At 39.9% G+C, this 253,341-nt stretch overlaps 9 protein-coding genes, 1 long non-coding RNA gene and 8 other non-coding genes across 22 annotated transcripts; 4 read left to right on the top strand and 14 right to left on the bottom strand.

Annotated features, from left to right (window-relative positions):
• Positions 1–14,373: 14,373 nt before the first annotated feature.
• On the bottom strand, positions 14,374–36,111 carry TADA1 (transcriptional adaptor 1). The gene is made up of 8 exons (XM_060774379.2): positions 35,707–36,111; positions 32,703–32,794; positions 30,805–30,870; positions 22,561–22,658; positions 20,700–20,909; positions 17,416–17,567; positions 16,344–16,506; positions 14,374–14,990 (listed from the first exon to the last, which is right to left on the bottom strand). Exons 1-8 carry the CDS (start codon positions 35,778–35,780, stop codon positions 14,838–14,840), a joined length of 1,008 nt encoding a protein of 335 aa, XP_060630362.1. The 5' UTR covers positions 35,781–36,111; the 3' UTR covers positions 14,374–14,837.
• A 64-nt stretch (positions 36,112–36,175) lies between these two features.
• Positions 36,176–51,291, top strand: PRDX6 (peroxiredoxin 6). Its single transcript, XM_060774388.2, has 5 exons — positions 36,176–36,360; positions 41,588–41,744; positions 46,497–46,643; positions 48,731–48,877; positions 50,531–51,291. The coding sequence occupies exons 1-5, from the start codon at positions 36,269–36,271 to the stop codon at positions 50,660–50,662; spliced, it is 675 nt and encodes a 224-aa protein (XP_060630371.1). The 5' UTR covers positions 36,176–36,268; the 3' UTR covers positions 50,663–51,291.
• On the bottom strand, positions 45,088–62,380 carry ANKRD45 (ankyrin repeat domain 45). Of its 3 annotated transcripts, none has more exons than XM_060774385.2 (6): positions 62,241–62,380; positions 59,112–59,430; positions 58,673–58,840; positions 56,866–56,960; positions 54,929–55,067; positions 45,088–46,966 (listed from the first exon to the last, which is right to left on the bottom strand). In XM_060774385.2, exons 2-6 carry the CDS (start codon positions 59,413–59,415, stop codon positions 46,923–46,925), a joined length of 750 nt encoding a protein of 249 aa, XP_060630368.2. In that variant the 5' UTR covers positions 59,416–59,430; positions 62,241–62,380; the 3' UTR covers positions 45,088–46,922. The 3 variants fall into 3 exon arrangements, with proteins under 3 accessions (XP_060630368.2, XP_060630369.2, XP_060630370.2); XM_060774386.2 differs by having other exon boundaries at positions 62,300–62,380; XM_060774387.2 differs by having other exon boundaries at positions 62,203–62,379.
• Positions 62,372–86,923, top strand: KLHL20 (kelch like family member 20). Of its 2 annotated transcripts, none has more exons than XM_060774381.2 (13): positions 62,372–62,535; positions 64,581–64,709; positions 66,053–66,118; positions 68,759–69,332; positions 74,242–74,400; positions 76,274–76,368; positions 77,962–78,077; positions 78,625–78,808; positions 79,253–79,396; positions 79,488–79,621; positions 81,079–81,287; positions 82,001–82,107; positions 85,062–86,923. In XM_060774381.2, the coding sequence occupies exons 3-13, from the start codon at positions 66,096–66,098 to the stop codon at positions 85,144–85,146; spliced, it is 1,830 nt and encodes a 609-aa protein (XP_060630364.1). In that variant the 5' UTR covers positions 62,372–62,535; positions 64,581–64,709; positions 66,053–66,095; the 3' UTR covers positions 85,147–86,923. The 2 variants fall into 2 exon arrangements, with proteins under 2 accessions (XP_060630364.1, XP_060630365.1); XM_060774382.2 differs by having other exon boundaries at positions 62,372–62,585.
• Positions 86,924–88,946: 2,023 nt separating this feature from the next.
• Positions 88,947–99,261, bottom strand: CENPL (centromere protein L). The gene is made up of 5 exons (XM_060774383.2): positions 98,806–99,261; positions 95,665–95,841; positions 95,279–95,527; positions 93,443–93,985; positions 88,947–89,138 (listed from the first exon to the last, which is right to left on the bottom strand). Exons 1-5 carry the CDS (start codon positions 98,824–98,826, stop codon positions 89,067–89,069), a joined length of 1,062 nt encoding a protein of 353 aa, XP_060630366.2. The 5' UTR covers positions 98,827–99,261; the 3' UTR covers positions 88,947–89,066.
• Positions 99,262–99,398: 137 nt separating this feature from the next.
• On the top strand, positions 99,399–124,907 carry DARS2 (aspartyl-tRNA synthetase 2, mitochondrial). Its single transcript, XM_060774390.2, has 17 exons — positions 99,399–99,624; positions 102,625–102,724; positions 104,509–104,575; positions 107,201–107,302; positions 107,767–107,862; positions 108,973–109,096; positions 109,180–109,226; positions 110,417–110,523; positions 112,661–112,730; positions 114,682–114,861; positions 116,030–116,137; positions 118,513–118,575; positions 119,888–120,040; positions 121,389–121,607; positions 123,042–123,152; positions 123,321–123,396; positions 124,249–124,907. The coding sequence occupies exons 1-17, from the start codon at positions 99,519–99,521 to the stop codon at positions 124,425–124,427; spliced, it is 1,908 nt and encodes a 635-aa protein (XP_060630373.2). The 5' UTR covers positions 99,399–99,518; the 3' UTR covers positions 124,428–124,907.
• Positions 124,908–126,324: 1,417 nt separating this feature from the next.
• Positions 126,325–138,633, bottom strand: LOC132774353 (uncharacterized). The gene is made up of 12 exons (XR_010909836.1): positions 138,547–138,633; positions 134,305–134,337; positions 133,794–133,826; positions 133,153–133,228; positions 132,491–132,557; positions 130,729–130,774; positions 130,033–130,057; positions 129,499–129,534; positions 128,687–128,734; positions 128,121–128,168; positions 127,603–127,639; positions 126,325–127,410 (listed from the first exon to the last, which is right to left on the bottom strand). It is a non-coding gene; the product is annotated as an uncharacterized lncRNA (long non-coding RNA).
• On the bottom strand, positions 127,482–127,559 carry LOC132775281 (small nucleolar RNA SNORD81). The gene has a single exon (XR_009631487.1). It is a non-coding gene; the product is annotated as a small nucleolar RNA SNORD81 (small nucleolar RNA).
• On the bottom strand, positions 127,882–127,957 carry LOC132775294 (small nucleolar RNA snR60/Z15/Z230/Z193/J17). The gene has a single exon (XR_009631500.1). It is a non-coding gene; the product is annotated as a small nucleolar RNA snR60/Z15/Z230/Z193/J17 (small nucleolar RNA).
• LOC132775283 (small nucleolar RNA SNORD79) lies at positions 128,240–128,318 on the bottom strand. Its single transcript, XR_009631489.1, has one exon. It is a non-coding gene; the product is annotated as a small nucleolar RNA SNORD79 (small nucleolar RNA).
• Positions 129,144–129,205, bottom strand: LOC132775303 (small nucleolar RNA SNORD75). Its single transcript, XR_009631508.1, has one exon. It is a non-coding gene; the product is annotated as a small nucleolar RNA SNORD75 (small nucleolar RNA).
• On the bottom strand, positions 129,894–129,968 carry LOC132775291 (small nucleolar RNA SNORD47). The gene has a single exon (XR_009631497.1). It is a non-coding gene; the product is annotated as a small nucleolar RNA SNORD47 (small nucleolar RNA).
• Positions 130,149–130,207, bottom strand: LOC132775302 (small nucleolar RNA SNORD78). Its single transcript, XR_009631507.2, has one exon. It is a non-coding gene; the product is annotated as a small nucleolar RNA SNORD78 (small nucleolar RNA).
• LOC132775293 (small nucleolar RNA snR60/Z15/Z230/Z193/J17) lies at positions 133,506–133,586 on the bottom strand. The gene has a single exon (XR_009631499.1). It is a non-coding gene; the product is annotated as a small nucleolar RNA snR60/Z15/Z230/Z193/J17 (small nucleolar RNA).
• On the bottom strand, positions 135,154–135,232 carry LOC132775292 (small nucleolar RNA SNORD74). Its single transcript, XR_009631498.2, has one exon. It is a non-coding gene; the product is annotated as a small nucleolar RNA SNORD74 (small nucleolar RNA).
• A 166-nt stretch (positions 138,634–138,799) lies between the features above and the next one.
• ZBTB37 (zinc finger and BTB domain containing 37) lies at positions 138,800–151,082 on the top strand. The gene is made up of 4 exons (XM_060774391.2): positions 138,800–138,875; positions 144,092–145,042; positions 148,354–148,453; positions 149,462–151,082. Exons 2-4 carry the CDS (start codon positions 144,120–144,122, stop codon positions 149,948–149,950), a joined length of 1,512 nt encoding a protein of 503 aa, XP_060630374.1. The 5' UTR covers positions 138,800–138,875; positions 144,092–144,119; the 3' UTR covers positions 149,951–151,082.
• Positions 151,083–170,244: 19,162 nt separating this feature from the next.
• On the bottom strand, positions 170,245–186,379 carry SERPINC1 (serpin family C member 1). Its single transcript, XM_060774393.2, has 7 exons — positions 186,246–186,379; positions 181,665–182,054; positions 178,145–178,360; positions 176,379–176,516; positions 173,554–173,947; positions 172,397–172,461; positions 170,245–170,990 (listed from the first exon to the last, which is right to left on the bottom strand). Exons 1-7 carry the CDS (start codon positions 186,249–186,251, stop codon positions 170,796–170,798), a joined length of 1,404 nt encoding a protein of 467 aa, XP_060630376.2. The 5' UTR covers positions 186,252–186,379; the 3' UTR covers positions 170,245–170,795.
• Positions 186,380–188,855: 2,476 nt separating this feature from the next.
• On the bottom strand, positions 188,856–250,048 carry RC3H1 (ring finger and CCCH-type domains 1). 2 transcript variants are annotated; one of them, XM_060774394.2, is made up of 20 exons: positions 249,743–250,048; positions 229,755–230,109; positions 226,204–226,324; positions 224,804–225,043; positions 223,812–223,987; positions 222,805–223,005; positions 221,214–221,346; positions 220,129–220,247; positions 217,071–217,183; positions 215,989–216,270; positions 213,329–213,546; positions 209,842–210,227; positions 208,961–209,119; positions 206,991–207,143; positions 205,223–205,436; positions 203,776–203,866; positions 203,546–203,675; positions 200,874–201,038; positions 199,107–199,213; positions 188,856–196,710 (listed from the first exon to the last, which is right to left on the bottom strand). In XM_060774394.2, exons 2-20 carry the CDS (start codon positions 229,983–229,985, stop codon positions 196,557–196,559), a joined length of 3,393 nt encoding a protein of 1,130 aa, XP_060630377.2. In that variant the 5' UTR covers positions 229,986–230,109; positions 249,743–250,048; the 3' UTR covers positions 188,856–196,556. The 2 variants fall into 2 exon arrangements, with proteins under 2 accessions (XP_060630377.2, XP_060630378.2); XM_060774395.2 differs by having other exon boundaries at positions 188,856–196,707.
• Between the last annotated feature and the right edge of the window lie 3,293 nt (positions 250,049–253,341).

The following is a 253,341-nucleotide window of genomic DNA, read 5'->3' as shown; positions in this document are numbered from 1 at the left end:
GACTGCTCTGTTTTGGTTCCTGGCTTGGATTTCTAACTCTGTAGTTGTTGGGCTGCTGGTTCTGTTGGCTTTGGATGAGAATTCTGGGTTGTTTGTTCCTGAATGAACTCTGAAACTCCTTCAGTGTGGCCATGGCAACTTGAACCAAGAACTTTGGTTTTATTTCACTCTCAGTGACTTGTGTGCATACAGACCTTAATACGGCTAACCTACAAGGACTCTAGCATTTGGGTTTTTGTTGTTGTCGTTAATATTCCCAGACTTTGTTTTACTTTTCTGTTGCTTGGGAAACCATTGTTTGTATAATCAGGTGTAACAAAATGTCTAATTATAATGTGGGTTTTGGATATATTTGTTAATATTGGGATATAAGTGCTGGCTAGCTGATGGGTGACCAGAAAAATTGCTCCCCGTCGATAAGAAATCAAAAGAGGATAGCAATACTACAAGGATTTAAGAAAGGACATTGGAAACTACAGTGTACAAGTTTGGAAGTCAAATTTATCTTTCTTTCTACTTCCCTTCCCCCAGACCCATCCCCTAAAGAGTACTTTTTTTTATGTAACTACTAGCTTGAGGACCCGTCACTGCCCAGGTTATTTGAGAAAGGAATTGTGTATCAAGGTTGGTCTTTATCAGTTATTTATATGGCTCGCAGTGGTCTCAGGAAGTTAGTGAAGGTACTGTGAGTCCCATCGTCTGTGGTCCATCCTCCTCCAAAATGCTCCAGGATGGAGAGTGGGTCATGGGGGCTCTGTGTACCATGTTTGGTCTTGATTGATCATTAGATGAGTGCTGCAGAAGTCTTGGGAAGTGAGTGGAGGTACTTGAAATCCCATCATCCATTTTTCTCCCCCAAACCTCACCAGAATATTAAGTTGGCCATGGGGGCTCTCTGTGCCAAGTTTGGTCTTTATTAGTATTTGGATGAGTGTCACTGTGGTTTCAGGAAGTGAGTGAAGGTACTGCAAGTCCCATCATCCATCGTCCGTCCTCCTTCAAATAGCACCGGGATGTAGGTTGGGTCAAGGGGGCTCTGTGTGCCAAGTTTGATCTTGATTGGTCATTAGATGAGGGTTGCAGCAGTCTTGGGAAGGGGGTGGAGATACTTGAAGTCCCATCATCCATGGTCTGTCCTCCTCGAAAGTGCACCAGGATGTAGAGTGGGTCATGGGGGCTCTGTGTGCCAAGTTTGGTCTTAATCAGTCATTGGCGAGGGTCTCAGTGGTCTCAGGAAGTGAGTGAAATGACTGCAAGTCCCATCATCCATTGTCAAATTTTTCCAAACCGCACCAGGATGTAGAGTGGGTCATGTGGACTCTCTGTGCAAATTGTGATCCTGATCCATCATTGTTGGCAGTTGTAATGGTCTCAGGAAGGGAGTGCAGGTATTGCAAGTCCCATCGTCCATGGTGCATCCTCCTCCAAACCACACCAGGGTGTAGAGAGCGTCATGGAGACTCAGTGTGCCAAATTTGGTCTTTTTCGGTAATTGGATGAGGGTTGCAGTGTTCTCAAGAATTGAGCAAAGGTACTGCAAGTCCCATAATCCATGGTCCATCCCCATCCAAACCACACCAGGGCATAAAGTGGGTCATGAAAGGTCTATGTGCCAATTTTGGTCTTGATCAGTCATTGGATGAGGTTCACAGCAGTCTCAGAAAGTGAGTGATAGGACTGCAAGTCCCATCATCCATGGTCCATCCTCCTCCAAACTGCAGTAGGATGCAGAGTGGGTCATGGGGGCTCTGTGTGCCAATTTTGGTCTGTATTGGTTATTTTCTGATCCAGCCCCTGGCCTTTTCCTTTCCTCTCTTTGTCAACTCGGAATCTTGGGATTGTGGCTGGCCAATCAGAGACAATATGCAAATTTCCTTCTCTCATGTCTCCATTTCTGTCATGAAGTCTTTTCTCCACCAGGGGCTCCTGTTGCAGCTGGCCAATCAGAGACCATATGCAAATAGCACCACAGTGGCAGCCTATCAGAAAGCTGGCACATACCTGGTCACACCGCCGCATACAAACTTTGATTTTTATTAGATAGATAGATAGATAGATAGATAGATAGATAGATAGATGCCCTAGGACCTTCTTGTTTGAAGGCATGAGCTTCTTGAACACATGGCAGTCACCAAGTAAAAATAATCTGCAGGATGGATTTGCTATGACCAGGTAAGAGATTTGAAATAATGAACTTCTTGAACTAACAGCGGCTACCGCATACAAGATTTGCAGGAAGGATTTTCAATGACCAGGTAAGAGATTTCAAATAATGAGCTCTCTAAACCAACAGCGGTCACCAAGTACAAGATTTGCAATGACTGGTAAGATTTGCAAGGATTTGCAATGACTGGAAATGAAGCAGAAGCAGGGGGAACGGCAGGCCGCTCCTCACACTGCTTTTGGCCGGGATCTTGCTGAGACACTTTGAAGACCATTCGAAGCCCAAATGAGTTTAAAAGCAAGCACCTTTATTGTACTGCAGTATAATAGGCGGACAGAATGACACTAAGGCTCAGTGTCAATACAAAGCTGTCGCGCCTCGAGCCCTCTGGCTGCGAGGCTAATATACCCTTATCTAGGAGTTTCCCTTTTTCTCTATCAGGTTACACAGATGGGCTAACACCTCTTTCGAGGTAAGCATCTGTGGGGTGTAGCTCACCACCAACGGTCCAAGACACCTCCCCTGGAGTAAACAACTCCCATAGGCATCTATATTAACGTGACATACTGCATATATCTTCATCATATCTGGCTGACCACATTAGCTGACCACAAACTGTTTCTTGGAACAAGCTGTCGTAACACTTGCCTCCCTAATGAAAGAAAGACAGGCTGTTTCTTGATTAGAAGTGGAGAATATGCCCTTTTCTAAAGAATAGACAGAAAAAATGGAGTGACTTTGGTTCACTGTTTCTCTCATTCCCCCATTTTTTTTTGGAACTAAGAGAGAGACTCTTAGTTATCATTCCTCAGATTACGGGGGAGTTTCTCCTTTTTTCATTTTTCCCAGTTTCATGTTCATGACGTTTTTCCTCTGTCTAATCCTGATGTTAGAAGCATCTACCACCTTTTCAACCATATTTCTTAAGCAAGACAACAAGCATGGCAGTAACATTATTGCAAGAACTATGAGTAGCAAAATAATAAAAACAACAACAACAATATCTTTTAACCACTGGAAATTTGGTAGCCAGGATGTTAACCAATCGAACCAACCCGCTCCTTTTGGGGAGTATCCTGCCCTAATGGTGGAGACTATGTTATTGATCTTTTCCACATCGGATTCAATCTCTCCTGATTCATTGACATAATGGCAACACGTCACATTAAGCCAGACACATAATCCATCCTCAGCGGATAGAAGATAGTCTAAAGCCAGCTTGTGCTGCATTAGAACTCCTGCCAATGAATCGATCTCTGTTTGGAGAGCTTTGATCCCTTTAACGGTATTATTTGCCAATCTTTCCATTTGTGCTGATAGCCTCCGAATCTGTCTCACATTAAGGGCCACCCCCACCTGGGGAAACAAGATGGCTCCCAACCTGGCTCCTTCACTAAGGTATGTTTCATCTGGATCATATCCATATTTCTCATCATAGGCTCTCTTTGCCCGGTATCCTCCACGTTTGGTCCCCCAAGTCAAATGAGGCTGCTGTTTAAGATAGATTTCTATGTTGGTCGGGGCTAAAATACCGATGGTACATGTACCTTTCCAGAGTGGGGGTAAAACCTTTCCACCCCACTGCCCACATATCCAATAGAAACCTGAAGGCAGGCCTCCTAGGGCATGATTGTCAACAAGGATACCGGGTTTTGATCCTCCGGGGATCCGTTGTTCTAATGGGAGGTTTTCCTGAGGTTGATCAGAATCTGGGTGACGGGGAAGGGCTGTCGCTCCATCCGCCCCTGACGGGGCCTTCCTCGTCCCTGCCTTTCGTGCTGTAGATCCCTTTGGGAGACTCCCAATTCTTCCCTGGCGTCCAGGACGAGGAGGGGGGAGTTTTTCATCTCCCCCTGATGATCCTGGGGTCTCCCTCCTCAACCTCTGGGGTTTGTCCTCCTGTTTTGGCTCCTCTATTTTCATTTGGAGATTACCATAGTACACAGTATAAGTGACATTACAGTGGGGGTAATTTCCAAGGTCTATTGGTATAGCCTGGGGAAAGTTCTCGTGAATTCCTTTCTGGATTTCTGCCTTACCTCGAGTGATACACACAGGGGCCTCTGGCGGAGGTACCCTGTGAGCTAACATAAACTGGGCTGAATCCTTTAACCCTTTTTCCATGTTATAGGTCCATGGTGTGAAAATTTTCCAACCCTTCAGGTCTAATACTGTTCCCACTACCATGGACCATCCCTCATATTGTGAACGAGGACCATGGGCACAAACCCAGCAGTTAGTTATTTTGGATTCATTCACTATTTCTCTTATTAGTTGATGGAATATGTTCTGTTCCCATCCTCCTTGGATCTCCCTCAAGGGGGCCATACTCAGTAGTATCAGATAGCATAGATACTTCATGTTCAGGTATGCATATGTAAGTGTTAGAAACAGTGTTCAATCAATATTCAATTCACAGACAATACACAATCCCACTCCCAACCCCCAGTGTCCCTTCGGTCTTTGGGGTAGCTCTCGGAAGCTACCCTCCTTCCTTTCAGGGCGGCGCTTGGTCGCCTGACCCCCGGGGGAGGAGCTCTATGAAGCTGGATCCCCCTCCTCTTCAGGGTAGCCCATAGCCTGTCCCTTAACTTTGTTGAGAGTGAACTTTAGTGGATTGTCCGGATTCAGGTTTACTTGCCAAAAGTCTGGGTCCTTAGCAGTATAATCCTTCTTGATGCAGGTATAGTGCACCCACGGTTTCACATCCTCCAATTTCACAGCAGTGGGAGTTGTCAACAGCACTTGCAGCAGGCCCTTCCACTTCGGTCCCAGGGGATCACACCTCCAATCTTTTAGCCACACCTGGTCTCCTGGTGAGAAAGAGTGTAGTGCAGTAACAGGGAAGGGATACCGCAACATGCCAGTATAATTGTACAATTTATTTAATACTATTCCCAAGGCCTGAACCTCCTTTATCAGTTCTTGTTTTCCCAACTCCCTTATGTCTCCCTGTAATGGCTTCATCTTTAAAGGGGGGCTTCCATACATCATATTAAATTCATATTTGTCAAACCTGCACATTGAATTTCTTGTGACATATTCCCCCTCTTGCATATTGATTTAATTTTTAAATCAATATGCAACATATAGTAATTCAGCTTCAAATTACAGTTGTACCAAATCTCAATTTCTTAAAGCAGAAATACATTTTCACAATTACAGTTACAAGTCTCATTATTGTAACCCCTATAAACTTTCATTGTTTTATTTCCTTTATAAATCTATGTATCTGAACCCAAATTAAAGTATCCAAAATGTTTCATTTACTAAACCACCACTGTATCACTTTTCCCTTACATTATCATGAGTTATTAACTTAAACCATAAACAAACCACATTTTCCCATTTGTATGTTTCCCCAGCATCAATGTAAATCTTTCAAATCTAAAACCTCTATTTAACAGTAGAACTCATTTCGACTTTAGATTAACCACGTGTGTGTGTGTGTGTGTGTGTGATTTGAACCCATTTCCAACTTGTCCATGTTGAAAAGCAATGTTTGAATTCCTTTTCCCCATAACACCAATTCTCTTGAAATGAGCAAATTCTGTGACCCAATATCCCCAAATTCCCAAACTGCTTTGTTGTTCCAGAAGTCTGAGACTTGTAGCTCTGGCCTCTGAAATAACTTGCAGCACTGCTTAATCCCATCAACACCTTTAAGGAACCTTTAACTGAATGTTTCTTTTCTGTTCTTCTTTAAACTCTTTAAACTTATAAATCACAACAATATATATGCACTGTTCATAATGAAAATTGTCAAACTTATGGCAATTTCTTCTTCAGGTCTTCTTTTAGTAGCTACATTTATCTCCTGTAACAACAAATTGTTTAAATTAATCACTTGTGCCAGCCTTCACAGGCTTAGACTTGATTCCATCTCTCCATCTCTCCTGTAATCAGTAACTTAGGTAAACAGAATTAACAAAAGTTAACACTTCCAGATAAAGCTCCCAAATTGCTTGTATCAAATTCCTTTTAAAAATCTCTCTGTATCTATTTCATTTTTCTCTTTTGCAATAACAAAACTTCAACCAATTTACTATATTTTGTAGGAAATACAAAAGAACTTGGATTTCCAAACAAAACTTACCCAAAATAACACAAAACCCCATTTACTAGGCTGATCAATAGGCTGATCAGACTACTGTTAAACCAAAATGCAACTCATCTGCCTTTACCAATTTGCAAATTTTTAACCTCTATTACATTTTTATTCAACCATAAAATACCCCCTCTAGATAACGTATTAATACCATTTTGTAATATGCACCCCATTGCCCTTAGATAGGCTTCCACAAAAATCCTCAGAAAATAAAACTCAGACTCTCCTCTGATCTTCCTCCTGCACATTTTCCTTTAAAATCACCAAGACTCCTCCTGTACCAAAACTTAAAATTCATTTAGATCTCTTTTTCTACATTTCAAGGGTCAAAACTGCATCTTGCTCTAAATTGCAACTCTGACCTTTGACACAGAAGCCCCCTCTTCTGTCAATTTACTGTAAAAACAACTCCAAATTCAAATGATATATTATCTTCCTTTATTGGAAATACTTTTCTCTAAATCCCCTTTAAAAACTTAAACAACTTTAGCCCTTCCATGGCTTAAAACAACAACAGCAACAACAAGCAACTCAGCAAGCTCCCACACCAGTGATCTTCCTCCCCCTCTCCATATGGGGATTATGGGGATTCCAATCCATTGAACTACTCCAGTACATTTACCTTTCAGAGAGTTAAGACTCTCCCTTGTTCCCTCATTTCTGCAATTCTTCAAGATGTATCTAAACACTTTATTTCTCTAAAGCAAGAAAAATCTTTTACACTACTCCAAATTTCTTTTTTTCTTTTTTTTTTCACTAAAAAAAAATCATATCCTACTCCAGAAACAAAAACTGTTATTCTGCTCTCTCATACTGGAAACTAATAATCCTGTTCATGACACTAAATAATATTATGAATAACTTTCCCACATTGGAAAAGAAAATCCCACTTCTGACACCAATTATGTCATGAATGACTTTTCAATGATTTTTAAGCATAGGTTCTTTTTATTGCAATTTCCAGTGTGAGAAGGTATAACAGTTTACAGAAAAACATTTAGACAAAGAATGACATTGGACATACAAACATACAGATTTAATGCAACTACATTTGATTCATAATTACACTGATTAACAAACAAACAAAGGGGAATTACATTTTCACTCAACATTCACACCACATGTACACGCATTCATCCACATGCATCCAAACATTACCATATCCTTTTCTCCCTCCTTGGAGAAGCACCTGTTAGGCCAGACCCTGCTTTCCTGCAGCCTGCCAATGCATAGTTCCATAACTTCCATAACGCCAAAACTTCAAAGCACTGAGATACCAAAACTTCTTTCCCTAAGAACAGTGCCAAGGACCAGATCTCTGTTTTCCATACAGAAGAACTGATTCCCTGCACAAAATCCAAGACTCCAAAAGTGCACTTCTTCCTCTTCCCTTGAGAAAGAAGCCCCAAAGTGACCAGACTGCTCCCTTGCAGATCTGCCACCCTTCCTCCTGAATATACACTTTAAATTCCTTAAAGTGATCCAACATGCATTGGAGGGGGGGGTCTTTGGCCCCTTTGATCCTCCCCCTCCCATGACTTGATTTCAAACACTTCTATTGCCTAATACCTAGAGCTCTTTTCCTACCCCTGGGGATTTATGACTTTTCCTTGTCCACCCCAAAGGTCCCCGTGAACCCTGGACTCTCAACACTGTTTCAAGACATGCACTTTTGGACTCCCCGGTACTTCTCTCACAAGTCCCGCAAAGCCCTACTAATGCACACCAAAAAATTCTACTTGCCTGATAAGGTCCCGTCCAGGTTCCTGCGGCGGCCGCCTCCCAGGTGGTGATTGTCTCAAAAACTCCTGCTTTGGAAGAGGGACTACTCACCCTGCCTCGGGTGCCGCAAGAGGAACCGCCGGTCTTAGTAAGCGCGGCCGCGTCTCAGCGTGAACCAATTGCCGCACCCCAGAAGGGGAAAGTCCGCTCTCAGCTCCCAAGAACAGCTCCGAGATGGTCCTACAGCGAATACTCAGCCTTCGATTTCCCGGTCAGGGAACCAGAAATGAAGCAGAAGCAGGGGGAACGGCAGGCCGCTCCTCACACTGCTTTTGGCCGGGATCTTGCTGAGACACTTTGAAGACCATTCGAAGCCCAAATGAGTTTAAAAGCAAGCACCTTTATTGTACTGCAGTATAATAGGCGGACAGAATGACACTAAGGCTCAGTGTCAATACAAAGCTGTCGCGCCTCGAGCCCTCTGGCTGCGAGGCTAATATACCCTTATCTAGGAGTTTCCCTTTTTCTCTATCAGGTTACACAGATGGGCTAACACCTCTTTCGAGGTAAGCATCTGTGGGGTGTAGCTCACCACCAACGGTCCAAGACACCTCCCCTGGAGTAAACAACTCCCATAGGCATCTATATTAACGTGACATACTGCATATATCTTCATCATATCTGGCTGACCACATTAGCTGACCACAAACTGTTTCTTGGAACAAGCTGTCGTAACACTTGCCTCCCTAATGAAAGAAAGACAGGCTGTTTCTTGATTAGAAGTGGAGAATATGCCCTTTTCTAAAGAATAGACAGAAAAAATGGAGTGACTTTGGTTCACTGTTTCTCTCAGTAAGAGGTTTGAAGGCATTAGCTTCTTGAACCTACAGAAGTCACCAAACAGAAAATCTGCAAGAAGTATTTGTAACAACCAGGTAAGAAATTTGAAATAATGTATTTGGAATTAATACTCACTGGACACAGTGGGGTATATTCTGAGTAATTATACACACCGACGGCTGCAAGATGCAGATTCTACTACTTTTGGTGGGCCCTGGCTGGAGAACATTACCCTAACAATGATGTTGTTAATTCGTTCAGTCTCTTCCGACTTCGTGATCTCATGAACCAGCCCATGTCAGAGCTCCCTTGGTCGGCCCCTCTTCCTTTTTCCTTCAATTTTCCCCAGCAACAATGATATCTCTCCCAAAAAGCTGCAACTGTCCCTTTGAAAAGAGCAGCCATTTTGAAAACTGGAACTCTGAGGCAATGCCTATAAAATGGAGAAGAACATTGTGGTAGCAATTATATCTCTCCCAATAAGCTTCAACAGTTATTTGAAAACAGCAGCCATTTTGAAAACCAGAACTCTGAGGCCTCTAAAATAGAGAATATTGTAGTAGCAATGATATATCTCCCGAAAGCTGCAACTATCATTTTAAAAACAGCAGCCATTTTGAAAACTGGAGCTCTGAGGCAATGAGCATTGTGGTAGCAATGATATCTCTCCCAAAAGCTGCAACTGCCATTTTAAAAACAGCAGCCATTTTGAAAACACGAGCTCTGAGGTAATGCCTCCAAAGTGGAGAAGGGCATCGTGGTAGCAATGATCTCTCTCCTGAAAGGTTTAAAAACAGCAGCCATTTTGAAAACTGGAGCTCTGAGGCAATGCCTCCAAAGTGAAGAGCATTGTGGTAGCAATGATATCTCTCCCGAAATCTGCAACGCCATTTTAAAAACAGCAGCCATTTTGAAAACTGGAGCTCTGAGGCAATGCCTCCAAAGTGAAGAGCATTGTGGTAGCAATGATATCTCTCCCGAAATCTGCAACGCCATTTTAAAATCAGCAGCCATTTTGAAAACTGGAGCTCTGAGGCAATGCCTCCAAGATGGAGAAGAGCATTGTGGTAGCAACGATATCTCTCCCGAAATCTGCAACGCCATTTTAAAAACAGCAGCCATTTTGAAAACAAGAACTCTGAGGCAATGCCTATAAAATGGAGAACAACATTGTGGTAGCAGTTATAGTTCTCCCAATAAGCTGCAACTGTCATTTGAAAAAAGCAGCCATTTTGAAAACTGGAGCTCTGAGGTGATGCCTGTAAAATGGAGGACATTGTGGTAGCAATGATATCTCTCCCAAAAGCTGCAACTATCATTTTAAAAACAGCAGCCATTTTGAAAACTGGAGCTCTGAGGCGATGCTTCCAAGGTGGAGAAGAGCATTGTGGTAGCAATGGTACCTTATAGAAAGCTGCAACTGCCATTTAAAAAACAGCAGCCATTTTGAAAACAGGAGTTTGAAGGCAGTGGCTCCAGAGGGGAAAATAATATGTCAATAGCAATCATATCTCCCCTGGTTTCTCTGCAACTGCCATTTTGAAAACCACAACTCTAAAGCCATGGTCTGTTTGGGAGCAGTTTGCCTCTGTCTGAGCGTACTCATTGATCCCCAAATTATTGTTGGTAGATGCTAGCATTAGAAATAAAGAAGGAACAAATCAGAAATATTAGCAGCTCAAGGGATGCAGTAGCTTTCAGGTCTTTGGGGAAAGGGGGATTTAAGGAAATATTCTTGTCCTCTCGTGAGAGCGATTTCAAAAATTTGAACGGAAACAAATAATAAGAAGGAACCTTTCCCCTGATTGCATATGAGCATATCAGGGACACAATAAAATAACCAAAAGTGCTTTTCAAATGGCTGCTAGGCCTTGGGCGTCATCACACTCGCACATTTATCCACTTTAAATGCTGTGGCTGCCTCATGCAAAATTCTGGGGTTTGTAGTTTAGGGCTTCTCTGGATGAGCACTTTAAAATTCAAGGTGCAGGTTCTTATCTACAAAGCCCTGAACGGTTTGGGACCCACCTACCTGCGTGAACGCATCTCTGTATACGAACCCACACGATCTCTCCGTTCATCTGGAGAGGCCCTGCTCGCGATCCCACCTGCATCGCAGGTGCGATTGGTGGGGACGAGAGAGAGGGCCTTTTCGGTGGTGGCCCCCTGACTCTGGAACTCACTTCCTAAGGACTTTCAGGCAGGCCCCAACTCTGGCAGTCTTTAGAAGGAGCTTGAAGACGTGGCTGTTCCAGTGTGCCTTCCCAGAATAATTATCCCATAGCACTTTGTCCTCCAAAGCACTTTACATTTTTAGGTCTGCTTGTATGTTTTCCACAAATGCCCCATCACTTTTTCGCCCATGTTCCAGCATTACTTTCAATTTTAATTTTACATTTGGCCTTCCCATAGTTTTTAATTGTGTGGTCTTATTGTTAATGTTGCATTATTGTATTGTCCATGTTTTATTTTTAATTGCTTGTATTGTTATTACTGTTTGTATTGTTGTATTTGGGCTCGGCCTCATGTAAGCCGCACCGAGTCCCTTGGGGAGATGGTAGCAGGGTACAAATAAAGTGTTATTTTATTATTATTAAAAGCCCCTCCCTAAACTACAAACTCCACAAATCTGCAGGAGGTAATAACATTTAAAGTGGATTAAAGTGGTTGAAGTGTGATGAGACCCCTTGCCTCTGAGAAAGAGGACTTGTGTAAATTATTCCTTTAGAGCTGGCATGGGAAAACCCCAGGCCCATAGGCTGGACACAGCCCTTGAGGCTCTTGCCTGTGGTCTCAGCCTAGTTTCTAATCATATGGCATAGCCCTGGCCCGAGCCCTCCTGCAAAGAAGCAGGGGAGCCTAGGGATGATTATTGTTGTTACCAATTTGAAAGGAACCAAATTTACCATCAAGTTAGAAGGGAGGCTGTTCAATCGCACCTCTTCCTTTATTAAGATAGTAATAAATTAGTAGTAATTATACTGTATGTATTGTAGCGTGACTGGAGATAAGAATGTATATCTATTTGGTCACTTTCCCCTGCGTTTCTGCCATCACGTGAGGTAAGTTATAATATTGTGTGAAATGGCACACTGGACGCAGAATTGATGGAGGTGAGGCAGTCTTCAAACAAAAGTTAACAAGTTTATTGAGCACAAAGCGTGTGGTTGCAAGTTGTAACTTTTCTTATAGAACTTAGAACAATGCTTGTAAGTTTAACAGTTCATTCTTTAAAGTAACACAGTATCTTCCTGACGTAGAGCGCTTGCTTCAGACAAAGTATCAATACAGGGATATTTCCCTTATTTGATCCTTCCTAGATCAAATTCTAAATAAGCTATTCTTTAGCCTCTCCTTGGACTAAAGAATTCTGGCTATGTTTCCCCCTTTCGGCTACCCTAGCCAGAGAAACTTTCAATAGCCAGACCCGGCTTTCCAAAGCCTCGAAACTTTGCTTCACAAGTCACACAGCCACCTTTTCCTCTCCTTCTCTCTCAACTCCTCACTCTAACTCCTCACTGCTAAACCCTAACTGAACATAAACTGTCGTTTTTCAAACTCTCCCCTCTAAGCTCCTCCCACTTCTCTCTCTAGCCTACATCGTCTCCATGGCAACGCAGTCCTCTCAGTTAGGCCGCTCCAGCATTAGTGCAGCCAATCTAAACACAAATACAGCTAAAATCACACAATCCATAATCAACTTCTGTATACGAGCCCTCCTAATCACACTATGTGTCACCATCCCCTCCCATGAAGAGGAGCACCCTACATGCACATGTAGTTGTGTGGGGCTCTCCCAACAGACTCACACAGCCACATGTCAAAGCTCCTCTTTGCAGGAGGACATAGGCTGCCGTCTCCTTCCGCGGAGAGGAGTACCCTGTATGCATCATCCTTGCACAGCTACATGCAAACCCCTCTCCCACCCCCCACCCCGGTGCCAACCGCCCCCGGCCTCATTCCTGCACCAACTGCCTCGCCCACCCACAAACACTCTGCGTCAACCCTCACCTCCGCCCTCCCAGCCCAGCCTGGCATGTGGCCCCCTTTCTGAAGTTTGCCCATGCCTGCTCTAGTGAGTGTGATTTGCAGGAGTTAAAAGTGTAGCATATGAATAAATATAGAAGTATTATTAGTGAGAGAAAGTGGAACTCTAAACTGAAGAACAATTAAAACACACACACAAACAATCAAAGTAATTCAAATCCTGGTATTTCTGAAATGAATTTAAGACCAGGGAACAAACCATTCTATTTACAAAATATGATTACATAAGCTGTAGGAAATTAAATAAAATCCAAATAATAATACTGATAATAATTCCAAAATGCTAAAAAATAAATAAAGATTTTTTGATCATCTAAGAAAAGAAAGATCAATGCAGAAGTGTTACAAGCTGTATTAATGATGGTGGTGGGACATGAGAGAAGCCTCCCACAAGGATGATAAAAACATCAAATCATCCAGGCGTCCCCTAGGCAACGTCCTTGCAGACGGACAATTCTCCCACACCAGAAGCAACTTTCTCAGGTCGCTCCTGACATGACAAAAAAAAAATGGTGGTGGTGATGATATAAGGAGTTTAATTCTCATAAATGGCAGAAAGCATGTGTAAGATTTAGGAAAGTGTAGGCGTTGCACTCCATGACAGGAAAAGCCCTCTGACTTTAAGCACCACACCACTGGATGGAAAACAATCCTTTTATTGAAGATAATTAAAAAGCAGTAAGGAAAAAAAAACACTTTAAAGAAAAAGGTAAATTTAATTAGGTAGGAAGATAAGCAGGACTGCTAGGTTAGCAGAAACTGGGGCTAACAGTGGGAGCTCATGTCGCTCCCCGGAATCAAACCTGCGACCTTTCGGTCTGCAAGTTCAGCAGCTCAGCGATTTAACTCACTGCGCCAATGGGGTATAAAGTAATTTTTTTAATTTAAAAAATATATATCAAAAATTGGGGTAGTTTTCAGGGAGCCCAAACAGATTAATCGCATTTTAATGAGAAAATTTGGTTTGAGAGAATAATGTTTTGATTCAAGAACACTGTCACAGAATGAATTAAATTGTTAAGTCAAGGTAGCACTGTAGCTTATATTTATTATCTTTCATAATTTCTATTATCCTACATAAGGAAGAGAGGTTGGAGTGGAAGAGTCTAAATTTGCTGTTTGAACCGGTGTCTCATGCTTCTTTCAAAGATGGTTGGAGTGTATTGGAATGGATTCCTATGATGGTGCAATTCCAGAGTTATGCATTGACTTATGGAGCCATGGAGTACAGGGCTCTTTTTTCCCATTCACTTTGCCCTGGACATCTGGTAGCCTCACTAACATGCAATCCAATGGGAGTATACCATTGAGAAGTGAATCCACTGCTGTTGTGGTTTTGAACTTTTTTAAAAAAGAAAATTCCCACCAGTGAATAGCAGAAAGTTTCTAACAACCAAGATGGCGATCACCCCTTCCTAGACTAAACGTTTTATAATTTGCACAAAAGATGAGCCTGAGATTTTGGGTGAGTGAAAGACCATTAAAAGAAAACTGTCTTGCAAGAATGTTTATTTGCACAGATTAGGATTTCTCCCATTTGTTATAAATTCACATTATACAAAACAAATGCAAACAATAATGAGCACAGCTCTTTAGTTATGTGCAGCCTAGGGCTGCGACTCATACTGCAATTCTAATACATGGCACCTTGTAAGAACCTGTGTCTGTAGTTATGAAAGTAGTTTATTCCTTTTCAAATAGCACAAGATATTTTCAGAATGAATGGTGTTGCCTTTGGGTCAACAAAACAGTAAGATTCTTACCAAAGTCAAGGCAATGTCCACATTACATGGTTTAGTAGTATTAAACAGGATGCATTCCGGTTTCTTTAGTCAAGTTTCCATAGGAAAGATGTCCACTTTTTCAACTGGAAATATTGGCACACTAACGTGATGCCAAAGTCCAAATGCCCAAGTGGCAAGTCCAAAAAATAGTAGCCAAGAACTGCCTACTGTCTCAAAACGTGAACAGACCATCCTTCGCAGCCAAATACTGCCTATGGATTTTGTCTTGCTGCTGCTCCTCGTGGTTTGGGTGCCAGAGCTTCAAAATTACTCTTTCAATGTTGAGGGCATAGACTGTGTGAGCAGGGACCACTTCTCGATGAATCTACAGGGAACACATGAAAACATAGGAAGATCAAGAAATGCTAGTTTAAAGCTGAAAGCACCCATATTCCTCAACTGGAGCTAATTATCTCCATATATTCATGTGATCATTATACTTCACCAATCAAAATGCCAACCAAAATGAAGCAAGAAACAATGTGTGGTGGTCCTGGGGGTCATGGATACTTCCAAATCTGATACAGGATAATATTATGTTTCCCACATATAAACAGGATAAGGGAATGCTGCATTTTAACCATTCTAAGCTACAAAAAAACTGTTGTTTAATTGTCAAGATCTGTTTCTTTCATGGCATATATTATGTATACCAGTAACTACCATATTTTCTGGCATATAAGACTACTTTTTAACCCAAGAAAATTTTCCCAAAAGTCACGAGCTGTCTTATACGCGGGATTCGTCTTATATGATGGGTGTCGTCTTTACGCCGGGATTCGTCTTATAGAGCGGGTGCTGAAACTTCCAATCCGGATTGGAGAATCTGTGGTTGCTGCATATGGTGGGGTGAGCTCAAAAATGGCAGTGGCCACATCCCTGCCATATGCAGCGACTGTATGAAAGCATTAAGGGCGACTCTGTATAAGTACGGTAGAAGAAAATCAATTCATCAGGATTTGTGGACTTAATGTGGTCCCGATGGTGAGGTGAAAGGGCGCCTCACAGAGGTGTAAGTGAAGGGCAGAGCAAGCTGCAGGCGTGGTATGGAAAAAAGAGATAGAGTGGCTATGGGCCCAGAAAAACACACCTCTTTTACCTGTCCGGCCCACCCTTGTATCCTATCAGCGTACTTCCTCCTCTGCCTCTCAGATCTCGCTCCTGAAGACTGCAGTGAAGCAGTGCAGGTGCAAGATCTGAGAGGCAGAGAAGGAGGTACAGTCATAGGAAAATTACCATATTACAATCAAATCTGATGCTTTTTAAATTTTTATTTGTTGTGCGGTGTAGTCTTATATGGCGAGTATATCCCAAACTCTTTATTTTAGCTGGAAAAAGTTGGGGGTCGTCTTATACGCCTATTCGTCTTATATGCCGGAAAATATGGTATATTTTGAGGGTACCCTTGTCACTCTGACAGCCGAAAAAAAGCTCAAGATTCACAGACAGATATCTGGGTACAGTATAAGTCTTTGTAAAATGAGAGATACTTCTATGGATCACGAAAAGGACCTGTTTGCCTGGACCAGCTACTACTGTAAGAAATGCATTTCTTCTCCCAGGACAATCCAAGGTAAGCTCTCAAAGTGCACCCTTAGAAGCAGTTTTGCATAGGAAAAGCACTCCCTCCTGATGTCCTGGTTCCAAGTCACACTAAGGAGTAGAATAGAAATATTACCTGAAGTGTTTCAAAGAGATCATACATATTCACAGGTGGCAGAGTTGCTGGCAAAATGTCTCCAGAACATGCAAGAAGGAGGGCTGCTTGCTGCTCAGCATCATCAGATGGTGGATGGGAAGCAGCATTATGACCAGGCGGGGGAACTAAGTAAGTGGGCGGACTGCAAAAAGAGAAAGATAAAGTGGGGTGAGAGAAGGAATGAACAATACATTTTTAAAACACAAGGATGCTGCCACCATCATGAGTTGCTGCCACCATCAAGCTACCTATAAGAAAATACAACTGTACTATAAGTTTGCACCATACTGTTTGTTGTCGCTGTGAGGTTAACAGTGCAGCATATTTATATACTGTTGTTGAATTATATCATTGTTTATGTTATACTAGTGGTATTTTTGTTATATACCATCATGAGTTTGTCTGAATACTAGAAGTGAACATTTTAATTCAACACTTCTTTTTAAAAATCATATTGTTCAAACTATTTTCCAAAGTTAGGAATGACCCAGGCACCAGGCTTCTTAAGAGAACTAGTGTTATTTAGCATTTAGACTAAGACTAGGAGACTGAAATTTAAAGCCACGACACTAAAAGGGTGTTCTTGCAGAAGTCACTATTTCTCAGTCTTATCTATTGGATTGTCGTGGAAATATAAAGTGAAAACAAAGCATACCACTCTGAGCAACTTAAAGAAAAAACAGGATGTGTATTTAGGAAACAGATATTTGTATTCCTTAGTTGACTATATCTAGCGATTTAGGGAAAATTATGTCAGGTTTCCTGGGAGATGTAAAGTTTCCACCAAGTTGGCACCCATAGCTGAAATGCTCACTTAGTGTTATTAACGATCAACTGAGAAGTAAATAAGATACAAGAATCTTAGATAACTACTATTTTAACAGGAAAAGCCAGAAGCAAACAAACAAAATGAAAGAATTTTAGTAGTGTCACATAACTACTAGAGATTTTCTTGTCTTACTACAGCAAAATAATTCCGCTGAAAAATACTGGTATGTCTTATATTCTGAAAATATTTGCTGAGCTACATTAATACTGGGTGTTTCCTTACCACTCTGTTAAATTATTGTAGGCGACAACACTGTTCTTCAGATAAGGTTGTGGATTGACATTGCTTCCAAAGGCATATTTAAAGTGACCATCTCTCAGGCGGTAGGCTTTTCTTCTCGATATTATACACGAAAGGATGTCTTTAACATGTTTCTGCAGGGATAAAAGTTATATTTACTGCTTGAAAAGAGCATTCCTTAAAAATCAAACGTTACCAAGCATGATGTTGCATTGTCATTTCTGTTAAAATGCCAGAGATCTCAAAAAACTATGTCTGGTGGACATCTTCCAGTGCCTTAACAGCTGCATCACTGTCCAATGGCGGTGACCAGAATGGGACAAAGCATTCCAAGTCAGATATGATCAAGGATGAATGACACTATTACTTTCCTTGATCTAAACACTATGCATCATTGTGTATTTGTTTTGGTATTACACTGCTGACTCGCGTTCAACCTGAGCTCTACTACAACCAGAGGTGTCACCCATTCTACATTTGTGCATTTCATTTTTCGTCACCACCCCAGCTCCTTCAAGGTTAATCCAGTCACTTCAAGGATACCATCCATCTATCTTGCCCTTGGTCGGCCCCTCTTCCTTTTACCTTCCATTTTCCCCAACATAATTGTCTTCTCTAAGCTTTCCTTTTTTCTCATGATGTGGCCAAAGTACTTCATCTTGGCCTCTACTATTCTTCCCTCCAATGAGCAGTCAGGCTTCATGTCTTGAAGTATGGACTGGTTGGATCTTCTCGCTGTCCAAGGCACTCTCAGCACTTTCCTCCAATGATGGTATAGTACAATACAGTAATATTGTATACTGATATTGTACTATGCTAATAATATAATACATTGTATGTATATATATCTTGTAAGCCGCTCTGAGTCCCCTTCGGGGTGAGAAGAGCGGCATATAAATGTCGTAAATAAATACATAAATAAATAATCTGCAAATTTGAAAATATGCTCTCTAGTCCATCATCCAAGTTGCTTATAATCACATTGAACAACATTGGGCCCAAGACAAAGACCTGAAGCATCCCATTGGTTACTTCATTCCTGGATCAAAAAAATTCAGTAATTATTGGTGAGCCCTCTTTAGGTTCAAGTTTGTCAGCCTGTTACAAATCCACCATTGTAAATAGCAGTATCCAGCCCTCCTCATACTAGCTCACCAGCAAGAATATTATTGGACTCCTTCTAAAAGGCTCTATAGAAATCAAATTTTGTAAGATTCTTTTCAAGATAGTAAGATTCTGCTCAATATCCTCACTCATTAGTAACTGCTGCACATCAAACACAGACCTTCTAGTGCTCCTCTTTCTCCTGGAGAGAAGTCACTGGGGATGCTGCAGGTTATGCAACAAGAAGAAATGTACAGTACTATGCTTAAACAGAAAAAAATGAAATGCACAGATAATTGGCTTGAAAACAGTAAATGTAAAAGGGAAGTAGGAGTCTTGTAGAGTCAACAGTGCAATGTGGCAGCTAAAAAAGTCAATGTGATTTTGGCTGCATCAATAGGAGCACGATATCTAGATCAAAGGAATCCACTGTTTTCTGCTTTGGTCAGACCTCACCTGGAATTCAGTGTCCAGTTCTGGGCACCACAGTTCAAGAAGGGTATTGACAATCTGGAACGTGTCCAGAGAAGGGAGACCAAATTATCCAAGGTTTGGAAGCCAAGGCCTACAAAGAATGGCTTACGGGATTGGGTATATTTAGCTTGGAGAAGAAAAGGTTGAGAGAAGACATGATAGCCATGTTTAAATATTTGAAAGGAAGGGGGGAAGCTTGTTTTTTGATTCTCGAGACTAGGACACAGAGCAATGGATTTAAACTAAAGGAAAATTAATTCTACCTAAACATTAGGAGGAACTTCCTGACAGTAAAAACTGTTTGCCAGTGGAATATGCAGTCTCACAAGGTGATGAAGTCTTCTCTCTGGAGGTTTTTAAGCAGAGACTGGATGGTTATCTGTCGGGGTGCTTTAATGGTGTGTTCCTGCATGGAGAGCGTGGGGATGGACTGAATGGTCTTTGTGTTCTCTTCCAACTCTATAGTATAGACATAATGGTGGCAACAATCTTCCTTTATTAAGATATGCCCCATTCACATATAAAAGTATCAGAAGAAAAAAGAAGCTCTTTCTAGCCTCACGACCCTGAAGTCTATCCTTTTAATTCCCATAGTCCCAACAAGCCACGGGCAACAAAAATAGACAGCTACCCTCACCCACAATCTGATGAAATAATTAGGCCCACTCTCCCATTCATTCTGCTTTGCTATGAAAAGGGCAGGCCCACAACAACAACAAAATGTGACCATCCCTATTACACAAGGTGAACCTGAAATTTTCAAGCAACTGCTGCCTGAGATGGACATGAAAGTCCACACAAAAGGGTCACCTTTTCCCATCATTTTCTAAGAATGAGGAAAAAAAAAACAATCCTGGAAAACAAAGCAGAAGATGAAGTAGCCCTGTGCATATGGTGAGTGTGGGTGCAGCAGAACCCTGGTGACCTTACATCATGCACAACAGATGCATTTCCCCCAAATTTATCTGTACAATCAAGAAAACCAAGAGTTTCTTTTAAATCAAAAACAGTGTTTTTCATGAACGCCAATCAGGCAAATCAGATATTGCATTAGAACCATATTTGGTTTGTTTTCTTATGCTTTGCCTCTTAGGCAATAAATAAGCTAAGAAATATTAAGTGCCAGCTCTTGTGCAAGAGTTGCAGAAAGAAAAGAGAAAATGCATGACTAAATTCATATAATACACACTAATAGAGAATGTTTTGTTTCTATTGTTACATGGATGTCTGTTTTGCTCCTGTCAGTCAATCCAAGTGTATCATAAACAAAACCCTTGGATTCTTTGTCTAGACCAGGGGTACTCAAACTAAGTGTCCAGGAGGGCTAGGGCCCTCCAAGGTCATATACCTGGCCCTAGCTCAGAGTCAACCTAAGTCTGAAATGACTTTGAAAGCACACAACAACAACAACAATCCTACCTCATCAGCCAAAAGCAGGCCCACACTTCCCATTGAAATACTAATACGTTTTTATTCATTTTAATTATTGTATTATTTTAAAGTGTTTTTTGCACTACAAATAAGATATGTGCAGTGTGTATAGGAATTCATTCATGTTTTTTTCAAATTATAATCCAGCCCTCCAACGGTTTGAGGGACGGTGACCTGGCCCTCTGTTTAAAATGTTTGAGGACCCCTGGTCTAGACAATGAAATCAGGACCACAGTTGGCATTCTGTGCTCTCTCACCTCCACAGCATGGACCACAAGTGTCACTGCTTCTTCGGTAACATTATCCAGACCATGTTCATAAGCAGAGACAATCATCCTTCCCTCCAGTTGGCCCCAAGTGGGAAGCATCATGGTGTGTGAACAGAGCTTCAGGTCATCATCTTCTTGGGGATCCTTGGCCACAAACTGTTGAGCCCCAGACAAAGGATTCTGTGGCTGGAAGCGGTGCTATAAAATATAACAGGAAGGTTTAATTGCTAGTCTACGACAATGTAAAGCTTGTTTGCTGGTCTACAACAATGTAGGACTAAGAGCGCTCCAACACTGACATTATAAATCACCTTGGAGTCAAATTGAGAAGAACTGGTGCAGGTGATCAGATTGCAATGCCTGGAACTGGTTTGAGGTCAGGAAAGTTATTACATTAACCACGAAACCTGGCGTCAAACTACTTTGCAAGGTCCCCCACCCCCACCTCAATATCCTGGTGAGATGTACATCAGCACAATGGAGACAGAGGAGATGGGAGGGAAAGAGGGAAAGTAAAAGGTAGGGGCGGAAATAATCAATGTTCCCCCCAGGAGGTTGATTAGACCCTTGTTGCCCAGCTATGCCTTTGGCACATTTTTCGACAGCCCTGCACTTCTGCACCTTCCCCACCTTCTATCCCAGCCCAGTGCAAGCTGGCAGGTCTTTGGGTGTTTGCTGACCCACAAGTTGCATTTTAAACGGCTCTGTACACAGTGATAGATCTCCTACAGACACTTGTAATTCCCAAAGCACATAGGTGAGACCTCTTTTTGCAATTATATAAACATATCACTATTTTGCTGCAAATCTGCGTTAGACTTCCATGTTATTTTAGCTCCAGTTCCACTGCATCACTGGAAATAGGTTTTTCTCATAACATTTTAGAGATATGTCATCCCTTTCAGTCTCAAACAGACAAGCCCATTCTTTTAAGTTTAAGATTTCGGTTAGAATCTGTGTCTTCTGTTTTGTGATGTCTTCAGGGTCTTTGTCAAACTGTCTATTTCTTCCTCCAAGCCTTTAACTAAAATGCTTTTTCAGTTCCAAATAAGGTTTTCAGACTTCTGTCTCAGTACTGGGGAATGTTTCATAACATGACCAATTGATTAATCTTTATTTGTGCTGCTTGAGTTCAGACACTGTCCTGTGAGAGTCAAACTCTAGCTCCACCAGCCACATGCAATCTCTGATGTCACCGCTTCACTACAGTTAAAAAACAACGTGGTGACACCACCCAAGGCATATTTAAGTAAAGGTTTCCCCTTGACATCAAGTCTAGTCAGGTCCAACTCTGGGGGGTGGTGCTCATCTCCATTTGTAAGCCAGAGATGGCATTGACAGCAGACACCTCCAAGGTCATGTGGCTGGCATGACTACATGGAGCACCGTTAATTTCCTGCTGAAGTGAAAACATGCAAATGTAATCTACTCACATTTGCATTTTTCGAACTGCTAGGTTGGCAGTAGCTGGGGCTAACAGTGGGAGCTCACCCTGCTCCCTGGATCTGAATCACTAACATTTCGGTCAGCAAGTTCAGCAGCTGAGCGATTTAACCCGCTGTGCCACCAGGCTCCATATTTATGTGAACACTAATCAAAATGACAGCCTCCTTTTAAGTGTATTATTCCTGCTCTCCAATGTTATCACACTATCACTAGTAAAAAGGATGGAAATACATAGTTTAGTGATGAAGAAATACTTAGTCAACTGTACAGTGTGTGAAGAAAAGGGGAAGGGAACATGAAATGGGGCAAACAATTCTGCTGGTATCTCTTCATGTCTTGTATGATGACTTCCGGCCTCTAGGCTCAATTTGCCAATTTCCACAAATAAGAAAGTATAACTTACATCAAACTTCTGTCGAACAGAAGAAAACTTTTTCTTTCCTTTGGGCTTCCCAGGTTTTGTTGCAGATCCTCCTGTCCATGGCAGAGATCCAGCACCCTCTGGAACAGGAAAGAATTAAACAGCAAGTTACTGATTTGCCATGCCCCTCTGTTAGGCTGAGGCTGGTGAGTTCACCAGCTTTGTACGGTTCCCAACTGCCCTCACTCATGGGGGGGGGGGGGGGTTGAAGGCCTCATGAATTAGGGCAGTTGGGTATCAGGTGGGACTGACTTTGAGGAGGAGGCAGGCAAGAGACCCCAAGGACTGTCCGGAAGGTAGGATGCGCAGCCAAGCCCTGGCCCAGAGGGATGTGTTGAGGTCATTGCTTACTACTCCTTTGGCCAGAGAGGCCTGAAAGCCCCACAGCCCCTCTGCAACTAAGCATCAGGAACAACTGGGTTGCTAGCCAGGTGCTCTTCCTTCTCCAGAAGCCACAAAGCCCTGAGGCCATTGTCAGGAACAGTCTCTAAGCCCCCTGCCTCCACATCCAGCCTCTCGAGCTCTGCATCCCTTTAGGCCTTTTCACACAGGTGGGTTTATGTGCGTGATTCTAATGTGCCACCACAACTAATGCACACCTCGACTTTGGCAATGTAATTTAGCCAAAAGAGGTGAGCATTAGACTTGAGGAAATATGTTAAATTTCCCTGCCCAGTTTTAAGTACTTTTTAGCTGCTTCCATTTTAGTAGGAAATTTCAGCATCACCCACCAAGTGTCTACAGCAAGAGCCAACTATTTATTTTCACCTTGCAAAGATGTGAGCTAGTACGCAGAGGCAGGAGCTAATTCATCTTCCCAGAACCACCTCCCAGAACCACCTCTGTGCTATTCCCCCAGCACAGAATAGACAGGGTTGCAGAATCATCTCCTAGTGCAAAATGATGACCATCTCTATGCAGATGACACGCAACTCTACTACTCTTTTCCACCTAATTCCAAGAAAGCCCCGCAGGTGTTGGACGAGTGCCTGGCCGCTGTGGCTGTCTGGATGAGGAGGAAAAAGCTGAGGATCTATCCCGACAAGACAGAGGCCCTCCTGGTCAATCGTAAGCCGGATCGTGGTATAGGGTGGCAACCTGTGCTGGACGGGGTTGCACTTCCCCTGAAGTCACAGGTCCACAGTCCAGGTGTCCTCCTGGACTCATCGCTTACGCTTGAAGCTCAGGTATCGGCGGTGGCCGGGAGGGCCTTTGCACAATTAAGACTCGTGCGCCAGCTGCGACCGTACCTCATGAAGCCGGATCTGGCCAGGGTGGTCACCTCCAGATCGGATTACTGTAATGCACTCTACATGGGGCTGCCCTTGAAAACGGCCCAGAAATTTCAATTGGTACAATGAGCGGCAGCCAGGTTACTAACTGGTGCGACTTACAGAGAGCGGTCAACTCTCCTGTTTAAGGAGCTCCATTTGCTGCCATTCATTTTCTGGTCCCAATTCAAGGTGCAGGTTCTTACCTACAAAGCCCTGAACAGTTTGGGACCCGCCTACCTGCATGACCGCATTTCTGTGTACGAACCCACACGATCTCTTCGATCATCTGGAGAGGCCCTGCTCGCGCTCCCACCTCCTTCACAGGCGCGATTGGTGGGAACGAGGGAGAGGGCCTTCTCGGTGGTGGCCCCCCGACTCTGGAACTCACTTCCCAAGGACATCAGACATGCCCCAACTCTGGCAGACTTTAGGAGGAGCCTGAAAACTCGGTTGTTCCACTGTGCCTTCCCAGAATAAGGAAAACTCTCAGCTGTATGCCCTCAAAATACACTTTACTACTAATTTCACTGTGTTCCCTCATTTCTCTTTGAAAACCCTACACCAGTTATATCCTACCTCGTTCATGCCCAGCGTTATTTTTTAAATTTTAAACTATTACATTTGGCCCGGCCATAGGTTTTTAAATGCTTGTGTGTTACTGTTTATTGTTTATGTGATTTATATTAATTGTATTGTATTGATTGTTTTTGTTATTGCTTTTGTTATTGATGTACTGTGGGCTTGGCATCATGTAAGCTGCACCGAGTCCCTTGGGGAGATGGTAGCGGGGTATAAATAATAATAATAATAATAATTATTATTATTATTATTATTATTATTATCGTGCTGAGATCCACTAGAACTCGCAAGGCATCTCAGACCTGTTATAATCATTTTACACCAGGCTATGGAGATGTAACCAGATGCTTCTGCCTACCCTGCCAACTTTTCACAAATCAAGAAATGAATGTGTTGGAGGATGGTGAGCTTTAAGATTTTATATGGCCCAGCATGCTATGGTACACTGAGTCATACAGGACTGCACCCAATAAATGTCAGGCATTTCACTATGAATATAAAATATAAATAAAGGTAGGCCAGAAGTATCCCATTAAAAAGGCTGGTACATTCTCATAAAAATAGCAGAGCCACTTCCAAAGCTCTTCGTGGCACTAGCAATACATAACTTTACAAAAACACAGATGGTCAATTGATGGCACTGATAGCACAAATGAGCATAGGCATGTAGAATTTGTGGCATATCTTGATGAAAATAAGAGTTGTGCTGTGGTGTTCCCTCCTTCCTTTCCTGTGCTATGTTGCTGCACGTTCTTCTGCTCAGAAGACCAAGAAAACCTGCAAGGCATAGGGGCATGTGCATTCACATAGGAGAGTGCAAATATGATATACAATCAATAGTGTATTTGCATATTTTGGACCTGTTTTATTTATGGGAGCTTGCTCCAAAAATTAGTCACCATTCTAAAGCTGAAAATGACATTCTAAAGCTGAAAATGAGGCCTAACAACATATGGTAGAGTAGGATGGCCTTGAAGAAGTGTATCAGATTGAAAACTGGGTTGAGGAGAAGCAGGAGATAACTTTGGAGAGGTGCAACCATTTGTGGTTTCTACTACAATGCCAACAGTAACCATGGCAAAAATCCTATGAGTAGAAAAATGATGCTGAAAGTGGTCTCTGTGATTTTTACTTGATAAATAAGAGGTAGAGTATATATATGTATAGAATATGTATGCCATAAGGTATGATATAGTTGTAAGAGAAGTGAAATTCCCAAACGGTTGCACTGGGCACAGTAGTATTCTGGAACCTTTTGGCTTATATCTGTTTCTGTATTTCTTGTAACAAAGTCATAGAACTGTGGTTCTCAACCTGTGGGTTCCCAGATGTTTTGGCCTTCAACTCCCAGAAATCCTTACAGCTGGTAAACTGGCTGGGATTTTTGGGAGTTGTAGGCCAAAATACTTGGGGACCCACAGGTTGAGAACCACTGTCATAGAATGAAAAACACAGCTTTTGGCAACTTGATATGACCAAGTATCACACTACCATGGTTCTGTATACTATATTTTATCATATATATAACATTTTCACAAACCAGCCAGCTTACCTGTGCTATTGATTACTGTGTCTTCTAATTGCTTCTGCTTGCAACAGGAGTGGCTAAATGAGACATTTGGTCAATATTGTAAATGTTTGGTTCATTTAGCTGCTCCTGATGGAAGGCAGAGTGATCAGTAGCAGAAGGTAACATGCTGGTTTACAAAAAAATACCTGTCAATGTGGAAAACCAGCTCACTTCCTCATTTTGATCAAAGGAACAAAATGATATTCTTTTCTTCTCTTGCAGGTTTCAAGAAAAAAATAATGATCTGATTGCTTACTTCATTCCTAATTCACTGTTTGAAGATCTTCTGGATATGTAACATGTGTGCCAGCAAACAAATCTATTATACTAGATTGAGTAAGGACCCAGTTTTGGTTCCCTGAACATTCAAAGACTTGTAGCTTTACTTTTGAAGTAGGGTTTAATTTTAATGTAGCCCCAATGGGTCTCACCTGCAAGTAAAAGTTCTGAAAACTATATAACCCTGACTTCTAATTCTGACTACTTCTCTTGTTTTACTATGTGCCCAATCTAAGATTTCCATATACTTGAGACAGGAAAAAATATGTTTGAGACAAGCTTGTGGCTTGAGTCAAAACACTCCACCAGGCTTGTTAGCCTAGAGTCAATGTGCAATGAACAACCAAGTCTATGGCCCCATCTACACTGACCACTTGATGTAGTTTGAAGCTAGTTTCAAACTGTGGAGGAGAGACAATAAACTCCCACTAAAAGGTATGCATAAAAAGCCCTTAATGTGCATCAGGGCTTTGTGTAATTACTATCTAAGCCTCAAACTGGTTTCAGAATTTCCTATGTAATCATCTGCACAATGAAACCACTTCCTTCAATACCAGTTTGAAACTGCATTAAATTATCAGTGTAGAAGGGGGCTTTCATGCAAGCCAGTTGAGATAATGAGTTCATTGCTCACAAGGAATTCAAGTGCAGGAAAGGATCCTAGTTTTGTAAGGAGCCAACAGTATTTTCAAATCAGATTGGGAAAACTCTTTCACTTTTAAATTGATCAATTGACCCATAAGTAAAAAAAAAGTATTAGCCACTGCTATGAAAGCAAGTTAAAGTGAAGATAAGGATGCTATTGAGCAGTAGGCCATTCAATCCCCATACCACCTTTTGACTTAGTTAAAAGGAAAGAACTGTGGGATTTGTGCTAAAAACCCAAATCACAAAGAGAAAAAAAAACTTGTGTTGCCAATCTGAGCTTTGTTTAGTTAAAATGAAAGAATGGTATCCTGGTAATAGAAAAAAATGAATATAAATCTCTAGGATTCATAACTGAAGCTACAGACCAAAGATCAAGACAAACAATACTGGAGAAAACTTGCAGCCTGATCCTATATTTAGCTGGAAATAAACAGCACTCCATTTAAGGGAGATTACTACCAAATAAACATATTGAGCGTTAGCAGCTTTCACAATTTACCATAACTCACACAACTTCTGAACTATATAGATTTTTTATTATGTATTTGCATTGTGCTACAAATTACCGTCTGTTTCCGTCTATCTTTTTGCCTGTTTATGGTCAGCTCTACCTACTTGGCTGTTTACGACTTTATTACTCCTTGTTTGCTTACCTAGATTCTGGACTTTTGAATTCTAATTGGCTCTTATCTAGTTCCTTAATGTTTTGGGGGTTGTTTTTTTGCACTTAGTTTACCTATTTCTCCCATTAGTTCTTTCTTGCTTTCCTGTGACTTGACAAACAGCAGCAGGGTATTTTAACTCAATATCAAAATCTGGGTAACAAGGTAGAACAACACAAAGTAACACGCTTCTCATTGTAAGACTGAGCAAAAGGGAGTAAGAGCTTGATAAGATTTCAATTTTCGTAGTTCTCTATATCTACTATTTGAGAGATGTGGCAAAAAAGTCAAATGACCATGAACAAGCTTTAGCATGACACTTTGTTATCATAGAGAATTGGCAAAAAGAGCTCTCTATGCTCAGGCAAGCTATCAAAAAGGACTGACAAGAGTCTGCAGGCTACTTTGCAAGATTCCAGAAGAGTTTATATTCTCTAAGCTCCTTGACTCCATGGCTGAAAAGATAAACTTTATAGAAACATAACACTACTGAAATAAATTGCAAGAGATACATATAAACTATGTCTTCAACTCTTACACTGTAGCTTGGTTGTTGGGTTTTGTTTTGTTTGTTCTAGAACTATCACTGTACATGTTACTTTATGGAACAGCATGACCAAATCACATATTCTTGTCCTAAGTCACTTACACTGTATACTTCAATTCTAGGGGAGAGGTGAAACAACAGAGAAAAGGACAAAAGTGGAACAAACAAGAAAATGGAGGTATAGAAGATTCCTGTTAAAAACATAATAGCCCTGATCTGCCTGGGAGCCCCTCTGATACTGATATCATTTTGGCTGGTGTAATAGCAACTAGGAAAAGAAATGTTGGATGAGAGCCTTGATGACCTTGTGGAGGTCCCTAGTAGGAAACCTGTAGTTAAAGGGAGACTTAAGGCATTTAGCATCCCTGAGGAACTGATGGACATGAACATGTGAGGGAAGTAGAACCCTCCCTGTGTCACTGAAAAACCAAAGGAATTGTGAAAGCCCTAACTATGGCCTAAAATTATGTCCTTGCACTTTACTACTACACTATTCAAAGCCATAATGACCCTATTATAACTGCTCTTATCCTTACACTGCTATATGATCTATGCATCTTATTGACTAGCTTATTGACTTTTCTAATTTTGTACACCAGCCCACCCTCCCACAACGAGACTTGAAGTCTATTTTTATTTGTTGCTTATGATGCCTTTTTTATTATTGTTGTCTTACACTGTTGTTACATTTTTACATGCTATGTTTTTAACTGTGTGATTGGGCTTGGCCCCATGTAAGCCATCCCGAGACCTTTTGGGGAGATGGAGGAGGGTTTAAAAATAAAGTTGTTATTATTATTATTATTATTATTATTATTATTATTATTATTCAGAAGGTTCTTGGATTGAAGGCCTTTTAAAGACCCACCTATAGGAAAGTTAGAAGGAGATATTATATGAGATGGAAACCCCTTCTTGTTACACCAGTGAAGAAGAAGAAGAAGAAGAAGAACTTTATTTTTCTACCCTGCCTCCATCTCCCTGAAGGGACTCGGGGAGGCTTGCATGGGTCCCAAGCCCAGGCAGAATACAATTAAAATAAAGCAATAACAATTAAAACAGCGTAAAGCAACGTAACAAAAATAGCTACCAGTGGTAAAAAGCTCTCCAAGAGGACTCATAAACCTTATTTGTGGAGATTTTCCAAGAAGCCCAAATGGTAAGATTAGATTTCCTACAGCTGGGATAGTCCCACCCATCATGCGTTCCTATCCCTTTTAGTATCCCTGACCATGGGATCATACTCAGTTTTTCCTTAAGTTTGCTAAAGTCAGCTTCCTTTAATTCTAGCGCATGGCTGACTATGCTTGACTTTGGCTTTCCGCTTACTACAAACTCTAGTAGAACATGATCACTCCCACCTAAGGAACGCACTACATCCACCTCATTTAACAGGTCACTATTGCTGGTTAGGATCAGATCTAAAAAAATCTGATCCCCTTGTTGCCTCTTTCACCTTCTGAACCATGAAATTGTCAGCTCTATCAACCCGAAGGCGACGGGGTGGAGAAGGCACTGAATAACTCTTATAACACGTCCCACCAAGCATGCCTGTGATGTCAGTTAACAATGGAAATCTTGTAGTCACAAAGCTCCATATCAAGAGGGAAAATGAGTGTTGGATAAAGTGGCATACAGGGTCGTCTTCTCCTATACAACCCAACCCTTAGGACACCAAGGTTCTTGGACGTGGGGGAGGGGGTATTCTAGCCTGCCAGTATACAACTGGTGACTGTCACCCATAGGCCCTTTTCATTGGCTGCCCCAAGGCTGTGGAATGACTTGCCAAAAGAGCTCCAACAGCTAAATGAGCTGTCGGACTTTAAAATACAACTAAGGACTTATCTCTTCCAGCATGCCTGCCCAATCAACTTTGAACCATGAGTTTTGAATTTGCATTCTAGTGCTGTTATATTATGAACTTTGTACAATGTGTTTTGTTGTATGTGTTTTATACTGATGTGTTCTTGTCTTTGTTGTACCACGCTTCAAGCCGTTAGGAGAGGCAGGTGACAAATAAAATGTTCTGTTGTTGCAAGACAGCTGTGCATTTTCAGGCAGCACTGTGACCAGCAACACCAGTGCAATGTGAAATAGACAGTCAAATAGATGTCATAACTAATAACACTACCATGAAGTCAATCAGACACATCAGTAGAAGGAGCCAAAGCCTCCAGGGCCAGATTTAGCTGAAAAGTTCAACAATCTGATTGTTACGAAGCAAGGCCTCCTCTCACTCTTAAGGAACAGGATGAAAACCCTAGTAAGTGTGGGTGCAAGTGGACAAACTGCCCTCCTGCAAGCAAGTGTTCCTCAGACAAACATGGTCCTGCCTGGTACATGTGAGCCACAAGTAAAGCCAATTAGTGGAGTTAATGTTTCCCTCCCATAGCTCCTGCCCCTTTCGATAATACGTGGCTGGTGAAAATGTAACTAGCATAACAATATCAATCATAGAGATGCCATGATGGAGAAAGCAGTACAATGCTTTTCAGAATTCATTCTATCATTGGCTCTGACTCTATTTCCAAGGTGCAATTCAAGATGCTTCTAACAAGACAAAAACTTAAAACAGCATGTAATTCGCTTTTGCATTAACCCCAGTGTAAACACACCATATCTATTTCACCTATACTCCAAATGCGTTTGTTTTTATAGCTGACTTACCAGGTGCAGAAACCAGGATTTGGCATCGTGTAAGAATGGCCAATAGGAAGTCATTGTGAGAGTGGACTGCCAAAATAAAACATATATAGTTCACATAAAGACGAGTACAAGCGGTTTTACAAGGCACCTGCCTTAGCATTATAAATCTGAATACCCTTTGATCAGACTAGAAATACTGTGCATGTCTGTGCTAGTACAGAGCTAGCTATTAGGTACATCTTAAGTTTATCAGCTTCTCTCTTCTAAAAAAGCCCATATAGCCTTTGAACAATGCTGGATGGACTCTCCAAAACCAAATGATTGGATAAATGAGATCACACTTAATCACAGTGAGGTTTTATTATCCTATAGTTTCTTACCCATCTCTGGCGTACTTACCGGCCATTGCTGAATAAACATGACTGAGGCCCCTTCCACACAGCTGAATAAAATCCCACATTTTCTGCTTTGAACTGAAATATATGGCAAAGCAGATATCATGGGATTTTCTGCCTTGATTTTCTGGGTTATATGGCTGTGTGAAAGGGCCCTGAGCTGATGTTTACCCTATGTAACAAAATTTGACAAATTAAACACTTTCACACCAGGAACACAAAAAGAAATACTGTTGTTTCAAGACTTTTATATTCAAGATATGGATATGCATGGCAATTTCATATATTGTAGGTTAGCTACATCTGTGTCAAGTGGTGGGAAATGCCTTAAGCAGCATGGTATTTACTTGGAAAGTAGTTGTTATACACCACAAACTGTGCTGAATTGGTTAAGACTCTGAGATATTCATTGGAAAACTATAGCAAAATGTGCTGCAGGGTGTCCCGCAAAAACAACGCTTTTGCAGTTCAATAAACTTTTCCCGTGTTTTTATTACAGAACCAATTAGGAAATGACAAAAATCGTGTTACATGGTGTTATTGCACAGCAATGCAGCTACCCCAATTTCATATACCGGTACCTCATTCAAATGTGAATACAAAAGCAGGCAGATTAACTAACCACCTTATCATATTGAAAAATTTCCCCGTCATAGGACACTTCAGCCTTATTTCAAGCGTGGAGAAGTACTGAGCTCATCACATGAGTTAAACTACTTCTGGATGTCATGCATGACTCTCTGTGGTTGAAAAGAGGCAGACGTGTCCTGAAAGGAGAGAACTCCAGCAATCGACCTCATAACATTGAGAAATTAATTCCCCCCTCGTAGCACATTTCAGCCTCTTTTCTAGCATGGAGAGGCATGGAGCTCATCACATGTTCCAAGGTTGAAAAGATGCAGAAATGTCCTGAAAGGAGGGAACTCTGAACACGGGCCAGCAATCTTGTTCAGAGCTCTGACCGCTTATCGTATTTTACTCCCATGTTTACAACTGAAAAACAGGTGGGATGGGAACCATCAAAAGTTTCCCGCCCTGTTTCATTGCCAAATCGTCAGCAGTCTCTTGTATCGTATGGGGTTTAATGCAGATCAATAGGATCCCATGGAAAACAATGGTTTTAACCTGGATCACTGTTTCTTGTATTCTGTGAGGTTTGATGCAGAACCATAGGATCCCATGGAAAGCTTGTATCCTATGGATTTTGGGGGCAGAACAATTTTATCCCATGGAAAGAAGTGGTTTTAGCCTGGTGTCAGTCTCCTGGGCAGGGCAAGGGAGCTCTTGGTTTTTGGATATTGTTGTTTCCCCTGATTAAAAACAAAAAAGTAATACTGAGCTTGTGATTAATGTAAGGTGACTGTATTGCCAGCTCTTAAGTTTCCATGTGTGAGTGCAATGGAGATACAGAACTCCAAATCAGGACTACTAATGACATAAAAGGCGATTCTCTACTCTTAAAGGGACCATCACCCATGCTTTCCCCTCTCAATGCGATGAAATCGTACGAGACAGCTTCCTTACCATTGTCTTGTGTGAGGAGTCTCCGAGCTTCCAAGTCAAATTCCTCTTTGCTGATCTTCTGTTTAAACCACAGCTTCAAATTAGCCCAATATCTGTGCAAGATATGAAAAAAGTACTATCAATGAACTGACTGTCTTTCAAAGGCCACCTTTTTATCCTAGACCACATGTGTCAAACTCAAGGCTGCTGTTTTATGTAGCCCTCCAGATGTTGGACTACAACGCTTGTATTCCTCATCATTGGACATCATGACTAGAGCTGATGGGAGTTGTGATGGAGGAACATCTGGAAGCCTGTAGTTTTTTCTGTGTAGTCAGGAGAGTGGGTTTTGGATTGAGATACAAGGCTTGCCAATATGATGCTTGACTTTAAAATGTCATTTAACCTTTCCTCAACTTCAGAGCCACAAGTGCTGTTGGGTTGCAATTCTCATCATCCCCAGCCCGCATGGCGGATCATCAAAAGTGATGGGATTTGTCATGCAATAACATTTGGGGACCCACATTGTCTGTGTCTACAGTCATATAATTTAGGAAACAATGGGGATGTCTTGTGACAAAGACATAGTGGCACAGAAAGCAAGGTTGTTCCTATCTCTGCCTCTTTTCATCAGCAGGCAAATCACATCTGCTCCATGCCAAGATCTACTTTGTTTAATGGAATGAAATATGCCACTTGGCGGTGGAGCATGGGGTTCATTTGTGCCACATAATTATGTGCATATTTTAAGATTGTATGTGTTGCTTTAATATGGTCCCTCCATTAACTCGATTGACTAAAATGTGCACGACACTGTTCTGGCCACATTGAAATGTGCACAAGATGTTCAAAAAGTGAAGTGAGGAAGTATGTAGAAATTGACAGGTGTATGTGTGTGTGTCCCCATTTCTACATACGTCCTCACTTCCTTTTTCCATATCTTGTCCAATCCATGCCAAGATCTGCTTTTTTAATGCAATGAAATATGTGACTTTTAAAATTCATTTCATCCACAAAAGTGTTTATGTTTATATGCATATGTTTAGACTGCTTATATTGCGTTCAGTCAGTATATTCTCTCCATTGACTAAAGTGAGCATGAACTACATTTGAAATATGAACATTTTCCTACATTTCCCTGCTGCTCTAGGCCAGAGTGAAGAGAGAGGGGCAGAAGACAGTTCCAACTTGTCTCCTGTGCTATGCTAATAATATAATATAATATATTATATATAATATAATATATTGTATATACATTTGTATTTATTATTTATATATTTCCTATATTTATACCCTGCCCTTCTCCCCCCTCCCCTCCAAGGGGGACTCAGGGCGGCCTAACAAAAGCATCATACAATGTTAGTATCATAAAAAACAGCCACAGTACAATCAAAATATTAAACATTAAAACAACAATTAAAACAATTAATTAAGACACATCCATTAAAATCGAAATCCAAAACACAGTCCAGGTCAATTCATTGCCATAAGTTGTGTGATCTTCTTCCACTTGCTGCTCACTGATCAAACTCTTGGTCCCATAACCAGGTCTTGATTTTCCTTCTAAAAGACAAGAGGGAGATGGCCAATCTGATATCTCTAGGGAGGGCATTCCATAGGCGGGGGGCCACTGCTGAGAAGGCCCTGTCTCTCATCCCCATTAACAGTGTTTGCGATAGTGGTGGGATCAAGAGCAGGGCCTCTCCTGAAGATCTTAAACTTCGTGATGGTTTGTGGCAGGAGATACGTTCGGACAGGTAGTCTGGGCCAGAACCGTTTAGGGCTTTATTTTACTATAATACTACTACTACTACTACTACTACTAATAATAATAATATATTGCAATTATATATTTATATTACACTAGCCATCCCCTGCCACGCGTTGCTGTGGCCCAGTCTATGTATATGTGTTTTGTGTGTGTATATATTTGTGTATATGTGTGTTTGTGTTTATATATGTGGTTTTGCGCATTCATTGTAATGGAATTTTTGTTTTTGGCTTTTGAAGTATCCTCTGATGTGTTTTTCAGTGTTTTTCTGTGTGATGGTCATTTGTTGGCCTGGCTGGTGTGTTGTGTCCAAATTTGGTGTTTCCATCTCATATAATTAATTTTTTAAATATAGACTAGCTGTACCTGCCACGCGTTGCTGTGGCCAACCTTCCCTCTTTTTTCCCTTCTTTCCCTCCTTCCTTCACTCCCTCTTTCCTTCCTTCCCATCTTTCTTTCTCTTCTTCCTTCCTTCTCTATCTCTTTCCTTCCCCTTTTTCTCTCTCTTCTGCTGTCTCTCTTTTCTTCCTTCTCTCTTTCCTTCCCTCCCTCTTTCTCTACATCTTCCCCCCTTCCCTTTGGTCCCTCTTTCCTTCCTTCCCCCTTTTTCTTTCTCTCTCTCTTTCTTTCCTTTCTTCCTTTTCTACCTCTTTCCTTCCTTCTCTCTTTGCTTCCATGCTTCCTTCTCCCTTTCCTTCTTTCTTTCTTCCTTTTTCTCCCCTTACGTCCCTCTTTCTTCCCTTTCTTTTGTATTGTCATTTAGCTTTTTGGGGCTTTTTAAGTCCCTTCTGCTGTGTTTTTCAGTGTTTTTTTTGAATGAAAGACATACATTGGGTTGTTAGGTGTATTGTGTCCAAATTTTGTATCAATTCCCCCAGTGGTTTTTGAGTTCTGTTAATCCCACAAACGAGCATTACATTTCTATTTATATATAAATGTAATATTACTAATAATATTACAATATGATGGCATAGCATAATATAGTAATATTGAATACTGATATTGTACTATGCTAATAATATAATATATTGTATGTATATATCTTGTAAGCCGCTTTGAGTCTCCTTTGGGGTGAGAAGGGCAGCATATAAATGTCATAAATTATTAAAATAAATGAATGAATGGCCAGAGCCTTGGTTGGGGTTTGAGATGGAGGCCGATGGAGGCCTAATCCTAGGCCGAGGCTCAGCAGGTCCAGCTAGGCCCCTCCCAAGGCAGGAAAGGAGCCAAGGCAAGCCAGCTCTTGTCACTCACTGCTTTACGTTCTCGCCCAAAGCCTCGCTCAGGTTCTTCTTGGCCACCTCCAGCTCGCTCGCATAAGTCGCCATCGCAACTCCCGCCGAATTCGCCCGCCCGGTTGCTTTTCTCCGCACCGACGTCAACCTCAATGTCAATCCTCGTTTATTATTTTTTTTGCTTCGCGGCTCCCGCCCGCAGAGCACCAAAAAGGGCTAAAGCATTGAGACGCAGCCAATGGGAAAACGAGGACGGTCCCATTCAAAATTATTCTCTCAGTCAGGCATGGGCAGACGTTTGGACTTCAACTCCCAGAAATCCCGGTTAGTTGAGGAATTGTGGGAAATGAAGTCCAAAGCTCCTGAAGGGCTGAAGTTGAGGCACGTACAGGCCATTGCCGCCCGAGAAACCACGTGATCATTCTCTCGGCTGACCTTCCAAAACTGCGCAAGCGCACTGGGAGGGAGTCTCGCGAGGAGGCGCTCAGCCCCCGCCCCCTGGAAGCCTGCTGCCACGCCCCCTCACCTCTCACGCGCTCAGTCTGGGTCTCCTCTCTGCGACTTCTACTTCTGCCGCGACCATGCCGGGCCTATTGCTAGGAGACGAAGCGCCCAACTTCCAGGCCGAGACCACGCAGGGTCCCATCCGCTTCCACGAATTCCTGGGCAACTCGTGAGTCTCGTGGCCGCCTTTGGCTCATAGCTGGCCTCAAGGAAGGAGGCCCAGGCGGAGAGAGGGGCGGGGAGCCTCTGGGAAGCTTCTTAGAGTTGGAAGAGGCCTCAAGGGAAAGCACAATCAAAGCACTCCCGACAGATGGCCACCCAGGGCTCTTCCACGCAGGGAAAGCACAGTCAAAGAACTCCCGACAAATGGCCACTCAGGGCTCTTCCACGCAGGGAAAGCACAATCAAAACACTCCCGGCAGATGGCCACGCAGGGCTCTTCCACGCAGGGAAAGCACAATCAAAACACTCCCGGCAGATGGCCATCCAGGGCTCTTCCATGCAGGGAAAGCACAGTCAAAGAACTCCCAACAGATGGCCACACAGGGTTCTTCCATGCAGGGAAAGCACAGTCAAAGAACTCCCGACAGATGGCCATCCAGGGCTCTTCCACGCAGTCGTATAACCCAGAATATCAAGGCAGAAAATCCCACAATATGTGCTTTGAACTGAGTTATCTAAGTCCACACTACCATATATTCCAGTTCAAAAGCAGATAATCTAGGATTTTATTCAGTTGTGTGGAAGGGGTCTAAGTAATACAATTGTTCCTGGGTTATAAATCTCATTTCTGAATCGGTTCTAACATAAAAACATAGGGAAAGTTTATTAGAATGCCAAAACTTTGTTTAGCGGGACATTCTGCAGCACATTTTACTCTAGTTTTTCAATAAATACCTCAGAGTCTCAACCAATACAACATAGGGTTGTTGTAGGTTTTTTCGGGCTCTATGGCCATGTTCTAGAGCAGGGGTAGGGAACCTTCGGCTCTCCAGGTGTGGTGGACTTCAACTCCCACAATTCCTTGAGGCTCAGCATTTGCCCCAAAGGCTTACACGAGCCTCAAGGAATTGTGGGAGTTGAAGTCCACCACACCTGGAGAGCCGAAGGTTCCCTACCCCTGTTCTAGAGGCATTATCTCCTGACATTTCACCTGCATCTATGGCAAGCATCCTCAGAGGTAGTGAGGTGAGGTCACTACCTCTGAGGACGCTTGCCATAGATGCAGGTGAAACGTCAGGAGAGAATGCCTCTAGAATATGGCCATATATCCCGATAAAACCTGCAACCCAGGTATTTCAGCCATGAAAGCCTTCGACAGTACAATACAACATACTTTGTGGCAGCCACAAAAACGAAGTTTCTGGAGTATAACAACTACTTTCAAAGTAAAGACCACACAATTAAACAAAAAATAACACATTCAAACCTGGAACAGATTTTTTTCAAATGTTGTTACATAATGTATTCTTTATTTTTTCTGACACTGCCTTGAAAGGGCTTCTGTCGTGACAGGTGGGGGGTTTAAGTAGTTACAATAAGTGATCAATGCAATAGTTGATTTATGAAACTATGTACACGTGACAAGAAAGAAGTGGCTAGCACATATTTGTCCTTGTCTCATAATCTTAGGCCCTTAGAATCCAGGGTGTTGATGTGTGTTGCTAATACCGATTCGCAGAGCCCTTCCACACAGCCCTATATTCCAGAATATCAAGGCAGAAAATCCCACAATATTTGAGTGTGGACTCAGATAATCCAGTTCAAAGCAGATATTGTGGGATTTTCCGCCTTGATATTCTGGGATATAGGGCTGTGTGGAAAGGCCCTCTGTGGAAAAGCCTCCCCAACCCAACCCCTGATCCTCTTTAAAACAAAACAAAACCAGCAAATTTAGAATATCATTTTAAAGTAATTTTTAGGGGAAAAGAAAAGAGAAAAGAAAAATAAAAAAGAAGGGGGGAAATAATAGGGACTAGGAAAGTTTAATGGGTGGGAAAGAGGAGGAAGCTAACTATGGTTAAAGGGCTATGGAAGTTTCCCTACTAATGCAGATTGAAGTGGAAGGGCTTGGGTGTGGGAGGAAAGGTAAAAAAAAAAAATGGGGTAAAAAGGAAAAAAAGAGAAAATATCATTATTGATGCACTCTCTGTTGAACCTCATTTGTGTGTGTGGAAAAAGTGCATCTTAGGGCCCTTCCTGACAGGCCCTATACCCCAGGATCTCATCCCAGGTTTTCTGTTTATCCCAGATTATCTGGGACTCATATAATCCAGTTTAAAGCAGAAATCCTGGGATCAGATCCTGGGATATAGGGCCAGTCTGGAAGGGTCCTTAGAATTGTACAATATATGGACCTGTTGTATATTATCTGGATTTATGGAAGGCATATGATAGATTATACTCAGTAGGGGCCAACAGTCTGGATCACTGCAAGCAGAAGGTTTGTAAACTATCGTGTCCTGTTTTGTCCAAACCAAAAAAATATGGTTATTAGCTTTAGAATAACTCAAGATCTTAAATTGTGCCTTGAAGCTGGCTTGAAATTGTGGCTTGATTGCTGTACAAAAGAACAAAGCGGGACATTTACTAATGATGGAATGTTGGTAAATATGTGTTGAACATTTCTTCCAGGATAAACATTTTCTAATTTGAATAAATACATTACAGATCGAGAATCCCTACTTAGGGGGTCTGAAATCAAAAATACTCCAAAATCATCCATCTGGATTGCTGAGATTTTGTATTCTGATTATCAGTGTGCACAAACGTTTCATACACAAAATTATTTAAAATATTGTGTATAAAAATACCTTCAGGTTATATGTATATATGAAACATACTTTATATGGGTCCCATCTCCAGGCTATTCCATCGTGTACATATATGCAAATACAGGTATTCAAAAAAATGAACAACCCCAAATACCTGTGGGTCCCAAGCATTTCAGAAAAGGGATACTCATCTGTATATGAAGTTCTATTCTTCTTGTGAGTCATTTGCAAGCAAATTAATTGCTAGCAGTATCTCAGGTTGAAAGATCACTTTCCCCATTTGAAATGGGTAATTATGTATGATGCAATTGTGTTTTACAGCACAGGTTTTATATGCCCAGTAGTAAAGCCGTTAAAATACAGATTGTTCCATTGCACGGAAGAGTCACAGCTTTTTGAAAGATGGAGAAATACGAACTTATCCTCATTCTTTATTAATCTAAAATGACAGCACTCAATAGCTCACTAAATATTTGCTCGCTGTATAGTTGAACAGCTACTACAACTCCATGAATTAACATATTTTTCTAAACAACCATCTAGCATTAGATGTTAATAAATAACTCAAGACATTGGACTTCAGCTAATATATTTCCCTTTTTCTTAGTATGGGGCTTTGGTGTTTTTTGTTTTGTTTTGTTTTGTTTTGTTTTTGCAATAGTGAAGCAGAACCTAGTCAATTATTATTGTATTGTATGTTTATTTTATCTCTGTTTTAGGCCCTTTGTGCCATATAAGCAGCCCGAGTCCCTTCAGGGAGATAGAGGAGGGGTACAAGAATAAAATTGTTGTTGTTGTTGTTGTTAAAGTCTTAATAAGGTATGGAATGAGTGGGATAAAGCTATACAATTTTCATTGAGTGAAAGCAGAAGGATTGAGACATTGGTCAGTATAGAAAACATTTCAGGAGGGATTACATTATTTAACATGATTTTTGTTCCTGCGTTATAAATGTCATTTCCTAATTGGTTCTGTTGTGAAAACATGGAAAAGATTTATTAAACGGCAAAAACTTTGCTTTTGCGGGCATCCTGCAGCACATTTTGATATAGTTTTTCAATGAAGATTTCATAGAGTTTCAACCAATTCAACATAGTTCCTGGCAGTCACAAAAACGAGGTTTCTGGAGCATAACAACTACTTTCAAAGTAAATATCGCACAATTAAACAGGAAATAACACTTTCAAACCAGGAACATTTTTTTTTGCATTTTATTACATAGTGTTATCAGTAATGAAAAGAATTAAGCTTGAACTATGTATTTCAAATGAGAATTTTATTATGAAGCTTACAAAAAAAGTAAATCTGTTTAAAATACATTTTTTCCAAGTGCAGAATAGTTATGTAGACTAAACATGGAGTAAATGCAAAACAGTTCTATAAATTAAATAACTTGTAATATCTATACTCGTGCAAACTAAATCATCTAAATAAATGCATAACGTCCAAGCTCTTTTCACTGTAAAGATTTGTATTGTTAGTCTATGTTCGGTGATTTTCTCCAAACTTGTGGAGAGTCTGTTCACTCAAAATTTGTTCAAATATCAGCCCTGAGTCGCCTTCGGGCTGATATGGGTGGGATAGAAATAGTGTAAATAAATAAATAAATATCTTATTTTTATAGTTACTTGCTGTAAGAATGTGAGGAAGAACAAGGGCACTGCTTTGGAAGTAAAGAAAGATCAACTGCTTAATCTGAAACTAATCCCTTAATCCAAAACTGTCTCAAGACATGTTGATGACCATCAGCTGAGGGGTTGTGAGAGTGGTGTGTGTGAATGGTGGGAATGGCATCAGATAAAAAAGAAAGATGCTGAGAAGGGGGGGGGGGGGAGGAAGACAAGAATTCAGGGACATCCTTTGAATCTTTCTGTTCAGACACTGCATTAAATAGACTATTGTGAGTAGCTTGATTGGCTTGCCTGCTTTTGCTTGGAGACTGTTATCCTATGTTTACGTTACCCACATGGCAGAGGAGAAGCTTTTGATATGAATACCAAAAGTTATTCAAGCCATTTTTTCAAAGTTAAATTGAAGTATTGAATGCCTGTATGATGTTAGGACATGTTTAGCTTGGAGAAAAGAAGACTGAGAGGAGACATGGTAGCCATGTGTGAAAGGATGAAGCTTGTATTCTGCTGCCCTAGAAGCTAGGACACAATGATGCAATGGGTTAAAATTGCAAGAAAAGAGATTCTACCTAAACATTAGGAAGAACTTCCTGACCGTAAGAGCTGTTCAGTAATGGAACATTCAGCTTTGGATTCTAGTGGAGTCTCTTTCTCTGGAGGTTTTTAAGCAGAGGCTGGATGGCCATTTGTTGAGAGTGCTTTGATTGTGTTTTCCTGAATAGCCCCTGTGGTCTCTTCCAACTTTATGATTCTATGATCTTTTGGGACAAATGTGACCAACTCTAGGCCCGTGGCCGTATCCACCCCGCAATATCATTTGATGTGGCCGTTCTAACGATGAACTCCTGTACTCCTGATCATTAAACATCATGACTAGAGCTGATGGGAGTTGTGATATAGTTTTGTCTTCTTAATTAAAATATGCTATATAATGCTGGATTTCAGTGTTACCTGCTCATCGAGACATTGTTGTGTTGTTGTTTTCTTTCAGATGGGGAATCCTTTTCTCTCATCCACGGGATTTTACACCAGTGTGCACAACAGAACTTGGTCGAGCAGCAAAACTGGCACCGGAATTTGCAAAGCGTAACATTAAAATGATAGCGCTCTCTATTGACGATGTCAAAGATCATCTTTCTTGGAGCAAGGTATTGCAGTGAGAAAGAGTTGTACCAGTGAAGTGATTTCAGTATGTAAAATGGACTTCTGGGCACTTCTGGATTATTATTATTTTCTTTTGGCAGCTGATGTGACCCCTAAAAAGGACTAGAAGCTGCCATGGTTTGGCATTACAGAGATCAGTCTCAAATTTCAGTGCTTCTCTTTAATGCTCTCAGGTGGGAGAAGATTAAAAGTTTGTCAAAGCTGACATAGCAAGTGCCAAGCTGTTATATTGCCAACCTGTATTGGTGCTCAACAAAAATTACCCATTCTCCAATCCTCTGGTTTCTACAGAGGGCATTGAGGAACGACAGGGTTTTTTTTCCTAACTTGTTCAGAGTTGTAGCAACGGCCTTTGGACTGTTTCACAATTTCTTCATCCTGTGGAGATGTGTGCTCCTTTTTATCATTTCAGCATTTTGTTCAGTTTTAATGGAGAAACAGAAATGTGAAGCTGAATATTGGTTAATTATTTTGCTTTCTACTTAATAGAGACTACATCTACTTTTATGCTGGATTTTATTTCATGTGTGCTTATACACTGTTTCAAGCAATGTGTAAGCACGGGGCTCTAAAAATACGTCTAGCATTGCAATTCTGTCTTGAGTTTTGGCCACTAGAAAATGCCAGGATAGTCACTGGTTAGCTTACTGCAACTGCTGGGATGTGATTGGCCAGTTGTCCATTCTCTCCCCCCCCCCCCCTTTTCCAAAATCATACAACCCCCGTAAGTTCAAAATATTAGGAGACTAGGGCTTTGCCATGAAAAACCTCTGCAGGTTAATAATAGAATCATAAAATCAAAGAGTTGGAAGAGACCTCATGGGCCACCCAGTCCAACCTCCTCCAAGAAGCAGGAATATTGCATTGAAATCACCCCTGACAGATGGCCATCCAGCTTCTGTTTAAAAGTTTCCAAAGAAGGAGCATCCACCACACTCCGGGGCAGAGAGTTCCACTGCTGAACGGCTCTCACAGTCAGGAAGTTCTTCCTCATGTTCAGATGGAATCTCCTTTCTTGTAGTTTGAAGCCATTGTTTCGCGTCCTAGTCTCCAGGGAAGCAGAAAACAAGCTTGCTCCCTCCTCCCTGTGACATCTTCTCACATATATATACATGGCTATCATATCTCCTCTCAGCCTTCTCTTCTTCAGGCTAAACATGACCAGCTCCTTCAGCCACTCCTCATATGGCTTGTTCTCCAGACCCTTGATAATTTTAGTCACCCTCCTCTGGACACAATGAAATACCTCTGTAGGTTAAACACAATTAAAAAAGGAAATACCCATTTTGCATTTACTAGTTTTACCTGTTTTGACTAGTTCTTAGTATCAACCTGCACAGGCAGTTATATTGCAAACCAATAATTTTATGTACTAAAAAGTCAGTGTATTCTGCAAAGGAGAGGAGTAGTTCTCACAAGCAAACTAGCTCAGGCTGCAGTTTACAGCAGTCTGATTCCAAAGAACCAAGGAAAGTTAGTGAACAGTATAGCAGTGCCTAATTCCTATAAATGCTTCGAATGAGCTTTCAGACTACATACTTTAGTGTTTTTGTTAAAGAGAGCGAATGGGAAAAACGGATAGTTATGGTTTTGCAGCCAGATCTCCTCTTGTTTTGATTGTCTGAAGTAAAGTGAATCACACAATGGCCAGATCAAAGTGAAGCACCTCCAACTTGCCTACAGTAAATCTCCTTGTGGAGAAAAAAAGAGAAAAAAGCATAATAATAACAACAACAACAACAACAACAACAACAAAGTATGGGTTGTCGATGTTGTGATCCCAGGTGACAGCAGGGTTGTAGAGAAACAACTGGAAAAGTTGACACGATATGAGGATTTAAAGATCAAACTGCAAAGATTCTGACACAAGCCAGTCAAGGTAGTCCCAGTGGTGATCAGCACACTGGGTGCAATGCCTAAAAACCTTGGCCTGCACTTAAACACAATCAGCGCTGACAAAATTACCATCTGCCAGCTGCAAAAGGCCACCTTAGTGGGATCTGCACGCATTATTCACTGATACATCACTCATTCCTAGACACTTAGGAAGTGTCCGAAGTGTGATCCAATACAACAGCCAGCAGAGTGTCTGCTGTGGACTCATCTTGTTGTGTTTTAAATAATAATAGTAGTAGTAGTAGTAGTAATAGTAGTAGTAATAATAATAATAATAATAATAATAATAATAATAGACACATCACAATCCCCAGACACAGTGCTAAAATGCTTTTGGATTTAGTGCACATCTAAGCACACATTAAAAACAGATTTAGAGTGCTTTCAACTGCCTAAAAAATGAAGTGTCCTGTTTTTTGAAAAACACTATAGATGATTTGCAAACTGGTTTGGAATGAATATAGACAATGTTGTGCGATGATAAGCAATTCCATTCATGTTTGAGGAGGCTGCAACTCATTTTACAAGCCTTGTATGATAATGTCCTTAGTTTTGTTTTGGATTTTGAGGGTCATTAAGATTCAGATTACAACTACAGAGTCAGCATGACAGAAGTGGTTTGAAGGTTGGACTGTGACTCTGAAGGCCAGCGTTCAAATCCCTCCCCCACCACGGCTGATCTTGGGCAAGTCATACTCTTTTCCTATGAGGAAGCAAAAGCAACTCTCTTCTGAACAAATCTTGCCTAGAAAACACAGTGAAAGGTCTGCAATAAATTGGAAGTGACTTGAAGGCACACAACAACGAAGATTATACACAATTATACCCATGTCATTATAAATCACTTATAATCTGAAAAATGGCCACTTTTATGGTTGGAGGCCTGTCCCTAATCTGTGAATGGCAAAAGTACATCTGGGAGCTGTTTATAATAATCCTCTTTTCACACCTTGAAAGTAGCCTTTCAAGTTAGTCATTTTTACTAATATTGCAAGGAAGAGCAATTATCTCTGGAATGTTGAAGAACTAGTTTAGGAATGTTTTCACTTATTGTGTTATATACAGCTGCAGGTAGTGTTTGAAAGTTGGGGCAAAGAAAAAACTATTAGGAAGACATGGCCTACTTCCAATATCCTCCGCCTTTCTGAATCCTGGAACATGAACTGCATATAAAGCAAATGCAGAATAAGATTATGTAAACGGACAATACCTTTTTTAGCATATTGGAACTACTCCACTTTTTTAGACCCTGCACAGGAATTACACTAATTGCATAAATAATCCTTGCAGTTGTTTTCATAGTTGCTTTCAAAACTGAAATAGATATTTTTGTTTGTCTAAGGTGAATTCTTATGTCTATTCCATGCCATTTTGGGGAAATCCCATCAATATCAGTAGTATAGTACCATCTTTAAGATAAAAAATCAAAACCAAATTTGAGAACTTTAATTGGACCTGATACAGTTGTGCGGTTGCTGCTCTTATTTACACGTTTCACAATTGAGTTCAAAATATTTTTCCAGAAAATAAACCTAAAGCCATTGCTTCTCTCAAAATACATTTTGAGTGCCTATTTACTAGTTGAAGGCAAGACAAAGTTAAGTAAATAGAAATAAAATCATGTTTGATGTCTGAAAATAGAAAGTAAATATTGACAGTCTGGTGCTTAGTAACAGTCCTTCAAATAAATATTTTAAATTCCAGTTTATGATTATTTTAATGTTTTCCTACTCATTGTTCTAAACATTGAGTCTTATTTCTTTTGCAGCTGAATTTCCTATCTATTTCTGCCCTTTCTGAGTAGAATACTGTAAGATTTTTGTGTAGTTGCATTCAATAGCTAGCCATGCTCAGTTTTTGCTGAACAGGATTTCTGACAGGAAGTTTATACTATCTACTTAGATATATTTGGAAAAGAATTTCAATAAAGGGTCATAAAATTATAGTACTACTATTTTTTTAAACCCCTTCTGATGTATTTTCTGCAACCAGAGAGGCCCTTGGTAACTTTCTGGAAAATATGTCTGCCTTGTTGTTGTCTAAATCTCAATTCAAGATAGTTTGTGGCAGCCACAAAACGAAGTTACTGGAGTATAACAACTACTTTCAAAGTAAGAAATAACACTTTCAAACAAGGAACAGAAAAGGTATTCCAGGTTTTATTTTGACAATAGGATTTTGTGCACTTATATTAACCATTAAGAATTATAGTCTTCTGTTTAAGAAGCAAGTCCCTTCTACAGTATTAGCATTCAATAATGAACCAAACATGGTGTTTCAACACTTCCTCTTGAAAATGCAGTTACAAGCACTACTATATGAGTATTTGAACATTCTAACTGCCTTCTCCTTTTGAAATAATATGCATAGCATTTAATGTCTAGGAAAGTAATACTACTTGCCTTGCAGTTCAGTTAGCATACACCACTGGAGATCTTCAGTACATTGGAAGACTAAGATCTTGTAATAACATGTAAATATACCTTTGACAAATATTGGAGGGGGCATTTTCAGGGGGAAAAATCTCGAACTTTTTAATGCATTCATTGAGGACATTGCATTTATTTATAATAGGTTTAAATAAATAGGTCAAAGAGGCAATTTTTCAGAAGGAGCGTTTTTTGCTTTTTCTGTTTTATTTTATCTGTATTTTGTTTAATTTGAAATATCTTTCTTAAATATACTAAGATTTTATTGTTGAAACATCTGTGGGAGTTTTTGAAGAAGTAATCCTGAACTATTTTATAAAATAATTAACATTGGGGTGTTGAGCCTATTGCTGTGTGACTTGTCATTAAAATTACAGGTTGGTACCAAAACACTATTTTCCCATTCTATAGGATATCAATGCCTACAATGGTGATGAGGCCACAGAGAAGCTTCCTTTTCCAATAATTGCTGATTCAAAGCGAGAGCTTGCAGTCCAACTAGGAATGCTGGACCCAGATGAGAAAGACAAAGATGGCATACCACTGACAGCTCGTGTTGTAAGTACTCTTGACATTGTATTCTGCCTTTCTTCTTAGTACCTAGAATTGGTATCACCCAGTGGGGTAACTCACGGTGTTACCCCCATGGACCTCCTTGTCCCAGACCACACCACAATATTGTAGCTAAAATGCCAAAAACATTAACAAAATCAAAAGTTGCCTCAGTCATCAGTTCCTAGTCAGAAGGTTATATGTGTGTCTCTGTTAACTATTGAGCTGGCTTCAGGTTTCCTCTCTAGTAGGATGCAGGGCTGCCTTTAGACAATGCTTATCTCTTCATTCCTTGCTTGTGGAAATACGTGACTTGCTTTGTGGGTTTGCTGCAAAGAAAGAGGAAAAATACTACAATTTGTCTAGATTTTGTGGATGGGGTATACCACAAATTTTAAAACAAGCTGTAGTTATCTGTAATTCAAAGTCTATGAAGAAGATTATACTGTGGGGAAATAATGAAATACCGTATATACCCGAGTATAAGCCGACCCGAATATAAACCGAGGCACCTAATTTTACCATAAAAAACTGGGGAAATGGATTGACTCGAATATAAGCCGAGGGTGGGAAATGCAGCATTTACGGGTCAATTTCAAAATAAAAATAGATACCAATAAAATTACATTAATTGAGGCATCAGTTGGTTAAATGTTTTTGAATATTTACATAAAACTGTAATTCAACATAAGACTGTCCAAGTCTGATTCAACCATTATTCTAACCTTCAATGTAAATATGCTTACATATCCTTCCAATAATAATAACTAGAGTAAAATAATAATAATAGTAATAATAATAGTAATAATAATAATAGAGTAAAATAATAAATGTAACAATAATAAATAGAGTAAAATGATAAATGTAATAACAACAATAATAAAGTAAAACAACAACAACAGCAATAACAAAGTAAAATAATAAATAACCTTGACTCGAGTATAAGCCGGGGGAGACTTTTTCAGCCTAAAAAAGGACTAGAAAACTAGGCTTACACTCGAGTATATACAGTATCTACCTTATTTCATTAATAACTACATTCCCTTTAGTTTGCAAGGCTAATAACAACAAGAACATCAACCACAACTTTATTCTTATATCTCGCCACCATCTCCCCAAATGGATTCAGAGCGGCTTACATATGGGTCAAAATGCCCACAAGATATAAAAGCAAAACAATATATTAAAGCAAATGAGAGGTGGAAGAAATATGTGAAAAGCAGTACATACATTTGTGTGCATAAAAAAAAGTGGAGACGACTGTCCAAGAATAAATTCTAATGGGGGCAGGGGAGGGGAAATAAGGTATAATACATTAAGATGGAATAATTGTATTAGTTGATTTTGTTTCTTTAATACTCCTATAATATAACAATTACAGTTGTACTCTACTTATTTTCTTTAATACTCCTATAATATAACAATTACAGTTGTACTCTACTTATACAATCCTAGAGAGAGAGAGAGAGAGAAACAGACAGACAGAATAACATATATAATATATATAAAATAAAATAAATTCTGATTTGGTCTTCATTTGTATCTTGAGTAATCCATAGAGACTAATGGTCTCATATAACATCTGCATGGTCCAAATGAAATCAGTGATTGTGAGCACACACAATTTCTAAGGAACTATAGATGAATTTTCTTTGGGACAAGCAACTGCCATTTTTCATGGGTATTTAGAATCTGTTTGAATATCCAGTCAAGACAGCAAAGAAATCACAACACCCATTTCAGGAATCCAAGTGTAATATAGCAAGGATTGTGGCCTGAAAACTGTAAAGTCGTTTCAGTCTTAGGTTGACCCTGTGCGAGGGTCAGGTAAATGACCTTGGAGGGCCGTATCCGGCCCCCGGGCCTTAGTTTGAGGACCCCTGTTCTAACCAGTTGTTTATCCATCTGAAGGTGTTCTGACTATTTCATATTTAATCAATTTGCTAATCAAAGCATCATATCTGACATTTTGCTGATATCCAGATAAATGCAATTTGAATTATTATTGGGGGGACGGACATGGCAGATTGGTGTTAAAGAATAGCTTGTGTGTCACAATTTTTGGATTCTTATTTTGGCACTTTCTTTTATAGGTGTTTGTTTTTGGTCCAGACAAGAAACTCAAACTCTCAATCCTCTACCCAGCAACAACTGGCAGAAACTTTGATGAAATTCTAAGAGTAGTTGACTCTCTCCAGCTAACTGCCACTAAGAAGGTTGCTACTCCTGTTGACTGGAAGGTAGCTCTCTGTACTGTGTTAGGTTTACTTAATATTGTAATTTGTTCATGCACATTAGTAGATGCTCCCATAGACAGAATAAATGCTTCCTAAATATTGTATTATAAGAGCTTGTAAATTCAACATCTGGCTTTGGAAAAAGAAGGGGAAATTATAAGTCAGTAAGATAAACTGGCATTCTTTTGACTTTTAGATAGTTAACCAAACCACTATTCTGCAATTCTACTAGTAGGAATAGAACATAGTGTTGGAAGGAACCACAGTAAAGTTCAATTCTTGGGACAACCAGTTAGATTCATGAATCACTGCCCCCTTCTACACTGCCATTATCTGCTTTCAACTGGATTATATGGCAGTGTAGACTCATAAAATCCAGTTCAAAGCAGATAATGTGAATTATCTGATTTGATATTCTGGATTATATAGCAATGTAGACGAGGCCACTCTATTCCTTAAGCAGAATATCACATCACCAGTACATATCCTTTCTTTCACAACTCTCTCCAAGATAACCCCCATGATCTGAGGCTGTTGTATCATTATATGGAAACCATCAGTGTTGATTTAAATAAATGGCTGAAGGAGGGTTATTAACCCTCGTGGTTTCTGAGAAATTATAAAACATGCAGATATGCCTTTAAAAGCTCCACAATTAAACAACACTGCTTCTAGCAGCCTATCCTGCCTCTGTGATCCTCTTGTAGTTCTATTGTCATCATTATTATCTTTATCCAAGAATAACAATCATTATTCTTTATATGCTAAAATAGCACTGTTTCACAATATTCAGGACAAGCAGTTCACCATGGATTCTAATAGTTCCCACTTTTTAGTTTTGGGGATATAATAGGATTTTACTCCTGCTTGTTCATTAAAAAAATTGAATATTTTTTACAACTTGGTTCTTTGCATTGTTAGTTGAAAAGACCTAATGTGTTAAATGGCGATTACTTCAAAATTAGTGTGCATATGTTAAATGCATAGCCCAATCAAAGAAAATCTTGGTGTCTTAAGTTTTTAGGCCTCTTCCTGAGGTTATTTGGGACACTGATACAGTAAACTGTATTGGAATAGACCACATGAGCTCCAGTTTCTTAGATGTGGTTAATAATCTTTCTTATGGGTGAGCAAATAAAGAGTGGTACATGGAATATGTTCTGTATCTCAAAACTAGAGTGGATAGTGGGAAATCTCATCATTTAATAGTGTCATTCAGTAAGATTGTTTAGTTTGGACATCAAATAAGGATGCATGCATCTCTTTGCAGAAACTTCCACCTATATCAGCCATGGGCAACTGCTCAAGGATGGGGGATCATATTAAACCCTAGAAAGTTGTTATCTTAGATTAGGGATAAAAGCCACTTCCTGTTTCAAAAGGCCTCTCTTAGGCTTAAAATTATAGAAATACTCCCCAGACCTGAGTTTGGGGGGGAAAAAACAAAACGATCCCCTTGGAGGCTTCAAAAATGGTTCTAAGAGCTGCATGCTATCTGTGAGTTCCACTTTGTCTACTCCTGATTTACATTATGATTAAAAAGCAATAAACTTTGCATTGTTCCTAGATAGATAAGAAATTAAAGTTAGATGTGCCTGAAGCTATCCTAGTAATGTACTTCCTAACTTTGATTCCCTGCTTTCCCCCCCTTACTAGCCTGGGAATGAAGTCATGGTAATTCCCTCTCTACCGGACGAAGAGGCCAAAAAGTTGTTTCCAGGAGGATTTTGTGCCAAAAAACTACCATCTGGCAAGAATTACCTTCGTTACACTCCTCATCCTCAGTAATAACTATGAAGAAAAAGCAAGCGAGCCGGAAAGATGATCCCGGGGACTTCATAGAAGAGATTGCTTTAATTGTCTTGTGTGGAGGGTTGGAATAACTATTGCAAAGAACAGACCAGTTTGGTTTCTTTAGATGCTCTTTTAAGTACAATGATTGTTTTGTAGACCTGTTCTGTTCAGATGTGAGATCACCTATCTTGAATATTTCTGGAGCTGAGTCTGTAGCACTGCACCAATATATAATTAATCTGTTTTAAATTAATCAACTAGAAACCACATATGTAAATACAATCAAAAATTTAAACAAGGGGCAATAAAGAGGAGATAATTTCTTATGCTGCTGTGTGTAAAAAAAACTCACATATTTCTTCAGATAACTGCACATTTGTTGTAATGGCTGTAATGATCACGTGAAGCCAGGTTTTGTGGATCTTATCCATAAGTATGAACAGCTAGTTTCCACAGCTGAAGTTTGTTCCAGAGGTGATGTGCCTTTATTTCAAATTATTCTATTATTCTAACCAAATGCCTGATTGAAAAATACTCCTGTTGAATTATGGAAGTGGGACAGATAGCATTTGCAAATTTCTGCTTAGTTTCTTATACATAAAAATAAAATTATTCACTAAAAATGCAGTGTTGCCTGTTCTTTACTCATTCCTAAATATGTACCACCATGCATTTAAAAAATGCAGCCATGTACAGTACAAGGACTCTCTCTTAAGCAGCAACATAAGTGATACCTTACAAATAACATTAGCTCAGTCCCTGCATAAAAACAACAATATTAGGGTGGGGGAAAATCTGATTGTTAAAGCTTACATAGATAATGGGAAAAATGCATAAGAATCTGCCTTGTTCTGATAGCAACCATTTATGTAAGATAGGGGTCGTTAGATTTACTACTATCATTTTACTTTAACATTGGTCAGCCTGGATAAGTAAAATGCTTGCATTTCAGTTTAGTATCAAACTGTCAATCCATGATAAAATATCATAGCGTAAGAAACTTAAAAGCTGATACAGGGGCTTCTGTATTGGATAGCGTGTCTCCTTTGAATGAATACCTGGAGGGGGAAATGGGCTGGATGAGGAAAAATAAATTGATACTGAATCCAGACAGAATATGCTTGCCATCAAGGGTTCTAATCTGGGGATGGAGGTGTGTCATTCAGTTCTGGATGGGGTTACACTCTCCATGGAAAACTGTTTACAGCTTGAGGGTGCTCCTGGATCCAACTTTCCAAATGTCAGCCCAGGTAGATGCGATGGTCAGGAGTGTTTACTATCAGTTTCAGCTGATCCACCAGCTGCGCCCCTTCCTAGATTTGGAGGACCTGAAGATGGTAGTGCATTAGCTGGTAACCTCAAGATTGGACTTCTGCAATGCGCTTTACATTGGGCTACCTTTGTACCAAGTTCGGAAACCAGTTGGTTCAAAACACAGCAGCCAGATTGGGTACAGGAACATCCAGGAGTGAACATATACCTATCCTAAAGTCACTTCCACTAGCTGCCAGTTAGTTTCTGGACAAAGTTCAAGGTGTTTGTTTTGACCTTAAAAGCCTTGTATGGTTTGGGTCCAGGTTACTTGGAAGAGCTTTGTTGGGCTCTGCTGCAAGAGGGACCCTGGGGCCTGAGTATTGCCACCCAGCTTTGCTGCCTGCTCAGCCCTGGGCTTACCCATGAGGAGGCCTGCAGTCATACCCTCATTCCAGCCAGCTGACCCAGCAGGGAGAGAACATGGCCCCCGCAACCTCGCCGCGCTGCTACTTTAATGGCCGCGCCACCCATTGCCCAGCTGCCAGAATACCTGTGCCAGGTGCCTCCAAAGCCACGCTGCCCATCATTTGGACATTGGAACACCTGTGCGGGCGCTCGTTTTCGGGGTTCCCTTGACTCTCCTGTTGCTTCAGACCACTTTTTCCATCAGACCACTTTGGTTGGGATTCAATGTTTACTTTTAAGCTCTTTTTTGTATTTATATTTGAATTATTGTATGTTTACTTTTAAACCTTTTTATTGTATTTCTATTTGAATTACTTCTAAGTTTATTATTGTATTTATATTCAAATTATTATGTCATGTTTATTATTATATGTTTAAATCAGGGGTCCTCAAACTTTTTAAACCGGGGGCCAGTTTACTGTCCCTCAGACCGATGGAGGGCCAGACTATAGTTTTTTTTTTTTAAAAAAAAATCAATTAAAAAATCCCTATGCACATTGCACATATCTTATTTTGCTGTGTGGAAGGGCCCTTAGAGGGGGTTCTTTCTCGCCCTCTTTAGGCAGTAATTCCAGGAGCAGAGAATGGGAAATCTTCCTATTTCTAGTCTGACCAAAAATCTGGTTACCAGTATTTAAAAAACTCTAAAATTATAACTGTAAATAAAGAACAACACTCAAACACAGGGGAACTCCAGACAAGAAACAATCAGGGCCAGCTAATCATCTCTCAACAAAGGATTCTCCCTAAAAACTGTCAGGCTATGAAATGGTAATCAAGGTGGCCAATTGAAACATTCATACCTACCTCCAACAGACAAGAGTTCTTTCTCCCACCCTGGATCTTCCACAATTTTCCTGGTTAAAGGTTTTCCTCTGACATGAAGTCCAGTTGTGTCTGACTCTGTGGTGCTCATCTACATTTCTAAGTCGAAGAGCTGGCGTTGTCCATAGACACCTCCAAGGTCATGTGGCCAGCATGACTGCATGTATCGCCGGGGTAGCCTCCCTTGGCTGGCTCACACTGTCCATCAGGCCTGATGGATAGCGTGAGCCTGCCAAGGGAGGAGCAGGCCCGCGCGGCCTACTTGTGAGTAAAGCACCTCACAAGGTGCTTTACGCACGAGTAGGCCACGCGGAGCAGCCTCCCTTGGCTGGCTCACGCTGTCCATCAGGCCTGACGGATAGCATGAGCCTGCCAAGGGGGGAGCAAGCCTGCGCGGCCTACTTGCGAGTAGACCACGCGGAGCAGCCTCACTTGGCTGGCTCACACTGTCCATCAGGCCTGATAGATAGCGTGAGCCTGCCAAGGGAGGAGCAGGCCCGCGCGGCCTACTTGTGAGTAAAGCACTTCGCGAGGTGCTTTACTCGCGAGTAGACCATGCGGAGCAGCCTCCCTTGGCTGGCTCACGCTGTCCATCTGGCCCCATGGACAGCGTGAGCCAGCCAACGGAAGGACACTGTGTGTGGGGGGGGCGCTCCTCCTCCGCGGGCCGGATCGGGGCCCTTGGCGGGCCGGAAGTGGCCCGCGGGCCGTAGTTTGGGGACCCCTGGTTTAAATGTATATGTTAATTGTTTGGATTCATATGTTATGTTTATTGTTGTATGTGTACTGCGGCATTGGATGCCATGGATTGTAAGCCACCCTGAGTCCCCCACTGGGGTGAGAAGGGTGGGGTATAAATGCAGTATAATAATAATAATACCTACAGAATTGCTTTCTCCTGTAGAATCTGGCTTGAACACTGAAGTCCTCTGGGGAGCATCTGCTCCAGCCTGCCAGAATCCGACTGGCAACCATCACCCAGAGGACCTATTCATCAGCTGCCCCAAGGCTGTGGAACGACCTGCCAGTAGAGTTGTCAGAATTTAAGACACAAATGAAGACCTGTCTCTTCCAGCAGACCTACCCACACAAATTTTAAACTTCAATTTAATGTCTATTTTTTGTTTGTGTATTTTAGTGTGTATTATATGTAATTATGCTTTAATATGTGTATTTTACAGAGTGTTTTAAATGATTATGTGTTTTAACAATGTCGTAAGTCATCTCGAGCCATAAGGAGAGGCGGGTAAGAAATAAAATTATTATTCTCTTATAATTCTATGAAATATGGAAATAAATAAAAGCAACAGCGGGATAGTATATTACTGGTCACCAATCTCAAAAGGGGTTATGTTTTTCTGAAACAAATCTTATTCATTTCTAAGAAGCAAAAATTAGTAGTTATGGGAGATTCTGTTAGCCTGATCGCTGTTACCAGATTCAAATTTGTAGACATGCCTATGACAGGTAAGACTACTTTCAGATAAGGTTTACTCTGGAATCTCTTATGAAGTAGAGAAGTAATACCAATGTATGCAATAAATTGAACTTTAAAAATGTTTACATGTCTAGAGATATGACACCTTTGGCTTCTAGGGTGTTCAGTTTTGGGGGATTTTATAAGACATATCTGTAGAAACTTTTGCTTTAAATTGAAATCATTGGAAAACATTTAAGACAATAGTTTCCTTCCAACAGGAAACCTCTGGTACTTACGGGGTCCAGCCAACTTTGTGAAAACAGGAAGCATGATGTCCTCCAGTTGCTGTTTCTGATCCAAGAAATCTTGCATGGTAGCCTCCTTAGCATTTTCAATCCAATCATTCTTGGCCTGGCAAGCCTTGAGAGATGTACTCTACATTAAAAAAATGACACAATGAATATACCAGAAAATGCAAGGTACTTTTTCATTCAATAAATTATAATCCAGTGTGTATTTTAACTACATATTTTTAAAAAAAATTGTACTCTGTCTTTGTATGAACTATATTCCACAGAACAACTGAAATGGTATAAACTATCATAAAATAGTCATAATGCCATGAGTATTCCCAAAGTGATTGGTCCCATCTGGGCTAGGCCAAATCCTAACAGACATATGCTACATCTTTTGCTCAGAGGAAAAAATACAAATGCAGTGTTTCTTCTCATATCATCCTTAGCATGTTAGTTAATGCTGGCTTCTCACAACATTTGAAATATATTTGAAAATGAAATACTGGTACTCACTGTGAATATTAATTCTTGGGCATGAAGAAGGGCTTTTCACAATGCATAGTTATAGCTTCATATGCCACTTTCAAGGCAACAGTCATATGTTTTTAATATTTCCACTTTTCTATCAGAGGTGGGTAAAAAAACTTAAGATCAGATGGCAAAAACAAACTGCTGAAAAGAAGGTGAAGAATGTATAATACCAGCAATGCAGTTTAACTGCAACCAGATTTTGGGTGGAATTGGATGCCCAAGAATGAACACGCATGATGAGTTCCAATACCTCATTCTCCCTGGAGTGTGCAGGAGAGCAATCCACAACGTCTTGGAATGCAGGCAGTCCCCAAGTTACAATTAAGATAGGTTCTGTAGGTTTGTTCTTAAGTTGAATTTGTTTGTAAGACAAATCAGATTTTTAAATGTAACTCCAGCCATATATATTGTTTACCCTTGACATTAAGTCTAGTCAAGTCCAACTCTTGTTGGGTGTGTGTGTGTGCTCATTTCATTTTCTAAGCCAAAGAGCTGGCATTGCCAGTAGATGCCTCCTAGGTCATGTGGCCAGAATGACTGCATGGAGCGCTGAAATGGTACCTATTGATCTACTCACATTTGCATGTTTTCGAGATGCTAGGTTGGCAGAAGCTGGGGTTAGCATTGGGAGCTCACTCCATCCCACAGATTTGAACAACTGACCTTCTGGTCAGCAAGTTCTGCAGTGTAGCAATTTAACCCACTGCGCCACTGCAGCTCCATACACACATACGTGCCTAGGATAGCATAAGGAAGGGTTAACACACCTGTTGTGTTTGTTTCACTGCCTGTGCCCCAGCTCAGAAGATTTCACCAGACTTTGTGATATTTGGTTTTTGAGAAATTTGGCTTGTTGTGGAAACAAGGACTGCTGATAAAGCTTCAATGGAGACACCTTTCCCCCATGATAAGTCTTTTAGGAGTGAATTTCCCTTCCGATGGGTAGATTTCTCTGATTTCCTGTTATTACACCCCCGTTCTTTACTATGAGTCTTTTGTAAGTTAGATGTTTGTAACTCAAGAACTGCCTGTATATCTAAGCCTTTAATTTTTTGTGTGTCTGCTTTAAAATACATTCTGCTGAACTCTCTCTCCAAACACGCTCATGCAGATTGAAATGTACCTATATTGTAGTGCCTTACAATAGTTGAAGGTTCTTTCTATCTAATGCTCACATAAAGATCCTCCAAATATATGCAGATATCAAATGCTTGAGTTGTAGCTCAAGATTTCAGTTGAGGGAACCAACATACCTACAATCCCTGGTTTTGTGCTACATTATTGCACAGAAATATTCATGTTCTTATCCATTTAACTAATATTTGTAAATATGTCTTTTCCCTAAGATTTTAAAAAACAGTACTTCTGTGCATTTGAAAAAGATTTTTAAATATTGTCATTAATACCTTATCTTCCTTATTAAGTCTTCCCAGAACTTTCTCAGGATCTGTGACTGTTGATTGGATTTGAGCAATCAAGTTTCGTAAATTCTGCTTGGCTTCTAAAAAGGAGAGAAAGGTTAAAGAGCCAGAAAACTGCAAACAATAGTTAAAATATCTACACTATTAGAGTCAAACCTGAACCTCAGGCCAGGTTGAACAGCTCCAGAAGCTTCAAGGATAGGCAAAAATGATCAGATATTTCTTGGATCAAGAGTAATGTTCATTTTAGATTTACAGAAAAAGGGAAAAAAATACAGAGCACATTAATGTAAATACCAGCCTATATTGTATAGGAGGGACCCTGGCTGACACTAAAACAATGTTTTTATAGCACCATCATCTCATGACCCTTCCAGCCAGTGGAAAATAGAGATCTGCCTTTCTCTCACGTGTCTGGTCAGGCTTTGCTTGAACATATACTTTCCTACTCTCTAAATATGAGCATTTCAGGAAAAAAGCAGCTATCAATCATCCACTGACCACTATTTGGGCCACCCAATTATAAAGCAAGAAGGAGAGCAGAAGCCTGAACTTTCTTTGCATAACTCAGTAATTTATGCACAATGATGTGAAAAATCCATACGGCTTTCCTTTGCTTCCCATTTTACAGATTCTTCATGCATTTCATTATGTCATTTAGAAAAACGTATCGTAACCTTCCTTTCTATGAGTAGAAAACCAGGAAGTCCATGCATGTGGTTCAGGAAGTCCATGGACCAGAAATATGACACATTTCATATTTCCTTTTTGTGACTCTGACTTTTTCTGTCGTAGTGAATTTTAACATTTAAAAATGTCTTTTCAGGTTTCTAGTGCAAAAAATGTATAGCTACAATGCTGTGTGCGTAAATATATTTACATGTGCCTTTTTCAGGAAGGAGCTATGGAAATCCATGACCCATGAAAAGTGAAGAATTGTTATAAATCTTGTGGCATAAGGCTTGTGGACTGTGATGTCATCTATATAAATAAAAATGTAATGTTCATTTGTGGGATTAACAGAACTCAAAAACCACTGGACGAATTGACACCAAATTTGGCCACAAGACACCTACTAACCCAAAAAGTGACCATTACTAAAAAATATATATTTTTGTCATTTGGGAGTTGTAGTTGCTGGGATTTATTGTTAACCAACAATCAAAGAACATTCTGAACTCCACCAATGATGGAATTGAACTAAACGTGGCACACAGGACTCCCATGACCAACAGAAAATACTAGAAGGGTTTGGTGGGCATTGGCCTTGAGTTTGGGAGTTATAGTACACCTACATCCAGAGAGCACTGTGGACTCAAACAATGATGGATCTTGACCAAACTTGACACGAATATTCCATATGCCCAACTAGGAACACAGATGGAGCTTGAGGGAAATAGAACTTGATATTTGGGAGTTGTAGTTACCGGGATTCATAGTTCACCTAAAATTAAAGAACATTCTGAACCCCACGAATGTTAGAATTGGGGCAAACTTCCCACACAGAACCCCTATACCCAATAGAAAATACTGAAGGCCATCCAGTCCAACTCCCTTCACTAGGGCAAGAAAATGTAATCAAATATTGTTTACCCACAAGCATAAAGAAATTACATATATTATAAACCAACACTTTCTCATTACTTTATTTGCCAGATCACCAGACTGGGCCACAGCAATGCGTGGCAGGAGATGGCTAGTAAAATTAAAAACTCTGAAAGCGGTTGATTTTCAAAACAGCATAATAATGATTTTCTGCCTTTTTCCTTGTTTGAGAAAACACTGATCTTACCTGCCCAGTCCAAGAATTCAACACACTCCATCTTCTCATAACGATAAGCAATATCTCTGGCCTTTTCACCACGGAAAGTAGTTGCATAAATATCTGCTTCCAGATCTATAAGAGTTTTCAAAGTCTCTAGTTGACCCCAGGCTGCAGCACAGTGGAGAAGTGTATAACCTGAAAAGGAAGGGGCAGGGATTGTATATATAATTGTTAACGTAATCCCTATGTATACTATTCTGTTTCATAATGTATTATTTCAAACAAAAATATGTTTTTCTCATTCATTAACAAAGTCGCCCTAATTAAAGGAATATTGACTCAAAGAATGAACTGACATATAAAAGCTTTTGTCAAAAGTTCTGAATTTTTAACAGCTTTGCTTTCAAAACCAAACCTCTCACGATACTTTTTTAAAAGGATTTAATAGCATTCATCAGTTATATACCTCTGACTGTCTTTTCTTTCAAATCAACCCCATATCTTGCCATTGTTCGGATAATATCATTCTTCCCAGCCATACAAATTGCATACAAAAGGCCTCTCCCTACAATATCCTTTTCTGTTATCAACTCAGTAGCCTTTTCATGATCAGGATCTTCTGGGTCCTCAAAAATATGTTGTACTTCCTCTGTATCATTATTTAAGGCAGCTCTAAGGAGAGGGTTGAAGTATGTTGGTTCTTCTTCAGATTCCAAATTCTTGAGCTCACTTTGCTTTGATGGGTCTACTGTCTCTTCCACTGATTCCATTTTGTCACAATTAAACTGAAAAAAATAAAAGAAAATGAGACCCATTTAAGAAGTATAGAATAACCAACGTTTTAGTCTCTGAGGATATGGTATGCACATTTAATATGGTACAAAATATGGTATGGACCTGTAAAGGAATGTCATTATGTTTTCTGTATAATGTAGCTGTGATTACACACATCATAATCTAAAGTTTGTTTGAACTACTTTAATATACTTTGCATGGGCTGCCTTTTAGAAACATTTGGAAATTTCAGCCAGGCACAAATACTGAGACCATGGAGTTCAACATTTGCAGCCATTATGATATGTCAGCTCCAGCTCCCCATGTGGAGACATCAGAGAAGCCTCCAACAAGGATAGTAAAACATCGAAACATCTAGGCTTCTCCTGGGCAACATCCTTGTGATGGGGAGATCCTGGAAAAATATATATTTATTTATGCATTGTATGTACTTTACAAGCACTGAAATGTATAGAAAAATCAGGTTCCCTCTCTCTGTATTAGAAAGAATGCTGAAGGAAAAATATATTTATTTATGCATTGTATGTACTTTACAAGCACTGAAATGTATAGAAAAATCAGGTTCTCTCTCTCTGTATTAGAAAGAATGCTGAAGGAAAAATATATTTATTTATGCATTGTATGTACTTTACAAGCACTGAAATGTATAGAAAAATCAGGTTCCCTCTCTCTGTATTAGAAAGAATGCTGAAGGAGATCTGTGTCCAAGGCACGGGCAGGAGGGGGATGAACATTCAAGGAAGGGGGGAGATAAGCCCATCATAGTACCAACAGAGATTACGTAAAAAGTAAGGAGCCTATTCCGCCCTCCCTCCTGACAGGTCAAAGTAGGCCCCTTGATTGATGAATGTAAGCTGTATGCTGCTCTTTAGAAAGAAATACAGAGACATGCCTTTTGCATGTTGGAAGATAGAATTTGATATTGCTATGATGCTAAAGTGACGCAGAGAATGATGCCAATGTATGTAGAAGCATGTTTCTTTGTTTGCCTGCATTTGAAGTGTATAAAAGGGAAAGTCAACGCCTTTATTGGGCACTCTGGTTGCTTTTGGACACAGCTCCACTCCAGGGTCCCAGTTGGAAATAAAGCCGTACTTTTCTTTCTTCAGAAAGGATCTCTCTTGATATTATCTCTCCTATCATGCCGCAACACTTGCAGACGGCCAATTCTCTCACACCAGAAGCGACTTGCAGTTTCTCAAGTCGCTCCTGACACGACAAAAAAAACAAACAGCCTGGTTGTGGCACAATGTAGATGTTCTGCAACTTTAGAGAAGGCGGCTGCCCAATTTTCTGGTAATATCCAACTAAGGAAAACAATTCTACATCCAAACTTCAATTCTAATGGTAGAGTTCTGTATTATAGCAGTATCATAATAACCCGCCATCCATCAAACAGGGCACATGTGAAGTATGCTATGGTTTTCAATTCAGATGTTACTGTTCTATTGAAAAAAGATCTTGGAGTCCTTGTGGACAAGTTAAACATGAGCCAACAATGTGATGTGGCAGCAAAAAAAGCCAATGGGTTTTTGGCCTGCATCAATAGGAGTATAGTGTCTAGATCCAGGGAAGTCATGCTACCCCTCTATCCTGCCTTGGTTAGACAACATCTGGAATATTGTGTCTAATTCTGGGCACTGCAATTGAAGAGAGATATTGACAAGCTGGAATGTGTCCAGAGGAGGGCGACTAAAATGATCAAGGCGGTCTCGGTCGGGATTGGCTTGACACGCCTTCCTCTTGGCACGTTCCTCCATTCGTGCCTCTTCAAATTCTGCAGCACTGCTGGTCACAGCTGACCTCCAGCTGGAGCGCACAAGGGCCAGGACTTCCCAGTTCTCAGTGTCTATGCCAGAGTTTTTAAGGTTGGCTTTGAGCCCATCTTTAAATCTCTTTTCCTGCCCACCAACATTCTGTTTTCTGTTCTTAAGTTCAGAGTAGAGCAACTGCTTTGGGAGACGGTGGTCATGCATCCGGACATGGCCAGTCCAGCGGAGTTGATGGCGGAGGACCATCGCTTCAGTGTTGGTGGTCTTTGCTCCTTCCAGCATGCTGACATTTGTCCTCCTGTCTTCCCAAGAGATTGCAGGATTTTCTGGAGGCAGCGCTGATGGAATCGTTCCAGGAGTTGCATGTGACGTCTGTAGACAGTCCACGTCTCACAGGCATATAGCAGGGCTGGGAGGACAATAGCTTTATAAACAAGCACCTTGGTTGATGTTGACTTTCGTGGAGAGGTGGCTGCCAAGGTAGCGGAAATGGTCAACATTTTCTAATGCCCTGGAGATTAGGATGCGGAACAATGGCTTCAAACTACAAGAAAGGAGATTCCATCTGAACATTAGAAAGAACTCCCTGATTGTGAGAGCTGTTCAGCAGTGGAACTCTCTGCCCCGGAGTGTGGTGGAGGCTCCTTCTTTGGAAGCTTTTAAACAGAGGCTGGATGGCCATCTGTCGAGGGTGCTTTGAATGCAATTTTCCTGCTTCTTGGCAGAGGGTTGGACTGGATGGCCCATGAGATCTCTTCCAACTATATGATTCTATGAATCTATTGTTGAGCAGCTCCTACAGCTAGGAAATTTTTTCTAATGTTCAGATGGAATCTCCTTTCCTATCACTTGAACCCATTGCTCCTAGCTCTAGTTTCAAGGGCAGCAGAAGACAAGCCTGCTCTCTCTTCCATAAGACATCCCCTCACATATTTATGTATGGCTCTCATGTCTCCTCTCAACCTTAAATAGCATTAGGAGCCCACGTACACGTTGCCTGCCTGAACATGGGAAAGCCTTCCTCTTACTCTCCTCAGCCCTGTCAAACGGCGTCGTTTCCGCCCTGCGTCTGTCTTCCTCAGCCTACCAGAGCGAAGATGCCGTCTCCATGGCGACGGAACCCGGAACGCCCACCTCCTCGGCGCGTGGGGTTTCCTGCGCGGCACTTCCGGTTGGTGGCGAACACGGGAGAGGAGAGGGGCGGGGCGCTGGCCAGGAGCCGTTTCCGGAGGGAGCTGCGAGAGCCTCTTGCGGGAGGAGAAGCCGAGGAAGGAACCCCGTCGGACGGTGCAGAAGGAGGCTCAGACCCCGCCTGGGAAGGAGGTTGGTCGGCCGGCCAGGGGTTTAGGGCCCGCTACTGCATGTATGCAGAGGTTGGGCCTTCTGTCCTCTTTGAACCCTAGCCTAAAGTTGAGGGGGCGGGGGGATGCTGCGAGGGAGTGTTGATGAGGAAGCAAAGATGAGTGATGTCACTCTATTAGGCCAAATATGTTCCAGATAGGCCTAGGTCTCTCCGTGTTTTTTCTTCCTGCCCTGGCTGCTGCTCCACCTGCTTTGCCCTGGGGATTGGCCCAGAAATCATAGAATCAAAGAGTTGGAAGAGACCTCATGGGCCATCCAGTCCAACCCCCTGCCAAGAAGCAGGAATATTGCATTCAAAGCACCCTGACAGATGTCCATCCAGCCTCTGTTTAAAAAGCTTCCAAAGAAGGAGCCTCCACCACACTCCAAGGCAGAGAGTTCCACTGTTGAACGGCTCTCACAGTCAGGAAGTTCTTCCTAATGTGCAGATGGAATCTCCTTTCTTGTAGGTTGAAGCCATTGCTCTGCATCCTAGTCTCCAGAGCAACAGAAAACAAGCTTGCTCCCTCCTCGCTGTGACTTCCTCTTACATATTTATACATGGCTATCATGTCTCCTCTCAGCCTTCTCTTCTTCAAGTTAAACATGCCCAGCTCTTTAAGCCGCTCCTCATAGGGCTTGTTCTCCGGACCCCTGATAATTTTAGTCGTCCTCTGGACAGATTCCAGCTTGTCAATATCTCTCTTCAATTGTGGTGCCCAGAAATGGACACAATATTCCAGGTGTGGTCTGACCAAGGCAGAATAGAGGGATAGCATGTCTTCCCTTGCTCTAGACATTATACTCCTATTGATGCAGGCCAAAATCCCATTGGCTCCTTTTGCCGCCACATCACATTGTTGGCCTAAGACCTACCTGTATTTCCATTTCATTCGTTGTTCTTATCAATCAGGTTGTGATACTTGTTTTTTCTTACCTGATGGAAATTTGCATACATTTTCCATGCATATATTTAGGAAAGTATGTTTTTGTATATGTTTCCAAAATGCATTTTCCCATTGCAGTACATTTGAGTATAGTTTCCAATTGTACATGTTGCACCTTTTGCAAATATGCAGCTTTTCAAGAAAAACTGTGGTCTGCCTCCCAACAGTTCATAGGATGGGCAAAATTCATAATTTAAGAAAGAATCTCAAAAACCTTGACATTGGTTTTCTATCCTTACCATAGAAAATCAATGCCAAAAAAGGACTTGAAAAAAAAAAAAAGCCCGAAGGTTAATTGCTTTATTGATTTATTTTTGAATGGTTGTTATTAAGAGTTGAAAAACAAAAGTTAAAAGTACAAAATAAGTTCCACTTTCTTTTAAGTGGAACTTTTTATATATTTTGGGAGTATAACTTTTGGAGGGGTATGTAATATACCTTTGTAAAGTACAAATGCCGAAATAGAATCATAGAATCATACAGTGTACTGTGACTGCTTATAGAATCATAGAATCCTAGAGTTGGAAGAGACCTCCTGGGCCATCCAGTCCAACCCCCTGCCAAGAAGCAGGAAAATCGCATTCAAAGCACCCCCGACAGATGGCCATCCAGCCTCTTTTTAGAAGCTTCCAAAGAAGGAGCCTCTACCACACTCCAGGGCAGAGAGTTCCACTGCTGAACGGCTCTCACAGTCAGGAAGTTCTTCCTAATGTGCAGATGGAATCTCCTTTCTTGTAGTTTGAAGCCATTGTTCCGCGTCCTAGTCTCCAGGGAAGCAGAAAACAAGCTTGCTCCCTCCTCCCTATAACTCATGGCTGTCATGTCTCCTCTCAGCCTTCTCTTCTTCAGGCTAAACATGCCCAAGATTCACAAGTTGCACATGTATCTCACACCCCCCCCCCCCCGCTTTATTCATTTTGGTAGCATTGTTCCTCTCAAGTTGTTATATGTTTTGAAAAGTCTGGCTAACATTAATTTTAAAAATATTATAGTTCTGGGGTAGTCACTGTCTTATTTTCTGGTACTATTTTTAAGATAAACTCTGGAAATTATGTTACAGTATTGGCTATTTTCATGTAGTTTTTAGGCACCTGGATTGTCAGACATCAAGATTTTTACCAGACCTGCAATACTCAATGAGAACATGAGTTGAAGAAATGGATTTGTGATTATTTACATCTTGCAATTTATCTCAGTGTCATCACAACAGTGAGTGACTAAATATGTTTTATTTTTAAATGTCTGAAGTGTAAAAGATGGTATTTATACTAGTTTTACACATTTAGCATGTTAAGCCGTGTAGATATGTTTATGTGTTAGGTATAAAATTATATTTTAGGCTAAACAATTGAGAATTTCATTTTTTTTACAATTATATTTATATTTGTATTTTATAGCAAACATATATTACAGACAGCAAACAAATTATTGTGAATATATCTGGGAAATGGGACTTAGCACTTTGGATTTGTAGAAATTTGAGGGAATATGGATTTGTAGGTTTGGTTATGCATTGATCTGTGGATTACCACCCTTTCCTACAAACTTATTTGTTTTGTGGACTGAAATTTGATTTGTATCATTTCCTCTGTAAAGGAGGAGTGGCTTTGCTTTTGTCTGTTGTGACTCTCTGAATGGATCTACACTTCCCTGTCTCACAGGATCTGATCTCAGATTATCTGCTTTGAACTGGATTATATGAGTCTACACTATCAGATAATCTAGGATTAGATCCTGGGATATAGTGCAGTGTGGAAGAGGCCTCTATCTCTGTCTTCTGTTAGCTGCCCTGCATTTTGCCTCCCAGCACCGAATAGGCATCAGCTGCCCCTTCTAAAAACTTTTAAAATAGTTTGAAGAATATGTTCTAAACACTAGTGTACCCCAGTCTTAAAATGTGTTTTCTCAGAAATATTTCATTACAACGTTCTCCCTGGTAAGTGAACCATATAAAGCAGCTTTTGATGTGGAAAAGAATTGATGGTAGTCTTTATTTATTTATTTATTTATTTATGATATTTATATGCTGCCCTTCTCACCCTGAAGGGGACTCAGAGAGGTAGTAGAATTATATATGTGGAATGTATTGTACAGTACCGTCCAACACATGTTGATGATAGTAATAATAATAATAACAACAACTTTATTTATATCCTGCTATCATCTCCTAACAGGGATTCGGGGCGGCTTACAGAGCAGCACATGATGGTGCCATACAAAAAACATAAAATATAATACATCAGCATTTATAAAATCAATGACACACAATTTACATAAAACAACAACATTCAGAAGTTAAATAATTATATCCCATTGTGTACATTGAAGCTTACTTCCTAGTATATGTGCGGTCAGGATTGTAGCCTTATTCTCAATTAAAAACATGTGCAGTGCCTGAATACACTTAATGGACAAGTCATTTGGAAACAAAAATCAATATTTCATGCATTAATGTCAATTCTGTAATCATGTAAACATCTTTGGATCTGACCATAACTTCAGCATTTAAGACGTCAGCAGAATGGATTCTTAAGCATTCTTTATTTTTTTAGGCCAGGCACCAAAGTGCAGGCTGAAGACTTCTCTTTGTGGTGCATGGACGGAAAGCCAATGCGCAGGTAAGTTAAAGAAAATAATTATTTGATGACATCCTGGCTCGGTTCAGATATTACACAAAACCACATTTTATACTTCATTATAATAATTATGTAAAACTCAAACTACAGCTGAATTTCCAGATGACCATAATGTAAAGCTGCCTGTTTTATTTGCTCAGTGCTCCGGTTTTGAAAATGTAGTTGCCTCTTGATGGAATAATACCTTTAAACATGGTTCACTAATTTAGGCCTCACATCATATGAATCTAGCAGAAATCATGATTTGAAGACCCTAAATTGGGGTCACCAAACATATTGCTAAATTAGCATGCCACTTTGTCTCACAGTATCCAAAGCAGGAGCAGCCTGGCCAGCATTTGGAGGAATCAGTGTTTATCTGCATTGGAGAAGTTAAGATCATCATTGTGAAGAAGGGGCTTCATGATGTGACAGTGGGACTTTGAGTGGGGCTGACTTTTTGACATTGCTAACTTTTTAAACTTGTCTTGCTGTTACGGTCAACAGGACCAATACAATTTCTCAGCCCTGATTTCTCTATCTCAAAAATATTGCACTGAAAGCACATTTTCCATTTTAGAACCCATTCCCCAGTTTGGATAGATCTTATTCAAATGATACTTTTTTATTACAGCCACCCTCAGTGTTGTCATTTCTCCTCATCCCTAGATTTGGATGATTATTGAATACTAGAGTACAATAGTCTAAATATTTAATCAACATTGGCTCATTTTATATACCAGTAATAGCAATAGAGACCTAAATGTGATCATCCTTCTCTGTTTCCGCTCTACTTTCATTGTGCATAATCCTATTGGCAACCTGTCAAAAGGAATGTAACCTGTTGTTTTTAATTGAGTGAATAATAGTTAGAAAATTCTTTTTCTAAGCCTGACTTGTCAGTAAGAATACCAGAACATCCTCTCTCTTGTCACTTTTGTCTCCCAACTACTTTTTAAAAGAAACAGCATTATAGCATTGTACATTCTAAGATTTCCATAGCGGGCTTTCCACAATGGCATTAGCACTCTGTCAAGGTTATCCCTCTGAATCTACCTGATGTAATTATTCTCCTGAGCTTCAGTTTGTTAGGAGGAGGTTGATATTCCGTATAACATTTCGAAAGAGAGTTAAAACCTGGCTGTTTGAGCAGGCATTTGCAGACGGAGTATAACTGATTAATTGAGACTTATGGAACGATTGGACGATGCGACAGAAAATGATTTTAACGATGAGACGCTGAGGACTTGTACTTTATGGTTTTAATTGTTTTATTGCTTTTATATGGTTTCTATTATATGTAATGTTTTGACTGTATTTTATTTTGTGGGTCATTGATTGCCAATTGTGAACCCTCCTCAAGTCACCTCCCGGCTGAGAGGGGCAGTATACAAATGTAGTAAATAAATAAATAAATAAAAATAACTGAAATACTGTACTAAAATATTGATTTTGGATTCCTTCAGTTATTTGTATGTGTGTATGCCTTGTTCCAGAGTTATATTTAACAGCAACTGCCCCACTACTTCAAATGCAGGTTATACTAGTTGGCCTCCTTTGCCATAACAAAATTATGCTATGCTTTTACGGCCCTTCCACACTGCCCCTATATCCCGGGATCTGTTCCCAAATTATCTGTTTATCCCAGGTTATTTGGCAGTGGGGAGTCATATATTCCAGTTTAAAGCAGATATTCTGGGATCAGATCTTGGGATAAAGGGCAGTATGGAAGGGGCCTTAGACACTGGTTTTTTTTTCCTCCCCAGGTGGACTTCAAAAGGGAGCCTAGACAGAGAAGGATAGTCCATTTTACAGGGCGGGGGAAGTTGAAGAAGGAAACCTATTTCCCTATTTTCACTGGTTATCTCCCCCCCCCCCCCCACACACTTCTCATGTCATAAACTAGGGTTATTTCCAAAACACAAGGAAATGCTTTTATTTCTTCAACCCCCTTAAAATGGACTATCCTTCGCTGTCTAGGCCCCCTTTTAGGCTCCGCTCAGATAATAAACAGTACCTTTTCCTTTTAATGAAGTCATATAAAAACAACAATCCAGTTTGATCCCTGTATCCACAGGACTGATATATGCCTTTTTACTTATCCATGGTTTCATTTATCTAGGATTTCACTTAATACGTTTGTGTCTCTGTTGTTCCTCTCATTGAAATTAATAGGGTTGGTTGTTATTCACAGTTTCATGTATCCATAAAGTTCCAGAATGTTTCCCTCATAAATATGGGTCTGGGCTGATTTTCTAAAGATAGTTTTTGCTGATCTCACCAAATCAGCATTTGTTGTTCTCACTAGAAGCCTTGGAAAGAGAAATCAGACATCAGAGAAAGATCTGTGTTTTTTATTTATTTTACCAAATGTATATATTTTTCAGTTTTTAAGAAATACTTGAAAAATGAACATGTATCAACTATAATACAATAAATTAGATATAAATATTAATAATCTATGTTTAGGGGAGCAGTAAAAATCATGTCAGTGTCAGAGACCCAATAATGCTTGTGAGGAAAGAAATGTTTTCAGCTACTGACTGGATATTCTTTCCTGTTTTGTATAGGCTTGTCTGGGCTGATACATTTGGGTGCCTTTGTTGTCTGACCTATTGTGTCACTTATATATTGCTTTGCCAGGTGTACCAATAATCGAGCAGGTGAAACCGGAATGGATGTAACAAGCCGTTGCACCCTTGGAGATCCCAACAAACTGCCTGAAGGAGTGCCGCAGCCTGCTCGCATGCCTTACATCTCAGACAAGCACCCTCGGCAAACATTGGAGGTCATCAACCTGTTGCGGAAGCACCGAGAGCTGTGTGATGTGGTGCTGGTTGTGGGGGCCAAGAAGATCTATGCCCACCGGGTGATCCTGTCAGCTTGCAGCCCCTACTTCCGCGCCATGTTCACAGGGGAGCTGGCAGAGAGTCGACAGACTGAAGTGGTGATAAGAGACATTGATGAAAGGGCCATGGAGTTGCTGATTGACTTTGCATACACCTCGCAAATCACAGTAGAAGAAGGCAATGTTCAGACTCTACTGCCAGCTGCCTGCCTCCTCCAACTAGCAGAAATCCAGGAAGCCTGTTGTGAATTTCTAAAACGGCAATTGGATCCTTCCAATTGCCTTGGCATTCGAGCATTTGCTGATACACACTCTTGTCGAGAACTTCTGAGAATTGCTGACAAGTTTACCCAACATAACTTCCAAGAGGTAAGTGGCCCTGTGTTTCTGAGGCCTTATCTACATATGCAGTAGGATGAAGTGGTCAAAAGAACTAAACCAGTGCAGGTGGAAGATCGCATTTTAGGATACTTCTTTGCAGTAAAAGCAAACAGAAAGCGTCACAGGAAAGGGAGTAGGCTTAGAATCTTTTCCCCTGCTGGTTAAATTAAAAATGTAAGAAAAATATTTTTCACATCTCAAAGCATTGAGAAATAGCATTCACCGTGATATGTAGAGAGAAATATGGTCATTCAAAAAAGGTATCAATCAGTGTTTCTCTTGCTATCTGTCATTTTATACCACTACAGTTCTCATATTTATAGACCATGTCTGAAAAATCTGTACAGCCTTCTTTATGATAAACTCCTTGTTTCTCTCTTACAAATATCGGTTGTAAATTAGTAAACATGAACAAGCTTGAAGCAACACAAATGCATTTTAGTAGAGTTATTACTTTTATTGTGACATTCTTTATTTAGATTATCTGAGGCTCATGAATCTGCAGAATTACATTTATTTCGATTCAAAGTGTAACTACATAATAGTTGATAAAATACATATACAGACAGTCCCTGAGTTACAAACACCTGACTTATATTCGACTCCTGGTAGCAAATGTGTGTGTGTGTGGGGGGGGGGGGGGCTTGGTGGGCCCAGGATGTGCCAGCCAGCAATGCATGCCAGACATTTTGCAGTATTTAAAAATGTTTAAACATTTACTTCCACAGGTAAAAATAAATATGTTTAGACAAACAACTGTCCAAGTAGCATTCAAGGAAGAACTCCATGCAATTATTTTTTGTTAATATGGTGTGGGGTTAGATTTTTAGTGCTGTCTGCATCCACATTAGAAAGATTTAATCTCACTTCCTTTCAATTCCTGTTGTCTCAGAGACAGGAAGTCCTCGGAAGGGTAATTCATTCCTTTAAGAGTTATTGTGGGGGGAAAGGGATTCCCACTGGTGTTTTAGGGGCACAGGCAGTAACACAAACATTAAAGGTGGTAACCCTTCCCTATGCTATCCATTTTTTAAAAAAATGGGCTGGGATTACATTTAAAAATGTACATCTAATTCACATATAAATTCACCTGAAGAAGTAACCTACAGAACCTATCTTATTTGTAACCCAGGGATTACCTGTAGTACTTGTGTGCTTAATATTAAAAGTAAGATTATATTAAGAATTCTAACAGTTCTCTAGTCAATATATTTTATTCTGTGCAGTTTCTCAAGTCGCTCCTGACATGACAAAAAAAATGTGGCTAATAATACTGAAAATACATAGCAGACATGAACAATGGCTCTCTGTCTCTCCTTCTATGGGCTTCTTATGATACCACATAGTTTTGGAATGGCTTTCTTCTGGGACCTTTTTCTAGTATAGCTTGATATGTGATCTTGTGTTACATAAAGAATACAAAGTATTCACAATTCAGTACAAAGTAACAACAAATGCTCATCCCATCTCACCTGCTTTGATTAGGTTGAGAATACCTGAGTACATTCAGATGCTCTCAACCAGAGATATCATTGTGGGGTCTACTACAGGTTTTCAGCCTGGAATGAGGAACCTGGATGATTCCTTCCTGCAAGAGATGACCACACGTTCAGAAAGGAGAAATGTAGTAGTAATGGGAGAGTTGAACTATCCTGATATTTGTTGGAGAACAAAGTATATCAGGTCTAACAAATGCCTTGCAGACAATTTCATGGTCCAGAAGATGGAAGAGGCAACAAAGGGATCAGCTACTTTAGATCTGATCCTAACTAACACTGACAACCTGATAAATGGGATGGAAGTGGTGGTTTCCTTAAGATGGAAGTGACCATGTTCTTCTAGAGTTTGTTATACAGCAGAAAGGGGAGGTAAAACATAGACATGCACTTATGAAAGCTGATTTCAGTAAACTTAAGGGAAAACAGTGTGATCCCATGGCTAGGAATTCAAACATTTGTTGGAAATACGTTGATTGTCCTTTTCCTGCATGGCAGGGGATTGGACTGGATGGTCCTTGTGGCCTCTTCCAAGTCTATGATTCTATGTCAGTGTGCTTATACTGCCCCCTTATCTATTCTGTGCTTCATTTACCCTACTGCATCCTCTGCCCCATCAGCTCCATGTTCAGCACTCTTAACATTTGGAGGGGAAGACCAAGACAAAGAATGTGTTGATTGGGTTGCTGTGAATTTAGTTCTGCCTTTTCTCTCTCTCTCTGTATGGAGTGGCCCCAAAATTTCCTTGTTCGTCCTTTTGCTGCAGACATAACCACAAAGAAGCCCTTTTAATGTTCTTATTTGCTCTAACCAAGCCAGAGCTCATTCTTCACTCTGGCTTTTCTAACATACACATGCTGGCTGTTTGCATTCCTCTTTGGGGATTTCTCCCTGTTTTCATTTTTTGTCCATGTTTCCTTTTAAATCTTATAAATCACTCGTGAGATAGAGACATTTTGTTCTGAGTTTTTTATTGTCTTCTGAGGACCCTTCCAGACAGGCCCTATATCCCAGAATCTGATCTCAGGTTTTCTGTTTATCTCAGATTATCTAGCAGTGGAGATGTATATAATCCAGCGTAAAGCAGAAAACCTGGGATCAGATCCTGGGATATACTACCTGTCTGGAAGGGCCCCGAGAAACCTGTTTTATCCAGAGTCTAGAAGAAATATAAACATGTTTGCAACTTGTCAGTGGCTTGGCTTTCACTACCAGCTTAGTTTGGAGTCTCTGGTTTCCTCTGAAGTGCATTTGCACTCATGGCCTCTGTGTGTATATTTAGAGGATGCAAATCCAAAGGAGGTGGGATCAAATTAGTCTATCTCCTAATTCTGAGACATCTTGTCTTCTGCTGCAAAACCAGGACAGGAAGACTTTTCAGATGTATCTACTTACTCTAGGTAATTTTGTTTCAGACCCTTTCTTTTCTGACATTTGATTTTACTACAAGTTTGATTTACTACAAGTAGTTATGTTACTAGATGGAATTGTTCTCTACTCAAGTGGAGCCCTCTTTCCTACTCTCACCCACCATTGAATATTCCCAGAGTTAATTTGAAAGATTAGTAAAGGATAAGATCAATTTTACTTTGTGCCTTTAGTTTTCACCAGGGTCTTAGAACTTCTTATCATTGCTTCCAAATTATTCTGGACAACTGTGGCTCTAGTAATGATCTGCTTCAAGGATCCTAAAATTTACAAGGCCCATGGGTGACCATTGTTGTTGTTTATATGCCACTTCTTCTCTCTTAAAAGAGCCTCAAAGTGGCTAACTATCATAAAAATACAATGCATAATTTAAAATCTAAGACATATAAACACTAAAATAGAATCAAACATGGGGGCATTAAGAATACTTCAAACCAGTAAAGCCATAAAAAACCTATTAAAATACATCAAGCACTACACAACACCCCAGCTCAATTTTAAAATGTTCCTTCTTTAAAAGCTTGCCTGAATAAAAGTTTTAGCCTGCTCCTGGAAGGGCAACAAGGAGGGGGGGCATTATGGTCTCCCTAGCTGGGTTTGTACTGGGATATAGGATTTCCCAGATACTCTGTACCTGAGCCATATAGGGCTTTATACGTCACTTTGAATTGTGCCCAGAGACAAACTGTTGTAGACACCTGAAGTTTCAAAACACTCTTCAAAGCCAGCCCTACATAGAGCACATTGCGCTAATCCAAATGGGATGTAACTTAGGCATGTATCACCATGGCCAAATATGACATTTTAAGGAACAGGCAAAGTTGGTGCACCGCTTTTAGATGTTCAAAGGCACTCCTGGCCACTGTGGAAACTGGGGCTGCAGGTTCAGTTCTGAGTCCAGAATTACCCCCAAACTGCAGACCATTGTTTTCAATGGTGTCAGAGGGGTCGCCAAAGACCACCAGAAAACACAGTATTTTTTGTTGGTCTTAGGGGTATTGTGTGGAAAGTTTGGCCCAATTCTATACTTGGTAGGGTTCAGAATGTTCTTTGATTGAAAGTGAACTATAAATCCCACAACTACAACTCCCAAATGCCAAGGTCTATTTCCTCAAACTCCACCAGTGTTCACATTTGGGCATATTGAGTATCCGTGCCAAGTTTGGTTTAGATCCATCATTGTTTAAGTCCATAATGCTCTCTGGATGTAGGTGAACTGCTACTCCCAAACTCAAGGTCAGTGCCACCAAACCCTTCCAGTACTTTCTGTTGGTCATGGAAATTCTGTATGCCAAGATTGGTTCAATTCCACCTTTAGCGAAGTACAGAATGCTCTTTGATTGTAGGTGAACTATAAATCCCATCAACTACAACTCCCAAATGACAAATCAATCCCTCCCCAACCCCACCAGTATTCAAATTTGGGCATAGCGGGTATTTGTGCCAATTTTGGTCCAGTGAATGAAAATACATCCTGCATATCAGATATTTATAACAGTAGCAAAATTACAGTTATGAAGTAGCAAAAAAATAATGTTATGGCTGGGGGTTGCCACAACATGAGGGTCTGTATTAAGGGGTCATGACATTAGGAAAGTTGAGAATCACTGCCCTATTCCCTGACCTGCTTTCCAACTGCCTAGTAACAGCCTTGTCTGGATTAAGTTTCCATTTGGGCAAGTCACACACTTAACTCAGAGGACAGCAATGGAGAACCTCTTCTGAACAAATCTTTCTAAGAAAACTCTGTGATTGGCTCAGTTTCGAGTTGCCTTATGTCAGAAACAGCCTGCAGGAACACAACCATAAATTATGAATCTTCTTGATGTCCTAGTGTGACTTTGGTCCTCATTGTTTACTCTTCCCCATTTTGTGTCAGAGTGCTTTTTTAGTACTATGTCACTTCTCCAGTTCTAAATGCTGATTGTTTCTTTAAAAGCTTTTCATAACTGTGTTTCTATATCTCCATGCAGGTGATGGAGAGTGAGGAGTTTATGCTCCTTCCAGCCAACCAACTCATTGACATAATATCAAGTGATGAACTGAATGTCCGAAGTGAGGAGCAGGTGTTCAGTGCTGTGATGGCTTGGGTTAAATACAGCATTCAAGAGAGGAGACCTCAACTCCCCCAGGTAATCAGATATTTTTCTTAAATGATTTATGTATGCTTCTTTTACAAATGTATATAGATATGGTTGATTTGACTTGGCTATACTTTTCATCCCTTCCAGTTTTAGGACCCTTCCACACGGTCCTTTATCCCAGGATCTGATCCCAGATTATCTGCTTTAAGCTGGAATATATGAGTCCCCACTGCCAGATAACCTGTGATAAACAGATAATCTGGTATCAGATCCTGGGATATAGACACAGTGTGGAAGGGTCTTTAAATGAAATGCTGGAGGGAGACAAGAGGGTGGGATCTACATTAAGGGCTTTAGTTAGGAAGGACAATAAGAACTAGCCATTTTGCTGAATTTTTCTATGGGTTTCTCCTTTAACCTTTCTACTTCTCAATTATAAGAAAGGCATAAGGTTAACATTATACCTATTGGAAGCAAACTTGCTCCTCCCTTCCAGTGCTCTGATTGTGGAAGGCAAATGAGTTGAAATTATTTGTTGTCATTTGATGCTTTTTTCACCTAACATCATTAACATTAGTTAGATATATTTAGTACTACTGCTTTGTAAAGTCATTTGATCTCCGCTTGAAGAAATTATATCTAGAGCATTTGGAAGATTGTTTCTCTTATGAGAACTAGAGGAAGAGAGTAGATGAATTCTTATCACAGGACTCTGTATTTCTATCCAGTTAAAATTATACACATCAAAAATGAAGGAACATTGCTCTGACAAGTCCATGTGTTCTAGTATAGTTTTCTCTAAAGCAGTCAACCAAATGCCTTTGTGGAGTTCAGCAGGATGTGAATGCAAGTTCACTCTCCAGCTCTTGTTCTCAACAACTGGTATTCAGAGGCATATAGGCTGAAGTATTAGAAGTCATTCAGAAACTTTATCCATAGTCTAGATCAGTGTTTCTCAACTTGGGGGTCGGGACCCCTGGGTGGGTCGCGAGGGGGTGTCAGAGGGGTCACCAAAGACCATCAGAAAACACAGTATTTTCTGTTGGTCATGGGAAGTTTGGCCCAATTCTATCATTGTTGGGGTTCAGAATGCTCTTTGATTGTAGGTGAACTATAAATACCAGCAACTACAACTCCCAAATGTCAAGGTCGATTTCCCCCAAACTCCACCAGTGTTCACATTTGGCCATATTGAGTATTCGTGCCAAGTTTTGTCCAGATCCATCATTGTTTGAGTCCACAATGCTCTCTGGATGTAGGTGAACTACAATTCCAAAGCTCAAGGCCAATGCCCACCCAATCCTTCCAGGGTTTTCTGTTGGTCATGGGAGTTCTGTGTGCAGAGTTGGGTCAATTCTATCATTGGTAGAATTCAGAATGCTCTTTGATTGTAGGCTAACTATACATTCCAGCAACTACAATTCCCAAATGACAGATTCAATCCCCCCACAACCCCACTAGTATTCAAATGTGGGTTTATTGGGTATTTGGGCCAAATTTGGTCCAGTGAATGAAAATCCATCTTGCATATCAGATATTTACATGACAATTCAGAACAGTAGCAAAATTCCAGTTATGAAGTAGCAACGGAAACAATTTTATGGTTGGGGGTCACCACAACATGGGGAATTGTATTAAGGGGTCGCGGCAGGAGGAAGGTTGAGAAACACTGGTCTAGATGGAGCATTGTCCTCCATAAATGTGTCCAGCCTCTTTTTAAAAAACGACCAAAGCATTAGTAAATTTCCATACACTTTTTACAATCCAGGTAAATAGTCTTGGCATGTATCATTTGAGTTGAAGATCAGCTTCTTAAATGCCACCTCTGGGCTGGCATTTTATTAGCCGATCTCCAACTCAGTTATTATGTCACTGAAAACACTCCCCAAACTGTTAGGGTAACACCGTTCTTGACTTACAGGTATTACAACATGTCCGCTTGCCGCTGCTCAGTCCAAAGTTCCTGGTAGGCACAGTTGGTTCTGATCCACTAATTAAAAGTGATGAAGAATGTCGGTAAGTCATTACTGATGGTAGGAAATAACATTTTGGGAACTCAAAATTTTGTAGGCTGCATTCTCTGTTAGAAGTTATGCAAAGGCTTTTTTGTTTGTTTTATCTATGGTGGTGGGTATAACAAAAAATATGCATGGAGTTTTGGGGGTTTTTTTGGTTTTGGTTTTGGCTCATTAGCTATTGCTAGTATTAGTATATTTTATGTGTGGCCTAAGACAATTCTACCCACATGGCCAAGGAAACCAACAGGTTGGAACCTCCTGCTCACAGCTTTTTGTTCTAAGACTTATAAACCATATTGTATTGTTTCTGCTTAGCCAAACGCTTTGGAAAATGGTCTCCTGTAGAACTTGCCTATATAAAACAGATGTATGTCCCATGTTGACATTTATGGCATAAGGAGCCCCTGGTGGTGCAGTAGGTTAAACCATTGTACCGGCAGGACTGCCGACTGAAACGTTGCTGGTTCAAATCCAGGGGGTGGAGTGAGCTCCCATCTGTTAGCTCCAGCTTCTTGTGCAGAGATATGAGAGAAGCCTCCCATGGGATAGTCAAACATCCAGGCGTCCCTTAGGCAGTGTCCTTGCAGAAAGCCAATTCTCTCACGCCAGAAGCAATTTGCAGTTTCTCAAGTTGCTCCTGACATGAAAAAATGGCCTGCTGCCATCAGTGAGAGCAGTGCTCTCATTCAGTTGTTCGTGAACTGCTGCACAGAGGCACTGCCACTGAGTACCATTTCCTTGCAGTAGAGGCTCACTGCCCTGTGTTCAGCAGTGGCACTCTTACACTGTAGTTTGTGAAGGAATGAGCAGGGACACCACTACCAATCTCAAGGTGGCGAGCAGCTCCACAGCGACATGGCGCTTGGCGTCAGTGCTCCTGCTAATTCCTGTTTGAGTGACTGACTGTGCACAAGTACTACTGCCCCAGCTAATCACAAAGCAGTGAATAGCTTCTGCAGGAACATAGTGATTAGTGATGAGGCCCCTGCTTCATCGTTCACAGAAGCTGCCCAAAGAAACAAGTAGGTGGGTAGTAGTTCCTAACCTCTGCTGCTGCCCTATCCCATTCTTAAATTAACTTGAGCATTTGCATTGTTTTATATCCATGGGAGTCCTGGAACTAGTCCCCCATAAAAACTGAGTAAATTCACTGAATTTAGTGAAACAGTCTAGCTGCTAAATTCATTCAAGGATTGCACGTTTAATCGGCCTGTGCATATAACTTTCTGGCTACTATTCATGAGTGAAGACAAACTGGCTAATCCAAGAATTTTAACCTAATTAATGCTAATATTTCTTTTTTTATAAGAAGTTAAATTACTCTGAGAACAAAAACCTGCAATTGATTCAGAGAAGCATTTAACTTTTATGACATACCTTCCAAACGAAAACCTTGCTACCAATTTAATGTTGCAACGTTTAATCTAGAATAGCCAGTTAAAATATCATCATTAACTATGCAGCCTTCTATATATGTGCGTGTGTTTTGACAAATTCTGAATTTGCCTCCTGGCTTTTGGAACAATAGTTTCAGTAATTTGCTAAATGACTTTTTGAGAATAAAAAATATCCTATGACTTTTCCTGGACAGGGACCTAGTGGATGAAGCCAAAAATTATCTGCTATTGCCACAAGAACGACCATTGATGCAGGGACCACGAACTCGGCCACGCAAACCTATCCGCTGCGGAGAAGTACTCTTTGCAGGTATGCACATGTATAAACTGCTGCAATGAGCTGGTTAGTGAGGCAAAAATTGAGATGGGAATATTCTTCTTGTCAATAGTATTAGTTTTGTTTTGATCCACAGGATATTTGCCCTTGTAAACAGTAAAGAAGATAGGATGTTTACAGGAATCATGTTCTTTTCAAGCTTTTTCCTATCTGTAAACTTGATTATTTTAACTTTTTTTTAAAAAAAATATTCCCACTAATTTTACCTGGGACAGATAATTTCCTGAGAATCATCTTAACCTTTAAAAATATAGAATTGCTTCGAGGGTAGATTGTTAGGTATCATAATGTAGTGAAATTCTATCACACATTTCCACTTACATATAATCTAAATGTGATAGCTCTAATTTGCTCAATGCTCCTATCTTATGTTGTGAATCCAAGAATGTGAATCCAAATTCTCTCCATTTAGGCACATTTATTTTAGGGGATCAGAATGTAATATTTTTGAGGTTCTGGTGACCTATATGTATTTAATTATATCCTACCATTCATTTACCACACAATCTGATTTCCATAGTGGGTGGCTGGTGCAGTGGGGATGCCATTTCCAGTGTTGAACGCTATGACCCCCAAACGAACGAGTGGCGGATGGTGGCTTCCATGAGCAAAAGGCGGTGCGGTGTTGGAGTCAGTGTATTGGATGACCTTCTTTATGCTGTGGGAGGACATGATGGCTCTTCCTATCTTAACAGTGTAGAAAGGTAAGTTGTTGTTAGACAAAATATCAGGCTGTCAGGTGTTTATCTCCCTGATGAGATCATAGCTAATAACTTGGTTATTTAAGTATTTATTTATTGGAAAGACATTTTTAAAGTTTTCCTGCCACCTCGCACTCCATAACCCACCAGAAACCACTGTAAACAATATGTAGTATTCCAGCAATAATATAAAAACAATTATTACAATGAGTAATAGTTATGACTGGAATGATTAGTTATAACCATTATACAATGATAAAAGTTGGGTTAAAATTAAAAATTTCTGAAACAATTGTATTTCTGGGTTACTGGCCTACTTTAAATGGCTCTAGTAAAAGGGTTAAATAGAGTTTGAGGGAAAGATTGGAGGTAGCAAGAAAATTCATCCACAAGCAAATAACATGAGGGGAGATTATTCTAAGGATCTGGTGTGTTTGCCCTTTCTAGATATGACCCAAAGACCAACCAGTGGAGCAGTGATGTGGCACCTACCAGCACCTGCAGGACCAGTGTTGGAGTGGCAGTTCTTGGTGGTTACCTGTATGCAGTGGGTGGCCAAGATGGTGTCTCCTGTCTCAATATAGTTGAAAGGTATTTCTTGAAAGAGGGGAAGAAAGATTTTGCCACTTAGAAGGAAGTGCAAGTGGTCACACTTAATATGAGGTGCTTCCTTTTCCTCCAGGTATGACCCAAAAGAGAACAAATGGACTCGAGTGGCTTCCATGAGCACTAGGCGCCTTGGAGTGGCGGTTGCCGTGCTAGGAGGCTTCCTTTATGCTGTTGGAGGCTCTGATGGAACATCACCTCTGAATACAGGTATTTCCCATTTCAGAATTACTAACACAAGAGTGTATAATAGTACAAGGTTTCCCATTAGATGCTCCTGAACTTGAATGAAACTCCTTTGAATTTATTTTATTTATTTACTGCATTTATAACCTGCCCTTCTTACCTCAAAGGGGACTTAGAGCGGCTTAGAAGTAGGCAATCATTAAATGCTGCACAAACATACAACCAATAAAAAGCAAATACATTAAAACTGGGAGTTAGACACATAATTAAGGAAATAAATAAAAGATTGATACTTATTCCTGTGAATCATCATTTTAGAAAAGCTGAAGAAACAATATACAACTGGTGGGTTATTCATTCAGTCGCAACGATGAAAGGGAAACAGGTCTTTTCAGTCACCATCTCTGACCTGTTTTTCATTGAACCAGAAGCCATTATTGCCATTGTATGAATATCTTCTAGTTATGGATTGCTCTTTCGGCCATCTTGAGAATATTCCTATTACATAGTAGTAAAGACTAGCTCACATGTTTATTGCATTGCCCTATCTGGCTAGTTCTGTATTGATTAGTATGTAGATAGCTCTGTCATCTTATATCAGGAGTGTCAAACTCATTTTTACTGAAGGCCTCACATGGTTGCCTTCATAGGACCGTTGAATCCATGGATATAGAGGACAAGAAATATATATATTAGAAGAATTGGTCAGTAGCCCCGTGGTAGGGCTATTTATGTGGAGGGGGAGAGAGGGGCGGGGCTACTCTAACCATCAAAAGAAAAACAGTCTCGTGAGTGTTCATTGCTGCCTGCGCGAGTGCAGGAATATACCAAATGTGTGATTCACAGGCTGACCACGCAGGGAAAACACATATACACAAACACACAGGATTGTCAGTGCTCTTTCACTTTTACTGAATTTGGGTCCCCAGATATTTTTGAATGACAACCCTCATCACTTCTGATTATCTCCCAGGCAGACTGGGGATAATGAGAATTGCAGCCCAACAGCATTTGTGGCTCTGAGGTTGGGGCAAGAGTGATATTTGAACATCAAGCATCATACCACAAGCCTTGTGTCTAAATCCAAACCCCATTATCCTGACTTAACAGAAAAAAATTGCAGCCTTCCAAATGTTAATTATAACTCCCATCAGCTCTAGTCATGATGTTTAATGATAAGGAATACAGGAGTTTATATCCAGCATCTGGAGGGCCACATAAAATGACGTAGTGGGATGGATTCAGCCTGCGGGCCACGAGTTTGACACATGTGTCTTAGATGGTGGAATTGGGAAATCTGTTGAAAAATCTCTAGTCTTGCTTTCATTTGGCAAAATACTTTTTTATTTTTCTAATGATCATGAAGAAATACTTGCCTCATTCATTGATGTTTGGGGCCAGAAGATGGGTTGTTGTTTTGTTCCTTGTTTTGTGCTTACCACTGCTCTGTTGCTTGATTACTATCATAACATTCTCCACAGTGGAGCGCTACAATCCTCAGGAGAATCGTTGGCATACAATTGCACCCATGGGCACCCGACGTAAGCATTTAGGTTGTGCAGTATATCAAGACATGATCTATGCAGTAGGAGGCAGGGATGATACTACAGAACTTAGCAGTGCCGAACGATACAACCCCAGAACCAACCAGTGGTCTCCTGTTGTAGCCATGACATCACGTCGTAGTGGGGTATGTTTTGTTTCATTTTTCTGCTTTTCCTGCTCATCCCTTATTATGTTGCCATGCATGTGAGGGCTTTTTGGGCAGGATTGACTTGACAAGAAATGCATAATCTGATATTTACATTTTGAAGTTTTTTTAAAAAACCGCTACCTCCTTTTAGTGTGAGCAGGTTTTGTACTAGAAATTGTCTATCATTATTTCAGTGACAGGAGAACACATTCAGTTTTTTTCTTAAAATGTACTAGTAGTACTAGTAGATGATATAATGGTATACAGACAGAATATTTTAAAATAAGCTTTAAAGCTGTTTTAAAAGGAAGTTTGTGTCCTTTTTGGATGGTGTTAAAATGAGATCTATGGATAAAGGCTGCTTTGTACAATCCTTATTGTCCAAAGTAGGTCTTTAAATAGTTGCACACTTATTTGTGATACTGTTTGAGGGATGTCCTTAGATGAGGCCAAGACAGAACATTTCTGTGAAGTCTAGGTTGTGTATATGTATCGACTGATCAACAAATATATAAATTAACCAAACTATTCAGTTTTACCCATGCAAGCACTTACTGGACACATTCTCCAGTAAGAGAAAAGGTGCATTGTATACTGTACCCACCCACTAAAAATGTTTTATAGAAGATTTTGTCTTTGTAAACAGTTCAGAAACCTGTAATGCAGTATCACAATTTATGCAAATAATCTAATTAATTGTCATCATCTAGGTTGGCCTTGCAGTTGTGAATGGACAACTAATGGCTGTGGGAGGGTTTGATGGCACAACTTATTTGAAGACCATTGAAGTGTTTGATCCGGATGCCAATACATGGAGGTAAACACAATAAAATGCCATGAGAGTAAATTGCGGGTCTTGGGTATAAGATTTAGCGGTATCTGAACAAGCCAGACCTTGCACATTCCCACTTTCACTGTCCCATCATATTTCCTTTCCAATTCTTCAGCAAACAATAGATTTGAATCAAACTCTAGTAAAATTCTGGTCAGCTTAAAGGCCTATATACTCTGAAGGTACTGGATCTCATCTGAACTTGGAAACTAAGCAGGGTCAGGCTGGTTAATACATGGATGGGGCCACCAAGGAATATAAGTTGAGTATCCTTTATTCAAAATACTTGGGGCCAGAATGTTTTGGATTTGCGAGGGAGGGGGGTGGGTTATATCTGTATTTGCACATTTGTACAAAATGAGATGGGACCTATGTGTAAACACAAAATTCATATAGCTATAATACACATATTCTGTAGGATTCTCCAGCATGACTATGTGAGTTTGGCAGAAGCCATTCATCTCAGTAAGGTTCACTATTATCCATATTCTCCTTCTTCCACAGTAAGGAACGTATCCCATACTTGGGCCATACTGTATATCTGTGAGTAGGGTTTGCACCATGATACTACATTGCCACAGTGGTAGGACAGCATGCTTCTGTGAGTCAAGATGCTGAGGCTGATGACACTTGGATTTAAACCAAAAGGATGTTCAATGTTGACCTATTCAGAGGTGAAAGGGCACAATACATATTATAGGAACATGGAATGTCCAAAGCATGAAATCTGGGGAGCTAGACATAGTAAAACAAGGAATAGAATGTATAAACATTGCAATACTTAGGGTGAGCAAGCTAAAGGGGACAGAAATGGCACATTTTGAGGACATGAAAGGGGCATTTCCTGAGCAAAACACACTGGAAATAAGAACAAATGGGATGGCATTAATAGTGAGCAGAGATGTAGCAAAAGCAAAGGATATAATCCAAAATCTGATTAAATAATATCTGTATCTGCATATTTGTACATAATGAGATAACTTGGAGACGGGACCCAATTATAAACATGAAAGTCGTCTCTATTTCATGTAAGACGTGGCTTTGAAACAGTTGCAGGCCTTAAATAGAAAGATTTCCTGCTAACATCCCAAAAGTGTAGGAAGGGATGCAAATATAGTTCGGAAACATGATGATGCTCTTTTGTTACTTTTGTCAGCAGCCGTCTCTCCTATTCCATCCTACCATGTTCAGGATGTTTCCCCCAAGATCTCTGAAGATGTTTTGGGAGGATGCAGATGGCTGCATGGAGGAGAAGGAAACTTATATGTACTTCCTTGTGTTCATTTATTTGGGGCAACATTTGGGATTATGATACCACATTGGCCCCTCTGGAGACCTTGGAGGCCATACCCTATTCTGTCCCCCCCCCCCCCCCAAAAAAAAACCAGATTTGGTCTTTTCCTAATGTCCCCACATATTCTCTAATGCAGTGGTTCTCAGTCTGTGGGTCCCCAGGTATTTTGGCCTTCAACTCCCAGAAATCCTTACAGCAGATAAACTGGGAACAAGACAATTTTTTAAAAATGGACCGCAGTGTCCTTGAGGGTCAGTTTTTGTTAAGACTGTTTCTAAGAAAATGTTTTCTTGATGTTATTCTTAATTACATTTTAAGAGAAAGTTGGTATATTCTATCAATATGGTATTAGTTTGCAACCCACCCTGAGTCCTGATTTTAGGGAACTAGAATATAGAGAGATCAAAAACAACTCAAATTGAGTCTCAAGAAAAGTTGTTTCTGTACTCTGCTTTTCATGCTTCCTTCTTCCAGCTTTAGTGATTTTACCTGGCCTTGACTATAATGTAGATTCAACATGGTTGCCTTATAGCCCAGTCACAGGAAAGTTTTTTTAGAAGTTCAATAGGACTTATTCTCTAGTGTCCAGGTATTGGAATGTAACCTATTTTAAAAATGAAAACCAAGATTTTAAAGATTTTAAATGCTGTACCACTATTCACCATTGTATTGGCCCAATATATGGGGATGCAGAGGTAGTTGAAGAACTCATTTCAAATATCTTAATTTTTCCTACAACTACTCTAATAACAACCTCGCATTTAGAAAGACTAAAGTGAAAGGTGAGATGCCAGTTGTTAGCCTCCTTGAGTCCCTAAGATGGGATATATATAAAGATGATGATGGTTATGATGATAGCTTAGATATGCTAAAACATAAATGCTCCTTGGAGGATCTGGGTGCCAATTTGTTTTGGCAACAGTAGACCCAAAGCATTTTTAAGATGGAAAAGAAATCCCAAATGGAAGTAGCTTTCAGCCCCATTCTGGTTTTTTGGGGGGGGGGGGGGGTTTGGTAGCATTTTAAAGTTGTTCACTAAACACTGCACTACTACTCCTGGGAGTATCCAGATAGGGAGTCTCTGATGGGGTTTGTGGGTTGAAAAAATGGCCATAGGAGCTGCTTCAGCGATTGCTAAACTCATTGTCCAGGAAAAAAAGAATTCGCATTTCTTTGCTTTTTTAAAAATCGTGTCAGAAGAAACTGCAAGTTGCTTCTGGTGAGAGAGAATTGCAGGGACATTGCCCAGGCGACGCCCGGATGTTTTGCCACCCTATGGGAGGCTTCTCTCATGTCCTCACATGGGAATCTGGAGCTGACAGACAGGAATTCACCCTGTCTTGCAGATTCGAACCGCTGACCTTCAGGTCAGCAGTTCAACCGGCAAAAGGGTTTAACCCATTGCACCACCGTGGTTCATTTGCTGCAAGATTTGGAAGAAGCATGTGAATTAGATTTTCTTAAGAGAGAACAAGTGGGTACTACTGTTTACACAGCCATCATGTGAGAGCTTCTTTCCATTTGTCCCCCATTTCAATCAAAATGTGTTCATATCTTGCCCTCCAATGGGGAAGGCTTGACTTCTTGCCTTTCCTTTTGTGTAATAATAATAGTTAAAGTAATAGAATATATTTTTTCTTTGCAGACTGTACGGAGGAATGAACTATCGTCGACTTGGAGGTGGCGTGGGAGTTATCAAAATGACACATTGTGAATCCCATATATGGTAAAATGAGACATCTACCATCCATTAAAACTGATCAGCTTGGTGACTTCTGAGCTCTGACTCTAGTAAAATGAGATCATACATATTTTTTCTGGTGCCTCTTCCTATGGGACAGTAATTGATGTTGCAAGCATATTTCCCCTCCTCTACTGTTGTTACACAGCCTACACTAGCTACAGAGAACTACCTGGAATAGTTTGTCTCCCCATCCCAAATGTACTGTTTTTCTGAAGAAACAGGAATTTAATGTTACTGTAAGCAGTGACCTAAGACCTCAAAGTATAGGTGCATTCTGTCAGAGGAGTCTGCTGAGAGAAGAACAAGACATCTGCCCTGGTGAAAGAAGAATGTCTCTTTGGTTACAGAGTAGTCGTCAAGTATGATTGTCTTCTGTATTTGCTCAATTAAATCGAATGGAAGTTGTATAAAGCCTATTCATTTAATTAGAGCTTGCATAGGAGATGCTGTTGGTGAATTTTGCTTCACATCACTTATCTACAGTGACTGTATTAGACAACTTTTCGGTAAGTTAAAGCTTGTTTCATTTAATTTGTATAATATATTTTTGATACCATGATTTAAAAATTACATTTTCCAGGTAGTTGGTTAGTGTTCATACATACGACTTTCTAGCTGAGGCTATGTAAAGTGAACTGTAGCTAAGATCTTTGAAAAAGCACAGAGCTATCCAGTATAGTCATCAATGTTATGGGGACTACTTCAGTAAGCGCTAAAGATTAAAAATCTATGGTGTTACTGGAAGAATAAAAAGATTGTCAACTTTCAGGAAGTTTTCTCATATAATCCTGAAAGAACTGATTGAGAACAATGCTAGAGCACAGAGTATCTATTCATTTGAGCGGAGTTTGTATTAGAGAATGCCTGGGTGGATTATGCTCTCTATAGTTTTTAGGCTTATCAGATGCACGGCCTTTTGATTGTGAGGACGGAGGGGTAAGGGTATGATTCTCCAAATTTTGGGCTGTGGTTCCTAGCCAAAATAGTCAGTGCCAAAAGTTGTAGCTTAGGATTTGGAGGGTGACATCACTGTTCTGGTATCAACATATGTATTCAAAGGCAAAATGAGACCTGCTTTTGTCTTCAGAAAAGGTTGCTGGAATTACCATGTGAACATTGTGACGTTTTGCTTAGATTGCCATTTTTATCATTAAAATGGACTTTAGCTTCTTGACAAGGGGATTACATCAGTTGTAGTCACTGCAACCTTAAAAAGGTATATGTATAGCTCGCCACTTGTGGATTATGAGCTGCCATGGTTTCAAACAGTGTCCTGTTTGTGTAGTCTCAAGCAGGCAGCAGCTAATAGTTTTGAGCTTGTTGTTTCAACAAGTGTGGGAAATTGTGACTCTCCAGATATTTTGGACTGGCAGTCTCTTACCATTCACTTTGCTGGCTAGGTAGGCATTGCATTCCAGTATAGCTCATATTTCTCACTGTTACAGACTTTGAAAGGCAATGCAATGATACTAAACCAATAGTTTAAAAAATTAACTTCAGTATCTTCAGAGTCTTTGGGTAAATGCCAGTGGGGAGGAGGGAGAGAATACAAGTGGATATTTGAGAAATGTTTCTTGGGTGACATGTCCTTCCTTTTGCCCTCAAGGTTGGCATTCTTCTGTTTACATTTTGAATATTTGCACCTTTACAAAGAAAACGTATTCTGTAAACAAGTGTTTACATATCATTTATGCTTTTTCTAGCATGAGTTAACTTGTATAAATAGTGTTATCTTAATAAAATCTCAGTGTGTGCGTTCTCTTCTTGTGACTCAGTTGCTAGAATTGTTCACATCTATACCAGAGATACTTAAAAAGTGAGCCTGGGGTCAGCCCTGGTTTCTGAGCCATTGGCTGCTGGTCCCTGGGGAGAAAAACAGAATTGTACTCAATGGGTAAAAATTTAGTGCTGGTCCCAGTGAAAACAAACATAGCTTATCCCTAATATCTGATCTTTACATTGATAAATAACCAGCATTGGGTAGCTTTGAACACCAGAATGTTTGACTGGTTATTCCAGATCAGCCTACACAACGATATGTATCTTGCCTCTTGTAATATGGCTTTCATTTTCTCTTGAATTTGCCTCTACTATTCCACACTCAAAATGTTTTTCAACAGTGAAGGGTCTCCTACTTGGGAGATGTGGAATATATTCTAATTTACTGAAGCTTTTATCACCTCAGTCCCAACATCAGTGAGAGTTTGCAGGCTTTATATGACTAGTTCTTTGCAGCTTTTCCAGCTCTAGTAGGGCTGGATTATAGAGGTGGACAGTTTAGCCACATCATAAGACTCCTCCAATTTGTCTGAAGAAAGGGCACAGGTAGGAGTATTACCTCCAGACTGAAAGGAAATGTTCCCTTCTAAGTGGCAGACAGTAGGGCAGCTCTTCTATTTTCAGGTGAGTCTGCCACTGTTCCCCTAACACTAGGTTTGGAAACTATGCCCTATGAGGAACACTATAGGGAACTAGGTATATTTAGCCTGGAGGTTATGAAGTAACATTATAGCTATTAAAAGATGTGAAAGGATGCCATATTAATGATGGAGCCAGCTTGTTTTCTACTGTTCCAGCAACCAGGCTGCCTTGGAATGTGTCTTCTGTGGACATTTTTAAATAGGCTGGCTTGACATCTGTTGGGAGTGTTTTCATTGATCTCTTCCAACTCTGATTTATCCTGGATTACTGCTTTTGTGAATTTCAGTACTCCTCTCCTGTTGGAAAGGGAACATTGGTACTTAGGAAGTTTTTCTATCATGTCCTTTCCTGGGTTTTAGCTTGTCGAGTCTTAAATGCTTCTCATGTCTGGATTTTGATATTTGCAACTGAGTGCAGCTATCTCTCCCACAGCAGGTAAAGGCTTCCCTCTCCTAATGGATGGGGAAATCTGCCACATTTATTTTACTCTATTTATACCCCGCTCTTCTCACCCTGAAAGAGACTCAGAGAGGCTTACAAATTATGGCAAAATTCAATTCAGCATTATACATACAAATAATAAACATTTGAAATTATAAAACAGTTAAAACATATAAATGCAATAAAACAGATTAAACATCCTTCCATGGGAATCTGGCTCTTGTGTCAGCTCTTGGGAGAGATGGCTACATGGTGGGGAAGGGGAAAACACTGCAGGGCTATGACATGGACCTAAAGGAGGTAATCTATCATGGAGATACAGAGGCCATATAAAGGAGTTATAAAGTCGGTGTCTGTGCATGGGGAGAATTTATTATTTGATTGGTTTCCTAGCTTGCTTAGCTTTGTACAATCATAGAGATGGAAGAAAGCACAAAGGCCACCCTCACTGCCGTGCAAAAATTGGCTAATCAAAGCACTCCCAGCAGACAGCCATTCAGACTCTGCTTAAAACCCTCCAGAGCAGGGATCTCCAAACGAAGACCCGCAGGCAGGATGCAGCTCTCCAATTTGAAAACACACACCAATAATTCTAATTTACTTGACTATCTCATCAGCTAAAAGTAGGCCCACACTTCCCATTGAAATACTGGTAAGTTTATGTTGGCTAAAACTGTTCATGATTTTAAATATTGTATTGCTTTCTTTCTTTGCACTACAAATAAGATATGTGCAGTGTGCACGGGAATTCGTTCATGTCTTTTCAAACTACAGTCCACCCTCTCCCTCCCAGCAGTCTGAGTAACTGTAAACTGGCCCTCGACTTAAAAAGTTGGAGGACCCCTGCCCCAGAGTTTCAGTTGCTGAGATTGCATAATAGGAACTTCAGTTTCTTCATTTTTACTCAAGATTAGAGACTTGGAAAAAGTTATAAAACCATAACTCTTTATCAAAGAACATTACAGGTTAAACAATCAGAGAAAATAATTACAAAGAAAGTGTATCTTAGCAACAGAAAATACACTGAAAGTCTTGTACTGTTTTTCATTGTATCTTTAAAATTGCCAGTTCTGTCAGTAAAAACAGCACTCTTATCAGATGCTGCGCTTGGAAAATCTGTAAAAAAACAAAAAAACAAAACTGTTACAGTCAGATCAAAGTAATATACAATATTTTCAAGTAAAAGGCATTTAGAATGACAAGGTCAACCTCTGCCCCCACTTTCCAGTTTAACAGACTTCCTGTGCTTAACTTGCAATGTCTCAAAATGTACTCTGTAATGTACATCCAGTGTCCTAATGATTTATTTAAGTGTTTAGGATGTGCACTGTGGTCCTCCAGATATAGAATTCCAGTTTCATGAACCATAGCTGGCCTTGCCGGTGGTGAAGTATAAAGGGAAATATTTGTCATCTAGCCACAGAACTTCTTAAACTGTGGGTCCTGGCCCCAAATGGAATCCCCTTAACTCAATGTTGGGGCTGTGAAAGGCTTCCTCCCCCAACAGAGTAGGAGTGGATATAGGAAAAGAGAAAGCCAAAAGCCAAGCTATTAATGGAAAGGAAAGGACTCAGCAATGACAGCCATCTGCATGGGTGGATGATGGAGATAATACGAAGAGAGATGAGGAAAAGCTAACGGGATTTGTAAGGGTTGAGATGGAAGAGAACTACCCTGCCAGCCCCTTGGTGCATTTACTTCCCTCCCTTCTCTCCAACCGCACCCCCTTGCTGAAAGGAAATTTCTTTTTTTTATTTAAGGAGTAGCTTGGGAACCTGGCAGTGCCCAGGCTATTGCAAGTGGGCATTGTTTGTTTTGGGGTATTCGGTATTATTGGTTTGGTAATGTATAAAACAATTTTTAGGGAAAAGCTCCGTTTTTACTTTTGTTTTTATGACTGATCCCATTGGAAAATGCCTAAGAGTGGGTGAATGATAATTCCCCAAACCATCTGTCAATCCTCCCCAAACCCCGTCTGTATCCAAAGTTGGCCATGTTGGGTCTGTATTCGGTTCAGATCCAAAGCTGGCTGGGTTCAGTGCTCTCTGGATAAAGGTGAACTACAACTCCCAGATCCTAGGTCAATCACCCCCCAAAGTGGGCATGTATGCTTAGTTGGCCATGTTGGGTCTGTGTACCGAGTTTGGTCCAGATTGGATGCCAGCTGGGTTCAGTGCTCTGTGGATATGGGTGAACTACAACTCCTAATGCAAAGGTCCATCATCCCCAAACCTTGCCTGTATGCACAGTTGGCCATGTTGGGTCTGTGTGCCAAGTTTGGTCCAGATCTGACATTGGCTGGGTTCAGTGCTCTGTGGATAAGGATGAACTACAACTCATAAAATCAAGGTCAATGCCTGCAAACCCCTGCAGTATGTTCAGTAGGTCATGGGGCTTCTCTGTGCCAAATTTGGTGCCAGTCCATTGTTGGCGGTGGTCACAGTTTTTCTGAATGTAGGTGAACGATAACTCCCAAAAAGCAAGATTAATGTCCCTCAAAGGTCTATAGTATATTCTGTTGGTCGTGGGGAGTCTGTGTGCCAATTTTGGTCCAGGCCCATCATTCATGTAGGTCGCAGTGGTCTGTGAAAGTTGGAGCTGAATAGGGAGAAGGTACTGCAAATCACATCATAGATGGCCCATCCTCCCACAAACCACACCAGGATGTACAGTGTGTCATGGGGGGTCTGCCTGCCAAATGTGATCCAGGTCCGTCATTCGTAGGGGACTCATTGGTCGTTTGAAGTATGATCCAAAGCAGATAAAAGTACTGCTGTAACGAAATGCCCATTTAAGGTATAAGTTTTAATTATGTTTATTAATATTAGCTGGGAGGTGGACAGAAGCCCCAGGCGTTGCCATAGCAACCTAGCCCTGGCAGAAGGGGCAAAGCCAACTATCACTGGAGAAAAAGAATATTTGTTTAAAAAGGCACAGTTGATGGCTGAATGAACCAGAGGATGGTTGATCCTAATTATGTGGCGTTAGTCCAAGTTGTTTAGGCCTCTGACGGAGTCAGTAGGAAAAGGAGGCTCCAGGTAGTGGGCCAGGTGTTTAGTATTTAACGTGGTGTTTTAAAGAAAAAAAGGTATTTAAGCCTATAGTGTAGTTGGGCCTGAATGCCAGAAGAAAGAAGTTCCCAGTCAATTTATGTGCGACTTCAGTATCGAGCCTGAAGCAAGGAAATAGGGACTGTGGAAAGAAACAAAGTTAAAAAGGAAGGAATAGAGTGAATGAAATTCATATTGAAACATTGTTCTGCAAGCAACTGATCTCATGTAACCCTATAAGCATATACAATGAGAATAATACAAATAAAAAGAAGATACTGTTTCATCATAAGGCCTCTCTCGCAATCTCTAGCTTAGAGAATTCAGTTTCTGTGCAATTTAGTTACAAGTGGTGGCAGCGGCGAGCGGTAAGATGATGGAATAAAAAGTCCCTCTGTCCTAGGCTGAAGATTCTGCATGAAGATTTGTTTGTTTTGTCTGCCATTTTGTTTGAACTGTGTATCCCATAATTCGTGGTCCATCTTCCCCCAAACCTCACTAGGATGTAAAGTGCGTCATTTGGGGGGAGGGGGGTGCCTGTGTCCCAAGTTTGGTCCTTTGAGAGCCGAAACAGATGAAGGTACTGCAAATCCTATCATCCGCAATCCATAATTCCCCCACACACCGCACCAGACGCAAAGTGGGACATATTGGGTCTGTGTGCCCAATAGTTTGTTCCAGGACTGTCATTTGTGGGGGTTGCACTGATCTCTGTAAGTGCGAGACGGTACTGCAAATCCCTTCATCTGTGGTCCATCCTCCAAACTGCACCAGGAGAGCTGAAGCGATTGAAAGTATTGTAAATCAGATCACTCGTGGTCCATCCTCCCCAAACCACACCACGTAAAGTGGGGCATGGGGTTATGTATGCCAAGTTTGGTCCAGGTTTGTCTTTTGTTGGGGTCGCAGTGGCTTGTGGAAGTGCAAGCCAATCGGAAAGCTGCCGCATACACACAAGCACACATACAAACACTGACTTTCATTATATATATATATATATATATATAGTTATAGATTGCACCTTAATCTACTCGTAAAAATTGGCTTACAATAGGATGGGCCCTCTCTATCTACAAATTCAACCATCTGCAGCTTGAAATATGTAGAGACAGCTTAAAGCTTGATTTTTAAATAAAGTTTTACTATACCTCTGTGTATCTCAGGATTTGAGCATCCATGGGTTTTGCTATCTACTGTGGATCCTAGTACCAAACCTCACCAGATACTGAGGATCACTGTATTTTATTAAGAGGTTTGAATTTTGTACTTGGAACACAGGCATACTTTAATTCTTATTGCTGTGGTACAATTGGTCCTCTATAGCCACGGATTTAACCATCCATTATTCAAAAAAAAAGTTTGATTTGTATACCTATTTTATATACCTGGGGTCACATAAAGCTTTCTTGGGCAAAAAAAGCGCTGCATGCTGAAAAAATGTAAGAAGCCCTGCTCTAGAAAACCAAAAGTTATTTGACAGTAACTATGGGGAATTATTTTTCCTCTTTATCCACACATGATGAAGTATAAACTACTGCAAATAATTTAGATACCATGGTTCTCAAACTTTGATCCTCTAGGAATTTTTGACTTCAAGTCCCCGAAATCCCAGCTAGCTTACCAGATGTTGGTTCAAAACACCTCGAGGAAGAAAAGGTTGAACCACTGATTTAGAACATTAAACAATCCTTATTTTCTGTTTCAGAAAGTTGATTAAAATATCTTTCAAAGCTCTTTAGAATATTGATATGCAATACTGCATGGCTGAATACATAAAATATTGTTAACATTATTGTGATCTATTGAGTTTTAACAAAAATGGAATTAGTACTGTTTGTCTGAATAACTAAGACTTAGGAGCTAATTCCTCTACATAACTGGGATTCTTTTTTATTCTCTCGGCAACCCAAAATTTGAAACATAAAAGACTAATTGTGATGTTTATGTAGGACATCAGTAGCCAACCAGTAGAGTCATGACCTGCTTTTCTTACCCACTCCTGTGTTAAAATCAACAGCAGGCTATCTGTGAATGGCCACTTTCTAAAATATAAAGGATTCGCTGGTAAGAACAGCTACAATCAGAGCTCTACCACTGGAGATGAAATATTGTGGGTTTAAAAATATATATCTGTTAATACAATGCATTTGAAATCTTAACAGCCTCAAATGCTAGTTTAGAATATTCAACGCCAGAATGCTCCCACAGTCTAAGCCATTTACACTTTGCAGTTTAGTACTGCACATGATCAAATTGCTCCCAATATTGGTTGGTTAACTTCTTTTTTATCATATTTCTTATTTTAAAAACGAAACAAAACAGAACCGTTCCCTTCATTAGTTGCTGCTGATCAGTGAGCTACATCCATACCTTTATCTTTCCAGCAGAATGAGCACAGGCTACAGGTGTAGAAACTTTCACCAATCTTGTGGCTGACAGGTATATCTTGAAGTGTCTGTGAAAGTGTTTGTAAAGGCATTCCATGAACAATTCCACTTCTTCTTGACAGACTTCCCATTCCTTACTCTGGATTGAATCCCAAAGGGCTTTTATGTCTTCAGGATGGATTGAATAAGAAATATCCAACGGGTAAGCAGCGCAAGGTACAGAAAAAGTCAATTCTGTTTCAACTGTGCGGCTGTCCATACTAAAGTTAGACCACATTGCAGCCATCCAGGCAAGACTGATGGGGCTGATTTGTAAGGGACCGAAACAACAATCAAACATTTGCTGAAGCCAAGTTTCCACAAGGTCCGTGAGACCCTTTGCACCGTGTACAAGGAACAAAGGCAAGTAAGTGAAATCCTCCATTACAGTCTCTAAGATGTCATCTCCACAAGTACAACAAAACCAGCCTGCCCACACCACTTTTTCACCTTCATCTTCAGTGGCCACCTTTGATCTTTGTATGATCTAGGAGAAAAGATATATACAGTATTTGGAAGTCAGACATATTCCAGGTAAGAACATTTCTTGAAACAATGTTAGAATCCAAATCTTTTGCAAAATGAATCAGATATACTGATAGAAACTGCTAGCACTCTGATCCTGTGCATATTTAGCAGTATTTACTCTCTCAATATGTATGAAGATTACATTAAAACTAAGTAACTATTATTATTAATAATAATAACTTTATTTTTATACCCCGCCTCCATCTCCTCAAATGGACTCGGGACAGCTTACAAGGGACATGCCCAGCATAACAGATTAAAAACAAGCAGAAAAAAAAATTAAACATCTAAAAACAATAAAAACATTATGATCAAACAAACATCATAAAACCAATAGCATGGCTCACAACAAAAGTGGGATCAGGCTCAGGATTTCTAGAAGCAATTATTTCTATGTAGCACCAAGGGCCAGTGTGGCAAAAGGAGAGCTGGGCTAGGAGGCGAATTAAAATGTTAGAAGTGCTAGAGGGAACCAAATCACAGTGCAGGAGCTAGATATGGTCGGGGACTTCTTTGGTGAGCTGCCTAATCAAAAGCACATTGGAACACCCTCGTTGGAGGGAAATAAACTCACCCTCATTGGAGGGAAGGATATTAGAGGCAAAGATGAAGTACTTTGGCCACATAATGAGAAGACAAGAAAGCTTGGAGAAGATAATGATGCTGGGGAAAATGGAAGGAAAAGGGAAGAGGGGTCGACCAAGGGCAAGATGGATGGATGGCATCCTTGAAGTGATGGGCTTGACCATGAAGGAGCTGGGAGTGGCGACGGCTGACAGGGAGCTCTGGTTTGGGCTAGTCCATGAGGTCACGAAAAGTTGGACTGAATGAATAAACAACAAACACTCGTAAATAAATAAATGTAGTATTTAAGACTACATTTGGAGTCCTGAACAGACTCAGAAGTAGAGTGGGCAGATGAAAAGACAACCTGGCAAAATGGTACTACCTAAAAGAATCTTCCATCTTGTGACTATGGAACAGAACAAACAATTCTGCATCTGTATGCTTGTCCACAATATCTGGCCCCACGTTTAGAGGAATAGTTTAAAGCTACAGACAATATGGTCACTGTTGCTCGTTTTTAGTCAAAAAACTATTTAGCCACTTGTGCTCCTTCTATTTTTATCTGTTTTATACTTGTTTATGTGATGCTTTTGATATGAAACAAATAAATAAAAAGTCCTTAAGAGAATGGTAACAATTCAATTTAAATTAAACCAAGCTTTCCTGTTAGTATCAAACTACCTACCTGAATAAGGACTGATTCCTTTTCATGTTCTGTCATTTTCAAAGCTGAGAGTGAGGAGAATTTTACTTTATAAACAAGATCAGGTTCCGCTTCCACAACAAGCCTTTTTTGCTTTTCAGCAACAATAAAAATACTCAGCTGTCTGGAATATGTCTGCAGTTTTTCATAGGAGAACTTATATAGAGGAGTGACACTGTATAAGGTCCACTGCTTACTGAGAAGAAAGCCTATTTGAGGATCAGCCTTTGCCTGGAATAAAAAAGAAGAATTTTAGTTACGCATATCTGGGTTAAATGGTGCCCAAAATCTATACTTTCTCCTCACAAGAGAGTAAATCCTTGGTCATCTTCAAACACCTGGTCAGTTGGGTCTGAGCAATGTCTTACCTGCAAGTGAGATATTGGTGGAATTATTCTCTTAGCTGGTATCTGACCAAACAAGTTGCCTCTCCTGAGGGACACTACAGCTCTTGAAAGATGTGCAGTGTTAGTGAAGTTCACTCCGTGGTCTGTAGCTTTTCCTCTAACAGTCATCATTCTTCTGGAGTCAGAACTGCTAGAATCCTACACATTAATATTCAAAAGGAACAAACACTAAACTGTTTTACACAAAGTAAAAAAAAATCAGATTATCAGATAGTCAAGGTGTAGCACACAAAGCAAGCTACTAAACACTGATGCATGTTTTTGAACTGCGAATTGTTGTTGAGCAATTAAATGTATTCAGCTGCCACAGGCTCAGGAAATGCTGGAAAGCTAAGCTGCTAAACCAAGTCTTGCTCTCCTCCCATCTGGCCAATAGTTTCATATTATGGGAGCCCTGGAAACAAAACAGGAAGGGCAAGAGTGGTGTGGGTTGCCCAGGGCAATAGGAGTTTCCCAACATTTCCAGAAAACATGGCAGTTGGATATATTTGAACTTTCCCATGCCCTGGTGTTTCTGCGGGGGCTTTCTGGTAGTCAAGCCGCAGGATCTCAAGTTCTCCCACTTCCCTTTCCTCTGTCAAATTTCCCTTTCCTCGTTCCCTATATACAGACTGTCCCTAAGTTATGAACAAGATCCGATCAATCATTCAATCTATCAAAACTTTATTACAATTCAAAGATCCAGTAGGCCCAGCAGAAAAAAATGAACAACTGAAAACGGATTAATAAATTGATTAAACCTATTAAACACAGGGCGACATGCAACACAAGATGCATATGAACAAGGGTAAGAACAGGGCACATAGATACAGGACAAGTTGTAAGTCAGATGTTTTAACTTGGGGACTCCCTGTAGTTACAAAGATAGGTATTTCAAACATTTAAAAAAATCTAACCTCCAAAACCTCTTGTCCCAAGCAAGGGAGATTCAACCTGTATTGAGGTCAGGCTGACTAGTCTGTAGTTTCCTGGACTTTCCTTTTTTTCTTCGTCTTTTGGAAGCTAGGGAGAATGTTTACTTGTCTCCAGTTCATTTTTACTTCAAGGTGATTCAATTAATACTGTATGTTATGAAGTATTTGAAAGGTGCATCTCACCATTGATTTATGTAGCCGTTTAATAATTCTAATGATCTATATTTTAATGATTCTAATTATTTATATCAGCTTCAGCTGATATGCCAGCTGCACCCCTTCCTAGATTTGGAGGACCTGAAGATGGCAGTGCATGCACTGGTAACCTCAAGGTCGGCCTTTTGCAAAGCACTTTACATTGGGCTACCCTTATACCAAGTCCGGAAACTCCAGCTGGTTCAAAATACAGCAGCCGGATTGGTAACAGGAACATCAAGGAGTGAGCATATCACACCTATCCTAAAGTCACTCCAATGGATGCCAATTAGTTTCCGAGCAAAGCACATGGTGTTGATTTTGACCTTTAAAGCTCTACATCAGTGGTTCTCAACCTGTGGGTCCCCAGGTGTTTTTGCCTACAACTCCCAGAAATCCCAGCCAGTTTACCAGCTGTTAGGGTTTCTGGGAGTTGAAGGCCAAAACATCTGGGGACCCACAGGTTGAGAACCACTGCTCTACATGGCTTGGGTTACTTAAATCGTCTTCTCCCATAAAATCTTCTAAGTGGTGTCTGCTCCAGTTTGCCAGAACCCGACTGGCAACCGTCACCCAGAAGACCTTTTCATCAGCCGCCCCAAGGCTGTGGAACAATCTGCCGGTAGAGCTCCAACAGCTAAATGAGCTGTCAGAATTTTCAAACTATGTAAAGACATATCTCTTCTGGCAGGCCTACCCAGTCAATCTTTAAACATGAATTTTAAGTGTCCTTTGTTTGATCTGTCATGTGTGTTTTAATCTGTATTTTGTGGAGATAAGTTTTGGTGTGTAACTTTTATGGAAGTACGTTTTAGTGTGTGTATTTGTTGTGTTTTTGCTGTGCTTATGTATTTTAATTGTTTTGTAACCTGTCTTGAGCCATTAGGAGAGAGGGTAAGAAATAAAATTATTATTATTATACTGACACAAAAACACAGTATGTCACAGCAAACAAGATCTATATGCTGGATTTCGTATCACAAAATCACAAACTGAACACTTCCCAAGCGTCTAGGACTGTGTGATGTATTTTCGAATGATACGCACAGATCCAAGTAAGGTGGCCTTTTGCAGTTGAAAGATCGTGATTTTGTCAATGTTTATTGTTTCCTAATGCCGGCTGAGATCTTTTCGCATGGCACCCAGTGTGCCAATGACCACTGGGACCACCTGTAGTGGTTTATGCCTTTGCAGTTCGATTTTGAGGTCCTGATAACAGCTGAGTTTTTCCTCAATGCAACTATCATCCAGTATGACATCATTAATCCAAACTTTTTTCTTTTCTACAATCGTGATGTCTGGTGTATTGTGTTCCAAAACTTTGTCACTCTGGATTTGAAAGTCCCAGAGTATTTTTGCATGTTCATTTTCCACTACCTTTGCAGGTTTATGATCCCACCAGTTCTTTACTACTGACAGGTGGTACTTGTGACATACGTTTCAATAAATCATATAATTATTATATAATTATAGTATTAGTATTACAGAGTATTTTAATTGTGTATTTTGTATTTTATGACCTGGTTTTATGTATTTATTTTTCTATCCTATATGTGAAATATTAAATAAACTATCTAAATTATTTGTAGTTGCAAAATTTAAAGCAAATATGAAACCATAGAGGCTCAGATATAGAACTGGAGACAGAAATGTCTTCTTGGCAAGGAAATCTGATTACAGAGGGGACCCTCTCTGTCCTCCAGGCAGTGGCTGTTCTTCAGAAAGGGCTCGAGGTCTGGCTTTCTCACAATAGCAGTATCAGCTTTGTTTCACATCCATTGCAATATACAAGATACTTTGCTACAAAACAGTAAAGCGGAATGAGAGCAGAGCTGGGGCCCAAGGGAGCAAAGGAAAGAAAGAGGCCCCGGGCGGAGACCCAGAAGCAAGGAGGCCCCAAAGGCCAGTCCCGCAGCCCGTCCACACCACAGAACTATCGCGCTACGACTCCACTGTATCTGCCACGCTTTTCCCACTCCTCCGCCTTCCTTACCCGTTGCTCTGCCTGCGCCATTTGTCAGGCCCGGGACGCCACAGACAACCCCACTCTGCGCTTGAGGCGAATGACAAATTTAGGCGGGCGATTCGAAAGAGCAGAAACAACAGCTGCTGCTTCCTGGCGGCCAGTTCGCCAGCATGTTTTGCGCATGCTCAACAAAAGGCCGGGCGTGGATTGGCTGCCTTTCAGGCGCGCGCCTTCATCGTCGCTACCTCAGTGAGAGAAGGAAGGGGTTCTGACCACATTAGTGGGAGGTTGGCCTTGTTTTGCGCATGCTCAGTTAAAGGCCGGGCGTAGATTAGCTGCCTTTCTGGAGAGCCCCGGCATTGTTGATACCCCAGTGAGAAGGAAGGCGTCCTGATTACGTTAGTTGGTTTTGGGGCTTGTTTTGCGCATGCTCAGAAAAAGGCCGGGTGCGGATTGGTTGGCTTTGAGGCACGCACCGGCAGCGTTGATATACCTGAGTGAGAGAAGGAAGGCGTCCTGCTCACGTTAGTGGGTTATTGGACTTGTTTTGCGCATGCTCAGAAAAAAGGCCGGGTGCGGATTGGTTGCCTTTCAGGCGCGAGCTGGCTAGATACCTCAGTGAGGGAAGGAAGGCGTCTCAGCCATGTTAGTTATGGTAGTTGGAAGTATCGCGGGAGTCCCCAGACTAAGGACAGCGAGGCGTGTGAGGGCGATAGACAGTCGCGGAGGAGGAGGAGACCATGCGGTGGCTGCGCGGTTTGTGCGCCCCGTGGCCGAGGCGGCTCCTCCGCGCGGCGCTTAAGGCTCAGCACAGGCCTCTCTCGGGCTCCGTGGCGCTCGAAGCAGGTGGGGAAGGGATAATATCGCAGCGCCTTTGGCACAACTGAGGGGTTTTCTCTTCGCGCGCTTCTGTGGCTAGAAGGCCAGTTCTGCTGAGTGATAGGAAAGCCTCAGGTTAGGAAGCGCGCGCATACAGTTGTGGGAGTTTCAAGGTACAATCAATCATACGCCTGGCTTGATTCTGTCAAACTGCTGAGCGAGGTAGTTGAGCTGACTGACTTTCAGCCATAGTAAACAGAACACTGTATTCCTTATTACACTATCTGACACGATCCTGGGTTAGAAATGTTATTTCCTAATTGGTTCTGTTGTTGGGAGGGCTGACTTGGCCACGGTAGTACACGCTTTGGTTACATCCCGCTTAGACTACTGCAACGCTCTCTACGTGGGGTTGCCTCTGAAGACTGCCCGGAAGCTGCAGCAAGTCCAACGCCAGATTACTAACGGGTGCTGGGTAGAGGGAGCACACCACTCCGCTGTTACGCCAGCTCCACTGGCTGCCAATTAGCTTCCGAGCACAATTCAAAGTGCTGGTGTTGACCTATAAAGCCCTAAACGACTCCGGCCCTGTTTACCTCTCCGAACGTATTCTCCCCTACTAACCATCAAGATTATTAAGATCATCTGGAGAGGCCCTGCTCGGTCCCACCGGCCTCGCAAGCGCGCCTGGTGGGGACGAGGGACAGGGCCTTCTCGGTGGTGGCCCCGTGACTCTGGAACTCTCTCCCCCTGGAGGCCAGAACCGCCCCATCCATCCTAACATTTAGGAAATGGGTGAAGACGTGGCTGTGGAGTCAGGCCTTCGATGAATGAGACAACACCATAGGACCCTGGATGGAAGTTGATGTAGATCCATTTTAATAGGACAACTGACCACTGTAGTTTTATATATAGTGTTTTTAAAGTTGTTTTTGTAATTGTGATATATGATATTTTAATGAGTGTATATGTTTTTTATGGCTGGAAACCGGGCTGAGTCCCTCAGTGAGGTTGAGAAGCTCGGTATAGAAAACTGTGAAATAATAAATAAATACATTATAAAAAACATGGGGGAAAGGTTTTGTTTTTGCGACCTTTCAAATGGCACATTGAAAGATTTAAAACAGCAGCCACAAAAGTTTCTGGAGTAGAACCACTACTTTATTTATTATTATTTATTATTTACAGTATTTATATTCCGCCCTTCTCACCCCGGATTACAGTGCACATATACATGGCAAACATTCAATGCCATTTAAACATATATAGACAGACACAGAAGCAATTTAACATTCCAGCTTTTCAGGCTTCATGAGGTTATGCTCAGTTCTGGCCATAAGGGAGCTACCGCTTTACTGTCCATTTGTGACACTGAGTCTTTTGATGGAGTACCTCATTCTTCTGCATGCTGCCTGAAGGTGTTATGGCGTCGTAAATTACTTAAATTGGCCTTCCCACATAAAGCGGTCCCTAAATGTCCTATGTGACAGATCCAACTGTTTTTCGGGCTGCATAGGCCGACAGCAAGCTAGACTATTAATGATCGGGAGCTTACCCCGACCCGGGCTGCCTTTAAACTCATTACCTCTCGGTCAGTAGCGATTTAATGCAGTTGGCTACTAACTAGCTGCGCCACAGCCCAGTCCACTTTAAAAGTAATTGAACAGGAAATAACACTTTCAAACCGGGAACAATTTTTTAAAAAAATGTTACACACTATTATCCATCTGTAAAACTCATCTTTTTTTTCTTTTTCTTTTACAAAGACTGTAGAAGTCCCACTTTGCTTTTACTGATTGTCCTCTGTCTGTCTGGATTTTTCTAGCAGCATCAGCATTGGGAAATTGGGCTGGAGAAACACAGGCATTCAGTGTCAAGGTGCATGTTCCACAATAACATTTGAAAAGCGGGAAAGAATGGCTTAGCAGTCCTGGCTAAGTGAGGATGCTTTTTGCAGACTTTAGTTCTGCATTTAACACCATTTTCCCTCATAGGCTGGTGTCTAAACCTTTGGATCTTGGATTGTCATATTCAACCTGTTCCTGGATTATGGACTTCTTGTTGCACATTCCCAGAGGGTTAGATTAGGTCACCATAACTTGTCAGCTCTCAGCACTGGGACACCATGAGGCTGTGTTTTGAGTCCTCTGCTTTATACTTTGTGCACACATGATTGCACCCCCATCCTTCATAGTAATATTATTACCAAATTTGCAAATACAGCTTTGGTGGGGCTTATCTCTGAAGGGGATGAGTCTGCCTATTGGGATGAAGTGGGCCGGCTGCTTTTGTGGTGTCAGGACAATAATCTGATTCTTAATACCAATAAGACCAAGGAGCTCATAGTGGACTACAGAAAGAACAGACCAGAAATGCAGCCCTTGTTTATAAACAGAGACCAAATGGAGTGAGTGGCCAGTTTCAAGTTCCTGGGTGCCACTGTTAAGGAGGATCTGACCTGGGCATCCAGACGGCAAGCCTTGGTGAAGAGGGCCCAGCAGAGACTGTACTACCTGAGACTTCTGAGGAAACAACTGAATGAAAAACTGCTGCTAACTTTCTTTCACTGTATTATAGAGAGTGTCCTAACGTGCTGCATCTGTGCATGGTTTGGAAACTGCACAGTGACAGATAGGAAGGCACTCCAAAGGGTCACCACTCCTGCACAGAGAATCATTGCTTGCTTTCTCCCCCCTTTGGAAGAACGTTATAGGTCCTACAGCCTTAAGAAAGCTCAGAGCATTCTTGGGGATCCATCTCACCCAGCATGTTCTTTTTTTAATTATTGCCACCTGAGGCAAGGCAGGGACAAACAGACTGAGAGCTTTTATCCTAGAGCTGTGGCTATGTTGAACTCCATGGTTATGCATTGATGTGGCAGTGGTAGTGGGAGCGTTGAAGGATGGGTGTATTATTTTGTCCTGTGTGGGGAAGTCATCTAATTTTGTTGTACAATGACAATAAAGTTATTCTATTCATCTGTCCTATTCTATTAATAATTAATAGAATATTTTTTCTTTTCTCAAGATGTTAATAGTTTTGTTTCCCGAACTAAAACATGTGGGGAACTGCGCTCTACTCATATAGGTCAAGAAGTTACCCTTTGTGGATGGATTCAATATCAGAGGTAAAGAGAAATAAAACTACAATTTGTTAAGAATATAATAATTGTTCATCTTACATAGTTTAGTATCTTGTTTCCAGCAATGGCCAGTCAAATGGTTCTGGGAATGCCACAAAATGCTTTTGTTCATAGTTTCTCCTGCTCCACCTAAAACAACTAGTATTTAAAGAACTCTGTAGTAACTGCTAGTGGCTTCCCACGAATGTTTGTCTCCATTTTGTTGTATGCCTTCAAATCAGAACAAAATTGGTTCAAAGTCTTTGACTTCCTCTGAGGCTATAAGAGATTGACTTGCCCAAGGTCACCAAGTGGATGTTTCTGTCTGAATGGGGATTTGACCATGGTCTTCAGTGTTGAGTTCAGCGCTCAAATCACTACACCTGGCATCATTTTTTGGAATCAGCCAGGCAAATATACCCAGAATCAGGACTAACATTTGAGGCACCAAAATGTGTGTTAACCAATGCTATTCATAGTATCCTTTGTCCTGCTGGATGTCCATTTTTCATGTATAAACATTGCTCATGTCTCCTGACTGATCTCTTTTTCTATATTAAAACCCCGCAAACAATTTAAAATCCTTTTGGCAGGATACTTCCACCTCATAATTATTTTAGTTGACTTTTCCTAGGTGATTAATAAAATTTGAAAGCTAACCACTTCATTGCAGCTGTAGTGACTAGGTATATTTCAGCTTTTGCTTTGAATGCTTTTACTTGATCACTTTACAGTCAGCTTTAGTCTTCCTTCTGCATCCTAGAGTACTGAAGAATTTTTTGACACACTATTTGAACCACTTGCCATCATTTTCAGAAATACTTGAAACCAGGTAAGATGGTAGAAGACTGGAAGCATCCCTCTCTTTCAAAAAAAAAAAAAAAAGGCAAAAGAGACCAGTCAACCTGACCTCAATACAGGTTGAATCTCCCTTATTCAAAATCTCTTGCTTGGGACAAGAGATTTTGGGGACCAGTTTTTTTCAGTTTTGGAAATATCTGTATTTGCAACTACATAGTGAGCAAGGAAAGGGAAATGTAACAAAACTCAGTGGGAAACTGATATGTTACTACCTCCACCTCTCAAAGGCGGAAATCATTCCATGACTTTTATTCTCTTTTGGAAACCAATGTAAATCATGATTTTTAAAAATTCCAGTTGCATTCCAATATGTTATTTGTGCACAGGACACCATATGGCAGCTTGAGTGGAAAACAACTCATAGATGTGTTCTTTTTTTCATAATAAATACAATGTAAGTTCAGAACATGAACACCTTGGATTTCAAAGGTAGAAGTCTCAACTTGAACTTCCCCACGGAAATGTAAACTGGATTCTCGTGTTGAAATTGGTGGTAGTTCAGATGGGTCAATTAGGTCTGCTTCTTTTTCTCTATTGACTTTGAGCTGTAAACAAGAACATGAAAGGAAACTGAAATGAGATTATACTGTAGTTCTTCATTAAATTTTAAAAGTACTATTTCAGAAGGTTTAAGGAAGACTATGTGTTTTTCTCCAAAACCATTCTTCATAATTTAAGCTAATGTTTCTAGGAGTAGGATCTGGCCATTCTGTAATTTTACCTTTGCTCCATCTAAGACTCGAGGACTAGGGTTCAAATTCCCACTCAGACATAGAAGTCCAATGGTTGGCTTTGAACAAGTCACATAAGTCGAGCAATTTGGATGTATATAACAAAAAACAAAAACCTGGCATGCTTTCTGCTTGATTTGTAATCGTTCTGCTTGCAGTTATAAGTTATAACTATAAATTTATGTCTCCTTGCACTAGACAGGGGCAGTTTGTTATTTTGAGAGACTTCCAGGGACTCACACAGATTGTTATACCTCAAGATGAGGTAAGAGCCATCAAGTGATGTTTGTATAGTTGCACTGCTCTGAGTTATTGTCATGTGTTTAGGCCACACTTTAAACTATTCTAATTCCGAATTTGTTGTTTATATGCCTGTTAGCTGTAATTGTTTATATTTTTAAGTACATAAAACCTAGAGTTTCTTTCTTCTGCCCTTCTAACATCCTAGCTATCAGTATATTTCACTCCTTTTCATATTTCATAGTGCTGGGCATGAATTATTTGATAAAATGCTGTTCCTAAACTTTAGTAGGCATATGTCTCCACATAAGCAAAATATCACTTTTAGGGCCCTTCTACACTGCCATAAATAAATCCAGATTATTTGTTTTGAATTGGAATATATGGCAGTGTAGACTCATATAATCCAGTTCAAAGCAAATAATGTGGATTATCTGCTTTGATAATTTGGATTAAATGGTAGTGTAGAAGGGGCCTTAGGTGTTTATTTGAGTAGAGATTGAGTATCTTGAAATATTCTGGACCAGAAATGTTTTGGATTTTTTTCAGGTTTTAGAATATTTTCATATACATTACGAGAAATTCTAGAGATGGAACCTAAGTCTAAACACATAATTCATTTATATTGTGCATATTTTTATATACAAGGAGTGTAGGTTATTTTGTGCATGAAACCAGTTTGTGTGTATTGAACAATCAGAAAGCAAAGGTGTTCCTAATTCAGCTCCTTATGTGAACAATTTTGGATCATTTCAGATATCAGATATTTGAATAAGGGATACTCTACCTTCAGTGCAGTACACCAGGGATTTTTCCCTGGTCCCTTGATTTAATTTTGCGACTGAGTAAAGGATATCACTACTACCACCCCTCTAGTAATGAAATCTTACACAGTGCACATGCTGATGCAGCTGCTGATGAGGATTCTTTGAGCAGGGTTTTCCAACCAATAACACAGCCCACAACAACACAAAAAAGTTTTTTTCTTTGTGTCTTGTTTTTTAAGCCTTTTTCTGTGGTTATTTGGGATGCTGATTTAGAAAATTGCATTGGATAGATCACATCAGCTCTGGTTTCTTAGATATGGTTATCATGTATTTTTATGGGTAAGGAGATGGCAAATGGTAGAGGGGATATATGCTGTATCTCAAAAACTAGAGTTGATACCCAGAAACGGGTGACATCCCTCATTTTTTAAAACCCTCAATTTTTAAATCCCTCCTACGAGATATATCCTATCTTGTCATACCCAGCGTTATTTTTTAAATTTTAAATCAGTACATCTGTCCTGGCCATAAGTTTTTAAATCTTGTGTGTTATTGTTATATGTGATTTATATTATTTTGTATTGCTTTATATTGATGTTATTGCTTTTCTGTTCTGATGTGTTATTGGGCTTGGCCTCATGTAAGCCGCTCCGAGTCCCTTGGGGAGATGGTGGCGGGGTATAAATAAAGTTTTATTATTTATTATTATTTAATCAGCTAATCACAGGATATGTTATTTTGGAGGTCTACAAAACTGGCGCCGAGGGAGACATTCACTTAAAAAAAAATCTCCACCTGACATGTGTCAACAGATCTTTCGTTGAATTGTTTGAATTTATTATTTTATTTCCAACATTTGTACCCCATCCTTCTCAACCCCCAAAGGGGGACTCACGATGCCAACACATACAGAATACATACACAATATATCACAACATTACACATTAAATAAATCCATTAAGTTAAAATCCATTTAAAAACATTAAAAACCATGTAGTGAAATCCAATCCAATTCAGCGTCCAAAGATTTTGTCAGAGCCTATCCATTGTCAGTTCATGTAAACATTGCATTGAACACATGTATTCACTATGAGGTCCACTGTTAAACAATTAATATCAAAATTAGATTGCTAGACTGAAATTAATTCATGATTAAATAATCAAATCTTATATTACATTGGGAATGATCCCAAATGATATTCGAGGAAGCAATCTCAAGTCTCCTCTATATGATGTTTGTCTGCTTTAATATGTGTTGTTTTGTAACCTGAAGTATATGTCTTATTTGATTTGCAGTTTCCTTATCTCTATATACCTAAAGCAGTGGGAGGGGCTGCAGGTCATGTGACTGACTCAGTGACAGTTTAGAATGTGCAGGTTTAAATAGGATGACAGTTAGGGAAAGTCAGTTGAGTATTGAGGAATGACTGTTAGAGAGAAGTGTTGAGTGAACCTTGTGTATAGAAGTCTGTCAGAGTGCAGAAACCAATATTATTGGAACTATTGAGGCTTGTGTTTTATTTGAAAGTAAACTTTTACTAAACAGTACTGTATAAAGCAACATAGTTTATGAAGAAACAGTTAAAGTACAAGATACAAACTCTGAAACGTTACTGAAGTCTTAACTTTTGACAAGAAATGTGCCTGTATCTTTAAATACATGAAATTATCAGTAAACAATCTTGCTATTTTTAAAAGAAGTCTGCTTTCATCATTGTTTGCTGAAAGCATCAAACAGAAACAAAAACATCTACATGCGATCATCCATTACCAACCATCTTCTGCTACCCTGATTAGGTTGTGATCCTAACAGTTCATGATCCATTATCCCCAATAAATGATGTATGTCCTAATTCGTATACATTACGTTCTCATTTCTTTAGGCTGCTTCTCATGTAAAGAAAATTTTGTGTGATGTTCCTGTTGAATCTGTCGTGAAAGTGACTGGGACTGTGATCTCCCGGCCTCCAGGACAGACAAATCCCGTGAGTGCTTTGCTACTCCCCACTCTCTTGATGTGAATGTCATTAAGCTACTTTAAAGCGCCAGGCATATGGCCAGTGCGGCTGGGCACTAAAAATGTCTAAATGCCAAAGCAATGCCAGAGCACTTCAAAACAAAATTTGAAAGATTTTCTGTTCCTGGTTTGAAAGTGTTATTTCCTTTGAAAGCCGTGGTTCTACTTCAAAAACTTTGTTTTTGTGGCTGACACAAACTACGTTGCATTGGTCAAGACTTGAGCTGTTCATTGAAAAATTAGAGCAAAATGTGCTGCAGATGTGCACATAGTTTTTGCAGTTTAGTAAGCTTTTTCCTTGTTTTTATGATTTAACTAATTAGGAAATGATATTTATAACCCAGGAACAAAAATTGTGTAACATAGTGTCATCAAGGATGTATTGGAAGTGGTTAACATTTTTTAAAGACAATTATCACTTTCCTGTTTTAGAACATGCCAACGGGTGATATAGAAGTGAAAGTGGAAACAGCAGAGGTCCTGAATTCTTGTAAGAAACTACCCTTTGAAATGAAGGACTTCACCAAGGTGATTTATCTCCCTCTGATTTCTGCCGATTATAATGTCTCTTGTAATTCTTGCTTTTTTCCCCAACTCTTTTCATACCACTCAAAAGCAGTGGTGTCAAACTTTTTGCCCTCCAAGTGTTTTGGACTTCATTTCCCAGAATTCCTGGCCACTTGACAAGCTTCTGGGAGTTGGAGTCTCAAATATCTAGAAAGCCGTAAGTTGGACACCTATGGTCTTAAGAAAGAAACAGCTTGAAAAGAAGCCTCTGTTGATGCAATTCTAGTTAGGAACAACCACACTTTTTGGAAAGTTGTGTTATTTCCTTAATCAACATAGTGTCAAAACAAAATGTAACCATTAGCAATAACTGCAGATAGTGAGATATGTGAGAATGATACCTGGAGTTGAGGAATACTGATATGCGTAAGGGCTGGAACATGTTTCCACTATTTAAAAAAAGAAACAGAAAAATCTACAGTACCTTTGGGCATTTTAAATTCCATGGCAAGAAAAACTTTCCAATTAACACATCAACTCTTACATTTACAAAGCAGAAAAAAAAAATAACTGGGTAATGTAAACTTAAAGTGTGTTGAAATAAAGCAAACTGTTGATCTGTAACAAAAAAAATGGAACAGATTTGTATTATTGCCATTCTTTCATATAAGAATTGCAATTTCAAAGCAAACCATTGGGGCAAAAAAATCAGTGTTTCTTTTTTTTTTAAAAAAAATCAAACATTTTAAAGAAGAAAATAAAATAATAACACTGATGTTTAAAATGTCTTTGCTTTCTGTATTGTCATAGAATACCCAAACGCTCAGCCAGAGCCTTTACTCCAGACAGCAGATAGCATTTCAGGCAGGAGATCCTGAAAAGAATCTACAACTGGTCACACATTAAGTTACAGAAATTGTCTGAATGTTTGTTTTTGGCAAAGGCAGATTATTACATTACATGTAAACATTATTATTCATTTATCTTAAGAAAGATTTAGGATTCTGAGCAAAGACTGAAATATTTTACATTTCATAACACTTTCACTTTGATACTTTTTGAAGCTAATCTGATGATTTTGAACAGTGATTTTTCCCCTTTTGAAGCTATTGCCTATCCTCTTTTGCTTAGAAAACTGAGGCTTTGCGAATGCAGTATCGCTATTTGGATATTCGTAGTACCCAGATGCAATACAATCTACGGCTGAGATCCCAGATGGTGATGAAAATGAGAGAATATCTCTGCAACTATTATGGTGAGAAGAGTGCAAAGAGTTGCCATAGCTTGTGAAGCAATTTCTTTTCCCGCTTATCTTATATCTGTGAAATATTGTTTTAGGGTTTGTAGATGTGGAAACTCCAACATTGTTTAAGAAGACTCCAGGGGTAGGTACGCTTATGTTTCTTTTTCTGTGGCTGTATTTTGTGATACTTTTTTTCTGAGGTTATATTTTATAATTTCTCTAAACTTTTTTTCCATAAAGCATTTAGAAATGCCCAAACCTCTGGGATATATGTATCAAATTCAAGGCCCACAGGCAGAAACCAGCCCTCTGTGTCATTTTATGTCGTCCCCCCCCCCCCCCCCATGCCGGACTACAACTCCTGTATTCCTCATCATTAGACATCATTAGAGCTGATAGGAACTACAGTGGCACAATGGGTTAAACCCTTGTGCTGGCTGAACTGCTGACCTGAAGGTCGACGGTTCGAATCAGTGAGACGAGGAGAGCTCCCATCTGTCATCTCCAGTTTCCCTTGTGGGGACATGAGAGAAGCCTCCCACAAGATGGTAAAACATCCAGGTGTCCCCTGGACAACGTCCTTGCAGACAACGCCCTTGCAATACTCCCACACCAGAAGCGACCTGCAGTTTCTCAAGTCGTTCCTAACACGAAAAAGTAATCTTTTTATTAATTGATCAATTTTTAATGCTAGGGTTTAATATACTTTCCAAAACAGGGAGAGAAAGGATATTTGGGGGCGGGAGATGTGTGACTAAAACAAAGTAGGGCTTTGACACCTGCAGTCCTAATGAATCTACCAAGAAAAAATACCACATCATTACAGATCTAGCTAAATAACACTGCTATAATTGCTAATAATGTAGATTGTTACATTATTATGTTTATATTTCTTTATATCCCACTTTTTCTTTTCATAATGTGACTCAGAGCGACTAGCATTAAAAGCATTACAGTGCATTTTAAAATACAAATATTAAAATGTTATGAAACACAATTAATATTTAAAACAATTTAATTAAATCCATAAAAACAAAAAACCACAGCAGCCCCTGACTTAGTTTTCTTATTGCTCAAAAACCTTTCAAACATTATTTTGACATGTCCATCAATCCCACATTAATTTGGGTATTTTGGCCAACTCAGCAACCCGAACAATTCATTATTCTATCATCAGTCCTTTAATCCATTTCCAATGCACAAGAGGCACATGGCTTTGGTTGTGCCACTACTAGCATATGCCACCTGCAAGATTCTGGCCTTTCATGTTTTATTCACAAGACCATCTAAAGTCAATTTCTGCTTTACATTACACTTTCCTTTTAATACTAGGGTGCAAAAGAATTTGTGGTGCCTTCACGGGAGGCTGGGAAATTTTATTCATTGCCTCAGAGTCCTCAACAGTTTAAGCAGCTGCTGATGGTTGGTGGTCTGGACAGGTGAGTTTCTTTGGCACAAGGAATTTTGGTGGGAGCATCTCTTGGAACAGCAAGAGCAGGGAATGACTGTAGTTCCTCAGTTCTGAGATACACTTTCTTTCCCTACTTCTTAAAAAATGGAGTGCATCTTAGAATTAATCGCAGGTGCATCTTGTGTAGTTTTGCTGTTAGTGGTGGTGATACTGAAATTTGTCTGGGTGTTACAACTAATGGTATCTTACAATGAAAGAAATACGATATTCCTCAAACAGCGACCAGAAAAGCTGCATGGTTTGTAGAGAAACTGATCCCTTTATGAGTTATTTGGTTCCACAATAAAGTTATTAACAGGCAGTAAAGGAAGGCCTCCACAGATTGATTTAACATGGGAGCATATGTTCATTCTCCTTTGGCAAAATGCTCTGCTTAATAGGAGAGTCTGTTCTCCACTCCCCTTCACTGTACTTGTCGTGCCCCAGGAAGACCCTCCCAGTTTACCCCTAGTTAAGCCCTTTTTAGTTATAGGGATTAATATTTTATGTACAGTTTCTGGGGGGTCAGTCTAGACCAGGGGTCCTCAAACTTTTTAAACAGAGGGCCAGGTCACAGCCACTCAAACTGTTAGAGAGCCAGATTATAATTTGAAAAAAAAAAATGAATTAATTCCTATGCACACTGCTCATATCTTATTTGTGAGGCAAAACCACTTAAAAACAATACAATAATTAAAATGAAGAACAATTTTAGCAAATATAAACTTATTAGTATTTCAATGGGAAGTGTGGGCCTTCTTTTGGCTGATGAGATAGGATTGTTGTTGTTGTGTGCTTTCAAGTCATGTCAGACTTAGGTTGACCCTGAGCGAGGTCCGGGTAAAAGACCTTGGAGGGCCGCATCAGGCCCCTAGGCCTTAGTTTGAGGACTCCTGGTCTAGATAGTCAAGACAGTCACCCTCCCCCTTTAAAAATCCCCTCAGATTGAGCCTCTGGCAAGGCACTTCTGGTTCTTGGAAGAATCAACCTTTTTCATGATTTGAAGGTGAAGAGAGAGGAGGCCCAAAAGGTCTACAAATAGCATGTCCAGTTGGAACTGCATAAGTTGTATTCAAGCCCAGTTAGAGTTAAATATTGAAATCATCTTAGAGACAGTTGAACACCATACAAGAAAAATACAATAAGAAGAAATAAAGATTCAACAGCCTCCCTTCAGCCAGAATTGTATCTATCTCTTAAAGACTTTATCTCTCCTCATAAAAACTTTGTAGTGATACTCAGAAGGAGATAAAGTCTAAAATTCTTGTCAGTTAATAAATTCCTGTTTGATTCAACTATATAGTCTCCGATCTGTTCCCTGCACAGCCAGTTCACCTTTCAAGTAGTTAAGGTAGCATGGGGGCAGAACAGTACTGTTGAGATATGAAGCCAATAGAAGAGTCAAGTCTAGAGAGGTTTGAACTTCAGGAACTTGACCAAAAAATACCCCTCTCCCACTTGCTGTGTCACTACAGAGGAATAACTAAGACATACATTGTTATTAAGCTCTTGAGAAAGAAGTTACAAAGCATAATTTTCATCCTTCAATTCAGTATTCTCTTCCTTTCATCATTGAGTCTTCTCTGCCCTTTCTTCAATGCTCAGCCCCTCCCCAACTTTTTGACTACAAGGAGTTAATTACCATATAACATCAATCCTGGATGCACTTTTCCTCCCAAAACTGAGGCTCCAAAAAGGGTGTCCTGCAATCAGTGGCATCTTGGAATCACACATTTTTTCAAAAGGAGGATTGGGAGGGAAGCCAGACATCCTGGGTACCTCTCTATCTCACTCTCTGGTGATGGTGAGGGGCGAGAGGAAACCTTATGCTTAGTCAAAGAGAACTTTTTCCAGAGAGAAAGAGGAAAACCCGATTTGGATCCAGGGCCTCCGGATTTTCTCTTCCCCCCCCCCCCCCCTCTCTCTGCCTTTCTGCAGCTGCCTGCATTCCCAATGACACAAAGCAGCATGAAAAATAAAAAGCGGGAGAGAGAAGTCCATGACACCAGGCAGGCTCAAATAAAAAGGGTGCATCCTAGAATCGAAAATACTCTTTTCCCAGAGCATCTTACAATCAGTCTTATACAGCAGTACAATAACCTTTCAACCTTTACCTCCAATGGCAGGTATTTCCAAGTTGCCCGCTGCTATCGAGATGAAGGTTCAAAGCCAGACAGACAGCCTGAATTTACTCAGGTGATTGGCCTCTATTGCTGTTTACTTTAGTTTATGTCATAAGAAAATGTGAACATGTGGCCAGGATCATATCAGTCAACTTGCTTTTGCAACAGACTACTAGTCACACAATTTGAATTGTAGCAGCTTATGCAGGGAGGCATCTTAAGGTCTCCTCATGCAAACAAAAGATAAATGGTTATGATAAATGCTGTAGCAGTGGCTGAGTCCAGCCAAAAATGCAATTGTCTATCGGACAATGGAGCAATCACCTTCTGTGTGGATTGAGACCAACTTTGTCTAGAGTAGAGCTTTCCAAACGGTGTATCGTGCCACATTACTATGTTGGCTGCTGGACGTCTTGCGACCTCTGAGTTTATGTGAAAGAAGCAATAAATCATATTTATTAAACATTTATAAATGAAAGGTTTTCATGAGTTATGTTGTGTCCCCATATTTTTTGTCATTACAATTTACATATGTGTCCCTATCTCTCATAAGGGGTTGTTGATTTAACCTCCACTTTACTAGTAAAAGTAAATTACTGTGTTGTGCAATGATGTACGTTTAATGAGTGTGTTGCCAACATGAAACATTTGGAAAGCTCTGGTCTAGAGCCTGCTGTGCATTAGAAGAGAAGGCTTGGGGAAAATCACCTCCCAAAATGGGACAAGCAGTTACTCCTACTGTACTTTGGTTTTGAGCCAGGGAATAAAGAGGGAGAAAGCTTTAGATAGAATTAGCGTCTGTCAAGTTGCATGTCCTGAGTGATCAGACGTAGCAACATTATTTGAGTTTTCTACTCCACCAGACATGAAGAGAATCCCAGTCGGTGTTCCTAACTGCACATTGTATGCACAGTCTGTCTGGCTACTATGGGACATGATCTCTCTGTAGCATAAAAGTTTTTTTGTGTAGTTTTGGAACTGAGTTTTGAACATCCCAAATTTGAATTTACTGGTTAAGAACAAAGCCAAGAACATAAAAATGTGCCAACTGCTATTTGCAGTGGTGCTTTTTTGTCTAAACTATCCCTGAGTGCTCCCCTCCCCCAGTTGCTGCTCCCAATAAGCTTTGCTCTCAGTAAGGTATGTCCGAAGAACTGTCAGTGCAATGTTGTTGCTCACAGTGTTAAGCCAGCATTTGTGACACACCCAAGAAATGTCAGACTATGATGAAGTATGTAATGTGCTTTAAATGTATTTTCATATAGTTCTAATATGGATGCCACAAGATTGTATTGCTAAGATGTATTGTTTATGTTTGAGGCTGTGATTAAGTAGCCATGAGATACTCTTTACTAGGTTGTGAGAAAATTCGGGAGTATCCGGATTTCAGAAAAGCAGCCAAGCAGCTGCAAGGATTGTTTTGACTTTCACATCCTTTGTTCTGCCTAATGTGTTCTTCCATGTCTTGACGCTTACTGTAATGGATGTGTTTTGAATTGCTCTAAGTAAATTGAACCTTCTTTGTAACCAGACGTCTTCCAGAGTCCATGTTTTTTCTACTAAGCCTGGGCAAATCTTCCGCTTAACTCTGACAAGAAATTGTGCATTTGTGACACACCCAAGAAATTGTGCATTTGTGCCATTAGTTCAGTGCTATTATAACATCAATAGTTAGCATAATCTAATACTTTGGCACATGGTAGTGAAAACTGGCAACGTGTGGCCCTCTAGATGAAACAAAGCTACAATTTCCATCAGAGATTGCCAACCAAGCTGGAGGTGAAGTATAGTGGGAGTAGAAGTTGGAGGGCAGGTGTTTTCCATCCATGGGATTGTGGCTACTACGTGGCCAATAAGTGGACTGATAAAAGTGTAAGAATAAGTACAATTGCATATTTTGCCATTTGAATTCATTGGGTTTTTTTTTCATTCATCAGTATCTCAGACCTAAGTAATGGGAACAATTAATATCATAGTATTTGAGACTTACTTACCACCCCCCCCCCTTTACTCTTTTTCTAAAGGTTGATATTGAGATGTCATTTGTAGACCAACCTGGGATTCAAGCTTTAGTAGAAGGATTGCTCCAATATTCCTGGCCTCTGGAAAAGGGCCCCCTCGATACACCTTTTCCTTCAATTAGCTATAATGAGGCACTGTCTGTCTATGGGACTGATAAACCAGACACTCGTTTTGCAATGAAGGTATGGTCTTATCCAGCAATATTTATTGAATTGTGTTCATCATATTTAACATGTGTTGAAACCCCATATTTTGCCAATGCCATTCACCTAAAAAGATAAATGTATAGACTAGATTAGGATTTAGTTTTTATACATACCCATTTTGTGGCAGTTCTATAATTACAATGGATAACTAGTCTCATTAAATTATATCAAAGTATCTAGGTGTAACCCGTTATTTCTTGCCAAAGTGATTGGTGCTTCAAACTGAGACATAACATGCTTAACTTACTGAAATTTATCCAAAGCCCAGTGTCAAAATCAAACAATTTGTGAAATTGTTTCTGTTTCTGACTTGCCAATGTCTATTTAAAAACAATAGAACATCATCTTCATAAAGTAAGCATTTGTGCTGATGTCCATTAATTATTCAGCTTCATTATTAGAAGATTATGTGTAAATTGATTTGTGAATGGCTCGATGGTTAATGCCAAAAGTAGTGGGGAAAGATCACATCCTTTCTTTGTGCCTCGAGTCAGACCATATCTCCTTGATATGGATCGAAACTTTTGGGTCCTTAAAATGATTGCACAAAGTTTGAAGAAAACTGTTCCCCAAATCTGACCCCACCCAATTAAACGCCTTCAACACATTAAGGGAAATGAGAGAAACTTACAGTTTGGGGGGAGGGGGGCATCCTCCCCCTTCATTTGCTCAATTTTATAAAATTTCATTTGTTATTTTGTCATAGCTTTCTGATTGCTTCCTCTTCTAGGATAATGCTGGTGGTCCAATGTGTCCACGTTATGTTTTGTAAAAATGTATATGAAATTAGGGAATTGGTATTGAATCTCCCCCCCCCCCCAAAAAAAACCCCATCAGAACTCTAACATTATCAAACTGCCCTCAGCTTTTAATATTTGCTGAAAACACATTTATTTCAAAAATATTTATTTTTTGATCTCAGTAAAAATTTATGCATCATGATCTGTGTATTCATATATTGTGTATATTTTAAATTATAATAATGTTCTGGTGTGTATTGCATAAAAGTTACAGATCACAAGTCTGTAGGATCAAAAATTATTTTGGGATGAATTGAACCACCCCGCTGTTGTTACAGGGATGGAAAGTGATGTTTCTGCATGCCTAGTCATAGTTACTCACATTTCCTAATTCCAATTATCAGATTACTGATGTCAGTGATGTACTCAAGAACGTGCAAATTGAATTTTTAGAGAACCACCTCAGTGAACCCCAGGGCACCATCAGAGCCATTTGCATACCCCAAGGAGCGGTACGTGATGCTGGGTCTTTCAAATATTACTTGTAATGCTGCCAACTGTATAATCTATGACAGCAATGTTCTTGTTCCTTTTACTTTAAATATCTACACAAGAATAGCTATTAATAGTACAACAAATAGCAAATCAGTGGTGAACAAAAAAGCAAATGAATTGTGAACTGTATCTTTTCAGGGTAAGGAAGTATATTTGTCTTATTAGAGATGTGATACATCAAATGTATTATTTTAGCACATTCTATACAGACATGTTTTTTAAATATACTTAATTTTCGTGCTCAAAATTGTTGGAAGAAACAGCAGCTTCTGCACTTGTCTTTGCTGTTCTCTTGTCCACTAAATGGCTTAGATGGGGAGGAATTAGGCTTTTTTGTCTACTTTTTCTGCTTGCTTTCCTCCCTCTGTCAGATATCTATCCCAAAGATTTTTTGGGAAGATAGCAGTGCCTGGTTCATTCAGGCTTAGTTATGTGGCCTCCCCTGTTGTAAAAGAAAAATAGCTGCCCCACAAGGAGTCCTCCTGCCTCTCTTCTCCATCTGTAATTTGATAGAGGAGGACATTCCACACCCTCCTCACCCTCCTTTTTTCCTCTAGATTGGATTAGAAAGGATCAGACAATTGTTCCTCCCTCAATAAATGTTGCTGCTACTGAGGATTCTAAATTTATTTTTCTACCTGTAATTTGTTTATTTCAAATGCATCATCCTCAACTGTGAATGGCATAAAGACTTTCATTCCAGTGATAATATCTCACAATGCATTTTGTCAAACAAAAGCAGGGACATTTTTAGGAGTTGAAAAGATCATTTTATGAGAATGTCGAAATAAAATACTAGTGTTCATTCACCAGTATTATACGCATGTGGGGGAAGAGATTGAGAATTATTCTTTTTTTTGTACCATGTACAAAAATACCCAAAGGTGCCAGATCCAATCTGATTTTGGAAGATAAATTGGAGTAGCCCCACTTAGCACTTGGATGGCAGACTACCAGTGAGGACCAAGTAGTCAATATTTTTAGGCAATATTTCAGAGCCAGCAACTGGCAAGACCACCTCTGAATATTTCCTGCTTAAGAAAACGCTATGTAATTCATGAGGTCATCCTAAGTTGTCATGTGACTTGAAGGGATATGCATACACACATTATTAAAAATGTGTTTACAAAATATAGAAACCCCTCAAATATTTCTGAAGCCAGACTGAAAGGTTTAGTCTTAATAAACTAGTGAGAGTGGTGTCTTTTCTGTCTTCCTTTCCTCACATATCTCCCTCCACACCACCTTTTCTTCCTGGAGATGTATAACCTGCAACTCTTGCCACTAAGTGCTCAAAGTGCTTGGCATGGAAGTCCCTCCTCCTACTTTCTTTGGCTTTGCTGTGATGGTAGTCTGTTTTGGCTTTCATTTGTTGTTTAGTGAAGACTACCTAATTGTATTTATTTATTTATTCACGACATTTATATGCTGCCCTTCTCACCCCGAAGGGGACTCAGAGCAGCTTACAAGTAAAAAGTAAATACAATATAGTATATTATTACCATAGCACAATATTAATATTATATATTACATTGTAATATAACATTATACTGTATATTATTAGTAATATTTCATTTAATGTAAAATATATTGTTATAATATCATATTATATGTAGTATTATATTGTATTACATTATAATATTATCAATATTATATGTATATACAATATATTATATTATGTTATGTTATGTTATATTATAAGCACAGTGCAGGAGACAAGATGGAACTGCTTTCCTGGCCCCTCTCTTCACTCTGATCTCAGAGCAGCGGTTGGTGCTGGAGGAGGAGGGGGTTTCATTTGTTGTTTAGTGAAGACTACATAATTGTATATTCTGCATACTGTTACTGTGACTGATTCCTTACTGCTTTACAACATTTATCTGGAGTAGGCCTCCACAACTTGTGGCCCTCGGGGTATTTTGGACTTCAGGTCCCAGAATTCCTGACCGTTGGACAATCTGCAGACCTGATCTAAAATATTATTATGTTCAGTTATTGTTGTTGCTGCATTTCTTCAAGTCATTTCTAACTCATGGCCACCCTAACATGAGGTTTTTGGCAAGATTTGCCTTCTTGTGCAGCGGAGAGAGTGACTTGCCCAAGGTCACCTAGTAGTTGTTTCCATGACTGCATGGAGATTTTAACCTTGATCTCCAGAATCCTAGTCCAACACTCAACTACATGACTGGCTGTTACTGTATATTTAAAATCTAGAATAATGTTGCATGTTCTTTTTAAAAGCATGATGCTGAAATGAAAGATGCAGAAAAGTGACACAGAGCAAGTTTATAACAGGCATAATTCAACAATTTGTGCATTTTTCCCCTTCTAGAAATACCTACATGATAAAGACTTGTCGAGGTTAAATGAAATGACAAAATCCCAGTTTAACCAGGTAGGCAAAAAAACTTTCAACCTTCTGTCAGGAATTTCCCCTAAGCTGTTTGAGATGTGACTTTGTTCGAATTCTAATCTTTTCAGTGACAACAGAAGAGGGGGACTTCCCCATGTTAGACTCATTTGAAAATAAAAAATATAATGCTGGTGCAAAGCATGTGGTTTTAGTAAATCATACCCATCTGGTTAGACACTGAGGGGGAAACAGGTTTTGTACTCGGGTCCTATTCTGCGTATTTTAATATGTATTTTATAGAAACACATCGTAATATGTATCTTTTATAGAAATACATTTTAATATGTGTATTTGTTGCATTTTTACAATGTTTATGTGTTTTAATTATTCTGTAACCTGCCTTGTGCAACGAGAGGTGGGTAAGAAATAAAATAATAATGATGATGATGATTATTATTATTGTTACTGTCATGTTGTCAAAGGATTTCATGGCCAGAATCACTGGGTTGCTGTGAGTTTTCCAGACTGTCTGGCCATGTTCCAGAAGCATTCTGTCCTGACATTTTGCCCACATTTATAGCAGGCATCCTCAGAGGTTGTGATCTCAAAACCTCTGAGGATGCCTGCCACAGATGTGGGTGAAATGTCAGGAGAGAATGCTTCTGGAACATGATCATACATCCTGGAAAACTCACAGCAACCAATTATTACTATTACTTAACTACAGAAGTCCTTGGTTCTGATCTAGGAATCAAGGAGTTCCTATGAGACCCAAAGAAAGCTGAGAGAGCTCAATCAACAGCTGTTAACCATAATAGTAAAAGTTACCCTTCCTATGCAGAAACTTATAGTCATTTGCACTGGGGATAAAGGACATGGGATGACCATCACCATCGTACCCTGTATGATTGGCCAGTTGTTAGGGCAAAGTGACATTGTAGCAGCCATATGCTACTTTGAGTAGCTGAAATGAAGGAGAGGGTATAAGCAGGAGGGGATGCTAGCAAAACACCCATAGCACATGGATGTGAGTACACATGAGAGTCTGTGGATTGGAGTATGCAACAAGAAACTAGAATCTGTCCACCAAAATATCTTCATTGTTTCAAGAAATCTTGAGAAAACTATGATCGTAGCATCTCTGTCTTGCATTCTTCCTTCTCATGCTACAAGATTGTATCAGTGACATGTGCAGAAATGTGACACTTGGTGTTATTGCTGAAATATTGTAATGTACAGTCAACAGTTTTAAAAATAGATAAATGGACTCCAATTATTTATTGGTATTTTTAAGAGACTCAAGAGCTGGCATACTTTGAAGGGAAGTATCTGATTCTTCCTTTCTCTTGCACAGGCATTATTGCCCTTGATTTTGAGGCCTGATGGGAGATTGAAGTCGCGACTTGCTAAATTCCTGAATGAGAGTCAAAAATTGGAGCTCCTCAAAGCGGTTCAGGCCAATGTGGATGATGTGGTGGTGCTGGCAGCTGGAGAACAGGAGAAGGTGGTAAGGAAGAAGTCCAAGTCTTCTGTGGCATCAAAAGTTTGTATCATAGCTAAGGCAGCTATTTCAGCCCAGGATGAAGGCCTGTCTGTCTCCTGTCTCCTCCTTTTTACAGTGGTACTAGATTCAGTTTGCGTAAGTGTCTTGGAAATCAATTTTCTCTGCAGCTTTTTTGGGCTATATTCCCATACAAACACACACACACACAAGTATACCTTTGTAACTGTCCATTTTAACTGCATGTTCACTTCTGTTTAATTCCTATTTTTTCCTTTGGAAGCCACCCTGAATCCCTTCAGAGAGAGAGCTGGTTAAAAATAAAGTTGTTGTTGTTGTTGTTATTATTATTATTATTATGTTCATTCATTCAGTCGTTTCCGACTCTTTGTGACCTCATGGACCAGCCCACACCAGAGATCCCTGTTGGCTGTCCCCTCCCCCATTATTATTACATACACACATATATACGTACACAGCATATATGTATGTTTGTGTATATACAGTTTTTGGAATGGCAATGTAGAGTAGCAAATGTGTTTGGTAACTCATAGTGAATGTAGCCTTGCTATCATGTATGATGATGCGACAGTTCCTTAAGCATACTATTTTTCAACAGCAATAGTGGGTTTATCAGCAAATGGTGTTCACTTGGTGTGAATGCAGATTGTTTAGGCCTTCTCATTAGCTGATGGCTTATTTTGCTGATAGCCATCATTGGAAAGGGTTTATAGCTAGAGTAAAAGAGAAAAGAAAATACAAAGTATTGAATCAGACAATCTTCATGATCGAACAAATAAAATAATACATAGAGCAGAGGTACAACTTTCCCAAGGGAGGAAGAGAGGAGAAAAGTTTTGATAGGTGTAAGTAGTAGATAAGTATAGAATTATAAAGGATAGGAAAACAGAACTCATCAGATTGTTATGAGAATATATGGATTTTTTTTTCATTAAGGTGACTGTGACAATGTTACATTTTACTTATATAACCAAACAAAAATATATATTTTTTAAAAGAGAACCGTCTGTGAAAGAAATAAACTATGGCCCCCCTGTTGGAGCATAGCCTCTTCGCCTTCCACCTTCCTTCCGTGTCTCTCTCTGCCTTTTCATGCAGGTTGAGTTTACATTTGCAATTCTAATGTGCCATTGAATTTAATGCACACCTCAATTTTTAGCCAAAAAAGGGGAACATTGGACTCTGGTAAATACATTGTCATCAAACACCCCCCCCCCCCTAATTTGGACGAGTGGTAAAATAAATTAATAAAAATATTTATTGGATCTGTAGTACTGGAATTTTTTTAAAAATTGTCTTATTCATGAATTATCAGTCTCTCCTGTGTTTTCAGTGCTTGACATTAGGGAAAGTGCGGCTGGAGATTGCTGATCTGCTGGAAGCGAGAGGCCTGCCACTTCGGAAACCTTCTGCCTTTCACTTTTTGTGGGTGGTAGATTTCCCCCTTTTTCTCCCGAAAGAAGATAGCCCTTCAGAACTTGAGTCTGCTCACCATCCTTTCACTGCCCCTCACCCCTGTGATGAACATCTTCTCTACACAGAGCCTTCAAAGGTGATGTTGTACCTTTATTTTCTAGCAAAACTTTGCGTATACAAAAGTAGACAGGGTTAGAGAAAAAGAAAGCCAAAGCTGCTCTTGCTGGACTCTTATCTTGTGCTTTCACGTCATTTGCCAGAAGGCAAACCTATCACATGGTTTTCTTGGCAGAATTTGTTCAGAGGGGGTTTACTGTTGCTTTCCTCTGAGGCTGAGAGTGTGACATGTCCAAGGCAACCTAGTAGCCTTCCAAAACCAAGCAGGGATCCAAATTCTGGTTTCCCAGTGTCCCAGCCCAACACTCAAACCATAAAGTCTTTGTCCTGTGCCAATTTCTCATTCGTATCAGGATGTCCCTCCGTTTCAGTAGCCAAGAATAAACAGAATGGTCTTTGCGGCGGAAGGATACTAGAGACAAAGTTGAAGTACTTTGGCCACATCATGAGGAGACAGCAAAGTCTAGAGAAGACAATTATGCTGGGGAAAGTGGAAGGTAAAAGGAAGAGGGGCCGACCAAGGACAAGATGGATAGATGGCATCCTTGAAGTGACTGGACTGACCTTGAAGGAGCTGGGGGTGGTGACGGCCGACAGGGAGCTCTAGTGTGGGCTGGTCCATGAGGTCACAAAGAGTCGGAGACGACTGAACAAATGAACAACAAGCGGCACAGTATCACTCCCATGCCCCATCTTTCATATTACTACTGTAATGCAACCCCATAGAATCCCATAACTATGCCCCAAGGAGTCAAATGATACGTCCTCCACTATCAGCTCAATCCTCAGGAGTTTGCTATTAAGACAAGACCACTACTGCTAAAAGGAGGAAGACAGGTGGAAAATTAGAACTTAGAGCAATGGGTTCAAATGACAGGAGAGGCTATTCCATTTGAACATGAGAAAGAACTTCCTGTCTGATAGTTCAATAGAGAAACTCACTGATTCAGAGAAGCCAATTGGCCATCTGTCGGGAGTGCTTTGATTGTGTTTTTCCTGTATGGCAAAATGGAGTTGGACTGGATGGACCATGTGGTTTCTTTCAACTCTGGAATTCTGATCCCGTGAAACTCAAATGCTTCCAGAAGAGGTGCAAGTTGTACACACAAGGGTGTTGAAGGATGATAGATATGTGGCTGCCATGTATTGTATATATAGGTATTTTTATTAACTGTGTGCTTAACCACAGTGGACCATTAATTCTAGTGGAAAAATTAAATATGTGGATACATCTCTCCATATTATTAAATCAATAGAAATTTGTTTGTTTATATTTTTATCTGTCATTTTGCTACATCATTTACTTATAGGAATTTGAATTGTGATGGCCCCAAGAGCTTTTCTTTCTCAAGATGTCCAACTCCCACTACTTTCAGTAGGACTCATACACAATGTATATTGTACTCCTTGCAAACTACATCCATGAAGTGATAGCCCTTTCTCTTTTCCCCAGGTGCGTGGTCAGCACTATGATTTAGTCCTAAATGGTAGTGAGATTGGAGGTGGTTCCATTCGAATTCACAATGCAAAGCAGCAATCTTTCATCCTTGAGAAAGTGCTGAAGGTAATGGAATGCGTTTATCAACCCAGCAGGTTACATTCTTGGCTGCCCACTGACATTAATATTTCGTATATGCTTGTGGACCCTCAACCACATAGTATGTGATTGTAATTATTTTAATTTCTAGGCTGTATGCTACAGTAGTTCTTAACACTGCAACCTCTGTTTCAGGAGGACACGAAACCACTTGCTCATCTTCTTGAAGCTCTAGATAGTGGAGCACCGCCTCATGGTGGAATTGCATTAGGTTAGTACGTGCTTTTTTAACTGGACATTCAATTAAATGAGCTATTTCCTGTATTTTGATATAGTGCCAACTTTGCTTTCAAAAATCAACTTCTACAAACCTAAGTTACAACTATTTTGGTATTAGAATGAGATGCTGGGTTCATAAAAAATTAATGGAGCAAAAGAGGAGTCTACTTGAGTCTCTGGAACTGGAAAGCAAACCATGATATATTACATATGAAAGTACTTATGTGCTAGAGCAGGGCTGGGGAAACTTTTCATTTGGAAAGATGCATTAATTCATCTGTAATCAAATAAGGCCACATTCCAGAAACTTCAATTCGATGCTTTAAAATGTACATAATTTTGTAAAATCACAGTCATAAAATCACATAAAATCATAAAATCACATAGTCAGTAAAACAACATAATTCATATTACAATAACACATTAAAACAGCAATTATATCCAATAACTACAATGGTCAGTCGTCATACTAAAATCGATTGTACATCATCTTCCATCCATATCTCAGGGTGTTGGCTCACTCATTGAATGCCTGTCTCCATAACCAAGTCTTCACCTGTTTCCTGAATGTCAGGATAGAAGGGGCGGTTCTGATCTCCAGTGGGAGAGAGTTCCAGAGTCGCGGGGCCACCACCGAGAAGACCCTGTCCCTCGTCCCCACCAGGTGCGCTTGCGAGGCCGGTGGGACCGAGAGCAGGGCCTCTCCAGACGATCTTAATAATCTTGATGGTTCATAGGGGAGAATACATTCGGAGAGGTAAACAGGGCCGGAGTCGTTTAGGGCTTTATAGGTTAACACCAGCACTTTGAATTGTGGTCGGAAGCTAATGCTTTTTTCTTCCAGGGCTTGATAGACTGATCTGCCTCATAGTTGGAGCTGGAAGTATTCGAGATGTTATTGCTTTCCCCAAATCCTTCAAGGGAAGAGACCTGATGAGCAATGCTCCAGATCACGTTAGTCCAGAGGAACTTAAGCCGTACCATATTCAGGTTACATGGCCTTCAACTCAAGCTCAGGAATGAATAATAGCTTACTGGATATCTGTAACTGGTGGAAAGATGGATTTATCCTATTTATTACTAGACCACTAACGCACCTTCTTTGATTAACTGTGCTCTCCCCTCCTACCCATCACTCCCTAAAGAAGGAAGAAATGTATTTTCTCAAAAACACTGGTTTGCATGAAGTTGCAATTCGTTGTAGAAACTAAATCATGTATATATATGGACTCTTCCAAGAATTGAACTGATGTTTGCTTTACTGGATGATCATGATTAAAGCCTAAACTATGTTGTCTATGATAAATGAAAACTTGAGACAAATGAAAAACATCACAAGTAGTTGCCTGGACTACCAATTCTATTCCTACTTAATATAAACCATGGTGTCTTGTTATCAGGGGAAATAACATTAGGATTGGAAGAGATTTCGTTAGATGTAATACATCATTTTTATACGTTTTGTAAAGAAATGCCTTGTTTTAATAAATCATGGGCACAGATTCCATTGGCTTGGCAACTGTGGTTTACTCTCTAAACTTCCATCACGGCAAAGTAAAAAGAGGCTTGAAGTGACACCGGAAGTCATTTTCAGTTGTGGTTTGCATTTACACCTAGTTGCATTTAGTTCTGCTGCTGCCATCTTTGGCTTGGGGAGCTGTCCATGTCAGTTCTGACTTATGACTAGAAAGTGAATGAATGTATAAGGCAAATGTCTTTCTTCCCAGCAATATTTATTCAGTTGCAGTTTTCTTCTGAGCATAATAGTATGAGTTTCCCCAAGTCCATGCAGTGAGTTTTGTAGGCTGAGTGAAGGTTTGACTAGGACAGCACTTAAAAATACAGTATATACCAATTCTAATAAGTACTTTATCAATTTATTCCTGTGTTCAATCACTTCAGCCATAAGCAACTGAATATTCAGATGATTTTGGCCTGCATTTCCCATTAAACTTAGCTACCATTACCAATAGGAATTTGGAGAGATGGGCTAGAAAGATGAACTACATCCAAATATATTGAAAGAACTTGCAGAATTTCACAACTACACGCAATTCTCTGAAATTTTCTGAAGAGCAGAAGTTCCAGTTCCAGCAGACTAGAAAACAAGTGTCTCCATCTTTTTTAAAAAAAAAAAGGGGGGGGGGGCTAACCATTCCTTCCCAGTCAGCCATACTAGTATTGATATACTAGGAAAGATTCTGGAGCAGATCTTTCAAGAGACAATCTGCAAGCACTTAGAAAGTAATACCATTCAAAAAGCCAATATGGGTGCATACAAAAACAAGTCCTGGCAGATGAATTTTATTTCTCTTGTTTTGTTAAAAGTTACAAGCTTGATGAAGGAATGCTGTGGCTGTAGCATATCTCAATTTCAGTAAGGCCTTTGACAAGGTTCCACATAACATTCTCACAAATAAGCTAATAAAATGTGGGCTAGGCAATGTTACTGTCAAGTGACTTGGAAATTGGTTGACAGGCTGAACCCAAAGGGTGCCTACTAGTAGTTCCTCAGCCTGGGAAGAAGTGACCAATGGGGTGTCTCATGCTTCTGTCCTGGACCCAGTACTGTTCTTTATTAATGTCTTCAAGGTTTAGAGAGGTTTATCAAGTCTAGAACTGACACCAAATTAGGAGGTATAGTTAATATCCCAGAGAACAGGATCAGGATCCAAAATGGCCATAATGGATTACAAAGCTGGGCCAAATTGACAAAATGAATTTAATCAGGGAAAAATGTATGTTACAATATTTAAGTAATAAAAATGATATGCAGATATAGGATTGGTGACACCTGACTTGAAAATGATATATATGAAAGAGATTTGGAGTCTTAGAACACTTCTGCATTGACAATATATTGCAGCTAGAAGTTGACTTGTGGCTGCAGAGGTCAGAAAAAAACATAACAGAATACTGCTTGCCTTTTATAATTATTTATTTCAAATATTTCTACCCCCAAAGGGGGATTCAGGGCGGCTACAGCCAGCAACAATTCAATGCCCCACATATACAACAAATAAGCAACAGTTACATAAGAAGTTAAAACATTTAAATTAGATTAAAAACCATTTAAAATAGTACAAATTGAGTTAGTTTGCATGTCAAGTCCACGTTCTATGATCAACAACTTAATCAGAAGCCTTTCCATAGTCCTTTTTCCATAGCATTACTGTTCTATTGTCGGCCTGCTATCCGAATGCCTGGTCCTATATTCCACTACTATAGGGATGGACAGCTGTTATGGACAAATTCTTTCCCCATGTCAAAATGATCATATACATCTTGTGTATAACGAAGTAACAGAGTTCATTTATAACTTCTGGCTCCAACGCTTGTGGTTAGATTTGTGTTTTGTTGCAATCTTGAAGCTTACAGCCAGTATCATTTACTTGGTTAACTTTTCTGAATAAACTATCAATGTTTCATATTCACAAACATGTTACTTGCTTTACACACTCTTGGCTGAATTATATTCTGAACTAAGGCAACACTAGCCTTCGTTATGTTCCTTAAAACTCGAGCTCTATTTAACTAACTGCTTCTCTATATCAGAAGTTTTTAACAAATCTTCATAATTGCTTATTTCTATCAGGCACTCAAAAACCAACTCTCCTCTTCACACACAGATTCCTATCATTTTTTTCAAACTCCCTCACTCTAACTGCTTCTTTCAGAACCTTGGCTCCGCCGCCTTTGGAATGTTCAGCTCTGCTCTCCCCAACTGTCATTTTGGCCTAGCAGCCTTTTCAAATCCTGGGCCTACACTAATCTGCATATGACCAATCGGCTTCACATATGCAAATGAATCCTATCTCTGCTGTTGCTATCCTGTCTGTGCCTATTCTTCCCTATCTGCCATATGTAAACTTAGAGCTATACACCAAAACTTTAACATAGAGTAGCAATTTCGCTACAGCAACATTTACAGAACCATTCTCCTTTCATAGATGTCATATCCTGCTCTTCTTTCCTTATTCTTCCAGCAAGGCTGCAAGGTCACCATCTAGGATAGGAGGGGAAAAAAGACTTAAGCCAGTGTGCTCTGTTCAGAGATGCAAACAAGTCTTCTAAGATGAATAGATCAGACCTTGGATTTTCCATCATGCAGTCAGAGAGAGAGTTCAAGGCTAGGTTATCATCATTACTCTATTCCCAGAAAGACAAAGTAGGATGTGATATACAGAAATAAACTTACCCTTCAAAATCAACTGCCACTTCCAAGATTTAACCACCTATGAGTTGAGAGAGTTGCATTAATATGCAGTATATCAAATCGCCATTTATTCAGAAGAATTTGTAATTTATTGCTCAGATTGCAGATTTTTGCCAGCATTCATATAGAGTTCTATGTACATTATGGAACTACAGGCTCCCAGATGTTTATAAGACTCCTGTTTTATCAGATTGAGTCATAGTGATGCCGGAAATCATCATTCAATATCTGAATGGCCACACTAACATACAATTTTAAAGCCAGATACATCAGATAGGAGCGAAAGACAGATCAGCACTGTTCCATCTGCTGAACTATGTGATCATCATTGTATCTGCTTGGATTCTTACAATTCTAACCATTTTAAAGCTCTGGTTAGGAAAATAAAAAGCTGAGGATTGATTCATCTATATATCCAGAAGTCCTAAGTAGTATGCAACTGCCAAGTTTGAAAAATGTAAATAGAACCAACATTTTAAATCAGAGTATGTTGTACATACCTCAAGAGTCCCCACAGATATTTCTTCCCAAGGATTTGTTCATATAACCTGTAATAAAATACAACACATAAATGTGTGCTGACAAGAACAAAGTACATTATGAGGCAGTATCTTCTAGGTACTGTTTCAGTATAATTCTTTCATCATTAACTTTCAGAGAGATTCCCATTGATTTATACAATATCATCATTAACAGTACAAGTGAAATACTTTTAACATATGTTTAGTGCCCGTGCAAGGTTCCAAGTCTTAGTCAACACAAACAAAACGCAGATGCAATCTCCAGTCTATGAACTGCAGGGTTCCTTTGTTTCTTTTTGTGAATAATATGGGTAAATTGCTGCATTGCCATTCTGGGAAGCAGCAGCCCAAAATTACCTTATTTCTTCAATTGTACAATGCAGTCTAATTTCAGTACCACTAATAAAAATACATGAAGTACATGTGCGATAATAACATGCATCCATTTTCAGAAATGTTTAGCTGGAAAAAAAAACCCTGCATCTTTGAATTAAAGATATATAGCACAATAAAAGTGTCTGGATTTTATTTGGAGATCCACTCACCTAGTTTGGAAGGGAAGACCAGCATCTATCCATTAGTTTCCACTAAAACTAAAAAAGAGGTCCTAATTAATATATCATCCAACCAAAAATTTGAATTCTTATCTATACTCACAGCAGCCTTCTGAGTGGGTATGTGCATGATGGCACAATTGCCTTGAGTTTTATGCCAATTTCTATATTTAGTACAATTTTTCTGGCCGTGTCAGGAGCGACTTGAGAAACTGCAAGTCGCTTCTGGTGTGAGAGAATTGGCCATCTGCAAGGACGTTGTTAGTATATTCCATTATTATTTTATTATGTTGATTTATACCCTGGTTTTTTCTCCACAAAGAGACTCAATGCAGCTTACATTAAAAGCAATGATGGATTCAATCAGTCATAATACCAGAGCATGTCCCTGCAGAGTCACCAACAGTTCTCTGCCCAACTATAGGCACCATTATTTTTTTTTTACAAAAGCCTCAGGCAATATATGTCAGAAATCTCTTCTGTCCACTACTCTTAAAAACATCATTGGCTTTTTTTTCTGGGGTATTTATTGCAGGCAGGGTGGGGCTATTGACTGATGAACCTATTGCAATACTACGTACTTTAAATGCCAATTGGTTCTAGCAATCTCCTTGAAGCTAAAAACACCAACCATGTAACCTAGAAAAAATTTTTCCCGTATGTACTCTATTTTCTACATTTAATTCAGCATTTTTCATGCTCATTTTCTGAAGCAAGTCCACAAAGGTAACCAACAAAAATATCACTGGTCTAGAGGCTCCCCAACATGACAGAAAATATGCAGGATTGCATTTCTTACTAACCTTTCAACAGGTTAATCAACACGAGAGACTTGTTGCCTATTAGTAATTTAAAGAGAGAAAATATGTTATAGAAATGCAACATAAGTTCTTTTTTAAAAACTCAAACAGCATAAACAGATACTCCAAAACTGGATAGGCAACACATTTCCTACCAAGAACCGGTTTATGTTTAAATTAAAAAAGCAGATTTGTTAGTTAATTATTATGTTTATTTATATCCCACTTTTTCTTTCCATAAGGAGGCTCAAACTTAAATGGATTAGATACCAGTTGCCTTCCCTTAAACTGATATTACAGAATTATTCACACTCCAGCATACTTCCATAATAGCAAGTGATGACTTAGAAAGCAAATCACTATTCCCTATCCAAACTGTAGTGACAACTAAGCAATGTAACCTCAGTAAATGGAACGGAATTGTGTTAATTTCACAAGGATTCATATGGCGGAATTCAATTTCATCATTGGTTACAAGTCGTAGTTAGCAATGAACAAGTCACTCCTGTGAGACCAAAGTCAAAAATAGGCTCTTACCCAGCTTGGTAGTTCCAGTCTGGACCTAAGTGAGAATTAAATACCTCTGTTACTCATTTCATATTCAAATAGATAAGAAAGCTATTCACTGTGTAAAAACCCCAGGCCTGTACAGGGTTTTCAGTGCAACGAATCCACATGTGACTTCAGGTCAGACATTTAATCATCATTTTAAACCCTGCTGAATTGATTCTAATGCTGCAAATAAAGTTCATCCAAAGTGACAGTTACACAATCCACGAAATTATCCCTATATTTTTCAGAGTTTAGAGACTTCTATGTTGTGAGTAAAGTATTTCTAGAGCAGAAATGGCAGAAGCAGATACGCAAGCTAAATGAACTTCAGCAAGAAACGAAGAAATACTTCATTGCCACATTGCTAGACAAATAATATATAATATTTTTTTATTTATATCCCACACCTATCTCCCCAAGGGGCTCAAGATGGTTAATATCATTTTCTACTTCATGTCAGACAAACTTCTGCATTGTCTCTCCATTCAGGTTCTGTCATTTATATGTCTGATTTTAAAATCTGATTTTAATCTTATATCAATTGCCTTGATCAGTTAAAATCTTGCTGGGAATTGCTTGCCATTCACAATCGTCTACGTAACTTTATTTTGTCAGAATATCACTATTATAGTATCTCTAGGAAATACGTTTAACTGAGGTCAATTCTCTGTAATGACTTACCTTTAAGAGTAGTTCTGAATACAGTGTTTCAAAGTTGATTCTAGACCTGGAGAAAAAGGAAGATTGTAAGGATAGCCTAGAGAAAACTAGCTATAATAATATGCAAACATGCAAGCATATATTTGCAATCAGGTAGAGCTAATTAAAACCTCCATTATTTAAGTCAGTTCTAATGGCTTTTCATCACATTACCTGCTTGCATTAAATTCCTTTATCCGATTAATTGTCAATCCACTTCTTTGGACTTTCCGCAATGCTACTATTTGTCAAAATATATTATCCTGTGCTATTCTTTTCTATTTCTGGCTAAATAGCTTAAATTCAGATAATATGTTGACTTGGGTATTTTAGCAATTAAATTTTACAGCAGTGTTATTCGGGGTGGCTAGCTCTTGCGACTCTACAACCACTTGTTCCATCAGTTCCAGGGCTGGTGGATGAGACACAATGGAGTTGTGTCTTCCTGGCTGCCCACTCGGTGACTGAGTTGGAATTGCAGCCACAGAGTGAAGAGGGGGCAGATAGAAAGACACAGCTCCATCATGTCTCATGCACCATCAGTTGCATTAAATACTAAGTAAAAAATACAGAATGAACAACATTGCTGCATTTTCTGAATCACTTTCAGAAAATGGAAGAAACCTGTTCAATTCCCTGAGGCCTAAGGCAGTGGTTCCCAAACATTTTTTTTACTCGTGGAACCCTTCAAAAGACATTTTCCACAGAACTCTTAACACTATCTGTTTTTAGTCAAAATATCACAGAAGCATAGAAACGAAGATACAATTAAAACTCTCCTGACAGAGGGCCGTGCAGCCTCTGCTTAAAATCTAGAGAAGAGGACTCCACCACACTTCAATATATTCTGGATCATGTTATGCCAATTCAAAAACTTCTCCCAATTTCCTATGTAATGTCTAATTTTTAGTACAGTAGTCTCACCTATCCAACATAAATGGGCCAGTAGAATGTTGGATAAGCAAAAATGTTGAATAATAAGAAGGGATTAAGGAAAAACCTATTAAATGTCAAATTACGTTATGATTTTACAAATTAAGCATCAAAACATGTTTTACAACAAATGAACAGAAAAAAGCAGTTCAATACATGGCACCGTTATGTAGTCATTACTGTATTTACAAATTTAGCACCAAAACATCGCAATGTATTAAAACAGCTGTGATCCGGGCGCGAGGCAGACTGCATTGGATAATACAGAGCATTGGATGAGCGAGACTACTGTAGATTTTACTCTTGATATTTTATCTTAAAAACTATACTAGAAAGATACAAATTTTAAAAAGAAATATGGAATCAAATCGGCAACATTAAAATCACTTGTTATAAAATGTTGACATGTGTAACCAGTAAGTACATGCCTGATAGAAATTGTTGTAGCACAAAATAGCTATTATGGAAACAAATAGTTGTCCTTGTTTTCTTTTTTATATTTGATTTTAAAGATATTTTTTTTCACAGAATCCCTGCTTTTGTGAAGTCCTAGAGTTTTGTGGAACAATTTGGGAACCTCTGGCCTTAGGAATTCCTACAGGAGAGGCTGTGTTCCTAATGTATTTCTGTTTATTGCTGTGAATTAAATAAAGGACTCATTACTTCAGAAAGAAATAGCTATAGGTACAACTGGCCATCTCTGAATTAAAATGCCACTTGTTACAATCAAAACAGTTCCAAAAAGTTTTCACCATTTTGCTTAGTATGGTAACTTGAATTTACTAGGTAACCTTTTGTAATTTAAGCTCACCTTTCTTTGCTTCACAGAGTTCATCCATCCAAATTCTGGCATGCCAACCTATCTGAGTCATGTAGATCTATAGAAAAGGGTAAGCTTATTAGTTTCAGCTTTAAAAAATACTAGTGATCTGCTGTATCAGTTGATTTATTATCCTCACTAAGATCAGTGACCTGATTCAGCATCATGTACAGCAGATCAACCAGTCCTTTAACACCACAGTATTTCCAGTAAAAGTTAAAAAAAATGACCACACTGTTCACAGAAGCTAAATGCCCCTATGTATTTTCTTAGCAATTTGCAAAAAAATAAAAAAAAATAAAATCCTGGGTTAAAGGGTCTGTTTGCCAAAAATGTCAAGTTGCAGGTGAATGAAAAGTATTTTTTCTGCACTGTTGTCATTTAAGTCACAAAAAGTACAATATGACAATGGTGGCCATAGTTCGAGAAGGGTTTTGACTCGTGGAACACTTCAAAAGACATTTTCCACAGACATTTAACACTATCTGTTTTTAGTAAACATGAGTAAAATACCTACTTCCTTATAAACAAGATAAATTCAGTTAGTGAAAACAGTTGCACACATCTAATACAGTACAAGCTCTGTTCTAACATCACCACAATTAACTTTCTTTGTACACATATTTTGGTCATCAAAAATGAACCAATAGTACCTGTTTAACATTTTGGAATCTGTGGAACAGCAGGTGTTCTTCAAGTTACATGGCGGTCTTGCTGTAAAAAGCAGACCTGTAAGAAGAGTTTAATGCATTTATTAAACTTCTTGTAACTTCAATAGTGTACATGTTCCACCTAAACAACTGTACATTACAAAGACTTTCCTATAGCAAGCGCTGAAAGTGAAATAAGACTGCCTTGAAGGGATGGCTGTATCTCAGGAGTGTGAGAGCTGTGTATTTGTTTGTTAGTGTCAAAGGCATATTAAAAATAAAAATACACTGGTATCAGAGAATCACAAATGGAAAGGCTAGGTTGATCTGATGTCAGACAAATGGAAATTTTAGGAAGGATGCATCAGATAGGAGCGAAAGACATGAGTATTCATCACAGAGTATCTGATGAACTATGCTGTCATCACACACATCCTTTTATTATCAACTGATTGAGAGATATGAAGCTTTTTGATGGTGCTAACTATATATTATATTTTACTTTACTCTTAGATTCAAAACTGAAGGGGCAAAATTAGTTTCAGTGTACTTAATTTATAAAACTCACTAACTACCTAGTCCACCCCCTCACTTTTAGAAATAATGCCATCAGAATCAAACTAATCAGCCTTAACAATACATACCCATTCTGCAAGCATGGAACCCTTTGCCATGACCTGTAAAGAAAAGAATGTCTGATAAAAATCTACTCAAAAGCAATGAGAAAGGAGATCTCTTTTAAAAACTTATTGTGCCTCAGTTTAAAACAAAAGTGGTGTTGTATTCTCATCATCTTCCTGATCAAGAGTAGCAAATAATGGTCATCATTGCAGCACAACATAAGCTACTGCTTAATCAGAAGTGGGCAGATTTCAGACTGGCAGGACCTACTTCCCTTTTTGCTGGAACCCCAAAAGACACCCGCCAACTTGAACATTTCCTATGGTCAGGAATTTGTTTTGAACAAAGAAACTGGTGCTCTTTCCTTCTACATAAAAGCATACACCAGTTTACTCCAAATAATGCATGTCACTCAGAAATCTATTGGACAATCTGGATATAACTTCTGCCCACTCCTAATTTTAAGCAAACTATACAGCATTTAGAAACAACTTAAATGATTTTTTCCATCTTAAAAAAGAAAGGGGAAATTACCTTTATCACTAGTGTAGTTTTGATGTTTTCACCCTATAAAAGACAACTTTTTAAGACACACAAACTATTTCAAAATAAAGAGGTAATAATAAACGTTATTTATAACCCACCACCATCTCCCCGATGGGGACTCGGAGCGGCTTACATGAGGCCAAGCCCGAACAACAAATTACAACAGAGTAAAACCAAAAACACGAATAAAGGTATTACATAAAACATGTGATTACATAGCAATATAAAATTACAATAAACACAATGACAATGGGCAGGATACATGTAATGATTAAACGAAAACTAATTAAAACCTCGGGCGAGATAAAAAAGAAGCAAGTTATTTGCGAAGGAGGGCTCATTATATCAAATTGGAACCGGGGGGGGGGGGGGGGGAGGATACATCTGGATAGGGTTAGAGAGAGCCATGTTTTCATATTTGAGGTGGTAAGAGTATTGTTTAAAACAGGGGTGCCCAGGCCTTTTGGTTTCCCTGAGCCACACCAGAAGAAAAATGATAATTGTCTTGAGCCACACATAGCATTCATGAAGAAAGAAAACAATCAGTGCATAAGTTTTGTGATATTCATCACCACAGATGAGGAAAACAATAAAAATCATTGCACAATACTAATGATGTATTGTCGAAGGGTTTCATGGCTGGAATCACTGACTTGTAGGTTTTTCGGGCTATATGGCCATGTTCTAGAAGCATTCTCTACTGACACTTCGCATCCTCAGAGGTTATGAGGTCTGTTGGAAACTATATTATCTGTGGAATGCCTAACCTGATTTTAGATCTGTGGCTCTCATTAATCAATGTTGATTATTTGCCCTCTTATAATGCACTCTAATCCTACCCCTGCTCAGAGATGTTGGTACTCATCATATTATCAGATGTCCCTACCAACATCATTTATCATCATGTGCAGGGGAGAGGGTAAGCTCATCATAAATGGGAGATCACTCTGTGAAGTCAACTCCCAATAAGAGACCGCTTTATAATATGCTTAAACCTTTAACTCAAATGTTACTGGAGGCCTCTTGGAGTCTACAGTAATAGAAATGCAACAGCCTATACATTTTCATATTAATATAATTATTCTGTATATGCAGCTGAAAGGAAGCATACCAAATCCTTAAGTAGTCTTAAATTTCCCTTGCCAGTTCAGTGACAAAACAAGGCCTGTATTGTCGAAGGCTTTCATGGCTGGAATCACTCAGTTCTTGTGGGTTTTTTCGGGCTATATGGCCATGTTCTAGAAGCATTTCTCCTGACGTTTCGCCTGCATCTATGGCAAGCTTCCTCAGAGACCTCACCTCTGAGGAAGCTTGCCATAGATGCAGGCGAAACGTCAGGAGAAATGCTTCTAGAACATGGCCATATAGCCCGAAAAAACCCACAAGAACAAAACAAGGCCTATTACTGCTGATTCCCCCAACTCTAGAAAAAGCATCTTAATAGGCTACAATCATTTAAGGCAGCCTCAGGCCCCATCAAATGCTTTTGCTGTGCAATAATTACACAGAACATCTTGGAACCAGTTTGAGGCCCTGAAGTTATGACACAAACCAGAGCACATGGAGGACTCCCTTACACTTCCACCACAATCTTTTGAGTGTATTGTCTACCCAGTTCAAACTGCATTAGGTGGTCAGTATGGATGTGGCCTCAGGCAAAATCCAAACAGGCAGTCTTAAGTTACTGCTCACATTTGCATCTTCAGAAACAAGAAATCATTGCATCTTTCTTAGAGAAGTAGCAACACACCTAATCTTAAGTCATCCAGAGGTCTGCCGACTCCATTAAGTTCACCTTGTCAGTACAGGCAAAGAACTCAATACAAAGATTTATTTTGTATTGAGAAAATTGTTTTACCCCGCTTACTCTTCAGTCATAAAAGCACACACAGGCTTACAAAATGGTAATTTGCCTTTAGGTTTAAAATCTATGGCAGATAAATAAGAGCACTTAGACACTGCTATTATAATCCAGCTCAAAGCGGGGCCTAAAATGCAATACAGAACACATAATGAAGCTGGGTCTGTCTGGCTGCACTCCTCCCTCAAATGATGCCAAAATGTAAATTTCTCACTTCCCCCAAACACACACGTTTTGCACCAGAAGGGAGCTTTCAAAACAATTCCATGAACCTCAAAGGCGAGCCCACACTGGATACCCAATGAGGATTAGCTTAAAGAGCTAGGCATGTTTAGCCTGAAGAAGAGAAGGCTGAGAGGAGACATGATAGCCATGTGTAAGTATGTTGAGAGGAAGTCATAGGGAGGATGGAGCAAGCTTGTTTTCTGCTTCCCTGGAGACTAGGACGGGGAACAATGGCTTCAAACTACAATAAAGGAGATTCCATCTGAACATTAGGAAGAACTTCCTGACTGTGAGAACTGTTCAGCAGTGGAACTCTCTGCCCTGGAGTGTGGTGGAGGCTCTTTCTTTGGAAGCTTTTAAACAGAGGCTGGATGGCCATCTGTTAGGGGTGCTTTGAAAGCAATTTTCCTGCTTCTTGGCAGGGGGTTGGACTGGATGGCCCAGGAGGTCTCTTCCAACTCTATGATTCTACTGTTGGATTACTGCAGTTTTACACCTCTTGAACGCCCACGGCTTATTTATTTATATCCTGCTTTATCTCTCCATATGGAGACTCAACGCGGCTCACAAACAAAAAATTACCACTTAAAATATACGACAATAAAACAGTGTATCATTACACAATATCAGTAGTGATTATTTGGATATGTAATATTATTTTCCTGCTTCTTGGCAGGGGGATGGTGCATGAGGTCTCTTCCAACTCTATGATTCTATTACAATATAATTGTTATAAACTATTATACTAGCTGTCCCCGCCACACGTTGCTGTGGCCCACATGGGGGTTCTGTGTGGGAGGTTTGGCCCAATTATATTGTTGGTGGGGCTCAGAATGCTCTGTGGTTGTAGGTGGACTATAAATCCCAGCAACTACAACTCCCAAATGTCAAGATTCTATTTTCCCCAAACTCCACCAGTGTTCACATTTGGGCATATTGAGTATTCGTGTAGGGCAGGGGTCCTCAAACTTTTTAAACAGAGGGCCAGGTCACAGTCCCTCAAACTGTTGGAGGGCCGGATTATAATTTGCAAAAAGCATGAAAGTATTCCTATGTGCACTGCGCATATCTTATTTGTAGTGCAGAAACACTTTAAAACAATTAAATAATTAAAATTAAGAAGAATTTTAACAAATATAAACTTACTAATATTTCAATGGGAAGTGTGGGCCTGCTTTTGACTGATGGGACAGGATTGTTGTTGTTATTGTTGTGTGCTTTCAAGTTGTTTCAGACTTAGGTTGACCCTGAGCGAGGGCCGGGTAAATGACCTTGGAGGGCTGTATTTGGCCCCCGGGCTGTAGTTTGAGGACCCATGGTGTAGAGTTTGGTCCAGATCAATCATTGTTTTGAGTCCACAATGATCTCTGGATGTAGGTGAACTACAATTCCAAAACCAAAGGACAGTGCCCACCAAACCCTTCCAGTATTTTCTCTTAGTCATGGGAGAACTGTGTGTCAAGTTTAGTTCAATTCTATCGTTGGTGGGGTTCAGAATGCTTTGATTGTAGTTGAACTATAAATCACAGCAAGTACAACTCCCAAATGACAACATCAATTTTTTGAGTGAAGGACATACATTGGGTTGTTAGGTGTCTTGCATCCAAATTTGGTGTCAATTCGTCCAGTGGTTTTTGAGTTCTGTTAATCCCACAAACGAACATTACCTTTTTATTTATATAGATACATATACACCTATTATAGACTATTATATTGTATTATTAGCATTATGTTGTATAACATGATATTCTTATCAGTTTTATATATATATAATATTTTATATTATTAGTATAAGACAGTATTAGCATTCTACATTACTATATTGTACTATACTACTATAAGATGCGAATGGAATCCTGAGATTTGGGCTAAGGCGAGGCGCCAGGACTCTTTGGTAGAGAAGGCTCGAGGCCTAGCAGAAACAAAATTCCCATAATTCCACCGTACTGAGCTATGGACGCCATGAGCAAGGGAGGCCTCAGGAGAGAGGCCCGCGCGTATCCGCCTCCATCCACCGCCCTCGGAGCCTCCCAAGGCGGACACGCCACCCTAGAGAACCCGCACTCTCCAGGGAAGACAACCAAGGGGGCTGCGCTTCGAAAAGATTCCCAACCTCCCCAAAATGTCGACATGTCAAAACTCACCATGGCGACTTCTTCTCCCGAACGCGGAAAGAAAGAGGACGACGGAGGCGGAGCCACTTGCTTTTATAGATGTCCTCAGGTCACGTGAAGGCGAAGCGCGCGATTGGCCTCCCCCTTCGCGCGCACTCTGAGAGGATTTGAGCCCCGCCTATAAAGGCCCCCCTTATGTGGGCGGAGCTACCTGACACAGAAGTGGCGGGGGAAGGGAGGGGAGAGACGCTCGTCAATCAAGGGAGGAAAAGGGGGACAGGATGTTCTTCCGGGGCGTGGCTGTTTGGGGGGTTTCGCTTCCGGAAGGGTGCCCGGGCTCGTCCCACCCCCCCCTGGAGGTACGTAGACGGTGAATTTGGGTCCCCTCGGGAAAGGGAAGGAGGCGGCCCGGCCTGTCTGCCTTCCCTCCCTCGCTCGCTCGCCCCGCCCTCGCTCCCTTGCCACCTCAGGCCCGAGCAGCGGGAGGAGTGGCTGCCGCCGCCTTTGCCTCTTGGCAACGCTAAGGCGTCCCTGTGTGTGTGGACGGAGCCATGTTCGCCCCCTCAGGGGGAGGCAGGCGCCCCTCCTCTGGCTCCTGCCAGGACCCCCACCCCTTTTTTCCCGCCTCTAGGGCGGCCAGGCCCCCCTCTGTCTCCCTTCAAGCGAGGGGGGAGGGGCTCCCCTCTGACTTCTGTGGAACTAGTTGGGTCTGACCTAGTTGAGCTCCTCTTGGGATTGGCGAGGTGTGTTTTGGATTGGAGCAAGAGAATGGAGGCCTAGCTTTTTGTGGGTAAAGTTCAAGTTCCTCCAGAGTCACATGAGTCAAACTCAAGGCCCACCTTCGGAGTCCAGCCCTCCATGTCATTTTATTTATTTATTTATTTATTTACTTTGCTTATATACCGCTGTTCTCAGCCCGGGGGCGACTCAAAGCGGTGTACAACATAGAAAGAACAAGGTTCAAAATTCAAGACACAATATAAAATGATCCACAGTCCAGCAATAACAAAAACATCATCATCAAAAAACATCATCATTACTACAAAAGCCATTCCGCATCGTCTCATCGTCCAAACCACAATCCAGTATCCTTTTCTGTTGTTCCATTCCTATAGTCATTACCAATCATTGCACTTCAATGTTCAAACGCCTTCTTGAACAACCAAGTCTTTAATTTCCTGCGGAATATCATCAGGGAGGGAGCCAGTCTGATGTCCATGGGAAGGGTGTTCCACAGCCGAGGAGCCACCACCGAGAAGGCCCTATCTCTCGTCCCCGCCAGCCGTGCCTGTGAGGCTGGCGGGATCAAGAGCAGGGCCTCCCCGGAAGATCTCAAAGTCCTGGTGGGCTCATAGGCCGAGATGCGACCCTCCAGATTCTGGTCCACGAAACCCTGTATTCCTCATCACTGGACATCATGACTAGAGCTAATGGGTGTTGCGATACAGGAACATCAGGGTGGCTGCTATTGGTTTTGTTAAGGGTTTGGATTTTGGCCCCTTTCACACAGCTGTATAAAATTATTTATTTATTTATCGTGACAACCGAATTTATTTTAAAAAACCCAAAAAAGTTTAAAACTTGGCATTATACTAAATTTCCTTTATCAGAAGCCGACCCCTTCGAGTACCTCTGATGTCACTGTAAAGAGGCTCTCCAGTGTGCATGTGGCAACGCTGAAAATGCATTGTAGTAAGTGGTCTGTAGTTTGCTCTTCTCCACACTCGCAGGTCGTGGACTCCACTTTGTAGCCCGGTTTCTTAAGATTGGCTTTGCATAGTGTGGTGCCAGAGCGCAGTCTGTTCAGCGCCTTCCAAGACCAAGTCACCCAATCTTTTGTGTGCCCAGGAGGGTTTCTAATTCCAGTGTCAGCCACCGGTGGCGCAGTGGGTTAAACCCCTGTGCCGGCAGGACGGAAGACCGACAGGTCGCAGGTTCAAATCCGGGGAGAGCGCGGATGAGCTCTCTATCAGCTCTAGCTCCTCATGCGGGGACATGAAAGAAGCCTCTCACAAGAATGGCAACACATCAAAACATCCGGGCATCCCCTGGGCAACATCTTTGCAGATGACCAATTCTCTCACACCAGAAGTGACTTGCAGTTTCTCAAGACACAACAAAAAAGGCCACTGATTGAGGCCGAAGCACTGATGTTGTCCATTGATGCCTCCTAGGTCATGTGGCTGGCGTGACTGCATGGAGTACTGTTACTTTCCCGCCAAAGTGGTCCCTATTGATCTCCTCACATTTGCATGTTTTCACATTGCTAGGTTGGCAGAAGCTGGGGTAGCAACGGGAACTCGCCCTGTTCTGTGGATTTGAACTGCCAACCTTTTGGTCAGCAAGTTCTGCAGCTTAGCAGTTTAACTCGCTGTGCCACCACGGCCTCAGATTTACATTTAAATTTATGTAAATACCAAACATTTACATTTGTGTAAATGTTAAAAATTGATGGAGCAAGCACACTCCTCTGAGGCAGGCCGTTCTTCTGTTTCTGCCATCTGCTTCTCATAATAATAATTCCTCACCTCTCCCTTCAGTTCGAGGCAGGTTACAGCATAATTAAAAAACATGAACATTGCAAAAGTTCAACAAATATATATATATATATGTTTCTATAAAAGATCCACATTAAAATTGCATTTATGTGAAATACATATTAAAGGACACAAAGCAGACATCAAACAAAGGACCAGGAGTTTAAGATATATAGTTAAAATCCCTCTGGGTAGGCCTGCCAGAAGAAATGTGTCTTTAGATGGTTTTTAAATTCCAACAGCTGATCTAGCTGTCAGAGCTCTACTGGCAGGTCATTCCACAGTCTTGGGGTGGTCGACAAAAAGGTCTTTTGGGTGATGGTTGCCAGTCAGGTTCTGGGAGGTTGGAGCAAATGCCCCCCCCCCCCCCCCCCGAGGACCTAAGTGTTTGGGATAAATTGTATGGGAGAAGGCGATCCTGAAGGTAACCTGGACCCAAACCTTGTAGGACGTTAAAAATCAAAACCAACACCTTGTACTTGCCCGGAAGCGAATGGGCAGCCAGTGGAGTGACATTAGAATAGGTGCAATGTGCTCACTCCACTTTGAACTGGATTATATTATATTAAAATCCATCAAAAGTAAAAAAATCACAGCACCCCCTGACTAGCTCTTAGACACCTGCCTGAATAAAAAAGTTTTAGCTTTTTGCCTGAAGGCCAGCAGGGAGGGCTTCCCTGGGAAGAAGGGAGCAGCCATTGGGAACGCCCACTCTCATTCCCACCAATTGAACTTTAGATGCAGGTGGGACCAAGAGAAGGGCCTCTCCTCAAGATCTCAGGGCCTAGGCAGGTTCGTACAAGGGGATGTGGTCAGCCAAATAGCAGAGTGGATTTGGATAATCCAGTTCAAAGCAGATATTGTGGATTATCTGCCTTGATATTCTATATTATATGGCTGTGTGGAAGAAACCTAAGATACAAGACATGTAGAGATTATGTCTAATGTCAAAATGCCCTTTAACTTTATTTCCCCAATTTCAGAGCCACAAGTGCTGTTGAATTGCAATTCCTATCATCCCCAGTCCACATGGCGGATATAACCAAAAGTGATGGTCATTGTCGTTCAGTAATATCTGAGGCCCCAAATTGCGTAAAAACTAAAGAGCACCAATTACTATGTAAAAAAATATAGTTGACCCTATACGCAACAATAATGCTGATGTGGCACTCCATGAAAATGAAGCCCCTTTTACACAGCTGTATAAAATCCACAATGAACTGTACTATATAGCAGTGTGGACTCAGATAATCCAGTTCAAACCAGTTCAAACTACAAGAAAGGAAATTCCATTTGAACATGAGGAAGAGCTTCCTGACTGTGAGAGCCATTCAGCAGTGGAACTCTGCCCCGGAGTGTGGTGGAGGCTCCTTCTTTGGAAGCTTTTAAACAGAGGCTGGATGGCCATCTGTTGGGGGTGATTTGAATGCAATATTCCTGCTTCTTGGCAGGGGGTTGGACTGGATGGCCCATGAGGTCTCTTCCAACTCTTTGATTCTATGATCTGCCTTGATATTCTGGGTTATATGGCTGTGCGGAAGGGCCTTGAGTTTGACATCCTTTTCCTAATTAAGATGCTGTTATTCAATCCCATATCTTCTGCCTTTTTAGTCCACTTTATAACCATGTCACACTGAAAGCCAACAATCCTTATCTTTCTGCTAGATGAAGGCTTATTAAACGTTATCTACTCGCAACCCCTTTTTCTCCTGAGAAACTATATATATCTTTCTGCTAGACCAAGGCTTATTAAACTTTACCCACTCGCAACCCCTTTCCTCCTGAGAAATGTTTACGTGACTCCCCCAAATATATAAAATAGCTGTGGAAACCAAACATTTACTGATAGCAAAGTAGTATTTGCAAAGTTTGCCAAACAGGCTGATTTTTCTTTTTGTGGAGTACAACTGAAGCATTTTCTGCAGAGTCCATTGTAACACATCACTTAATTGCTAACAGAGATGTTAATGTTTAGGTGGCATTTAGAAATGTTTTACTGTTGCCAAATTTTTCATGGCCCCAGCATTGAGCGAAGGAAACCCTATTTGGGGTTGAGACCCATGGTATGCTAGACCCGGTCAAAATCATGTAGCTCTTTCTCAGATCTAGGAACACAGTATGAACTCTGTTACAGTCATAGAGTTGGAAGGGACCGTCCAGTCTAACCCCATTCTACTATGCAGAAACATGAAATCAAATCATCCTCAATCAATGGCCATCCAGCCACTGCTTATAAGGTTCTTAGGAGTTTTCTTCTGCTTAGAGGGAAACTCCCAACTACACTCTGAGGCCCCTACACAGCTGTATAAAATCCACATTATCTGCTTTGAACTGGATTATCTGAGTCCACACTGCCATATAATCTAGTTCAGTATAGATTTTGTACAGCTGTGTGGAAGGGACTACTGTATTCCAGATAAAGTCCGACCAAAGCAGAAGAGAGTGGGACTACCCCACCATGCAAGAATGTCAGAGTAGTGTCACTGACATATGGTTACCATAAACTCACTGCAGGCTGACAGCCCAGTCTAACTCACTGCACTGTTATGAGGATAAAGGCATGTAATCTGTTGTGGAGCTTGTTTGGCATTTATAACAACATCCCCTGACAATTGATGGAATAATGTTGTAACCAAAATAGATACATCTGGGAGGAAGAATACATTTACGTTTTAGAATTTGTTGTCTTGCAATGGATTTTAGAATGTCTCGCTTAGCAAAACCATAAGCATTCACCTGCGAATAAGGATTACTAAAATCAATGGGGCTTGTAGTGTATTAGACAACTGCTGCAATGATCAGCCATTGCAAACCCTTTTCTGTGTCCTTAATTGCTTTACAACTGTTTTGTATAGTTGTTTTAAAGTAATTGAATTTTGGCAGCAGTTTCTTTAAGGATGCTCACATCATATGGAAGTTTTGTTTCCATGAGGAATGACTGTTTTTGGACCCTCGGTATCTTCCTCATATAGTATGAGAAGCAGACATAAAGAGAAATATTTTCTAATGCTACCTGTGTTGATGCTTTCTTTCATTAGGGTTGCTCCACCGGCAACTGGAGCCGACATGGACAAAAGTGGAAACATTCAGTTGGAAATTCCTGACTTCAGCAATTCTGTTCTGAGCCACCTAAACCAGCTGCGTATGCAGGGCAGGCTGTGTGACATTGTAGTCAATGTCCAGGGCCAAGCCTTCAGGGCACACAAAGTTGTACTCGCTGCTAGCTCACCTTACTTTCGGGACCACATGTCTCTCAATGAGATGAGCACGGTCTCCATATCTGTCATCAAAAACCCCACTGTATTTGAGCACCTTCTCTCTTTTTGCTACACTGGGCGAATATGCCTCCAGCTAGCAGATATTATAAGCTACTTGACTGCAGCCAGTTTCCTGCAGATGCAACATATTATAGATAAGTGTACGCAGATCTTGGAGAGCATTCATTTTAAAATTAATGTGTCTGAGGTTGAAGCAGAATTGAGCCAAACAAGGGGAAAGCATCAAGAAAGACCTCCGGATTCCCATCGTACTTCTCCATCTTTGAATCACTCTCTTAGTCCACACCATAGCACTCCAAAAGGAAGCCGTATGGGACAAGTCAGCACGGTGTTGGACATTCGGGAACTTAGTCCTCCTGGGGAGTCTACAAGCCCTCAAATAATTGAACAGAGCTCAGATGCAGAGAGCAGGGAACCAATATTAAGGATTAACAGGGCAGGACAGTGGTATGTGGAGACGGGAGTAGCAGACCATGGTGGGCAGGGTGATGATGACGTCAAGGTCCTTGGAGCAGTACGAATCAAAACCGAGAACCTGGAGGAGTGGCTTGGGACAGAGAACCAGCCTTCTGGAGAAGATGGAAGCAGTGCAGAGGAGGTTACTGCCATGGTGATTGATACAACAGGACATGGATCTATGGGGCAAGAAAGTTATACCTTAGGCTCATCAGGAGCAAAAGTGGCCAGACCCACCAGCACTGAGATTGACAGGTAAGACTAGCTGTTGTTTGTTGCCATTATTACAGTTGTTATTGTTAGTGGAGTATGCCTTTAAGTCAGTGCTGACATATGGTGATTCTATGGCAAAAATATCATAGGGGGTTCCTGGTAGAATTTGTTCAGAGGGGGCTTGTCCTTGCATTGAGTCAAGACTGGAAATTTTGAAACTTTCCTAAGGTTGCCCAAAACTTTCCATGGTGTGGATTTGAACCCTTTGAGTTTCCTTTGTAGAGATAATAAGTGGGGTAGATATAAACATAATAATAATAACCTCCCAGTATCCTAGTCCACCAACCAAACTACTACATTGGCTCATAATATAACAATTATTATTAAAAGTATTTTTTTTTTACTATTATTCACTTTTGCAGTGTTTCAGATGTGTTTTAGGTACGTCACCTTCAATTTTAATTTATTTTCAACTCGAGGTGGGTCACAATATAGTCAAATAAATCTATAAAATCACATAGTAAAACTTAGCTAAATAACACTCATAAAAGCATATATCAAAACATAGACATATTAAACTGTATGAGACAAAAGTTAAAACACAGTAACCATAGAATGAGATTTTAAAAGTCAAAGTTAAAACTGATTGGATAGATCTGCAGGAAAAGATAGGTCTTCGGTTATCTCTTAAATTCTGACAGCTCATGTAGGTGTCAAAGCTCTTCCCACAGGTTATTCCTCAGTTTTGGGGAGACCAATGAAAAAGTCATATAGGTGAGGTTTGCCGGTTGCCCCCCAGAGGACCTCAGTGTCTGAAGAGGTAGCTTGTAAATGAGTAGGCGATCCTGTAAGTAACCTGGACCTAAACCATGTAGGGATTTAAAGGTCAAAACCAATACTTTGTACTTTGCCTGGAAACTTACTGGCAACCAGAGGAGTGATTGTCATATAGATGTAATATGCTCACTCCTAGATGTTTCTATAACTAGTTTGGCTGCTGTCTTTCAAGTTAATTGACGTTTCCAAACATGGTACAGAAATAGCCCAGTGTAAAGTGTATTGCAGAAGTCCAATCTTGAAGTTATCAGCACATACACTGCCATCTTTAAGTCCTCCAATATAGGAAGGGGTGCTGCTGATGTATCGGCCAAAGCTGGTAGCAAGCATTCCTGACCATTGCATCTACCTGGACTTACATTTGGAGAGATGGATCCAGGAGCATTCCCAAGCTGCAAACATAGTTTTTTGGGGAGAGTGTAACCCTATCCAGAACTGGTTGACACATCTCAATCCCCAGGTTAAGACCTTAATAGCAAGCACCTGTGTCTTATCTGGATTCAGTATCAGTTTGTTTTTCCTTACTTTCTCTAAGCATTCATTCAGAGGAGACAGACTCTCCTTAGCTAAGGCTGTTTGGAAAGGCGTGAAGAAATATATTTAGGTGTCATCAGTGTACTAATAGCACCCTGTACCATGCCTCCAGATGATCTCTCCCAGAGGTTTCATGTAAATGTTAAAAAGCATTGGGTTATAGAATGGCACTTTGTGGGATACCATAAAACAACTCCTTTGTGGAGGAACAGCTATCCCCAGGCACCACCACCTGGAACCTGCCTAAGAGGTATGACCAGAACAACTCCAGCATAATGCCGCCAGTTCCCAACCTCCCCCAGGCATTCCATAGAGATACCATAGTTGATGGTATCGAATGCTACTAAGAAATATAGAAGCACCAACAAGGACACACTCCGCCTGTCAGTGTTAAGATGGAGATCATCCACTAAAGCAACCATAACTTTACATGTAATCAATACCCCATCTCCCGGATATTGCTATTATACTCTAATCTTAGTTGGCCTTGGCTCACTTGGTATGATTGGCTTGCTGGCTTTATTGGCCGTTTAATATTTTAGCAACTATTTTAATGGATCATTATGTGTGTTTTATATAATTTATGCTTAATTTTTATGCAAGATGCAAGGTAAATGGCAGGTTATATTATCATTTAATCTTTGTATAATTTTTTCATAGCTGTTGTTTCCTTTTGAGATTTGATTAGACTGTTTTTGTATTTTTTTTTCCTATGAATGTGTTTGGTATTGAATATTTGCCATTTTTTGTTGGAATCTACCCGTACTCCCCTCAGGGAGAGAGGGCGGAATATAAATAAAGATGATGGTGATGTTGATGATGATGATGATAATGATAGCAGTCTCAACTCTGTATCCTGCTCTGAAGCTGGTTTGAAATGGGTCAGGGAAGGGTGTGTCATCCAAGTCTACTTGGAGGGCAATTGCCTTCTCAGTCACCTTGCTCAAAAAAGGAAGGTTAGATTGGTCTTTAAGATCCAGGGGATCCATAAGCTACAGACAATTTCTGCCTGCAAGGCTGCAATTTGCAGAAGATTAGCAACACATAGTGTAGAAATGATGAGCTGGTCAGAGCCTTCTAGCATGTGATGATAGGATTCCATTCCTCAAATAGAAAATTATTCATAGAACATTTAAAATGGGACTTGCGATCTGTCTACCCTGCTCCCTGAGACAGCCTCCCCAGTCATTTGCCCAGATGTTTTAGAGACTATAGCTGCATATATGGCCAATAGTCAGGGATTCGCCTTCCGGCTGATATGGGCGGGGTAGAAATAGTGTAAATAAATAAATAAATAACACATGTAAGATAAAACGCCTGGGAACATCAAATTAGGGGAAACTTTACCAAAGTATTGTTATTTCTAAAAAGAAAATAATTGCATTTTTCCAGGATCAGTCACTATTAATAATTTTCAAAAGGCAGAAAAATCTCTTAACACTCATCAATAGATCGCTAGCTTTATCTCCTAAATAGTTTTTGTAATAAGTCTATCTCTTATAATCTATCAAGTCCCTATCGCGCTTGTAACAAGTACACCTCAGTTAACAGGTTGCAGCAGTGTGTTTGCATTATAATTTCCATCTTTAAAAAAATCTGCTGAAGATTGCAAAGTTTTGCATACTGGCATGTCTCTTTAGGAGTAAGACCCATTTTGTCTAACTCTGACCATAGTGAATACTTTTACACATTTATTTAAAAGCTAGATATTGAACAGCCACATATGTATGCACATATAGAGAAATATTTGTATCTTTAAACTGCTTTTTAACTTATTTACCACTTATTATGACTGTAATAATGTATGGTTGGTTACTTTCACTGACAACACAGGCCCAAGTTTCCTTATCCTGTTTTATATTTTGCACAGTCTACCCCACCCTTTCTATGTTATTAGCTATTAATGGAATGGGAATTCTACAATTTTCCTCCTCTGTGTTGTAGTATTATATTGCATAAATAACCATTTTTATTTTCTGCAGATTTAGTCCTTCTGGTAGTGTGGTCACTGTAAATGAGCGATACAGGTCAAAAAGTGAATCTCCATGGCGGGTTGATGAACCTAAGCAACACAGTTCTCAGGTGGGTGTTGCTTGTTTGGGCTGTGTTTGTAGTATTATTTATTTATTTTATTTACAATATTTGTATATCACTTTTCTCACCCCGAGGGGGACTCAAAGCGGTTTACTCATAACTAATGGCAAAAATTCAATGCCAGTACAAACAGTTACAATTATACACCACAATTAGACATAAATTAAATTTAAAAAATACATCCATGAGAAATAAAACAATTATTAAATCAGTAAGACAGTCTCGTCCATCAAATTGCTGTTTCAGTCATTGTCTTTCCGAAATGCTGCATATATTTACTTCTATTGCCCAAAGGCCTGGTCCCAAAACCATGATTTTAATTTTTTTTTCTAAAAGCCAGGAGGGAGGGAGCAGATCTTACCTCATTTGGGAGTGTGTTCCATAGGCGGGGGGCCACAGCTTTCTGGACCCTGCACCTTTTGTGCTATTTCCTTCTACTGGCTTGGTTCGACTTATGTGCACATGGGCTTCTATTCCCTGGGCTGCTGCCACAGCTGGTTATTATTGCTGCTGTCCCTTAGTGTCATTTTTAAAAATGGTCTAACTCTTAAATCTGACAAATGGTAATCAGCTCACAAATTATAATAAGCACTGAGATTACCGTATTATGTGAATCGAATTCACACCTTAATTTTGGCTAAGTGAGTTTACCAAAAAATAAAGACTTTCTCTATATATTTCAGATTTTAATATTAATGTCAAAAATAGGTAGTGTGATTTTACATAGAATTTGTGCTATATTAGAACGGTAAGGACAAATATCACTTAAGTGAAATAAACATTAAATATTAAATAACCAGAAAAATAAAATAAGGTGTGAACACTAAACTAATCTATGAATCTGCTATTGCAACACATCCAATGAAGTGGTTTAAAGCCAATCTTAAAAAAAGATTAGAACTATGTACGTTATAGTCAAATAAATACAGTACTTCCCCTTCCCCCCTCCCCACAACTGATCATCTTTTATTCTTCTCTGTAATTAATTTGCTCTAGGTGGAAGACTCTGCAATCGTCGGAGTGAGTGGCTATGTTGAATATCTGCGTGAACAGGAAGTATCTGAGCGGTGGTTTCGTTACAACCCTCGACTCACCTGCATTTATTGTGCTAAATCCTTCAACCAGAAGGGCAGCTTGGACCGGCACATGCGTCTCCACATGGGCATCACACCTTTTGTTTGCCGTATGTGTGGGAAAAAGTACACCCGAAAGGATCAGCTGGAATACCATATCCGCAAACACACAGGAAACAAGCCCTTTCACTGCCACGTCTGTGGGAAGAGCTTCCCCTTCCAGGCCATCCTCAACCAGCACTTTCGTAAGAACCACCCTGGGTGCATGCCCCTGGAGGGGCCACACAGCATCTCCCCAGAGACCACGGTCACGTCAAGAGGGCAAACCGGGGAGGAATCCCCTCTTCGGGAAGAAGCCGGCATGGCTGGGGAGACGGCTCAGGGGTCTGTGTCCACCACTGGACCCGACTGAGGCGGAAGGGTGAGGGGGATCCTCTCGATCGATACAGCAAACCCCACGAGGTGGCACGCTTATCTTGTCATCTGGGCAGTGTTACGGCTGGACAACGATGCTCCTGAAATGTTGCCAAAATAGAACAAAAAGTAGGATAACAAAGTGCTAAAAGTTCTCCTCTTTACCTCATCTCCTTGTGGAGGGGAGAACAAAACTGAGTCAACTAACCTCTGATTCAGGGATTGACAGCTTTGGGAAGGTTTTTTAATTAACCGCGTTGAGCAATGAGAAAGGAGAGACAGCTTTTCTAAATTTCTTGGTAACAGACCTTACATATCGTCTGTGGGCTGTAGGCTCTAGTTGTTATGAGTGCTGAATGTCTGCATTCATGACAGGCTTTAAGAGTCAGGGGATTAAGAACTGCTTTTTATGCCCACCCACAATCTGTCTCCCAGGTAATTTTTTAAAAGAACAATGGCTTTCTTAGTAAATCCTAGCTTGTTTTATTTTATCTTGTTTTATTTTGATGTGTGTTGTTTTTTTTAACGACCCATTGCTTAAGGGCTGTTAGATCAGTGGAGAAATTTACCCCTTCAAGGTATGTGGCCTTGCTTGTTTATTTCCACATATTACGAGGCTAGCAACCTTTTGAGCAGTATTTCAGATATGACAATATTTAAGTAATTAAGCTACTGAAAAAGGACAGTGTTTGGCTTGGCCAAGTTCAGAAGATATTTTCAATTGAAAAAATGTGGATTGCGCAAAACACAATTATTTGTCTTTGTGCACTGCAAAAACTGAAAGAAAATAGGGTAACATTTGCAGTTCCGATGAATTGTTAAGATCACAAAGAACATCCTTTTCCTAGCTTGCACTTGATCTAATAATACAGCAATATTTGTATATCAAAAGAGTCAAATCCGGTGGGGAAAGAAATTGTTTGTTTGCCTGTTTTCCCTTTTTTAATTTTTTTATATGAAAAAGTGCAAAAAAAAATCTCCTAATTAGTAATAATGCGTGAGGGTGAATATTACAGTTTCTTACAAGCAATGCTAAGTCCCAGCACCTTTATACTATTTCACCTATGAGGTTATTAAGGAGATAACGCAGTTGCCAAATGTAGTAAATATATGACTATCTCACACCCCGACTTTATATGTTCTTTATACTTGAAAGGGTGCAAAATCTCTTGAACGTGTGTCAGAGACTAGCAAAATATCAGCAGTTTTTCTTTACGCTGTACAAGAAATGGTACTAATTGAAGAGATCTGATCTCTTCAACTAGCACCTTGCACTGCTGATAAGGATTCCGGAAATTTGCAAACTGATTTACAGGAAACTGGTGAAAAAAGCAAAGGGGAATTAGAAGTTTCAAATGGGCAAAAGCTTAGTTAACATTATGGGAAGAAAAAGATAGCTTTGTGACAAAATTGCTTGTTCTTTGGTGGTAACGTTGGGGCAATCTAGCCACCTTAGACAAGTTTTTCTGCTTGTAAAAAAGGAGTATAGTTTCTTAATTCATGTTTGGCTGGAAGAATGAACAAAAGCGGATAATTATGTGATACCCTCAGCATCCATTTTTTTTCTGTTTACACCTCGTGGTGCACCTCGTGGTGGAGTGCAGTAAATAGTGGTTTCTTTTATGCTCACAGCAAAGAGAGCCACCCAAAAGGTCAATGCACAAACTTAAAAGAGCCGGGCAAAAACCTCCCAGGCATTCGCCCAAAGACACTTTCCTTGGAGTTGAAGTGCGGGAGGAGAATAGAAATGAACGTATATGCTGCTTTAGTCTTAGCATTCAGATTTACCAAAAAGAGGCAATCTACACTAAAGAGCATTAGAAAATATTTCTAGTTACTTATAATAAAGATTTAAGCATTTAAAAGATAGAACTTTAAAATATTACCAAACTCTAAGGCGTACATTTATTTATTTATTTACACATATGTTATATATAGTTATAATGAGAAGGTTTCTCTGCTCAGTTGGTGATGGTGTGTAATGACCATACGAAAGAGTTTCCTCCAAAGCAGATTGCAGCAAAATCCATCCAAGATGAAGTAGCAAAGAGCTTTTTAACAAGGAGTACTGAATGTGGTGGTGTTCATGGATCTGTGAGTTTTATTAAGCAAGTTCTTACTGTACTGATACTGTGAACTGAGAGCTGCAAAATAATTCAGGGTCATGTCAGCCATTGCCGGCTTGCGAATAGACTCCTCTTTAATTAGCTTGGCCAGAGTCATTAAGCACTTCTTGCATCTTAGCTGTCAAAGAAAAGTAAAGCTTGTGAAAGATTTTTAATTGCCACTGTAGAAATGTATCATTTCTAATTGCATGCGAAGGAGCCAATATTCTTGCCCAAATCTCATTTGAAGTGAGATTTGCCGTTTGTAGCTAAAGCCATTGACCTCATTCAGATGTGCAGCTAAGCTACAAGAGGAAGTCCGTATGAGCCTTTATACACTTTCTTTTTGTCCTCTAGCACATCCAGTGCTTTTGCTTCTGTTGCAGAATAACATTTTAGTTTAATTCTTGTGTTTTTTTTAATTAAGCCAAATGGAAATCATACTGTATGATGGATAGTTAAGATCAGCTGAAGTATATGGATAGGACAATGTTCTGAGCTTCCTTCTAATGTGTTGGAAGCATCTAATTTCTTTGTAGTTGTTCAAGGAGAAGGGAACATGTAAGTCCAAAGCTTATTGTGGCTTGGTGTCATAATGCTAAGCCATGCTCTAGTATTATATTTGAGTGTAGCCATGGATTGTTAATGTGTGTACCTGTGCACACATGCATATGTCTGCAAAAGTTGTGGACGATCTCTAATCCGTTGGCTGTTGCATTTTTAAGAAAAGCAGTTTGTTAGTTGCCAGAATCCTGAGACTATTATCTTTTTTTTGGTACAGATAGCAAGTTTCTAATGAGAAAAGTGTGGAAACTTTAGGAGATGGTGAGATGTATGTCTTCTACGAATACCATGATATTAAAGAAGTGGCACAGCATTTATTTCTTTGTCTGAATCTGTGTTCCCTGATCTGTGACAAAATAATTAGAACTTTAAATTAGAAATCTTACAGAGAAAAAAAGTACAATTTGTTTATCTGAACAAAACAAAACACAGTTTTTGAATATGTGCAAGTTGTTCTCAGTGGCATGATTTCAATTGCAGACTATACATTGTTTTGATGGGACATGTAAAGTGTGGGTTGCCTAGATGACAGGGTTGTTACCAAAGCCTTCGAGGCTCTGGACTTAGAGACCCACAAGAGATGGTTCCAAGGAGAAGAATGACAGACCGGAGGCAGAGATGTTGCTCCTGGTTAGTCCGGGGAGGAGCTTTGCTGTGCCTAGGGCTCAGGGTGGAATCTAGTAGGGAAATGGCTATAGGAGGAAATAGCAAAAGTTGTTCAAAGCATACAAATCCTGGAACTGGTTTATTTTTTATTGAAGTCGGAAATATATTAATCTAGGTCAAAAAATACCCTTTTTCTTTTGTCGTGTCAGGAGCAGCCTGAGAAACTGCAAGTCGCTTCTGGTGTGAGAGAATTGGCCGTCTGCAAGGACGTTGCCCAGGGGACACCTGGATGATTTATGATGTTTTATCATCCTTGTGGAAGGCTTCTCTCATGTCCCCGCATGAGGGGCTGGAGCTGATAGAGGGAGCTCATCCGCCTCTCTCCGGATTCGAACCTGCGACCTGTCGGTCTTCAGTCCTGCCGGCACAGGGGTTTAGCCCACTGTGCCACCGGGGGCTCCTGTGACATGACTTTTTGAGTACTGGCTTGCAACGCTGGTTCTGTTGTCTATATAGACATTGGGTTGTGCAGTGTATTTGTTCCTAGCCATTTTTTAAAGGAAGTAGTATATGAAGGTGATCAGATTAGATAGAACTGGAGAAAAATGTGCCAATACATTACTGTGATCCTGTTGGTTTTTTTTTTTTTTTACAGAACTGTGGCCTATAATTGCAAGTGTTTTTATGTTCAGTGCTATAACCTCAGCCATGATGCCACTCCTGACCTACTGTGCCCTTAGTAGCATTAGGCACAGTGCTTGGCTGCCCTGTGACCTCAGTCACAAGGCAGGCTCGGGCAGACGTAACTGTCCACATTGCAAATAAACTGGTGACTTACATTTCTGTTCAGCGCAGCTACAACTTTTCACCCTTGCAAAACTGTGATTTCAACTGTGATTCAAAGGGGGAGTTACACAAAACCCTTTTGTATCATTAATACCTCATGAATGAATGACCCAAATCCAGGAGAAGGTGTTATTGAGGTGTAAAACTGGTCTTACCACTTTCAGTGTGACTTACTAAAACTGTGAGTTGGATACTGCCAGTATTGTAATGTGACTGCCTATGGCGATCGTCTTTAGAGGGGAATGACACATAGGTTCCATAGCTCTAAATGTGCATAAATAAATAAATATGCGAAATGTGAATTTTTCAAGTTGTTCCTTCCCTAAACCTGCTGTTCTACATTGATCTTTACAAAGCAATTGGAAGAAATTAATCTAATCCTGAACCGTATCCTTTGCTACACTTGAAAGTAGCTCTGTGTACTGGTGAAAATAATCAGGTTTATTTATTTATTTTGTATCAAAAGCATTGCATAAATTAGCATAAAACCGATAAAAAATAGGAGTGCAGGTGGCTAAATATCTTTTGACCAAAAACGGACAACAGCAATGGCATTGTCTTTAGCCTCCAACAATTCTTCCTCTGTACATGAGGCAGGGCATAGGGGACAAGCATAAAGATGCGGAGTAGTCTGTTCTGCTCCACAGTCACATAAAGTGGTGGAGTCTTTTAGGTAGTGCCATTTTGCCAGGTTGTCTTTTGATCTGCCCACTCCACATCTGAGTGTTCAGGGACTTCCAAGTTGCCCATTCTTGGTTTACCCCGTGGGGGGCCATCCAGTTGGGATTTCCTAGTTTAGCTGCCCAGAGGGATACCCTTGCTGTTGCTGGGGGGACACCAAGAGGAGTGGTAGTTCTCGTAAAGCTTTCCCTTGATTTTATTCTACTGCAGTGGTTCTCAACCTGGGGTCCCCAGATGTTTTTGGCCTACAGCTCCCAGAAATCCCAGCTGTTACCAGCTGTTAGGGTTTCTGGGAGTTGAAGGCCAAAAACATCTGGGGACCCCAGGTTGAGAACCACTGGTCTACTGGGAGGAGGCTGGTAGCCATGTAGTGGGTGGCTTTCACAGTGTTCAACCTTATTTCTCTCACATTTAGCAGCAACTTCCCCTTGCACATCAGATGAAATGTAGAATATATTGTAAGCATTTGGACTCAGATTTAAGAAACGTAGGGTTGGCCTATAAAAAATATTGCAGCGTAAATGTTTGATGACGGAAACAGATGGAAGGAAATGGCTTTTCCCTATGGTGCACGTTGAAGATTAGTGACGTGGATGTCATTTTTCATTATCTAAAGCACCTTTGGATCATATGCTTTGGTTTCTTGGACTGCTTTCTTTCTTTCTGGCAGAAAAGAAAGTGTTGGTCATCTGTTTGCAATTCCACCTCTCATGTCCCGTGTCCCCAAGTATCCAGAAGCAGTTTGTCAAGAGAAGGAAAAATATTGGTGGTTGCTTCCTTGTCTTCTTCTCGCACTGCACGTGGATTGCTATTCTGAGTCCATCCAAACAATTCTAAACCAATCCAAATGTTTAAATACTTTATATTATCCCTCTGTGCTAGAAATATATAATTAAATTAAATTATATCCATCTGCAAATTGAATAATCTGGCTGTGTTGGATATGCTAAGCTAACTTAAAACATTGTCAGCTTCCTTGTGGATTTCATAAATTGTCAGACCTACAATGGTGTAGGAGATGTAGGGTTATGAGTAGAGACATGCAATTTGCTTCTTGGTAGTTCGCTACTGGACACTAGCAAGCAATTGCTGCTTCTTGGGCAAATGTTGACAAACTCACAATGCAGATATACGGAATGTTTCAAAAAGATGAACCTGATTTGTGATTGCTATATCTCTGCTATCACAAACTGCCCATTGAAAGGGTTTCAAATTATTACCGCCAAATGTCTTTCCCATTGCGCAAACAGCCCCTGGCTTCAATCATTTGCAAGATGACGACCCCACAACATAAGACCTATTGAGATAGGATCATAGAACCATAGAGTTGGAAGAGACCACATGGGCCATCCAATCCAATCCCGTCATGCAAAGAAAGCACAATCAAAGCACCCCCAACAGATTCTCCATTTGCAGTTATTTTTTAGATTTGTTTCTAGCTCAAAATGGTTTGTAAAACTTGATAACCCATTAAACCATTTGTAACTTTTTGTGTAATTGCAATATTTTGCCATTTGCTTTGAAATTGAGTCCATCATTTTGAAACACCCTGTACTATGTCACACAGAAGCCTATATGGGTTTTTTTTAAGTCGGTACTGACAATGTGACAATTGCCACATCTGGCATGCAGTGTTGCATTCAAAGTTTGTGTTGGTAGTAGTCTAACTCATTCTGGTTCTGGGTTCTATTGGCTGTACACAAGATCACAACAGCTGTGATGACAGATGAGTTAGAAATATAAAGCAGATCTGGTATCTCTGTGTCAAATTTGTCTAGCAGTCTTCTCTAAAATTAATGCATAACACAATAAGTGACACAAAGACGTAGACTTGGAGAGCAGAAGAGAGCTATTTCTTCAAATCCTAAACTTCAAGAGCCTTAAATTCACAACTACTGCATGAGCTTTCTAGTAAACAGATTTGTTCTATGTAAGCATCTTTAGAAAAATCTTGCCAGGATTTTTAGAGGAGTGTGTTGTCATTTGGTTTTCTTCTTGTAAGATCGACTGTCCCAATAGTCAGCCCTCTCTTCCCTTATAACCCATAAGAATGGAATATCTAGTTTTAAACATCAGATGTCTGCTGAATTCAAGTGTGTTGCCTGCTCTGACAAGGCACCTTTTTTCACTCTTGTTAATGAACGGCTTTGAAGGAATAGTACAGTAGAATAAGCTATACATAGAATCATATGGAAGAAAGAGACCTCATGGGCTACCCAGTCCAGCCCCCTGCCAAGAAGTAGGCAAATTGTATTCAAAGCACCCCGACAGATGGCCATCCAGCCTCTGTTTAAAAGCCTCCAAAGAGGGAGCCTCCACCACACTCTGGGGCAGAGTTCCACTGCTGAACAGCTCTCACAGTCAGGAAGTTCTTCCAAATATTCAGATGGACTGTCCTTTCTTGTAGTTTGAAGTCCGTGTCCTAGTCTCCAGGGCAGCAGAAAACAAGTTTACTCACTCCATGTTGTGACTTCTTCTCACATATTTATACATGGCTATCATGTCTCCTCTCAGCCTTCTCTTCTTCAGGCTAAACATGCCCAGCTCTTTAAGGTGCTCCTCATAGGGCTTGTTCTCCAGACCCTTGATCATTTTAGTCGCCCTTCTCTGGACACATTCCAGCTTGTCAATATCTCTCCTCAATTGTGGTGCCCAGAACTGGACACAATATTTCAGATGTGGTCTAACCGAGGCAGAATAGGGGAGTAGCATGACTTCCCTGGATCTAGACACTATACTCCTATTGATGTAGGCCAAAATCCCATTGGCTTTTTTTCCTGTCGCATCACATTATTGGCTCATGTTTAACTCCAAGGACTCCAAGATCTTTTTCACACGTACTGCTCTTGAGCCAGGCGTCCCCCATTCTGTATCTTTGCATTTCATTTTTTCTGCCTAAGTGGAGTATCTTGCATTTGTCCCTGTTGAACTTCATTTTGTTAGTTTTGACCCATCTCTCTAATCTGTTAAGATAGTTGTGAATTCTGCTCCTGTCTTCTGGAGTATTGGCTATCCTTCCCAATTTGGTGTTGTCTGCAAACTTGATGATCAGGCCTTCTAACCCTTCATCTAAGTCATTAATAAAGATGTTGAACAGGACTGGGCCCAGGATGGAACCCTGCGGCACTGAACAATATCTGAATTGCATACTTGAGCAACTTATTTTTACAGGCAAAATTCAAGTATATGTATCTTGAGTTTTGCCTTTACTCATAAATGTATCTTTTTTGCTGAAGCTGATGGAGACATTGCGTTTTTAAGATTATTCCATGGCGTTCTGGAAGAAGAATGGGAAACACTGGTCCTCCAGCTGTTTTTGGACTACTTTTGCCATCATCGCTCATAGCTAGTGCTAGCAAAAGTTAAAGGCATAGTGTATAAGGCCAAGATGCACGCAAAATATGGCCACCATAGGAAGGAAAATACTTCAAAAATGAGTTGAAATAGTCAAGATTCTATACCTGCATCATGTCCCATGTTCCACATGCATGAGCATTTATAGGACCAGTATTTGTCATTTACATAAGGTGTTTGTTACATGGTTTTTTTTACACAGACTCCTGGAAAGTTAGCTAAGTCTGTAGTTCAAAAAGCAGTCCTGAATTAGATGTGTATCTTCTGACTATTTGTCCATTAATAATAATAATAATAATAATATACTTTATTTATATTCCGCTCTATCTCCCCGGGGGGCTCAGGGTGGATTATAGAACACATATATGGCCAACATTCAGTGCCGTTATACAATTAACAAGGACGGGCAATACAAAGACAGAGGTAAAAGCTTTTCATATCTTTTCCATTTCCAGCATCTGGAGGCTGTGCTTGACTCCGGCCACGGGGGGGTGGGGGGGGCGGTGCTGTTGCTCCATCTTCCATGTTGAGGAACTTTGACGTCTATCATCCCAATCAAATCGCTGACATATCCTTATAGGCCCCTTTTAAATTACCTGCTTAAGGCAGTACCTATTTATCTACTCACATTTCTGTTTTCAATCTTCTAGGTGGGCAGGGAGCTTGGGCTGACAGCAGGTGCTCACCCCGACCCAGGTTTGAACTGCCAACCTTTCAATCGGCAGGATTTTCTGCAGCTTAGCAGTTTAGCCCCCATTGAAGACCCCATGAAGACCTAATTTGAATCATTTTAACAAATAAACATTTCCCATCACGGTAGACTTGCAGCCCAACTAAAACACGTTGTAAAGATCAGTTTAGAAGTGGATGTTCTCTTAGAAGACGATGTATAATGTGGAAGCAGAGATCTGTGCAGCAGAAGTAACCAAAATACCAAAATAACCAAAATACTTCCAGCCAGTTTTAGAGCACATGATCATTGTGTTCATTCAAACTTTTCCATAGGGATAATATTTTTAGCAAGAAGACTGGGTTGAAAGGAAGCCACCTGAGCTTAAAAAGATGCCTCATGCCTGGGATTACCAGTATGATGTAGCATTTAGAGCAGTCGACGGAGTCTGAAATCACTTTGCCGTAAACCTCACTGGGTGACTATGGGCCAGTAGTTTTCTCAGCATTGCCTACTACCTCAAGGATAAAGTAGTTTGAGGGGAGAACCTTTGGAGGAACAATACAATAACATATAGCAAATATTATGTTTCTTATGTTGTTGAAGACTTTCATGGCCGGAGTCACTAGAGTGCTGTGAGTTTTCCAGGCTGTATGGCCATGTTCCAGAAGCATTCTCTCCTGATGTTTCACCCACATCTGTGGAAGGTATCCTCAGAGGTTGTGAGGTCTTTGAAGACCAATATAGAATTCTTCTTTAAAACTTGCCCCGTCTCCAGCAGTTCCACAGATTTCTCTGCTGCTGTTCCTCAAGGCATTCCCTGTAACACATTGTCAGAGAGCATCTTCTTGTGTGGTTCCAGGTTCTTCAGCTCATAAGGTTTATCTATATTGGTTTATCACACCACTGACCTTATCATGAGATAAGAAACATAGGATGGGCAAGCTGGCATGCAAGCCAGCCAGATGACTACCTGAAAGAAATCATTGCCACAGAGGAGATTCTTCACTCCTCCTTGCCTTGGCCTTCGTGTCATTCTTGGTTGGACTTCTTCCAACCCATTTCATACTTATATTGCATAGATTTTGATCTCTTTCCATCTTTTCTCAGTGGTGCTCTTTATCATCTGTCCTGTTCTGTTATTTGGTGCACCTTCCTTGCTCTGATTCTTCAATATTATGCACCAAATAGGACAGGACATATGATAAACCCTTCTGGTTTTGTTATCTGTATATCTCTCTCTTAAACAAGTGTACACAGCCTCTTAAGAACTAAATATTGAAACCACTTGTAGGACATTCAATTATCTTTTCTCATGTTTTGCTGCCTAAGATATGAATAATAATTTGAAGAGACCTGGCCCCAATTTTTTAGTTTTCATAGATGTGAAGTCAAATGTGCAGATGGATAAGTGGTGGTAGGTCCATGGATTATGTTGTATCCCTCATTATTCTGCATTTGAGGGCTTATGGATAAGGCAGAGGTTGGGATGTGCGTCCTATTAAATATTTCAAGTCACCAAGTGCCATTAAAGCTCAGGCTGTTACTCTGAACAAGGTCTTCCACATTCTTTCAAGATATGCCTATCAGTGTATTGTTGCCACAGTCTACAGGGCTTGTCAAGTCATAGCTGTAGTGTTGTTTAAAATTAATTCAGCTGTTTGGGAGGAAAGAATATTGGGCACTGGTGGTTTTCTGAGTTCTAATTTAATCCTTGGATGTCAGTTTTTAAGGTACTGTTACATTATCTGCCCAGAGGCCACTAGGGGTCACTAGAGAGAGAAGGATAGTCCATTTTATGGGGGTGGAGGGTGGGTTGAAAGAGGAAAACCATTTCCTTCTGTTTTCTTGTTAAAATCCCACCCACCCCACCATAGTGTTGTCATAGTGGAAACAACTCTTGTTTATAACACGGGAAGTGGGGAATAACCAGCGAAAACGGGGAAAATTGTTTTCCTCCTTCAACTTCCCTCCTCCTAAAATTGACTATCCTTATCTCTCTGGCGCCCTCTTGTGGCCTCTGTCCAGATAATGGAACAGTATCATTTTTAACTATCTTTTTTTATAATTGTGTTGCCATAGTGAAAACAACCCTTGTTTATAACACGTGAAGTGGAGAGGGGGAATAACCAGTGAAAACGGGGGAAATCTTTTTCCTCCATCAACTCACCCCTCCAAAAATTGACTATCCTTATCTCTCTGGCGCCCCCCTGTGGCCTCAGCTCAGGTAATGGAACAGTGCTGTTTTTAATTATCAGTTTTTTATCATGGTGTTGCCATAGTGGAAACAACCCTTGTTTATAACACGGGAAGTGGGGAGGGGGAATAACCAGTGAAAACAGGGGAAATTGTTTTCCTCCTTCAACTCCCCCCTCCTAAAATTGACTATTCTTATCTCTCTTGCTCCCCCTTGTGGCCTCTGCCCAGATAATGGAACAGTATCATTTTAATTACCAGTTTTTAAAATAAATTCCAGATATTTCACTTGATTTCCCCTTTAACATGGGTGAATCTTCTGGTTTTATTGTTTAGTAGTTCTTTCTGCTGCTATCTCATGTCTATCCATGCCCTGCCTATTTCAGCAGATCGGCATCTCCTGAGTTAGATGATTTGCATCATTAAAGGATATTAATATTAAAGGCGCTTGCAGAACTAATCTTCGTATAATCCCTGAACAACAGGAGAATCTCCTGGAGACTAAAAGTAGAAAAAAGATTCTTTAGGGTCCAGATTAACATCAGTATCAAGGCCAATATCCACAGCAGGAAAGGTTCTAGAAAATAATGTTTTGACTGAGAACTACCATCAGTTTCTCAAAAACAAGTCATGTTGTAGGGATGTTGTAGGTTTTTTCGGGCTATATGGCCATGGTCTAGAGGCATTCTCTCCTGACGTTTCACCTGCATCTATGGCAAGCATCCTCAGAGGTAGTGAGGTGTTTTGGAACTAGGACAAAGGGTTTATATATCTGTGGAATGACCAGGGTGAGACAAAGGACTCTTGTCTGCTGGAGCTAGGTATGAATGTTTCAACTGATCACCTTGATTAGCATATAATGGCCTGACAATGCCTGGAGCAAACTTTTGTTGAGAGGTGATTAGATGTCCTTGTTTGTTTCCTCTCTGTTGTTGTGCTGTTCTCTTTCCTTTAAAATAAAGGTACAGGTTTGGTAGGTCAGAGGAATAGTGTGCATATAATGCTTCCTGATTTCAGTCACTTTTTTGTCAATGCTACTGTTAGGTGGATTTGTAGCATATTCATCAACCAAATTCATGAATATTCGCCAGTTTTATTCTCATCATCCTAGAGAAAAATGAAAAGTGTGGTGCCTCGGCTTTCTATCCTAGCCCTAGTCTTGTTCAGCTTCTGTATAAATTATATTGATGAATGACTCAGGTCATGGTCATCAAATCTGTAGATGATACCAAATTGGAAGAGATAGTTCAGACTTCAGAAAACAGCAGATTAAAGAGCTGGTACAAAGATTTAAAAGAATGAATTTTAAGGACAATAAATGTAAAGTACTACTCATATGCAGTAAAACTCACATACTGTTATGCTTTGACTTATGAGTTTAATTCGTTCTGTGATCGAGCTCTTAACTCAAATTGCTCTTATGTCAAATCAGATTTTTCTATTGAAATGCTATTAATCTGTTCCAGCTCCAAAAAAACACACTAATTTTAATGCATTTTAAATAAGAAAACAGACTTTATAAATAACAAATAATGTATACAAATACATAATAAAAGAGAAGGTAAAGAAAGAAACTGAATTTATTAAGTGTAGAGTATGTAAGGGAAGCTCTGTCAGGATTGGAGGAGGGGTAGGATTGGAAGGTTATAAACCAGTAAAGCTTCCTTTTCCTGCTATGAGTGGGAAAATACAGTAAAATTCTTCTGCAATGATCAGTTGGAACAGGCATGGACAAACTTCAGCCCTCCAGTTGTTTGGGGCTTCACCTCCCAGAAATCCCAGCCAGTTTACTGGCGGTTAGTAATTGTGAGAGTTAATGTCCAAAACATCTGGAGGTCCTAATTTTGCCTAATTTTGTCTGAATTAGACAGGTATCTGTGTAACTTGCCTATTTTAATCAGGATAGAATATTACTGACGATAGACCCCTGGCCCCTCAGCTGTCCTACAGTCTCTGAGCCCTGAGATTGCAAAAATAACAGCAAGGACAAGAACAAGGAGCTTTCCCGTCTGCTCCCTTAAAGCCCTGCTTGAGATGGTGGGTGGTATATGCTCACGCTAGCTCATAACTCAAATCTCTGCCTGCATGTCAAAGCAAAAAAAAAAAAGGACTGAGTAACAGCTCGTATCTCAAAAAACTCGTGTAAGTTGGTTCGCTTGTAAGTCAAGGCTTCACTGTATACAAAGAAAGGATGTGTGACACCTTGACAGCAGTACGTTTGAAAAAACCTGAGAGGTTTTGGTAGATCACCAGTTGAATGTTAGTCAGCAGTGGTGCAACAAACACACACAATGTAATTTTAGACTGCTTTGACAGAATTTAGGGAAATAATAGTTCTCTTTTCTATTTTGAGTACCCTCCACTTGGAGTACTGTGTTTTTTTGTGGGTGCCACAGTTTAAGACAGATATTGTCAAGCTGGGATGTATTCAGAAGAGAGTTGCCAAAAATGGTAAAGGATCTGGAAGTGCAAGGAGGTGCAATTAAGTGTGCTGAGTCTATTTAGTCTGAAGAAGAGAAGTGTGAGAGGTGACAAGGATAGACATGTTCAAATATCTGAAGGGCTGTCACAAGGAGGATAAAGAACTGGGGTGTTGTGTGGTTTCCAGCTGTATGGCCGTGTTCTAATAGCATTTTCTCTTGATGTTTTGCTTGCCTCTGCAGCTGGCATCTTGAGAAGATCTTCTGAAGATGCCAACCACAGATGCAGGCAAAATACGAGGGTTGAATGAAAAGTAATGCCTCCACCTTTGTAACTCTTCAACAGATGGCAGTACTGGTATGTGGCAGGTACTGGCTTGTTCAGTAGACTCTCCTCTACAGTTCCATCTTGGCGGGAAGCCTCAGCATTAAACGGTTGTGTTGTTAAAGTGCGAAGTATGGAACCCTGCGCAGACAGTCAGTCAATGCGACTTAAGCAACGTGCACTCATTGAATTCTTGACAGCAGAAGGTGTCACCCCAAAGGAAATTCATCAGAGAATTCAAGCTGTTTATGATGATTGTGTTGATGTGAGTACTGTGCGTCATTGGGCGAGTAAGTTTAAAGATGTTGAGGTGGGAACATCTGACTTGCATGACAAACAGAGAGTTGGATGTCCTATGACAGCAACCACCGAGTTTCACAAGCAAAAGGTTGACAGATTGATTCAGGACGATCGTATAATTCAGAGAGAAACTTCAAGCATAATCGGCATTTCACAAGAACGTGTGGGTCACATTATTGCTTTGCTTGGCTATCGGAAGATCTGTGCACTATGGGTACCCAGGATGCTGACGCCTGAAATGAAAGCACACAGACTTGAAACTTCAGAGACTGGATCTCACCACCGTACGATATTATCCATACAGTCCAGATTTAGCACTGCCTGACTTCTATTTGTTCCCGATAATGAAAGAAGATCTGCGGGGACATCATTATGCTTCTGATGAAGACGTTGAGAGAACTGTGAGACACTGGTTGCGGAAACAGAGTGTCAACTTATTCCGTGACAGCTTCAGAAAACTTGTTCATCATTGGCAAAAATGTATCCAATTGTCTGGTGATTATGTGGAAAAGTGAATAGTGGTAGTTAAAGAGCACAGTCTACGGATTATTTCTGCGTTTAATTTATTAAAATATTCCCATCTAAACCCAAGTAACAAAAGTGGAAGCATTACTTTTCATTCAATCCTCGTATCAGAAGAAACGGCTGCTAGAACTCAGCCATACAGCCCGGAAACCACACAACACCCCAGTGATTCCGGTCGTGAAAGCCTTTGACAATAAGACGGAGAACAGTTGCTTTCTGTTGCTTTGGCGCAGCGATTCCCAAACCCTGGTCCTTTTAAGTGTTTTGAAGATCAGCTCCCGGAATCAAGGCAGGGTTATTGTCCATACAGAACTTGAATTATGGATGGGTCTTTTCACTGGGATTCAATAAGCGGTCTTAATATGAATAGAATACTTTACCTGTACAATAAGACTATGACTGCTATTGTAAAAACTGTGTCTCATCACCTGAATTATATGTTGAACTGAAAGTTGGCCATTTTTCATTAACACATCTCTGGTTGTTGGGAAGCAGTGAGGCTTCGGTTCTTTGCCCTGATCATGTCAACATTCACATTTCTTTCACTAGTGACAGAACCACATTAATGACAATGTAAAATGCTATTTTTTGTGTTATTCACTGGTATTTGCATTGTCACTGGTGGTGACAAATGGAGAAAACTTCAGGGTTTTTTTTAAATATACGTTATGGAAAAAATAAACCCTATGCCTTATTCTACTCAGGCCCAGAGTGAGACCTATTTGATAGAGAGCTCTGTGATGTATTTGGTGACGTAAAAACAACATGGTATGTTTTAAACTCGAAAGTTCAGTGTGTGCTTTACTTAACTCGGAAAGGTTACTCGGCCTGGGGTCCCTGACCTCTTCTGAATTATCTGCTAGCTTCTTAAAGCAGTAGAACTTGACTTACTTCTGGACAAAGCTAGTGAATGGGAGGCGTGGCAAGCATAGTGTTTGTTGTGAGTCTTTAAAGACGTTCTCTTTGTAATCAACTGGTGTGTGTCAGGAGCGACTTGAGAAACTGCAAGTCGCCTCTGGTGTGAGAGAATTGGCCAACTGCAAGGACGTTACCTGGAGACACCCGGATGTTTTACCATCCTGTGGGAGGCTTCTCTCATGTCACTGCATGGGAAGCTGGAGCTGACAGATGGGAGCTCACCCCGCTCCCCTTTCGATCAGCTGTCCTGCTGGCACAAGGTTTTAACCCATTGCGCCACCAGGGGGGAGGGGGGTCCAATCAACTGGTGATTTTTGCCAAAAAGATGAGGACTGAAATCGATTTACACATATTAAAAGGAAGTACAATGCATAATGAAAACAAGGTGCGCTTTTACTACAGAGCCCTGAAAATGAGGAAAAACCTTGAAGAACATTAGAAGTTTATTTTAAAAGTTCAAAAATGGTTTTGCAGTGGTTTGTTAATTTCGATAAATAATAATTCATGAGGTCAGTTACAAATACGTAACTAAGAGTGGTTTGTATCCAAGATCCCTATGTGTTTCTTCTCATGTGAGCAATTTCTGATGCGAGAGGGACTTGCAGCAGTGACCCTCCCTTTGGCTGTTGCATTGTAGATTGTGTTGGGAGCTTCCCAATCAACAGAGGAACAGATCCCTGTTGCTTGAAGCCACTACTGCCCAGTGAAATGGAGATGGGTCCGGAAACGCTATGTTGTTACATAACTATGGTAGTTACATATTAACTGCCTTGGTCATTTGTGTCCCAAAGTCACAATCAGGTTCAAGGGAGAATAGTTCCTTTGAAAGGGACAGTGAAAAGGGAGCTGCATAGAGACTAGTTATGGCGTTTAAGCCTTTCCCAGTAGATCCAGTACAAATAACTAGGAGAAACATCTGCAAAACCCTCTCCGTAGCAGCCTTTATACAGACCCATATTCCACACAAAATAGCCATTATAGGCCAATCTACAAATAGAATAAAAATACCCTCTCATGTGTTTTTTGAAAACTCAGGACTTCATATTTTTAAGGAGATGGGGAGGCCACTCTGTGTGGTAATTGTGTATTTTGATAACGTTTCACTCTTTCCTTCGGAAGTCGGATTTTAAACAACTTTTCATAACCCACGGGCATTTAAAGTATAGAGGACTCTGGTGCTATTATTCTGTTATACTTAACTAGCAATGAATACAAGATGCAGTAGATTATATTTCAGAGGAAGAAATTGCCAAAAACGTTTTTCTTATTTTTTATCTAAGAAAAGCCTATGAAATTCATGGGTCACGACTAGCTGGTGACTCAAAGGCACATAGAAACATAACCTCTTTTTTCCATTTGCTAGTTTTTGTATGTTCAGCATAAGTTCTCTTGGAAATCAACCTTTGGATGCAAAAAATTCAGATTGTTACATTCAATTTTGTAAGCGTGCGTTAGTTTTTTCAAGACTTTTATATACAAACTCCTCCAAAGGGTTGGGTGGTCGGATGGTACAGGTGGAAGCTGGATAGGAAAGTTTCATTTCACGATTTTGAATTTGTTGACAATAGTATTTTCCAATGGTTCTTCAGAAGGTTTTAATACTGGCTATTGACACATAACTAGTCCCTCTCCTTGGGGATCCTGCTTACGCTGGTCAAGTTTATACCAGTGTTTCCATATTCAGTATATACATGAGATTTCTGTGGGTAAATTAAATGCTTACAAATGTAAAATGGGTCTGAACGTTTCCAGAAGGATAAGCACACCAACACGAGATTGGACTTCTAAGTCACAGAGAAGCTCTTGTCTCTGAAGAAAGGGTTGTTTACCTGTAACCATGTTTCTTCAAGTGGTCATCTATTAAATTAACACATTGATATGTGCGATTTCACAGAGACCACGCTGAAGAAGAAAGGGTTGTTTACCTGTAACTATGTTTCTTCAAGTGGTCATCTGTTAAATTCGCACATATGAATGTGCGGATTTCACAGAGACCACGTTGAAGAAGAAAGGGTTTTTTACCTGTCACCATGTTTCTTCGAGTGGTCATCTGTTAAATTTGCACATATGAATGTGCAGATTTCACAGAGACCATGTTGAAGAAGAAAGGGTTGCTTACCTGTCACCATGTTTCTTCGAGTGGTCATCTGTTAAATTCGCACATATGGATATGCGGATTTCACAGAGACCACGCTGAAGAAGAAAGGTTTGCTTACCTGTAACCATGTTTCTTCCAGTGGTCATCTGTTAAATTCGCACATATGGATGTGCGGATTTCACAAAGACCACACTGAAGAAGAAAGGGTTGCTTACCTGTCACCATATTTCTTCCGAGTGGTCATCTGCTAAATTCACACATATGGATGTGCGGATTTAACAGAGACCACGCTGAAGAAGAAAGGGTTTTTTACCTGTCACCATGTTTCTTTGAGTGATCATCTGTGAAATCCGCACATCCATATGTGCGATTTCACAGAGACCGCGCTGAAGACCATTAACATATATTTCTTTGTCACACATCATTGCTTATAGGAACTTTTTTGGAGATGTTTTGAGGTTTATGAAACAGTGCCACAGAAAATATCTGCTAAGGACTCTTGTGAAGTAAACAAGGCAAGGTGTTGTTTTAGTCCCATTTTTAATCCCTGGACTGGATGTGAAATACTTGGAGCAATCCATTGCTAGCAGATAAGCACTCCCAAGGAACGAGTAACCCACTGGTAGATAGATCTATACATATACAACGCTGTGAAGCTGACCAATACTAGGACAGGTAGACAAGTGTTTTTTCCTCCGTACCTTTAACTAAAACAACTTGTATTATATATCGAAAATCATTTTTTAAAGTAATATGGCACTTTAAGTCAATTATTTTAAGCACCCTGAATCCCCTCCTCCTTTCCCCCATATGCACTTTAAACTCCATGACTGTTGGTAGGTGTTAGATTTGGAAGGATTTGACCTAGATGGAAGACTTGCAATGGGCAATGTCAACACTGGTGTATCATTGTTGTTCCTTGCATCCTTGGAGGCAACACACCCAAACACTGTGTCAAGGCACCACTCATTTTAACCCAAGACTTATGGCACCTGGATGGTTGGCATGCTGTGCTAGAACAATGGCGCTAGCATTTGCAGTATACACAGCATCTTAGGTTTTAAGCAAAGTTTAGCTAGACATTGATGGGACTGAAATGGTCTAAATGTAAAACGTACTGACCTATCCTCTTTATAGACTTTGTGCTTCGGGTTTATTTATTGGAGGATAACTCGCGAAATGAAACAGAGGGCTGGGTCAGTATTGGATAGTATAAACTAGGATGCCAACATCCTGAATACTACCAGACAGGCAAGACAGATACAGAATGACATTTCCTATGAGAGAAGGTAAACTTGGGAGTGCTAGGCTGCCACCTTCATGTATGCGCTGTAGCCATATATTGTCCCTATGGTCAAATCAAAGATAATAGCAGAAATGGAAAATCTGGATTGTGCATCATAGATACTCAGTAATATAGTCCACATGATGGTACCTCATCCCACTTTGGTGAAATATGTAGGAATTTGAGGAAATGATAGTTGAGAATGGGTCAGGAAATTCTCCTATCAGATTTTTGGGAGTTTAACACCAGCCCCTGTATTAAATTTATAGTTTTGCTCTGTTTCAGAAACAGTGCTCTGCTTCCGATATGTCTTTCTGTTAAAAACTAACCAAATGCCATCCGACGTACAATTTTAAAGTTTTGGTAATTAATCAGAAACTTATAAGAATTACTTTCGCATTACGAGTGCTGAGACTTCCTATAATACTACTATGTTCAGTGGTTTTGCTTTGTTGTTAGCATAGGACAGAATTCATACGAGTTTTGGAGCAAGCTGGAATATAATTCTGTTTTCTGCAAGTGTTTGTTAGCAGAACTACCCAATGGATTTTCCAAAAAAAAAAACTTTTCATAACCTAGGTCTGTTACATCCTTTTAGTTTCCAGTGTTCTTCATGCTCATGGAGGGAAAGAGAAAGGGATGCAAGAGAGGGGTGACTTTTATGGGTGCGTCTTGTGGTGTGGGTGAGAGGAGAATCAAAGAGAACCGTGAAGGTGAAGACATGGACAAACATATTTAAAGCAGTTTAGCAAAAGAAAGAAAGAAAAAAAAACTCTCATTGAACAGCTTTAAAAATGTGAATGAAAACTTAGCAACTTGGTTAGGATTCCGAAAAAGAAATTCTATAAATGTATACTTGAAATTCTGTTTGTATTTTAGAAGAAATGCATTTTCTCTTTAACACTGTATAAAAAATGTTATGCATGTGAGTGGTTTGAGAATTAAATGGTTTAATACCCAAAGCTGGAGAGTTCTCTCGTTTGTCATTGTCTGATGGCAGTCTTACCCAACACTTCTTCCCTTAAACCAGTGGTTTCCAACCTTTTTTTGACCAGGGCCCACTTTGACCGGGCCCACTTGAATAGGGACCACTTGACCAGGTGCCACTTGAACACGGTCCACAGGGTCCACTTTGACCAGGGCCCGCTTTGACCAGGGCCTGCTTTGATCAGGACCCGCTTTGACTAGAGTCCAATTGACCAGGGACGACTTTGACAAGGGATCACTAGACCAGGGCGCACTTTGACCGTGGCTACTTGAACAGGGACAACTTTGACAAGAGATCACTAGAACAGGGCCTACTTTGACCAGGACCCACTTTGACCTGAACCCACTTGACCAAGGCCCACTTTGACCAGGATTAAGAGGGAAACGGTGAAAGAAGGAATGTGACCACATCTTTAAGACTTAGCTAGTTTTTATTTATGCATGAGTTTTCATAGATCCAAACCCACTTCTTTGAAAGTAGTATTGTGAACTGTACACATCTGGATAAATCTAGACTCCCACCAAAATTCCCTCATCCCTATATTCCCTTGACTGGGATTTGAGATCTTAATTTGATGAATGCAATGAATTCCAACTAGTTAAACAATATTTACTGATTTCAATCATCTATTTGACCAAGAGACCAGCTATTTTCCAAGAGCAGAGCAGTCATTGCAATTATGTAATGGGTGGTCTGTAGGAGAATTTATTTAATGTGGTTCTCCTTCCAAGCCCGCAAAGACTCTCGAAACAATGAGCAAATAAAAACTAATAAAAACAAAGGTTAAAACATGCTTAAAGCAACATATATCTCTCTAATGTCAGGCCTGCATAACCTACAAGAACAACATGTTCACAAGGGGAACAAGAGAGAGGGATTTTACAGCAGGGTAGCATGTCGCAATACTCTAAGGAAGGACGTTTATTAGCTGGACAGATGCTGAGAAATAGAAGGCAAGACCATTACAAATCAACTGACGGGTTAACAGAGCATGGATCAGAAACTCTGCCCATGAAGAGGATAGAGTTGAGAGCAACCTCCCGTATTAGCACCATGAAAGGTCTGTTGGCATGGAAGTCAAGTTTGTCCAAACGTAATGAACGGCCCGTGACAATGATCGCTGTGGCAGCAGCTGCCTCACTGCCTTCCTCATTCACCTGCCAAGTGAATAAAGATTAAGATATATCAAAATACAGCAGAGATTACACGTTTTCAAGACTGAGACCACTGGAGATGCCAACATGAATAAGGGTCGCCACCAAGTTCCCTTCCTGAGAACATCACCATCAGTTAATATAGTTTTTCAGAAAGTAACAAGAGGACTAAAACCAAATGCCTGAGGTAGTTGGCCCTTGTGGTCTCTTCCAACTCTTCTAGGATATATTATCTAGAAAAGGCACGGTCAAAAGGGGGAGAAATCAGCTGCTCTAACTGAAAGAAGGTCAAGGATGATTCTACACTGCCAGGTACTAGTTTTTGGGTTTTTTTTGTGTTTCAGTAGCGACTTGAGAAACTGCAAGTCGCTTCTGGTGTGAGACAATTGGCCGTCTGCAAGGACGTTGCCCAGGGAATGCCTGGATGTTTTGATTTTGCAGGACACCATGCAGCATATTTTGCTATAGTTTTTCAATAAATATCTCTTAGAGCAGCATTTCTTAACCTGGGGGTCGGGACCCCTGGAGGGGTCACGAGGGAGTGTCAGAGGGGTCGCCAAAGACCATGAGAAAATACAGTATTTGTTGTTGGACATGGGGATTCCGTGTGGGAAGTTTGGCCCAATTCTATCGTTGGTGGAGTACAGAATGCTCTTTGATTGTAGGTGAACTATAAATCCCACCAACTACAACTCCCAAATGTCAAGGTCTATTTTCCCCAAATTCCACCAGTGTTCAAATTTGGGCATATGGAGTATCCGTGCCAAGTTTGGTCCAGATCCATCATTGTTTGAGTCCACAGTGCTCTCTGGATGTAGGTGAACTACAACTCCAAAACTCAAGGTCAATGCCCACCAAACTTTTCTAGTATTTTCTGTTGGTCATGGGAGTTGTGTGTGCCAAGTTTGGTCCAATTCCGTTATTGCTGGAGTTCACAATGCTCTTTGGTTGAAGGTGAACTATAACACCCAGAAACTACAACTCCCAAATGCCAAATTTGGATGAATGTATGAAAATACATCCTGCGTATCAGATATATTATGACGCATAATGGTAGCAAAATTACAGTTATGAAGTAGCAACGAAAATAATCTTATGGTTGGAGGTCACCAAAACATGAGGAACTGTATTAAGGGGTCGTGGCATTAGGAAGGTTGAGAACCACTGTCTTAAGAGTCTCAACCAATTCAACAGAGTTTGCGGCAGCCACAAAAACAAAGTTTCTGGAGTATAACAACTACTTTCAAAGTAAGTACCATGCAATTAAACAGGAAATAACACTTTAAACCAGGGGCATAATTTTCCCCCACAAATCTCAGTGTTAATACTACGTGTATTTTAAGCTCACTTGACACATAAAAAGAGTTTTGCACACAAAAAGAGAAGGGGTCCATTTTGGCCTGACTTACCTCGAGGGAGGCTTTGTGGAACGCTTCAGAAACATAAAGGTCTGTTTGCGATTCTGCAATTATACCTGAAAAAGATAGACCGGAAGACAATAGAGAATGAGCAAATTGCCTTCCAGGAGAAAGCAAAGAGCAAACAATGAAGCAATGTAGGGATCTCTCAATTAGTCTGTGAGGGAAAAAAGAACCTTTAGTCATGAAGTAAAGATCTCTAAAAGAAACTAGCAAAATACTATGTTCTGGAAGGTTGTCAAATGGTGATGGAGAAAATGCACTTGACAAAGATGACGGGTTAAGCTTCGGGGGTATACTATTTTTCCACTGAGGAGAGCAGGAAGAGCTAGGAGAGGATGCAGAGGGTCAACTGTGATTGTCAACTTGTGGGAGGCTTTTCTCATGTCCCCGCATGGGGAGCTGGAGCTGACAGAAGGAGCTCATCCACGCTCTCACAGGATTCGAATCTGCAACCTGTCAGTCTTCAGTCCTGCCGGCACAAGGGTTTAACCCACTGCACCACCAGGGGCTCCTCAGCCACTAGTTAGTCACATTGAAGTAGATATTACAGAACTATAAATCACAGAAACCCATTTTTTTTGTTGTGTCAGGAACAACCGTTCCTGTTGTGAGAGAATTGGCTGTCTGCAAGGACGTTGCCCAGGGGACGCCCGGATGATTTCTGATGTTTTATCATCCTTATGGGAGGCTTCTCTCATGTCCCCGCATGGGGAGCTGGAGCTGACAGAGGGAGCTCATCCACCCTCTCACCGGATTCGAATCTGCGACCTGTCGGTCTTCAGTCCTGCCGGCACAAGGGTTTAACCCACTGCACCACCAGGGGCTCCTCAGCCACTAGTTAGTCACATTCAAGTAGGTATTACAGAGCTATAAACCACAGAAACCCATGTGTTGTGCACATTTCTAGTCCACCAGAGAATGGCCTTTTTATATCGAAGCCATAGAAGGGGTTAATAAGAGAAGTGAAGGTGTTTGGAGACATGGTAGAAAAATCTCAGCATATAATTTCAAAGAGATAGAAAATGCCAGAAGTAAAGCAGAAATGTATTTCAGCACTCACAATGTTGCACAGAACTATGGTATGGTTTCGGGGCATATCGCAGTTTTGCATTAGACAACAATCACGAGGATTCTTCAGAACTGACCTGGCAGGCTGGCATGTCCAGGACGGAAGAGATCCTTCAATCCCATTTGTTCCAGTTTCTCCTTTAGGCTGAAGCTGTCGTCTATCTTGAACCGGGGCAAATGAACTGCGGGGGAGGCCTCTTTCAGGGCGTTGAGCCAGCCTTCCAACTTGTCTGCTGTCAGCTCTTGCTCCACCTGAGCCAAGGACGTTTGCTGGAAGGGCAGGATAAGCACCATGGTGATATCGTCCCCTTTGTAGGGTAGCTCCAGAACCTGCACTTGGGAACTTGGGATGGAGGCGTAGCGGAAGGAAGCTTCCTGGTACATTGTAGGCACCAGGCAGGAATCTGATGGTGTTTTGAAAAACAGCTCCATTTGTGTGTTTTCAATGGGGAACTTGGATTTCCAATGGCCCTGCAATAGATCAAAATAATACAAAACAGTCAGAACTTGAAGACTGCTGGACTACCTAGCACAACTCACTTGGGTCCAATTGTCACTCATGCCCTATTTAGGATTTGCTGAAGCGCAAGAACAGGAGACCTCACATAGTTTTTATTATTTATTTATTTGGGGTGCTTCTACCCCGCCCTTCTCAACCCCCTAGGGGGGACTCAGGGCGGCTTAGAAAAGGCACAATTCGATGCCTAACAATTACAACATACAAAAGAATATACAATACACAAATTTACCATATAAAATCACAGTTATCACTAATTAAAACAATCAACAATATACTAGCAGCAATAAAAAACATCTTGTGGTCAGTGTTCACCAAATCCAGTCCGTAAACCATTTAGCATTGTCATTGTCCTTTCCTACTCTGGTCATTATTGGTTGTCTTTGTCCATCTGCCAGCTTACCCGAACGCCTGATCCCACATCCAGGTTTTTAGCTTCTTCCTGAAGGAGAGGAGGGATGTTGATGTCCTAATTTCCCCGGGGAGCGCATTCCACAGGCGAGGGGCCACCAACGAGAAGGCCCTGTCCCTCATCCCCACCAGTCTCGCTTGTGATAAAGGTGGGGCCGAGAGCAGGGCCCCCTCAGCAGATCTTAAATTCCGAGGTGGGACATAGAAGGAGATACGTTCGGACAGGTACGCTGGGCCGGAACCGTAAAGGGTTTTGTAGGTCAAAACCAGCACTTTGAATTGTGCTCGGAACTAGATCGGCAGCCAATGGAGCTGACATAGCAGGGGGGTGGTATACTCCCTGTATGACGCTCCGGTGAGCAATCTAGCCGTAGCCCGTTGGACTAATTGAAGTTCCCGAACAGTCTTCAAAGGCAACCCCACGTAGAGCGTGTTGCAGTAATCTATTCGGGATGTAACAAGAGTGTGGACCACTGTGGCCAGATCCGACTTCCCAAGGTACGGGCGCAGCTGGTGCACAAATTTTAATTGTGCAAAAGCTCTCCAAGCCACCGCTGAGACCTGGGGTTCCAGGCTCAGCGATGAGTCCAGGATCACTCCCAAGCTGCCAACCTGCGTCTTCAGGGGGAGTGTAACCCCGTCTAACACAGGCTGTAACCCTATGCCCTGTTCGGCCTTACGACAGACCAGTAGGACCTCTGTCTTGTCTGGATTGTTTCAATTTGTTAGCTCTCATCCAGTCCGATACAGCAGCCAAACACCGGTTCAAGGTCTGGACAGCCTCCTTGGTGACAGGTGAGAAGGAGTGACAGATTTGGACATCATCTGCGTAGAGATAACATCTTAGTCCGAAACTCCGAATGATCTCTCCCAGCGGCTTCATGTAGATGTTAAACAACATCGTGGACAGAATTGATCCCTGTGGCACCCCACACGACAACGGTTGTGGGGCAGAACAGGTGTCACCCAGTAACACCTTCTGAGACCGTCCCTCGAGGAAGGACCGGAGCCACTGCAGTGCAGTACCCCCATGTCCTTGAGGCGTCCCAGAAGGATACCGTGGTCAACGGTATCGAAGGCCGCTGAGAGGTCCAGCAGAACTAACAGGGACACACTCCCCCTATCAAGCTCCCAGCGAAGATCATCTACCAAGGCGACCAAGGCTGTCTCAGTTCCATGTCCCAGTCTAAAGCCAGACTGTGCCGGATCTAGATAATCAGTGTCTACCAGAAATCCCTGGAGTTGTGTTGCCACCACACGTTCCACGACTTTGCCCAAAAAGGGGAGATTGGATACTGGCCGATAGTTGTCGAATCGAGTGGGGTCCAGTGATGGCTTTTTCAACAGCGGTTTTATAACAGCTTGTTTTAAGCTCGCTGGAAATTTTCCTTCCTGTAAGGAGGCGTTAACCACCACCTTAACCCACTCCGCTAATCCCCCTCTGGCTTCTTTTATTAGCCAGGATGGGCAGGGGTCTAGGATGCATGTGGTGGGTCTCACTTCTCCAAGGATCCTGTCCACATCCTCAAGCTGAACCAATTGAAATTAAACACGGACAAGCAGGTGTTCTTGTTACATCCTCAGAGACCGCAGTTAACATTGCGTCGAAGTCAGACCGGATTAACGCAACTTTATCCGCAAAGAACCGAGCAAATGCTTCACAGCGAGCCACCGAGTCGTCAGGGATCTCGCACTTAGGCAGATTTAATAGTCCTCTGATGACTCGGAATAGCTCAGCTGGACGATTCTTTGCGGATGCAATACTGGCAGCAAGAAATAGTTTCTGTGCCGCCACTATTGCCATGCCGTAGGACCTTAAAAAGGTATTCAGACATGTTTGGGTTAATTTGGTAGTTCTAGATCACTGGTTTTCAACGCGTGGCAGGGGACGGCTAGTTAAAAAATAAATAAACCAGCCAGAAATAATAACTTCACACCTTTCACAATTCAGATTCTAAGGTGTATTTTTCATACCTTGAAATAGATGGTATTGACGAGCACCAAAACCGTGTTGTGGTCAATGCCTCCTTCTGGAATGACTCCCTGGATGAGATCCTCCGTTTTATTTGCTACCCAGTTGTTAATGATTGCTCGAGACAACTCCGGCTTCTCCTAAGAACGGGCAATGTGGGGAATGGAGGCGGGAGGGAACACAACAGCACAATCTCACAAGTGTCAATGAAGAAACAAATACTGTAACGTAAAAACAGAAGAGGATATGATGTCACCCAAAACTACAACAGGACAATTATATCTGACCAATAAATAAAATATTATTTTATCAGATTTATTTTTCTATTTTTTTTCCTGCACAGACTATTTCTCAATAAAGAGGAACCAAAGGCAACACCACAAACTTATGGGGAGGGGTGTGTGGTCAGTGTCTAACATGAATCAGTTTCCTACTGTTAATATAGCCCTCCTGACAAAGAGCCATCTAGACACAGATATAGATAGATAGATAGATAGATAGATAGATATGATTCACACACACACATACATATGTATATGACAGATATAGTATCCTAGATTTGAAAGGAGCTCCTAAAGAAGGACAATGATATGTTGCATGTTCCACAGTAGACAAACCAAGTAATTTGTACATCAACATTGACAGACAAGAAGCACTGTTTATGCACAAGCATCAAGAAATTACATATATAAGAAACCAACAATTTCTCATTACTTTATTTTCCAGATCACCAGACTGGCCCACAGCAACACATGGCAGGGGACAGCCAGTATTTAATAAAACCCTTGCAACATTGTAGGGGGGCATACAGCCTTGCTGAAGCACAGTGGGTGGGACAGAGGTTTTTCTTTTTCTTTTATTTATTTATTGGATTCTTTTTGTGTATCAGGAGCAACTTGAGAACTGCATCAACAATCCTATCTCATCAGCCAAAAGCAGGTCCACACTTCCCATTGACATACTAATAAGTTTATATTTGTTAAAATTGTTCTCCATTTTAATTATTGTATTGTTTTACAGTGTTTGTTGCACTACAAATAAGATATGTGCAATGTGCATAGGAATTCATTCAAGTTTTCTTTCAAATTATAATCCAGCCCTCTAACAGTTTGAGGGACTGTGACCTGGCCCTCTGTTTAAAAAGTTTGAGGACCCTGGTCTAAGGCTTTCATGGCTGGAATCATTGGGTTGTTGTAGGTTTTTTCAGGCATTTTGGCCATGTTCTAGAAGCATTCTTTCCTGACATTTCGCCTGCATCTATGGCAGACATCCTCAGAGGTTATGACGTCTCACAACCTCATAACCTCTGGGGATGCTTGCCATAGATGCAGGTGAAATGTCAGGACAGAATGCATCTAGAACATGGCCATACAGCCCAAAAAACCTACAACAACCCATATGTGTCCCCATGGGATGCCAAAGAAATGGGCAGTTAATCATATTTTCAAACTCGCGGGGGCTCATATGCATAGAGTGTCAGAGCCAGGATGTTTTTCTTTGTGATACGATTCCTGGTTCCTCCAGTTCTTCACCAGTTTCCTAATCCCAGTGGTATTACAAAGAAGAGCAATCTTATAGCTAGCCAGAGGATAAGGAAAGGCAGCTAGATGGAGAGACAAAGACTATGTTAAAAAATAGTTTTCTTGTCAGCCCATAGTGCCAGTTGTAAATATATTGGCCTACACCAGTAAGTATCCTCAGCAATTAAAGATACTTGAAATTTATTCCTACCTCTTAGCATCAGAAATCCATTATATTTATAGCTCACCTTGAAATTCAATGGCCAAAGTTTAGCTCCATAAACAACCTCACTTATATTTTGGTAGGTTTCGTTGAAAACGATGGATTTCTCCCCAAAGAGTCGGTTGGCAGATACCAGTTCTGAGGATTTATTGATTTTCTTGAAAAGCCGGCAGTTCAGTTTGGCAAAGAAGAAGTGGATCTGATCTGACGTCTTGGCTGAAATGCTGTCGAACTTAAAAACCTGGAGAATAAGAGCACGAGAAAGGCTAATTGAAGCAGGAGACAGCAAGGCAGATGGGACATATTTTGAAGTCTCAAGAATCAAAACCACAGTAGAGTCATGGATACAGTTACACAGAACCAGCATAATTCACTTGAACAGAAAATAACATAATTTGAAATTAAAACAGTAGTCTGATCCCTGCCCTGCCCCTCTATTTTTGAGAGGTGCCCAGAGTCCCATCAACACTGCAGTTTCAAACCAATATTGAAGAAAATGGTTTTGCTGTGTAGATGATTACATAGGAATTCCTGGAACCAGTCTGGATGGTAAACAAAGCACTGATGTTTACTTTCATGCGTTTTTGTGGGAGTTTGTTATCTGGCCATCATAGTTTGAAGCTAGCTTTGAACTCCATTCAATAATCAGTGCAGATGGGATCTAAGCAAGGATCCTAGTTGCGTGCAGGAAAACTACCTTTTCCAGATATTAGAAGTGTAAATAGATGTAGGGAGCCTGGGAAAAACTGGCAATGAACATATTTAGATGAAAAGCCCTCTCTCCACTTGACTTTAAAGCCATTGCACCCACCTTGGCCATAATCTCTGCGTGTGAGAATACATGTAAATACTATCAGAAGAGACAGAGTGGACACAAACCCTCTAGAAATTGTCTTGAAATTGAAATATTTATTATTGAAATACACATTAGCCAAGCAAGGGCGCTAAATATTGATCAGATCTAGAAAGCCCCAAAATTCAATATGCCACATCTTAAGAGTTTCTCCAGATAAATGGTCAGGATCCATATCCACTGGAACAAGAATCATCTCTGTTTTTGTTGATGGAGAGTTTGTGACTAAGAGACATGAAACTGAGTTTATAATTAGAAGATATGGGCACATTTTCGTAATTACATTTCCTTAGAAATATGGGTCTGAGCCTACAGTTTTGTAAATAAGTTTCTCATTCCTCATTGGAGGATTTAAATGGAATTAGATTTCTTAACTGGACTTCATTGGTTCTATCAACCAGAACAATGGCGAGATATTTGAATTGCTTTTATATAATATAATCCCTGTTTATTTATGAATGATGGTTGTGTTAATTTAATATGTTTTGGTTCATTTTGTATTGATTCTATGTTGTTACTTTTGTTGATTTAATTTAAATTAGTTATTTGTTTTATTATTGTTAATTGTTGTATCACTCACGTTGCTGTAAGCCACTCCAAGTACCCTCGAGGAGATGAGGTGGGATATAAATAAATATCATCACCATCAGCAGTTACATTCCTCCCAGCTAAATTCCTCCAAGGATCCCATCATTCTATACTCATCATTTTATGTTTCTGTCACTTTCTGTGAGACTTTTCTTCTCTGGCAATCTTTTTGTTTGTACTTTAAAGTGTATACCATATATACCTGAGTATAAGCTGAGTTTTTTCAGCCCTTTTTTTAGGACCGAAACTGTTTCCTCGGCTCATACTCAAGTGAGAGTCCTAGCTGGCTTATATTCGGGTCAGCTTATACTCAAGTATATAGGTAATCAGAGTTGGACAGTCTTATCTCAAATTACAGTTTATATATTCAAAATATTAAATATTCAAAAACATTTAACCTACTGATGCCTCAAAAAAATTAATTTTATTGGTATCTATATACCAAGGTTTATAAAGCTATTGTCCTTCCAACCCTGCTATACGCCTGCAAGACGTGGACTGTCTACAGACGTCACATGCAACTCCTGGAACGATTCCATCAGCGCTGCCTCCGGAAAATCCTGCAAATCTCTTTGAAAGACAAGCAAACAAATGTCAGTGTACTGGAAGAAGCAAAGACCACCAGCATTGAAGCGATGGTCCTCTGCCATCAACTCTGCTGGAATACTGGTGGCAGGAAAAGAGATTTAAAGATAGGCTCAAAGCCTACCTTAATAACTTTGGCATAGACACCGAGAACTGGGAAGCCCTGGCCCTTGAGCTGTTGGAGGTCAGCTGTGACCAGCAGTGCTGTAGTATTTCAAGAGGCACGAATGGAGGGCGAAAGAGAGAAACATGCTAAGAGGAAGGCACTCAAGCCAACCTGACTGGGACCGCCTTCTACCTGGAAATCAATGCCCTCACTGTGGGAGGAGATGCAGATCAAGAATAGGGCTCCACAGTCACCTACGGACCCACCAGTACACTTATCCTGGAAGGCTATCCTACTCAGACAATGAGGGATCACCTAAGTAAGTAAGTAAGTATCTATATATTTATTTTGAAATTTACCAGTAGCTGCTGCATATCTCACCCTCGTCTTATACTCGTGTCAGTAAGTTTTCCCAGTTTTTGGTGGTAAAATTAGGAGCCTCAGCTTATATTCAGGTCAGCCTATTCTCCAGTATATGCAGTTAAGTATTTTTCTGTGTTCCACAGGGCCCTTTTTAACAGAGCAGCTTTTCAGAAAATGTGGGAGAAGAGGAGGAAGGAAAAGGATTTCCCCCCAATTCACTACGAACTAGGCAATTATGAGGAATGCTTATTCCCTAGAGTTAATCATTTTACTTCATGAGACAACGACTGAATGTGGGGGACCGACAAAGTGGAAACAGAAATCCTCCAACCGCCTCTACTTCTTGAAGAAATGCAAAGCTCAAAGGAGAGATATAGAGTATAACTAAACAAATTGGTATGATCTGGTTGGAGAAAAGTTTGAAGAAGTCAAGAATTTTTAGAAGCTGACCTTATTCACTAATTAAGGCAGGCTTGCACAACATACGGCCCGCGGGCTGGATGTGGCCCACAAAGACCTTCCCTGTGGCCCACAGGCCCCTCCCTAGCCTCATACCATTTCTAAACAGAATTTATATAAACACATAGAACTGGAGAAGATGAATGGAGGAATCACTTAAGGCCCTTCCACACAGCCATATAACCCAGAATATCAGTGCAGAAAATCCCACAATATCTGCTTTCAACTGGATTATCTGAGTCCACACTGCCATATATTCCAGTTCAAAGCAGATGTGGTATTTTGTTCAGCTGTGTGGAAGGGACCTTAGTTAACACTTATTTGCCAAGAGTGGACATTCAAAATCAACTGTGGCTGTCTCCATCCCTCTTAAGCAATTAGCTGGCACCTAAGACTGATGTGTATGGCCTTTGGTCCTTAACACCAGGGGTGGGTTTTCTGGTTGTTTTAGTCAAGGTTTTAAAAATGGATTTTTCACTACTTTTAAAATGTGTTTTTATTTATTTTTTACTTTTGGTACTTAGCCTTATGAACCCCGGGAGGTTGACAGACGTGCAACTAACTAACAAACAGAAAATATCCCCACATTACCGTCATGAGCTGTTGAAGTGTGCTGCCACAGGCCCCCAACTTAGTCATGGCAAAGGCTGTAGAGATACTGATTGGTGACATGAAGACGTTTTCATTGGTATTCTTGGAGCTGGTCACGTTCTTGTAGAAGACGACAGCAAAGCGGGAATTGGCCTTGGACAACTCCCAGACACGAGGGTTGGTAGAGGCGGGGATTGCCTCTGAATCGGAACCAGGACCTGCATCCTCCTGTAGTTTCTTCTCAGGATTGCGGTAGATGCAGATTGGATTTACTGGGATATCCTTTGGCTTGGCAGTACAGATATCTTCCACTAAACGGTGCTGTGAGGCTACATGAGACCACACACAAGTGAGGAGTAGCAGTAGGAGCAGCATCTTCCTATAAACAGTCTGGGGGATGGGAGAAACAAAAATCAGACATGAAGAGAAAAAGTAACGCACACCAAGATATACACATCTCTTTTTGCATTGAAATGGCCAAAGTACAATTTAATGGAGAAGATTCACTATCTGCAGATCAGTACGTTTGTGCACCGTTCTGTCTTCTGACCTGGACATCACATCTTAGATGCGACCATTGTCCCTTCTCTACTCTTTGTTTTGGTTATGCTGCTCCTACGCATTATATGGCACTGCTGTACTGTGTCTACCTTCTTGTCCTTGCAGTCAACCTCAGCTTGCTTCTCTATAATGTCAGGCTAACTGGACTTATTTAGGAAGACTGAGGGCCAGATATTTTATGGTCTTCTATGACATGTCTTCAAGATCGCAGTCAGCTGCCTTCTTAGTGGGTCTAAAGTACTAGTCAACACTAGAAATTAATTTTTGTGGACCAGTGTTTCTCAACCTGGGGGTCGGGACCCCTGGGGGGGTTGCGAGGGGGGGTCAGACGGGTCGCCAAAGACAATTAGAAAACACAGTATTTTCTTATGGCCGTGGGGGTTCCGTGTGGGAGGTTTGGCCCAATTCTGTCATTGGTGGAGTTCAGAATGCTCTTTGATTTTAGGTGAACTATAAATCCCAGCAACTACAACTCCCAAATGTCAAGGTCTAACTTCCCCAAACCCCACCATGTCCACATTCAGGCATATTGAATATTCGTGCCAAGTTTGGTTCAGATGCATCTGTGCTCTCTGCATGTAGGTGAACTACAACTCCAAAACCCAAGGTCAATGCCCACCAAACCCTTCTAGTATTTTCTGTTGGTCATGGGAGCTCTGAAGGCACATTGAAATAGCCAAGTTTTCAGATTCCTCCTGAAAATTGCCAATGTGGGGGCTTGCCTAATATCTCTGGGGAGTGAGTTGCAGAGCCGGGGGGCCACTACAGAGAAGACCTTCTCTCTCATCCCCACAAGTCACACTTGCGATGAAGGTGGGAATAAAAGAACAGCCTCTCTGGATAAGAAGCAGCTCGTATACCCTTTTGTTTTCACAGTGGTCAGCTGATTAATTGTCCCTTCCTGATTGGCTGTGGTCTACAAGAATGCATTCTTGTAGTTTATGGCAGGAAAATGGAGCTGTGAAGCAACAAACCAGGGGAGACAATCAGCTGCCCCTCTGAATAGTTGGATTGATTTCAATCCAGTTTCAGGCTTACTGACCTGCTTTAGTTCCCCCAATGAATGTGTTCTGTGAGCAAACAGATAGGGAAAGTTGGACTCTGTTGAAACTCACTTCTCAGGGACTTTTGATATCATCGGCTGCAGTATGTTGTGAAACCAGCTCTCCAGGTTAGATATTGGAGGCATTGTGAGAGATTCTCTCCCACCTGGAGAGTAGGTTTCGGAGAGTAGCACAAGGCATGGTTTCTGCTCAGCCCTACAATATTTGAAATTACATCTTATCCTATACTAGCCGTCCCCTGCCACGTGTTGCTGTGGCCCAGTCTGTCTATATGTTTTGTGTGTATATACATGTGTTTATGTGTGTGTATATATTTGTGTATATGTGTGTTTTTGTGTGTGTGTGTGTATATATATAGACAGTATGTGTGTGTGTATATATATGTGTGTGTGTATGTGTGTATATATTCATGTATTTCTGTATTTATATGTGTATATGTATATTGTGTATATATGTGCCCTTGTGTATATGCATATATGTGTGTATGTATGTGTATATATATATATATATACGTGTAGGTGTATATGTATGTGTGTGTGTATATATATATGTGTGTGTGTGTGCATATTTGTGTGCTTGTGTATATATATATGTGTGTGTGCGTCTGTATGTATGTGTGCATGTGTATATGTATATGAATGTATGTGTACATGTATATATGGTTTATTTTGAGGGGGTTTAAAGTCTGCTCTGCTTTGTGTGTGTGTGTGTTTTTAGGGTTTTAAAAGTCCCTTCCACTGTGTTTTTCAGTGTTTTTATGAGTGATGGTCACTCATTGGTCTGATAGGGGTATTGTGTCCAAATTTCATGTCAATTCATCCAGTAGTTTTGGAGTTATGTTACTCCCACAAATGAACATTACATTTTTATTTATATAGATGGTTTTTAATATTTCTAGAAAACTGCTCGGTGAAACCATCAGTTTAGAACAGTGGTTCTCAACCTGTGGGTACCCAGATGTTTCAACTTTTAACTCCCAGAAATCCTTGTTGTGTTGTTCATTCGTTCAGTCGTCTCCGACTCTTCGTGACCTCATGGACCAGCCCACGCCAGAGCTCCCTGTCGGCCGTCACCATCCCCAGAAATCCTAATAGCTGGTAAATCAGCTGGAATTTATGGAGTTTTAGGCCAAAACATCCGAGGACCCACAGGTTGAGAACCACTGGTTTAGAGCAAGATATCCTCAATATGTTGATAACAAACAGTTCTTTTAAAATCAGCTAGGCTGGTAGCCATGAAGTACTTTTATCATGAAATTCCCACCTGAACAACACCACTATCTAGTTTTATTAGAACAATAACATTTCCCATCAATTTCCCCACCCTGTACACTGTTTTATAACCCCCTAAGAGGCAACGTCACCTTTGCCAGACAAGTGAGCTGGGCCTAAATATAAGAAATTCCTTGAGAACGGAGATCTCCAATTAGAAGCTTTTAACCATTAGAACAGAATTAAAATTAAGAAGGGATGTATCTGGCAGAAGAAAAAGCTAATGTTTATATCATTAGGGTTGACTTATGGCAACCCTATGGATTGTTTTTTTGTCATGTCAGAAGCGACTTGAGAAACTGCAAGTCGCTTCTGGTGTGAGAGAACTGGCTGTCTGCAAGGACATTGCCCAGGGGACGCCCGTATGTTTTGATGTTTTTACCATCTATGTGGGAGGCTTCTCTCATGTTCCTGCATGAGGAGCTGGAGATGAAAGAGGGAACTCATCCGCACTTTCCCCGAATTCGAACCTGCGACCTGTTGGTCTTCAGTCCTGTTTAACCCACTGTGCCACCAGGGGCTCCTTAGGATTATGGATGAGAGATCCTCAGATCACCTATCATCAGGTCCTTCTGACTCAGAACCATCTACTGCAGTGGTTCCCAACCTGTGGGTCCCCAGATGTTTTAGCCTTCAACTCCCAGAAATCCTAACAGCTGATAAACTGGCTGGGATTTCTGGGAGTTGTAGGCCAAAACACCTGGGGGCCCACAGGTTGAGAACCACTGATCTACTGTATAATGCAGTGTTTCTCCTTTTCTACTTAGATCTACCTCACCAAGCATTACTGTCTTTTCTAGTGTGTTATGTTTACCCATGATTTGGCCAAAGAACAAGCGTTTCAGTTTAGTTATCTTGGCTTCTAGGAGAATTCGGGCTTAATTGGTTATAGAACCCATTTCATTTTCTTTTTAGCAATCCCTGATATTCATCTCACTTAACTATTCCAAGAATATATCTTTACATCTCAGGATCTGGTTTAGTTCCTTCCTATCTGCCCTTCCAAGTTCTAGTTTTCTGATTTCTTGACTGCAGTCCTCATTCTGATAGACTAAGCCAAGGTATGGAAAACCTTGAACTATTTCAATGTCTTCATGATCTACTTTAAAGTTCTATGAATAATCTGTGGTCATTATTTTTGTTTTCTTAACATTCAGTTGTAAACCTGACTTTGCATTTTCTTCCTTAACATTTTCCATTAATCGTTCCACATTGTTGCTATTTTCTGCAATTAAAATGGTGTGAGCTGAACATTTTGAATTACTGGTTTTCCTTTCTCCCAATTTTCAAGCCTCCTTCCTCTAATCCTGTTTTACATATAACATCTACAGTGTGCACATTAAACAGAAAGGAAAATAAAATACAGCCTCATCTGCCCTCATGGCAAATGGAAACCAACCAATTTCTCCAAAAGCCTCGTGTCCTTACAGGAAATGCACGAGGATAATCCAGTGTTATGGTAAATCCATTTCTTTGAGAACGATTTAAGTTTGTCATGATATACACAACAAACACTCTTGCTATAATTTATCCAGTTAATTTACTTGGTATTTACTATATATAAAACATAGGCTGCAATATTCACTTATATATAAACCTTAGTTTCTTGTTTCTAGTGGAAGTATAATTTTTGCTGTTTTTTGTTGTTTTAAAAAAAGGTTAAACATAGATCAGGGATCTCTTACCTCCATTTCTCTTTCTCTTCTGTGAAACAGGACAAGCACAAGCCTGGCGTCTGTGTTTTCTGTGCTTTAGATAAAGATCGTCCCAATCAATCAGCTGAGAGATTTCCTAGCCGTTTTCTGTTGTCAGCCAAAGCCAAAACAAGGACAGGGGAGGGAAAAGGGATTGGGAAGGCCATGAAGATCAAAGTCTAATGACCTTTTGAATCAGGTTAAACAAACAGTGGAGCAAAGCAATGTTTGAGCTGAGACCAGCTTTAATGTTCAACTTGGGGAGACCAAAAATGTAGATACTCAATAATTCTAGAGAAATGGTGATGGAACATAGTTATTTAAAAAATCAGCCCTCTCTTTCTTTGGTTGCAAAATATGTGATGCAACCTTGTTGCAATTTTGGCAACACTAAAGTCTTCACAAGGCCGAAGAGCAAAGAAAGGAGTGCCCAACAGACCTGTCCTCTTTGAGGACCTGGACATTAGAATGGTGTCTCTGAATGAACTTATGAACAAAAGTACATCTTGTGAAGGTGGGGTGTAGGTAAGATGGAGAGGTAGATAGCTTGAGTAGTGCTAGGTAATGTGGGATACATTTTAGAGGAGAGAATGGGGGAAAACACGTATTTCTTCCTTCAGAAATCCCTATGGAATTTATGGGGCCGCCAGAAGTGAACAAGTGACAAAAACACACACACAATGGGTTGCTGTGGGTTTTCTGGGCTGTATGGCCATGTTGTGGGCAAAACGTCAGGAGAGAATGCTTCTGGGACATGGCCATACAGCCTGGAAAACTCACAGCAACTCAGTGATCCCAGCCATGAAAACCTTTGACAGCAAACACATAATGAAATTGATACAGGCCTCCATATCAGCTCTACTACTTTCGACAGTCATGCCGTGATCTCCCAGGGAAATGTATCACAGGGCTGAGATGGGGTTAAAAGAAGAATATCCACCTGAGACTTCCAATGCTTCACAAAACTGTAGCCTCCACGATTCAGGAGGGAGGGATGAGAGTAAATATAAGTATAAAATGGGATTATTTTAAATAATTCCTGTCCCATTCCCAAAAAATGTTTAGTGGTGGTTTATATAGCATAATAAGAAAGGAGCCACACACACATACCCTCACAACATACCTCCTGAAACAGTGAAGTGCCTACCTTGTTATCATTTTGACAAGTTGCAAACTCAGGATGCTCATTTCATGATTGGGGGGGGGGGGGGGGGAAGGAATTAATGCCAAATGTACCTTATATTCCGGCATATAAGGCGACTGGGCGTGTAAGACGACCCTCAACTTTTCCAGTTAAAATATAGCGTTTGGGATATACTCGCCGTATAAGACTACCCCTCTTCCAACACACACCAAATTTAAAAAGCATCAGATTTGATTTCAATATGGTAATTTTCCTATTACCGTACCTCCTTCTCTGTCTCTCAGATCTCGCACATGCCCCACTTCACTGCAGTCTTCAGGAGCGAGATCAGAGAGGCAGAGGAGGAGGTACGGTAATAGGATACAAGGGCGGGCCAGACAGGTAAAAGAGGTGTGTTTTTCTGGGCCCAGGGCCACTCTATGTCTTTTTCCCATACCCCGGGTGCCCCGGACGTCTGCAGCTTGCTCCACCCTTCACTTACACCTTCTCGGTGAGGTGCCCCTTCATCTCACCATCGGGACTGCATTAAGTCCACGAATCCTGATGAATGGATTTTCTTCCACCATTCTTGTACAGCGTCGTCCTTAATGCTTTCATACAGTTGCTGCATACGGCAGGGACACAGCCACTGCCATTTTTGAGCTCCCCCACAATATGCAGCAACCATATTAGAAGCTTCAGCACCCGCTCTATAAGACGACTCCAGGTGTATAAGACTACGGCAGCATATAAGACGACTCCCATGCATAAAGCTACTCCAGCATATGACAATTCCCGTGTATAAGACTACCAGCATTGAAGCGATGGTCCTCCAACATCAACTCTGCTGGGCCGGCCACGTTGTCCGGATGCCTTACCACTGTCTCCCAAAGCGGTTGCTCTACTCTGAACTTAAGAATGGAAAACGGAATATTGGTGGACAGGAAAAGAGATTTAAAGATGGGCTCAAGGCCAACCTTAAAAACTTTGGCATAGACACTGAGAACTGGGAAGCCCTGGCCCTTGAGCGCTCCAGCTGGAGGTCAGCTGTGACCAGCAGTGCTGCAGAATTCGAAGAGGCACGAGTGGAGGGTGAAAGAGAGAAATGTGCCAGGAGGAAGGCGCATCAAGCCAACCCCGACCGGGACCGCCTTCCACCTGGAAACCAATGCCCTCACTGTGGAAGAAGATGCAGAGCAAGAATAGGGCTCCACAGCCACATGCGGACCCACAAGGAAACCCATAATGGAAGACCATCTTACTCGTCCAACGAGGGATCACCTAAGTAAGTAAGTAAGTAATAAGACTACTCGCGCATATAAGACGACACCTGGCTTTTGAGAAGATTTTCTTGGGTTAAAAAGTAGTCTTATATGCCAGAATATACGGTAATTGTGACCACATCTGTAAACACGAAGCAAATTCGCCAACTCTTCAAAGTGTCTTGGAGTCTTTATTATCAACATCACATAAGACTGTTTTAATTTTTTTTCAATTTTATTTTTTGTTAAATATACCTCTGCAGGGCACAATCACATACAATCAATACGATTGGTAAATTACATGAGCTTTATCCCAAGCATATATGCACCGAAATGTCAAAAAAGTTATTAAAAAAATGAATTCCACCCAAAAAGGTGATAATGACTTAAGAATGTCTCTGGGAGACTGGTACAATCCTAAAAAGACCAAAGGAAACTTGGCTTAATCCCCCCTCCCCTCTCACACACAGAACCATAAAGAATGCACACACATATAAAGAAATCCCACAACTGGAAATGGCCAGGGGACTCTTGAAGGAAGAGTGGGGAAGGCTTGATGATCAAAAAACAAAGAGCAAAATCTGGATTACTGACTGCTAGTCTTTGAAAAGTAATAAAAATGCCACCATGCTGTTGATAAGGTTGCCTTCAAGGAAAGGGGTACATGGTTAGCAAAGAGGCTGCTTACATAGCAAGCAGAGACTGCAAGGCAATTGTAAACTCACAATAGGCAGCAGAGAATCCCTTTATGGGTTGTGTATAGAGCTTGAAACAGAACGCTGTAAAGACAGCAGGCAACATAGTTTGCATTACTAGTAAATCATGCTCTTCATCCCTGGCTGTCTTACCTAATGCTATACTTGGTAAGAGCTCCTATGTAAATCCAGTTGTGGGATTCTGATCCAGTTACACAATCTGGTTTTGGATGCCAAAGACTTGTGAGTATTGTCTGCCACAACAAACTAACATTAACAACAAGAGGGCACAGAGAAGGTCTTCTTGCACGCATCCCACACAGTCAGCAGGATCTGAGTGGAAGACATTCCCATTTACAGTTGTGCCGAACATCACCTTAACATATACAAAAGCAAACAAATTTTGTTTATAGCAAACACCAAATACTCCACAGGATTTTGTTTTTATAAAAGATATGTATACATGTAACATCAGCATGTCTAATACTTTAATTTTCAGAATTACGTATTTTTTTTCTTTTGGAAAAAACCCAAACTTGTAATATTTTTTTAACCTAAAATTAGATCATTTTTGTTTGTGGAAAAAAGCAGCCATACATATGTAGGTTATTTAAACACAGAAAACTTGTATTAATCATCAGAACAGAAGCTATCCAACCATCAATTAGTTACTGATGCTATTACTAAAATCTTAAGATATCATCACAATGAAAACTGGGAATGATCACTGCCTCTCAAAATCTCAAAAAGAAATTAAAAATGCAATTATTTCAGCCATAACATTAAAACAGCAAAAGTCTATTGCCATATCTAACATAATATCACAGAAACCTCATTGCAGTAGTAAGGGAAGGGAGCATTTCTCGTTTCAGTGTAACTTTTGCACCTCGCCAATATGGCCCTTCTAGTAAGTACAGAATCATCTCTAGGATGATTAAGCAAATAGGGATAAAAACTTGTTGCTTCTCAGATTGTATTATTTAGCTGATAAGTACTCAACAAGCTGCTGTTGAATATTCAAATTGAATTCCAAACAAAACCAGGTCAGTCCACAAACCGGGCTGATGGTGAATTTGAGAGAGCTTTCTGGGTTCCCATTCAATGATCTCTCTCTCTCTCTCTCTCTCTCTCTCTCTCTCTATATATATATCATTCTGCTCTCTATAAGAAATGTAGTTAGCCGCGATTCATGTCTTACAAATGATGGACTTGCTACAATTTCCAAATACGAAAGTGTGGTTCATCTCAACCTACGATTTGTTCAAAGAAGCCAGTATAATAAAACTACAATTTGAAGTCAGCTTATTTCAACTAATCACAGATTAATCAGAGTTCTGCCGTGTTCTGTAAACACAACACGCTGCATCTAGTATGAAACTGAAATAAAAAACTACCTCACTTTCATGGCTGCCTTGAGAGGGAAGCATATCGACTTCATTACTGATGTGGCTCACACTTTTAACATTAAACCATGCATTACCAATATTATCCAAATATACTCAATGTGTAATTTTCTGGAGTTCTTTCTGGAACAAATCAATATGGAGACTGGATGCATAATATAAATGCTGTCAACAATCACCCCAATGCTACAAAGACTAATTAATAATATTAACCTTTGAGTTAGTAAACCATAATAAGCCAACAAATATCTAGGTATCTGATCTGGGTAGGTCTGTCAGGTCACAATTTGGTGCTTTAGCCTGCCACCATTAGAAAAAGGGAGAGAATACACAGAACTCCCACCCCATTCTTCCCATAGTTATTTACTCATGTTACATCCCAGGTATAAAATTAGGAATCCTGCTTACAATAGTATGCAGGTTGTGGGCATGGATGCTGAAAGCTAAAAGAACGAGCAGATTAAAACTGGGCAGGGCTATCTCAGGAAATGGAAAAAGCTATATAAAATACATAAACATATATAGACCACAATGCAAGTAACTGATAATATTGAGAATGATTAGGAAGATAACTCTATGGGACTGCTTACTTTTAAAATACCCCATGCGCCCAAAATTAGCAAAACCATAAATATGGTGCTTATCACTTACATACGGTTGACTTTATGGTGAATGCACTGAGGAGTGTCTAACCGGATGGGCTGCTGTAATGCTTCAGACAAATGGGTAGATGATATCACATTTCCAGGATAAAACTCAACATACTTCCTGCAGCTAAACACCTCAAATCTGCCTGGGAAAATAAGCATGCAGTGTGTGTTTTTATGCAATTATTTTTCTCAATCTCTTTCCATTTGATGCTACTTCTATTTTAAAGTCTTGTTTCAGTTTCTATTTAAAACATATTCCTATAATTGCTTTTACTAGAAAATTTCAAGCAGGGGCAATGAAATTAAACAGGAACTTTTTAAAAAATAAGCCCTTTCTCCGATAGGATGTTCAAGATATTTTTGTAAAAGGACTAAAGGAATTAGGTTAAATGGCTGCAAGCATACTGATGCTTAAACACATCATTTCTGAAATGTGCTTCTATAATTCACCATCATCGAATATATGTTTCGACGGTTTGACAGTCATGAGTTTTTACATTGTTCTACCACTCTTAAGAGCTGAAAACAAAATATCACAAGATTTTCCATTCAGTCTGGCTAGAGCAGTAAAGTAGATTGCAGGAAAAGAAAACAAAAAACCAAAACAAATCATGAATGAAGTACAAGTCTTTGGCTCTCCTTGAAGGAAAAAAGGGATATTTTCCACATTTATACAGACCCCCTCATTTGCCTACCAGTAGGGGCAATACCACAATTGTGCATCACTGAGTAATAACACCGTTAGAAAAGGCAACTTCACAGAAGTTATTGGCTAAGCAAATTCATCTGAACGCTTTATTTTGAGGCAGCAAGCTGTCAATAGGTGCATGATCAGAGAGGATGATAGGGCATGCCAGAAGAGGATAGGTGAAAAGACAAGAATAGCAAAGTTAGAATGGATACTGCAAGTCCTCCATGTCCGAAACCATTTAAGTAGATGTGAAGGGCCAAGAACAACAAGGTATGTTTGTTCCTACCAATGATACATTTGTTTTCAAAGGAACAAAGTTAGAATGGAGACAGCAAGTCCTCCATGTCCTAAACCATTTAAGTGGATGTGAGAGACTAACAAAAAGATATGTTTGTTCTTACCAATGATACATTTGTTTTCAAAGGAACAAAGATAGAAGGGATACTACAAGTCCTCCATGTCCTAAACCATTTAAGTGGATGTGAGAGACTATGAACAGAAAGGTATGTTTACTTTTACCTATAATACATTTGTTTTCAAAGGAACAAGGAACATCCTTTCATAAATGTGCCTGAAAAATAGCAGAATTATATTTCTGCGTACACCAAGTCATTGCTTTAATGTTATTCTGAAATCTGGGCCGTAAATTAAATTCTTCAAATTTACCTGTAATTTTTCACATAACATGCTTGACATTGAATCATCAATGCTTAAATAAGCACACATGACAAAACCTACTTTATGATGTATTAGTAGCTAAGTATGAAGACAATATCTCGTGCGTTCTACTGTGTTTAAAGGTAACAAGGAGTGTAAAAATATCACAAACACTACAGTGGAAAGGATGTGTTAATCTTACGAGTGGTTAACTAGTCGTAACTGTGAGTCTAATTCTAATTAAACCTAATATGAAATGCAAAAACAAAGGTCTGTGAAGTGCTTACCTATGATCATGGCATAAACATGCACATATATTTTGTTTCTATCCTTGCTGATGGAAGGCAAAGATTTTCAGATCTGTTCAGTGACCAAAAGTATAGGATTTGAAGCTGATGTGAAGACAAAGAGATTGTAGGGCCCCAGATATGGATACATAAGTTGAAAGTTTTATGGGCCTGATTTCTACCACTTGATAGGAACTACATACAAGGGAAGAATTGTTTTGATGCAGTGAGATCACCAGCATATTTTTATATTTCTGAAGTTTATACACTTCTAATTTCAAAGATTCTGAAGACTGATTTTAGGAAGCCACTCAGTTATTGCATAACAGAAATTTCTCAGTATTTCCTCAATTTGCTTACTAACTTGGAAGCAAGTATTTCTATCTTCTCTACGTATTAAATGGTAGTGCAAAATCTCAATGTACAAACACAAGAAAAAGTAGTTTATAAAAAAAGCCAGGTGAGAGTTACACTATTTTTTTCAAGTGAAAGATAATTTCACCGAACCTCCTTTTTCCCTAATTCCATGAATTCACCTTTAAAATTTTTACCTAAAAGGGAGAGGGAAAACAGGAAACTAAGCCAATATCAATGGGGTTGACAGAGGTTAAACAAAACTATCTGCTAGTGTAAACAGGACATTCAACTAGATAGAATACCGCACACAAAGTACAACTACGGGAAAGCAGTGGGACAAATATTTAAAAGCCTCCTTTGCAAGCTCACACTCAGAACACCTAAGTTTATAGGAGTAAAGTCTCTATCTGTGTCAATAATACAATTGTCACACACTCTACACATTCCTCCATGTGTTACAATGAGTCAGTGTACAGAAGGGAATTCAGGCATGTGTAGAAATGTTGTTTCTTGTGATGTCCATGACCACACAAGTGTCCATTCAATGCAGAGTCTGTACAGGCATATGCATATTAGAAATGGTCTAGTTACATGTAGATAAGGGACAGCTGAGCAAACCAATATGGTCCTGCTTTACAGTTAGTATATACATCTATATAGATTTCAATGAAAATGTATATTCTCTCTCCCCTTGGTCAGTAAAGACTAATCAGAACAGAAAAACATCTCCTTTCTAATATATATGAACCAGACTTTTATTTTCTAAACAAAGGCAAGACAACTATGTTCTGGACTAGATACTTCAGATTAAGAATAATGTACTTGGTTCATGGAAAACGTAGTCATTGTGTCAAAGTAAATGGACAAGAACCTTTACAAAGAAAGTTAGTTAAACTAGTTATTACACAGCATACTATTCTCAGTCTGCCTAAGAAAGTTGTGATGAACATTCTCAACCTAATTTAAATGAAAGTTGTTCTACCAAAAATTTGTGTAAAGATATGGAGGTGATGGGAATGGAGAAAAAATATTTCCAATATATGACACAGAGAGCATAGCTGAAGAAAAAGGAAAGGGATGAGAGTTCAAAAGCCATTTGAAAGTTCTTTCCAATGCCTCTACCTTCCAGATGCTTCATAACAGCTGCTTTCATGTAAAATCATTAAAACATTCCCAATATATATGTGTGTATATAAAGATATAACAACATATATATGTGTGAGTATATATACACAAATATTTACTTATTTATTTAAATAAAAAAACCCAAATGCTCAAATTGCAAGCCAATTTGTAAGATTTCTAGTCACTGAGCTCCATAGGATAGAATCAAATTCAATGTGAAATAGTATATAAATGTGGTGCCTTGACTAAGCAACATAAATAATCACTAGTCAGAAGAGATTTCTGCCCGGAATCTCCTACTGGTAGGCAACAGGTAGGCTGTACCCTCTCCCATTTTGTTTTATCATATCGATGCAAAACAGCTGACAGATGGTTTTACCTTAAGGGACCTTAAAGGAAGAAAAATAACCTAAAACAAGATTAATAATCTTCGGCTTTTACCCAACCAAAGCAATGCTTCAACTTATTACATAGCCAGTGTTTCCCAAGATTTAATAGCACAATTTACATGGAGAAAAAGGTCTAAAAGATGCACAAGAGCTTTAAAAAGGATTTCCACGCAGTGTATCTCAGCCCATGTAAAGGCAGGAGAGTGAGGAAGAAGGAAGTCAAAATGTGCATAGCATGTAACAGTGGCATCTGAAGAAGAACAACGGAATCTACAGAAGTGAGAAGAGTTTCCATTTTATGCAAATCCCGAAGAGTGTTGTTTTTAAGACAGAATTAGTGAAAGTAAACACAAAGAGTTTTGTTTTCTTGGAAGCCAACTGTTTCTCTTATCCAGAGGAGGCTCGGGCTGTCGGACATTGAAGCTGACAGTGAGTTCCCCTCAAGATAGACCAATGACATTTAAGAGCAGGTTTGGGTACAATCAAGATTGGAAGAAGGAATGCTAAGTAGGAGCCTGCATTTCTCATCTCCACATTTGTCAATCATATCCAAAATCAAACTGTAGCAGCTCTCTACATATGCTAATGCCAAACCTTCCTGACATTATAATATCGTTAAATATAATCCACCTTTATGATGCACCAAATAATTGCAGAATCTCTGCTTTGGACATTAACAAAGAAACAAGGAAAATAACCTTCATTTCCCATTTTGCTCCCCACATCTTTATGTCATTGAAATTCACACCTACAATTATTTCCAGATTTTTTTTAAAAAAAACCCTACTTAAATGGTGACTGTTTTTCATCTACCCATCAGTGCAGCTAGTATACATGTGCTGCCTTTCAAAGGCGGTAAGATCAATACATTTTATTTTATATCAAATGAACTGCTAAGCAATGCCACTTTCTTCAGAAATAAGTTAAAACATTTCAACTCTGATGGTTTTGTGTGTGTGTGTGTATTCTATGATGTTTGCTACTGCGAAAGTCATGTAAAACACTTCACAAAGTTTCAAAGCTTTAAAAATATTATTGGTAATGGCAGGATCTAGCATCTATGAGGAGAGTTACTTTCCGAAACGCTACAGGAACAGGAAATTTGGAGCTTCCTACCCCAGATTACATTTCCTATTTTCATTTGAAACTCACCCCAAAGCAGTAGTGAGTGAGGTTGTTTGGAAGGGGAAAGGAAAGAAGCCTAGAAGGAATTATACACTGGGTATGTAATAATACCAAAATAAAAGAGAAATCTACCTCATTAAGATCATACAATTAATCAAACAAACAGAGTGTCTGTGTGTCTATATATATACACATATATATATACATATACATATATATGTATACATATACATATACCTATATATATATTCTGTTTTTTAAAGCCCTGGCATCCAAGGCATCCAAAGTTATTAAAATAAAGTTCATTCACAGAACAAAAACAAATTTAATCTGAGTTGCTTGCAGATACTGCTAATTTTCATTTTTTTAATTAAAAAATGTGTTAATGTGAACTATGTGCAGGGTTTGTTTCTAGTAGTGATGGTGTGCACATTGTCTCAGGACTTGCCGCTGTTGCAGTCCTTGCCCACTGCCTCCCATTATCCCAAGGAAAGGACACTGTAGCCTCTGACAGAAGCAGAGGGATATTCCTGTTCCTTCAGGGAGCAGAAGCAGGCATGGCTCCAGTCCTTTGCGCGTCCTGGTCTTCTCCTCCCTCTTCAGTATCCTCCGACAAACTCAGAGCTGTAGTTTTGTTCATAAGAAGGCCAATATTTTCCTGGGTCGAAGCTGATCCATTTGGAACGTCACTGCTGAGGAAAAAATGCCAAAAAGGGAAATGAACACCAGTAGCCATTAAGGAAGGAAGCATGAGAGAGAAACTGAGTAAAATTGAGACCTTTAACACAACTGTCTACATTATGCCGGAATATCAATAACGATCTATGATGAGAAGGTTACAACACCAGAGTAAAATAACGCAACCTTACAGTCACATTGAGAGCTCTAAATATTGTACAAAATCATAAAAAAAACCCATGTTGAACTTTAGTGAACCTGCTTTCAAATGATATGTTTGTTAAAGCCATTTCTATCAAAATTTTAAATGAATTTTAATAGAGTAAAACCAGATCACACATTAAAGGAAAATATACTCTCCCAAGTGTTTTGCTTGCATTGTAAAAGCGAGTGCATACTTACTTCCACATCCTCAATTTTTATAGTGATGTTACATCTGTATTGTCAAAGACTTTCACAGCCGGAATTACTGGGGTGTTGTGTGGTTTCCAGGCTGTATGGCTGTGTTTAGCAGCATTTTCTCCTGATGCTATGCATGCATCTGTGGCTAGCATCCTCTGAAGATCTTCTGAAGATGCCAGCCACAGACGTAAGGAGAATTTTTTCTCATCAGGAGAAAATGCTGCTAGAGCATGGGCATACAGCCCAGAAACCACACAACACCCAAATGTTTGACCTGTTTTGATCTACCAACCTCAGTATTTCAGTAACTAGGGTGATATGCTAAGACCTGTTCAAGTGGAGCATGAACAGTGACAATTACTAGACAAAGGACAAAAACATGGCGAAGTCCAAAGCTTACTCCCCTAGCTGTTCCTTTTCAAAGTCATCTTTAGAAAGTAGAATTAGGGCATAGGGAAGGGAAGTGAGAATATTCCACCTTGTCTCCTGTGCTATCCTAATAATATAATATAATGTAATATAATGTATTGCATATACATATAATATTTATAATATTATAATGTAATGCAATATAATACTAATAATAGTATGATATTATAATTATATATTTATATTACATGTAATATTCTCATAATATTACAATATAATGGTATAGTACAATATAGTAATAATTAATACTTTTTTTGTGGTGTCAGGAGTGACTTGAGAAACTGCAAGTTGCTTTTGGTGTGAGAGAATTGGCCGTCTGCAAGGACGTTGCCCAGGGGATGCCCGGATGATTTGATGCTTTTATCATCCTTGTGGGAGGCTTCTCTCACATCCCCGTATGAGGAGCTGGAGCTGATAGAGAAAGCTCATCCGCCTCTCCCCGGATTTGAACCTGCAACCTGTCGGTCCTCAGTCCTGCCGGCACAGGGGTTTAACCCACTGCGCCACCAGGGGCTCCATATTTAATACTGATATTGTACTATGCTAATAATATAATGTATTGTATGTATATATACCTTGTAAGCCTCTCTGAGTTCCCTTTGGGGTAAGAAGGACAGCATATAAATGTCGTAAATAAATAAATAAATAAATGTACATTCAACTCATTAAAGAATGTCTTGGCATAGCTATTCAATGAAGTTCAATGACATATAACACTTCTGATAAACACATTGATGTAGGCCACTTTTTTACCAATAAAACATTAGAATTTAACTTCAGCATATTGAAAGTAAATGCCATAGAAATACATGGGAAACCACCGCTTCTATAGCCATAAGTTCAGTAAGAAACTAACGCTCAATGTGAACTTGTTAATGCTGCTTTGCTCCACTGTAGAACAAGAGTTTCTGTCTGTCGGTCCTCCGGGTGTTTTGGACTTCAGCTCTCCAAATTCCTGGCAGTTGGCCAAGAAGGTGGGGAGTTCTGGGAGGTTCCAAAACCTGGAGGACCAAAAGTTGGGAACCATGCTATAGTTGACATTCAACTTCTTCACCTCCACAAATAAGTACAATCAAGTAATTGAAAATGAGGAAAGCATATGAGATATTTTGCTATGTTAAATTATTTGCCATACAGTAAGCATCAAATACATAGAAAAGACATATGTAACATGCAAGCCAAAAAGCCAAAAGAATCCCATGAAGCCTTGGGGTGTTATTAATCTGCTGTGTTGCAAATGAAAAATGGAAGAGCTTGTCAAGCATTTGTCCCAACATGTGGCAAGTAAAGCCAAGTCTGACTTCAATGATCCGATGTTTTGCTGGTCTGGTTATTAGGTCTAAGGCAATCCCGTATAATAATATTTCTAAAGAGCTGAAACCACTGTCATGCTGACATTCCTAAAAAAGGCTAATAATGAGTCAGACTCCCTAGGAAAAGTACACCGAGGCTATTGAGGATGTAAATGCTCTTTCTCAACTTCCTGCAGTTTCCAATCACACTTGCAAAGGTAAAGCACATAACCTAATGCACAATGTCACAATCTGAGTCAGTTTTATCAACAAAGTTGTTCTGTTACCTGAATGTCCCTCCAAGGTCTTCAGCTTGGACCTTGCTTTGTTGTCCATTTTCTGACTGCTTACTGGCACCCACTTTGCTTTTGATATCCAGTGAAGACTGGCTCTCCTTGGGGAAGGAAAAGAAAAATGTTCAATTTACTATTTTAAAACACATCTAACAGCTTGTTCCACAGCTGAGAAAAAAGGACAACTGTAGTTCTCCAGACTAAATTATACAGTCCAAGTCACACAAAAGCCACGGCACAAGGAAGCATAAGCCTAGACATACTTGTCCTTATCTAGTTCATCAAGATATGAAGCTTCCAAAACACACAAATATCAGGTAACCATGACTGAAGAAGTCTATAGGTTGTACAATACGTTTCCCTTTCCACATGCTCTTGAAATGGGTATTGTTGCATGGCAGAGTATAACAAAACAGTGAGTAGTAAGGAAGATTTTAAATTAAATTTATATACGGGGAAATATATATAAAATAATCCCAATGCTACTCAGCCAAATTATAACGATAACACCTCCATTACAGACTAGCTCACTAAAAATATAGAGGGAGCATGGTTGCTGAACCAACTGTTTATTTAAAAGTTAGGAACTGGGAACCACTGGAACTGAGAGACTTAAAATGATTCTTCAAAGATTTCCGCTGCTACCATATTAATAATAAACAGGCTGAGGTATTACTGAGAGGTTGTTCAGTAACGCACTCTGTGTCACTATAGTTTTCTTAGAGGATGTTAAAAGCTGACTTGAATAATGCTTTGACCACAAAGGTATTCACACTGTGGCTGGTATAAGTTGATAAAAATAACAAGAACGTTTATTGAACAGGCTTCAAATATTCAGGTACAAATGCTTAATGGTTTCAGTAAAATACTGGCATAAAATGCTTATGGTTGCGTTTGAGTAAAGATCTTAAAAACTTCTGGGTTACAAGTCTTAAAAGTTTCAACACAGAAAATTACTTCAGGAAATGAATCTCTGAAAGTAACTCCAAAAATGTCCCTTAGGTATCTAGCCAAAAACCTGAACTAGCCTTCCTTAGGAATTGAACAGACCACTAACTGGGTACTGCTCCACACAGTATTCCAGCTATTTACTCAATAACTGTTCTGAATACTACACAAAAGACTGACCCAAACTACTTCTTCAAAACCCAAACTGCTCTCACCAACACCCACACTTCTTCTCTCTACCCATTCCAAATCTCAACTGGCAAACTGGGCCCTCAAACTTCAGTTTAAAAGACACTTTTTCCTTTAGATCACTTAGGCTCTGCCCCCATCTTCCTAACCAATCCTAGGCCTTCTGATTTTGCCTCCTAGACTAGAACACGCCCCCTCAAGGCAAATCTAACCAAAGATGTCTTCTCCCTGTCTCCCTTCTCCAAAATGGATGCTGTGGCTTCGCCAGGCCCACTTCCTTAGGCTTTTGCCAGTTAGCTAAGGTAAGGGATTCATTACACAGGACCTGCTGAAAAAGCACTTGTTTGCTGTCAATCAATATTCAGCTGTATTGTTCTTTGCTATACAGTTGAATATGGTTGCTCATAAACATTGCTTATGAAGTAAAACAAAACTATATAAGTTACAAATCTTAAAAAAAAATCATTCCAGGCTCCTTAACATTGAGACTGGCTAACATTGTGGCTGAAAATATCAAAAGAGAGCACTTCCCTATGATGTACGAAAAAACACTGCAACTAACCAAGCAGTAGCAATAGCAGCAGCACCTCTTACATCCCTTTTGCTCCCCTATAAAGTGCTCACCATGCTCAGCTCTCGAGTTCTCTTCCCGATTTCCCTCTCCACCTGATGAAGCTCCAAGCTCAGCTGTTCACTTGAGATCATTCCAGGCCATTTAGGAGGCGGGGGCTGTGGTTGGCCTGCCAAGGCATTCGCCTCTCTCTGCAACATCAGCCTGTTACTAACACCCTAAATGCACAAAGCCAAGCACATACATCACTCAGCAGACAGAATACACCATGCAGACATTGGGAATCAGGCCAAAAATGCAGAATATTGCTGGGTTCCAAAAGCCATCATTCCCAAAAAAGTTTTACTAATAATTAAATAATGATTCACTGGAATCAGAGATATAAGTTATGAAACATCCTGACCTTTCAAAAACTTGTTTGATCTCTAATTTCAAGTTGGTGCACAATTTGTGAAACCAGGAAATTTAGTTAGAGAAATGACAAAGCAAGCAAACCGTCAGGTATTTTTATTTCCTGTAGCAAACAGATGGCCTTGAGAATATCATAATCGGAGTCATTGACATATTAGTTCTCTGAAATTATCCAAGCTTATAGCCATCTGTACATCTAGTGGCAGTGCATTACTTAAATTAATTTTGTATTATCTGAAGCACATCTGGCTCTACTAAAATTACTGCATCATTGAGAGAGAAGAACTTTGTAAAGAAACAGTCTGATGGAACTTCTCCTGAGGTTCTGAACTTCATCCTGTTCTTTTAATACCCTTGGATATAGTCCATCTGTTCTTGGAGACTTGAATTCATTTACACTAGCCAGTTATTCCTGTACTGATTTCGTCCTTTTTCCACGTCTTGTACACATCCCTTTTAAATCTTATCTCAACTGAAAGTTATTTAGACATCCATCCTGGTTTCTTTACATAACTATTTTTCCTCCTCATATGAACTGTTTGAAGCTGAACTTCCAATATTTCACTTTTTAGAACCTGCCATCCATAATGAACACATTTCATTTTTAGTATTCCTTATCATGGTATCACACTCAGTTTTTCCTTAAGAAATGATCAAATAATTCCAGATACTTTTGCTTCAAGGACAGTACAGATAATAAGGGACTGCTGCTAGGAATTCTTCAATTGAAGTAGCTGTTGACTCTCAAGGACCATCACATCTCTTCAAAAGACTGTTACTATTACTGGACTAATATGTCCTATTCTAGTCATTGCTATACCAGAACTGAAAGCCATCTCAAGGAATCAAATCAACTGGGTTGTTGTAAGTTTTTTCGGGTTATATGGCCATGTTCTAGAGGCATTCTCTCCTGACGTTTCGCCTGCATCTATGGCAAGAATCCTCAGAGGTAGGATCCGCAGAGGTAGGTACCTCTGAGGATGCTTGCCATAGATGCAGGCGAAATGTCAGGAGAGAATGCCTTTAGAACATGGCCATATAGCCCGAAAAAACCTACAACAACAGTGATTCCGGCCATGAAAGCCTTCGACAATAAATCAAATCAACTGTTAAGACTTGTATGATGACTTTTTAGTAGACTAGGAAGGAAAGGGCAGGAAACATACCGTATATACTAAGTATAAGCCAAGTTTTTAAAGCCATTTTTTAGGCTGAAAAAGCCTCCCTTGCCTTATACTCGAGGTAAAGTTATCTATTATTTTACTCTGTTGTTATTATTATTATTATTATTACATTTACATTATTTTACTTTATTATTTTATTACATTTATTATTTTACCCTATTTATTGTTATTATTATTACATTTATTATTTTACCCTATTTATTATCATTCCATTTATTAGTTTATTCTATTTATTATTGTTATTATTGCATTTATTATTTTATTATTTTTATTACATTTATTATTTTACTCTTTTATTACTATTTTTATTACATTTATTAATTTACTCTATTATTATTGGAAGGATACATAAGCACACTTACATTGAAGAAGGTTAGAATAATGGTTTAATCAGAGTTGGACAGTCTTTATCTTAAATTACAGCTTTATGTAAATATTCAAAAACATTTAACCTACTGATGCCTCGATTCATGCAATTCTATTGGATTAATTGAGGCTTACCAGTAGCTGCTGCATTTATCACCCTCGGCTTATACTTGAGTCAATGTTTTCCCAGTTTTTATGATAAAATTAGATGCCTTGGCTTATACTCAAGTATATACAGGTAAGTTAAGAAACAACAATCCAGGAACTTAACTACCGAGTATTGTCACTAAGCTCCATATCTAATTGCTCTAAAGAACAAAGACAGAAAACAAAAACCTTTTTTTAGTTTCCCAATAGTATGATCTATGTACTCCTATGCACATGTGTGGGAGTGAGACACTAAGAAAGAATATGAATGTGAATATGAGGCAGAGAAGAAAACACATGTGCACACACACATAAGCAAAGGAAGTGTTGGCATGCATACAAACACAGAATTTTCAGTCTTCAAGCAACCGTTGTTACTCAATTTATATCTAATTACTGTAATCTGAATTTCACATTTCACATTTGTGATCACATTTCAAATTATTTAGTAATAGTGATAAGGTTCTCATTCTAAAACTACTGAATATAATATAATCAAGATGGCATATATTTATATTCACATAGCTATCTATCTATTTGACATCCAGTCCTTGCTTAAAAATGAATGGGAAGGAGGGAGGAAGCCAGAGAGAGAGAGAGCGGAAGTATATACCCACCTCCAGTCCTCTTGTCTGCTGGCTAATCTGATGATTTAACTGTTGCAGTTCAAGTCGAAGTTGTTGTTCCCTTTCAGATGAGGGCAAAGCCTTCCCATGGCCAGCCACCTCTGTCACAGATAATCTCTCTCTTTAGAGACAAATATATTTTTTTGGTTAAAAAGGAAGAGTTTTCACTTTTCAGGGTATACATAAAATGTAAGTGACTAGCAAAGTAAAAATGCTCCTACCTTTCACTGAGACGTCCCTGAGAGGGTATGTTTTGATGGGGTGAATATGGCGACCCTCCCCATGTACTGTGTGTTCCATAAGGGCTGTAATCTATGACAGTTGGAGAGGTATAAATAAAAGGGTTTATTAACATCATTTATATTAAAATAATTGCAAAATAGATACTGATGCCCTATTTCTAAGGCAATCTTGAATTTAATGTAACTTTGGAAGAAACATGTTACAACAGAAGACCACTGCTGTTGATCCATTGCCCTCCATCTTTTTACATTGGAAATATTAGACAAAATACTTATTGGTTGTATTTTTATCCTCTTTTAAACAGCCATTAAATTCTAATGATTAAAGGCGCAAATAAATAGGACTGAAAAAAGGGCAGGAGTATTTCAAAATATCTGTTCAAATCTAGTGGATACTGGGTGCTGTAGTTGAAGTCAAGAACTGGCGAAACCACCTCTGAATATTAATGGCCTAAGAAAATACTTTAAAATTCATGAGGTTGCCATAATCAACAGGCAACTTGAAGGAATATGCGCCCACAGTTGCGAAGTACAACTCTTAAACAAAAAGAGAAAAAGAACAACAACTAACTAAATAAGATATTGATCTTACTATATAAAGAGTAAGCCCTATTCAACACAAATTGTGTGATAGCAGTGGTTCTCAACCTTTTTTGACCAGGGACCACTTTTTCAAGGACCATTCTCCAACGTTAGTACCAAAACGTTATGAATCCGTTTTTGGCCAACTTTAGATTTAGTTTGGTTATTTGAGGTCCTGATTCAGAACACTGTATTGGATACATCACATCCGCTCCAGTTTCTTCTACAGAACATATGCCATTCAGTAGTCGTCACCTGCGTGCCCACAGAAAACCATATTTAATAATCTAGAACTGATGTGGAAGTAGGAATCTTTTGTGGGTAGTCAGCCTCTCCCCTCCTGACATCCCCGTTGCTTCAGCACTATAAGAGGGTTTCGTGGCAACTGTGTAGTAATGGTGAGGCTATGGACCATATTTTCGTTCTTATGGACCACTGGTGGTCCATGAACCAACAGTCACTCTTGTTGTCACGTGGTTTTGAGGCAACTGTGTAGTAATGGTGAGGCTATGGATCATATTTTCATTCTTGTGGACCACAGGTTGGGAACCACCGTGCTCTTGTAACGGGGGAAACACCTATATTCGATTATATTGGGAGGTGGGGAAGGGGAGACAGAATGTTCTGCAAGTGAAATATTGTAGAGAGGAAACACCAAGCAAATCTAACTCTTCTGTTTATTATTGGTAGTTAATGGGAACTTATTTCAGCTTCTTGTTCTGTTTCTAGCCAGCAATCAACAGGCACAGCTACAGCAGTCAATTGTCACAACTGAAGTGTCTGCTGTTGTAAACTACTACATTAGGGGATGGGAAGGAAGACCTGAAAGACATAAGCTGTATACCTGAAATATTAACTGGTTTTGTAGAAGCCCCTTGAACTGTCATGGCTTGCATGGGACCGGGGTTCTGGTACATTGCTTTGGATGTACGTGAGATGGCACCAAACCTTGAAACAGTAGGCCGATCCCCAAATGGAATAAGATCATCATCACCCGTTTCTGCTGCTCTCCTTTGCAAGTCCAGCCTCTGGTCTCGCATCCCCTTGCTATCTAAGTTCTGAGGAGACAGATAGAAAAGCAGCGGAATTATGACCTTCCCCCTGCTTTGGCTGACACCATTTCACAAGATTCTGTACAAACAAATGTATTTCAACAATTGTTATAAGCAGTGGGGCCCATCATTTCTCCTCCAGAATCAGGATTATTTGAAGTGGCTTGGGGGGGGGGGGGGGGGAGCTTTACACAGCCAATTATAAATCAATTCAATGCACAGTCTAACTACTGATCCCATCCCCACACCTTGCTTCCAGTAAGTGACATGGTAAAGGGTATCTTTTGAACTCATAGACACACAGGCTGACTGGAAAGAAGAAACAGTAAACAGAGACACAGCAGAAATCTTCTTCTGTGCATAGGTTATTTGAATTCAAGAAATACAGGGTGAGGCAGCATAACTTCCTTTTTTAAAATGTGCGCCAATCAGTCGGTTGAAGACGTAGCAGAGCGCTAGTGGTCTCGTTCGAGGGGCAGGAGTATAAAGTTTTGTCCTGACACAGTTCAGTCACCATCATGTGTTGGAACAGTGAGGAACGTGCTTTTGCTGTTGAGGCCTACTTTTCGAGTGGATTTGGAGTGGCCAGCCCACTCTCCAGATTTGGCCCCTTGTGATTTTTTTCTATGGTTTTTTTTTTTAAATCCCGTGTTTATGTGAACCGTCCAAGGACCCTACAAGATTTGAAGACCAACATCCAGGAAGAAATTGCCAACGAAAAGCCTGCTATGCTGGCAAGAGTCATGACAAATGCCAGAAATCGGTTTACTCAGTGTATGGAGAATGGGGGACATCACCTACCTAATTTGATCTTCAAAACTACGTAAAACAAAACTTTAGGTATGCGCCTACATTATAAAAAAAATAAAAATTTCTGATTCATATAATGGGTTTTAATAAGTTTTGAAAAAGGGAAGTTATGCTGCCTCACCCTGTACTTCTCACAAGCACTTCTTTTGAAATGAAGAGTTTAGAAACCATTACACAAAATTTTAACTCCATTCAGGCATAATAGATCATAGTTTAGAAATCAAAAATTGGTTTGGGTTTTCAAATAGACAACTCATACTTTAGAGAGGCAAGCCTGTCATTTCAACAAATGTCCCTCTAGAACTCAGCCTCACTGTCGTCTCCATAGTTTCTCTAGGAAATGAAGTCATGGCTTCACTATACTCTTTTCATTCAAATACCTGAGGCTATGAGGAGTCCAAACAACCATTTGTGAACACATTTTAAAATATGTTTTCTATTTCTGGTTGGCAAATCATCTAATTAAAATGTATATTTATCAATTTAGACATCAAAACAACACAGAAGTAAACTTTAAATCATGAAGTCTACATTGAGCCTGAAAATTAAGAGCGAAAGGTTACTTTAAAACGCATAAAGGTTCAAGTAGAGATCCTTAAATCTCTTGTTAAAAATCACCATGCTAGGAACTGTATCTAGGATTCTGTGTGTGTATTCTGCCTTTCTGGGCACAAGATCAATTTCCAGTGATGTACTGAGTATCAACAACACACACTCTTTAGCACTGTTAGATCATCTCTGAATGCTTACCACCATCTCCACAAGTCCCACTGCCACAATGTCTTTGGGTTTTGCATCTTTGGTTCCAATGTAGGAGCCAATGGTTTCACATGACCATGGGGAGTACTGGCTGTAATCATTTCCTTTGTATTTCCCAGCTACCTTCAAATCTTCTTCCATGTACTGTATAAAAACAGAGCCCAGCTATGTAATTGCAGGAAAAGAAATCTTTGCATTGAGAATTCTTGCAATAACAGTAAAAAAAAAAAGAAAGAATACAAGAATAATGTTCTATGTGCCTTTAACAACTATTTGAATTGGATCCAAATTGGCACTTGAGGCAAACTATATGGTTTTCATGTGTTCAAAAACTTCTAATCGGACTGTATTATTTTTTTCATATAAAACGTATAGGCGATTTACACATCCAGCTAAGTTTATTATGTTTAGAATTTAATGTAAATATGGAATATAGTTACTAATAAACATCACTTTCAGATTTGATGGATGGACCCCCATGTGCCACAAAAACTAAATGAGCCATTTGACAAGATACCTTATTTAGAGTCATCTGGTGTTCTCTAGAAGAAGTCTCAATAAACTTAATATAACTCTATGTGACAAAATTTGAAAAAAAATCTGTTCCTGGTTTGAAAATGTTATCCCTGTTTAACTGTGCAGTACTTACTTTGAAAGTAGTAGTTATATACTCAAGAAACTACGTTTTTGTGGCTGCCACAAACCAGGCTAAATTGGTTGAGAATATATGAGTTATTCATTGAAAAATGATAGCAAAATATGATGGATGTACACAAAAACTAAGTTTTTGCAGGTTAACGAACCTTTTCCATGTTTTATGATAGAACCAAGTAGGAAATAACATTTATAACCCAGGAACAAAAATAATGTCACATAGTGTAATCTCAATCTGATAACGGAACGTGTGTTGAGTAAGGCAACTAAGTTGACCAAAGATTTGGAAACCAAACCCTACGAGGAACAATTTAGGGAGCTGGATATGTTTAGCTTGGAGAAGAGAAGACTTAAGGGTGATATGATAAACCACTTTGCTAAAACAATTGATGAAAAATGTGATGTAATTGTGGAACTTTCATTTTTTAAAAGAGTTTTGCCAACCAAAGAAAAATGTCACTCTATTCCCTTGCTCCAAGGCAATCCAATTTAGCTACTCCCCTTGTCAAATTTAATGCTGTATATTTTGGGAAATCAATTTCCTGCACAGTCTAAACCTGAAGGTTTTTGGATATTGTTTGTGGGACTGGTGTGAAGTGTGAGATCTGGCCTTCTCACCGATCTCAGAAGGCCTTTCTGCCTTCTGAGGCTATTGGATGGATATGCACGTTTGTCTCTAAAAATCTGGAGGGCCTACATGCTTAAAATCCAATATGCATGGCCTGAGTCATATGAACAAGTCTTTAAAAAGTTTATCTCAGGTCACTCATACTGTTTAGGGCTACACACATATCCATTCCCAGTGGTTCTCAAATCTTTGATGAGGCAGTCACATCTCGTAAGATAAAAAGAGACGCTTACACATGATTATGTCATGGTACATGCTGAAAATCGGAATGTTCCAAAATTTCCCACAAGGATTATTGTGATGGTGATATTTTGCTTTCTAATGCTTCAATGTACATGGACTTTGTTCCATGCAAAAATATTAAAGATACTGTGTATAAAATTATCTTCATACCATATTTATATACTGTATATGAACATAAATAAAATTTGTGTTTAGACTTCAGCTCCATCTCATTAAATATCTCATTAGGAATATGAAAACATTCCAAAATAAAAATAAACCTGTAAGTCAAAATACTTCTAATCTCTAGAATTTCAGATAAGGGAGAGTCAATATGTATTCAAATTGGATATGCATATTTCTGTGGGTCAAAACTAGTGATATTTAGTCACTAATGAGCACACCTGTGGGACTACTGAAATAATGTAGAAACGGCATTTTTAAAAAACACACTCACCTCATCACTGTGTAAAGTGGGAGGCAGAGTTGGTGATGGTGCAAAAGGAGGAGGGGAGATGACTTTCCTTTCTTCTAACTGAGCCATGATCTCCTTTCGTCGTCGGTGCAATTCATCTAGACTGGGATGTGGCTGAAGAGGAGGCCGGATATAAGGCTCCTGTTGATTGACAGGATTATTTATTATAAAAAGTGGTTTGAAGACCTGAAGAAAGCTGCATTCTTAAAGAAGAAACCTATGGTGGATTTGGAATTTCAAAATCCATCGTATGATTCTCCAACTAAGTATCTAAATAGATATTAGTAAGATAGAGCAAAAGAAAGCACTGACACTACAGTATTGTTGCGTTTTTCTCTGAATTTAGTACTTCTGGAGATTAGAATCCTTCATACTCATGTTCCAGAGGACAGTCACAATGTAACACATGTAAGTAAACACTGTATTGAAGTGAAATTAAGTCTAGAAGAGAATATAACTATGCTTTGTTTCAAACTTGGATTCTGTAATAAAAATATTTACAGTAAATTTATAAAGAATTTTATAATTTATTTTTGTCAATACAATTCTGAAAATAATAGAGCTACTAGTTTAAATGCCATTATTTCCATAAGTAACATTCCCCAAAAGAAGTGGTCTTCAAAAGAATATTTAATAATTTAAGTGTGATATTGAGTCTTGTTGCTGTTGTGTGCCTTAAATTTGTTTTTTTTTTTTTTTTACAAAATCAAGAACATATCTTGGCTTAATACCATCTGTAAAATGGTACTTCAAAGAGTTGCTATGACTAATTGTATAGCATTCTGTAATAAAAAAAAACACTAAGCAACAAAATCCAATTATCACCAACAGAATCCCATAGGAAGATATCATACAGCCCATACTCTGTGATATGAAGGTCTGATCTGATTCAGATGCTGACTGACGGGATAGTAGCCCTCTACTTGTGGATATCTGTCTCTTGCTTCAGGTACATATGGTGATACAGCAGGCGGAGGAATTTCAATGGGTACAGGACTTCCTCGGATAATTTCTTCTCGCTGGTATGGCTGCGCAGGGGGATATACGCGCCGGCTGTCATAATGGGGAGGATACACTGGCTGTCCCATAGGAGGGTATTGCTGTGGCTGCGCATTGTAGTTCACCATGCGATCTTGAAGGTATGGTGAATAATGTTCTAAGTAAGGAGGACCTGGTTCAGGAACAGATGGTGGCGGCCGAACAAATCGGGACATGCACTGTGAAGACTGAGCTGCAGGATAATATACACCTAAACGCATGAAACAAGATATTGGAAAAGTGCTTTAGCTCAAAATTTTCACGTATTTCAGAGAACTTGGATCTAATTTTCATAAGCTAAATCACACCACATGGTCTTTCTTAAGAGAGAACGTCAATATGGAAAAATATCTGGAAGCAGCTATAGAAGCCACTTTAAAGTAAGGAACAATTTATGTATTTCTGTGAACTAATCCCTACATAAACTCAACCCACTCCAGTTATCTTAACAGCAATTTACATGTGACTGCTTGGTTCCTTTAGGTGGCAGTAACAGGAGCAGCAACTAGCAGCACACAGGTAAACATATGGAAAAAACAGCTACAGTAGAGTCTCGCTTTTCCAACAAAAACAGGACCGCAGAACATTGGATAAGCGAAAATGTTGGATAATAAGCAGGGATTAAGGAAAAGCCAATTAAACATCAAATTACGTTCTGATTTTTCAAATTAAGCACCAAAACATCATGTTTTACAGCAAATAGATAGAAATAGCAATTCAATACATGGTAACATGTAGCAATTACTGTATTTACGAATTTAGTACCAAAATATTGCAATGTATTGAAACAGCTGTGGATTCAGACAGGAGGTAGACTGCGTTGGATAATACAGAATGTTGGATAACTGAAGGTTGGATAAGAGAGACTCTACTGTTCTTCCTTGTCTCCTCTGTTGTCAGAAGAGATGCATAGGCTAACTAGTAGCAGCACTGGGAGTCGGATGTATGATGGCCTGTGTATGTTAGACCTCATGGCTGTTATGATTGGCTAGAATTTACAAAGACTAATTCACAGGATCAATTCTAAACAGCAATATACTCCATCAATCTTTATAGACAGGTGAGGCACCCAAATATGTGACCATTGCTTCAAGCTCTACAGGAGTTTTAGTTCTAGAATATCAACTTCTTCATTTTTTCCAAGCTCATTACCCTTGAAAATCTATTCTTTTCTGCTCCCCAATGGGCATACACTTTCTTTATTGCTTAATGTAAAAGATATTTTCCCCTGAAGCTTTCCCCCTGGTATTCCTTGGTTATAAGGCTATAAAAGACCAAAGCCCAGTGTGGAATGCATTACGTCAAGACCTTTTTTGTGTACACAATACATATATAATATTTTTATGATTGAAAGCCATCCACTGTATCTTATTGAACTAAAATAGACAACTTCCATTTCTTTTTTTGGAAAAATGAGATTCAGCACTCAATTGTAAACCTCAGCTGAGCTTCTTAAGCGGATGAACAGTAGTGATTATGAGAAGTTCTTTCGAATTTCTTTAGAATTCCTTTAATGTCAAAACTGTCTTGGATAAATTAACACATAATTTGTTTAAAAAATCTACAGGTAATTAAATAGCGACAAGAATCCTGCATGCCTAATGGAAAGACAGAAAAATCAACTATAGAAGGATGGACAGTGAAGATGTGGGAATTAACAGTAATGGACAAGTTTACAGTGTTGTTGAAGGGCAAGTCATTGGACACATTATTTGATGAATAGAAACCTTTTTTTCTATATCTGAGGGAAAGTGAAAGACTTTATATACAGGTTTGGAGATATAGAATGTTGGGATATTCATTTGTTAATAGTAAAACAAAAAGTAAATAACTTGATGGATATAAAGTGGAAGAAAAAAAATAAATTATAGAGAAACTGACAAAAGGGAAGCTGCAATCCCAATTTTAAAACTAATTTATGCATATGTTGTGTAGTTTGGTGTTATACGTATAGATGTATGTTGTGTAGTTTGTTATGTGCTGTTTAAATATGCTTATGTACACATAAGTATTGTTGCTTTTCTTTGTATTTTTTTCTATAAAAATGTTTAAAAGATTGAAAAAATGAAAAAATCTAGTTCTAATTTGCCAAAAATTCTGGCTCTCATGGTTACACAGCATTGTTTTAAAATCTGTAGTAAACTTGTCCAAAGCTTGCTGTGCTTGGAAACAAAATTTAAATTTCTTGCATCACTGTTTCCTTTCTTCTATAACACTATGTAACAAAATTTGAAAGACCTTCTGTTCCTGGTTTGAAAATATTATTTCCTGTTTTGTTTAATTGTACCGTACTTACTTTGAAAATAAGTTTTTATACTACAGATTTTTTGTTTTTGTGCCTGCCATTTTAAACCTTTCAATGTGCCATTTTTAACTTTTCATATGCCAATTTTAATTTTTTGGGCAGTTTAATAAACCTTTTCCATGTTTTTCTGACAGACGCAATTAGGTAATGACATTTATAACCCAGGTACAAACATCATGTTACATAGTGTAAGCAGAATTATTTAACAATCATTTTCCTTGTCACAAAATTCAAAATACTTTATACTAAGCAATGTAACTGCAATACAGAAATGTTGTTTTGGCTTGTGGCTTCTTAAGCGGAGAAACTGAATTCTTGGAATAAAGAAATGAGACATGTACATAAGGGTTGTATATGAATACTGGCAATATATGAAAATACATTTAAGAAATAGGATAATATTTTTTATTATTTGGCAAAGTTTGGGAAAGCCTTTCCACCTGGTTTGCTGGGTAGTGGTTGGGTGTTTCCCTGCCACCAATGCTTTCCTCTAGCTCAGACATGGGCAAACTTCGGCCTTCCAGGTGTTTTGTACTTCAACTCCCACAATTTCTAAAAGCCTATTGGCTGTTAAGAATTGTGGGAGTTGAAGTCCAAAACACCTGAGGGCCAAAATGTGCCCATGCCTGCTCTAGCTTCTGCTAATAATGTTATATAATGTGGTCAGAGAATGGCAGCTTTGAGGAGAGCAGAGGAGCTCTAGGTTGAAAGCAAAGGTAGAGGCAGCTAAGTTACAGAGTATCAGTCACATAACTAGTAACACATGACCTAATCTGAGAATTTTTTAAAAAAAGTTTATCATTCAAGAAATCTGTCTTCATGCATAATCCATTTTACAGTTAATCTGATATTCGGACTTTTGATATTGTGCATAAGCGAGAGATTCAAAAGGTTATTACTGAGCAGTTATACTTTGTTTACTATCCCATGCTTTCTCAATAACTCCACAATGATGCAGACTTTTGCCTCTATCCCAATCCCAACTTCCATCCAGATATCACTGTTACCTGGTTGATAAGGAGGTGGTTCAAATGGGGGAGCTGCTCCTCGCGCACCTGCATAAAACATATCTGTTTGCTGAGCTGGATACATCTGAGAGACACGGGGCACCATCTGAAGTTGCTTGCCAACTGATATTGGAGGCAGGTCTGCAGGACCACGTGGTGGTGCTGGGTGAGAGTTGACTGGTAAGGCAGATAGAGAATTCTCAGGAGCAGGTTCCAGCCTAGAAGAAACCAATGATAATGTATTGACAATTATACTGTCCAAGACATGCAACCAATCATTGCTGCATTAAAGTTTCTGGGGGAAGAGATGGATTAGGAAGATTTACTGAGAGCAGAGAGTGATTTGAATAGTTTCCCACTCATTTGTTGCCAGAACACTGCATTAGAAAAGGGCAGCAGAAGTACTACAACTTTCACCAGAAGATGGCTTATATATATATTTTAAAAACTATCATATGTATGAAAAACAAATTAAAAGCACAACTGGTCTGGGATTGCCTCTCACATTCTTTCTCTATCCTTATCTGTAGAAAGGATGTTTTACTTTCAGTATGCGGTGGGCAGTAAACGGGTGGTAATCATGTGGTCTTGTAGCTTGTCCTCAGATTGCTGCTCCTGGGTGCTCCTAGACCAGGGGTCCACAAACTTTTTAAACAGAGGGCCAGGTCACAGTCTCTCAAACTGTCGGAGGGCCGGATTATAATTTGAAAAAAAAAATGAAGGAATTCCTATGCACCTTATACATATCATATTTGTAGTGCAAAAGCCACTTAAAAACAATACAATAATTAAAATGAAGAACAATTTTAACAAATATAAATTTATTAGTATTTCAATGGGAAGTGTGGGCCTGCTTTTGCCTGATGAGATAGGATTGTTGTTGTTGTTGTTGTTGTGTGCTTTTTGAGTCGTTACAGACTTAGGTTGACCCTGAGCAAGGGCCGGGTAAATGACCTTGGAGGGTCGCATCCGGCCCCCGGGCCATAGTTTGAGGACCCCTGTCCTAGACGTTCAAGGAGTAACAATTCTCCATTAAGACAAGATGCAGCCACAAGAATTGTCTGTTCCTTGTGCAATATTACGGAAACAGAAGGCACTTTCAGTTTTGTTTTAGCCAGTTCATGATGGGTTCCAGAGAAAGAACTATGAGTCACCTCTGCTGTAAGCATATTTGAAGTGCATATGATCCCATTTTCCCACCAGTAAATATCAATCAACATACATATTATGTTGAATTAAATAGTCATTTTTTCCAGAGCAGAATGCAATTTAAGCAGTTGTTAAAATTAATTTTTATTCAAAGCAACAAATATACTATCATACAAACAAATGAAGACACAGGCAAAGAAACAAATTGTATCTAACACAAAACAAACATTTTTTAAAATATAAAACACTAACCTGCAACAACAAAATTACTAAACAAAACCAACACACACAACGTTGCATTTAATTTCAGACTAGATAAATTCATTCTTTACAAAAGGAGAAGTTGAATGTAGATGGGAAGTTAATTATCTAACATCCAGGAGTAAATCTCAAGGTACAATCTTCTTTAAAATATTATTTTAAAATGGCAACTATATGTTTATTTTTTGTGAGTTATAGTTGAAATGCTGAGACAGATGTTTTTTTTTAACCTCCAACTCCTCTGTGTTTGCTGATACAAAAACAGTGTCTTGGCAGGGCATTAGAGGCAAAACTGGATTTTCACAAACATATTTGTTTATTCCTTGTCAGGAAAAATGCCACCACCCGGTCCAAATAACTCAGAACTGGTGATTATCCACAGGTAGTGACTTCCCCCGCAGGAGCTTATTAGGTGAGAGAACAACAGATTGCCATATTTGCCTGGTCCCCTCAATTTAAGCAGTTTTAAACTTTGGAGGTTTGACAACTGCCTTAAGAGTTAAACTCTAGACTGTAAACATATGGCAAATTCCTTTCACACATCAGTGATTTTGTGAAAGACTAGAGTTTTACAAAAATCCAAAAATTTATTGTATAAGGTACCTATATGTTCTACTGTTTGTATTTAATTTCACTGACATTTCATTCCTGTAGTCACTGCTTCATTTGAACTTCTGTATTTGCTTCACTGATTAAATTGTCCACGTATAACCACTGTGTTTCCAAAAGGTAGGGATGGGTTTCCATTTGGAACTAAGAGGTTAAAAATGCTGAGTTTATTTAGGGACTCTCTCTTATTTATTTAGGGACTCTCCCTTAATAAATTCTCTGAGTTTATTTAGGGACAATACAATCTCTTGTTTAGAGACCACGGATATGTGAAAACTGCTTATATTTCAGCTAAAATTCACATCACAACTGGTTTTATGAGCCTGATGTACAAATAGATTCCCACTAAAAAGTAGGCTTCTTTATATACTTTAAGAATTATTAGAAATATTCAAGTGCATATTTCTATTATTTTAATAATATAAATCAGATAAATACTGGGAGCACATTTGAACATATATTCCTATCCAGTTAAGATATACAAGACTGTGATATTAACGTAGTGTAGGACCATTATCTTTGCATTTGGATGACATCTGTATGGACATCTAATTTATGCACATGGATGTTACCAATTCCAAACTGGGAAGCTGCTTTATAACCACATCACATACGTAATACCATAAAGGAAACAAACTTACAATTCAGGAGGTGATCCAGGAGCACTGCTGCTATGGTGGTCAATTTTTCCAGGTTTCAGGGCTGAATCGTAGCTGGAATCAGTTCCACGAGAGATAAGTTGAGTCACTGTACTGCCTGTTGAAACAATCCCATTTGGCAAGGCAGAGGGTTTTCTGCTCGGCAAGTCTACAGCTCCTTCATCTGATAGAATAGCTGCTGCCGATAGGCCCACTTCATTGAGCTGACCTAAGGAGGCACTCAGAGGTCTCCGAGGAACCAGTCGTTTGTTCATCTTACGAAATCTTCAGGAAGAAATATATATATATATATTAGAGAAGAACAGGAAATTAACAACTTACACCTGCTGCATTTCTTTCCCTAAATAAGGCTAACGTTAGTGCATGGTTTTTAATAGCTATGTATTTATTTATCTGTATTTTAACTGAATTGTTTTAATAAATGTCCCAGTTTAATTCAATTTTACTTTACTTTTTATGTATAGGTTTTTAAAAATTGTGAGCATTCATGCTTTGGTTTCTAGATAAAAATGGGACATAAATATAATAGCTGCAGTAATTATGACAATAATAATTGATCTGTTTGATGTCATCCCACCACACACTTCATTTTCTGAATAAATCACAGAACCATTTTATTCTTCACTAGCTGTCCCCTGCTATGCGTTGCTGTGGCCCAGTCTGTGTATATGTGTTTTTTGTGTGTATATATTTATGTATATATATGTGTGTGTTTGCATTTGTGTGTGTGTGTGTGGTTTTGTGCAAGCATTGTAATGTTATTTATTTTTTTGTTTTTTGGCTTTTAAAGTATCTTCTGGTGTGTTTTTCAGTGTTTTTATGAGTGATGGTCCCTCGTTGGCCTGATAGGTGTCTTGTGTCCAAATTTGGTGTCAATTCGCCATTTTTATTTATATAGATAACTGTTCATGTCTACCCATTTCCTGTTTGGATATCCTGAAACTTTCAGAGCCTCATCCGTTTAGAAAGATTCACGCTAAAGCAAAAGCTTCTCAGCTCCTAGTCACATAATGAAAATGCTATGATAAATTCAGTCTATGGACATATAAGGCACAGAACCTTACTTTTCTAGTTCTTCCTGTGAATGTGCAAAGGTGCAGCTGGCCCCACGGGGACATCCTCCTCTTTGTTTCATGTCTCGGCACATATATGTCTTATACTTGCTGTGTTGAGGAGGCTAAATGATATAATAAAATAAAGAATATGACATCAGAATATTGATAGATTACTAAAAAAAAAAACTAAACAACAATGTCTGAGGGTAAGTCCCTTCTATTCCAACCAAGAGCTAACCATCTGTTGGCCCAATGATACAATCTTCTCTTGAAAAGCTCCCCCTTTCCCACACACCCAGGTTTCTACAAACCCTCATCTGGCACCAAAGCCTAAGTGCAGCACATGGGGTGGATTTTCAGGAGAGGATGAAAATTGTGAAGATGTGTGTGAATGGAATCTGGGCATTCAAAGTGGGTTACTACATTCTAGCACTATGACTACCCTCTTTAAAATGTGGCTCCACACATTGTAGATATAAAACAAACTGAAATGGGACAAATGTGGTTTCCCACTCACATCTCTTTAAACTGAGGGATTGAAGAATTTTTTTGGTCTCTTTTCAGCTCATCTCTTTTATATCTGTAGTCCCAGTATTACTTTCTGGCCACATGAGCGCCCAACATGTGCTCATGATGAAAATCATACAGGCACATTCAATATCAACACTCAAAGCAGTGAATCTTAAAACATTTATATAGCTTTTTTGTTCATCTTCAAGTCTTTATTATACGCAATCACAGACATACAAATATATGTACTTCCCTTAGGGAGAAACCTAGACATTTCCATGTCTAGGCCTGTTACTCTCATTGCATACTATTGCATTGAAGTTTGCATATATTTATTACATTATAGTATACTGCAAGGGAGATGTAACACTTGCATAAGAATCTTTATACCTCACTACTTCTGAGGACAGACCTCACTACCTCTGAGGATACTTGCCATAGATGCAGGCGAAACGCCAGGAGAAAATGTGTCTAGAACATAGCCATATAGCCCGAAAAAACCTACAACAACCCAATATTTATACCATCTGTGTCATTTTAAAGTTATTTCATAGAAGAACAATACTATATTAAACAATATAATTTAGTCAATTATCCACTGAGGAATACTGTCTCATCCATGATGCCATTTCAGGCACTGCTATCTTCAGCAGCTTCCACTGCAATCAGAATGGGAAATATTTCTATTTGAGAGCAATCTTTTTTTTCCTTTTACAAGCATTATCTTAGCCATCAGCTTGAAACAGTGTACATTTTTACCTTCATAAGATGGCCACAGATTTCAATCACCTAATTTATCTATTCTCAGCTTGTTTTATATCTTTCCTAGCATATTATCTGAAATATCCTGTCCTATCAAAACAAGAGACTATTCTATTTCTAACAATATTGCTCTCCTCCTGTCAGATTCTTGGAGGGAACCTAAACACAACAGATATTTTAAGGTTTTATCAGATTACACCAGCAGTTATTCTGCATATAGTGCCTGCTATGAGATTACTGATCACTGAGTCAAAAAAGGTATACTGTCTATAATTGTGTTGGTGTTCTGCCTGGAATCAAAATGTCTCCAAGCTCTTGACAAAATATACATATTCTACAAAACTTGGAACTTTCTGCTTCGTATTTAATATTTCTTATATGTCTTATGAACCCACTATTTAACTTTTGTGGGACTTAAATTTTGCAAACATTAACTCAAATCAGCAATCAAGCTGTATCAACATGCCTCAACTTGAAAAGAAGACTTGCACTGGATTATTTTTAAATGACTCTTTGATTTCACTGTTGCTTAACGACTTGCCACAGATTGGCACGTAAAGTTGTTGTGTGCCTTCAAGCAAATTCTGATATATGGCAACCCATCATAGGTTTTCTTAGAAAGATTTCTTCAGGAATAGTTTCCATTACCCTAAACGGTTCAGGCCCCGCCTATCTCCTTCTATGAACTGGCACGAGTTGAGGCATCTTCTGGGGGGACCCTCCTCTCGGTCCCACTATCGTCTCAAGCATGGTTGGTGGGGACGAGAGGGAAGGCTTTCTCAGTGGTCTCTGGAACGCCCTTCCAAAGGAAATAAGACAGGCCCCATCCCTCCCCTCCTTTTGTAAGAGTTTGAAGACCAGGTGGTTTCAACAAGCCTTTGAAAATGACCAGTTCTAACTCAGCCCTACACATTGTCGAATACGGCCTTATTCTTCCTCCTAATTACCCAGATCATTTCCTCTAATCGGCCCTGGAATGAACAGCCACAGACCCGTACCTAATATTATTGTTGCCTGCCATAGCATTGCGCTTAATTCCCGGGCCCCCTAGAATTTTTGGGCTTGCACAAATCTTGGCCCGGCCTTTTAAATTTTTAAATTGCCTTGAACAGGCAGGATTACTTTTAATATATGTGTGTTATGGCGACAATTTTTATGTTTATATTTTGTTAGTTAATCTTATGGTTATGTTGTTTTTACTCTGTATGTTTTGTGATATTATCAGGGAGATGGAGTGGTATATAAATAAAGTTTTATTATTATTATTACTGAAAAAATGTCACTTGCTCAAGGTTACCCAGAGAGCTTCCTTAGATGGGAAGGGCTCAAATCCTGGTTACCTTCACGCTTAGTCCAACACTGTAACTGCAGGTAATACTTATAATAAAGGCATCATAGCTAAGCACGTTTTTCTGTAACATTATGATCTCAGGTCAAATGCTATTCTTCAGATATCTGCAAAACATTTTCCCCAAAGTCATTAAAAAACAAACCAGCAGCTATATATCTGTAGCATATCATAGGGAAAAAAAGACTTTATTAGAAGTTATTTCAGTCCCTGAAAGATCATTGTCTTTACAAGACTCCAAAGGAAACTATTCACAGAAATATCTGAAGAAGATACTGATGGACAAAATCATATGTTTATTTACAAATACAATAGAGAACTCAAAGTGGACCAATAATCAACATGCCCTTCCATGTGTATCCCACCTTTCTCTTGCATTATGTAACCCTTGTTTGTTTTTAAAGGGGATCCTGCGGTACAACTCTCCTTCCCAACCCCACATAATACCTGCTGCTGATCTGCTCCTTTCTTGCTGTGATTCTGGATGTAATCAACCAGTCCATGCACTACAGTACGCACAGCAACCAGTCCATTTTCAAGCTGTTCCCATGTTGGTGGTGGGGCATCTAGAATGTTTATAAAAAGCAGATGACTGAATTTCTGTATTTTAACAAAGAGTCTACAGAAACAAAATCTTCTGAATTCCATTAAAACGTGCAAAATTTATGTCAGTTTTTGAGAAAGAATAAAATGGCAGTATGTCTAAAATGAGTCTGGAAAACAGAACTCTGGTTCACCAGATTCAGGAAGCAGAAGCTGCAATCTGTTTCTTAGGAATGAATCAAAGTATTGAAGTTAGAAGAACCCATAGCAACACTTTTATCACTCAGAAATACTCATGAAAAAAAGAATACTGTTAAAATATTTGACACATAAGAAATACCAGATGCAACAAAATGCAGTATTGTATCTGATGCAGGAAGGACCCAGTCTAAGGGAAAGAAAAAAATCGGAGCATGCGTAAGTGAAAGCATAGATCTTAAATCTATGGATAGGAAGCCTTACTGTATTACAAGATTTGTACATTATAGCATGAAGGAACACATTTTGGTAGAACTACACAAACTTAAATCCATCTATTATGGGTCTTCTACAGCATCTCAGCTCAGAAACATTAAAAAGAAGATGCTAATTTCATCCATGCACAGATGTGTTTCAACATCTAAAAAGGGAGACAAATTTAGCTAACTACGAACTGTCTGTTTTCTTTATTGTAGTTTTGAGTAATCATATTCTAATTTATACTGACACCTCTCTAGGTGACAGAGATTAACTACTAAATTAATATGTGTAACTTGATTATGGTTATATTTCTAACATAATAATGACGAATATTTCTTGAATTTTATTTCCCTCAAGACTCACTGCTATAATTTTTCCTTCTCCTTACTTCCAGATACATATAGCTGGACAAACTCAAGATGAGATTCCATGAAGCTGAAGTACCCTATTTGATCTAATGCTATAATGAATTTATTCATCTTTAATGTACCACACAAATCCCACATGGGTATTGTTTATTTTATTATTACCTGGACTGGGATCAATATTTGCTAGAAGTTCTAGATGGGGTCGAAGTCTATTCAAATTAGCTGGGTCACCAGTCCTCTGAAGAGCAATGGTTAGTTCCTGAACACTCTGTGCAAAAGAGGCTGGGGTCTGCAACTTAAAATATATACAAACACACACGTCCATTTGTCAGGAAAACAAGTTATAATTTCTACATTTAATTATTCCTTTCATACTTTACACCAGAGCTTTCCAAACTGTGTGTAGTATCACATGTGTTGGCTGCAGTGTGTAGATGTTTTCAATGTACCAAGATATTTGAGTCTATGTCAAATAAGCAATTTCAATTTGCATGCATTTTTATGCAGCAAAGGTGCCAATTAGCATTAGTAACATTATTAATATTAGTATTGATAGAATACTGTTATTCATAAATGACAAACATTTTGGAAATGTATATTATTCTTACACATCATATATTTTTAAACTATAAATGAAAGTTTTTCATGAGATATGTTGTGTCCCTATGCATTTCCTTATTACAATTTTTGTATGTGTCCATATCAATGACTATCAGTTTGCTAGTGTGGTGAAGTGTGAATTTTAATCTACAGTTATGTATAATAATAGATAGGTGTTTAAAAGGGTAAGTATTTAAACTAGCATAATTGGGGGGATGGTAGCCAGCTCAACTCACTTTGAGCTGAGTTGCCATGGAAAAAGGGGCGGAGCCAACTGCCACTTAGCAGGGGAGCCATTTTAAAACAGTTAGTCTGTAGTCAGCGAACTACAGGGAAGGCTGGTTCTGTTGTGTGTTGAGAACCAGAAAAGTAGTCTGTAGTCTAAGAACTCCAGGGAAAGATTGATTCTACTGTGTTGAGAATCAGGAGGGTTTAGGCTTTTAGCCTGTGAGGTTTAGATAGCTCAAGTTGACTTATTTAGATTAATGGTTAGTGTATGAATAAAAAGGGTGAGAGAACCCTAATAAGAATCTTTACTGCAACAGAAACAACATAAGGAAAGAATAAGCTTGGACCTGAAATAATCTGTTAAAGAAAGAAACATATTTTAAAGGAAAATAAGTTTAAAACCTGGTTAATGGAAGGAACAGTACTCTCAAGAGTCGTTTTATGAAATGTTATAAATATAACCACTGAAGATATGTGCCTCTAAGAGTTAAGAAACATTGAAACCATCAAGCTTCTTCTATACTTCAATAAACTTGTTACAGTTTCTTCTAAAGCCAAGTCTCTGTTACAAATACTTTCAAGTTAAGCCACGCTACACATTGAAGAAAGACCAAATCAACATTACAAGCTATTAGTTGTCCTTACAAAGTGGTGGCTTCTTTACAAACCTTTACAAATTGGTGGCATCGATACAAACTGGGTGCCATCTTTACAAATCGGTGGCCTCTTTACAGCTAGTAAACTGAATTACTGTCTCGCGAAGTGGTGCATGTCTGAAAAGTATGTCACCAACATGAAATGTTTGTAAAGCTTTGCTTTACATTCTTCTATTAAGCTCATTCTTAATTTCTACACTTTCTAACTAAAATCAACTTTTTAAACAGTGGAAAAGTAAAGGAATCAGGACGACTTGAAGAGGCTTTACCTTGTCAATAATAGACTGCATATGAGATTTGTGAGACTGGTCTCCATATAGTAATGAGGACCATTGATCAGGAGCAATGCGCAAACCAGCCTCCATAGCAATTTGCACAATTTGGGAATCATGTTCTCGTCTCAGGGCTTCATATGTTCGGAATTCTTCCTTCAGTTGCATCAAGGAGGAATCCTCATCACGTTTAGTCACCTAAGGGAGACAGAATATATTTGGATCAGGGGAAGTGATAAAGCACAATAAATAAAGCATATTACCAGAAGTCTGTTGGATTCTTACTGAACTATATGACAAAAAAGAATTAGTATTGCAATTATTTCTATCTGTTTGAAAGAAAATAGGACTTCCAACATTACCAGATGAACAAGAGATTCCTCATTGATCTATTTGTATATGAAACATACTTAACAGTAAATCAGGAAAACTAAATAGAAAGATTAGAATATCATTATTAGTAAGATATGCTAAGTTCTAGTCTAGAGGTCGAATACTCTTTACAGTAAGCAGATACTAAGAATAATTTTACAATTTCTTACAATGGTGTGGAAGAAGAAACACAAACATTTCAATAGAATTTGCATAGAACAATCCCCACCAGGAACAAGTTGCTTACTGTGGCTCTATTCTGCTTTGGTCAGATAGTGTGATGAAGCAGCTAAAAAAGCCAATGTGATTCTAGGTTGTGTGAATAGGAATGTAGAGAGAAATGGTAGTTCGCTCTATTCTGCTTTGGTCAGACATCACTTGCAATACTGTGTCAAGTTCTGAGCAATTCAATTCAAGAGGGATATTAACAAGCTGGAAGAAATCTAGAGAAGGCAATGAAAATGGCCTAAGGTCTGGAAGCCAAGCCCTATGAAGAATGGCTTAGGGAGCTGGGTATGTTTAGTTTGAAGAAAATGAATGTTGAGAGGGGACATATTTAAATATTTGAAAAGAACAATTCCATATCAAAATCAAACACACTATAAAGTTACTAGAATAACTCAAGTTCTTACCTTGAAACAAGAGGCTCTGTAAAGAAGCTGGACAACATGCCCAATGCTGGTTTTAGAAGCCTGAGGAAATCGTGGTTCCAACCTCTGTACCACAAAGAGAACCAAGACTTTTCGAGACAAAGCAGATCCATCTTCCAAAGCCAAAAGAACTAATTTAAGGGCTTCCTCTTGCATTGCTAGAAAATTAAGAGAAGATCAACAAAATTAGGATTGCGGGATTAAGAATAATTTCAGAAACAGTGTTCATGCTCTAAATGCTTTATAAAACATTCATATTAGTAATCAGGCTATAATCTAGAAGCCCCTAAGTCTTGGCATGGTAATACTATGCAATATGACCATCTGTTGCATTATCCACAATTCTGATAATTTTTCATTTTATTTTAACAAACATTTCATTTGAATCCCACAGGAAAACTCAACACATTTATCAGGATAAAACAGTAGTGGCTGGAACTTCCAGGCAGAAAAATTGTGCTTCTCATTAGCATTCCACAGTAAGAAAAACTTTCCTGGGGAAAGCACTGGTCAGAAGGACCTCTGGCTGCTGAAATTCACTTGGGAACTTTATATATGCTCTACTGATTACTGTGAAGAAAAGTGGAGTCGCTTCTTCCTCAAACCGTGGCTTTCAGGTCTTTCATGTGACAGTCCTTAAAAGTAAGGTATTCTGGGAAGAAATCTATGTCATGTAGCAGGCAATTCTACAGGGCACATTTCCCAGAGTACATTACCTCCAAGAGTATCCCTTTCCGTTCCCCAAGATGCTATTTCTTGGGGAAATGGGGTGCAGGATTCTGGCCTGTACAGTTATTCTTTGTTCTATTTTGGAAAGTATGTGATAAGTGTTAAGACTGTTAAAATGCCTAAAATGTTTTAAATCAGTTAATATCTCACAAAGAACAGAAACTTCCTATTCTATACCATTTTCATCAATAAACTACCCACTCTCCTCTTACCATATCAACATACACAGCCTGACTGATATGTACCTGGTCCAAGGAACTGACAGCCCCTGGCCCTCACTGCAGCCCAAAGGTTAGAAGAGAGTTGTTGGGGATTCTGATGCTGAAGGATGAGCTCTGTGACAGTTCTTTCACCAAGTGAACGTGCTGCACGCATAGCCCTGATTCGTCCTTCTTCTTCCACTAGCTGGCAGTGAACTAATGTCACAAGCTTCCGCTGCATGGGACGGCTGAGTACACTTTGAGTAGTGCTATTCAGTCCCACACCTTTGCAAATTGGAAAAAAAGTGGGAGTTATTTCTCAGTTTTTCAAGGGCAATACAGAACAGCAGTCAATTTCAGGCTAATTAATGAAAGGTTATTCTAGAACTGAGACCTTTATGACATTTAAAATGTTGTCTTGGATACCCCCCACTTCCAGATACTCAATCTTTTGCTGAAGAAGATTACAATGATAACTGTTCCAAGTAATATTTAGTGGGGTTGTTGTAGGCCTCCCTTGACTTAACAGCAGCTGAGAGAGGTCTCTCAGCTCGGTAAGGCTGGCAGGTGGGCAGGCCATCATTTACCCACTCGCACACCTGTTGACAACAGCTCTGGAGCCTTCCTCAGCTCTCACCACCTGAAGGAGGCCTTGTAGCTCTTTCATGAGTGGCTTTGCAGCTATAGTGTTTCCCTTGTCTGGAAGCCAAGGGAAGCCACTTAGGTGCAAAATAATTTTCCCACATAATATTTGCACCCCCTTTCCCTCGACCCCCACAAAAGAAGAAGAAAGTGTGATTGTGATGTTGTAAAATAAGGCATAACCCAGAAACAGGTTCAGCAAAGATAAAAGACTCTTCCAGGACAACATGTAACGATTTGCATTTAAGAAGGTATTTGGCTACTGGTGAAAGGATAATGGTGAGGGGACATGTTTCCAACAAGATAGCGTTTCACCACTCAAGAGCAACTATTGAGATAACTTGGTCCTGTGTCTTCACCAGAATTGCCTGTAAAGGTGATGGGACTAAGACTGAGTCTTCTCATCTCAAAAATACGGGCTCTTATTGAAAGATACAGTCAACAGTCAAAAACAGGCATAATTGTGTTGGCTACATTTGTGCTGTTGATACATTCCTAAATCTTTTATGGTCAATGTACATGACCTATGCCATGTGCTCCCTTGGCCACTCAGAAGCCAGGGAAAAGCATGGGGTCCTTGCGAACCAACATGCTACAGCCAGACTCAAAAACAGCTGCCTCCCTCCAAGATTTCCAACAAGCACATGGATAGATCTCAAGTAGCTCCACCCTTCCTCAAACACTAATTACTATTTAAAAGAAAACGGGCCTGTCTTTTGATGAAGATTTGCACATGCAACTGGGTGGAAATACAATGGTGGAGTGTTACAATGCAGGATTTTGGCCAACTGGAAACTACTCACCTCTTGCACTGCTGAGTGGTTTCAGGTACAATGCTAGTTCTTCCACACATTTTTTGGCTTCTTCATAATGCTTGGTATCTTCAGCCCCACTATGTAGAGTTACTGGCTGTTGTTCTGGCGCCTTTGTAAAGACAGTAAGTAAATAATGAAAAGATTGTCATTTTGAAACATACTACTACTTTGGGTTCATTAAAATACAATATAACAGAAAACTGCCTAATAAAAGTGAGGCCCACCAACCATACTATTAACGAAACTACAAGCACATGGAACCTTTAATAAGACAAAAGTCACATGAAAACAAAAGTTAGAAAATTGTATGAATATAATTTTACAGGTTGTACTTCATTCAGCACAAGGTTGTGCGAAAAAGGGAACATATTATATCCGTATAATTACAACTAATGAGAATGCTGGTGTTGCATTTCACTCATAGCTGGCTTAATAGGTGAAATTTGTGTTATGAGTTCTGACTCTACATTTTTAGAGCAGTTTCTATACCTAGTCTTAAGAAAAATGAGAGCAGAGAATGATTTTTTTTTTGCACAAGTACATTTTTACTAAAGGTATCAATATTTTCATAGCCGTCTTGTATAGTTTTGGGAAATTTTGTAAAATTTATCATTAGATGAACCCAAAAATGTGGCACTATTCTTTGAACTGCATTTTTTTAAGGCAGATTTTTTACTTCTCACTTATCTCTATTTAAATTCAATCAGAAGATTTAAAGAACCATCTTATTAGTTGGAAAGACTTCCTCCTCCCCTCCTTTTCCATTGATGTCAGAAGTGGGATTCTTCCAGTTTGGGTTGTTTGAGGGGGGACAAAGGCCAACTAGCCTCTACTTGGAAACAATTTATCACTAGACAGATGACACTTCTAGACAAACCCCAAAGCTAACGTACTTTGAACTATAAAGACTGTAATTAATAGCCTGCATTCCAAGAGGAGATATGCAACAAGAGAATAACTAATGACATCAGCTGCTGGAAAGTAAAATTCCACTGTCTGCACAAGGCCAAGCTATTTCAACAGCAACTAATTAATGTTCGTGGTTTATTAGAAAGGCTGTAATTAACTTCATTCAGTCTCTGCTTTTGTTTTTCTAAAGGCGTTGCAATGATAAATTTTGCAAACTTTACTGGAATTCAAAAAGGAGCTTTCACAAACAGAACAAATAATTAAGCAAGATATATTTTATTTCATCACATAATAGTCGCACTTTCCCCTCCTTGTTTTAATCAAAAAGGGGGTGCGACTATTACATGAGGGAAAAAATCTGCATTGGTTTCTTCAGTTTCTATTGTCTTTAAAATAAAATGCCTCACCACTGAAAGGGAAAAAGGAGGAATGAATAGCTGCAAACAAACAGCTTCGTTCTGTTTGTTTGTTTTTTTAACTGTGAAGCTGTTTGGGGCTGATTCTCTCTCCCTTCTTTCCTTTCCCAAAGGAAAGGCAGTTTAAAAACAATAAAATAAAGGTCCCTGAAGCTCCACTCTTCTCTCTTCCCTCTATGGGAAGTTTTAAAAAACTGAAATAGAGGTCATCCCTCCTTCCTCCAAAGAACTCAATTCCAGGTTTTGTAAACTGCCTTGCCTCAGAAGGAGGCGGGAAGAAAGAAGAGTGGAGCTTCAGAGATCTTCATTTTACAGTTTGCAAACTGCCCTGCCTTCAGAGAAAAAAGGAAGAAGGGGAAAATCAGCCCCAAATGGAGGTATGGCTGTTGTGCAAAGAAAACAAATATACTATTTTTGGCACCTAAAATGGGAGATGCGACTACTCTGCGGTGGCAGCTTTTATACAATAAAATAAGTAATTGCTGAAGCTAAACAAAAAAGAGGAAATAATATATATTTATACATTTTGATTGATGAATCTATAAAAATGAACTATACACATCTGAATTATAATGATCTCAGGGTTTTTTTCCATTTTACGACACAGCATAACAAAAAAACTGTTTGCATTAATATCATTTGTGGGCAGGTGGAATAATTAAAAGAGAGATAGGTTTGTTTATCTTTTTTGTAGCACTGATTCAGAAAATTGCATTGGATAGACTGCATCAGATCTAGTTTTTTTAGATATGGTTATCATGTTTTTCTATGGGTGAGCAGATTGTGACAGGTAGAGGGCATATGTTCTGCATCTCCAAAACTAGAGCCAATAGGGGGAAACTGGTGCTATTTTTGGAATCAGTAGGTCAAATATACCTTGAAACAGGGCTAACATTTGAGGCACCAAAATGTGTATTTGCCAGTGTGGTTGCTACAATTATTACACTGTTTAGCCAGTGACTCCATCTCCACATCTAAAGAATAACCAGGAGGGACTGCCACTCCACCCTGAGTAAACACAGCAATGGCATGGAGTTAAGTAGGCTGGCTCTTTCTTCAAGCCTAGTTTCATTTTTTAAAAAAAATCTTAGACAGGTCAACTGCTGATTTCTCCAGGAAAGGTTTCACTGAGGAGAAAATAAATTCTATGGGGCTGTTGGAGATACAATGCAACCCTTGCTTTGCTCACTATAACCCTAAAATTTGCTTAAGATATTCCCTGAAATACTTCCTATCTTCTCCAGGGTTTCTCTTTATCACTAATATGGTCCCTGGGAGCCCAAAGAGGAATTCATTTGCAGATTGCTGGACTAATCATTGGACTAATATCTTAACAGTTTTTGTATTACACTTTTCGTTTTGGAATATCAATTTTTTAAATGCTAAACTGAAATAATTTTAAATTCCAGTGTTATTTAAGAAGCCTGTTGGATTCAACAGTAATTATCAGCCAAAAATGGTTTGTAAAAGTGAACAATCTTTTTATGAAGTTGTTTTATATACAAGGGATACACCAACCATAATCACTTCTAATGCAACACCATCCCTACACACTACTTCCCGGATGATCCTAAAGGAGGATCACAGAGAAAATGCCTGCTCTGATATTACTGTTATCAGCACTACAGCAGTCGAGATTGCTGGGAGATATCTGAAATGACAGCTCCTAGGACAGTGAAGAAACCATGCCTTCAGTAAAGATCTCTGAGGGACAGGAGACTCTTTCACCTCTACAGACTGGAGTGGTTCCATCTTCCTACCCTTTCATGAAGTGATGTATGTGTGCACATGCATGTACACATTGGGAGGGGAGGGCCAGCATGCATGTACATCTTCTTCCTCATTCAACTAATTCTGGGACAAAATGTGTACCTTCATATGCCTTTCACACTGTTCTCTTAAAAACCACAAACTGTTATTTGATATTAAAATCAAAATAACAAAAGAGAAGTCTCCACCTTAGCTGCATTTCTCCACAATATACTCAATTTACCAATCATTTGAGAAATATATAAATAAAATGCATTGAATGTTGACTTTATCACCTTCATGTCAAAAAAAATTTGGTCATTTTAAAACTTTGTTCATTTCCTCCATAAGGTTTTGGAAATATAAGCCTGTTCATCCCACAATAAACAGGCCTACTGGAAAAGTGGATTTATCCCACCCTCACCGCCCCCAAAGGCCAACAGGCCAAGGCCAAGGAAGTCTTACCTGGGCACCCACAAGTTGCAGCAAAGCTGAATTCACAGGAAGGTGCTCAATATCTGTATTGATAGTGGTCTGGTCAAAGGGGCATGCCTTGCGGTGGAGCTTATTCAGGCACATCTTGCATACAGTGTGGCCACAGCCCAGGCTGATGGGCTTCCGGATTGTTTCGTCGAACGTTTGTGTGCAAATAGGACAGGAGAGAAAATCCGTCCATTGTGGAGCTTGTACAGGCATTGCTTCAGGTGTTACTTCACAAGACAAAATCTAAAGCAGATTCCACTGGAATCAATTTGTTTTAAAAAATGTTTTAAATATCTTCTGTAAGTACAGACAATCAGCACATAGTGTGAAATATAACCTGAAAGAGAAGAAAGAAACAATTAGCTATTAGATTTTACGTCCAATGAGAGGGAGGGAGTCTACATGCATTCTTAAAGATTGTTTTTATAGTCCTGAAGGGTCGGCTTTTTTCTCAAAAAGTTTTTTTGGTCCCAAATTGCCTTTGGGAACAATGGAAGGGTAAAAGTCATTTTCATCATATTTTCATTTTGGAATGTGACCCAGGTCTACTCCTATTATAATACCTAAAATTTCTCACAGGGGGCACAAATGTGATGAAAATTGTCCCCACACCACCAGAGTGTTTTGGGGCAAGGAATAGTTTGTGAACATTTCTGCATTGGGTAGCCTTCTAAGGTCTCCTAGAGGTGGGCTAATTCAGATTTCCTACCTTACGATGGAAACCCATCTCATTATTGATAAGGAAAGTTTGCCATATGAATAATGCACATGTAAGCCAATTGTTTTCATATTACTTGAATATGTTAACTTACAATTAGGTATATGTTGCTCTCGAAATTTTAGATTCACGTTAGAATGCCAAGGAATGGCTGCTCTGTCAACTTTCTAGTCTCATGATAAAAATCTAATAAGCACACTTTCATGAAAAACTTCAACCATCTCCACAACACCTATACAAAGCTATTAACTTCAATTTGTAAAACAAAGTACATGTGTGTGCTCACACACACAAAGCATAAAAAGAGTAACTGCTTGATCAATAACTCATCTAGTATTTCTGGTTTTCAAAAGTCTATGTCACAAGAGAGCAGCTACAGGAGTTTTTTGCATAGAGAGCGATAATTATGTAATACCTCGTAAAATCTAAAAGGGTGAGCAGTCCATTCCATTCGTCTCTATTATTACGCTACTATATACCACTTTCAAAACTGTAAAAAAAAGTTGCATAAGTGCATTGTTTTATTTATTTATTTACATCATTTATACCCCGCCTTTTTTCCTTCCTCTCACGGGACTCAAGGTGGCTTACAACTCCGGTACAATTCAATACCACTTGTTTTAACCACTTTACCCAGAAACTTCCATTCAGAACTGACAAAAGACTTTGAAGAATAGATGTGGGGCATTTAACATATTTAAAATTGGGTCTGTAAACTGGATATTGTGAATAATTAAACTGCCTTTGGTATATGTACTGTGCTATGATGTCACCCAATCTATCTGCCCAGATTCTGATAAATACTTAGTATCCTGGTTTATGAGAGTTATCAGCATTTTTATTTATGAGAGTTTTCATTGTGTTTACGCATAAATTATTCCAATTCCCATCATAATGATGCAATTTGTCCATATAAAATTGAATTAAATAAAAACAATTAAAAGGGTGAAAGGAGATAGGCAGATTATCTTTAAGTGCGGTTTTTCAACTAGTCATCTGTGAGCTTACACAAATGGTTATTCTGCACGAACTGAGCACACTTAGAACCATCTAGATCTCCAGAGTTACAATTCTAGTGGTAAACCCACCCACTCTGCATGCCCACTTTCCAGACCACACATGACAGCAGCCAAAGGAAACTGGAGATAACAGGGCATAAAAGGGGGGGATGGGTGGGGCTGTGTGATTTCACAAATGACTACTCAAAGAACCAGTTACAGGTAAACAACCTGTTTTTCTTCATCATGATCTCTGTGAGTCACACAAGTTGGTGACTAGCAAGTTACTAACCTAGGAGGCGGGTGTCAAGTCATACATAAAAACAGAACAGCTCTAACAGAAGTAGCAGATATAGGTATGGCTCTGGTAGAATGTGCCCAAATACTCTGAGAAGGTTGTCTACCCAGTAGTTGATATGCCAGTCAAGGCTACGACATGTAATCCCACTGATTGCCAGGGTTGATTTACTGATCTGGCTGGTTAGGCGGGTATCATCTTCCTCCCTCACCACTACATGTGTGTCCCTCCCAAAGCTGTACGTTCGGTGGAAGAGGACAACATTCCAGGTATAGATGGATATGCCAGTCCAATAGCATATGCCACCCAGTTTTATCATTGTGTGATGAAACAGATAAGGCCAACTTTGAGCCAGAGTAACACAAAGAGAGTCCTGGGGGCTTTCTGTGAGATACAATTTTCTGAACATAAAATGCCAAGCTCTTCTAATGTTCAAATAGTTAATTTATTTTTGAGATTGGAAGAGGGATCCTGAAAAAATACTGAAAACACAATATACTGATTTAAATGGAATGCAGAAATGCCTTTAGGGGGAAAAGAAATGTCTGCTCAAAAAACCTCTAACCCAATGAAAGTGCATACAGGGTTATTTGCCTCTAAGGGTGCACAACTCACTTGCCTATCCAGCAAATGTGATTGCATCGAGAAAGGCTCTTTCCAGGACAGGACTCAATTGCATGAAATCATGGACTTGAAAGGTCTCCAAAAGCAGGGGGAGGACAAGCTCAAGATACCAAGCAGGCATAGGTGAAGAAACAGGAGGTTGAAGATTTGATGAGAAAGCTTTAACAAGAGGATTTGAGAAACAACTTTCTGTTGTACTAGAATAGCCACAATGAAACAATTAATTGAAGACAAAGCAAGACCTCTATCCAGAAGAGAAACCAGAAAGTCCAAAACATTTGATACCGAAGTAGACTGGGGTTAAACAGCAAACTTTCCTAAGAACTAAGTGAGCAATTTCCATCTATATACATAACATTTTGTGGAGGGTTTGTGATTCATGAGAATCTGTGGAACCAGATGCAACAGACTGATTATGGTGTTATCAGCCAGGTTGTCAGAGGGGAGTCTTGGTATCAGGGTGTTGAACTTGACTCTCAACAGAGCGTAAGGAAATCCAGTCGATGACAAAGATACTGTTCTGTGGCAGCTTCATTCTGAAGAGTTTCTTCCCCTTTTCAGGAAATGAGATTACCCGGTGATAGACCTGTTCATTTCTTCAACTCCAAAAACAGCTGGTAAACTGGCTGGGATTTCTGGAAGTTGTAGGCCAAAACACCTGGGAACCACAAGCTGAGAACCAATGTACTAGAACAGAGGTCTTCAAACTAAGGCCCGGGGGCTGGGTATGGCCCTCCAAGGTCATTTACCTGGCCCTTGCTCAGGGTCAACCTAAATCTGAAACGACTTGAAAGCACACAACAACAACAACCCTATCTCATCAGCCAAAAGCAGGCCCACACTTCCCATTGAAATACTGATGTTTATATTTGTTAAAATTGTTCTTCATTTTAATTATTGTATTGTTTTCAAGTGTTTTTGTGCTACAAATAAGATATGTGCAGTGTGCATAGGAATTTATTTATTTTTTTCAAATTATAATCCGGCCGTCCAACAGTTTGAGGGACTGTGACTTGGCCTTCTGTTTAGAAAGTTTGAGGACCCCTATACTAAAATATTCTCTTCCCTGGGAAGATGCATAGCTATCAGAAATACATTGTGCATAGCTATGCACCAAGTCCAAAATTTGAGGGTGAGGTGGGCAGAGTGTGAATTTGAGTACCTCCTTGCTTATGTACAAGATTACTCTTGAGTTGGGTTGTTGTGTTTTCCAGGCTGTATGGCCATGTTCCAGAAGAATGGAACATGGCCATACATGGTCCATGCTTGAGTTTTTAGAGATCACCTATACAACTTTGCCCATCAGCACCATCTTGAAGCACTTGAACTTCTTGAACACATCCAAGAGTTTGAGGAGGTTGATGTGATCCTTGTATTCGATGCTGGACCACCTTCCTCTCGTCATCATGTTTCACAGCTTTGCAATGCCCCCCAACCCAGAAGTGAGGTGTACATGCTCACCGATATTGAGTTAAAGTTCACAGAATCAGAGTTGGAGACCACACAGGCTATCCAGTTCAACTATTGCAGGTGGGAGTTCCCTCAACATTCCTTCTAGCAAAATTAAGTCAAGAATGAAACAGAAATCTGGGCCTCCTTCAAAAACACCCATACAAGCACTGCTGTTTGTCCCACCTGTTCATCTCACCCTATGCACCTTGCTCCTGTATGTCAAGCTAGAGGAACTGGTGATGAAATTACATAGAGAGCTAGTGGCACTTAGCTCCTCCCTCAGCCAAGAGAGTTAGTAGCAAATGGTTCCTCTACCAAGCAGCCTTTGACCTACTTTTTGTGATCTACTTTTTATGCTGATACTCTTCCCTCCTGAGACTAGCTGCTCAGGCAGATGACCTGAAGATGATTTGAAGCTATTCACACCAAAACAATAGAATCCTACCAAGCAAACCAGCAAACCTCCACTCAATGCACAAGTCCTGCCCTAAAAAAAGACCACTCCTCAAACTCTCCCAACAAACATATCCAAATGACGCTTTTGGGCTGGAAAAGCTGTCCCAAGAGACAAAAGCTCATATTGTGCTATCTCTTCCACCTTAACCAAGAGAGCTAGTGGCAGTTAACTGGAAATTGCTGGAATGGCATGCCTTACACATATGTGGTCTCTGGCTGTCAACAAGAAGGTGGACTGAAGAAAAGATATCAGTACTGCTGTCACTTCAAAAGGTGGATTAACATGAGGGTGAAGGCACAGAGAAACCAGGATCAGAAGGGTACGCAATCAAGTGAAGGGAGTTACTGAGGTCATGAGTACAATGTAACTCAGAAGCACTTCTATATCCCAAGCTCAGAGTTCAAACTTGAGTCTCCTGTATGTAAGGTGCTGCTGAATGGAGTTGAATGTGGCCCCGATAAAGGATAGATGGAACAGATTTGAATGTGTTAACAGTGATAACGAGATCTTGAAAGAGATCACAGTTGCAACATCTTGAAAAAGTTGATATTGAGAACTGATTACAACCATCCAGTAATCTAAGTATAAGAAGAGGATGATAGTGTGGTCCCGAATACGGAATCAATAACGTCAATTCCTCACCTTGAAGTAGAGGAAGCACTTGTGAGCATGCTTGATGGTGACATGAAAATAGGTATTCATGATGTCTAGAGTTATGGTGAACCAATAATCTGTCTGCAGAAGAGAAAGAATGGAGCTGAGATATGAAACTTACAGGGGTGGTTGGATGGATGAATTCACACCCTTGATGTTGGTGATGGGTCTGAAGCAATCATTGTTCTTTGTAACAGGAACAGAAGCTTCTCTACAGAAGGGAAATAGGAACATGCTTGATTGCGCCCTTCTGGAACAAAGTTCAGGTCTTATCCCAGAAGATTTGCTTGGTAGGAGGGTCTTATCCCAGAAGTCAAATGTATAACTCCAATTCGAACTTGGCATGCCCATTCTTCACCACATTGAGAATCAAAGTATCAATGATGATAGCTGTCCAGGTTGGAAGGAAACGTAAAGGCAGTGATGGAATATGCATGGAGTGGTGTAATAGATCACAATGGCTATCCAGTTCAAACCCCTACCATGCAGAAACACAAAAACAAAGCACTCCCGACAGATAGCCAACCAGCCTCTGTTTTAAAGTCTCCAGAAAAGGAGACACCACCACAATCCGAGGCAGCATATTTTACTCAGGTGAACAAAAAATGAGATAAATTGGAAAGTAATAATCAGAATCTAGAGTAGTCTACAGAGAATTTAAATACAACAAGGTGGATATTCTGGATGCACTGTCATCCCTAGACCTCAAGGAAAGGGAGAAAACAATGAGAGGTCATGTTCTGCCAGAACAGTAGGTGCCAGATATTTGCACTAAAACTGAAGTCCTTGCTTATTTTTTTGGAAGGCCCACTTAAAAATTTCACTTGACAGTTAATGGCGTAAAGGTAATTTTGTTTAAGGACATATATTTCATTGCAGAATAGTCACACTTTTCCCATCAAAAAAGTAGGATGTGACTATTAGGTGAGGAAAAATATCTGTTGTTTCTGTTGTTTTTAAAAAATAAAATGTCTTACCTCCTTTTTTAAATTGACATGCTCTTAATATCCAAATCCACCAACCATAAAGTTGAAACATCTGCCTAGAACAATTTCAGATCATAATCCTGTTGCTTTAATTCTGCATAACAGGAAATTGTCATTCAACTGAAGACTCAATAAATCATTACTATTTGATGAGCAAGTGATACTAAGATGGTCTGGGATACTAGCAGTCATTCTGAAGATTAAAAAAAAATACACCAAAATATTGACAAAGAAAAAGACAAGAAAACTTACAGACAATCCAGGATACAATAAAAAAGATGATGAGTTGCAAAAGAATCTTCCAAATAAAGAATTTATTTCTAAAATCGAATGGTTACAAAAATGTTTTCTATTCTCACAGTGGCTGAAATTAAAAAGATGATGAAATGTGAGAAAGAGAAATGTTTTGGAGTGGCAAACAAACCAGGAAAATGGCTAGCATGTAACCTAAGAAAAGACAGCGAGAAGAGATTAATTAGAGATAGAAATTAAGACCTAACAAACCAAGATAAGATGAAGACAAGCCTTTACGAATACTAAGCATCACTTTATAACACACCAGTCTTTGAAAGGAAAGTTACAAAAGTATCTAGAAAGACAAGATTTCCTGATAAATAATGAAGAACAAAGGAGGTGACTTGATGAACCAATAACTATGGTAGAAGTTGTTAAGGCACTTGAGGAGACAAGGAAATATAATATTGTGATGGACTGGCACCACAATATTGTAAGAAATTACAACATGAACTAATTGTGTCTTTACAGGAGAGTTTTCCAAACTATATGTCATGACATGTTGGTATGTCAACTGCAATGTGTAGGTGTATCACATGAACATAACAATAAACATTTGAGTCTATTTGAAACATAGATATAGATATGGTTTTCATTAGGTATATTGTGCTCCCATCCATTTTGTTATTACAATTTAGGCATGTGTCCATATCTCAGGTACTGGTTTAACCTATGATAAAATTAAATTACTGTGTCAAGGAATAAGGCATATCTAAAAAGAAGTGTCACCAGCATGAAATGTTTGGACAGTTCTGCTTTACAGCAAACAATAAATGTCTAATTAAGGAAGACAATACAGATTCTTGGTGATAGGCTAATATAACTTCAATTCCTAAAGAGAGCTGCAATCAAGCAGATCCAAAAAAATACAGCCCAATATATCTGTTGAATACGGACTATAAAATTTTACTGCTATCCTAACAAAGAAATTGAAAAAGTTTTATAACCCACAGGAATTTTAAATCAAAAATATATCCAAGTGACAGCACTAAGTGTGTTGTGGATATTCTGTGATTATGACCCAAATAAGGCGAAGCGGATTTTTAATTTATTAGCTGTGTGTTAGTAACATGTGTATTATGTCCTGATTTACTGTAATTGTTGTCTTTATGTTCTATGTTCTGTACACCGCCACGAGTCGCCTTCGGGCTGAGAGTGGCGGTTAACAAGTGCAAATAATAAATAAATAATAAATAAATAAATATTCTGGAATATTATGCATGCATAAAGAAATGCAGGGGGCTTTGATACTTTTGGATGTGGAAAGTCTTTGATAGTGTGTCTTAATATTTTATGTGGACTATTTTGTAAAAGATGAAATCTGAAACAAACTTTCAAGAATGGATTAAACCGATGTATGATAACCAGATTTTGATCAATGAGGAATTGGCAAAACCATGCGAAATACAGAAAGCTTCTAGACATGGATGTCCTCTTTCACTACTGTTGTTAATAGTGACAGAGGTATTAAGTCAAGGAATTAGAGCTAAGAGGGATATTTAAAGAATATATAAAAATATACTCTTTTAGAAAGCGATTTAGTGATATGACCAGTAGACCTGCTGCATACTGGTGAAATCTTAAACATTATCCTTAAGAAATATGGAAAAACTGACAGGCTTTAAAACCGTTCTGGATAAAATATGACCAAAGAGGAAGAAAAAAATTAAGTGTGAAACTGAGTTTCCAGGTTTTTCATGAAGTTGACTAAAGATTACTGCAACTAGAGGGTGGTTTGAATTTTGGGTACACATCTTTTTTGTTATGATAACTAAAAATAGACTCAAGTTTTAATAATCACACTTCATAAAGAGATCAATGTGGTGAATTTTGATTAAATATAAGACTAGATTTAATCAAAATGTACACCTTTATGTTGTTCTCCTCATGTAGAATTGTTCAGAAGATAAATTTCTTTACAAGCAAAGTGGCTGATCTATAAAGATTTGTTAACACTAGACAATGATCAATATGGACAGGAATTTAAAAGGGAAGGATACCCATTGCAAACAATGGTTTGCTAATATAAGATTGATAACAACATTTTCAGATTTGTAATAGTTAAACCACAGTTTGAAAACTAACTGTACTCAGGTTGTAACTATATAACCTATATAATTTAACCTTGCTGTTAAAAAAGAAATTGAGGAAGACCAAGTGAAAGACTGACTGTGTGGTTAAATAACACCAAAATATAGGTACACAAATCCAGCTGAAAAATATTAGAAAAGGTGTCAATGAAGACTTGAATCATGATTTGAAAGATTTTTTAAAAGATGACGTACAGATGGTATTTTACACCAGATAGACTTTCTAAGATATATTGTAGGTGGTCACTCGTGGCTGAGTTTGAAGGCTGAATTGATGGAAACGTAAGCACAATGTGAACACAATACTGAGACTTTTTTTGTATGTCTTAGTCTTGCGGAGATTCAGAAATACTGGAATCAAATACATTGGATGCTGGAAAGGTTAAATTTAAAATGAGACCACAGATGTTTTTGTTAAAAGTTGTCCAGCTTTACAATGCTGGACAACCTTTAAGAAAGAAATTTGAAATATTGTTGTAATATATGATAACTGCAGTGAGAACTGTCTACACTCAGCGATAAAAAGAACCAGCTAACTCAACACATGAATAATGACTGATGAAGATCTGTGAGTTAGGCAAGGTGAATAAATTGACTGTGTTGATTAAAGGGAAATCTTTGATTAGTAATTACCAGAATCTCTGGTAATTTTGTAATCATCATAGACTAGAAGCTTAGTCTTATATGGCAAGAAACCACACCTTATCTATGCAGAAGAGAACAAACAAAGCAATGGCCCTTTACATTTGGGTATTAAGTATTTTCATGATTATGCTTGAATCCATGGAAATCTGCATCAGGATGTGGATGGAAGATTGTTAGGGCATGCCTCAGTGCAAGTAGCTTATGTCAGGACTATGTGATAGGACAGCAGCATCATGACAACACAAGAATTTGGCAGGTTAGTTTTAGCAACAGATCTACAAAACTAGTGGCAGTGGCATTTGGTACCTACAAGAAATGGTTGGGCTGTATCACTAGAGTGGAGCAGCTATACCTATTTTATCACTAACCACAGTATTGCATTCATACAAGTGTTGCAAATCAGGAGACGGGTGTATTTCCTTCACCCTTAAAAGGTTATGCACAGCTTGCTTGCTACACTTGACTATTGTGGAGTAAAATGGAGAACAAGGAAGAACTTAAAGTTGGTCTCTACTGGTAGCAAATGTCAAAGCCAGACATTTCAATCCTAATTGAAGTTGCCAAGAAAGCCTCAAACAAGAAAGTCCCGTAACATGTGCAATAAATAAAGCTTAAATTGAGCAAGATAAGGGGCTTTTCCTTTATTAATTACTAGCTTGGGGACCCGGCGTTGCCCGGGTTATTAGAGAAAGTGGGTAATGGCGGTTCTGTATGCCAAGTTTGGTCTTTATTGGTCTTTGGATAACGGCTGCATTATTTTCAGGAAGTGAGTGAAGGTACTTGAAGTCCCATCATCCATGGCCTATCCTCCTACAAATAGCAGCAGGATATAGAGTGGGTCATGGGGGCTCTGTGTGCCAAGTTTGCTCTTTATCAGTCATTAGATGAGGGTGGCAGTGGTGTCAGTAAGTGAGTGAAGGTACTGCAAGTCCCATCACCCAAAGTCCATCCCCTTTCAAACTGCAGCAGGACGTAAAGTGGGTCATGGGGGCTCTGTGTGCTAAGTTTGGTCTTGATCAGTCATTGGATGAGGATCACAGCAGTCTCAGAACATGGGTGAAGGTACTGCAAGTCCCATAATCCATAGTCTCCCTCAAACATCACCAGAATGTTGAGTTGGCCATGGGGGCTCTCTGTGCCAAGTTTGGTCTTTCTTGGTATTTGGATGAGTGTCACTGTGGTTTCAGGAAGTGAGTGAAGGTACTGCAAGTCCCCTCATCCATTGTCCGTCCTCCTCCAAACAGCACCAGGATGTAGAGTCGCTCATGGGGGCTCTGTGTGCCAAGTTTGGTGTTGATTGGTCATTACATGAGGGTTGCACCAGTCTTAGGAAGTGAGTGGAGGTACTTGAAGTCCCATCATCCATAGTCTGTTCTCTCCCAAACCTCACCAGAATGTTGAGTTGGCCATGGGGGCTCTGTGTGCCAAGTTTGGTCTTCATCAGTCATTGGATGAGGGTCTCAGTGGTTTCACTGAGTGAAGGTACTCTAAGTCCCATTGTCCATGGTGCATCATCCTCTAAACCGTACCAGGATGTAGAGTGCATCATGGAGACCCAGTGTGCCAAGTTTGGTCCTTATCGGAAATTGGATGATGTTTTGCAGTGGTCTCAGGAATTGAGCGAAGGTACTGCAAGTCCCAAAATCCATGCACGATCCACAGTCAAACCTCACCAGGGCATAAAGTGGGTCATGAGAGGTCTATGTGCCAAGTTTGGTGTTGTTCAATCATTGTTGAGGGTTGCAGCAGTCTCGGAAAGCGAGTAGAGGTACTTCAAGTCCCATCATCCATGGCATGCCCTACTCCAAACCGTATTAGGATGTAGAGTGGGTCATGGGGGCTCTGTGTGCCAAGTTTGGTTTTGTTTGGACATTAGATGAGGGTTGCAGCAGTCTTGGGAAGGGAGTGGAGGTACTTCAAATCCCATCATCCATGGTCTGTCCTCCTCGAAAGTGCACCAGGATGTAGAGTGGGTCATGGGGACTCTGCTTGCCAAGTTTGGTCTTGATCAGTCATTGGCGAGGGTCGCAGTGATCTCAGGAAGTGAGTGAAATGATTGCAAGTCCCATCATCCATTGCCAAATTCTTCCAAACCACACCAGGATGTAGAGTGGGTCATGCAGGCTCTCAGTGTAAATTGTGGTCCTGTTCCATCATTGTTGGCAGTTGTAATGGTCTTAGGAAGGGAGTTTAGGTATTGTAAGTCCCATCGTCCATGGTGCATCTCCTTCAAACTGCACCTGGATGTAGAGTGCGTCATGGAGACTCAGTGTGCCAAGTTTGGTATTTATCGGTAATTGGATGAGGGTTGCAGTGGTCTGAAGAATTGAGCAATGGTACTGCAAGTCCCATAATCCACGGTCCATCCCCGGCCAAACCACACCAGGACGTACAGTGGGTCATGAGAGGTCTATGTGCGAAGTTTGGTCCTGATTAGTCATTGGATGAGGTTAACAGCGGTCTCAGAATGTGAGTGGTGGTACTGCAAGTCCCATCATCCATGGTTCATCCTCCTCCAAACTGCAGTAGGATGTAGAGTGGGTGATGGGGGCTCTGTGTGCCTATTTCGGTCTGTATTGGTAGTGTTCTGACCCAGCCCCCGGCCTTTCCTTTCCTCTCTTTCTCATCTCGGAATGTTGGATTTGAGGCTGGCCAATCAGAGACCATATGCAAATTTCCTTCTGTCATGCCCCGTTTCTGCCATGAGCCCTCTTCTCCACCAGGGGCTCCTATTGAAGCTGGCCAATTAGAGACCATATGCAAATAGCACCACTGCGGCAGCCAATCCGAATGTTGGAACTTTCAGGCCGGCCAATCAGAACGCTGCCACATACCCCTTCCGCCCTCTGTCCGCCCTCTGTCCTATACAAACAAACACTCTTCTTTATTATATATATAGATATAGATTTTTTTAATTCAAAGTGTCCTAGTTTAATGCTCAAAATAGTATATCATGCTGGGCAATATTGTGACAGTTGCAGAGAATGTAGGTTTTTCTATCCCCACCATTGGAATGCAGACCTGATTTCGCCCTCTCTTTAACTTGCTACCATTTTAAAATTGGAGCTGAAATCTGAAATATAGGTTGTAGAAAGCAGTACTCTATGCAAATAAAATGGCAAATCACAAATACAGCTATAAGAGTACAAAGAATTTTAATATTTATCTTGTGAATACACATCATGAAATATGAACTATAGTTTTTTTATTAAGAACTGGTAAGGAATGCTACTTGGGGAGCTAATAACATATGTAAGATTTCCACATATGTAAAAACTGAAGTCATGTAAAAATTCTGTTTAAAATGGAAACTGAGATCAGAATTAAATGCATACAATGCTTTCTTATCAAAGCTAAATGTGGGACTCATGCTGAAAGAACAGAACAATGTATTCTGTGCTCTTGTCATTTTGATTGAACAACACAATTTTCACTGTACATTAGACTGCCACAAGCTGTTGCTCTTCAGATCTTTTAGACTTTTGCCAATCAATATGCTGATCGGGGATGATGACAGTTGTAGCCCAACAAATCTGAAAGGCACCCAAAACATGTTACAGATTTTGTTGAGGAATATCTGGCACAGGTTGGTCATTCACTGAAAAAGCCCGAGTATACAAAAAGAAACCAGTTCACTACAGTTCAGAGATTCTAAGATCCTAATCCAGAGGAAGTCAACTTGTCATGGTTACAGTTATACTGATAGTCTGTAACCGCACCCAATGATATGTCAATTACCCAATCTCACAATATATCGCAGTTTTCACTATCCGCTTCTCATCCCTAATATAAAGTAATTCTGCAGTTGTACGCACATTTAATTGGCAGTCCTAAAGGACTCAATTAGACTCATTTCTAACACTGTGGTTTTTCCGGAACAGGTGGAACTAGAAAATTTTCCAGTCCTCTAACCGTGCTGTCTCTGATTTAATATATTTGGCTAAATACTATAGCCAAACGATGGATTTTGAAGAGGTATGAATATAAGGCGAAAGGGAAAAACATGTCAAAAGGAAGGTGCATCAAGGCCCTTGTTATGACCACCTTCCATCTGGAAATCTACATCCACAATATGAAAGACCATGTGAATCCAGAAAATCCCACAGTCACTTATGGACCCACTGCCAAAACTCTACCTTTGAAAGACAATCATAGTCATGAGTGATCGCCTATGACATTCAAACACAATCAAGTCTTTATATGGAAAATATTTTATTGGAATAGTTTAACATAAATGTTAAACTTATCTTATATTGAACAAAAATGTGCTACCTATAGGTTATTACCACAAGATAACGATACCAAACATGTTATATTTAAAGTATAACTTAATTTTGCTGAGGAATATCTGGCACTTTTTTTGGTCTTTCCCTTTCAACATTAGGGTTTACTGAGGCTTATTAACGCTTTCCCCTAGAATCAATCTCTCTCTCTCTGTATGTGTGTGTATGTATGCATATGTGTGTGTGTGCTATATCTAACCCATTCAGCATGACTGCAATATAGATAACTGTGTATGTGTGAGTGTACGTGGCAGTATACTTTGTGTTGAAAACCTTAACAACAACAACAACTTTATTCTTATATCCCACCTCCATCTCCCCGAAGGGACTTGGGGCAGCTTACATGTGGACCAAGCCCAATATAAACAAGGTTGCAAAGTAACACAATTAAAAATCAACTGCATTAAAACAATAAAACCAATAAAATCTAAGACATCATAAAACATAACGAAGCAACAAACAACCAATACATATATACAATTCCGATTTTTTTTTTCATTTCCACATCTCTACATGTTTGTGAGTGAATATCCTGTCCAGAAGTTGGCTACTATGAGACATACACAGTGCAGGGTCTAAATACCACAAAGGCACCAGATCTCTTTTGATCTTGGAAACTAAGGAGGGTCAGCCCTAGTTAGTACTTGGATGGGAGACAGTCAATGAATACCAGCTGTTGCAGACTATAATTTTGAGTATTTCCTGCTAAGAAAATCCCATGAGAAATTAAGTTAAGCACTCCCCATCCCTCCTGCTTTCCATTCCTCCTTAACTGTACCCTACCTTTCAAAGCCCCATTTTTTATGTATAAGGATATATACCCAATAAAAAATATTTTTAAAAAGAAATTCATAGGATCATAATTCAACAGTTGGCTTGAGAGCACACACATACATAGCCACTGTTATCTCTAGCAAAGAAAAAATCTTTTTTATTTATTTACTGTTATTGTAGAATATTGTTTACTGGGCAGCCAAAAGATTAATTTTTTTTGCTTATTATAGGGAGTAGCCACAGAAGGTCTTCTACAGAACATTTTAAACTACAGGAGGAACATACAGAGAAATGCAGTCCTTCAGGCATCTTTGTCACAGAATTCTAAAGTTGGGAGAGGCTACAAGGGCCATCTAGGAATAGGTCCTGCTTTAAATAGGCAGAACTAACCCTTTAAATTTTATCTACAAACAGACAGGATGCCACTGCAACTGGCATTGCACCAATGTGATATAATCTAGTCCTTGTTAAGTTACCCAGTGAACACATTATGAATTATTCGTTGTTTCTAACCCTTCTTCAAAGGCAGATCCCACAGAGCACACTATGATATTTTAAACTGAAGGCTACCAAAGGCTGTATCACTAAGGTCAGGGTCTGTCTGGTGAAAATATTCTATCTATAACGGAAAATCTTTTCCTGCCCCCTCCAGCATATCAGCAGGATCTAGACCTTCTTCCCAATTCCACTTTTACTCTCCAAAAACAAAAATCATTTGAAAACAACAACAAGAGATAATTAAATAAATTTCTATTCCAGCAACATTTGGAGGGTCAAAGATTTTCCACAAATCCAACAAGTACATGGGAAAAGGACATGTTTTTCCTACATTACAATGCATATTAGATGAATCAAAAATTACATTCCAACTTAAAGAAAATACTCTTTGTCTAAAGTGTCACTGGCTTCCACTCAATGATCCACACTAGTAAGTCATTGGACCACGAGTGCTAGGCAGTTATGAGTGCCAGTACTTTGGATCCCAATAGTGAATGGGAATAAATTAATGATACAGCATATGAACTTGTATATACATCTCAAAAATATCTAATACCGATATCTCACCAGGGTATTGAAAGGGACCCAATAACTTGCTAGTGGACTTTAACCATGGGAACCAGTATGCTAAGACTATCATATAAGAGGGGAAACCCCTAACAGCTAGCAAGGTAAATACTCTTTCATATTAAAATACTGGTAACTAAAATCCTATTTCATAAATTTCAAACAAAAATAATTTTCCAATGTCTTAAAATACTACATCACTTTAAAATGTAGCTTGGAAGATAAATAAAGCAATATAACACACAAGCTTCATTTGCTGTTAACACATTAAATAGATTCTTGGTGAGCTATTTCACAGGGCTGACTTCCTCCCCAAAATTTACTCTTTATTGGAAAATGCATGGGGATTTTGTTTCATCCGAGTCAGGGCAGGATTCCCAAGCTTAAAATTTCATTTCCTAGAAAGCAGACTTTTTTTCCCTTTCCAACCTTAAACCTGACAACGAAAATCATATTGTTGATTAATATGCTGATATTTTTCATGAGTCTCTTGCGGGAGAGCTAAAGTAGGGTATAAATAAATATAATAATATCTTTAATATCTATCTTTGATTTGTTTGATTTAATTTTTATTCTATTTCTATTTATGATGTCATGTATGTTTTTTTCTCATGTTATGAGCCACCTGAGTCCCTTTGGGGAGAGGGAGTGGAATATAAATAAAGGTTTATTATTATTTATTACTATAACATGAGGAATGGTGGGAAAGCAGTTGTGTTCTAGGAAATTGAAATGCCATTTCTTTTTCTCAAGCTAGAAAGTGAGGCTACTTTTTATAAAGAGGAAACAATAACAAAAATCAGACCCAATCTAATGGCCCTTTCTTACATGTCCTTTGAATATATGAGAGAGAATTTCCCCCTAAAAGCTAGACCAATGAGCAGATGGCAGGAGAAGAATCTTTTAATGTGCAAAACTAAGGCAAGAGCAGCACACTGTGCTGGAGAGATTGTCAGGAAATAAGCCCATATCATATGATCATATGTGGTGATCATGTAAAATTATACAAAAAAAATGGGAAACGGTATTTAAATAAATAAGAGCAACAATAAAAACAGAGATAGAGAATACACCAAAATCAGCACTGCTACTTATACATAACAATACAATTCCCTCACAAGAGAAGGAATTGGTCTCTAATTTACTAACAGCAGCAAAATTATTAATAGTAAAGAATTGGAAAGAAAGGAAATTCGACTAGAAGAATGATACAGAGATATCTGGAACATAGCTATTAATGACAAGTTGACTTCTGATTTTAAAGTTAAAAAGGGACTATCAAAAGAAACAGATTTGTGGAAAATACAGAGAGAATTTATTGAGTATTTGTTTAATGAGGGAAGGGGATACAAGCTGACAACAAGCAATTAAATTTTGAATTTGTGAAACAAGATGAGTTTGTTGGTCCTGGAGAAGCTGGCACAAAATAAGGGTAAGGGGAGTAGGAAAATATAATAATAATAATAATAATAATAATAATAAAATAAAAATATGCGTAGTACAGTACAGTACAGTACTATAAATAGTTTATGCTCCAACTGTGGAAAGTTCAAATACGATAAGAAGTATACTTAAGGTGTATTTGATTTTTCTTCTTTTTATTTGTGTAAAACAGTGGTTCCCAACCTTTTTTTTTTTTTAACCAGGGACCGCTCTGACCAGGGATTCCAACATTAGTATCAAAAGGGTTACAAATCAGTTTTTGGTCAACTTCATATTCGGTTTATTTGGGGTGCTGATTCAGAAAATTGCATTGTATTGACCACATCAGCTCAAATTTCTAATACAGAACATATGCCATTCAGTAGTCGCCATCTGCTTGGCCACAGAAAGCCATATTTAATAAGCTTTCGCACTATAAGAGGGTTTCGCGAGACCAGTCGCTCTCGTTGCAACAGTGTTGAAACTATGAGGCCAAAGACCATATTTTTATTCTTGAAAACCACTGGTGGTCCATGGATCACAGGTTGGAAACCATTGGTGTAAAATATGGCATACTCCCCTGTCCAAGATATTGTAAAATGGGGAAAGGATGTATACTTATGGACTTTGATGATAAATAAAAATAAATTTAAAGAGTAGCTCACACAGGGCCCCCTAATCCCTTACTCAGGCCCCTTCCACAAAGCTATATAACCCAGAATATCAAGGCAGAAACTCCCACAATTATCTGCTTGAACTGGGATATCTGAGTCCACACTGCCATACAACCCAGTTCAAAGCGGAAAATGTGGAATTTTCTTCAGCTATGTGTAAGGGGGCTCAGAAGCAATGCTCACCAGAGCCATGGTAGACCTTTTTCTCCCTTCTGTTTACTTAGGCCACAATACTCACAAGCAGTTAGGGCCCTTTCCACACTGCTGGATAAAAGCCCACATTTTCTGCTTTGTACTGGAATATATGACAGTGTGGACACATATAATTTAGGGCCCTTCCACGCAGCCCTATATCCCAGAACATCAAGGCAGAAAAATCCCACATTATCTGAGTGTAGACTCAGATAACCCAATTCAAAGCAGGTACTGTGGGATTTTCTGACTTGATATTCTGGGATATAGGGCTGTGTGGAAGGACCCTCAGAATATCAAGGCAAAAAATCCCACAATATCTGTTTTGAACTGGGTTATCTGAGTCCACACTGCCATATAGGAAATAATTCCCAGCAAAATGTCCTCAGAAGCATTTTAACTACTCGTTGGGTTGCTCTCCCTTTATTTCTTTTAAAATCCTCTTACCAGATACATCCTACCTCTGTTCATGCCCAGCGTTTATTTTTAAAATTTTAAACTACTGGCCCGGCCATAGTTTTTTAAATCCTTGCGTGTTATTGTTTATATGTGATTTATATTAATTGTATTGTTTTATTTGCTTACTGCTTTTTATTTTATTGATGTGTTGTCGGGTTTGGCCTCATGTGAGCTGCTCTGAGTCGCCTCGGGGAGATGGTGGCGGGGTATAAATAAAGTTTTATTATTATTATTATTATTATTATTATTATATACTAGCCGTCCCCTGCCACGCATTGCTATGGCCCAGTCTATATATATGTGTGTTTTGTATGTGTTTATATGTGTGTATATATTTGTGTATCTGTGTATATGTGTGTGTGTATATATATATAGATAGAAATATAGATATGGATAGATATGTGTGTGTGGGGGGGGTATGTTTGGGTGTATATATGTGTGGGCATATGTGTATATATGTGTGCATATATTTGTGTGTTTATAAGTGCATATGTATATTTACGCAAAAAGCACTGGCCATCCACAAGAAGATGGAACCAGAGAGAGGAGACCTTGCTGCCATCAACAAAAGTCCAGCTTAAAAACTTAATATGGACATGCCACTAGTTTTACCTACCCACGCCGCTGCCCAAACCCTATTTTAAGGAATTAATCAATTTTTAATCTTTTAATTTTTTTATCTTGTAATTGCACAATCATTTAGGAGTGGGTTGACAGGCCAGTAGGCCGGGATGCCTTGTATTCATATATGGTTTTACTGTATGTATGGGCAAGTGTGTATGTTTTGCATGTTTTGATATGGTCAAAATTGACTATAAAGAATCAATCAATAAAGAATTGTTGGGTTATATGTATATTGTGTGTATGTGTATGCTTGTCTTTATGCATACTTGTGTTTATATATGTGTATGTATGTGTGCATGTGTATATAGGTGTGTGTATATAGATGTGTGTGTGTGTATATTTGTGTGTGCTTGGGTATAGATAGACGTATGTGTATGTATGTGTGCATATGTATATGTATTTGAGTGTGTGTGTATATATATATATGGTGTATTTTGGCTGTTTTTAAGTCTGTTCTGCTGAGGGTTTTTTGTATTTTTAGTGGTGATGAAAACTCATTGGACTGTTAGGCGTATTATGTCAAAAATTGGTGTCAATTCATCTAGTGGTTTCTGAGTTATGTTAATCCCACAAGCGAACATTACATTTTTATTTATATAGATTCCAGTTCAAAGCAGACAATGTGGCGTTTTATTCAGTTGTGGAAGGGGGCTTTGCTTTGTAAATCAGAATATCAAGGCAGAAAATCCCAGATTATCTGCTTTGAACTGGAATATATGTCAATGTGGGATGATATTCCAGTTGAAAAGAGATACTGTGGGATTTTCTGCCTTGATGTTCTGGGTTATAGGCCTGTGTGGAAGGGCCCTTGGAGAAAATATCCCAAACGTTGTCAATTATAAGCTTGATTTATGCCAAAGCAATCTGCCATCATGCCAAACACGCCTGAGATCCTTGGTTTAATGTATTTTTTTTCTACCCAATGTAGACAAATCCACACCTCTTTCAAGAGAAAGGATTAAACAGCCGGGGGAAGAAGTCTAACACCTGCCACCACCCCCTTCCCCCCCCCCCCTCAGTTTGTTGAGAAGACACAGCGCCAGGGAAGGAGGCAAATCGAGCTCGGCAAAAGCCTGCGGCCTAGAGACAAGGAGGGGGCAGAGCAGAGGCGAGGCCTGGCTGAAGCAGGCGCCCTGAAAGGAGGGACGGGGCCCGGTCTTGCCCCCGAAGGCAGGAGCGGAGGGGGAGGCGCGAGTAGGCCGGAGCCTCCGCCCTATTGTTCTGCCCAGGCTCCCTCTCTCTCTCTCTCTCTCTCTCTCACCTCACGGCGGCGGCAGCTCCTCTCAGCTGCGGAGCACAGGCGCGGCCGTGGCGCCCACCTCGTCTTGGCCCAGGAGCAGCGGCAGCAGCAGCAGCGAGCTCTCCTCGGCCCCGGCCGCCTCTCCCCTCCTCTGGCCCTCGGCGGCGGCGGCGGATGCGTCGGCCAGGGCCGCCTCTGCAGCAGGGGCCATCTTGGGTGCCTCCGCGCTTCCTTCCCTCAGCACCACCGCCACCAGCAGCAGCACCAGGCCCGCCTCGCCTCCGCGGGCGTCGCGGCTCATGCGCGGCTCTTCCTCCCCCCGCCCTTCCTCCCTTCCTTCCTTGCTTCCTGCTGCCGAGAGGGGCGGGGCCAGGCCAGGAGGCACTCCGCTTCCGGGTTTGCGCAGGAAGGCGCCCCGAGTGGCCTTCTTCAGCCAGGCCGCAGTGGCTTTCCTCTCAAGCCCCCCACACTCTCAAGCAGGGCCCAGGCACTGTACTAGGCCCAAGGCTCCTCACTCCCTCAGGCATGATACCCTGAACTCAAGCCAAGGCAACTCCCTCCCTGTTATTTATACACTGAACTCAACCTAATGCAACTCCCTCCCTCAGTTACTGTACACTGGACTCAACTCAAGGCAACTCTCTCCCTCAGTCATGTTACACTGAATTCGACCCAATGCAACTCCCTCCCCCAGTTATTACACACTGAACTCGACCCAAGTATCAAAATGTACTCAACCCAAAGCAACTCCCTCACTCAGTTATTATACACTGAACTCAAGCCTATGCAACTCTCTCCCTCAGTCATGATACACTGAACTCAACCCAATGCAATTCCCTCCCTCAGTTATACACTGAACTCAAGCCTATGCAACTCGCTCCCTCAGTTATACACTGAACTCAACCCAATGCAATTCCCTCCCTCTGTTATTAAACACTGAACTCAACCCAATGCAATTCCCTCCCTCTGTTATTAAACACTGAACTCAACCCAATGCAACTCCCTCCCTCAGTCATGATACGCTGAACTTGACCCAATGCAACTCCCTGTTATATACTGAACTCAACCCAATGCAACTCTCTCCCTCAGTTATGATACACTGAACTCAACCTAATGCAACTCCCTCCCAAAGTTACTGTAGACTGAACTCGACCCAATGCAACTCCCTCCCTCAGTTATTATACACTGAATTCAACCCTATGTAACTCCTTCCCTCAGTTATTATACACTGAACTCAACTCAATGCAACTCTCTCCTTCAGTCATGTTACCCACTGAACCCGACCCAATGCAACTCCCTCCCTCAGTTATTTATACATTGAACTCAACCCAGTGCAACTCCCTCCCTCAGTTATTACACACTGAACTCAGTCCAATGCAACTCCCTCCCTCAGTTATTTATACATTGAACTCAGTCCAATGCAACTCCCTCATTTATACATTGAACTCAACCCAATGCAGCTCCCTCCTTTTATACCTTTTTTTGCCATGTCAGGAGCATCCTGTTGTGAGAGAATTGGCCGTCTGCAAGGACGTTACCCAGGGGATGCCCAGATGATTTTGATGTTTTAGCATCCTTGTGGGAGGCTTCTCTCATGTCCCTGCATGAGGAGCTGGAGCTGATAGAGAGAGCTCATCTGCCTCTCCCCGGATTCGAACCTGCGACCTGTCGGTCTTCAGTCCTGCCGGCACAGGGCTTAAACCCACTGCGCCACCGGGGGCTCCTTTTACATTGAACTCAAGTCTATGCAACTCTCCCTCAGTTACTGCACACAGAAGTCAACCCAAACAACTCCCCCACTCAGTTATTGTACACTGAACAGGCATTCGACGAGTGAGTCAACACCCTGAGATATGGATGGAGGATGAAGAGCAACGATTTTAGTGTGACGACTGACCATTATAGTTATTGATTGTAATTGCTGTTTTAATGTTTTACTGTAATATGTATTATGATGCTTTATTGATTGTATGTGATATTATGGTTGGAAACCGGTCTGAGTCCCTCAAGCGAGGTGAGAAGGTCGGTATACAAAACTTTTAAATAAATAAATAAATAAACTCAAGTCTATGCAACTCTCTCCCTCAGTTACTGTACACTGAACTCAACCCAATGCAATTCCCTCCCTCAGTTATTACACACTGAACTCGACCCAATGCAACTCCCTCCCTCAGTTATTTATACATTGAACTCAACCCAGTGCAACTCCCTCCCTCAGTTATTACACATTGAACTCAACCCAATGCAACTCCCTCAGTTATTACACACTGAACTCGACCCAATGCAACTCTCTCCCTCAGTTATGATACACCAAACTCAACCTAATGCAACTCCCTCCCTCAGTTACTGTACACTGAACTCAACTCAATGCAACTCTCTCCTTCAGTCATGTTACCCACTGAACTCGACCCAATGCAACTCCCTCCCTCGGTTATTTATACATTGAACTCAACCCAATGCAACTCCCTCCCTCAGTTATTTATACATTGAACCCAACCCAATGCAACTCCCTCTCTTAGATATTTATACACTGAACTCAACCCAATGCAACTCCCTCCCTCAGTTATTACACAATGAACTCGACCCAATGCAACTCCCTCCCTTAGTTATTCTACACTGAAGTCAACCCAGTGCAACTTCCCTCAGTTATTACACACTGAACTCAACCCAAGGCAACTCCCTCCCTCAGTTATTTATACATTGAACTCAACCCAATGCAAAACCCTCCCTCAGTAATTTATACACTGAACTCAACCCAAGGCAACTCTCTCCCTCAGTCATGATATGCTGAACATGATATGCTGAACTCGACCCAATGCTACTCCCTCCCTCCTTTGATGCAATTCTTGAGTATTGTTGTCAGCCCAGTAGCACATGTTTTGTTTGTTGACGGATCTACACAAATTAAAATGGGCTTCATCACTAAAAAAACAATAGCGTCCTCAGGAATGACTTCGAGAAGAACCTCACACGGAATCCTCCGAGAATTGAAGTCACGTTCAGAAAGTTCCTGCACAATCGCCATCTTGTAAGGATCAAAATGAAGATAATCATGAAGAATTCTCCTCACAGAACGATTGGGAAGTCCAAGGGCAGACACATGTTTGCGCGCAGAACGCCGTGGTGTTCGCAACATTGAAACTCTCACTGCCTCAGTGTTCTCAGGTGATCTAATGGGCCGAGGGACTCTAGTTCTTCGTCTTGACGCACTTGCAGTTTGTTTGAATGTAGTGACCCACGTCACAATTGATTTCCGGTCCGGTCCGGGACAGGGGCCAATGGGGCTAAATTAAAGTGATTCCGAAAGGCGCACTGGGTTGCAATCACAGAACATCCGCTCGAAAAGTAGGCCTCAATGGCAAAAGCATAATCCTCACTGTTCCAACACATGATGGCGACTGAACTGTTAGGAAAAATCTTTACACTCCCGCCTCTTGGACGAGACCACTAGCGCTCCGCTACATCTTCAACCGACTGAATGGCACACATTTTAAAAAAGGAAGTTATACCCTTTACTTGTAAGCATAACACAGAGAGATCTGAAAACACATCTGAAAAGAGGTAGGTTGTAAGGTATAATAATGGCAGCCAGTGGAGCTGTTGCAACAAAAGAAGTTGTA

The sequence above is a fragment of the Anolis sagrei genome, chromosome 4 (genome assembly GCF_037176765.1).
Source record: "Anolis sagrei isolate rAnoSag1 chromosome 4, rAnoSag1.mat, whole genome shotgun sequence".
Classification (NCBI taxonomy): Eukaryota; Metazoa; Chordata; class Lepidosauria; order Squamata; family Dactyloidae; genus Anolis; species Anolis sagrei.
The sequence above is the reverse complement of the archived record's forward strand: the minus strand, read 5'-3'. Positions and strand labels throughout refer to the sequence as shown.

Coding starts and splice junctions, on each gene's coding strand:
- ZBTB37 (XM_060774391.2), top strand. CDS start 144,120: ATGGACAAAAGTGGAAACATTCAGTTGGAAATTCCTGACTTCAGCAAT. Junction 145,043..148,353: donor ACCAGCACTGAGATTGACAG/GTAAGACTAGCT, acceptor TATTTTCTGCAG/ATTTAGTCCTTCTGGTAGTG. Junction 148,454..149,461: donor CTAAGCAACACAGTTCTCAG/GTGGGTGTTGCT, acceptor AATTTGCTCTAG/GTGGAAGACTCTGCAATCGT.
- KLHL20 (XM_060774381.2), top strand. CDS start 66,096: ATGGACGGAAAGCCAATGCGCAG. Junction 69,333..74,241: donor CCCAACATAACTTCCAAGAG/GTAAGTGGCCCT, acceptor ATCTCCATGCAG/GTGATGGAGAGTGAGGAGTT. Junction 78,078..78,624: donor CGGAGAAGTACTCTTTGCAG/GTATGCACATGT, acceptor TGATTTCCATAG/TGGGTGGCTGGTGCAGTGGG.
- CENPL (XM_060774383.2), bottom strand. CDS start 98,826: ATGGCGCAGGCAGAGCAACGG. Junction 95,528..95,664: donor CACCAATATCTCACTTGCAG/GTAAGACATTGC, acceptor TTTTTATTCCAG/GCAAAGGCTGATCCTCAAAT. Junction 93,986..95,278: donor AGGAATCAGTCCTTATTCAG/GTAGGTAGTTTG, acceptor CTTTTCTCCTAG/ATCATACAAAGATCAAAGGT.
- PRDX6 (XM_060774388.2), top strand. CDS start 36,269: ATGCCGGGCCTATTGCTAGGAGACGAAGCGCCCAACTTCCAGGCCGAG. Junction 36,361..41,587: donor CACGAATTCCTGGGCAACTC/GTGAGTCTCGTG, acceptor GTTTTCTTTCAG/ATGGGGAATCCTTTTCTCTC. Junction 46,644..48,730: donor TACCACTGACAGCTCGTGTT/GTAAGTACTCTT, acceptor TTTCTTTTATAG/GTGTTTGTTTTTGGTCCAGA.
- TADA1 (XM_060774379.2), bottom strand. CDS start 35,780: ATGGCGACTTATGCGAGCGAGCTGGAGGTGGCCAAGAAGAACCTGAGC. Junction 32,795..35,706: donor TTGGGCGAGAACGTAAAGCA/GTGAGTGACAAG, acceptor TATCTTGCACAG/ATATTGGGCTAATTTGAAGC. Junction 17,568..20,699: donor TTGTGGTCCATGCTGTGGAG/GTGAGAGAGCAC, acceptor TTATCCCTGCAG/AAACATGTTAAAGACATCCT.
- SERPINC1 (XM_060774393.2), bottom strand. Junction 176,517..178,144: donor TTTGGCCATTGAATTTCAAG/GTGAGCTATAAA, acceptor GCCCGTTCTTAG/GAGAAGCCGGAGTTGTCTCG. Junction 173,948..176,378: donor TCAATACCATCTATTTCAAG/GTATGAAAAATA, acceptor GATCTATTGCAG/GGCCATTGGAAATCCAAGTT.
- ANKRD45 (XM_060774385.2), bottom strand. CDS start 59,415: ATGGAATCAGTGGAAGAGACAGTAGACCCATCAAAGCAAAGTGAGCTC. Junction 56,961..58,672: donor TGAATTCTTGGACTGGGCAG/GTAAGATCAGTG, acceptor TCTCCTTTTTAG/AAGCCAAGCAGAATTTACGA. Junction 55,068..56,865: donor GACTTAATAAGGAAGATAAG/GTATTAATGACA, acceptor TTTTTAATGTAG/AGTACATCTCTCAAGGCTTG.
- DARS2 (XM_060774390.2), top strand. CDS start 99,519: ATGCGGTGGCTGCGCGGTTTGTGCGCCCCGTGGCCGAGGCGGCTCCTC. Junction 99,625..102,624: donor CTCCGTGGCGCTCGAAGCAG/GTGGGGAAGGGA, acceptor TCTTTTCTCAAG/ATGTTAATAGTTTTGTTTCC. Junction 114,862..116,029: donor ACACTCGTTTTGCAATGAAG/GTATGGTCTTAT, acceptor TCCAATTATCAG/ATTACTGATGTCAGTGATGT.
- RC3H1 (XM_060774394.2), bottom strand. CDS start 229,985: ATGCCTGTACAAGCTCCACAATGGACGGATTTTCTCTCCTGTCCTATT. Junction 223,006..223,811: donor ACAGAGCCTCTTGTTTCAAG/GTAAGAACTTGA, acceptor TGTCTCCCTTAG/GTGACTAAACGTGATGAGGA. Junction 196,711..199,106: donor GACCTTGGAGGGACATTCAG/GTAACAGAACAA, acceptor TTTTTTCCTCAG/CAGTGACGTTCCAAATGGAT.